The sequence below is a fragment of the Pipistrellus kuhlii genome, unplaced genomic scaffold (genome assembly GCF_014108245.1).
Source record: "Pipistrellus kuhlii isolate mPipKuh1 unplaced genomic scaffold, mPipKuh1.p scaffold_m20_p_24, whole genome shotgun sequence".
NCBI classification, from domain to species: domain Eukaryota; kingdom Metazoa; phylum Chordata; class Mammalia; order Chiroptera; family Vespertilionidae; genus Pipistrellus; species Pipistrellus kuhlii.
In genome coordinates this window covers 7,506,338-7,743,062 of record NW_023425523.1, presented here as the reverse complement: position 1 = coordinate 7,743,062, position 236,725 = coordinate 7,506,338, and the positions used below count along the sequence as shown (strand labels likewise).

The 236,725-nt window shown below is 48.4% G+C and overlaps 12 protein-coding genes, 1 long non-coding RNA gene and 6 other non-coding genes across 57 annotated transcripts; 10 read left to right on the top strand and 9 right to left on the bottom strand.

Moving 5' to 3' along the window:
* The first annotated feature begins 26,667 nt into the window (after positions 1-26,667).
* On the top strand, positions 26,668-66,835 carry POGZ (pogo transposable element derived with ZNF domain). 7 transcript variants are annotated; one of them, XM_036452895.2, is made up of 19 exons: positions 26,668-27,055; positions 35,856-35,980; positions 37,202-37,360; positions 46,876-47,051; positions 48,003-48,111; positions 49,247-49,537; positions 49,646-49,837; positions 53,904-54,010; positions 55,038-55,375; positions 55,754-55,908; positions 58,469-58,569; positions 59,043-59,189; positions 60,827-60,961; positions 61,054-61,223; positions 61,371-61,511; positions 62,441-62,497; positions 62,690-62,802; positions 63,039-63,063; positions 63,193-66,835. In XM_036452895.2, exons 2-19 carry the CDS (start codon positions 35,857-35,859, stop codon positions 64,862-64,864), a joined length of 4,212 nt encoding a protein of 1,403 aa, XP_036308788.1. In that variant the 5' UTR covers positions 26,668-27,055; position 35,856; the 3' UTR covers positions 64,865-66,835. The 7 variants fall into 7 exon arrangements, with proteins under 7 accessions (XP_036308788.1, XP_036308785.1, XP_036308790.1 ...); XM_036452892.2 differs by having other exon boundaries at positions 49,619-49,837; XM_036452897.2 differs by lacking the exon at positions 37,202-37,360.
* Positions 66,836-68,379: 1,544 nt separating this feature from the next.
* PSMB4 (proteasome 20S subunit beta 4) lies at positions 68,380-71,028 on the bottom strand. The gene is made up of 7 exons (XM_036453043.2): positions 70,853-71,028; positions 70,405-70,611; positions 70,061-70,207; positions 69,803-69,884; positions 69,273-69,389; positions 68,953-69,041; positions 68,380-68,496 (listed from the first exon to the last, which is right to left on the bottom strand). The coding sequence occupies exons 1-7, from the start codon at positions 70,990-70,992 to the stop codon at positions 68,484-68,486; spliced, it is 795 nt and encodes a 264-aa protein (XP_036308936.1). The 5' UTR covers positions 70,993-71,028; the 3' UTR covers positions 68,380-68,483.
* A 6,791-nt stretch (positions 71,029-77,819) lies between these two features.
* On the top strand, positions 77,820-77,957 carry LOC118727523. The gene has a single exon (XR_004990602.1). It is a non-coding gene; the product is annotated as a small nucleolar RNA SNORA32 (small nucleolar RNA).
* Positions 77,958-80,744: 2,787 nt separating this feature from the next.
* SELENBP1 (selenium binding protein 1) lies at positions 80,745-91,434 on the top strand. 3 transcript variants are annotated; one of them, XM_045586734.1, is made up of 13 exons: positions 80,745-80,755; positions 82,725-82,736; positions 85,562-85,618; positions 85,787-85,899; positions 86,138-86,323; positions 86,822-86,942; positions 88,226-88,408; positions 88,692-88,870; positions 89,597-89,675; positions 89,783-89,904; positions 90,412-90,504; positions 90,668-90,786; positions 91,026-91,434. In XM_045586734.1, the coding sequence occupies exons 2-13, from the start codon at positions 82,733-82,735 to the stop codon at positions 91,186-91,188; spliced, it is 1,419 nt and encodes a 472-aa protein (XP_045442690.1). In that variant the 5' UTR covers positions 80,745-80,755; positions 82,725-82,732; the 3' UTR covers positions 91,189-91,434. The 3 variants fall into 3 exon arrangements, with proteins under 3 accessions (XP_045442690.1, XP_036308905.1, XP_036308904.1); XM_036453012.2 differs by lacking the exon at positions 80,745-80,755 and having other exon boundaries at positions 82,581-82,736; XM_036453011.2 differs by lacking the exons at positions 80,745-80,755; positions 82,725-82,736 and having other exon boundaries at positions 85,543-85,618.
* Positions 82,137-101,373, bottom strand: LOC118727302 (protein S100-A7-like). Of its 2 annotated transcripts, XM_036453073.2 has the most exons (6): positions 101,213-101,373; positions 100,111-100,271; positions 99,066-99,226; positions 98,651-98,658; positions 98,361-98,373; positions 82,137-82,209 (listed from the first exon to the last, which is right to left on the bottom strand). In XM_036453073.2, the coding sequence occupies exons 2-6, from the start codon at positions 100,252-100,254 to the stop codon at positions 82,152-82,154; spliced, it is 384 nt and encodes a 127-aa protein (XP_036308966.2). In that variant the 5' UTR covers positions 100,255-100,271; positions 101,213-101,373; the 3' UTR covers positions 82,137-82,151. The 2 variants fall into 2 exon arrangements, with proteins under 2 accessions (XP_036308966.2, XP_036308968.1); XM_036453075.2 differs by lacking the exons at positions 82,137-82,209; positions 98,361-98,373; positions 98,651-98,658 and having other exon boundaries at positions 98,997-99,226.
* TRNAN-GUU lies at positions 92,389-92,462 on the bottom strand. Its single transcript has one exon. It is a non-coding gene; the product is annotated as a tRNA-Asn (tRNA).
* On the top strand, positions 95,463-95,533 carry TRNAG-CCC. The gene has a single exon. It is a non-coding gene; the product is annotated as a tRNA-Gly (tRNA).
* A 669-nt stretch (positions 101,374-102,042) lies between the features above and the next one.
* On the top strand, positions 102,043-111,689 carry LOC118727300 (protein S100-A7-like). 2 transcript variants are annotated; one of them, XM_036453066.2, is made up of 3 exons: positions 102,043-102,063; positions 110,422-110,582; positions 111,464-111,689. In XM_036453066.2, exons 2-3 carry the CDS (start codon positions 110,439-110,441, stop codon positions 111,626-111,628), a joined length of 309 nt encoding a protein of 102 aa, XP_036308959.1. In that variant the 5' UTR covers positions 102,043-102,063; positions 110,422-110,438; the 3' UTR covers positions 111,629-111,689. The 2 variants fall into 2 exon arrangements, with proteins under 2 accessions (XP_036308959.1, XP_036308958.1); XM_036453065.2 differs by lacking the exon at positions 102,043-102,063 and adding an exon at positions 109,247-109,382.
* Positions 111,690-114,174: 2,485 nt separating this feature from the next.
* TRNAE-UUC lies at positions 114,175-114,246 on the bottom strand. The gene has a single exon. It is a non-coding gene; the product is annotated as a tRNA-Glu (tRNA).
* Positions 114,247-115,515: 1,269 nt separating this feature from the next.
* On the top strand, positions 115,516-115,587 carry TRNAH-GUG. The gene has a single exon. It is a non-coding gene; the product is annotated as a tRNA-His (tRNA).
* A 211-nt stretch (positions 115,588-115,798) lies between these two features.
* On the bottom strand, positions 115,799-120,101 carry LOC118727456 (ral guanine nucleotide dissociation stimulator-like). Its single transcript, XM_045587034.1, has 4 exons — positions 119,751-120,101; positions 119,068-119,127; positions 118,748-118,941; positions 115,799-115,869 (listed from the first exon to the last, which is right to left on the bottom strand). The coding sequence occupies exons 1-4, from the start codon at positions 119,903-119,905 to the stop codon at positions 115,799-115,801; spliced, it is 480 nt and encodes a 159-aa protein (XP_045442990.1). The 5' UTR covers positions 119,906-120,101.
* On the top strand, positions 116,100-116,173 carry TRNAN-GUU. Its single transcript has one exon. It is a non-coding gene; the product is annotated as a tRNA-Asn (tRNA).
* Positions 120,102-124,949: 4,848 nt separating the features above from the next.
* Positions 124,950-131,589, top strand: RFX5 (regulatory factor X5). Of its 2 annotated transcripts, XM_036452986.2 has the most exons (10): positions 124,950-125,108; positions 126,020-126,154; positions 126,396-126,429; positions 126,843-126,925; positions 127,288-127,407; positions 127,580-127,699; positions 127,843-127,924; positions 128,232-128,433; positions 128,661-128,761; positions 128,909-131,589. In XM_036452986.2, the coding sequence occupies exons 1-10, from the start codon at positions 124,969-124,971 to the stop codon at positions 129,932-129,934; spliced, it is 2,043 nt and encodes a 680-aa protein (XP_036308879.1). In that variant the 5' UTR covers positions 124,950-124,968; the 3' UTR covers positions 129,935-131,589. The 2 variants fall into 2 exon arrangements, with proteins under 2 accessions (XP_036308879.1, XP_045442675.1); XM_045586719.1 differs by lacking the exon at positions 124,950-125,108 and having other exon boundaries at positions 125,508-126,154.
* Positions 131,590-135,774: 4,185 nt separating this feature from the next.
* PI4KB (phosphatidylinositol 4-kinase beta) lies at positions 135,775-162,479 on the top strand. 23 transcript variants are annotated; one of them, XM_036452964.2, is made up of 15 exons: positions 136,007-136,143; positions 138,420-138,665; positions 142,269-142,366; positions 143,421-144,357; positions 148,815-148,859; positions 151,239-151,466; positions 152,472-152,699; positions 154,911-155,020; positions 155,798-155,902; positions 156,120-156,243; positions 157,301-157,566; positions 160,187-160,319; positions 160,571-160,691; positions 161,234-161,296; positions 161,649-162,479. In XM_036452964.2, the coding sequence occupies exons 4-15, from the start codon at positions 143,449-143,451 to the stop codon at positions 161,828-161,830; spliced, it is 2,514 nt and encodes an 837-aa protein (XP_036308857.1). In that variant the 5' UTR covers positions 136,007-136,143; positions 138,420-138,665; positions 142,269-142,366; positions 143,421-143,448; the 3' UTR covers positions 161,831-162,479. The 23 variants fall into 23 exon arrangements, 19 of the variants coding, with proteins under 19 accessions (XP_036308873.1, XP_036308852.1, XP_036308850.1 ...); XM_036452963.2 differs by having other exon boundaries at positions 160,187-160,337; XM_036452961.2 differs by having other exon boundaries at positions 152,472-152,717.
* Positions 142,473-143,506, bottom strand: LOC118727327. The gene is made up of 2 exons (XR_004990565.1): positions 143,368-143,506; positions 142,473-142,882 (listed from the first exon to the last, which is right to left on the bottom strand). It is a non-coding gene; the product is annotated as an uncharacterized LOC118727327 (long non-coding RNA).
* Positions 162,480-162,680: 201 nt separating the features above from the next.
* Positions 162,681-168,174, bottom strand: ZNF687 (zinc finger protein 687). Its single transcript, XM_036452901.2, has 8 exons — positions 166,010-168,174; positions 165,691-165,869; positions 165,177-165,353; positions 164,926-165,088; positions 164,443-164,772; positions 164,227-164,339; positions 163,898-164,039; positions 162,681-163,777 (listed from the first exon to the last, which is right to left on the bottom strand). The coding sequence occupies exons 1-8, from the start codon at positions 168,155-168,157 to the stop codon at positions 163,283-163,285; spliced, it is 3,747 nt and encodes a 1,248-aa protein (XP_036308794.1). The 5' UTR covers positions 168,158-168,174; the 3' UTR covers positions 162,681-163,282.
* Positions 168,175-177,506: 9,332 nt separating this feature from the next.
* Positions 177,507-187,289, bottom strand: PSMD4 (proteasome 26S subunit ubiquitin receptor, non-ATPase 4). Of its 4 annotated transcripts, none has more exons than XM_036453036.2 (10): positions 187,153-187,289; positions 182,256-182,396; positions 180,708-180,822; positions 180,331-180,417; positions 180,049-180,117; positions 179,674-179,889; positions 179,204-179,319; positions 178,922-179,055; positions 178,772-178,839; positions 177,507-177,802 (listed from the first exon to the last, which is right to left on the bottom strand). In XM_036453036.2, the coding sequence occupies exons 1-10, from the start codon at positions 187,176-187,178 to the stop codon at positions 177,632-177,634; spliced, it is 1,143 nt and encodes a 380-aa protein (XP_036308929.1). In that variant the 5' UTR covers positions 187,179-187,289; the 3' UTR covers positions 177,507-177,631. The 4 variants fall into 4 exon arrangements, with proteins under 4 accessions (XP_036308929.1, XP_036308930.1, XP_036308931.1 ...); XM_036453037.2 differs by having other exon boundaries at positions 178,922-179,053; positions 179,211-179,319; XM_036453038.2 differs by lacking the exon at positions 187,153-187,289 and adding an exon at positions 186,574-186,623.
* A 3,919-nt stretch (positions 187,290-191,208) lies between these two features.
* Positions 191,209-201,292, bottom strand: EXTL2 (exostosin like glycosyltransferase 2). Of its 2 annotated transcripts, none has more exons than XM_036453041.2 (5): positions 201,117-201,292; positions 198,782-198,849; positions 195,607-196,034; positions 194,960-195,030; positions 191,209-192,586 (listed from the first exon to the last, which is right to left on the bottom strand). In XM_036453041.2, exons 2-5 carry the CDS (start codon positions 198,787-198,789, stop codon positions 192,098-192,100), a joined length of 996 nt encoding a protein of 331 aa, XP_036308934.1. In that variant the 5' UTR covers positions 198,790-198,849; positions 201,117-201,292; the 3' UTR covers positions 191,209-192,097. The 2 variants fall into 2 exon arrangements, with proteins under 2 accessions (XP_036308934.1, XP_045442919.1); XM_045586963.1 differs by lacking the exon at positions 201,117-201,292 and adding an exon at positions 200,766-200,784.
* Positions 201,293-201,970: 678 nt separating this feature from the next.
* On the top strand, positions 201,971-232,392 carry SLC30A7 (solute carrier family 30 member 7). Of its 2 annotated transcripts, XM_036452547.2 has the most exons (11): positions 201,971-202,228; positions 202,414-202,515; positions 205,496-205,609; positions 208,273-208,360; positions 209,167-209,293; positions 210,975-211,142; positions 213,409-213,459; positions 216,991-217,126; positions 225,348-225,438; positions 226,516-226,665; positions 231,639-232,392. In XM_036452547.2, exons 1-11 carry the CDS (start codon positions 202,149-202,151, stop codon positions 231,684-231,686), a joined length of 1,155 nt encoding a protein of 384 aa, XP_036308440.1. In that variant the 5' UTR covers positions 201,971-202,148; the 3' UTR covers positions 231,687-232,392. The 2 variants fall into 2 exon arrangements, with proteins under 2 accessions (XP_036308440.1, XP_036308439.1); XM_036452546.2 differs by lacking the exon at positions 205,496-205,609.
* The last annotated feature ends 4,333 nt before the right edge of the window (positions 232,393-236,725 follow it).

The window sequence follows — 236,725 nt, the reverse complement described above, 5'->3', positions numbered from 1 at the left end:
TAAAAAATTTATTTCAGAGAGGAAGGGAGAGAGAGAGAGAGAAACATCAATGATGAGAGAGAATCACTGCATGCCTCCTACTGGGGATGGAGTCAGCAACCCAGGCATATGCCCTGACCTGGAATCAAACCGGTGACCTCTTGGTTCCTGGGTCAAAACTCAACCATTGAGCTACATCAGCCGGGCTGTGGTCCCTCTTTTAATAAATGTTACAATTTGCCCAAACTAGCCAGTTTATAAATATGGCAAAGGTAGAAAATTAGAACAATATTCAGAAAGAAGAAAAATATAACCTTGACATTCAAGAGGCTAATTTTACTTTTGTGAAATAGTATAAGAAAACACATTCTAAATAAATTGGAGGTTTCATCAAAGGAGTGAATTTGGAGCCAAATTCCTGTTTTACAATTCTTGCCTAGGTTCTCCAAGACTATCACCAGGGCCACGAACAACTCGACTGAAATTATCTCAGAGGTCGCCTGTCAATCTGTGGCCAGTTCCTAAATGGAGCAGCAGGGAAGATTACACAGGAAACTTAATTAAAGATAAACAACCAAAAAAAAGGTGATGCCATGCTGGCCAGGTGGCTGGGTTGGTTGGAGCATTGTCCCGTACACCAAAAAGGTTCAGGTTTGATTCCCTGGCAGGGCACATACCTGAGTTTCAAGTTCCATTCCAGGTCGGTTGAGGCACATTCCCCTCTCTCTCAGATTAATTTTTAAAACAAACAACAACAAAAACCCACATGTTCTTGGGTAAAGATAAAAAAAAAAAAAAAAAAAAGTGTTGCCAAAACTGGTTTGGCTCAGTGGATAGAACATCGGCCTAAGGACTGGAAGGTCCCAGGTTTGATTCCAGTCAAGGGCATGTACATTGGTTGCGAGCACATCCCCAGTGGGCAGTGTGCAGGAGGCAGCTGATCGATGTTTCTAGCTCTCTATTCCTCTCCCTTCCCCTCTGTAAAAAATCAATAAAAAATATATATATTTTTTAAAAAGTAGAGATGACATTGGCTGAGATTGAAAGTGTCACCCAGTGGGACGAGTTTTACCTTGGTTCTTGTCTTCTTGAAGGAAAGATTTCAGTGGAGAGCAATGTAAGAATTTATTGGCTGCAGCAAAAACACGTTGAGGACAGTAAAATAAGAAAGGTCATCGAAGAAGCAACCGAAGGGTGTGGGCTGGGCTGCTTTGGCTCACTGAGGAGTTAGAGAAAAGGGGGCCTTGGAGACAGGCTCAGGGGGTTTGCCTGGGATGAGTGTCTGCTGCCCATTGCCACCCTGGTCGCATGTCTCATGGGGACCCTGAGAGAAGAGAAGTGGGGAAGGGGAAAGGAAATGGCACAGGAGTGCTCTCCTGGGGGAGAATGCACATCGGTTTCTTTGCGTTGAAGTATTTCTCTCTCTCTTGCAGGTAGGAATCTCAGGGGAGGGTTTGAATGGAGCCAGGCGTGGGGGGCCATTCGTCAATACAGCTGGTCCTGAGACAGCCACAGCATCACCTGTGGGTTTCCTGCTTTTCTGGGCGTGGAGCTGAAACACAGCTGGGATGGACCTAGATGTTATCTTTAGGGAGGAAAAGTCAGGGGGTCCAAACCACATGACCTGAGATAGCTAGGGGAGGAAAGTTTACCCTGGAGGCAAGGTTTTTGTTTTCCCAGTTTTGACCGTTAGCATCCAGGGCTTTCTGCCCCGGTGAGTGTCTGTACCTGGCCCATCTTCCGTGCTCATCTCATGTCTGTCCAACTGCCAACAACAAAAGGACTGGAGATAGAAGGGTTTGGGGAGGGTCCAGAAAATGAAGAAGAATATAATAAATTAACTTTGGGACTTGCCATTTTGGATAAAGAGGTGGGACACACACACACACACACACACACAGAGTCTAGCAAACAACTAGAAATGAAGCTTAAAAGAGAATTTAGGGATGGAGACATATCTAAAAATTATCCTCATAACTGTGAACATTTGCAAAGATGACCAAAGAATAAACCTTGAGAAACCTTGAGACAGATGGAGGGGGGGGAAAAAAGTGACGAAGCATTCAGAGAGGTAAATGAAAAAGTCCATGAAAGGTAAGTGTTCCAGTAGAAGATACTGGAATTTGTCATTTGGAAGTTATGCTTGATCTTCCAGATGCCAGTTTCAGATCCTCCGATCGCCTGCATTACCAGAAGTATATCTATCAAGAAAAGAGGCCCTGCTGAAACCGGTTTGGCTCAGTGGATAGAACGTCGGCCTGCGGACTGAAAGGTCCCGGATTCGATTCCAGTCAAGGGCATGTTACCCTGGTTGTGGGCACATCTCCGGAAGGGGGTGTGCAAGAGGCAGCTGATCGATGATTCTCTCTTATCGATGTTTCTCTCTATCCCTCTCTCTTCCTCTCTGTAAAAAATCAATAAAAATATATTTTGAAAGAAAGAAAGAAAGAAAGAAAGAAAGAAAGAAAGAAAGAAAGAAAAAGATAAAAGAAAAGAAAAGAGGCTCTAACCAGTTTGGTTCAGTGGATAGAGCATCAGCTTTCAGACTGAAAGGTCCCAGGTTTGATTCCGGTCAAGGACATGTACCTTGGTTGCAGGCACATCCCCAGTAGGAGGTGTGCAGGAGGCAGCTGATTGATGTTTCTCTCTCATCGATGTTTCTAACTCTCTATCCCTCTCCCTTATTCTCTGCAAAAACGAATAAAAAATATATTAAAAAAAAAAAAGAGGAGAAAGGGTACCTTCACTTAAAGAAGAACAGGTTGAAAGAAAGAAGAAGTTGTTGGTGTGATATATATATATATATATATATATATATATATATATAGAGAGAGAGAGAGAGAGAGAGATTTCAGAGAGGAAGAGAGAGATAGAAATATCAATAATGAGAATCATGGATTGGATGCCTCCTGCACACCCCCCCTACTGGGGATCAAACCTGGACCCTTCAATCTGCAGGCCAACACTCTATCCACTGAGCCAAAACAGCCAGGGCAAAAGGGGAAGTTTTATATATTTATTTTATTTTTAGGAAGGAGAGCCTTGGCTATATTTTGAGAATACTCCAGAAGAATGAGCATGAGTCAAGAAATAGGAGGGAGGGAGGGAAAGAGTGAGAGAGAGACAGAGAGAGAGAAGTCAAACCCTGGACCTACAGGAAAAGGTAAAGTCTGCGTTCTAGATCTTAAATTGGAAGACCAGGCATGAAGGAGTGGTGAGTTGGAGATGAGTCAGATAAACTTTAGTTCACTGGATTGCAGGACCTGCCAAGGACAAGTGATTCTGAGGGCTGGAGACTGTAAACAAGTTTGGAACTGGTGGAATTGCCTTCAAGAAGGATATGATAAATGCTTCACGAAGGATAAAAATGAACCGCTACAAGAAAATCTCCCTTTGGGTAGAATAGGGTGGTATCTAATCTGGACCTTAAAAAACACACACAAACAAACAGGTAATTGAATGCAAAGGAGGAATGAAGTCAAGGAAGATTGTAAAGGTCCTTGGGACGGGAGAGTATAATGTCTGCTGTGGGAAAGGGAGGGAGCACCTACAGGCTGAGCAGAGGCACAGGGGAGGAGTGGAAACTAAGACTGGGAAGGCAGGATCTGGGATAGATGATGCAAGGCCTTGACTATCAGGATGAGGAATGTGGACTTTTTGGGTAGGTAATGGAGAGCCATTGAAGGTTATAGAGCCTGAAGATGGCAATACTTCAGGAAGCTGATCTAGGTCAATATGACAATATAATGGCCAGGTGAGGTGGTGGCAAAGGGAAGGAAAAGAAAGGGACCATTCACCCTGATGTCCTCTTAGCACATTACTCATCATTTCTTTCTCAATACTTTGCTCTTCAACAGCAGTAATAATATGTAATTATACTATTGCCTGGGGCTTTTCCTGGTCAACTAAAATGGCCATTATAGGTATTGTTAGGGGAGATAATAAGAAATGGCCATTTTATATACTCATTTGATATACTTTATATACTCACCGGATCCTTGGTTCAGGATCTTCAAGATATTTTATTCTTTGTGACCCATGTCCTCCACCTTTCCTGTCTGCCTAGGAAGGCAGAGCCACAGAGATTCTGTGAGTGGACACCACTGATTCAGAACAGAGTCAGGAGTCAAGAGACCTATATTCCGATTTTATTTTGAGGAAAACTATCGCGCTGAACAAGTGTCTGGAAATCCTTGGAATTCAGTTTCCTGTGAGAAATCAAGAAGATGACCCCGGGATTTCACAATTATATGGTTTCCTTTGGGCTTCTTGGTGGGGGAAAGGTCAGGCTCTGTCTTCCGGCTCCTCCTTGTATCTTCAGCTAGGAACACGAGTACGTGAAACCATCTCTGGTACACACTGGGTGACTGTTTAGGACAAAGAATTCCAAGCAAACTTTTTGACCTAGTCAGTCACTCTCTGTCAAGGAAAAGACTCTTCCCCAAGCTCCTCAAGTCTCCCCACAGCCTCTAACTCCTTTATCATCCCAGCTGACCCACCTCTAATACTCAGAGCAACTAAATACCAGTATTTTCAAGATCTCCAGCATTCAAAATAAGAGTATCATTAAAAAAAAAAAATAGTACCCGGCCAGCATGGCTCTGTGGTTGAGAGCTGACCTAGGAACCAGGGGGTCCCAGGTTCGATTCCCGGTTGCGGGCTCGATCCCCAGTGTGGGGTGTGCAGGAGGCAGCCGATCCATGATTGTCTCTCATCATGGATGTTTCTATCTCCTCCCCCCTCTTCTCTGAAATCAATAAAAGTATTTTAAAGGAAAAAAACGTCCAAATGGTGGGCTCAGTGATTGAGCATTGATTGACCCATGAACCAAGAGGTCACTGGTTCAATTTCCTTGATCCCAGGAGGCAGCCTATCAATGATGTTCCTCTCCCTTAGGTGTTTCTATCTCTCTATGCCTTTCACTTCCTCTTTTTCTAAAGATCAATAAAAACATATTTTTAAAAGGGGGGCAGAGGCGGTAGGAAGGCCACATATTCCAATTCCAAGGGGTATTACAAGGAACCGATTCCTTCATACTTTTCCCTCCCTGAGTTGTTAAAGCACCATTCTGAGGAGAGAGCCAGCTTTCCTCCACACACCCAAACAACAGCTGGCTCCACCTCCCACCTCCCACCTCCCACCCCCCACCTCCCACCTTCCTCTCCTTTCCTCAGCGGTGGAGGAGGAGAAGCTTGGCAGCGTAAACACATACACACGTTTCCAGAGCCCCACGTTCTCGTTCTCTCGCAGGCCACTGTGGCAAAGAGTTTCCGCGGTCCCACTGTTTGGTTTTCTTAGCTTCTTTATCTGAATTTTATTTCTCTTTTATATATTTTATTGATTTTTTACAGAGAGGAAGGGAGAGAGATAGAGAGTTAGAAATGTCGATGAGAGAGAAACATTGACCAGCTGCCTCTTGCACACCCCCTACTGGGGATGTGCCCACAACCAACGTACATACCCTTGACCAGAATCGAACCTGGGACCTTTCAGTCCGCAGACCGACGCTCTACTGCTGAGCCTAACCGGCTTCGGCCTGAATTTTATTTCTCAAAGCAATGTCTCCAATACAGGAGGAGGAAGGTGATATATGGACTTAGCACTGGGCTCAAAGACAAAATACCTGATACAGCAGCCGAGGAGATGCGCAGCTCAGATCTCCTTTAAGAAAGAATCTGCCATTCAACTGCCAATGTGCACTTAGCTTTCCGCCTCCAGCTCCATCACCTCTGAGATCCATTACAGTGTCAGGGCTGAGGCGTCGCTCTCCCCGTGTGGCCCTATAGCCTGGGACAGGCACAGGGTGGTATGAGGGCCCTGTCGCACCGCCCCCCCTCCCCTCCCCCATTGGATTCCTCCACAGGACACTCTGTGCTAGTCTGGAGCTTTCCATTGGGTTGCTTGCAACTTGAAAAGGATCTGCATCACAGCGTGAGGCTATCCTTGTCCGGTTTGGCTTCTTATTCTTTCTTTTCACAGGGATCAAATCTGCATCGCTGCCAAAACCGGTTTGGCTCAGTGGATAGAGCGTAGGCCTGCAAACTCAAGGGTCCCAGGTTCAATTCTGGTCAAGGGCATGTACCTTGGTTACGGGCACATCTCCTGTGGGTGGTGTGCAGGAGGTAGCTGATCAATGTTTCTAGCTCTCTATCCCTCTCCCTACCTCTATGTAAAAAAAATCAATAAAAAATATATATTTTAAAAATCTGCATTGCTGCCGAAGCTGGTTTGGCTCAGTGGATAGAGCGTAGGTCTACGGACTGAAAGGTCCCAGGTTCAATTCCGGTCAAGGGCATGTACATTGGTTGCGGGCACATCCCCAGCAAGGGGTGTGCAGGAGGCAGCTGGTCAATGTTTCTCTCTCCTCATCGACATTTCTAGCTCTCTATCCCTCTTCCTTCCTCTCTGTTAAAATATATATATATATATATATATTTTTAAATATATATATATTTTTTTTTTAATTAAAAAAAAAATATGCATCGCTATCTGAAGGCTTTCCCTGCCCACTCCTGCGTCCTTCCCCCTTGACCCTTCACAGGCATTACCAACCCGAGGAACCTCTTGCACTCCTCATTTCATCTCAGCATCTGCTTCCCAAATTGCCCGAATGGACCCAGTTATTTCCAGGAGTGGTCAGCAAGAGCAGGCAGTCAGACAGGGTTTGAGGTCTGCGTTACTCACCACCTGGCTTGTACTAAGAACCACTCCTGGGTAGTGTGTGGGGTACAGACAGTCTCTGGGACAAGACACGGACCCAGCTGCTAAAACTTTCACTGATAGGGAAGTGGGACAATGTTCCTATGGTGCAACCTTTCAGGCATATTGAGTAGGCCCTTGGGAGGGGGAGCAGTGAATACAGGGACAATGGAATTGATTGGCTGTTCCGTGGCACTGAGCCCTGCCAAGAGATAATGAAAAGCTGAGAGCAGTTACCAAACATTGAGAATTAACTGTGAAGGCCAGAGAGCCTCTTTGATGGGTTACAAAGAGGCTCTTATCTACAGCAGTGGGAGAGCAAAAATAGCTGAAGACCAAACTCAGGACTTAGCGTTCCAGAAGGCAGATATGCAATCAAGGCCAAGGCCTCAGTTTGGGGGAACTCAGAAATCTGACATATGGAATGGAAATCTGGGTGGTGCCCCCAAGATTTTGGCTCTCTATACTCTTCTGTACCCTCAGAACTTAAAAGGGGGCCCACCCCTCCCTATTGAGAGCTAGCATTCCCTACCTGTGGGAAGACACTCTAGGGCAGTGGTCAGCAAACTCATTAGTCCACAGAGCCAAATATCAACAGGACAACTATTGAAATCTCTTTTGAGAGCCAAATTTTTTAAACTTAAACTTCTTCTAATGCCAATTCTTCAAAACAGACTCGCCCAGGCTGTGGTATTTTGTGGAAGAGCCACTCTCAAGAGGCCAAAGAGCCGCATGTGGCTCGCAAGCCATAGTTTGCCAACCACTGCTCTAGGGGCCTCTCCCCCTCAGAATCTGCCTTCACCTCCTCTCCTGATTGCCAGGATCTTTTTTTTTTTTTTTAGAGGGAGGGAGAGGGAGAGGGAGAGAGAGAGAGAGAAAGAGAAAAACATCAACAATGAGAGAGAATCCCAATCACCTGCCTTCCACATGCCCCACATGCCCTACCTTACAGTGGGGATCAAGCCCACCACCCAGGTATTTACCCCAGCCAGGAATCGAACCATGGTCTCCTGGTTTATATGTCAACACTCAGTCTCTGAACCATGCCGGCCGGGCCTGCTAGGATCTTAATCAGGGTTAAGTTGCAGCAGAGTCCAGAGAAAATGTGTTGGTCCTGACGAGGGACCCAAAGTAGCTACAAGAACTAACCAACATGTACTGGTAAGAGGTGGGGAGTAACTGTGGGATTGGATTATGATGGTGCTTCATCAAGGGGCAGAAATACAGGACTGGGTAAGGGAGAGTTTATTGACTGGGGCTCCCTGTCTAGGAATAGAATTTATCTCCAGGTAAGGACCTGCCGCAGTGGCTCCTAAAACATGGAGGAAATGATAACCTTTGCTGAGTGAAGTTCAACTACCTGAATTGCCCAGGCAACTGGGGGAAGAAAGGATTGAATGGCTCAGTGACATAGGCAAGCTAACGTCAGTTATAAGGGGCCAGAAGCCCTATCAAAGGATGCTCCACAAAAGGTCTTAGAGCACTAGTTAAGTATACAATTTTACCTGTATGTTCCCAAAAATTCTAGTTTAGCACTTCTTAGTTGGGATTCAGGAATCTATATTTTAACAACACCAGGAGATTCTCATCATGAGAGAAGTTTGGGAAACATTGATCTAGAGGAACCCCATTTACCAAGGCCATCAGGAATGTGCTGCTGAGAAAGTTTCTTCTGTAAGCCAGAGCTAACCATGAGAGGAGATGCTGTCACAGCTTGGCGCTATTATAGCAATGGGGATAAGTGGCAATAGAGGCCAGGTGGCAGCACTTCGCTGCCAGGAGCCTGTGGGTTACAATGATCATAATAACTGGCAAGGTCAGAGGGACAGCCCAGGGAGCTTGACACAAAGAGCTGTGTAGATGGTTAGTAGAACATGGAATGCCTCAGGGCAAAATGGATGCCCAGTCAAAACAAGAATTTTGCTAAAACAAAACAAATGAAGAAGCAAACCAACAACAAAAAACAGAGTGTTGCTGAATATATGTGACCAACAGAAAGCAAAGATAGATAGTGGAGCAGGAACCCAAGGATGGATTCCTCGTAAAAAATCATGATCCTTTATCCTGAGGCAGTCCCCCAGCCTGAGTCAGTTTTTAGACCCAAACTTTATTGATTAAAGACGAGGCCAGGCCCTAGCTGGTTTGGCTCAGTGGACAGAGTGTCGTGTTGGCCTGTGGACCGAAAGGTCCCAGGATCGATTCAGGTCAAGGGCACATGCCTGGATTTCGAGCTCGGTCCAATGTGCAAGAGGCAGGCAGTCAATGATTCCCTCTCATCATTGATGTTTCTATCTCCCTCTTCCTCTCCCTTTCTCTATGAAATCAATACAAATATATATATATTTGTATTGAGCCAAACCGGGCCTCTAATATATATATTAGAGGCCTGATGCATGAATATATATATAAATATATACAATATATTTGTATATGTATACAAATATATATATATATGTATATATTTTAAACAATATATATTTTATTGATTTTTACAGAGAGGAAGGGAGAGTGAGAGCCAGAAATGTCGATGAGAGAGAAACATCGACCAGCCACCTCCTGCACATCCCCGATGTGCCTGCAGCCAACGTACATGCCCTTGACCGAAATCGAACCCGGGACCTTTCAGTCTGCAGACGGACGCTCTACCACTGAGCCAAACTGGTTTCGGCATATATGTATATTTTTATATGGATGTGCTCTCCCTAGGTTTTAACTTCTTGTTACCAGCTCACAAATTTGTATTCTGAGTAATGAGACCAGATGAATCATTCATAAAAAATTTTTGTACAAACGTGGGAAGAATGAAACACAACTTCCCACACACTTGGCAGGTGATCAGTAGTTCATTAACCTAAATCATGTCACTGCACCCTTCCATTCCCTTTCTTCATTGTGCACAAGGCTCAGCTGGAATGCAAAGTGCTGGGAACATGCCCCAGTGGTGTCTTCGCCAGCTCTTGGCTGCCCTGTATGGGGGCAGGAGGGGATTGGGGCCCTCAGTTCCCTCGCAGGCCTGTCTTCCTGCCGTTCATTCTCCCTGGCTACTCGTTCATTCTCCCTGGCTACTCGTTCAGCCTCGGGCTTCAGGCCTGAGTTCCTTCCCCACCTCAAGCTCCTGACTCTTCCTTGTGGTCTCAAAGAGATGATCATCTGCCCTTTATTCTAAAGCCAGCCTCTCCTCCCAGACTTAATCATGCCCTATCTAAATGTTCCCACCCATAGCTCATTGCTTCTCCCATCTACAGGGGGGTGTAAAAGATGTGGTTTTCAGCTCGGCACATCACTACTATAAAAAATATAAGGGTTTGCCTAGCCGGTTTGGCTCAGTGGATAGAGCATTGGCCTGTGGACTGAAGGGTCTCGGGTTTGATTCCGGTCAAGGGCACATGCCTGGATTGCAGGCTTGATCCCCAGTAGGGGCCGTGCAGGAGGCAATCAATGATTCTTTCTCATTGATGTTTCCTCTCTCTCTCTCTCTCTCTCTCTCTCTCTCTCTCTCTCTCTCTCTCTCTCCCTTCTTCCCTCCCTCTCTCTCCCTCTTCCTTCCTCTCTGAAATCAATACACATATATAAGAAAAATATATATATAAGGACTCTGTGTGTAAAGAAACACGAACATTTAGACAGCAAATAGACATAGTTCACATTCCGCTCAGTCAAACGCTCTGGAGACTGAGTGGCACAGATACGGCTCCGTCATTGAGGACCATCTTAAGGTGTGAGTTCTTAGCAACAACTAACACATGAACCATAATGCCCACACCTCAGCCTCTGAGGAGCTCTTCTGAAGTTCTGGCTTCACTTTCGCACCCGGCCAAAGTCTGCACTCCCACTGAGCGCAGGCACTTGAGGAAAAGGAAGTCTTGCTGGTCACAGCCCGAGGCAGCCGAACGCTGGCAGGTCTTGAAACACATCAGCACAGCTCTTGCGGCCTTGCCTGCACGGTGCTCCGCCGTCCCATCACATCGGTCAGGAAGAACAATTGTATGAGCCCTTTTAATCAATTCACTGAGGTCTTTAAGGAAACAGCTCAGCAAATTTCTCCAAAAAGTTGCCAAAACCGGTTTGGCTCAGTGGATAGAGCCCCAGGTTTGATTCTGGTCAAGGGCATGTACCTTGGTTGCAGGCACATCCCCAGTAGAGGTTGTGCAGGAGGCAGCTGATGGGTGATTCTCTCTCATTGATGTTTCTAACTCTCTATCCCTCTCTCTTCCTCTCTGTAAAAAAAATCAATGAAATATATATTTTTTTAAAAATTCTCCAAAAAGTTTCCACCGTTTAGCAGTCTGGCAGCATTAACATAAACTAGATCTTCATGTTCTGCGTTAGCTTTTCCCCCAAACATAAGAAAAACCAAACATGGCTACGGGCAGAAACACAAAGGAAATTCAATCTTAATTCCTCCACAAATTATATGGCTTGGAGCTCCCCCACCCCACTCCGCCCCCCACGGAATGATGTAATGGAAGCTGGGCCCGCTAATCGCGTTAAACACGAGTAACTTGAATAATGTGTAGAAACCTTTTTTCCCCTGATCGGTGTCAAGTGAGCTGAGCTTTCTATATTTAAACCAACGTCTCAAGTTCCATATTGACAAGAGGTGAGGCCCTACCAGTTAAATTAAGCGCTCTTCTCTCCCCCTCCCCCCCACAGCCCCTGCACCCCTTAAATTGTAACTATCCACATTCCAAGGTCGAGAGAGCCAGCCTACATCTGGTAAAAGGGCCCTAGGACAGAGAACTCCACACGGAGTTTTATTTATGGATGAAAGGAAGTCATTTTGCCACAGGGTCCCCATCCTGGTATTTTCCCTGTGTATAGTATGGGATGTGGCATGTGCATTCATTTAACTAATATTTATTGAGTGTTTGCCATGTGGAAAGCACTTTGGAAGATAACAAGATAAATAATATTTTTAAAATATATTTTATTGATTTATTTTTATTTTTTTTACAGAGAGGAAGGGAGAGTAAGAGATATAGAGAGTTAGAAACACTGGTTCAGCTGCCTCCTACACACCCCCTCCTGGGGATGTGCCTGCAACCAAGGTACATGCCCTTGACCGGAATCGAACCTGGGACCCTTCAGTCCGCAGGCCGAGGCTCTATTGCCACTGAGCCAAACTGGTTAGGGCAAGATAAATAATATTAATAATTATGATTTGATGTGATTAGTTTCTATCCTAGAGCATTTAAAATGCACAATACGGCAAGGAAATTACTGTTTCACTGAAGAATACAATAGATCCTCACAATTTACATTTCACGAAGACTTCTGGGATATAGCAGGGTATATAGACTGTATGTCTATGGCATCCAAAATGCTGTTTCTGATTACATTAACAGGTATGACTGATGGTTTCATCTGCAGTGCCCAACAGCATCCTACACTAAGTCCTCCCCAGATATTTTGTCGACGGTGCCAATCAGGAGAGAGGAAGAGATAGATGGGCTGCTTTCTCTCTACCCTAAGATCAGCGTGGCAGAAGATAACTTCCCATACATGTAGAAAGAAAGTAAATATCCCTGCATCTGAATAGGCAGGAACTAGGTAAGTTACCCACCACTAAGATCTTTAAAAAATAATAATCTGAATGAAACCTGGACTGAGCCAGGTATCACCTTACCCACTTGAAGCAGAAACATGTATGAGAATGAACATCACCTTGGAAATGTTCACCACTCACCAGGGTGATGTTTTGGGGGGGAATCGACCTCCCCTTGGCAAAAACCATCATCCCACCAAACCCTGATTCTAAGAGCTTGGCAGAAGACAAGAAAGAGCGTTGGAGCCTGATCTTTGGGCCTTTTACATCTCAGATTCATTTCAGAGCGGAAAAAAAAAAAGTCAGCAAAAATTGTCTTTCTTTAGATCGCATTTCATATTTTTCTCCAGGTCCACCTCAAAATTCCTGCGCTCCTAATATGGCTCCCTGAACGCAGCCGGAGCCCAATAATAGGCCATGATGACAAAAGAAGTCATCAATGCAGGAGGGAAAGGAAGCTCTACAGTCCACCCAAGCCCGTTCCTGGGTGCGGGAGCCCTCAGCCCCATGCGCAACTCCCCGGCCGCCAGCGCCCCCTCCCGGGCGGCGGGCGCACAACATGGGATCGCGGACCCACAGGCTCTTCCCAAGACTCCGGGGCTCTCTCCTCCTCCTCCTCCTCCTCCCCGCCTCCTTCCCGCCTCGTCCCGCCCCCGCCCCCGCCCACCCCCCACCCCCCAGCCCCCGCACCCACGCGCCGCTGCCCCGGGCACCGGCGGCCACCGCAGCCCCGGCCGGGACTGCCCACCCACCCAGACGTCAAACGCCCTCTTCCCCGCTCCCCCCGCCCCCCCAAAAAGTTTCCAGACTGTAGGGACTATTTTCTGCTAACGTAACCTTCCACCAAACTGGAGGGAAAAGTTACCCGGGGCCGGAGGGGGGCCGGGCGCGGGGGGCCGCGGGGGAGCCCGCTTTTCGGGGAGGTCTCTCCCCTGCAGAGGAGCCATCGGGCTCCCCCAGTTAGAGTGTTTGGTTTTTAAAAAATATATATTTTATTGATTTTTTTACAGGGTAAAAGGTGCATGGTGATGCTAAGTATTTAAGATGGAGATTTTTTATTTTTATTTTTTTAAATTGCAATAGAAACGATTGCCCTAAGAAAATGGTTCTTGTCTTCCGAAATGAATGGTTCGTCCTGCAGGCTCTCGCGTTATCTGTCCCTCCCTCCCTCCCTCCCTCCTCCTCCTCCTCCTCCTCCTCCTGCAGCTCCCCGGCCCTGCGCTCAGCGGTGGGAGCACAGGGCCCCCTGGAAATGACTTATTCAATCCTGCAGACAAAGTCACACGCAGGGAATAGCTTTTTTGGGGGTGGTTTGCTGAATTCTGTCCGTTTTCAGAATGGGTAAACTGGCCTGCAGAAATATTTAATAATTAGGAAAAAACCCTCTGGACCTGCACTTTTCAAATTGCGAATGGCAAAAATCAGCTTGGCAAGGAGCTGGAGGGAGAGAGAGGGAGGGAGGGAGGGAAGGAGGAAAAATGGAAGGAAGGAAGGAAGGAAGGAAGGAAGGAAGGAAGGAAGGAAGGAAGGAAGGAAGGAAGGAAGGAAGGAAGGGGAGAATAAAAGGATAGAAAAATATTTCATAGTAAAGAATGTTCTTTCATGAATATCCTCTCGGTGTCAGGAGGGATATGACTGCTTGCATGAACCGAGTTGAGATGTAGAATGTATTTCTTACTGTGGGTTGCTGTTAAAAAAAAAAAAATGTTTGAAAACCACTACACTAAACCGTGGAATTATTTTAGGTTTGGGAAGGTTTGAAAAGTCATCTAATGTATCCCTCACTTCGTACATGTCATTTTAAACACAGGGCAGGCTTTTAATTATCTTTTTTGCTTATCGTCTTCCCGTCTCAACATCTGCTAGTAATGATTAGTGAATAATTTATCTCATTAAAGCTATGAATTTAATAAAGCTGTAGCGTAAAGTATGAAGGCAAATCTTTCAAACTCCCCCACCCCTCTTTTCCCCTCCAATGGCTCCCGTTCTACCCCGGGTCCCTGGGGCCACGAGCACATCTCAAATGTGTCCAGAAGAGCTGTCTCCTGTGTGGACCAGGAAGCCTGGGTTGCTGCAGTATCATGTGACCTAGCATCCCCGTGGATCTACTGGGTTTTTATTTCGTTGGCCCTTGAACAATGGAGAGGTGAGGAGCACCGACCCTGTTCAGTGGGAAACGCATGCCTCCTACCTTTTGACTCCCCAGGTGTCCTTCGTATCCTGGGGAAGTGGTTCCAGGACCTCTGTGGATACCAAAATCTGTATACGCTCAAGTCCCTTTTCTAAAGTGGCATAGAGCAACACACACAGTCCGATTCTCAACCGAGAAAATACCGTTTTGGATCCGTAGTTGGTTGAAGCCACAGATGAGAAACCCTCAACTACCAAGGGCCAACTGAGGAAAAACAAAACAAAAATCTGCTTCTAAGTGGAGCCGTGTAGTTCTGACCTGTGTTTTCAAGGGTCAATTGTAAAATTTATATTTCTCTTTTCCCTTCTTATTTTAAATGTTTTATCCTCCTGTATAGATACCATGAAGGCCTGAAATGCTTGGGTTTTACTTTGTCCCTTCTCCTCCGGGAAAGCTCTCTTTGGTTCTAACCAGAGCTGCCGCCTTTGACTGGATTTTCTGTCTGTATGCCCCCTGTGCTCCAACTGCCCGCATTAACTTCATTCTTGTGTGTCCTTAGCTCAACACCCCGATCAGAAGGCCCAAGTGTATGTGCGGGTGAGGTCGCTGCTAATAGCAGGGGAACTAGTCCTTATTGTCAATAGTGGGCCACAGGCCCCACAAAAAACAACAGTATAGCTATTATTCACAGTATTATTAATCAACTGTGAATATTTGCTCAACCTTTTCCTGTGCTAGACATCCTACATGCATTAATTAGGTCAGTGAAGTCTCCTCATAACGCTGTCTCATAACGGAAGAAACTGATTTAGATGAGATTCAATAATGTGCTAGTGGCCCTGACCGGTTTGGCTCAGTGGATAGAGTGTCGGCCTGCGGACTGAAAGGTCCCGGGTTCGATTCTGATCAAGGGCATGTACCTTGGTTGCGGTCACGTCCCTAGTAGGGGGTGTGCAGGAGGCAGCTGATGGATGTTTCTCTTTCATGGATGTTTCCCCCTTCCTCTCTGTAAAAAATCAATAACACATAATAATAATAATAATAATAATAATAATGTGCTAGTGAATGCGTGGTGGGACTCTTCATGGGCTACCATGCTCTCCCTCAGGTTGTTCACTCGCTCCCTGAGTATTAGGCCTGAGCATTTCCCCCCAAAGACCTCCTGCCTACAAGGCAGTTGTGATATCAATGAGAAGGTTTCTGTTCATGAAGTCATGCCTTGCTGGCTGGCGGTGCAGGTGCACCGGGCACACTGCACAGGTCGCCCTAGCAGGCGGGAGGGGTCATGGCCAAGATGGACTGAGGAGGTAAAATGCTCACAAGGCTGTATACACATGTGCCCTGGGAGAGAGCAAAGGCAAACACCGAGAACTGACTGAACTGGTTTGATCTCCTCGGTGTGTTCGCCGTGGGTCAGAGCTGCGATGCAGCTAGGCTGTTCTGCATGTTGAGTGTCAACCTGGCAATAAGTCTTGGAGTTTGACCCATGGGGCGTTAGGGGCCGATGTCGCAGCTCTATGGAAGGGGGAATAGAGGAGGGGGTGCATTTTAATGCAGCGAGAAAGGTACTATTTTGTAAAATGGAATGCTTTCGTGTTTACCTTCTCTAAATAGGACTTTATCCTTAGCTGGCCCTTGGCTTCCACCTGCCTGAGAGGAAGATAAGGATTTGTTACCGAAGGAATGGGGCGGGGGCGGGGGAGGAGGGGGAGGGAGGAAGATACTGAGATATTTAGCTTCTGGCATTCAAAATAGGATTTTTACCGCAAGACAAGCATTTCCTAAGCCAGGTTAAGTGGCTTGAAAGATTTCCTAAATTCCTTTTCAGATGTAAAAGCATTTCTGTAACTCCCTCAAGCGTCCAGCGTGGAGGACTTAACGCAGAAAGTTCTTATTTGATGGGCCTGCCAGGCCTCAGAGCCTGCGGCTGCCAGGGAGAGGGACGTGGAGTGGAGGAAGAGGGGGAAGCCTGTGTTTCCTGGTCCTGGAGGTAACGGGAAGGGGGGGGGGGGGGGAGGAGGAAAGGGAGGACTGTTAGATGTGGGTCCTGATTTCTCTTCTCGGGCTTTGGTCTGGAGATGATGAGAGGTATCCGATGAAGAGCAGTGGGAACCTACTCCCATTTGGGCTCCGGGGAGGAGGCACCGGATGCTCTGTATCCACCTCTGGTGTGAAAGCACAAGCACCCTGTAGTCAGGCAGAGGGCCTGAGGTGTGGCTTTCCCGGGCGCTGTCAGGGAGGCCACAACCATGAATGACTGGCCGAGGAGCTGGCTGGAGGAGTCACCCTAGAGGGGCAAGGTGACACAGTGGTGAGGACCGCAGAGTGGACCACCCATACCACCTTCCCAGGTCACATAGGCCTTTTAGACACCCTCATGGGATCTGCAGGGCCAGAAAGCTAACAGGAGTCTGAGGAAGAGCCAGGAGGCCTGGACAACCTAAGGGAGGCCAACTCACAAGTTACATCCGCACGGTCTGGAACCACAAACTTCAGCTGCAAATACCGGCAGGGCCAGGGGGGTGGAGCAGCCATTGCCGGGAAGGCCAGAGGAGCCCAAGAATCCTGCACTAGGGGCTCTGGCTCTCTCTTGTCACATGGCTGCTGGGGAAAAGGGTGAACGTCTGAGAATGCTGAGAAAAACAAGCATTACTTTCCTACAGAGAACGAGTGTTACTTGAATGGGTTGTTTACATTATTTGATGAAACTTTACTCTTTTTTTTTTTTGCTTTTTAAAAAATGATTTCTTAGCCCTAGCTGGTTTGGCTCAGTGGATAGAGTGTCGGCCTGGGGCCTGAAGGGTCCTGGGTTCGATTCCAGTCAAGGGCACGTGCCCCATTTTCGGGCTCAATTCCCAGTGTGGGGAGTGCAGGAGGCTGCTGGTCAATGATTCTCTCTCATCATTGATGTTTCTATCTCTCCTTCCCTCTTCCTTCCTCTCAGAAATCAATAAAAAAATATTTTAAAAAACATTATTTCTTAGAGATGATTATGAAATATGTAAGAACTACAGAAATAAGGAGTAATATAAGGAACCTATGTACCTCCCACTCAGTATAAAAAAAAAAATAAAACCTCATCAATACAGTTGAAACTACCAGGCTATCAATCCATAAATACCACTCTTATTAGGCTGAACACAAAATTGCCAATATTAGATTTTTTGACCTACCACCTGCCCCCAACAATTTTGTATGATCGAACTTAATATTTTCTTTTTTAGAAAGTACAATTTCCATTTATTTCCCCCCCCCCCCAGAGAACTTTTCTTCACTCTTTATTTATTTTTAAATATTTTATTGATTTTTTACGGCAAGGAAGGGAGAAGAATAGAGAGTTAGAAACATTGATGAGAAAGAAACATCAATCAGCTGCCTCTTGCACACCCTCTACTGGGGATGTGCCCGCAACCAACGTGCATGCCCTTGACCGGAATCAAAGCTGGGACCTTTCAGTCCGCAGGCCGATGCTCTATCCACTGAGCCACACTGGTTAGAGCTTTTCACCCTTTAAAAACTTAGCTCCTTCCGTGGGCTTGGGTGGAGGTCCTGGGGCAGCACCCGCAGGTCTACATCGGGGTGGGGGTGTTGGGTCCTTCTAGGCTTCGTGAGAACGGTTGCTGACCACCTTTCTATGAGTGGCACAGCTCACACGGTAACACAGCTTTACATACGGCTTGGGAAGCACATAGGCCTCGAAGACACTCGCTTCGGAGATGTCCCTAAGGGCTGCGGCCTCTGCTATGTTCCGAAGACAAACTTATTTTTTTTAATTTATATTTATTTTTTAAAATTTCTTTATTGATTAAGGTATCACATATTTGTCCTTATCCCCCCATTCCCATCCTAAACCCCTCCCCATGCATGCCCTCACCCCCCTGTTGTTTGTGTCAACAGGTGAGGCTTATATGAATGCATACAAGTCCTTTGGTTGATCTCTCCCTCTTACCCCCACCCTCTCCTTCCTTCCCTCTGAGGTTTGACAGTCTGATCGATGCTTCCGTCTCCAGGTCTGTTTTTGTTCATCAGTTTATGTTGTTCATTATTTCCTCTAGATGAGTGAGATCATGTGATACTAGAAATACACTTATAAGAACCGAAAACGAGACAAGCCATAATGGTTATGCTGAGAGGCAAATGAATCCGTCTGTAGTGAGTTTCTTTCTGGGCCAACAGTTCTTTTGAGTCCCAATTTCAATGTCAAACAGTTCCTTATGTGTACATGTCAGCCATGATATTTCAGTTCTGGATGGTGGACAAATGGTGGTGATGCAGGTCCGATCATCTCTGACAAACTTCTTAATGGCCTTGTCCTCGGGAATGCACTGGGTGGGTGCAGTTGGTGCAACAAATAGGCTGCACATGGCCTTAGCTTTTTTTTGGCACGACCATTATGCCTTCTTTTCTTGGTCATCTTGGAAACGAGGACCTGAGAGAACCTAATATTTTCTTTTGATCAGTCCCTTGATCATTCTGTCTTCCACCTGGAGTGCCTTCCTTTCTCTCCCTCCTTTTCCCACATCCTACCCAAGCTTCAAGACAAGACCCGAACTCCACTCCCCACTAGAAGTTCTTACTGAAGACTTGAGCCTGCATAGAGCTTTCCTTTCTCTTTCCAGAACGTGCTATCTGTCTCACACAGCATCATTTTGTATGTCATATCCTTTAATTGTCTGGATCAGTTAAATTACCACTTAGCAATGTTATGTTACCTATTATTTTGTTAATTACCATGTAGAAGAAATAATGGGCTTTTATTAAGTGTTTGTCTGATTAAATACAATAAACTACTTACTTATTGGAAGTTATTACTCCTAGAAATTTCATAAAAGATGTTTGACTCCAAGACTCAAATTATTTAGAAGAGATATGCTCCAGTGAGAAATCTGGGAAAGAATGAGAATAGGAAGCTTGTCATTCATGAGTATAGTCAAATTTTTATCATGACCCATAAAATACTTACATTATAGTTTAGGATAGCTTAAGAGCTAATAATAAAAGCCACCATTTAAGGAGTAACTACTATAAGTCAGGTTCTGTCCTATGCATTTTATGTATTATATTTGTAATACAATGTAGGCAATATCAAGCTCTACCCAGTTAGCCATACCAACTCCCACTCTTTACCATGAAAGGGTTGTGCAGTAATTTTTTTTCTTTTTTTTAAAAAACAAACAAACATTTTATTGAATTTTTACAGAGAGGAAGGGAAAGGGACAGAGAGCCAGAAACATCAGTGAGAGAGAAACACCGATCAGCTGCCTCCTGCACACCTCCTACCAGGGATGTGCCCGCAACCAATGTACATGCCCCTGACCAGAATTGAACCTGGGACCTTTCAGTCCACTGAGCCAAACCGGTTTCGGCGTGCAGTAATTTTTTTTAATCCAATCTTTATAACAATGTATTGGCATAGTGAATCTATGTTGAATTAACAACTTAAGCAGTTTCAGTGGCTTCGCATAATAAAGGTTTGTTGTTGTTGTTGTTCTGGTAAAGTCCATTGGATAGTGGGCAACTCACTACTTCAGTTCTTCTCCCTGGTGTGACTCAGGGACCTAGGTTGCTTCCATCTTGTGATTCTAACATCTCCCTAAACAGGAAGGGAGGGCGGAAGTAACGCTCACTGACACTTTGTGTTTTCCCATTTTCCAGGATTCCATCTTGAGGCCCTACCTAACAAAAATAGCTGCAGAGGAGGCTGGGAAATGTAGAGAGCCATGAATATTCAATGAGCCACAACTAATGAATCAGGTGAAGTAGGGCCAGGAGGGTCTCTCTTTTTCAGGATTTGAGAATCAGAGATAAACTCAATTCCAGTGGTATCAATTCAACTAGGCAAGGTAGCTGTCTGTCTTCCTGGTTTTAGAGGTTCCTGAACTATCCCAGATATTGAAGAACATCTTGGGCAAAGATAAAGGAAGACATAAAATAATAATAGCAATAACAATTAGTACCTTAATAGTAAGAATAAGAATACATAATAGTAATAATAACATCAATCAGTACTTTAATGATCCTATATACAATAATACAAGGCTAAAATGCAAAACGACTGAATGGCAGAAATGTGAATTATTACCTGGATAAGTGAAGGTTAAATCATTTTCCTCCTATAAAATGACTTTAAATTGTTGAATCTTGGCACTTGCACATTTTCAGATTTTATTACCTTTATGTTTCAGGCAATAGTAAAGGTACTAAACATGAATCCTGACTATCATAGGAGATAACCTCCTTGCTACTTCTCACTCTTACCGTACAGGCCCCACAATAAGAAGAGACCCAGTCCTGACCCAGTGCCTCAGTTGTTTGGAGTGTCATCCGTGCACCCAATAGGTTGTGAGTTCAATTCCTGGTCAAGGCACATAACTAGGTTCCTAGGTTGTGGGTTTCATGCCCATTTGGGGCGTGTATGGGAGGCAACAGATAGCTATTTCTCTGTTACAACGACGTTTCTCTCTCTCTCTCTCTCTTCATCTCTCTCTCTCTCTCTCTCTCTCTCAAAATCAATCTAAAAAATATATCCTCAGATGAGGATTAAAAAATAAAAATAAAAGACCCAAAAGGACCTTACCACTTATCTCCACCAGAAATCTTTAAAACGTAGTTCCGGAGAATACCCCAGTCTCCTCATCTGTAAAATAATGATATTAATTCTCATGTCCTCAAAAAGAATGGATCAGTAAGTTAATGTCCACAGTTTTGTTCTGGAGATTATCCATGACTATAATGAAATACAAACACTGCTAAATTAGAAAAGAATGAATCCTAGAGGGAAAAAAAAGGAAGTTTTAATTACATTTTATTTTGCAATTCATTATAATGAACAAGCCATATAACAAGTGTGTCTGTAAAGTAATCCAACTCATTTTTCCATGAAGCTTTATAGAATCAATTCACTTACTTTGTAATTATACCTGCTCAACCCTGTAGCAACAACCTAGATAAAACAAGTACAGCTTTGCTAATGAGTGTCTCTTAAATAATATTAATTTAATTCAAAGTTTAACTAAATTATTATCTTCTGTGAAATAACATAGCAGCTCACAGAGAAGTCTTGATGACTGATGAAATTGTTGCTCTGCATTTCTTACAAAATAAATTTTGAAGACAGAAACCTTTAATTGCCTCTTCCTGAAAACAAATGAGGAACTCTTCTTTTATAATAGATACCCAGTTTGGAACTTTCTTTGGCTCCTGAAAATTTTCTGAGCCCCCCAGCAAAGTCCTTAGCTCTTCTAAACATTAGGAGGTAGCAAATAATATTCTTTAAAAAATATATTTTATTGATTTTTTTTTTTACAGAGAGGAAGGCAGAGGCATAAAGAGCTAGAAACATTGATGAGAGAGAAACATCAATCAGCTGCCTCTTGCACATCCCCTACTGGAGATGTGCCTGAAACCAAGCTATGTGCCCTTGACCGTAATCAAACACGGGACCCTTCAGTCTGCAGGTCAACACTCTATCCACTGAGCCAAACCGCTTAGGGCCACAAATAATATTCCTTTTTTCAAAAGTATTTTTATTGATTTCAAAGAGAGAGAGAAACATCAATCATGAGAGAGAATCATGGATCAGCTGCCTCCTGCATGCCCCCTTACTGGGGATCGAACTCACAACCTGGCATGTGCCCTGACCGGCACCTCCTGGTTTCTAGGTTGATGCTCAACCGCTGAGCCACGCCAGCCAGGCCACAAGTAATATTCTTTTTAAAATATATATATATTTTATTGATTTTTTCACAGAGAGCAAGAGAGAGGGATAGAGAGTTAGAAACATCAATGAGAGAGAATCATCCATCAGCTGTCTCCTGCACAACCTCCACTGGGGACGTGGCCGCAACCAAGGTACATGCCTTTGACCGGAATTGAACCCGGGACCCCACAAAATTCCCATTTTAACATTCAGCCTGATATGCTTCCTTTATTTCTTTGAGGGCAGGCACGGCACTATCACTCATACACATTTTGCTGTCAAGCATGAGCCAAATCTCCCAAAACACAAACTAAATTACCAAAAAATAGGTCAAAGAGAAGTAAACAACACACTGAAGAACTCAGGTAGCTGAAGTGGCAGCTCTCCAGCTCTCACCCTGGTCCAGGCCCCCATCACCTCTCACCTGGATTATTGCAACTTGGCTTCCCTGTCTTCAGGTCTGTGCTCAAATGTCACCTTAAGGATGAAGCCTCCTCCAACCACCCCCACCTCTGCACCACACCCCCAATTCCCCCATCCTGCTCTTTTCCCCATCCATAGCACCACACACCATATCACATCCTATATAAGAAAAGCCTAATATGCAAATTGACTGAAAGGCAGAACAACCAGTTGCATGACATGCACTGACCACCAGGGGACAGACACTCAATGCAGGAGCTGCCCCCAGCTTGCAGGCCCCAGGTCAGCCAAGGCAGGTGCCAGCAGGGGCCCTGACTTCCCCTCCCACCCCCAGCAGAGGGAGGTGACTGGCCAGCAGGGGTGGGAGGGCCGGTGAGTGAATGGCACCAGGCTGGCCAAAGTGGGGACTCACTGGTCACCCTGCTGGTCACCCCCACAGATCGGCCCTGATTGCCAGCCAGGCTTAGGGACCCTACCCATGCACTAATTTCATGCAGTGGGCTTATAGTATTATATATCTCTTTCTGTAAGGTGTGGCAGGTCTTATTTCCAAGATGGCCACAACAAGATTTTCCATTGTATTTTTCTTACAGTGGGGTGTTCCTCCTACTCCCTTTGAGAGATGTTCCCCATCCCACCCACCCTGAATTGAGGTGCGCCTGTAATTGTGGTGGATGGATGCTATGGGACCTCTGAGTTAGGTCACAAAGAGCCCTACAACCTCTGCCTGGTCTTCTTGGAGCAGGCAATCTTGGGACTAAGCTATTATGACAGGAGGCAGCCCAGGCCACACTGAGAGGTCGGTCCACAGCCAGCAGTTCTGGCCAACAGTCCCAGCTGCTGTGCAAGCCAACATTCATCCACTTTCAGCCTTGATGTCAGCCTCAGCCACCACATGAGACTCTAGGTGAGAACTGTTTACTTTAGCCTCATGCGTGGTCGGCAAACTGCGGCTCGTGAGCCACATGCAGTTCTTTGGCCCCTTGAGTGTGGCTCTTCCACAAAACACCACGGCCTGGGCGAGTCTATTTTGAAGTGGCGTTAGAAGAAGTTTAAGTTTAAAAAATGTGGCTCTCAAAAGAAATTTCAATCGTTGTACTGTTGCTATAATATTTGGCTCTGTTGACTGAGTTTGCCGACCACTGGTTTAGCCTAATCACCTCCTAGAACCTTGAGAGATAATAAAATGGTTATTGTTCTAAGCCACTAAGTTTTGGAGCCACTTGTTACTTAACAATAGATGTTGGGACAATTTGTGTATGTGTATACTGTAGGCATCTCTTCCCTCCAGCGAATGCTTCACAAGTTTAGGGATTTTGTGTTCTTTGTTGCTGTATTCCCAGCATCGAAAGCAGTGCTTGGCCTATAGCAAGCACTCAATAAATATATTTTGAATGAATGGATGCAAGATGCATGTTCAATATGGAATGGCAATGATTATTGGTCAACAGTATGTGGTCTAGACCTCATTGGCAGAGAGCACAGTTGGCACTTGCAGCATGGCAAAATATATGATTCAACAAGAACACTTTGGAGGCAAATAACATTAAATAAATTACAATAATTATTGCAGGAAAGCATAAAATAAGATTAGAACTTCATGTGGAATTTGTTTTCTGCTGATTGATTCCATAAACTCACCATGGGCTTTTCCCGATCTGGTCTGGAAAGACTTCAGAAGGGTTTTAAAAAGGATTAGTGATTCTCCCAATTCAAATAATGAAATTCTTCTAAGAATGACTACTTGAAATCACATTTTTGCTATGAAATGGGATGAAGTGGGATGAAAATGGGTGGTGGTATAGGAGTACACAATTTGGAATGCATACTTCCACTGCCTATTTTCATAGTCTGGCCGTTTGAATGGAGTGTGTATATAAAGAGGAAGAATAAATATGATTCTGGATCTCCCCAATCTTGCACCAAATTCTTGATTTAGCATTTGGGATGAAGAAGAAAAAAAAAGGAACTTTATTGTTTTGTGTAAAACTTAAAGTATTTATTTTTAAAAAATATATTTTTATTGACTTTTTTGGAGAGGAAGACAGAGGAAGAGGGATAGAAAATTAGAAACATCAATAAGAGAGAAACATTGATTCAGCTGCCTTCTGCACACTCCCTACTGGGGATGTGCCCACAACCAAGGTACATGCCCTTGACTGGAATCAAACCTGGGACCCTCCAGTCCCTAGGCTGACACTCTATCCACTGAGCCAAACCAGTCAGGGCCTTAAAGTGTTTTTAAAAAATACATATTTTTATTGATTTCAGAGAGGAAGAGAGAGGGAGATAAAAACATAAATGATGAGAGGGAATCATTGATTGGACCGTGACCTTCTAGTTCATAGGTCCATGCTCAACCACTGAGCCATGCCAGCTGGGAGGATGTGTGTGGGTTTTTTTTTTTTTTTTTTTTTTTTTTAAAGAAACACTACCAAAAGTCCATCCTTTCCTTAGTCATCTGCTTCCCATCATCCTCCACACACCACCCCCAAACATTCTGGAGTCAGGGATGGGGAGGCAGCTAATCAGGGTCTAGAGATACAATATATCCATTGAGTGGCCACACTCATCTTCTAAGTACCCCTTTCGGAGGGTTGTAACTGGGGGGTTAGGGACCACTGTACTGGAGATGGGCTACTGAGGGGAGCTGGTCATCAGGCCATGGCTGGGAGAGTCCAACCTTGTTGAGGAAGCAGCAACGGGGGCCACGGAAGCCAAGGGAGAAGGTGGTTGGGTGGGGGGGTACCTATTTTCTCCCCAGTCTCCTCACCTACCCTGTTTCCCCGAAAAAAAAAAACCAGTGTCTTATATTAATTTTTGCTCCCAAAGATGTGCTAGATCTCTTTTTCAGGAGATGTCTTATTTTTCTATGAAGAATAATACAGTACACATTTATTGTTAAATGAAAATAAAGGAAATTTATTACCTGTATACGGTACGGTAGTACGGTAGTTGTCAACACAAACCAGACAAACTGTGAATCCTACAGTATCAAGAATTTACTAATTTATTCAATGACAATCATGTCATAATCTTCTGAAACATCATCATAACAATCCAATTCCTGAATTTCCTGGTGAATTTCTTGTGACTCCATTTTTTTCAGAATCAGTGGACCAAATCTCTCAATAAGGGGAGGCCTTATTTTCGAGGGGGATGCCTTATATTTCACTCAGAAGGAAACCTGTAAGTAGGTCTTATTTTTCGGAGGATGTTTTATTTTCGGGTTAACACGGTACCGCCTGTGGACTTTCCAAATATTTCAGTAATGGCCTCTGGAGGTGACCCAGGCTGTGGATCTATCAGAAGCTCCCACAGTTCTAGAGCTAAATGGCAACAAATATCCTCAAATATCTCAAGAAAATATTAACATTTCATCCTTCTGGGAGATGATAAAGGATACAATTTCTTAGCGTCCTGGAAAAGAGATTTGTTTTTATTTGGGGGGGAAATAACAAGTGGATGCTCTTCAATGGACTAACCAAACTTTTGAGCCAAAACCATTTCAGCCATGATTGCAGCAAAAAGCAGAGTTATGGAGTCTATGGCTTCTTAGAATTGAGTGTCTTGACTGAGTGTCTTCACGGTGATTTCAAAGCCATTTTCATAGGTGAAGCACCCTGATAAGCAATCATGGGCGATTCTCAGAATCCACAAGAATTCAGAGTAAAATGGCTTTTAAAAGTTCTCCACTTAAGACTGTGCCATGAGGTTATTTGGCTGACTGTCTCTTGAGGAAAGAGTGTCATTTTGCTGCCTTTGTTCCCATGACAGTGGTTGGAGTCCCTGGGCCTCACCATCTGGCCTGTGACAGGAGCTTCCCCTCCTCCTGATGAGGTTTGGAAGCCTTGAGTGCAAAGTGGGGACATTTCCCCCAAAAATTGTCCTCCAAAGTCCAGGCAAGTGAATTGGGGGATCATTTCCTTTGGCAATTCCATTTCCCTCACCCACCAGAACTTATATTCTTTAGAAGCCTGCTTCTGGAGCTCATTATTCTTTATTTCACATTTTTTTAAAAAAAAAAATAACTGTTTTATTTATTTATTTATTTATTTGCAGGCCCAGACGAACTTGATTAGGAAAAAAAAAAAAAAAGAAGCCCAGGCGGGGGGTTAGGCTGAGCCCATGACGCGCCCCACGCCCAGCCAATGGCGAGGCGGCGAGAGGGGGAGGGCGGAAGTGACGAGCCGTATCCCTCCGCGCGGGGCGAGAGGGCCGGAGGGGGGAGTCGGCGCCTCTCTCCCCCGCGCCAGCTCCTGTACACGGAGCCGCATTCCTCGGCCCTCCCACCCCCCTCCCTCGGGGCGCCCCCCCGCCCCCCTCGGGGAGAAAAAAAAAAAAAATCCATCCCCAATCACTCGAACACGAGGGAGGTTTCCTCGCACCCTCAGGGAGACGAGCTTTCCACGGCTCCCCCTTCTCCTCCGTCTCCCCCCACCCCCCACCCCCGCCAAAGCCCCCGTCCCCTCCCCTCTGCACCCACCCCCTTCTCCCCGGCGCCGCCGAGTGCAGGTCCCTTTAAGGCGACGGCGCCTTCTCCGGGTCAGACTACCGGCGGCGGCGACGACCACGGGAGGTGAGTGAGCGGCGAGCCTCCCTCTCCCCACCCCCTTCCCCCGGGGGTTCCGTTATCTTTCCGTTCGGCGGGGCGTTCGGCGGCGAGACAATGAGAGGAGGGGGGGATGGGCGGGTACGCAGGCTGGAGGCGGGGGGGGGGGGGCCGGGGCGGTGGCGCGCGCCCCCCGCGGGTGGCGAGTCGGGGCACTGCCCGCGGCGGCAGCGGGCGTGGGGCGCGGCGCGCGGGCGCGAACAGGAGGGCGTGCGCCCCGCCGGAGCCGCGCGGCGGCGGCCGGGCCGGGGGAGGCCCCTGCCTGCTGGCGCCGGCGCCCCCGCCCCCCGGCGGCCGCCGCCGTGGCGCGCGCGCGCGCACTCGGGCCCCACGGCCCCGCGCACCCGACGTCCCCACGCACGGCGCGGCGCGCGGCGTCTCGGAGGAGTGGGCGGGCGGGCGGCGCGGGTGCGGGCAGCGGCCCGCGGGGGAGGGGGCGGGGGTGCGGGCGGCGGCGGGAGGGGCAGGAGGGGCGGGCGCGGGGCAGGGGGCGAGGCTGCCCTGGGGGAGGCGGGCGGCGGGCGGGGTGACGTCCCCGGGATGCGGGTTGGAGGTGCTGGGCCTGTCCCGCTCCCCGCGCTCCCGGGAAAGAGCGGAGAGCGGGGCGCCCCTTTTGAGTGCGGGGAGGCGAAGGGGGGGGGATGGCCCGGCCTCCCCCCGGGTTATGTAATCCCCTCTTGGTCCAGGAGCGCATCCCGAGCCTCTGCGCTCTTCTGCAGGGAGTTGGTCAAGTCCCCTCCCGCGGCCCCACATCTTTGGGGGGACGGCGCCGCCGTGACTTAGAATAAAATGGGATGGGGCGGAGAAATATTTTCTGGCGATTACAGATTACGCCGCGGTGGGCGCCATGTTTATCCCAGGGACTATTTTCTCTGGGTCCTCAGCGCCCACTCTGAAAAAGAGTGGGTTTTCGTTAGATGCACCTGCTTTCTTCCCTCTCCTTTTTTCTGGGAGTTTTCCTGGTGGCTGCTCCCGTTAGACGCGGGGTTCCCTCCCCCTCCCTAGACGTTCCTCTGCTCACTGAGTCCTGAACCGTCTTAGCTCAAAAAGGGAGAGCTGCAAAGGGCCCAGTCTGGCTTTTGGAGATGGAGATGGAGATGGAGGGACAGTAGTCCTGTCCCAGCCCTCCTGCTGCAGACTGGAGGGCCCAGCTCTCTACAGTCCTTGTGTTGACACCTTCCACTGCAGCTCAAAACCCACATGCCTGCTCTGATGGGGTTGTAGCTCAAACCAAACTGGAGAAATGAACCGGATGACAAAGGAGCAGGGAAGGTAAATGACATTGAGTTTTGGGACACCCCTCTCCCCCTTGCTCTTGGGGCTGGGCATTGGATTCTACATTTGACCCACTTAGTACAGTTCTTGGAGTTTCATGAAATGTGACTTGGAAATTGCTGGAAGTGCCATTTGGTAGGGTGTCATCCCCAAGTCTGATGGCGAGGCAGGTGTCATCTGTACATGTTTCACTGCTGTCCTCAGTTGAGACTGATTAAGGTAACTTCCACCTTGAGAATGGTTGGTCCAGAATGAAGGTGCTCAAAATAAAACCTTAAAACAAAATTGCAATCTGTGTCCTTGGTTTCCTGCTCCTTACCTGTGTTGGTGTGTATCTCAGACTAAATGAACCAACAGAAGGAAGACTCGGGGGATGAACAGGGTTTTGTTGGTGTTTTCTCCCCACCTTGAACCAGTGGTATAATCTAGGAAAGCGGTTCAGAAAGTATGATCCACTGATAAATGGGGATCTCCTCAGACCCTTAAGGAGGTTATAACTATTTCCAAAATAACACTAAAATGTTGTTTATCTTCTTCACTGACATTTGCATTCCTGCTCCAAAAGCAAGGGTGAGTAAAACTGCTGTTGGTGTTTTAGCACAAAGCAAAGAAGTTGAGTGAAACGCTACAATCCTTACTTGAGAATGTCTTTGATGAAGCAATAAAAATGGTTAAATCTCAGACGTTGAGACCGAGGGAGTATCATGCTAAGTGAAATAAGTCAGAGAAAGACAAGGCAATCTGAAGCCTGGGGTTGATTCACTCGTGTGGAATCTAATTAACAGAATAAACTGATGAAGGGAATTGATCCAGAGACATGGAAGCATGAAACAGAGTGAAGAATCTGAGGGAAGGAGGGGATGGGTGGGTGGGAAGTAATCAACCAAAGAAGTTGTATGCATCCTAATATATAAAGAGCCAGGACCCGTGACATCCAAAACGACAGAATGGACAACCGAACGCCAGGTTGCCGCAGCCAAGGTGTGTGCGATGCGATTGGTTGAGAGGACCCCCGCCATTGCCCCACAATCGCCCCACAGAGGGAGGCCCAGGCCACTGGCTGGTGGTGGTGGGCAGAACCTCCTTCTGTGGGGCGATCAATCACTGGGCTCCGGGACTGGACTGCGAGAGGGTGCAGGTAGGGCTGGTGCACCAGGCCTCTAGTCTATGTATAACCTGTGGACACAGTGGGGTGGTGAAGGCCTGGGACAAGGGGCAGGGGCAGGCTGGAGGGGGTCAATGGGAGAAAAAGGGGGACTTATGTAATACTCTCAACAATAAAGATTAAAAAATTTATATCAGCCATTGAGTTCAAGTCTTTTTAATTTTCCAGTGTCTGTGACCAAATGGGAAGTATGCTTAAAGTACTTATTGCCTAACAAGGTCTGATCTGTGTCGTAAGGAAAAGTACTTGTGAGATTGAGTTGTAGAGCAGCATTGTTTGTTTCATGGAACAGCATTTTTACTTGAAAGAATGACTGACAGATTCGTGTTTTACACTTGAGTGTTTGGTGGATGTTTTCTTTCTTTTCTTTTTAAAAAATATATTTTATTGATTTTTTTACAGAAAGGAAGGGAGAGGGATAAAAAGCTAGAAACATCGATGAGAAACATCGACCAGCTGCCTCCTGCACACCCCCCACCAGGGATGTGCCCACAACCAATGTACATGCCCTTGACCAGAATTGAACCTGGGACCCTTCAGCCTGCAGACTGACGCTCTGTCCACTGAGCCAAACCGGTTTTGGCGGTGGATGTTTCCTTGAAGTGAGCTTGTCACTTAGAGGGAAACAGTTGACATCATTTGTTAACAGTGATAAAAATTTGAGAGTGAAATTAGAATTCTCAAATGTCGACATCTTGCCCAGCTGGTGTGGCTCAGTGGTTGAGTGTTGACCTATGAACGGAAGTCATGGTTCAATTTCCCATCAGGACATATATCCGAGTTTTGTGCTTGCACCCAGTTAGGGGGCATGGAAGAGGGATATTTACTAATTGGAACCATGTGTGAGTTACTTAATCTCACTAAACTTCCGTTTTGACCTCATCTGTAAAATGTAGTTACTTAGGACAAAAAAATTGGGAGAATCACAGAGATAATGAATGTAAAGTGCATAATAACACCTGGCTATGTCACAGCAAAATAAAACACATTTCCAGACAATGCCTCTTTATTCTCCATATATGTTTTTGTTGAAGGTGGAGACCTCTGATTTAAATTACAAACCCTAGGGCGGGTTGGTGCTTTGTCACATTAAAATGGTACGACTTTGATAGTTGTACCTTTGGCATTCAGTTTGTGATATTAAGGCATAGCCACAAAGACATTTTTTTTAAATATATTTTATTCATTTTTTACAGAGAGGAAGAGAGAGGGACAGAGAGTTACAAACATCGATGAGAGAGAGTCATCGAACAGCTGCCTCCTGCACACCCCTCACGGGGGATGTGCCCGCAACCAAGGTACACGCCCTTGACTGGAATCGAACCCGGGACCCTTCAGTCCGCAAGCCGAGGCTCTATCCACTGAGCCAAACCGGTCTCGGCCTATATTACATTATTGATTTCACAAAAACATTTTTACATGGAACTCTGGGGAGGAGACGGGGAGGGAAATAGACTGTTTTGCTAATATTTAACAGAGTTAAATGCAGTTGAGGGGCCAAAAATGAAATTTAGACCACATACAACTTTTATTGCTAGAGGGACTCCTGAACATTAAACCCTTTGATAATAGGGAACTTATATGCTTACATATAACTTAATATTTGGGTGCTTATTGATAGGAGATTTGTTGTCACAAAAGTGGAAAGCATTTTGTGTTTGGGAACAGTAGACAGATTATTAAAACTATTTAAGAATCTATTGTGAAGACTGCATGTAACAGGTCCTTTGAGGGATAAAATGGGCCATGCAAAGGATTGAACAAATAAAAGCTTATTACAGATTTAACAATAATTAATTTTATAGCCATCTTAAGGAGTCAGCGCTGTAGGTTTTCGGTAGTGAGTCCTTTTTAAAGCTCCAAATTGAGGTAACTTGTTTATTTCTCGCCCTACAGGAAGAGAGTAGTGATGGTCTTAAATTATTTTGTTAATTAAGACATTTTTCCTGTTCCAAATGTTCTTTGTATATTGATTTATGAGCTAGTGTGTACTAGCAGTGAGTTGAAAATTTAGATTCTGTATTCTTTGTTCCTGGAATTGACTTTACAGCTATGAGGGGGGGAAAAACCAGACAAATTAAAGGAATTTGAAGTTTCAGAACCAATTCTGTCTGGGGAGCTTTGGTAGAAAACAGGTGTTTTTCTAATCTTATTTGAGATGAAGATAGGTAAACATCTGCCGTCCGTTAAATACCTCAGAGGTAGACCAACAGGTATATCTGCAGGATTCGTTTTGCTGCTTTAAATAACTTCATTTATAAATAGGACCTTTGTACCTTGCCTTTTCAATTATGTAAGCTTTTACTGATGAGTTGATTATATAGGACCTGAATATAACATAGAATACCATATATGCCTTACTCCTCCCTCAAAAGGTCTGTACCTGGTAAACCCACATTATGGATGGGAGGAAGAATGCCAAATATTTAACACGTTAAGCACCAAGCCTGTTTTGTCCTCTTTCTGGTTAGCCCATGATATCCATTTTCACCCAAATGCTGGCGGCTGGAGACTGCCGTGGTCCAGACGGAAAGTATGGTGTCAATCACCGGTGACTGGCATGGCGCTTAACGTGTTGAAAGGCTGCAGGAATTGCTAACAGTCCTATGTGAGTTGCAGTGCTGAGTAAAGCTTACCTAGTGCACAAAAATCACGTTTGCTAGTACAATCTCTATGTATAAGCCTAGGTGACCATTACAACGGAAAGACGGGTCGCTATGACTCGCTCTGACCACCAGAGGGCAAGACGCTCAGCACAGGAGCTGCACACAGGCCCTGATTGCCAATCAGCGCCAGGTCCCTGGGCTGGGACGGGGAACTGGAGTTGAGTGGTGGCAGACGCAGGCAGCTAGAGAAGGAGGAGGTGGGGAACCTGATTGGCCCTGATCGCCAGCCAGGCCTAGGGACTCCACCTATGTACGAGTTTTGTGCACCTGACCTTTTGTCTATAAATATATAAAAGCCTAATATGCTAATTGTCCAACTGTTCAACTGGTTGCTATGATGCACAATGACCCCTAGGGAGTAGACGCTCCAATCGGTAGGTTAGGTTGCTGCTGGTGTCCGGCCGATTGGGACTGGGCAAGACAGGACAGGCATGCCCGGGAGCCAACCTTCCGCAGTCCCTCCCTGGCCTCTAAAATTTCTTCTAATTAATTTCCTTTCAATGTGCATGAATCTGTGCACCGGGCCTCTATAAAACACAGAAACCATATATGTTACCAAGATGTCGAATAATGAATGGCCCTAGCCAGTGTGGCTCAGCGGATAGAGTGTTGAGCTAAAGGGTTGCGGGTATGATTCCAGTCAAGGGCATGTACCTCGGTTGCAGACTCAATCCCCATCCCTGGTCGGGGCACGTGCTGGAGGCAGCCAATCAATGTGTCTTTCTCACATTGATGTTTCTCTCCCTCTGTCTCTCCTCTCCTTTCTACTCTAAGAATCAATGGATAAATTTCGTTGGGTGATTATTAACAACAACAAAAAAGATGGGGAATAATGAATTGGGTTAATGGGACATGGCAATGTTCATCTCATTTTACACTACCTCTGCCAAACTTAGATTAATTTCATTTTTTAAAATATATTTTATTGACTTTTTTACAGAGAGGGATAGAGAGTTAGAAACATTGATGAGAGAGAAACATCGATCAGCTGCCTCTCGCACACTTCCTACTAGGGATGTGCCTGCAATCAAAGTACATGCCCTTGACCGGAATCGAACCTGGGACCTTTCAGTCTGTAGGCTGATGCTCTATCAACTGAGCCAAACTGGTTTTGGCTAGATTAATTTCTTTTTTCTAATGTTAATTATTGTGCTATATCTTAACAAATGTGCATATAATCTGTATGAAAATTGCTTCTACAAATAAGAACAGGTTAACAGAAAATCCAACCAAAAAAGCTACCAGTTAGACTTAGTAAATGGCAAAAAGATGACAGACTGTCCTATCTAATAAAGAGGGAATATGCTAATTGACCCTTACACTGTCCCAAAGATGGTGGTGCCCACAGCTGATAAGGTGGTCCCACAGCCGAATATGCTAGTTGTCTGTCCCACCCTCAAAGATGGTAGCACCCACAGACAACAAGTAGGGAATATGCTAATTGACCCTTACACTGTCCCAAAGATGGTGGTGCCCACAGCTGATAAGGTGGTCCCACAGCCGAATATGCTAGTTGTCTGTCCCACCCTCAAAGATGGTAGCACCCACAGACAACAAGTAGGGAATATGCTAATTGACTGCCCTTAGGTTCTAGCCACTGAGCCAAACGGGTTAGGGCATGAAAGAAGATTCTTTAAAACCATCTATAGCCGAAGCCAGTTTGGCTCAGTGGTAGAGCGTCGGTCTGCGGACTGAAAGGTTCCGGGTTCGATTCTGGTCAAGGGCATGTACCTGGGTTGCGGGCACGTCCCCGGTGGGGGGTGTGCAAGAGGCAACTGGTCAATGTTTCTCTCTCGACGCTTCTGGCTCCCTGTCTCTCTCCCTTCCTCTCTGTAAAATATCAATAAAATATATATTTTTTAAAAAACCATCTATAGAGGTTATCCACATATATATTATTCTTCTGGTTAATTATCTGTTGCCTGTGGCTCCCAGAAAGTTATACAGTAAGGAACGATGTATAAAATTAAGTACTGTAGTTAGGGCCATAGCTAGTGTGCCCTGTGCACTGAAGGGGGCCAGGTTTAATTCCTGGTCAAAGGCACAAACCTGGGTTGCAGGGGAAGCATTCCCAAGGCAACCAATCAGTGTGTCTCTGTTATGTTCTCTCTCTCTCCCCCCCTTTCTCTCCCCCCACCCCCACCTCCCTACAGTCTCTAAAAATCAATAGAAAAAAATACCCTGAGGTGAGGATTAACAAAACAAATAAAAGTAGTTGGGGGGGGGGGGTGCCAAAGCCTGTTTGGTTCAGTGGTGGAGCGGCGGTCTGCGGACTGAGGGGTCCCGGGTTCGATTCCGGTCAAGGGCATGTACATTGGTTGCAGGCACATCCCCGGTGCGGAGTGTGCAGGAGGCAGCTGGTCGATGTTTCTCTCTCATTGACCTTTCTAGCTCTCTGTCTCTCTCCCTTCCTCTCTGTAAAAAATCAATAGGATGTGTTAAAAAAAAAAAAAAATCGTTGGGGGGGGGGCAAGTTTAGAGTGTTACCTTTTTCAGTGGAATTACTAGACTGGAAAATACAGCTGTGTATAGTCTTGGCTCAAAGAATGACTGATATGGCCTTGGTTTCTTTTTAATTCAATTTATGGCTAGCATTGTCTTTAATATATGTAAATTAAATATGAAACTAATAAAATTTAAATTGGTATGTTAGATCTTTCTTTTCTTGCTCATTCCTTCTCCCCTTTGTGGTTTTGGGGAAACATAATTTAAAAGAATATTAGACTACTTAGAAGCAAATTAGTAAGCACTTTACCCATTAAACCTGGGCACTTGGCGGTAGCTAGATAACTCCCTAAGGCATTGCCTAGATTTTTTAAAATTTCAAGAGAACAATGCCATCTATCGTCATACTGTATGGACCTCACTACTTAACTCAGGCTGGTGGTTTTGCTTTGTTTCGTTTTTGGCTTGGGGATGTGGTGAAATTTCTATTGAGATACCAAGGGCTTTGAGAACCTTTGTATTGAAGGCTTAGTTTGAACATTGAGCAGTAATGCTACTCCCATTCCCAGTCAGAGAAATTGACCTTTAGTCAACTAATATCGGAGGGCAGAAAAATAGCAATCGCTCTTTGTTTGCATTGCAGAGATGTACCAGTAGACTTTGTTTTTAAAAGAAGCTCATAGCTGATGCCTGGTCCGCGTGGCTCAGTGGTTGAGTGTCGACCTATGAACCAGGAGGTCACAGTTCAAATCCTAGTCAGGGCACCTGCCCGGATCGTGGGCTCGATCCCCAATAGGGCATGTGTAGGAGGCAGCGGACCAATGATTCTCTCTCATTGATGTTTCTCTCTCTCCCTGGAATCTATAAAAATATATTTACAAAAAAAGAAAATTAAAATGAAGCATGTAGCTGACTGTGGGGGAGTACTAAACAGTAGTAGGGCTGGGACTAGTGTGAGACAAATGAGGTTCTCATCTTGGGTGCAAAATTTAAGAGGTTGCAAAAAGGCCCAGTAATAAAGAAAGTAGTATTTAATGTATAATAATTTGGACCCTTGGAAATAGGGGAGGTTAGAGGACATGGTAGAGAGTAGTACAAGGGGATATGTTACCAATGGATTCAACAGTCAGATTCAGTGTTCTGTATAAAACATCCTTTTTCCTTTCTGGGGTCAATATCTTACTCGACTTTTTTTGTTTGTTTTGTTTTTTTGTAGCATGGCGGACACCGACCTGTTTATGGAATGTGAGGAGGAGGAGCTGGAGCCGTGGCAGAAAATCAGCGATGTCATTGAGGATTCTGTAGTTGAAGATTATAATTCAGTGGATAAAACGACTACAGGTAACAGAAATGCTTTGATCTCCCATTAAGTTGTCTTAATTGAAGGACATTTTTGTTAAGCAAGTGTGAGGTAGGGAAGGATTTAATAATCCAGGAACGCGTCCTTGTGGCACAGATGCTTCCTTTATTTCCCAGTGTCTAATTTGAATGTGCTGCCATTTCCTCGTACTTAAAGTTAGACACACTGTATGTAATTCATTAAAAACATTGAGAGTTGTGTTAACCAATATTTACCAAACATCTAGCAGTCCTCTCACCAAATGGTGTATAAACAAGAATGCAAAGTTAATGATGTATGTCAGTGCCCATTTATGCATGCAGCCCAAAAACAGGTTCACACGGAATTGGTTTTTTTTTCTTTTACTTGAATTTAGTTTCACTTGTGAGCTGAGTAGAATTCGCTTTGTATCTGCCTTCAAGGACAGTTTACAAACTTAGGCTTCTTAGCTTCTCTTTCAAAAAAACGATGTTGCAGGGTCAAGTTTTAGCCTTGAATTCAGAAAGTGGGTGGTAGTCCTCCCCACACCTCCTCTGCCAAATTGTGCCTGTTGCTCTCTTTATTTTTATCTTCCTTGCCTTGGGAGCTGAAGATAGCATTGATTTGGGCTGAAACAGGACACAGTTTAGCATCTTGTGGATGACTTTCTATGCATGGTTATGAATACTGGTTGTGGTGCTAGTAAAGCTTTGTGTCCTAGAGATTTGCTTGACCTGTATAAGCAGCACATTAAAATCCCAGTTCAGCCAAAACCGGTTTGGCTCAGTGGATAGAGCTTCGGCTTTCAGACTGAAAGGTCCCGGGTTCGATTCCGGTCAAGGGCATGTACCTTGGTTGTGGGCACATCCTCATTGCGGGCTGTGCAGGAGGCAGCTAATTGACGTTTCTCTCTCATCAATGTTTCTAACTCTCTATCCCTCTCCCTTCTCTGTAAAAAAAATAAAAATAAAATATATATATATATATTTTTAAATCCCGGTTCAGTGAGCTTGTGATTTAACTTTATCAATTAGGAAATGAGATACAGAAAAGGTGGCATTGTGTCTAATTTATAGAGTGAGGGACAGATAGGAGGAGAAATAGATCAACAGTTGGATTTACAAATAAAGCAGCAAAGCTTTTGGGCATAGCCACCTGCAGTAAGATGAAAGGGGAAGATTAGAACAGTATCCTTTTGTGTCAACTGCCCTGCCTTCGAGTGACTGTGCCTGCCTTCCCCACAGTTTCTGCGAGCCAGCAGCCAGTCTCAGCTCCAGTGCCCATCGCTGCCCATGCTTCTGTCGCTGGGCACCTCTCCACACCCACCACCGTCAGCAGCAGCGGGGCACAGAACAGCGACAGCACCAAGAAGACTCTTGTCACGCTAATTGCCAACAACAATGGTAAGTGGGATTATTGGGGAGTTCTTCCTGGGTTAGAGGGAAGAGAGAATGTAAAGAGTCTTAGGAACAGCCAGCTCTACCTGTGTAGCTTGAGGTACTGATGTGGCCTTAGTAGTTGGAGGGTGAATTTAGTCACGATTTTCTGTTGGGTAAGTGACTCAGTAGGTGGTGCTGTTCCCTCTGAGTTAGTGCTGAACTGACGATGGCGTTTCCAGTCCGAGTGCAGCGGATTCTTGCTGCTAAACATTTCTAGGAGAGAAGATGTAAAAGAAACTCAAAATGTGTAACTGTTGAAAAGATGTGGGTGGAGTTTTTGTTGTTGTGGTTTGATTGTTTGTTGTTGTTTTTTTAACGAGAAGAGTCCCACTAATTGGTTAAGAATCCTCCCAGAGCAGATTGGTTTTGTCTTTTTCTCTGGTAGATTTATTTTGTTTTTGGGTCCTGAGTATGGAAAATAGGATAGGGCTGTTGTCTACCAGAAGGAAATGGTGAAAGAGTAGTATTTTCAGTATATTTATTAACTAGAGAGACTATATAGTGTTGGTTTTTATTTTATTTTTGGTAACTGTTTCTACATCCTGAAGATGAGTTATTGGCAAGTTACAGCTCAAGATTAAAAGCTAGAATAAGCAACTTCATAGGATCATTGCATTGCTGCAAAGGACTTTATTCTTTGTATTTTTTATTGTTTAAAGTATTACGTATGTCTCCTTTTCCCCCCCATAAACCCCCTTCCCTGGCCACTCCCACTCCCCTGACAAGCCTCCACCACCCTAGAGTCTGTATCCATTTGGTTATGCTAATATGCAAGGATTTTGTTCTTAATTATTTTATTTTATTTTAAAATAAAATAGCTTTATATAAAAATAGTATGTGAATTATAGAAAAAGTAGGCTGAAAAAAAATAAAGAAACATTTTAAAACTATAATCCCACTTTCTGGATATAACAATTTGTAACTCTTTTTCTGTATGTGTGTGTGTGTGTGTGTGTGTGTGTGTGTGTGTGTGTATGTATTTTTTTGTATACTTCCATATGCTATATGTAGTGACTTACTTTTTTTCAAAAATGGAACATACAGACTCTATATTACTCTTTATCTGCTTTTTTTCCCTTCAGTATGTAATAAATGTCTTCTCATTTTACTAAATATTTATCTGACATATTTTTGATGACTATTTTCTTTTGCTCGGTTAACTTTTATTAACTTTTATTAACAATAGGTTAGAAGAGGATTTATTGTTCTTTTAAAGAGCTATTGTGAACATCTCTGTCTTTCTATTCTCACATCGTTAGTTCTGAGAATACAGAACTAAATGTCAAAGATTGTCACAATTTTAAGGATTTTGGTCAATTCTTTTTCCTGGGTTGGAAATGTTGTGTCAGTTAATATTTCCATTAGAAGTGCATATAGCATCCTTACTTTTGGATATAATCATTTATTTCCCTAATGTTTATTACAGTTCTAACTTTTTTGTGATTACAATGACTGTGGTGAACATTCTCAGGCATTATATCACTCACTATATAAACATATCTGCAGTATAAAGTGAGATTGCTAGATCAGGCATTTCAAATTTGGTGGACAGTGTCAAGTTGCCCTAATTTGTGGCTTTAAAAAAGTGCCCACTAGCCGATACCGGTTTGGCTCAATGGATAGAGCGTTGGCCTGCGGACTGAGGAGTCCCAGGTTCAATTCTGATCACAGGCATGTACCTTGGCTGTGGGCACGTCCCTGGTGGGGGGTGTGCAGGAGGCAGCTGATCGATGATTCTCTCTCATTGATGTTTCTAGCTCTCTGTCCCTCTCCCTTCCTCTCTGTAAAAAATCAATAAAAAAAAAAGTGCCCATCAGTAGCTCTTTCCCATGTGATTGCCACCTTTAAATGTTATTCAACTGGAATCTTTATAATTTCCATAGGTATTTTTTCAATCTTTGGGTACTGAAAATTTATTTCTATCACGTGGAAAATCCATTGCCCCCCCCCCCCCAACTTATATATAGGGATTCTCAAATAAAGATGAGGAACCATTACCTAGAAAATAGTCTAAATCAGCGGTCGCCAACCTTTTGGACCTCACAGACCACTGGTTGGCAACTGCTGGTCTAAATAATTTGCTTAAGGTCAAATAGTTGGTAAGTGACTAAATTAGATTTGACTTATCTAGCTTTCAAAGCCGGTGGCCTTTCCACTGTATTTTACTGCTTTTCTAGTTTTCTCTCATCATAATTGTCCAAGTTCTGTTAGCAATCAGTTTAGCTAAATTTTACTTTTATCCGAGCGTTCCAAGGCCCCTGATAAGCATCTCATAACCTAGTCTCCTTGACTCCTTGGATGGGCTCCATTCTGAGCCCACCTAGGGCCTGTGTACAAAATTATAAATATACAACATATATAAATTGATTTTATTTATTTCAGAAGCCTCTAGTATTATAAATAAAATAATCCAAGTTCACGGTTTTAAAAAAATGGTTATAGACTGGAAACCATAGTTACATATCTGTGTATTCTTCCAAAAACTGTTCATGCATGGATAAGTGCACATTAATGGGTCCAATTTGTCTTTCCTTTTTTCTGTACCCTTTCTGTCAGATACTCAGTAGGATGGTAGCATGAGGGTAGGGATTAGTCATCACAGTAGAGTGGATAAAAAATGTTCCCTCCTAACAACCCAGTTCCCATTAGCCTTCAGTTTAATTATATTGGTATATTGTCTACTTATTACATTGTTAACATAGCAAAGAATAACTTTTAAGCAATTTAATTTTGTTTCACATAGTGTACCAGGTTCTTTAGAAAGCTAAAAAAAATGTTTGTTTTCCTACTCTGCACCCTCCTTTTAGACCAGTTTTAAAACCATTCTGGCTCCTACTTATCAACATCCACCTTCTCCAGTAATTATATTTTAAAAGACTGTCCCTTGAGGGGGCATTGATTGACCTTTATAATTTACTGTTTTGCTTATTTTCCTTGCTCTCTCTCCATAAAGAAGCATTTACTTGACTCTTGACTTTAAGAAATGTTTATATACGTGTGGGAGGGAAGCCAGGGTTTGGAAGAGTAGGAGAACATTGATAGTATTTATAATGCTCTAGTCCTAAACTGGGTTGTGTTTGTTTTAACATTATACTTTATAACTTAAATATATGTAGTACTAGAGGCCCGGGGCACCAAATTCATACAAGGGGCTCGGCCCTCCAGCCCCGGCTTCGTCAAGAAGGTCTTCCGGAAGGTCATCTGGCTCTCTGGTCTAATTAGCATATTGTGCTTTCATTACAGTAGATTTTATGTGGATCAAATACTAAATTATAATTAAAATAAAGAGTTTTTTGTTAGTCTTCACTCTAGATCTTTTTTATTTTTTTTTTATTTTTTAAAAAATATTTTTTGATTTTTTTACAGAGAGGAAGAGAGGGATAGTTAGAAACATCGATGACAGAGAATCATCGATCAGCTGCCTCCTGCACACCCCTCCACTGGGGATGTGCCCGCAACCAAGGTACATGCCTTTAACTGGAATCGAACCTGGGACCTTTCAGTCCGCAGGCTGACGCTCTATCCACTGAGCCAAACCGGTTTTGGCTCTTTTTATTTATTTATTTATTTATTGAAATTTTTTTTTAATTGATTTTCCACAGAGAGGAAGAGGAAGAGAGAGGGATAGAGAGTTAGAAACATCGCTGAGAGAGAATCATCGATCAGCTGCCTCTTGCACACCCCATACCGGGGATGTGCCCGCAACCAAGGTACATGCCCTTGACCGGAATCGAACCCTGGACCTTTCAGTCCGCAGGCCGATGCTCTATCCACTGAGCCAAACCGGTTTCGGCTCTTTTTTATTTTTTAAAATATGTTTTTATTGATTTCTGAGAGAGGAAGGAAGAGGCAGAGAGAGACAGAAACATCAATGATGAGAGGGAATCATTGACCTTCTATTTCATAGGTCGATGCATAACACTGAGCCATGCTGGCCCGGCTCACCGGTTGCTTCTTGTATGTGCCCTGACCAGGAATCACACTGGCAACCTTGTTGTATCAAGAGGACACTCTAATCAACTGAGCTGTTCAGCCAGGACAGCACTCTATATAGCAGCAGAGTTTGTGCAGATTTTATGAGACTTGCAAATACCGGTTGATTTCACATAAATGCAAAACATTTCCATCATTTCCTTCCTGTATTTAGTTGGAATGTAGAGTTCAGTCATTATCTTAAGAACTTTTGGGCTTAAATAAATAACACTTTATTTTCTTTAACCCTAGTAGTGAAAATAATAAATAGAAAATACATGGTTTTGTTTAGCCAATATTCTTCAACTATAAATTGGAAAGGCATAAAAGAGATAGATGGGGAATGTATGGATTAAAAGAGACTGAGGCTTATGTCCATCAGTTAGACTTTATGTGAACCCTTTTGTAACCTGATTTAAACAAACTCTTTAAAAAAAAGTTACAATCATCAGTTTGTATTCTGACTTGGTATTTGATACTTAAGTATTACATATTTAACTTTAGTATAACTGACAAATATAATTGCAACATATTTAAATGTACATCCTGGTGATTAGACATACATTTGTGAAAGGATTTCCACTATCTAGTTAATTAACACATCCATCACTTTATATATTTATCTCTTGGAGGGGAATGAGTGAGAACATTTAAGTTCTTCTCTAAGCAAACTTCAATTATATTTATCCACTATAGTCAGAGACTTATATTTTTTGGAGTGATAATGGTGTGGATATTCACTCTTTTTTAAAGTTACATATATATATACATAAAAGGCTAAGTGTCAGTCCTTCCCTCTGACTGGTCGCTGTAATGCACACTGACCACCAGGGGGAGATGTTCAACGCAGCTAGCTGCAGTGACTTGGCAGCTGTGGTTCAGTGACTTGGCAGCTGTGGTTCAGTGACTTGGCAGCTGTGGTTCTCCGGTGACACACCCGGAACCAGAGATGAGGGAGCCCAGGTCTGCCGTGCCTCACCCGAGAATCACCCTCTCACATTTCGGTGTCCACTCGGGGGATGTCAGAGAGCTGGTTTTAGCCCGATCCCTGCAGGCCCGGCCAAGGCATCCCACCAGTGCACCCATCTGTGCGCGGGGCCCCAGTATAGATGTAAACGGCTAAGTTGACTCGCACATGTGTGATACATATAAAGCTGAAGCGGGATTTTCGGACTGAAACACATGGTTCCCGGGTTCTCTGTCCGTCGGAGTCGAAGAATGAATCCACGGGCGGAAGATGGTAGAGCAAAGCTGGAAACTGATTGAAGAACAAGTACAGATTCCCACATGGGGAGAGGGAAGGGGCCCCACTGAGCATCCCTGTTTCTGTGCCTGATATCCCTTCCGATTGTCACTGTTTCCTTAGACCGCTTACTACAGAAACTTTTGAGTTTCAGTGTCAAACCTCACGTGGGGCCTGTGAGGTTTTCCTCCCCTTCTCCCTTAGTGTTTTCCTCTCCCCTTTAAGGCCTCCTCCTCCTTCCTCTGAATGAGAGGCTCCTTCCCTTTATTTAGTAAATACAGACCTTCTGCTGTTCCCAGCTCCCTCATGCTATGGAAATGTGCCTGTCACAGCTTTTCAGCTCCCTGTTGTGTGGAAACATACCTCTGCCGCCCTGCAGCCCCGTGCTTCCTCCACGGCCCCCTCAATTTCTAAGGTTTTTTAAACCTGTCTCTTTCACAATCCTCGCCGGCGCCAACCGCACGCGTGCGTTTCCATCTGTCACTGCCGATCGTAAATGTGGTTGTTTCTGTTGACATTCTGAAGCTGGAAGAAAGCCGCGTCCCCCTCGACAGAACAAGTCTGAAGACCGGCCGCCGCCGCCGCCGCCGCCGCCGCGCATCTCCGAGGCCGAGAGGAGCCGGCGCCGCCGCCAGAACATGTCCGAGGAGCAGCGGCTGGCGCAGCGCATCCTCGACGCCGAGAGGATGCGGCGGCGCCGGCAGAACATGTCCGAGGAGGAGCGAGTGGCGTACCGGGTCACTGCGAACGAAAGGAAGCGGATCCGCCGGCAGAACATGTCCGAAGAGGAGCGGCTGGCGCAGCGGGTCTGCGAAGCCGAGCGGAGCCGGCGGCGGCGGCAGAGCATGTCGGAGGCGCAGCTGCTGGCCCAGCGCACCTACGAGGCCGAGAGGAAGCGGCGCCGGCGGCAGAGAATGTACGAACAGGCGTGCGCCAGCGCTGCCAGGCCTGGTAGGAACCGCCTTCCTAGCGAAACGAAGTGAATGAGGACGCCATTACCCAACCCGGTGGTGGTGGTGGTGGTGGTGGTGGAATGTAACACGTGTGGCGTCACATGTCAGTTCTACCCGGCCCTACATGTGTCCGATGGAATGGGAGTTCCATGTTGCTCTCTCTCCACTTCAAAGAGCGTGCGATGTTCAAGTTCTAAACACTTCATCACAAGGACTCTGAAAGCGATTTTACGCCTCCTGTGGTCTATGGGGAGATGTTAGAATAAGTTCAATCAGCTTATCAGTCTTTGTTTTTATCCGTGTTGTTTTTATATCATGTTTTTGTTGGGTTTAGATCATCTTTTGGTTGTTTTCATATGTCTCTGTTGTTATTGTTTATTTATTCAGTTTATAATTTTCATGTACATTTTATTAATTTTCTTTTTTTCTATATAATTTCATTGATCACTGTTAAATAAAATATTACTTTTCATTTGCTTCAATTCATGTCTTCTTGATCAGTTCTTTGTTTTTCCTCCCAAAAATGTCATATGCCACACCGGAGGCAATGAAGAATTTTTAAACAACACAGCTAAGAACTTGAACATTCATTCACTTGCAGTTACCTATATGCTTATTACAAGCATTAGGGCTCCTGGGGGTTTGGTCATCCTGTTACCAGTTTTTGGAAAACATTCATCATCACCTTTATTCATCTTCAACTCATAGGCTCTGTCGCGTCTGGGAAAACCTGGGGACACGCCCGTGGGCGCAGCACCCTGGCCACCAAGAGTAACCGCGTGGCTCATGGTAGCTCGCGCCGACTCCTCCGTCTGTGACCGACGGAAAAGCACTAATTTTCTTTCGATTCTGACACTTCTATTATAGAGAAAGGGTGAATAGCAATATTAAAATATTTATTCTAATAATTTCCTTCCTATGTGCACGGATCCGTGCACCTGGCCACTAGTATTGAATATTTATAAGTGAAAAGATATGATCCAGAACTTGTTTCAGAATGATATGGGCGCCGGTAAGTGGGTGAAAGGTATAGGTGAAACATGATTGGCTAATCATTGAAACTCAGTGATGGTACATGGTATTCATTATAGTGCTCCATTTTTATATATGTTTTAACTTTCCCATAATCAAACATTTAAATTTAAAATATGTACAGTCAGTAAGTTGCCAGTATAGTTATCCTAGATATAACTTGTTGGAATTTTTTACCTGTCAACTTCTATAATCACTACTCTGCTGGCCTGGTAACTGTCAGGGTCTAGTCAACCGCTGGGCTCTCAGTTTCTCGGAGACTGGCACAAACCACTGCTGGCCGATGAATAGCCCCCTGTCTACCCACTCTGATGGTTTCGCTTTGTAGCTAACTGCAGTGAATATTCAGTTCAGAGGAGTCCATCTTATTCTGGTGATTTGAGGTAAAAAGGTTGAGGCAATATTTTGATTTTATCTTTGACTTAGGTATATTGGCTTTTCCAAATTTTCTGTGTGGTATTAGAATATTTATGAATTAGAAAATATAGTAATGAGAATTATTTTGGCCAAGTGTATCTAGAGGACTTAAAAACATTTAAAAATTGCTTTTCTCACAAATAAAAGGAATATAAAATAATTCAATAACAGTTAGCCCAGTTTATTAGTATGTGCTTATTAATATTGATTCATGAATGAATCATTGCCTTATTAAGCTAACATTTTTACTTAATATTGTTTAGTTTTTTACCAGGCCTTTTGTGTATCCGCCTTCTTGACATAAAGCGAAAGAAGGCAGCCTGTCAGTCTCTATGTTTCCATACTGAATACCATGGTTGTTCAAAAAGCCTTTTGCATTTCTTTTTTTTCTTTTTTCTTTTTTTTTCTTTTTAAAAAAATATATATACATTTTTTTATTGATTTTACACAGAGGAATTGAGAGGGACAGAGAGTTAAAAACGTCGATAAGAGAGAAACATCGACCAGCTGCCTCTTGCACACCCCCCACTGGGGATGTGCCCGCAACCAAGGTACATACCCTTGACTGGAATCGAACCCGGGACCCTTCAGTCCGCAGGCGATGCTCTATCCATTGAGCCAAACCGGTCCCAGCATTCTTTTGCATTTCTGATATTTGACTCCCTAGGAAGAGATGCCATTTAAAAAAAAAAATACTTTTTTATTGATTTCAGAGAAGAAGGGAGGGAGGAAGAGAGAGAGAGAGAGCACATGCACAATCAATGATGAGACAGAATCATTGTTTGGCTGCCTCCTGCGTGCCCCACATAAGGATTAAGTCCGCAACCCAGGCATGTGTCCTTACCGGGGAATTGAACCAGGCGTGACTCTTGGTTCATAAGTCGATGCTTAACCCCTGAGCCATCCAGCCGGGTGAGATGCCATCCTTGAAAGTCTCTGTACTTGCTGAGTTAATGCTTATTGATGAATATTCATCTTATTTAGTAGGCTCTGGCTGCAAGGGACTAATGGGGGAAAGGAGGAATATATGTAATACTTTAAACAATAAAGATTTATTTTTTTTTAAGTAAGGTGGGTTAGCAGCAAATTACATTCTGACAAAATAGGTGTTGCCTAGTTAAAATATGGTGTTCTTGATTTTTGTTTTAAGGAAAACATGTTATTTTATTTGTAAGAAAAAGAAAGATGTTACTTTGTTTTGCTGATTTGGTAGGGGGAGATTGTGTTGTCACTTAATGAGTCGAAGTATAGACATATAGAAGTCCTAATGTGTTGAGACATCCCTAGTTAAGATGTCTAAGGTAGATGTTAGTGAACTTCCCTATCTATCTCCTTGTTTTTTCTGTTACCGTATTTTTCGGACCATAAGACGCACCAGTTTTTAGAGAAGGGAAATGAAGAAAAAAAGATTCTGAAATAAATAGTGTTCTAAAATATTTTATCTGCATTAAAACCCAACATCACAGTCATAAACACATGTAATCAACCCTGTAAAGTAAACAGCAGCATTTAGAACCATTTTAGAGCCGGGCAAGCACACAGAGACCACACAGAGCCGGGCAAGTAAAAAAACTTTTTTTTTAAAGTATATGTGTAGGCTATATTTGGACCATAAGACGCAGGGACTTTTCCCCCCCACTTCTGGGGGGGGAAAAGTGCGTCTTATGGTCCGAAAAATACGGTAGTTGTAGATTGGGGTGAAGCTTAAATTTTTGGTGAGTTTGGTGACATTAAACCTGAACAGTGTGACAATCTTGGATATTTTGATACCTAGGATACCATTTCTGATTTAAATCACAATATATAAGATGTGGGTTTGTTTTCTATTACATTCATATTTCTCCCTCCCTTTTACACTTTAGCTGGCAATTCTTTGGTCCAACAAGGTGGACAGCCGCTCATCCTAACCCAGAATCCAGCCCCAGGTCTGGGCACAATGGTCAGTCAACCAGTACTGAGGCCTGTCCAGGTCATGCAGAATGCCAATCATGTGACTAGTTCTCCTGTGGCCTCACAACCAATTTTCATCACTACTCAGGTGAGTAGGGACTCTGAATTCTGGGACTGGTAGAGAGGAGGGAAAGACCATGTGAACTTTTGGAGGCTCCACCTTAGGCCCTTAGCATCATTAGAAATGGCCCGAAGTCCTATTTTTTAACCGGGTTTTCTCATTTGCTGTTTTGTAATATAATGCTGACTTTTGTAAAAAGCCTAACAAGCTTACAGCTGGTTAATTTCACTTCATACTCCTTAGAGGGCTATTAAGTGATTTGAGGTCTGGGCAGAAATTAGTGGGAAATATTGGATTCAGAAACCTTAACACATGGCCCTCAAGGCTTCTTGGCCTTTTTTGCTTGGGCTGCTCTTAAAATGGGATAAGTTGATTTTTGGAAATCTTATATGTGCAGTTGGTGAAGTGCGGGCACATCTTTGGAAGAGAAGAAGACGACTTATTTGTTATGTAATGTGGTCAAAGTTGAAAGCCTAATGCTGAATATGGGATGTAAAGACAAATTCTCCTCTTTGACTTTGACTTCCTGAGTTACAAACTCTTTTCTTAGAAATTTGCTAGGGATTAATGGCCTTTGAAATGGACTTTGGGAACAATTTCGTACAATTGTTTGTTGAATCACTTTAGTGAATACTCTTAGTATCTCTCCCCCACCCACCCACCCCCCTCTATGCCTTTAGCAGTTTAGGAGCCAATCTTTGGTTGAATTTTTTTAAGCTGAGATTTTCTTAAGGCAGGAAGTAGGTTTTCATTTTGCTCATGTGTACCAAAGCTTATTCTTCAGTTTTGATATTTTGTCACTCAAAAGTTTGCCAATATTCCTAAGTTTCTCCATCGTAGTCATTTAAAAACTTGAACTCTAGAGAGAGAGAACTGTTAGGTAGGAGTGTGGGAATTTTTTTGGATGTAGGCCTTACTGCAATCTCTGCCAGTGTTAGCTGGTCTCCGTGTTAAAGATCATTTTGCTTTTTAATACAGGGATTTCCTGTAAGAAATGTTCGGCCTGTACAAAATGCAATGAATCAGGTTGGGATTGTGCTGAACGTACAGCAAGGCCAAACGGTTAGACCAATTACACTAGTCCCAGGTAAGGAAACATGTTTGTCCATGTGGAATAAGCTTGCATCCTCAAGATTTGTTTTTATTGTCTCAAAACACTGTAAGTCATTTAAAAGTGTATTTAAGGAAAATGTAAAAATAAAACCATTTTGATTTAAGACCATTTTTTAAAAACTATTTCTAACCTTTGGCCAGGGTGGTGATTTTATATATTTTTCTTATTAACTTTTTACCACCCATTATGAAGTAGTGAAAGAGGGTTTATACAGTCATTTTTATGTTTCTTATGTTTTAGTCAGCTATGAAATTTGTTCTGGAAGATTATTACTAACGCAAACTCCCAATTCCATATTTTTTATAATTCTGTTCACACACATGGTGGGATTATAAACTATTTTGCTTTAATTTTATAGTATAGATTTTTTTTGGATATAAATTAAACAAATTACATAACCTTTGAGGATGAATATTGCCAATGATTAGTTCTTTACTCAGTATCTAACTTTGCTGTAATAAAGGCCAAAAAAGAATATCTTATTTGAGTTGTTTTAAGGGTATCTCTGTAGCCTAACTTTTTGTTGTTGTTCTCGGAGCCCACAGAGTGTTTTTGGCCTTCAGTCTGTTGAGTTTATCAACTCTCTGATATTTCTTAAACATATGTCAGTAATTGTCTGTGGCGGAGCCAGGAGACTCTCATCTTTGGGACATCCTGGTAGATTGGCATAGTTGGTCCTCTATTTGAGTTTTATATAAGAGAAAGGAAGGCTCCTTTAGTATTCTGAGAATGAAAGGTTTTTATTTTCAGGTCCAAGTCTGCCCCTGGGGCCTATAATACCCATTCTGCCTCTCACTCTATTCCCATTCTCTCTCTTCCAACACCAAGGCCAGTGGTAAAGTGGGGAGGAGTTGATAGGAATCCTTTTTCTTCAGATTAATCTTTTTAGGGCTGATTTCCTAGACCAATTTCTGTTTATCAGTTTGCATGCATATTGCCTTCTTAGATATTAGAATCTATACTATTCTTGGTAACCGTTGATGGTCACCAGTCAGTTTGGAGAAATGATCGTTTTCTATTTCAGTATTTCCAGTAAAGATAGGGGCAGTGTATTATAAGTGAGCTGATTGACCAAGATTCAGTACTTTTCTTTGTCTCTCTTTTGAAGCCCCAGGTACCCAGTTTGTTAAGCCGACAGTTGGAGTCCCACAAGTGTTCTCCCAGATGACCCCAGTGAGGCCCGGCTCCACAATGCCTGTGCGGCCCACCACCAACACCTTCACCACCGTCATCCCAGCCACGCTCACCATTCGCAGCACTGTCCCCCAGTCCCAGGCCCAGCAGACCAAGTCCACTCCCAGCACTTCCACCACTCCCACAACCACACAGCCAACCTCACTGGGGCAACTCGCTGTTCAGCCGCCAGGCCAAGCCAACCAGACCTCGAATCCCAAGCTAGGTGAGGTTTGGGAAGAGGAAATGGCAGAGCTGGGACGGGGAGGTGGGTGGAGAACAGATGATTATCACATGGCCAACATAGCTCCCTCCTTCCCCTCTCCACCTGCAGTGAGCATTACCAGCTTTGTCACTGTGAAGCGACCTGGGGTTACAGGTGAAAATAGCAATGAAGTGGCCAAACTGGTGAATACCCTTAACACCATCCCTTCCCTGGGCCAGAGTCCCGGGCCAGTGGTGGTATCCAACAACAACTCTTCCCAGGGCTCTCAGAGAACCAGCGGACCTGAGTCTTCAATGAAAGGTACAATAACCTGAAAGACTCTGAGCAGCCAATTATTCAAAACATTGATGTTGTATCAGAACTCTATACTATGAAATAGAGAAGTAAAATAGGATAAAGTTACTACAATCCCTTCTCACAGAAGCTTTAGCGTGGTAAATGGGATAACCACTTGTGAGAAGTGTAACTAAATCAGCTTCAAGCAATTCTATAATTGTGCTTTGTGGGTTAGTGAAATGGATTGATTGATCAGATCTGGGTGGGACAATCAAAAGATGGCTTCCTAGATGAGATGGATTTGTGAACAAGGTTTTAAAGTCAGGATTTGGTAGAGAGGTTTGCAAGTGTAGAAGGGTATGAATATGAGAGTTTTTAATAGTCTAAATTAACTTTTTCTGTAAATGACATTGAGCATTAAACCTACGTCACAACTACTCAACTCTACCACTGTGGTGCAAAAGCAGCCACAGACAGACATGACTCTGCTCCATCAGAATTATCCATGGACACTGAATTTTTAAATTTAATGTGTCCAAAGATCTTATTCTTTCTTTTTGCCTTTATTTCAACCATTTAAAAATGTAAAAAGCTGTAACAAATAGTGTTGGAAAGAAACAAATATCCACATGCAAAAAAATGAAGTTGGACCCTTATATATAAAAATTAACTCAGTGATTCAAAGACCTAAACATAGAGCTAAAAGAATAAAACTCTAAGAAGAAAACATAGAGGAAAGCTTCATGACATTTAATTTAGCATTGATTTCGTGTATATGATACCAAAAATATAGGCAACAAAAGAAAAAATAAGTAAAACAACATCAAAATCAAAATATTCAGGGCAACAAAGGACTCTTCCAAGCCACTGAATAGGAGAAAATATTTACAAATATCCAATAAGGGATTAATATTCAGAATATATAAAGAACTTCAACAACACCACAACAAAAGAAACAGTCTAATTAAAAAATGGGCAAAGGTGTTGGATAGACCTTTCTCCAAAGAAGATATACTATACAAATGGCCACTAAGCCCATGAAGCAATAGTAAACATCATTAATAATTAGGGAAATATAAATCAAAACCACAGTAAAATACTACTGTACAGCCATTAGGATGGCTGTTATCCAAAAATCAAAATAAGTACTTGTGAAGATGTGGAAAAATTAGAACCATTGTGCAGTGCTGGTGGGAATGTAAAATAGCATGATTTTTACTATTGATATTGATATTTACAAAAACGGAAGAAACATAAAATTACCATATGAGCCCTGGCCAGGTAGCTAAGTCGGTTAGAGCGTCTTCCTGATATGCCAGGATTTCAGGTTCCATCCCTGGCCAGGGCACATACAAGAATCAGCCAATGAGTGCGTAAGTAAGTAGAATAATAAACCAATGTTTCTCTCTCTTCCTGCCTCTTTCCCGCTAAAATCAGTAAAAAACTAAAAAATTACCTTATGGGGAAATATATCTAAAGAATTGAAAGCATGGATCCAGACTAACATTTCTACATCTTTATAGCAGCACTAGTGGCCCAGGGCAGATCTGCGCATATTGAAAGGAAATTAATTAGAAGAAAGATTCATGCAGTAACAATATTACTGCAAAAAATTACATGTCAAAATAGTATCTATCCTGTATATTATAATAAAAGCCTAATATGCTAAGTGTCTGGCCGTCCATTCTACCAATCAAAGTGTAATATGCTAATGATACACTAGGGCCACTAAACTGCTTGCTATGACTTGTACTGGCCACCCCTTGGGGCAGACAGTCTACCAGTTGCTATGACACTCTGACTGGTAGGTTAGCTTGCTGCTGGAGTTCAGCCAATCAGGACTGACCAAGAAGAGGCAGACATGCCCTGGAGCCAACCTCCCATGTCCCTCCCGGCCCCCGTGGAGCAGTGGTGGGGTACCTTGGCCTAGCCTGCACCTTCTTGCAATCCAGGACCCCTCAGAGGATGTCCAGGAGCCAGTTTGGGCCCAATCCCACAGGCCAGGCCAAGGGACCCCGCTGGTGCACAAAGTAGGCCTCTAGTTTAAAAAAAATAATTAAAAAAAATTATAGATATAGATATAGATATATATAGTATGCTAAGTGTCCCTCTGCCCGTCCAACCAGTTGCCATGACATGCACTGGCTATTTACACAGAAACAGCAGTGCGGACTTGGTGCCGACACAGCAGCACTCAGCTACCCCCATGTGGGACACAGTCCCCACCACCACCCTGGAGTGACAGCCCACCAAGTTGCAGCCAACACTGCCATGGTGCAAAATGCGGCCCACAGCCCAGCTCAGCCCGAAACAGTGGCTGTGGGCACCGGGTAATGACCAACACTTGGCTTCTCTCCCTAGCGACTAGCCTCCTTGCAGTTTCGTCAGCCCAGGAACACCAAGGTGGAAACGTTTCACACTTTAACCAAATATCTGTGAAGCGTTTTCCCATGCCTCATCTCATTTGATTCTCATGGAAGTCCTGGAGTAGGTAGATAGGCGACTCAGTGGAATCCTATTTTCTTTTCATTAGCCAGAAAACAGAGATTTAGAAAGTTTAGAAACCTGACCCGATTGAAAAGGAGTAAGAAATGGTTGGCTTTGAAAATAACTTCAGGTTTTCTCACTGCACAGAATATAGTCAAAACACTGTAGCTAAATATTTTACCCTTTGTTCTCCCTGCATGACCTATAATCTGCTTCATGTTGATATTTACTGCTGTGTTGCTGACAATTACCTGAAAGAGAAGTTGGGGTGCTTCACTGGGCTGGAAAAAGTTATTTATTCTAATTAGTTTTCTTTCAGTGTGCACGAATTCATGCACTGGGCCACTAGTATATAATAAAAGCCTAATATGCTAACTGTTCAGTAGTCTAGTTGCCTGTTCAACCAATCAAAGCATAATATGCTAATAATATGCTAAGGCTGCTCAACCACTTGTTGTGATGTGCCCTTACCACCAGGGGGCATACACTCCGACAGCTAAGTTAGCTTGCTGCTGGGGTCTGGCTGATCAGGACTGAGTGAGACGGGCTAGACACACCCTGGAGTCCTCTGTGGTCTCTCTTGGCTGGCCAACATCCTGTGTCCCTCCCCAGACCCGATTATGCACCAGTGGGGTCCCTCGGCCTGGCCTGTAGCCTCTTGCAATCTTGGACCCCCCTGGGGATGTCAGAGAGCCAGTTTCGGCCTGATCCCGTAAAATTACCAGTGTGTGTCGTATGTACCAGCCAGTCAGTGTGACGGTTGATGACTAAATCACGATGTGGTTTATGTTGAAAGTCAATAAAAACAACCAAGTTCGCGATCAACAATGACATTGAAATGTGCATGCGATTGGCACTAGCAAGAGGTTTATATGTATCACACATGCGCCAGTGCACATCAGGTGTACCAGTAGGACAGACATTAACCTTTTATATAGATATATTATTTATAATAGCCAAGAGGTGGGAGCAACTCAGATGTCTTTCAACCTATGAATAAACAAACAAAATATGGTATATATGTAAAATGGTATGTTGGTCAGCCTTAAAAAGGAAGAAATTCTGACAAATGCTACAACATTCATGAACCTTGAGGCCATGATGTTAAATGAGCCAGTCACAAAAGGACAAGTACTGCATGTTTCCACTTACGTGGCTTACTTAGAATAGTCAGGTTCATGGTGGTTGCCAGGGACTAGACAGAGTGGGAAATGGGGAGTTGGTGGGTATACAGATTTATTTTTGCAAGATGAAAAGACTTCTGGAGATTGCTTGCACAACATTGGGAATGTACTTAACACAACTGTACACTTACGATTGCTTAAGAAATAAATTGTATGTTATGTGTCTTTTACCATAATCAAGAAAAAAAACAAATCATCCTTAGCTCATGGACCAAATAGAAACTTAAAGCTGGCTGGATTTGATCTATGAGCCCAGGCATAGAGTTAGAAGAATGGTACAAGAAATGACCCTCATGGTGATCTTTCATGCTTGCCTACCAACCTTACTATACATCTCAGGGGATGTAACCTTTTCCCAAAAGGCCAGTAATATTCAGTATCATCTTATTAAGCTTTTCAATGCTTCTCTCTTCTTCCAGTGACCTCTTCCATCTCTGCGTTTGATCTCCAAGATGGTGGCCGCAAAATGTGTCCACGGTGTAATGCTCAATTCCGTGTAACTGAAGCTTTGAGAGGTCACATGTGTGTAAGTGATATCATCACTATACGCCTCCTGTCACAATGGGAGCTTGGGAAGTAGGGATTTTAAAATGACTTGGAAGCTTTTTAAAGTGCTGCTTTGTCTTTTGGACTGTTCTAGAAGAGTTATATGCTATGGGATGTCATAGGATACATTTATTGTCCCTCAAATAAATCCGAACATATGCAACCTTAATTCCTTAGTTGTGTTAGATTTTGAAATTGCACAGGTCAGGTTTGTTAGATAACCAGACCTCAAACCATCTTGGCCTCGGTTCATTTTCTGCTTATGTGTCATTGATGAAGCAGGAGATGTTAAATCAGTTCCCATTTCTAACCTTTCCGGGGTTTTTGTATTAGTCCTGATGGAAAGGTCGGCACATCTTCCTGCCAGAGAGCTTAGGACCAAGTTATGTTAGTGAGTGCTTAAAGAAATGAAAGCAAGAAGAGTACAAGATAAGGTGTTTGGAGCGGGATGTGGCTGTAAATATTGATACATATCTGTCTGTAAAAGTCTTAAGCGACCGGACAACCGGTTGACTGGTCACTGTGACATGCACTGACCATCAGGGGCGGACTCTCAACAAAGGAGCTGCCTCCTGGTAGTCAGTGTGCTCCCACAGGGGGGGGGGGGGGGGGCACCGCTCAGCTGACTGACGGGTGCCAGAGGCAGGGCTCATCGCTGGCAAGCGCCGCTGTGGGAACTGACTGGGTGCGAGCCCCTGGCAGGCACAGCAGGGCTGAGATGAGCGGGAGCAGCAGGCAGGAGCTGCAGGCACTGTTGGACTGTCGGTTTTGGCCCGACCCCCGCACAGGCCACACCAAGGTACCCCACCGGTGCACAAATCCGTGCACTGGGCCTCCAGTACAATAGAAAAAGAGTGACACTGGGAAATGCTATAGAAATCTTGAGGGTGAAAGCTGGATGAGACCACCTAGAACCCAGCTTACCAATGACTGCTAGTGAAGTTGGGGAGTTAGCACACCCTGTTCCCTGGATAACCAGAATGATCAGATGTCTTCTTTCTTTATAGTACTGCTGCCCAGAAATGGTTGAATTCCACAAGAAAGGGAAGTCTCTGGATTCAGAACCCAGTGCCCCGTCCGCAGCAAAGCCCTCATCCCCTGAGAAAACAGTTCCCGTTGCTTCCACACCCTCTTCAACACCAATTCCTGCTCTGTCACCACCTACCAAAGGACCGGAGCCAAATGAGAGCGTGGGTGATGCTGTCCAGACCAAGCTCATTATGCTCGTAGATGACTTCTACTACGGACGGGACGGTGGCAAAGTAGCCCAACTCACAAATTTCCCTAAAGTCGCTACATCTTTCCGATGCCCACATTGTACCAAAAGGCTAAAAAACAACATTCGGTAGGTGTTAAAGAGCCTTGGATGTTACCTTGGACAAGACAAGACTGAAATTTTCTTACACGTTTAAGTCTTTCTCTTTTGGAGAATTGTCCTATTATCCGGTCTTGGCTAAGGATTAGCATTAAATCAAGAGCTAATACTATAGAAGGGCATATTGTGGTAATAAATAAAGATAACTGGGAGGCCAATTAAAAGATAAGGGAGACCAGTGTGTCTCCTTCAACAGAAGTCTTAATTTCAAGAACCCTTTTCTGGGTTAACAGAGGAAGTGGAGGGAGGAGGAGCAGGTAATATCTGTGCTGTGATTCTGCTGTTACATGTCTCCAAGGCTACTGGTTTCAAATGTTTTCTGTACTTTCCCTTTGCGCTGTGCTGCAGATTCATGAATCATATGAAACACCATGTAGAACTTGATCAGCAGAATGGTGAAGTGGATGGTCATACTATCTGCCAACACTGTTACCGCCAGTTTTCCACTCCCTTCCAGCTTCAGTGCCACTTGGAAAATGTTCATAGTCCTTATGAATCAACTAGTAAGTTTGGAAACACTTAAATCCTAAGGATATACTTAGCTCTTTATCATTGTACTAGAGGCTCGATGCACGAAATTCATGCAAGGGGCTCGGCCCTCACAGCCCCGGTTTCATCTGAAGGTTGTGCGGATTGTCGTTCTGTTCAGCCGTCTGGTCTAATTAGCATATTATGCTTTTAGTATTATAGATGGCACTAGGGGGAGCTGGTTATATTTATTTATGTGTGGGTGACAGCATATTTGTAGTCATTTCATTTCTTCATTTGCCCTGTTTTCTTTCAAGCCTGAGTTATATTCTGTTGAGCATGAATTGAGTTCAATGCTAGATCCTCAATTAGGGACTTTGGCTTAGGACCACTGGAGAGAGATACATGGAGTGGGTTTATTTTATAGAAGGAGCATCCCTTCATTTTAGTTTGTCCCCTAATAGATTTTATGGAAGATAAAAGATAATGTTTATTATAAAGCACTTTACAATTGAGACAGTGCTTTCAAAAAATGTAGATATTTACTGAAGACCATACACCTCAGTAAGGTGACATTGTGAGAATTTGATCCCAGTCTTCTAGAACATTTCCTGTATCCTTAAGGGATTTCTAGATGTGTTGAAGATATAAAAATCATGTAAATATAGGGAAATGTGGGCACAACATAGTATATTTATTATAAATATGTATTATATGTTTCATCAAGAGTAAGTTAAATAGATCAGAAAAGGGAACAGATAGATCCTTATGGCCAGATCACAGAAAGTCATCTTAAGATTTTGGGATCTTTAAATACAAGGAGGATTTAAATTGATGATAATTAGTAAGGAAAACTTTTACATGATGGGAAAAGCAAGCAAAGGCATAAAGACCAGAAATACGCATGAATGGATGCTTTTGCCACAAATTAAAAACCTTGACTTAAATAATTGAACAATAAGGACATCCTTTCTGTCATTTTAACTGAAAGAACTGCAAGCCCAGAACTTGAGTGTTCTGCTTCTTAACATTTCTCTTATCTCTGGCTGTGTTAGTCTCAGGTGTTTCATTCAGACACAAAATTGTACAGATGAAGAAGAATCCATATCTTCCTGTGTCTTCCCTGAATCTGTGTCTTACAAGGCAGAATTGCTTTCCCTTATATCTCTTTGGCCTTGGTTATATTTGCAAGGACAATGGGATTGCCATGCGTGGCTTAGACTAGTACTGGTCAAAGAAATATAATGTGAACAACACATATAATTAAGTTTTTTAAATAGTCATTTTAAATAGTTTAAAAACCTAAAATTAATTTTAATAGTGTATTTTATTTAACTCATATCCAAAATAGTTAAGCATGTAATCACAATTTTAAAATTAATGAGATGTTTAGTAACTTTTTTCCTGTTAAAGAATAGATTTTTAATATTTTTATAAGTTTGCATGATGACAGATGATTGCTAGATCTAGTGTGATGATCACATTGTAAGGCATATAAATGTTGAATAACTATATGATACACCTGAAACTAATATTGTATACCTAGTATATTTAAGTTAAAAAAAACAACAAAAAAAAAACGAAAGAAAGAAGTAAAATAGCCCCAGCTGGTGTGGAATTGCAGCCTTATAAACCTGACAAAATGGGCAATTGCAAAGTTATCTTAAATTTGTTATTACTATAACATAGCAAGTTAAGAACTTCTGTTCATGAAAGACAAATTCTTATTTTTACTGATTTAAGATGTTCAACAAATGTTTGTTGAATTATTCATTGGAGATAATCATTGTCTAACCTTGTGCAAAATAATTAAGTAATGTATTTTGAAAGAATTGATTTGATAATGATATGCAAAAATAGATCTTGTATTTGTTGGTGAAATTGGAATTTAGCTGATAAGTATAGGAAATCATATGGGCTTCTACCAAGTTTTTGCCTATGAGATTGGAGAAGTGACAATTCCTAGATGCATTTTGAAATAATGGTGAAAACAGGAGTACAGAGTCAGATGGTGTCTAAATTTTTAAATCAATAAATACATTTTTATTGATTTCAGACAGGAAGTGACAGGGAGAGGGACAGAAACATCAATGATGAGAGAGAATCGTTGATTGGCTGCCTCCTGCACGCCCCCTACTGGGGATTGAGCCTGCAACCCAGGCATGTGCCCCTGACCGGAATCCAACCTGGGATCCTCAGTCCACAAGCCGATACTCTGTCCACTGAGCCAAACAGCCAGGGCGTGAATTTTGAGCTGAGGAAGAGGTGGGATAGTGAGAAGGGCAACAATGGGATGCTGCTGTAAGTTAGAGTTGATGTTAGAATATCCAATTAGAAAGGTCTTACAGATAATTCAAAATCTAGAATGGAGCTTTGGTAAGAAGTCTGAGCTAGAGATAGGGTTAGTTTTATCAGCCACACATATATTAAGGTAGAACCATTTTAAAGAAAGAGAAACTATTTTCTAACTATGGAAAAAGGAAGATACAGAACTCAGAAAATAGAATAAGTCATGATCTTATAATAAATCATGGTCTTATGAATAAGTCATGGTCTTATTTTCAGGTGAATTTATTGATTTTTTTCTTCTTACAGCCAAGTGCAAGATCTGTGAGTGGGCATTTGAGAGTGAGCCACTATTTCTGCAGCATATGAAGGATACTCATAAGCCTGGAGAGATGCCTTATGTTTGCCAGGTATTATCTTTGTCCCTAGAGAGTTCTAGCCATTTTGCTCTCAGGCTAAATACAAAGAACCCACTCATGACCAGTGCTGAACACCACACACACTCAGTTGTAGGAACACTACGAGATGCAGAAGAAATAGTAAACCCAGGTCCTGTTTTCGGGATTCTTCATGCGGGAGAAAAGCATAAAGGCACATACACATGTACTAAGCGAGTGTCTGGTACTGACCTTGCCCTTTGGAGACTGTCAGAGAAAGCCTTGCTCCTCTTAGTCAAAGAACACAGATAGTTCTCAGACTTTCCTGTCCATCCTCATTTTTATCTTAATTCACGGCTGAATTGATCACAAAGTCAGAAATACGATTTGACCAACACATTTAAGGAATTTTATTTTCGTATTTTAACGTCTTTGTTGCCACCTCTTTTTTGAGACCCCAGTCGTTTGCTTCATCCTCAGCTGACTTTCCCTCTTGTGTGACTCAGGTGTGTCAGTACCGCTCCTCACTCTACTCCGAGGTAGACGTCCATTTCCGGATGATCCACGAGGATACTCGGCATCTGCTGTGCCCGTACTGCCTGAAGGTCTTCAAAAATGGCAACGCATTCCAGCAGCACTACATGAGGCACCAGGTACCTGGCACCAAGCAGCTTCCATGTTCTTATTTTTTAAATGTATGGTTGCTAGGGCCCGAGCTGAGCTAGGCAAATTATTTTTATAGAAAAGAATGTATGTGTGTGTGTAAGTTTAGCGAATTTCATTTATTATATAAACATCGCACTGGGGTTGGCAGTTTACTGCCAAACAAGATAATTAAACAGTACAGTAAAGCATGAACAATGTCGTGTTAGAGGAGATACAGAACACAGAAAAGCATGTACCTATTCTGAAAGTCTGGTAAGCTTCCAGGAGAAGGGTGTGAATATTTTTGCATATCATTACCATGTTTGTAGACCTGCAGGTTGAGGAAGGATGAGCAGGTGAAGTGGAATTAAACAGAGTGTGTGTTCAGAGGCACAGAGCCAGAGGCTGGAGGGTCAGGGGATCGAAAGAAATTCAGTGTAAAGTGAAGGGACAGGAAGGTTGGCTGTAGGGAACAGATAGATTATGGAGAACCTGGTAAGCCATGAAAAGGAATTTCAGCATGAAAATAAGTCATTGGGAAGCTATCAGAGAGGTTTTTCAGTCTTGGACTGCTGTGCTGAATGTTGACACGTGTGTACAAACATGAGGGTGTGTACAAACACCCTCACTTGTAAATAACCTGTTAGACCCAGACATTCATTTGCACAGCAGTGACTGCTGAGAGTCCACCACAAATGTGTTTTCAAACAGCAGCGTGGAGATTGCCACTGGTAACTCAGCTGACGTTACCCAGCCTCCTGTCCTCGGGGAGAAAATCATAGGCTTGGGTCCTGTCGTCAGAGGATGTCAGTACATAGCACTCTGAACCCTCACCCTGGTCTGACTTACCGGGAGGCATATGTGTACAGAGTGATGTGTTAAGAGGAAAAAGAGCAAGGTCTAGGACAGTACTATTGTTTTTGTTACCAAAGAAAGGAAAAACAGGGAGGTGGTGGTTGAAGAGGTATGTGTTTGTAGCATGGGTGTCCGTGAAAGAAACCCAAGAAGCTGGTAAGTTGTTTTTGTGGACAGGGACTAAGGATCAGAGTTGAAAACAATCTTACAGAGTAAAAAAAAGTTTTTTGTGTTTTTTTTTTTACCATGTACATTTTCTTTTTTCTTTTTTGAAGAGCTCAGCCAATGTTGCTCAGTGGTTGAGCATTTACCCATGAACCCCAATCTGTCCCCGGTTGGATTCCCGGCCAGGGCACATGCCTGGGTTGCGGGCTCAAGCCCAGGGGTTGAGCAGGAGGCAGCTGATCAATGATTCTCTCTCTTCGTTGATGTTTCTCTCTCCATCTTCCTTCCTCTCTGAAATAAATAAAAATAAAGAAATAACAATGCCCAGAAGTAGGTAGCACTGTCCACATTGTAAATATATATAAAGTGTGGACAAGTAGAGCTGAGCCACTCATCCAGGTTATTAAAGCGAGTTGGGAAGAGATGTTTGAGCACTCAGGCGCCCTGGTTTGGAGTCCACCCTTCTTTGGAACAACGGGAGGCGATGATGCTCAGTGGTAGGCTGTGCCTGTTGTGCATCAGCAGAAAGATGAGCAGAGTAGTCTGGTTGGCATTGATCTACCCTCTCCTCAGGGAAGGAAATTCGCTGGGAGGTGGTAAAAGAGTTTCTTTTTTCCCCCCTCAGAAGAGGAACGTGTATCACTGCAACAAATGCCGGCTGCAGTTCCTCTTCGCCAAGGACAAGATTGAACACAAGCTTCAGCACCATAAGACCTTCCGGAAACCCAAGCAGCTGGAAGGCTTGAAACCAGGCACCAAGGTAACGGGGTTGTCAGCATTTCCTTTGCAGACTCAGGAGAAGAACAGAGTTTCAGTGTCTGATGTCTGAGTGTTCCTCCCCTTGACCCCCAGGTGACAATCCGGGCTTCCCGAGGGCAGCCGCGAAGTCTCCCTGTCTCCGGTGAAGCTCCGCCCAGCACCTTGCAGGAGGCAGGACCCCTGACCTCGTCATCGGACCCTCTGCCAGTCTTCCTTTACCCCCCAGTCCAGCGCAACATCCAGAAGAGAGCCGTTAGGAAAATGTCAGTGCCCTTCTCCAGAGGCCCGGGCGGGGGGCACGGCTACCCTCACCCCGTGTGGCCGGCAGCCCTCAGTAGGGTCTGTCCTCTGAGTCTTTACAGTGTGGGTGCCCGAGGCAGTTTGTGATCATCTTCCTTGTGTCTCGACAGGAGTGTCATGGGCCGGCAGACGTGTCTGGAGTGCAGCTTCGAGATCCCAGATTTCCCGAACCATTTTCCTACGTATGTCCACTGCTCTCTGTGTCGCTACAGCACCTGCTGTTCTCGAGCTTATGCCAATCACATGATCAAGTAAGTCACAGTTAAACCGGGGTTCCTGTCTGGGAGTTGAGATTCGCAGAACTCTCTCTCCCCTCCCCTGTTCATAGTTTGTTTATTCCTTCAGTTCTTAGAGCTGTTGGTCCGTCTCTCGGAGCAGAGTGAGAGGCCAGCCCGTGTTCTTTTAACTTCAGTGGGCTGTGCTCTGACTTTGTGGAACCTTCCACTCAAATTGTGGTTCAAGGACCAACAGCACCATGTGGAAGCTGGTTAGAATTGCAGCTCTGGGTCCAGCCCCAGGCCCTCGCAATCTCTATGTGCATTTTCTTTTTCTTTTTCTTTTTCTTTTTTTAAATATATATTTTATTGATTTTTTTACAGAGAGGAAGAAAGAGAGGAATACAGAGTTAGAAACATCCATGAGAGAGAATCATCGATTAGCTGCCTCTTGCACACCCCCTGCTGGGGATGTACCCGTAACCAAGGTACATGCTCTTGACCAGAATTGAACCTGGGACCTTTCAGTCTGCAGGCTGAAGCTCTATCCACTGAGCCAAACCGGTTTCGGCACTATGTGCATTTTCGTAGACCCTAATCCTAACCTCCTACCCTCCCTCCCTTCCTCCCCTTCGCCCCCCAATAGGAAAACTGGCACTATTTGAGTTTAGGATGGATTGAAGGTGTGTGTGTGTGTGTGTGTGTGTGTGTGTGTGTGTGTGTTTTGTGTGTGTTGTTTTTTTTTGTTTTTTTTGGTGGTGGTGGTTTTTTGGGGTTTTTTTTGAGAAAGGGAGAAACATTGATGTGAGAGAAATATCAGTTGCACCCCAACCGGGATGATGCTCCAATTGACTAATTTACTGGCCAGGGCAAGAGGCATCTTCTTTGTTGGGTCCTTGTCAGCGGCTGGTGATCTGTTTCACCAACAGAACCCTGTAACTCATACCACTTTCTGTCTTTCTCAGCAATCATGTTCCACGGAAGAGCTCCAAGTACTTGGCTTTATTTAAAAACTCTGTGAGGTAAGGAAAAACTTGCTGATGATCTCTGAATTTAGACGTTACATTAGATCCTTCAAACTGTTTTGGGATGGGTGGGTATGTGAATTAATTTGAGAGAGAGAAGAAAGGACACTCCTTTATTAAGCCTCAAGGCTTAACTCTCTTGTTCACTGCTGAACTTGACTTCTGTGCTCCTGGCTCTCTCTTTCTCAGCGGAATCAAGCTGTACTGCACTTCCTGTACCTTCGTTACCTTCGTGGGAGATGCCATGGCCAAGCATTTGGTATTCAATCCCTCTCACAGATCCAGCAGCATTCTGCCACGAGGTAAGTAGGAGACATGGGATTAGCAGGACAAGAAAGAAAAAAAAAGGGATACAAGTGATGTTACATGAATCGGGAGCATCCCTAACCCATCCACTGTTTTGGCCTACTCCACTAAGTTTCTATAAGACTTGAGTAGGCAGTAGATTTGCCTTTTTGATTGAAATCCCAAGACATTGTCTTTAGAAGGCTTTTTTCTTCACTGAGTTAACTTTTTTCCATTGTCTCCTTTTCCATAGCCCTGTCTTGGATGTCTCACTCAAGGTAAAAGAAACTCACTTTATGACTTAATTTCTGTTTTGCAGTGTGTTTGGTTTTTATTACGATTCCTGCCGTTACTTTGTATTCCTGGTTTTACTGAGGTTCTCCTTCCTCTCTCTGCGAACCCTGTAGGCATGGCCAGACTCGGGACCGGCTGAATGACCGGAACTTGAAGAATATGTACCCTCCTCCTTCCTTCCCGTCCAATAAAGCTTCCACTGTGAAACCTGCCGAGCCCGCCCCCGCCGAGCCTGAAGAGCTCCCGGCGCCCACGGCCCAGGCCCTCCCGTCACCAGCTTCCACCGCCACCCCGCCGCCCACCCCCACGCTGCCCCCGCCGCTGGCCCTCCCGCCCTTGGCCGCGGAGGAGGCCGAGTGTCTGGATGTGGATGACCAGGACGAAGGAAGCCCCGTCGCCCAGGAGCCTGAGCCCGCCTCCGGGGGCGGGAGCAGCGGTGGGGTCGGCAAGAAGGAGCAGCTGTCCGTGAAGAAGCTGCGCGTGGTGCTGTTCGCCCTGTGCTGTGACACGGAGCAGGCGGCGGAGCACTTCCGGAACCCGCAGCGCCGCATCCGCCGCTGGCTCCGGCGCTTCCAGGCCTCCCAGTGGGACACCCTGGAGGGCAAGTACCTGAGCTTCGAGGCGGAGGAGAAGCTGGCCGAGTGGGTGCTCACCCAGCGCGAGCAGCAGCTCCCGGTCAACGAGGAGACCTTGTTCCAGAAGGCCACGAAGATCGGGCGCTCGCTGGAGGGGGGGTTCAAGATCTCCTACGAGTGGGCCGTGCGCTTCATGCTGCGGCACCACTTGACTCCCCACGCCCGGCGCGCCGTGGCCCACACGCTGCCCAAGGACGTGGCCGAGAACGCGGGCCTCTTCATCGAATTCGTGCAGCGGCAGATCCACAACCAGGACCTGCCCCTGTCGATGATCGTGGCCGTCGACGAGATCTCCCTGTTCCTGGATACAGAGGTGCTGAGCAGCGACGACCGGAAGGAGAACGCCCTGCAGACGGTGGGCACCGGGGAACCTTGGTGCGACGTGGTGCTGGCCATCCTGGCGGACGGCACCGTCCTCCCCACCCTGGTTTTCTACCGCGGACACGTGGACCAGCCCGCTGACGTGCCGGACTCCATACTGCTGGAGGCCAAGGAGGGCGGCTACAGCGACGACGAGATCATGGAGCTGTGGTCCGCCCGGGTGTGGCAGAAGCACGCCGCCTGCCAGCGCGGCAAAGGCATGCTGGTGATGGACTGCCACCGCACCCACCTGTCCGAGGAGGTGCTGGCGCTGCTGAGCGCCTCCAGCACGCTGCCCGCCGTGGTCCCGGCAGGCTGCAGCTCCAAGATCCAGCCCTTAGACGTGTGCATCAAGCGGACAGTCAAGAACTTCCTGCACAAAAAGTGGAAGGAGCAGGCCCGGGAGATGGCAGACGCCGCGTGCGATTCCGACGTCCTGCTGCACCTGGTGGTGGTCTGGCTGGCCGAGGTGCTGGCCGTCATCGGGGACTGCCCGGAGCTGGTTCAGCGGTCCTTCCTCGTGGCCAGCGTCCTGCCGGGCCCCGACGGCAACATTAACTCGCCCACCAGAAACGCTGACATGCAGGAGGAGCTCATCGCCTCCCTGGAGGAGCAGCTGAAGCTGAGCGGGGAGCAGTCCGAGGAGCACCCGGCTTCCACCCCCCGGCCCAGGTCCTCCCCCGAAGAGACAGCCGACTCCGAGAGCCTCCACCAGCTCTTCGAGGGGGAGAGCGAGACCGAGTCCTTCTATGGCTTTGAAGAAGCTGACCTCGACCTGATGGAGATTTGAGTGTCGGGGTCTGGAGGGCGGATGAAGTGGGGGTGGGACAGCGTGAGGGAGGGCAGAGGGGTGTAGGGGAAAGGGGGTATACCAGGCGGGGTATTCGGTTTATATTTTTTAATTTGATGCCACCACTGCCCCTGATGTTGACTGATACTTCCCTGTGGATTTGTGGATTGTTAGGAAAACCAATAGTAATCACATCTGAGCCGAGGAGCTGGCCCCATTGGTCATTCATTTATGATAACAGGTTTTTGTGGATTTTTAAAAAAAAAAATTAAATCACTGTGTTTGGTATTTTTCTGACAAAACAAGAAAAGAAAAAAAATCCTTTGTGGACGAATGTTACCTTTTTTTGTTTCCCCTTTTACCTCAATTGTATTATAGTACATCTGGTTTGTTTTACTGTGTGGCCAGTGTCTGGGCATGATGCTATCCAACCATTGTCAATTTGAGAACATTTCTGAAGATGGGAAAGAAAAATTGTAGCTCACGAACTGGTTTATTATATATAATGGAGAAACTTTTTTCATTGTGGTCTTAACACTTTTATATAAAAATGAAAATGGAAAAAAAAATCCCACTGAACTCTCCTCCTTTCTTACCTTCCCTCTCCAGAGAAGTTGGTTTCTACAGCAACTCGATATAAAATTGTGGCTTTAAAAATGCATGAAACCACCTTTAATCAACCAGAATGATGAATAGATCTTTTTCCTCACCACCCTCCCAACAAAAAACACGACAAAACCAATATTCTTTGAAACACTTGGGATATCTGGCCCCCTTTTCCCATTCTCACACCATCACTTTGGACAAAGGATCATACATGTCATTAGCAAGCGAGAGGTACGGAGGCAATCAGAGTATTAGGGCGGAAGCCATTCCCGGTGTGGGGTCTTCGTCCTGCACACCCTCCGGGGGCAGTCCCTGCTTTGAACTTCATCTTAAGTGGACAGTGCCTGACCAAGTGACCACATTCCTACAGCCAGGAGCTAATGGTGCAAGAAATTAAGCGTTGAACTTTAAAAAGACAGACCACTTGCTGAAATCCTGCTTTCTCCTATTTCTCTTAATGCTTAGTGAAGAATCTGACCTGAAGAAGAAATACATGGGGGTGTGCACAGAGAAAAAGACACGAATCTTTATTTTTCACTGCCAGCATCAAGGAAAGAAAACATTTTTCTGCAGTTTGCATGAGGGATTTTTTTTAAAAAGTTGTATGTACTCATGGTTATAAACTGAAATGTACTGTAACAGAGAAAAGGAGCAAAAATCCAGGCCCACCTTTCTTTCCCACAGCTACACCCTTCTGTCCACCCCGAGTCTCAGCAACGCTTCCTTCCTGACCTGCACAGGCCTGTGACTGGTTCATCTTTAAAATGTACGTGAGACATTTAATGAAGGGAAATGAGTTTATAAACAATGCTTTTTTTCCTGGGTGCCCCTATTCTAATGGTTTTCACAGACTGGCATGTGGGCCTGATGGTACAGGTGTGACACTTGTTACCCCTGTTTGTCCTTTTTCGTTTTTTAACCCCAAACGGCTCTAAGATAGTGATCTGGAGGGATCCCTCCCGTAAACACCGTGGCCAGCTTTGTGAACCCATGGCATCTAGACACTGAACCGAAGATCCATCCGGGCTTCTCTTCCCCAGCTCTTTGCCTGGTACCATTTTGACAGAATTACGGAATTTTGAGTCAATCCTTTGCCTTTCAGAAAGATCAAGAACTATGGTCAGCTCCACCTACAACGACCTAATCCTTCTCTTTGGTAGTCTCCACAGCAGCCCAGACTTTGCACACGGAGTGACTTTCCTGAGGGGCAGTCTTTTTAAGACCGTTTTACCAACAGTGGGTCAGCTGAGTTTTGGCCAGAAAGTTATTGTGGATTCTGCCCACATGGCTTAGTACAAGGTTGGGGTTTTTTGTTTTTGTTTTTTTTATATATTTCAGTTTAATCAATAAAGTATTTATTGCCTACTTTCTGTGTTGAGACTATAGAATATTCAAATTGAAAGCTCCTGGTTTTCTTTTGCTTTAATATACTGGTTTGTTGTAATCATGGGTGACATGGACAGAGCGATGCTTTGATTTTTCCCTCCTTTCTCACCTCACTGAACTTCTATACGTTTTTGGGTTTGCTGTCTGTACTACTTTCTCAAAAAGAGGTTGAGAGAGGATATGCTTCAGAATTACCTAAGGTGTTCATTTTTATATTTTTGTTTTTTATTTGGGAGGTGTTCATTTTTAAATAAGAGTTTAACACCATTCCGGGGATGGAATTTGGCTGTTACCCTAATTGATTGGACTCACAGCCACACTTAGGACCTTTTAATAAACACACAAAAGTTGTAAGTTTTATGGCAGGGCTTGAAATTAGTAGTAGGTTTGAACAATAGGCATTTAAGTTCAATGTTGAAATTACTTAGTATTTCTTTTTAATATTATTTATTTTTTTTACAGAGAGGAAGGGAGAGGGATAGAGTTAGAAACATTGATGAGAGAGAAACATCGATCAGCTGTCTCCTGCACACCCCCTACTGGGGATGTGTCCACAACCAAGGTACATGCCCTTGACCGGAATCGAACCTGGGACCCTTGAGTCCCCAGGCCGATGCTCCATCCACTGAGTCAAACTGGACAGGGCTACTTAGATTTCTTAAATGGAATGGGAGGGTTGAGACCATCAGTTCCAGCTCGGGAGTAGCCTTATACAGAACAACTCCATTAGATGCTCCATTTTATCTTTAAAATAGGTGTTTTAACTAAAACTACATTTGCAGCCAACATTAACCAGAAACTATTTTAGAACCTGGTGCATGGGTGGAAATGTTGAAGAAAAAAATTAAACACAAAAGCCAATTAAGGCCGGGACCGGTTTGGCTCAGTGGATAGAGCGTCGTCCTGCGGACTGAAAGGTCCCAGGTTCAATTCCGGTCAAGGGCATGTACTGTGGTTGCGGGCACATCCCCAGTAGGGGGTGTGCAAGAGGCAGCTGATTGATGATTCTCTCTCAGCGATGTTTCTAACTCTCTATCCCTCTCTCATCCTCTCTGTGAAAAATCAATTAAAAAAAAAAAAGCCAATTAGGTTATCCCACAGGGATTAAATAAGCCTGGCTTCTACAATTGAAGACAGCAGGTGGGTCTTCTGTATTGTCATGCAGAGAACTCTATCTGCTATAAGAACTAAGAGCCGCCGAAACCGGTTTGGCTCCGTGGATAGAGCGTCAGCCTGCAGACTGAAGGGTCCCAGGTTTGATTCCGGTCAAGGGCATGTACCTTGGTTGTGGGCACATCCCCAATGGGGGATGTGTAAGAGGCAACTGATCGAGGATTCTCTCTCATCAATGTTTCTTTCTAACCCTGTCTCTTCCTCCCTGTAAAAAATAAATAAAATATATTAAAAAAAAACAAAAAAAAAACTAAGAGCCAAAGGTTCTCAGATCGAGGAAATGGCATATGGCAGTACTTAGTGGTTTTGTTCTTGGTGTGACCTAGTCAGACAAAATACAGCTACTCAGCAAGTGTTTCAAAAGATTTATTTTACAAAAGGGAAGTCTACCTCTGAACCAGCCAAGTTCAAATTCGGAAGAATACAACTCAGTTCTAGACAACACGTCTGTATTTCACTCAAAGCCACTGAAAAGGAAGAGAGCATTAATAAACTTGCGAAGTGATAGGGAAAGGAATCAATTACTAAAAGCAGTTCTGGCCGAAACCGGTTTGGCTCAATGGATAGAGCGTCGGCTTGGAGACTGAAAGGTCCCGGGTTCGATTCCGGTCAAGGGCATGTACCTTGGTTGCAGGCACATCCTCAGTAGGGGGTGTGCAAGAGGCAGCTGATCGATGACTCTCTCTCATCGATGTTTCTAAACTATCTCTCTCCCTTCCTCTCTGTACAAAATCAATAAAATATATTTTAAAAAAATAAATAAAAACAAAAAAATAAAAGCAGTTCTGTTGAACCAAAATGCATGCCACCCAGAGAATTTGGGGTTGAGACTTAAAACAACCCAGCTTAGTGCAAGCCTCGGGGCCTCCCAACTCTTCTACAATAGCACCCATTTTCCCCATTATACTTTCAATTCCAATCACCTGATCATGTGGGCAATCTCCCAGTTGGTTTCTGCTGAAAGTGGTCCTTCTATTTCAACACCTTTCTCGGTTACCGTGGCGATTTGAAACTGAAAGAAAGCAGGTCTCTTAGTGAAAATGCCTAACCCCACATGAAAGAAATCTCTGGGACCTGGTCAAAGGTCAAGAAGAGGGTCTTTCGGGTCTTTCCCAAATATGAAAACAGGAGACAGAAATGGGACAAACTGAGACTTCAAAGCGCGGAAACCCTTGACATTTGCAAGTACTGAGACCCTGCCAATAAGATCCCCTTCACCTTCATCATCCACGCCCCTCCTCACCCGGTTATAGGAGCGGGCATCCCGGTAGTACAGCACTCGCATGCAGCGTTCCACCAGCTCTCGGGCCTCGGCCTGGCTCAGCACTGGCTGCTTCTCCAGAACTTCTCGAAGCAGAGGCTGAGGAGATTAGGGAAAAAACATGGGAGATAATCAGGGGCTGACCACCTGGCTCTTTGTCTCAAATCCATGGGGTAATATGCACAAACGAGTGGAAAGGTAACATTCCGCCTACTGCCTCACCGGAATACTGTTTACTTGTGCTAAGACCCACCTGAAGGGGAGGTCCTAGAGTGTCCTCTCTCTGCACATGCCTACTGACCCCTGAACATGCCTTGTCATTGGAATGCAAATGCCACACTTACAGCCTCTGGACCACAAAGAGAACCATCCGCCCAGCAACGGGGATCCTAGCCTGTTCCTCATGTCAGAGTTATAAGGTAAAAAAAAAAAAAGCAAGCACACAACCACCAGCCCCCACTGCCTGCTCTCTTCCCCTCTGCACCCCCTTCCCCTCTCAACTCACTCCTTACCTGAGCCAAGTAGGAACCATAGCCCGTGGCCAGGGAAGGGGCTTCATAGGCTACGCCAAGCATGTCCACGTAACCGAGGAAGCTAAAGGGACACAACAGGTCAAAGAATTAACGTCATCTTACGCTTCTGCATCCTTGCTGAAATCCGGGGCCATGGGGCCCGGGAACTGGGATTACTCAGGGGGTAAAGATGTCAACACGTGACAAGGCAGGTCAGGTTGGGGGGGGGAGGGGTGTGCGATCTGTATTCAAACCAACCTCTCTCCGTCGGAATAGCCTCCGATGACCATGGTGTTCCACAGGGGGTTCATCTTGGAGCGGCGGCTGTACATGGCCCTGGTCAGCCACGAGTGGATAGCTTTTGGGCTATAGTTGTGCCCGTCTCCCAACAACTCCTCATCAATCCTTCGAAACAGAAACGGCGTGAGAGTATTAAAGGCGGGATCTCCATCCCCCCATCTTCCACCCCTACAATTCTCCCCGTCCCCTGCAGCGGCCTGGAGTGCGTCCATTCAGACCTTCTTAAGGAGAAAACACACACACACACACCAGCGATTCCCCTGCCCGCCTGGGAACCAAGTCTGGGAACGAAGAGGACTTACACCATCTGGCCCAGCACTTGCTTCACATACTGGAAGTCGGCATAGTCTCCGGAGGCACCCAGCATGGTGCAGTCATTGACTCGCATGATGCGAGAGATGTTGCGGAAACGGGCCAAGGAGCCGTAGGAACCCAGCATGTCCGCTGCGATCACCACTCCGCCGTCAAATTTCACGCCCAGGACGGAGGTCCCGGTCACCATGGGGTTCCTGGGGACAGAGGGGGTAGAGGGTCTACAGGGCGGGGCGGGGGCGGGGGGCGCCCGAGTCCTCTCCCTGCGCGGTGGACCGTTCACCTCCGTCTTCTCGGAGCCCCATTCATTGCCCAGGACTCCGTGCCCCTCGCCGCCCCTCTCCTCCCCCCCACCCCCCCGCTCCCTCCGAACCCTCGGCCCACGGGCGCAGCAGGCCCACCCCCACCGCGGCGGAAGCTGGGGCGCCCCGAGCTTACTGGGTGCGCGTGATCGGACCCCCGTGGAGCGCCGCCGCCGGGTCCTCCAAGGAGCCGGGAGTGGGCGGGATGCGATAAAACTGCCCGGGGGCCGGGCCCCCAGCCCACAGGCCGGCCCGCGACTCCCAAAGCGCTTCCATCTTAGTCACGGCAGCAGCAGAAATGAAAGCGCTTGCGCCAGCGGAAGCGGAAGCGGAACTGATCCTCCGGTGCCACACTTTTCCTCTTCCTGCCAGCTGCTCCCGGCGGCCATGAGGATGAGGTCACTCGGGGCTACCGCGCTTCCGGGGGCGGCGCCCACGCCCGCAGAGCCTGCGGGAAGAGTGTGGACCAAATCGGGGCTCCGGAAGCCCAGGTTTAGGGAAGGATGGGTTGGTGTGGGAGGCAGGTAAAGATATGTTAGGAGGCCTTCAAGACACTTCCCCTGAGCGCCGAGGCAGAATTTCTCCTGCCCATGTTGGATCCTCATCAAAAGCCCCACAGGAGACTAGTATCATCCCCATGTGGCAGGCATGATCGGCTTATGCTGTAGACCAGTGTTTCCCAACCTTCTCTCATGATGGGAATCACCTGGTGGAGTTGTTAAAACACAGATTCCTGAATCCCAAATAAGAAGTGCTAAACTAGAATTTTTGAGAACATATAGGTAAAATTGCATACCTAACTTAGTGCTCTGTATATAAAATCTGTCTTAGAGCACTAGTTAAGTATACAATTTTACCTATATGTTCCAAAAAATTCTAGTTTAGCACTTCTTAGTTGGGATCTGGGAATCTGTGTTTTAACAACTGCACCTGGTGATTCTCATCATGAGAGAAGGTTGGGAAACACTGCTGTAGATGAGAGACCGAGGCTTGGGTGATAGTGATTTACCCGGTCCCATAGCTAGGGATGGCAGCTCTGGGCCTTCAAACCCAGTAGGTAAAAAGGAACCGGACAGTTATGCATGTCTCTCGTGAATTACTCACTCCATAGGACCTTGGGCAAATCTGTGAGTTTTTTTATTTTTAAAAAATATATTTTATTTATTTTTTACAGAGAGGAAAAGAGAGTTAGAAACATCCATCAGCTGTCTCCTGCACCCCCCCTACCCCCCCAATTGGAGATGTGCCCGCAACCAAGATACATGCCCCTGACCAGAATCGAACCTGGGACCTTTCAGTCCACAGGCTAACGTTCTATCCACTGAACCAAACCGGTTTTGGCTCTGCAAGTTTTCTTATGAGAACATGCTTTGGCCCATCGCTTAAGCAGCAGAAAAATTCCACTGACTGTGGGAGTGAAACTAAATTCCAGGGCTTCGCTTGGGATTCTGTGGTCTAAGCTGGAAGCAGCATCTGGAATCAAACTGGAGAACCTATTATAAAACACTACTTGGACAGTCCTCCCTACACAGCTTGAATGTCAGGGTTTGGTGTTTTTTTTTTTTTAAACTCCGCAGGAAACCAAATCAAATTTTTTTTTTAATTCCCTGAGTTGATTTGAACCAAAGCCATCCATGACACTTTAACCTTATTGAAAAGCAAAATATTTTAGATCATGAAACCCTGGAAAGGGAAGGGTTAAGAATTTTGTATGGTCATAGCTGGTTTGGCTCAGTGGATTGAGTGCCAACCTGTGGACTAAAGGATCCCAAGTTCGATTCCGGTCAAGGACACATACCCAGGTTGCTGGCTTGATCCGAAGTGGGGAGCTTGCAGGAGGAAGCTGATCAATGATTCGCTCTCATCATTGATGTTTCTACCTCTCCCTTCCTTCCTCTCTGAAATTAATTTTTTAAAATATATTTTTAATCTCTTTAAAAAAATAATTTTATATGTTAGAGGCACCCAACTCTTTATATCAACTTTTGATTTTGAAAAATCAGGTTTTTTTTCTTTTGTTTGTTTTTGTTTTTGTTTTTGTTTTTGGCTTTAATTAATAGCCACTCACACCCCAAGCCCCAAATTCCAGGTGACTTTTGGGCCATCCATCGGCTTACTTGAACAAAAAACGTGCTCAGATATGATGACAATGGGCTTACTGGGATTCCTCAAAAACCCATAAATACCTCCCTCTTCCCCCACTACAGCCCTCATCATATGAACTTAAATCAATCAGCCAGCAATGTACTGGCGATATCCCTGCTTAGAAGTGGCCAGAGGTGGGTTGCTGGTTTCTGGTCTCACTCCTTTTTAAGTCTCTAGATTAAGGCTCTGATAGGGCCAGTTTTAGTTCCAGAGGTCTGGCAGGTAGCCACATTCCATAGGGTCTGAAAGCAGAAAAGTGAAAGGATTTGGAATCACCCAGCCGAAGAGGAGGGCACAGAAAGCAAACCACTCACATTTGAAGGCGGCCAGCCTCTGTTCTGTTCTGAGGTGAGCTCAAAAAGTCTTAAGTAAACTTGCAACAAGGGAAATTTTGGAATATTTCTTTTTCTTTTCTTTTTAAATCAAGTCTGATATTACCGGTATGAAGGAACACTTTTTCTTTTTAAATATATTTTATTGATTTTGTACAGAGAGGAAGGGAGATAGAGAGTTAGAAACATCGATGAGAGAGAGTCATCGATCAGTTGCCTCTTGCACACCCCCTACTGGGGATATGCCCGCAACCAAGGTACATGCCCTATACCGGAATCAAACCCGGGTCCGGTCAGTCCCCAAGCCGACGCTCTATCCATTGAGCTAAACCGGTCTCGGCTGAAGGAACACTTTTAAGTGTACTCAGTTTCCTGTGGTTGTCTATGACTTTGATTTTTATTAGCATTTAGCTCCCACCACAGTTTAAGCTTTTGTATCAGTAATGACTGGACTGGTTTTATAACATGCAGAATGTCCTTGGTTATAGGAGATGTCCTGAACTTCTCAGAAAAGAAAGAAAACTAAACCACTATCACCACCATCTCACAAACATTTCCACTACTCCGTTTTTTTGGTTTTTTTAGAAGTGAAAAATGAGTCTTTGCTACAAAAGAGTTACATAAGCATGTTTTCCCCGAACTGCTGAAGCCTGGCCCCAGGGACTCTAACAAAAAGATGAGAGAAAACATGTCCAGCTTGCCCAGGGCTGCACTGCTTTGCGGGTCTGCCCTGAGGACTGTGCAGTTTCACATCCTGTCATTCAGTTCTACCATATCCTCTCCGAGCATGCGTCACACCTGTCTGCAGACTGTCTGCCTGGCTAAACTAAAAGACCCACGAAGGCCGAAACCGGTGTGGCTCAGTGGATAGAGCATCGGCCTGCGGACTGAAAGGTCCCGGGTTCGAGTTCTGTCAAGGGCATGCACCTTGGTTGCAGGCACATCCCCAGTAGGGGGTGTGCAGGAGGCAGCTGATCAATGATTCTCTCTCATCGATGTTTCTCTCTATCCCTCTCTCTTCCTCTCTGTAAAAATTCAATAAAAAATATTTTTTTAAAAATAAAATAAATAAATAAAAGACCCACCAAGGCAAGAACTGCAGTTGTCTTTTGACCGTGTCCTTTGATACACAGAAGATTTGAATTTTGATATAGTCCTAGTTATCTATTTTTCTTTTGTTCCCATCATTTTGCTGATGGTTTGTTGTTGTTGTTGTTTATTGCGGGATAACCGCCATGGTGCGGATGTACCACAGTTTGTTTAATCATCCACGTGTTGAGAGACAGCACCCTTGTTTCTTTCTAGTTTCTGCCTGTCATGAATGAACGTGGTGTAAGCATTCCCATATGAGGTTTTGTGTGTACCGTTCTCATTCTGGCAACTGACCCTGATACTGCGGTTGGCTGGTATTTATGACTTTCCTCTTGTTCCCGTGTCTTAATAACAGCTAACATTTATAGAGTGTTTGCTACATGCCGGACCCTGTCCTAAGTGCTTTACAAGTATTACTAACATAATTCCCAAATGGCCACTCGAGGTCTGAGCTATTATTATCTGCATTTTACAGGGGTGGAAACTGAAGCAGGGAGAGGTGCCCGGCGTGCATATGTTGGTGCCCAGATTTGAGCTCAGGGAGTCTGGCGCCAGAACTCAGCTTCTCAGACACTCAGTTATACAGCCAGGGCTAAGATGGCTCTTTTTTCTTTTCTTTTTTTTATCTTTTTCTCTTTTTAAAAAAATATATTTTTATTGATTTCAGAGAGGAAGGGAGAGGGGGAGAGAAAGAGAAAGAGAAAAACATCAGTTCACTGTGCTGTCCCACACGGCCCTGAGAGGGGCAGCTGAAAAGCTTGGAAAGACAGACAAGAGAATGAAAACTGGGTCTCGATGGGATGCTGCTTCCTGAGAGTCAGCGCCCAAGCCCACAAGCCGAGGCTGTATTTGGTAGCAGATGCCACGAGGCAACGTAAGGACTTGGTCAAGATGTTTACAGCATTCTCAAAAGTTTCCATCCTACTCCATTACATGCACCTGATCAAACCTGGGTTACCTGCAGCCTATATCACTCAGGCAAGTGGGGCCACGTGTTTGGACCATAGGTTCAAGCTTACAGCTCTAGCTGTTGGCTATCATTTGCTGGGAGGCTCTGCCTTCCAAGCTGGGACACTCACATGGCCACGAGAGGACTGGGTCCTCTCATTAGTCCCAGTCTTGAACCTGTCCAAATGCTGTAGCCCCTCTCCACACAGCACCCTCCAAGCTCATCAAGGTCATTAAAAACAAGGACAACTGAGAGACTGCACAGACGGGGCTAAAAGCAGTGCGGGGTTCTATAATAGGTAGATCCTCCAACAGAAGAAGGCCATTAGTGAAAGACTAGGGAAGCTCAAGTCTATCGTCCAGTTCAAGCACGGCACCAGCACTCACTTGTTAGCTGTGTTGGCCCCGGGGTTATGGAAGCTGTGAACCACAGGAGAGACTAGCTATGCAGACCTGTGCGCAGGAACCCGGTACTCACTAGGCTAGGGGTGTCGAACTCAATCAGAGAAGGGGCCAAAATCTAAAATCCAGCCTAAATCGCGGGCCGAATGGTTTACTGAACAGTCATAAACTGTCATTGTGATGGAAACGCAGCGGAGTGCAGTGATGACAGCGCTGTGTGGGCCACATTGCAAGGCCTGGCGGGACGGATTTGGCCCGCGGGCCTTGTGTTTGACACATGTGCACTAGGCAATAGTGGGTGGAAATCGAGAATTATTCCAAAATAAAAAGTTTCATTTGAAAAGAAAAGAAAAGAAAAGAAAAGAAAAGAAAAGAAAAGAAAAGAAAAGGAAGTCAATGATAAGAGAGAATCATTGATCGGCTGCCTCCTGCACACCCCACACTAGGAATCGAGCCAACGCATGTGCCCTTGACCAGAAGTGAACCTGGGACCTTTCAGTCCGCAGGCTGACGCTCTAGCCACTGAGCCAAACCAGCCATGGCTGACCTTTTATTTTTATATTCTTGGAATATTTTCCAGTTTGCGTTGTCTGTCTTTTTCCAATTGATTGGTTGGAGAGCTTTGTGTATTAGGAGCAATCAACATTTTCCCATTGAAGCCTGTTTAAACTCGGTTTCTGAGCAGGCTTTTGGCGAGCTGAGAGAGGAAGTACACAATACTCCTTTCCCAGGGTGGCACTTTCCACATTTCTGCTCCTGGCTGTGGCCCTGGGCAGGTCCTGGGGGAAACGGCAGGAGGGAGATGGTGTATGGAAGCCGGAAGCCAGGAGAACTGAAGCCGGATCTGCCCAGCCTCGGGGATGCCGGTCTTTCTGGGACTCTGGGAGAAGTCCCCCTAATTCCTTCCCGGGCGGCATCTTTGTGCTGAGCTGACAAAACCAGGGTCCCGGGCTCCCCAGGAAGTTGGGGGGATATGTTCCTGCTTGTCTTGAGCTTCAGTAGAGAAGCTTGGCTCAGGGATCTGACTCCAGGAACCAAATAACATTCCAGCCTCACATAGGAATGGCTTTTAATTTCCTTTGGATATTTTCTTTACAGTCTCGTAACATGTCCAAAATGGAGGCTCCCCTAAGGGTTTTCGTGGCTTAATTGGGGCCATTAACCAAGACTGATGCAATTCTTTCTTTCTAGGGCTCTTAGCCGAGAATGCCCGAGCCAAGCAGACCCCTGTAAAGGTGGAGATGATTGCAGGAAAGCCGCTTTATGGCTCTGGCCTCAGCTCTTCTGGAGCCAGGCGTGGCCCCTGAGGAAGGCTGAGGGGTGTCGGGAGTGGCAGCAAGCTTTCGCCTGAGTCCCCGTAACCGAGGTTGCTGGTACCTCTTCTAGGCCACACGATTGGCTTGCAAACCCACATCACCGTTGTCCCTGTAGATTAGATGTGTAGCGAGACACAGGACCTAATTTCAGTTCTGGTCAGACCCTTCTTTACTCAAACAGGAGCTCAGTTTGTTAGAGTGTTGAACAGGATTTAAGAGATTTATCAGAAGAGATAATAGAAAGGTATGGACCCTCTTTAGATCTTGATTCACATAAGTAAACTGTCATACAAAGATGAATGTGACAGTAGGGGAAATTTGAACACTGAACGAATATTGACCTGGAATGGAACCTGCCACCTTTTGGTGTTTGGGCCAATGCTCCAACCAACTGAGCTACCCAGCCAGGGGCAACAGCCAGGGCAACAGAGGGACTATTTCCGAGTGGAATGGAGGTGGAGAGGAAGCCCTCCAGGTGCCTCTCACATCATGCCTGTCGCGGGAAGCCCTGGCAGAGGGCATTGGCCTTTATTCACCTTGTTGCATTGAGCTGGAACTCAGGGACGTGCTGTGAGATGAGTGTGAACAGCTGGATGGATGAGTAAAACTCTGCTTCCTGTCCTGGCTGGTTTGGCTCAGAGCATAGAGCGTTGGCCTACGGACTGGAGGGTCCCAGGTTCAATTCCAGTCAAGGGCACATGCTTGGGTTGCGGGCTCGATCCCCAGTGGAGGGGAAGGAAGGAGGCAGTCGATCAATGATTCTCTCTCGTCATTGATGTTTCTGTCTCTATCTCCCTCTCTTTTCCTCTCTGAAATCAATTTTTTTTTAATGTAATGATGTTATTTAAAAAAAAAAAAAAATCTCTGATAGTCATTTCCAAGGCTTTTAGAATGCAGTTTGTCATTTGCCATGGACATGACCACAAAACATTTCCCCAGTAGGGTTTTTTTTTTTTTTTTTTCTCTGCTATGTTGACAACATAGCATTCAGCCTACTGGAACATTTCACTAACCTTAATCTGCATTGCCAGATCGCTGTCCACTCTAAATCTAAGACAAGCTCTAGGAGGTGTTTGGGACAGCCGTTGGTAATCAGTGGGATTTGATGATGGCCATCTTCGATGTCTGGGCCCTGATGGCCTTTGTCTAGCTGATCCTTCTCAGTTCCCAGACAGCTTGGGATCCCGATAGTCTCTGTTCCTGCTATATAGGACTCTCTGAGATGACTTCCGGATTGAGAAAAAAAAAAAGGGAGTAAAATGGTTAAGACTCAAGCTCAGGAGGAACTAAGGCAGTGGAAGAACTCAGAACATGTGAAATCCCTTAAGTAAATAAAAGTTTATTAACTTAGTCAAAACCGGTTTGACTCAGTGGATAGAGCGTCTGCCTGCGGGCTGAAGGGTCCCAGGTTTGATTCCCGTCAAGGGCATGTACCTTGGTTAAGGGCACATCCCCAGTAGAAGCAACTGGTCGATGTTTCTCTCTCATTGATGTTTCTAGTTCTCTATCCCTCTCCCTTCCTCCTCTCTGTAAAAAAATCAATAAAATATATATTTTTTAAAAAGTTTATTAACTTAAAAAATAAAATTAAAAAAAATAATAATAAATAATAATAATAAAAAAACACCTCTGCTTCCTTGATGTGAGATGAAAAGGCTGTTTAAATGCCTCTCCGGGTTGGCTGGGGGCAGGGCCTGCACTAACAGCTGGGGAGCAGAGCTCAGGCCCACCCAGCCACACCCCAGAACAGGTTAGTAAACGCCGCTCCCTTCCTCCGAGGTCGTGTGTGAAATGTTAGATGACAGTTGTTAAAAGGAGCAGGATCAGGCTCAGAAACTCTGCTTAGCTACCCAAAACCTCAACCTGTCCGGCCAGTCCCGCCTTGGCCTCACGGACTGCCAACTGGTCCGCTACAGACGTGCTGTACGCCTTCGTGTCCTAGGGTTTTCAGTTCCTACACGCGGCTCCCTCCACACAGTTCTGTGCCTGTGTCCCAGGGAACCCCGTCTAATGTCACACTCTCCATCACCCTGCATCTTCCTACTTCCTTCATAGCACTCACCTGAGAGGATGCTACTCGTTTATGTGTACTTGGTCATTGGCCGTCTCCCTTAGAGTGCTAACTCTCTGACCACAGAAACTTTGTATTGTTCACCACTTTTCTTTTAAATATATTTTTTATTGATTTTTTACAGAGAGGAAGGAAGAGAGACAGAGAGCTAGAAACATCGATGAGAGAGAAACATCGACCAGCTGCCTCCTGCACACCCCCTACCGGGGATGTGCCTGCAACCAATGTATATGCCCCTGACCGGAATTGAACCTGGGACCTTTCAGTCCACAAACCGACGCTCTATCCAGTGAGCCAAACCGGTTTCGGCACTGTTCACCACTTTCTTTGACAAAACAGAAATGTTTGCGAAGTGCAAGAGTGAAGGAATAATGGGGCATGTGCATGTGTGTCTTCCAAAGGACTTGACAGGCCGGTTGGTGGGACAGCTTCAGGGAGGAAGGGACCAGGGTCCGTCCTCCCTATGGGCTCTTCCTGTGGCTGTCACCTGTAACACATATGATCTTCCATCCTTTATTTCTCTCTCTCTCTCTCTCTCTCACTCCATATATATATATATATATATATATATATATATACACACACATTTATGCGTGCACACTTGCGAATGCACACACACACACACACACACACACACACCGAGTGGCCAGATTATTATGATCTCTGAACGCATAATAATCTGGCCACCAGAGTATATCCTATATAATAAAAGGCTAATATGCAAATTGTCCCCTCCTCCTGGCCAGGCCAGACCCTACCCATGCACAAATTCATGCACTGGACCTAATATATATATACTGAGTAGCCAGATTATTATGTGTTCAGAGATCATAAAAATCTGGCCACTCAGTGAGTGTGTGTGTGTGTGTGTGTGTGTGTGTCTCCCTATCTCTCTCTTTTTTTTTTTAATATATTTTTTACAGAGAGGAACAGAGAACTAGAAACATTGATGAGAGAGAAACACCAACCAGCTGCCCCCTGCACATCCCAGACCGGGGATGTGTCCACAACCAAGGTACATGCCCTTGACTGGAATTGAACCTGGGACCTTTCCGTCCACAGGCCGACCCTCTCTAGGGGTGTCGAACTCAATCAGAGAAGGGGCCAAAATCTAAAATCCAGCCTAAATCCCGGGCCGAATGGTTTACTGAACAGTCATAAACTGTCATTGTGATGGAAACGCAGCGGAGTGCAGTGATGACAGCGCGGTGCGGGCCACATTGCAAGGCCTGGCAGGACGGATTTGGCCCGCGGGCCTTGTGTTTTACACATGTGCTCTATCCACTGAGCCAAACCGGTTTCGGCTCTATCTCTTTAATTGGGGTTTTGGTTACTAAGGTAACATATGCTCATTAGTTTTAAAAACACAGAAGTAAATCAAGTAAACGTGGACTTTCGATCCCTTCCTCCAGCGCCTCTCAGACAAAATGGGGAGCACCTGGATGCATGCCCTTTGTCCTCCCTCCCTCCCAGGCGCCTCTGCCTCCTCATGAAGACCAGCTGCCCCGTCAGGAACATCTCTTCTTCTCTCCCCGTTTCTCTCTCTTTCCCGAGCCTTCCAGAAACAAACGCTGAACCCTGACCATCCCTTGTGCTTTGCCCCCCCCCCCTCCTCTCCACAGACACAAAGCACAGCATACACTGCGGGCTTGGGGAGCCTTTGTTTCTGGGGCCGTGCATCCGGGCAGAAACCGAGGTGAGGGCTCCTTGGAGGAGCCACAGGGACCAGCCAGGTCAGAGCAGAGCATGAAAGAGCTTGCAATCAACCACAGGCTCTGGAACAGGCAAAAGAACTGCTTTGGGGGAGTTACACGTTCCAGAGCTTTTGATAAGAGGCTGGCCATGAGGTGTCTTGGGTGTTGGGCTACTTCAAGCCAAGAAGCAGGAAAGTAGCGAGGAGGTGGGAGAAGGGGCCCTCCAGAGAAGGAGAACCGGGGACAGAATGGAGGCAGGTGAGTGGAGGCAGCCCGGGGACTGGCAAAGGGGAAGGGGCAGCCTCAGGGGCCACCCTCTGCAGGGCAGCTGCGTCCGGGCTGACCGAAGGTGCAGTGGTGAGGATGCAGACACAGGCCATGGGTTGCGAGTGAAGTTGGGGATGGGAGGGCACCCCTGCACCACCACCTGCACCACCTGTAGGAAGTAGCAGGCCAGAGAGCATCTCCCTCTGTGGACTCGTGACCCTTCCTCACCCATGGGAGCGAGGGGGACAGGCCCCTTCACATGGGGACCAGTGTGGCCTTCCTTCCCTCCACCCTGGTGTGGAAGCCCTGTGGCTCTTTCCTCTGGAGACTTCACGCCTAAGTGTGTCCCTTCCACCACCCAGTAGATACGGCACCCAGGGCTTCACCAGGGAGAGGAGAATGACTGTGGACACGGCTCCTCGGAGAGTGGGGCAGGGGTCACCCTGTCGGGCAGCCAGCTGGGAGGAAAGAGGGAGCTTGGCTTCAGGACGGAGACCAGTTTGGGGCAGTTCCCTTGTCCAGACATTCAAACCCCGGCGGCTCCGGAGGAGGCAGCCCAGAGCGAGTTAACAGAGCAGGCCTCCCTCTGGCCTCTGTTCCTCAGCGGCAGCTGGCGGCCTGGGACCGTGGCCCCATTCCATCCCTGGGACTGTCATCGCAGGCTCAGCGCCCTGGCCCTCACTGAGTCCTCAGCTGGGGGGCTCCCTCCAGGATCAATGAAGACCCTGAGTCTTGTGACTGGTCCTAGGTGAGCTAGGGTCACTGGTGGCATGGGGCTGCCCCTGGGCCTTGGTCCCGCCCCTGGGAAACACCTGTGAGGACATGAGGGGGAGGCACTCCACTTCCGCCTCCTGAGGGTTAGGGAGGTAATAATGAGCATCGAGGCGTTTCCCTCATTTCAAAGGAAGTGAATGGGCAGGAGAGAATGGGACCTGGACACACTACCCATCCTGGTTCCCGGCAGGCAACTGGGGGATTGCAGGCCGTGGGAGGACAGGGCTGGGCCTGGTGGAGCACAGATGTCTGGAATAAGAGGACCATCTCAGGGGAGCGCTGACTTGGCTGTGCAAGGAGAAGCAAGCGGCCCACAGCTCCGGGGCCCCTGAACCCAGCAGACAAGTCCAAGGACAGGTCCAGGAGGCCCAGGACACATGCAGGACATGCACGCTCATGCTCTCACACCACCCACAGGGCACATATGCACATGCTTACACAGGCTGAGTCTCCTGGCAGGCACATGTTCCATAAGCACACAGAACACGCTCAAGTCCAGAAACACACACATAGAGAAGCACAGATGTGTGCCTCACACATAGACACAGGAACACACTCGTTCAGCCACACACACAGTAGCACCCACATGGGCACCACGGAGGTGACAGGAGCACGCACAAGCTCAGACACACACTCACACATGCCCAGGCACCAATGAAGGAGATACACACGCAGGCACAACTCGGACTACATGTCACACACACACACACACACACACACACACTCCCTGCAACTCAAACTCCAGCTGCCCAGGCTGTGTTCCTGGCCGACCGCCCTTAGTCATTCCCTCTGGCTGCAGCCCAGCCCTCCCGCTGCTCCGCCCAGACCCAGTGGTCAGATAAATTCCTCCCCTTTGCCCCCGGCCCCGCACAGCCTCCCAGGAACTTCCTGCCTTTCACTCTCACTACCGCTCAGCTCCCCTCCTCTGCCCTCTCCCGGCAGACCCAGCAGGACCCACACGTACCAGCCAGCAGCATGGGTAAGGAGGGGCCTCTGCACCAGCCCCCGGACCACCTGTAGGAAGTGGCAGAAACCTGGTGGGGGGAGAAGGGGTGGCCGGCGCACAGCTGGTTACAGAACAGAGGGCTGGATCCGGATCCTCTGTCCCCTCCTCCTCCCCACACCTGGAGGCACTGGGAAGGAGGGCAGAGGGAATGCCGCCTGGGGACAGGGCGCCTTTCTGCAGCAGAGAAGATCAGGTCTGGGCGCTTGGGAGTCGACCCTCTGTGCCCCCGACAGTCCCCGTAAGAGGCACGATCCGATTCCAGCCCCGGGCCAGCTTCTGTCTTCGGGGAGCAGGGAACCCGGGCCTTCAATGCACTCCAGCTGCCCCCAAATGGCCAGTCCCTCTTAGGGGAGCAGGAAGCCCACGGCCCCTCCCAGGGGCCTGCTGCCGCCTCCCCACCACCCTCTCAGGCTCTAAGTCCTCCCCTTCCCCACTCCGTGGGAATGGGTGTCGGGCTGAGGAGGAGTTTGGGTCTGGCTGCAAGTGTCCACGTCCTTGTCCTGGGCTGTTTCCCGGGCTGGCGGGATGCCCAGCAGGCAGCCTGGCCCTGGGAAAACTTAATGAACGTCCCTGGCTTCATCTCAAGCCCAGAGATGTTGGGAGGTCTGGCCTGAGATGCTTAGAGAGGGGTGGGCTGCGGGGAGGCCATGCAGGTGGGACCACCTGACCCGTACCTTCGCTCTCAGCCTCTGCCTGGCTTGGCGGGGCGCGCCTCACTGTCTTCACATCTGGAGGATGGAACCTCCTTCCCTCTCCGCGTCCAGACCCTCCTCCCCCTCCCCCTCGTCTTCCCGGCCACGTTCTGACCGCCTGGTTGTGTAACAGAACCACTCCCCTTAATTCTTTAGGGGGGACCTCTCTCACCCTGCCCCTGCCTCCCACTTCCCCCCACCCACCCCACTCAGGGCACTGCCTGGGATTCTTCCCCCCCTCCCTTCCTGGGACTTCCTCATATTAAATCAGGAGTGTCTCTCCTTAACAAAAGTCCTTCTGCACACAGTTTTATTTGACTTTGTTGCCACCTAGAGAAGGAGGTTGGAGATTTGATCACCCACTTTTATTTTTTAAAATATATTTTATTGTCTTTTTTTTTTTTTTTTTACAGAGAGGAAGGGAGAGGGATAGAGAGCTAGAAACATCGATGAGAGAGAGAAACACCGATCAGCCGCCTCCTGCACACCTCCTACTGGGGATGTGCCCGCAACCAAGGTACATGCCCTTGACCGGAATCGAACCCGGGACCCTTCAGCCCGCAGGCTGATGCTCTGTCCACTGAGCCAAACCGGCCAGAGCTATCACCCACTTTTAGCAAGGGAAAGGGAGGAGGCGGAGAGAGTAGACATCACACCTGGATTCTCAAACGCTGCAGCTGCCTCTCGGCCGGCCGCCTAAGCCCTTGGCAGCTGCGAGGAGTGGGACCTGCTCCCTGGCTGAAGGCCTGGGCCTGGCACCATGCAGGCTCCGCCCTGGCTACTCTGGCTCCCAGCTGTCAGGACACCCGGCAGACTGGCCCAGGGACAGGCAGAGTGCCCGGGCCTGAGAGCTCCGCGCAGGGATTTCCTTCAGCCTGCAGCTGCCCTGTGTGATCCCTCAGCCCTTCCTCCTGGCCAGGCCCGAACCCTGATGCCTCCTTCCCATAGATCAGACTTTCTTCCCATAGATCCACGTGGCTCCTCTTGCCAGACTTCGGGGGCCAGGAGAGCCCCTCCCTACAGCCCCTGGGGGTGGGCCGAACCCTCTCTTGTGCGTCTGAAGAACCCTCTCTTGGGCCGCCCCGGGGTTAAGCCGGTCTAAGGACATCCAGGATCCCGGAAACCTTCCACGCCAGCCTCCTAAGCCCCACCAGACCCTGATGGACCCGTTACATAACCCAGGCTCTGGCCAAGCCTAGGTCGGGACCTCGAGGGGAGTGTCCCAGAGCCTTGGAACAGACCTTTTGGGGAAGGAAGTGAACAGCACCACCCTGAGCCTTGGACTTGAGGGCCGCTCCTGGGGAACATCCAGTTTTCCCCGGCTCAGCCCTCTCGGTTACTTCCTGCAGAAGCAGATGTGGGGAGGCTAAGTCATGTGCCTCCGCTCCCGTGTTTACTGCATGGCCCACGGAAAAGGGGACCCAAGCCAAGAGCATAACCACTGCACCCTCCAGCCTCCCCTGCCCTGGTCCTTCCCCTGCCCTCCCCTGGGTCGTGTTGAGTGTCTGTCCACCTTCGGGTCACATGTCTACAGCCCTTCTGGTCACACCCAGCCCCATCAGGGCTCTGAGGTGCGGAGAGGATGATTGGAGGGGCTGGAGCAGGTCAGGACCTGGGACAGCAATGTGTGCCAGCACAGCCAAGGGTTGGGCAGAGCCTGAGGGAGGATGTTGAAGGATGTAGAAAAGACAGACAAAAAGAATAAGCTGGGGTGGATCTCCTGGGCCTGGCTAAGGCCACAGAGAACAGATCCAGAGGGCAAGCTGAGCCTTTATTTTGCAGTCAGCGATAGACAAGGGAGTGGTCACCGGAGTTACGGTGTTCTTGTGCGGTTCTCTTGTTTTGGCTGCACCTCCCACAGCCCATTAGCTCATTAGCTACCCAGATAAGATCTAGGGAGCATAAGGACAAGCTTAGTTGTGCTAAGTGGGCTGTGCCCTCTACGCTGGGACTTGGTGGTGGCTTTGCAAACCGATCAGTCCGTTGGTCCGAGGCTTAACCCTAGAGCCGTCTGCCTTGGCCACGGTAGGGCGTGGGTGGCAGCTGGTCAGGAGGAACCTTCGCCCTCCGGAGTGTGGCTCACCCCCATGCCCATTGTTTCCGCAGCCACCAAGTGCGGGAGCTGCGGACCCGGCTACCCCTCTCCCCTAGAGGCCATGAAAGGTAAGGGGGCCATGTTGGAGACTCCGCACCTTGGGAAGGAACTCTGACAGCCAGCGCCCTCTACTGACGATGCTATAGCTGCTGGGGTTGGGGGGTACAGCTAGCACTGTCCCTGCCTATTCCTCTCCACCCCGCCCCCCTCCCCCATGGCCCGCTTTCTCCCCGCAGGGCCCCGGGAAGAGATAGTCTACCTGCCCTGCATTTACCGAAACACCGGCATTGAGGCCCCGGATTACCTGGCCACGGTGGACGTTGACCCCAAGTCTCCCCAGTATTGCCAGGTAGGGGGGGCTTGGGCAGTCAAGTACCCCACGGTGCTTGCTGCAAGTCCTGGCCCCGGGATGCCCTGCCCCAGCTCCACGCTCCCTCGTCCTCCTGTCCATTGCACAAGGCACCCAGAGGTGCGAGGGGAGTGTGAGGGCCCAGCCTGCACGGCACTGCCAGCCAAAGCGGGCACCTAGTCCCTCGGGAGCGGAGGCGTGGCCTGGCTGAGCACCGCCCCTTTCCCCCCTCCCCCAGGTCATCCACCGGCTGCCCGTGCCCCACCTGAAGGACGAGCTGCACCACTCGGGCTGGAACACGTGCAGCAGCTGCTTCGGGGACCGCAGCAAGGCCCGCAGCAAGCTGGTGCTGCCCAGCCTCATCTCCTCCCGCGTCTACGTGGTGGATGTGGGCACCGAGCCCCGCGCCCCGAAGCTGCACAAGGCATGTCCTAATGTACCCCCCACCCTGGGCAGCCTCGATCGGCACCACGGGGCAGGGCCTGGAGGGCAGTGGGAGAGCATTTGCCCAGTAGGAGCCCGTGGCTTCCCTTAGGCAAGAGCCTCCCACCTCCCCTCAGCACTTGGCTGCGTTTCCTCCTCAGCGGGCGCCGGCTGCCGGCTGCTGGTGTACCGTGGACCCGGCATTGATCTGTCCCACAAGCAGCTTAAGGCCCCATGGGGCTGTGAGCGCCTCAGGGCAGAGAGAGGGGGCAGAGCCAGTGCCTTCTGCCCCGGGAGCTGGCATTCTTTCTCTCTGACGCTCTCTGGCTGCTAAGTGACCAGACTGGACCCCTGCCACATTCCCACAGGGAAACGGCGTCGTTTTGAAGGAAAAGAGTCTGCTCAGCAGGAAGACATGGGTGGGGAGGGCAGTGAAGGAGTGGGGAGTGGGGCCTCCCGGGCCGGTAAGATTCTGCTGGCATGCCTTCCCCCTCTCCAGGTCATTGAGCCCGAGGACATCCACGCCAAGTGTGGCCTGGGCTACCTTCACACCAGCCACTGCCTGGCCAGCGGGGAGGTGATGATCAGCTCCCTGGGGGACCCCAAGGGCAATGGCAAAGGTACCCGCTGGCCCTGCAGCATATCTGGGGGGGGGGAGTGAGGGGGTCAGGCCCCACGCTGGGGAAGGATGGGACAACCTTCCAGGGAGAACCAGGGGGCACCCGACATTTAAACCACAGTCAAGTAACTTCAGCTCTTTCCATTGTTTCTGTGACAATGAGCCTTGACTAATGAATCCACTTCAAAGTCATGGTTAGAGCAGCCTGCCATGGGGCGTGTGTGCCCACAGCCAGGGCCCCAGAGAGCACATTCATTTCAATCAGCCTTCGTGAAGTATGAGCAAATCTCACAGTTCTTGGGACCCTTCATCTCTACCTTTGCCATGCCTGTTATGGTGATCGGAGTGGACACTTATAAAATGTCTCATGTGCAGACACAGCCCGGGAGAGGGGCTACTGTGAGCTTTAGGAAGCCAGCGGGGGCGAGGGGACAGCGGGGGGGGGGGGCAGATTGGAGTGAAATGTCCGTTAAGGTCATCGAGTTGATGTCCCTGCACTAGGTCTACTTAACTGCTTTTTCCGGGAGACGATAGGACCACGACATTCCTAGACTTTTTTTTTTTTTTTTAAGTATCGTTTATTGATTTTTAAGGAAGAGGGAGAGAGAGGAAAAAAGCATCAATGAACTGACTCTTGCATGCAAGCAACCCACGCATGTGCCCTGACCAGGAATCAAACCGGCTGCCTTTTTGTGCAAGCGATGACGCCCAGCACACTGAGCCACACTGGCCAGGGCCATATTCCTGCATTTAATGACATTAGGAGTAGACATCAAATTGTATTAAAAAAAAAAAAAAGTATCAACCTGTCGTACACAGCAAGGAAAAAACATTGGGTGTTCACGTTGACGTACACATAAATATAATCTGTCTGCTCTGTAAAAAAACAAAGTGAGCAGACTGGAACTGAGACCCGAGCAGGAATCGAACCCCGAGAGTGGGAGGCGAGACGAGATGAGAGAAGCACGAGAGAAGCACGGGGTGCAGAGTCCCAGGAGGCTTCCTGGCTCAGCGGGAGGGAAACACCCCCTGTGGTCTGGGAGAGGGATGAGGGATGAGGGGGGATGTGAGGTAGAGGCATCGAGTAAGTCCCCCCCCCTCCCACCTGACACTCCTGGTGAGGCCCCTTGGACACGTGACTTGAAGGAGCTGCCCACCCCAGTGGGAGGAGCGGGTGCCAGGTGCTGGGCTCGGTGCCTATCGGCCGTGCCTGGGGCGAGGCTGGGCAGGGGTCCTCTGTCTGGACTGCCCCTCCTGCCACCTCCTACTTGCTTTCCTGCTCAGGGGGGTTCGTGCTGCTGGATGGAGAGACCTTCGAGGTGAAGGGGACGTGGGAGAAGCCAGGGGGCGCTGCGCCTCTGGGGTATGACTTCTGGTACCAGCCTCGGCACAACGTCATGATCAGCTCCGAGTGGACAGCTCCCAACGTTCTAAGAGACGGCTTCAACCCCGCGGATGTGGAGGCTGGTGAGGATTCCCCTGGGGAGGGATGGGGTGGGGGGTGTCAGCAGGAGCGTGGGTGCAGGCCCTCTTTCTGCTCCCAAACCCCACTCCCCAACCCCTCCCTTCCCTCAAGTGGACCCCAGCCCCTTGGGTGAAGGGGTAGGAGGTGCTGAGTGCTCTGATCGCTCAGGGTGTCCCGATCCCACCGACCCCATATCCAGCTTCCTGCCCAGGGCCGGGCCCCAGCTGTTGTCCATGCCCTCCTGCCCCACCCCTGAGCCCGCCCTTCGGCCCCGTGCCCATGCAGGACTGTACGGGAGCCACCTGTACGTGTGGGACTGGCAGCGCCACGAGATCGTGCAGACCCTGACCCTGCAGGACGGGCTCATTCCCCTGGAGATCCGCTTCCTGCACAACCCCGCCGCCGCCCAGGGCTTCGTGGGCTGCGCCCTCAGCTCCAGCATCCAGCGCTTCTTCAAGAACGAGGTGCCCCGTGCCCCCGGGCCCCGTCCGGCCATCCTGTCGTCCCCTCTGGCCAGGCTTCGGTAGACATGATGCTCTCCTCTCCCTGGGAGTAACCAGGCCTCTCTGAGCCTGGCTCGCCCCCCCCCCCCCCCCCAGAATTCTCCAGGGCCCAAAACATGGCCACCTGCCTGCCTCTTTACTCTCAGTCCTTAACTATGTCCTCCTTAGCCCTACCTGGCCATCGTTATTCATTCATTTATTCAACAGAAGACGGTGGGTCTGCACCGGGCTAGATGCTGGGCAAACAGACTTTTTTTTATTTTTTATTTTTTAATAAGTCTTTTCTTTTTTAATATATTTAATTGACTTTTTTTACAGAGAGGAAGGGAAAGGGATAGAGAGCTATAGATAGAGAGCTATAATAGAAACATCGACCAGCTGCCTCCTGCACACGCCCCCTACTGGGGATGTGCCCACAACTAATGTACTTGCCCCTAACGGGAATCGAACCTGGGACCCTTCAGTCTGCAGACCAACGCTCTATCCACTGAGCCAAACCGGTTTCAGCATGGGCATACAGACTTGATTCCTGCCTTAAGGAGCCCACTCACCCCAGAACGAGACCCCAGTGGCACAGACGCCCTGTGCCCACCATCTCCCTGCAGACATAGGCCCCGGGGAGACCCCGATCTGCCCCCAACCCCAACTCTGACAGGCTCCCCTCTCCTCCCCCTAATCCCCGTGCAGGGAGGCACCTGGTCGGCAGAGAAGGTGATCCAGGTGCCGCCCAAGAAGGTGAAGGGCTGGATGCTGCCTGAGATGCCAGGTGGGTGCCAGGCGTGGGTGGGTGGGAACCGGGAGGTTGATATTGGCCCGGGGAGCGGGAGTCCTCAAAGCCTCTGGCCCGTCCCCCACCCCTGCCCCCTCCCCCAGGCCTGATCACTGACATCCTGCTGTCCCTGGACGACCGCTTCCTGTACTTCAGCAACTGGCTGCACGGGGACCTGCGTCAGTACGACGTCTCTGACCCCCAGCGGCCCCGGCTCACCGGGCAGGTGGGAGCCCTAGCAGCGGGAGGGGGAGGGGAGAAGGAGGGAGAAGAAGAGAAACTGCCCAAGGAAAAGGGTGTGAAGGGGCTGGGGGTGTGAAGGGAGGTACAGGAAAGGCAAGAATGGGGGCTGAGGCCAAAACCGGTTTGGCTCAGTGGATAGAGCGTCGGCCTGCGGACTGAAGGGTCCCGGGTTCAATTTTGGTCAAGGGCATGAACCTTAGTTTCGGGGGCACATCCCCAGTGGGGGGTGTGCAGGAGGCAGCTAATCCATGTTTCTAACTCTCTATCCCTCTCTCTTCCTCTCTGTGAAAAATCAATAAAATATATATATATTTTTTAAAATTATATATATATAGAAGAATGGGAGCTGAGGGGTGGTGCAGGACAGGACTGCAGGGAGCCCTCGCTTCCCTGGGAAAGGGAGGGAGGGAGGGAGAGACCCTGGCTGAGGCAGATGGCTCTTTCTGCGCTGCTGCCGTCCCACCTTCTCTGCCCCTCCCCGTCCACCCAGCTCTTCCTGGGGGGCAGCATCGTGAAGGGGGGCCCCGTGCAAGTGCTGGAGGACCAGGAGCTGAAAGGCCAGCCAGAGCCCCTGGTGGTCAAGGTGAGGCGCTCTCCCCGCCCGCCCGCGGGCACCCTCAGGTCCGCGCCGCAGGGGTATGGGGGAAGGGAGAGGGTGGGGGGAGCATCTCAGCAAGCTCTCGGGGTTTGGGGGGTGCCTGGGATCCCCTCCAGGGCCCCGGGGGCTGACCCCTGGTTTTCCCAAGGGGAAACGGGTGGCTGGAGGCCCTCAGATGATCCAGCTCAGCCTAGACGGGAAGCGCCTCTATGTCACCACGTCGCTGTACAGCGCCTGGGACAAGCAGTTTTACCCTGATCTCATCAGGTGAGACGCAGGCAGCCTGGGCTTGCCTCCCCAGCCTCCCCTCCCCCCGCCCCTCCCACCCCTCCCCTCCCCAGAAGTCTCGGGCTTTCTGAGGATTCCTCAGGCACCCACCTGCCCCGCCACACAGACCCTGCTCCCTCCCCGGGAACCTAGTTGTGCACCCACAATGCCTTGGGGGAAGGGGATGTCCCCCTCTGACCTCTCTCTTCTCCCCCCCACCCCCCTCCCATCGCCACCAGGGAAGGCTCCGTGATGCTGCAGGTTGATGTGGACACAGTAAAGGGAGGGCTGAAGTTGAACCCCAACTTCCTGGTGGACTTCGGGAAGGAGCCCCTCGGCCCAGCCCTGGCCCATGAGCTGCGCTACCCCGGGGGTGACTGCAGCTCTGACATCTGGCTCTGAAGCGCACCCCTCGGAGCCAGCCCCCGGCCACGTTCTGAGCCCTCTCTTCCCCGGGGACCTGGCTTCCCTCTGCTCCCTGGGCCACCGCCCGTGGCAGCTCGCCCTCCCAAAGCCAGACGGAGGCTGGCGAAAGGCATGGAGCCGAGTCTCCAGGCACCAACCACTGCTATGTGCTGCTCACCGTGCTGTCTCTGCGTGAGCTCTTGAGATTATTTCACACAAAAAATAAACCTATTCCTTAGGTCACCGTGTCTCAGAGGTCATGGGGCCTGTGGTTTCTCTCCTATCTTGCACAGGAACGTCCTGAAGAGGACTCAGGGGTCACATTCGCGGCGACAACGTGCTGCTTCTCTTGCTGACAGAACCACGGGCCCTACAACGCGTGTGTCACGCCTCACTCATCCACTAGGGGGCAGTGCCTCGCAGCACGCGGCAGTGACATTGACCCACTTCCAATTTTTACAAGCTCCCCTCCTTCAGAAGGTGCTTGATAAACGTCAGGGAACATGTATTTGATGTTCCTCCTCACCTTCATTTGGAAGCTCATGAAAATCCCCTCCAAGTAACAAAAATAAGATGATCCAGCCCCAGGCACACAGGAAGATAACCATGAACAGTGTGTGGTCTCAGAACTCCAAAGAAAATTCTAAGGCAAGGATGGTCAAGGGAATCGAGGCAAAAAAAAAGATAGGGTGTACACGAAGGATGAAGGTGACAGGAATGGAATCTGCATGGGATCACATGTAGATGTAAGACGTGTTTCTTATAATTTACATCTCTTTAAAAACGTGGGATTGACGCAACAACAGTAATAATGGCAGATTTTGGGGCTTAAAGCATATGTCAAGGGCAACCCATGGCGACCACAGCATAGGGGCAGGCTGTGGTAAGTTACAGATAATGTGCTCTAGAGCCTAAAGCAGCCGCTGAAATAACAAAGGAGTGATATGTAATAAGTCCACAAAAGGAGGGAAAATGGAGTCTTGCAGGACGCACGTCAACACCGCATTAGAGCGATTGCTCTTTCTACCCGGTGGAAATGCTTGTGTATAATAAGATGATGAGAACACCATTATCTGTAAGCCCATAATGACAGGAACCAACTTGGGAAGAAGTTAGTGGAGGAAGTTCTCTTTTCTGTGATTGTTGAAAGGGAGAGGTAACAAAGGTTTGGCTTTTGCTTTTAAAGGATAACAAAGGCGTCCCTGGGTGGACTCGAACCACCAACCTTTCGGTTAACAGCCGAACGCGCTAACCGATTGCGCCACAGAGACCCATAGAAACTAGCTTCTCCATGTCGGAGGGATCAGGTCCTCAGTCCCGGCTAGGTAGAGCCATAGCTTTGTGGGTGGACAGAGGGCCGGGCGGACTCCCAGACCTCGGAAAACCGAAGACGTGGAGTCCGCGCTGCGTGCTGGTTGCGTCTGAAACCCGTGCTTGGGTCGATCTGAAGGCAACGGAGCAGCCGAATAACCCGCCCGGCCCTGCTCCACCGGCGCCTCCCATCCTGAGCCCCAGGGCGGGCCAGGGGGGATGCGGGCAGGGGAAGCTGTGGGCCTCCTGACTGCGGGGGGCGGGGCGGGGCCCAAGAGGCAAACGCGAAAAGGCGGGAGCTCCTCCTAGGTTGGGCATTTTACATTTGCCGTATCACGCAATCATTTAAAAGTAATTTTGCAAATAATAATAATAATAATAATAATAATAATAATAATAATTTTGCACTGTTTCATTTTGGATATTCCCCATTGCTCATGGCTTTATGGTCTCTAATATTTTTCCTGCAATCTGTTCATTCCATCCAATGAATTTATTATCTCTAAAGATTGACTCTACACATTCGCACACGTTCCGCGTTTTTTTGTTGTTTTTTTTTAAAATATATTTTATTGATTTTCTTAGAGAGAGGGATAGAGAGTTACGTAGAAACATCAATCAGCTGCCTCCTGCATGCCCCCTACTGGAGATGTGCCCGCAAACCAAGGTACATGCCCTTGACCTGAATCGAACCTGGGACCTTTCAGTCCGCAGGCCAATGCTCTATCCACTGAGCCAAACCGGTTTCGGCTGTTCTGTGTTTCTAATGTACTCTTTGGACATGTGCAAGAGACATGGTACCAGCATGCATGTTCTCCCGGCTGCTGTTAGCATCGTGTCGGTTATGGCTGGGCCTCGTGCACTGATGACGCCCCCCTGGGCACGCCCGGCATTCTCTGACTGGACGGCGGGCGTTGCCATAGTGTACCTTCTTGCGGACTGGCTATGTTGGTGGTGCTATGGATCTTACGGGGCTTTCTTCTGGGGTCCAGTTGAGTGACTTGCCCGCAGTTTGGTCCGTTGGGGACTTGCTTGTTTGAGCTTTTAGGTAGGTCAGCCTCCCACAACTGAGGGGAGACCTCCCTGAGCGCTCTGCGCAGGGGCCCATGCATTGTGAGTAGTCCTGTCAGGCTGGTGTGAGCACCACCCACTGGAACTTAGGATCTCTGCAGAAGTTTCTTTTTTTTTAAATTTTAAATTTTTATTTTTTTATTTTCAGAGAGGAAAGGAGAGGGAGAGAAAGACAGAAACATCAATGATGAGAATCACCCATTGGCTGCCTTCTGCATGCCCCCTCCACCCACCCCCCCATCAAGCCCAAAACCTGGGCATGTGCCCTGATCAGAACTGAACCCAGGACCCTGCAGTCCGCAGGGCCAAGTGCTGTCCACTGAGCCACACCCGCTAGGGCTCTACAGAAGTTTCTTCCATTGGCCTCAGGCAGTTTCTTCACAAGCACGTCCTGGTCGGTGCTCTGTGTGTACCTGAAGGAGACTTCCCACAGGCCCGGATTCTCCTGTCCGTTGCTCTCCTCCCTGTGGGGCAGGAGAGTAAAACATGAGGAGAATGCTTTGGCAGACGGGGAAACTGAGACAGACAGCCATTCCAGCCGGCCTCACCCAGCAGCACCCAGACTCCCCTGCCCCTCCTCCCTTGCACGTGCACTGCATTAAGCATGAAGCCCTCAGGACAATGAGGATCTGATCAGCATCAAATAATCAACGCGTTCCATCTGCTGCCTGCAGAGACAGCGTTTTGTTCAAACTAGAGAGAACATCTAGGCTTCAGTCGTGTAGGCTTCCGGGCCAGAAAAGCACCCAAACCAGACCAAGTGACACCAGCACTGGGATCAGAACCAGGTGTAATGACTCCCAACACACACATACACACACACCCTACCACCAACCAATCAGTAGAGACCAGGACCCTGACCCTATCTGGGCTCATTTGGATGAATCAGCATGTTAAAGGGCACACCTGGAAAGCTGATGAATGTTCTATGTGTTTCCCAAACTTCTCTCATGATGAGAGTCACCTGGTGGAGTTGTTAAACTACAGATTTCTGAATCCCAACTAAGAAGTGCTAGAGCACTAAGTTAAGTATACAATTTTATCTATAAGTTCCCAAAAATTCTAGTTTAGCACTTCTTAGTTGGGATTCAGGAATCTGTAGTTTAACAATACCACCAGGTGATTCTCATCATGAGAGAAGTTTGGGAAACACTGACTCTAAGGTAAGTAGTTTGAGATTGACAATTGCAGTTTCTGGGTGAATTTTATCCCAGGATAAACAAGGGATCTTGGAAAGGGTCTTTATCAGAGTTGTGTGTGAGCTGACACAGCAGATATTTTTAAAAATATATATATTTTATTGGTTTTTCACAGAGAGGAAGAGAGAGGGTTAGAAACATCGATGAGAGAGAGTCATCCACCAGCTGCCTCTTGCACACCTCCTACTGGGGATGTGCCTGCAACCAAGGTACATGCCCTTGACCGGAACCGAACCCGGGACCTTTCAGTCCACAGGCCGACGCTCTATCCCACATGTGTCAAACACAAGGCCCGCGGGCCAAATCCGTCCCGCCAAGCCTTGCAATGTGGCCCGCACCGCGCTGTCATCACTGCACTCCGCTGCGTTTCCATCACAATGACAGTTTATGACTGTTCAGTAAACCATTCGGCCCACGATTTAGGCTGGATTTTAGATTTTGGCCCCTTCTCTGATTGAGTTCGACACCCCTATGAGTCTATCCAATGAGCCAAACCAGTTTCGGCCAAAGCAGATATTTTTATATTGGAATTTTAATGTCCCCACTTTGTGTTGCTTTCTGATGTCTTGAGCCTTTGACCAGAATGTCTGTTGGTTTGTGAGCTCCATCTTCCCAAGACAACTGAGCTGGTATGCAGTTTGATATCAAGAGACATTGGTACCTCAGTAGTAAGAACATTACCCTCAAAGGGTGTTGATGGTTCAGTGGTAGAATTCTTGCCTCCCATGCAGGAGACCCGGGTTCAATTCCTGGTCAATGCATCTTGTGTGACTTCCTTTTACTGCCTGACAACTGGGCCCGCCAAGGAGAGATCCTGAGAGGGAGCACTCAGGTCTGCATGGATCTGGTGAAAGGCTCCTAGAACCTACACCAGACACCCTGAGCCACACCCTGAGCCTAATGTTAACTTCCTTACCCCTAGGGGCCTCCGAGTGCCTCCCGGGGCCCTCCCTGTCTTAGGAAGGATCCTGTGTACCTGGCCATTTGTGTCCACAGTATTGAAATTTATATTTTTTAAAAGGGGAAAACAAACGACAGATTCTGGGAGCGTTTTTTCAGCTTTCTTTCATTCCTCTTGAATCCTCGGAACAGATTCATATTTGAGAATGCTAATGTGATTGATTTACAGACTACAGTGATTCATTTTCATCCAAAAGTCTTTGGAGAAGCCCCCTAACCCACAGTGGTTTTAAATACGAGATCAGTGACATGGAGTTTTTTTCCCCTCCTTTCTGTTTTAAAGATAAACTTGACTTATTTCATTTCAAGAGTTTCCAAGTCTGCCCTGGCCTGCGTGGCTTAAGGAGTCGGGGGTTTGATTCCTGGTCAAGGACACATAATTGGGTTGCAAGATCCCGGCACCCCCACCCCCCTCCTTGGGGCACATGCGGGAGGCAACGGTAATGTGTCTCCCTCACATCTGATTTCTCCCTCTCTCTCTCTCTCTCTCTCTCTCTCTCTCTCTCTCTCTCTCTCTCTCTCTCTCTCTCCCTTCCACTTGCTCCAAAAATCAATGGAGAATGGGGATTAACAAAACAAAACAAAAAACAGTTTCCTCAGTCTGAGATTGTCTCTCTACATTTTAAGTATAAAACAATGGTGATACTGTGTTGTTAGCATTGAAGTTATTTTATTCATATATTTGTGGGTTGGTTTTTTTGTTTGTTTGTTTTTAACTCTCTTGGAAGTCTGAAATTTAATTAATGAATTCTGAATTGTGGTATACTTTCTTGCTTTTGTCTCTGTCAACAGGAATCAGGATTTAGGTGGTAGGGGTTGGGGACAGCAGGAATTCTGATTTATTAAAGGAATAGGTTTAATTGCTTATAAGGTAAAGTTTTTAAAGATTGTATTATCTCCGGATTTTCCCTTTACTGTTTGCTGAAAAAAAATACTATCTTTGACCCCCTTCCTGAGGGAAAGTCATGCATGACCTGTGAGAAGCTCCCTCCATATTCCAATCTTTTCCTCCTCTTCCTCTTCCTTCTCTGCTTCCTCCTCTTTCTCCTTCTTTGCTCCCTTCTCCTTTTTTTTCTTCTTCAGTGAAGAAGCTGGAAGAACGTGGGGGGAGAGGGGTGAGGACCCACAAAGCAAGGGCTGCAGGAGAATTTTATTTGTGAGCTTGAAGGAGAGTGAGGAAAGAGAAATAAGCAACGGGAAAGCACAGCAAAGATGTGAATAGCGTTGTCTTGGCCTACAGCCTTTTCAGAATATTCAGGTGATACAAATAAAGGGATTTCGCTTTTATTTTCAACTACAGGTTGGTTCCTAGAGAGCATTCTTTAAGCTCACATCATGCTAACAGCTCAGCCTCATGGGCCATGTCTCCATAGGGCTGTCCTTGGTTGCAGTAAAGAGTCATGTCCAGCCCTAACTGGTTTGGCTCAGTGGATAGAGCATCAGCCTGTAGACTGAAAGGTCCCAGGTTCAATTCTGGTCAAGGGCATGTGCCTTGGTGGTGGGCACATCTGCAGTGGGAGGTGTGCAGGAGGCAGCTGGTCGATGTTTCTCTCTCATTGAGGCTCTGGAACTAGAGAGAGGTGGTGATGTGATGCGGTAGTGGTTGTGGAAAATTGTGAACGTCTGTAATGTCACTGGCATGCACATTCCGAAGGATCACAGACAAATTAACAGTTTATTTAAATTAGATTTTATTAACATTTTATTCTATTTCATTTAAAGTACATTTTATTTTAACTGCATGGTACAAAAACGTAAAATGTTAAGCAAATATAAGAAAAATGCAAATATTTAAGAACTCCATCTCAAGAGGAAGCCCTCTCTGCCATGGCAGCTGCCACGCTGCAGCCCCGGATCCGGGACCCCAGGCCTCCAGGAGCTGCAGGTGGTTCTGCCTCTTGGAGGTCAGGGAAGGCTGTGCCCGGAGCTGCTCTGGCTCTGGAGAGGCCCTGGAGCCGGCGTTGCCTCTTGAGGTCTGTTTGGCTCTTGCCCTGGAGCTGGTTCTGTAGATCCCAGAAGAGAACATGTGATCACCGTGACTGCCTCGGTGTGCCTTCTAGAGACAGAAACTCTCCCCTAGCCATCGATGGAGTCCCCAGCTCAAGAGCCACCCAGGAAGTCCTCCCGGACTGCAGGCCCTGGGCATGGGATCTAAGCAACTCTGCTCCTGCCTAACCCCAGCCTCTGGAAGCTCTTCTCTGTGTGGCTTAGCCCCCCACTCACCCACCCCATCCTCCTCCTTCTTCTCTGCCTCTGCGGGCTCACAGCGCTCCAGCTCTGAAAGGAGCAGCTGGGTGCAGGGTTCAGGTCTGAGCTGGTTCTATAGATCCAAGGACAGAGGCAGGTGGGAAGGGCCCTGTGGGGAAGGGCACGCCTCTTTGCACGGCTAGCGGAGTGCACTGTCACTAATGACTCAGCCTGAGCTTTCTGCTCATCACTCCCTGCCCTCTCCTCTCCGCTCCTCTTCAGTCCTGTCTTCTCTCTACCTGCCCACTTTCTGGACTCCAGCACTAGCTTTACTCCTCACGCCTGGAACACCCATCGCTCTGTGCTTTCCCCAGACACACAGCTCCCAGCATTTAGCAAACCATTGCGAGGGTCAGCTCAGCAGACAGGGTGGCTCTCAACCTCCACAGGGACACCCACATGGGCTAACACACACACACACACACACACACACACACACACACACACTCACACACACACACACACACACACACACACACACACACGGACACACAACATTGGGACAGGACACAGCCCAGAAGCCCAGGACACAGGAAAAGGGATCCAATCCTCTGGGCACTGCTGAGTGTCCCATGCACACTGACCAGAGCCATGTGCCCCCAAAGCCCTCCACCCAATGCTACTTCAGTGATGCCATCCCCCCTATGTCCCTGGGGTTGTGCTGGGCAGGAGGGCGGGGCTGGAGGCACCGTGTTCACACCTCCCTCGGCTCCTGCTCCCTGCAGTTCCTGGATCCCCAGATGCTGATCACCCCTTGAGAAGGAAAAGCATGGCTGGGCCAGCAGAATGCTCTGCACTGCTGACCCTGGGACCTGGCAGGCTGGCTGCACTAGGGAGCAGGGGCAGAGGTGGACAGAGGCCCTGCTGAGAGAGGTGGTCAGTTGTGCTGGAGGCCAAAGGGAGGGCACCCTCCTGGCACATCCCTGGGTAATCCCCCATGGAGAATCCACAATTACATTCACGAAGAAAACCCATTTCTGACAGCGTAAGTAGCCAAAGAAAAGCAGGAAACTGGGCTTTATCTGAGCAAGAGACACTTTATTGTTTCTTGGGGTTTCTGGAGGCCTCAGGCTGGGTGGGGCTCACTGATCATCCCCAGAACAAAGAGGGGCTCCGTGGCTATGATTGTGGTAGTCCGTGGCTATGACTCCCAACACTGTCAGGAACTCGGAAAAATCGATCTTCTTATCCTTGTTCTTGTCGTGGTCCTCAAAGATGTGGGCCAAGAAATCTTTGCCCCTTTTATCCTGTGGAAAAGACAAATTCAGTCCCAAAAGTGTTATGGGTGGAAGAGGAGGAGGAGGCAAACAGGAGGAGGGGGAGAGAGACACCTGGGGCCGCACAGGTGTAGCTGGTGTGGGCCAGTGGAGGGTGTCTGGGGATGACGGGGACATTAGCATTCCCCTGCAGGTCACTAAGGGAGATTCCTTGGATCTAATATCAGCATGAAAGAGAGAAGTAGTGCTGGTGGGCAGACTCTGCCCAGAGCCCCACTGATCAATGAGCTGGTGGGTGGGTGGTCTTTAGACCCAGACCTGCTCCCCCACCCACTTCCAGGACCCAATCTACCTAAGTTCTACTCAGAAAATAAAGGTAGGCCCTACCCCTTGTCTCTTCATTCCTAACCCTCCTCTCCTGTCTCCTATCTGCCTTCCCGAATCTTCCATGCTCCGTGCCCTCAGTAGCCTCTCTTTTTGTAACCAGTTCAGTGCATTCTGACTGTCAGACTAAATCTGGTCTACAAATGAGCTTTTCATTGTAATGAAAGGTGTTACATTTTATCAGCCATGGAATTTCCATCGCCTTCCCTTGAATCTCAGAGAACCTGATGGAAGCTTCTAGAGGCAGAGCCTGAGCCTATGGGCTTCAGTCTCCTGGATGGACAGTGACCAGTGGGAGGGGACCCATTCTTCACTCTCCTATTTGACCACCTAATAACCACCCTTCATCTCCAGATGCCTTTACTCTTGGCCACCTGTATCATCTCTTTCATCCTGATCATGACTCAGGAGAGCCCTCTTAGGCCTTTTTCGCAGATGAGAATATGGAGGATGAGAGAATGGGATTGATTTGTCCAAGATCCTCTGCCATGCCAGGCCCCAAGCAACCTTGAGAAGTCACCCAGACTCACACAGGCCTTGAGGAAGTTGGGGAAATTCTCCTTCAGCATCTTCAGCAGGCCCTGCTTGTCAATCTTGTCATCAGGTTTGGTGTATTTGTGGAACAGGTCGATCAAGTCCATCACGGACTTCTCAACTGGAGTGTTGCTGCTCATCTTGGTTTTCAAGGAAGCTGCCAGAGAGAAAGACGGGACCGTTGTTATCCCTCCCCCGAGGTCAGGGTCCCTAAGTCAGGACAATGGGTGGGAACTGGGCATCCAGTGAGGTGAGGCTCAGGTGGAGCAGAAGGAGCTGTTCACCTAGGAGGTGGGGTGAGAAGCTCACAAGGAGGAGAGTGTGACCAAGGCTGGGGCCCGGACCCGTGCAGGTCAGGGCCCAGAGGAGATGGAGGAGAACACAGAAGCCCACTGTGGACAGAGCCACAGGAGGCAGAAGCAGAGAGGGTAGGTACTTCCACCGACAGTCTGGACCCCAAGCAGAGAAATAGGACAGTGCAGCCCTCACACCCCAGACTTTCCAAAGCACCCAAGAAATGTGGGCATCTAACAAAAACTACCACTGTCTCCCTATCTGGGAGAAAGAACCCTGCTGTTATGTCCCTAAGGGAAACCACCCAAGGCCTTCTGTCAACTTGGCCAAGGCCTTAGCTGAGCCCTGTGCACAGAAGGTCACTGGTCATTCCCTCAGCTGGGGAGGAGGTCCAAACCTTAGCTGATGGGTCACCAGGGCAAGGTGAGTGGGCATTGCTAGCCTGGGTTTAGGAGAATCTTCAAGACTTTGGGAGAGACCCCCACTGTCCCCAGAGGTTGGGGTGCAAAGTCTGTGGCCTGAGAGTCAGATGACTCCAGAGAGAAAAGAAGGCAAGGAGGAAGAGAAAGGTTCCTACACTTAGCTCCCATCAGGGATGTTTCACAGAGTTGTCACAGAAGAGCCAAAAGAGCAGTGGGAGCATCAGTACAGACATCTTGTAGATAGGCCCTCGGGACCAAGTGGGATGAAGTTGGAAAGACCCATAACAGGCAGAGTTGAGTCTGGATCTAGGCTCCTGAATCCTCTCCCATCATACTCCTGCCCTGATGAACCCCCCTGGCACACAGTTAGGTGCAGACTTACCAGAGCTGACGAGGTGTCACTGAGGAGAAGGATGAGTGTGCTGTGCATCTGGGCAAAGACTGGTCCCTTTATAAGGCCCAGTCTGGCTCCTCCCAGGCAATGGGAGCCCTTGGGCCATGTTCTTTCTCTGCTTCCTGGACCATTGCCTCACTCAGGTGGGTGGCACACACCTACGGGTGTGTGTTCATCTTGTTCCTGTAAAATCCCAGGCAACTCCTAAGGGATTGCACTATTCTAGAGCATTCTTCTGTGGGTAAGGAAATCTAGGGCTGGGATGGGGAAGACAATGGGATGTGTCTTGAAAGCACAGGGATTGTGGTAGAGAAAACTGGGTTTCTGAACTTAAAGAGGATGGGACTCTGAAAGGCAGCATGGTCTGTGTTTGCTCATCACCCAGTCCTTCCACAAGTTTGTTCTGACATCTAACAAAAACTCTCCAGTGGTTTGTAAGTCCATAATGATACCATGCATCACCTTACCTGTCTTATTGACATTCCTCATAAACCTTCAAAACCTTATGAGATGGTGCTGTTGCCTTCATGTTGAGGATGGGGAATTGAGGGGTTAAAGTTCCTATGTGCACGAGTCTAATAGACAGCAAGCTCAAGGTATGATCCCAGAAAAGCCTGATTCCAAACCTCCCTCCTAACCCCACTACTAGACCTCTTGGTCACTGCAGGGCCTGAAAACTCAAAGTCCAGGGGAGGGAGGCAGAGTCACCTCACTCCCATCTTCATGTGGGGTCCCCACTGGAGTGCTGGGAGGGAAAGAGGTGGCATGACCCACAGTGACAGACCAGGTAGCACAGAGAGCATAGCAGGGAAGACTGGAGGTCAGAGCTGTGAGTTCTGGTGTTAGCCCCATACTATTTTTTTTTAATTTTATTGATTGATTAAGGTATCACATATTTGTCCTCATCCCCCCCAATTCCCATCCCAAATCCCTCCCCACGTATGCCCCAACCCCCCTGTTGTCTATGTCCATTGGTTAGGCTTATATGCATACATACAAGTCCTTTGGTTGATCTCTCCCCCTTTCTCTTACCCTCCCCTTCCTTCCCTCTGAGGTTTCTCAGTCTGATTGATGCTTCCCTATCTCCGAGTCTGTTTTTGTTCATCAGTTTAGTTGCTCATTATTTCCCTTAGATGTGTGAGATCATGTGATCCAAGAAATACCCTTATAAGAACCGAAAATGAGACAAGCAATAATGGTTATGCTGGAAGGCAAATGAATCAGTCTGTAGTGAGTTTCATTCTGTCTTGAACTTCACTTTGCAGCTCTGGGGGCTGTCTGAGCTCATCAAAGAAGCCTCTGTCTTGACTCAGGGATGGTGACCACCATGACATGAGCCAGCAGGAGATTGGGCAAAGTTGCCTCCCCTTCCATGATGATGCCTTCCTATAATTCTTCAGTGATGTTTCTCCTTCCCTTATGCAAAACAGTCTGCTTAGGAGTCAGTGGCCATGCCCTAGGGTCTGCTGTGTCCCAACCGGCTGTGGAAAATCCAGTTCAGGTGCAGGAGACAGGCGCTTGGAGATTAGGATGAGGCCTGTGGACCTCTGGGGAACGGCCCTGCTGACTCACTAAGGAATTCTTGTTCCTGCTCTCTGCTTCCCCATGAGTGAGGGGACTGCTCAGGCATTGGGCATCCTGGGACCAGGCCCACCGCTGAGCCTGGGTCAGGCTCCTTCCCCCTCCCCTGCCCCCACAATGCATTGGGCTTCCACACCGGGCCCTTCTGTCCTCAGTTATGTCCACATTTGCACCAGCACCAGCCTCTCTGGTTCCCTTATGTAATGTGTTCTCACCGCCACTGAACGCCTGCTGTGAAGGATACACAGGAGACCTGGAGCAGGGGGTGACTTGGAGCAGAGAAACTAAAATGTTGTTCCCACATTCGCCCCGGTGTAGCTTTTGAAATCGGAAAATGTCAAGATACTTAAAATTCATTTTTAAGTTTTATACTTAAGTTTTGCTTTGTTCAATCTTGGCCTTACTTTCAAAGTCTGAACCATGTATGGTCCTCAGCTTCCGGAATCTAAACATCATTGATCTGTTGCAAGGTATCTTATTTTACTTATAGACTTATTTTCCTTTAATCTCCATTACCATTCAATTTCCCCCAAAAAAGCCAAAAAAAAAAAAAAGAAAGAAAGAAATACATGTCTTCTGTTTATTTTTATGAGTGCTCACCAATGTAAATAGTTATTTTGGTCCTTGTTCAATCCATGTTTGTTTTTTTAATATAGATTAATTATGCAGAAAAGGACAACAAACTACAATACACAGTCTAATGAATCTCTTACACTCGTGACTGTCTCCCAGGTCAATGAATAAAACATTGCCACCTCCCGCACCAGCCTGCTTCCTCTCTTCTCCAAAACCATCATCTGAACTTTTATGATGAGACCCTCTCTCCGTTTCATCTTTATTTTACCACCTAAGCATACATTCCTGACCACTGCCATTTCCTCGCTTTCAAATTTTACTTGAAGGGAAACATTCTATGCATTCTTCTGTATCTGCTTTATTTTTCTCAGAATTACACATTTATAAGCTATATGTTGTACTCTGTTCTTCATTGTTCTCGTGAACTATATATATCTTTATATGAATGTGACATAATTTTTTTTTTTATAATTCTGCTTTAGATACCACATGCTCATCACTTTGTCTTCTTTTTGAATGGTTTCCAGCTCAGGTGACCAGGGGTTTTGACCTCTGACCTCCTGTTCCTAGGGGAATCAGCCACCCTGTCTGGTGAGGGTGTGGAAAGGGCCCAGGGCAGGCCCTGCTTGTGTAAGTCCTGGGTGTTTAAGGCAGAACAAGGGGATGAGCCCATGTTTCAGGGACCAACTTCAAAACAGCCCTGTTGATTGTCAGAGACATTAGTGATTTCAACTATTGTGACTGACAGCCAGGTCCCACCCCAGCATCTCCCTTGTCACTCCCACCACCGAAAGGCTGTAAAAATCTCCCAGTCCCTGAGCCAGTAGTCCTTTGGCAACATGGTCCACACAGCCAGGTCAGCACTTGGAACCATCTCGCAAGCATTTACTGTTTACCCTGAGCCTCTCTCTCATTCCTCCCAATGGACTCTGGACCTCAGCTGTCCTTGGCTGTTTGGAGCTGAGACCTGGACCATTTCAAGGTACAAAGTTTAAGGAGAACCCACTGAGCACCACTCACTGTGCTTTAGGATGAACATATGGCAAGAGAAAATTTTCAAGAATTTATCTCCCCTCAATGCTCACACTTCAGAAGTGAAGACAAAAAGAATAAAATAGAAACTATGGATGTTGGAGATGTACAGTGACACACTCTGTAACCCAAGAACAGAGGGGTAACTTTCTGGGGAGGAGAGATGGATAGGCCAAGGAATTAAAATAAATTTGGCCCAGTTAGCATGGCACAGTGGCTGAACATCAACCTATGAACCAGGAGGTCACGGTTTGATTCCTGGTCAGGGTATATACCCAGGTTGCGGGCTTAATCCCCAGTGTAGGGCATGCAGGAGGCAGCTGATGAATTATTCTCTCTCATCATTGATGTTTCTCTCTCTCACACTCTCCCTTCCTCTCTGAAATCAATAAAAATATATTTAAAAATAAATAAAATAAATTGGTTAAGTAATTTCCTGTTGGACAGAAAATCTAAAAAGCTAATAAGTTCACATTCAGAGACTTAGTTCTCAAACAATGGATTCAGTTTATTAGCTAGCTTTTAGATAAGATTGTAAGAGAGCTCCAGAAAAACATAGAAAAGAAGAAAATTGAATGCTTGCTCATAAATCCAGCATCATAGGTCAGGAGGGTACTCCTAGATAACTCTTGAGGGCTATTTGTTTCAGTCAAACTTGGCTTACAATAAAAAGAAACACGATCTTATTATTTTTATTATTAATGCCGGGACCGGTTTGGCTCAATGGATAGAGCGTCGGCTTGGGGACTGAAGGGTCCCGGGTTCGATTCCGGTCAAGGGCATGTGCCTTGGTTGCGGGCATATCCCCAGTGGGGGGTGTGCAAGAGGCAGCTGATCGATGACTCTCTCTCATCGATGTTTCTAACTCTCTATCTCTCTCCCTTCCTCTCTGTACAAAATCAATAAAAATATATTTAAAAAAAAAAAAAAAAAAAAAAAAAAAAAGAAACACGATCTTATTATTTTTATTATTAATGTACTCTAATTTTTAGAACCATTTTAGATTGGCAGGAAATTTTGGAACAGAGAGTTTATTTTTTATATATCCCTTCTCCCTACCATGTCCCCTGTTTATTAACATCTTAATTAGTGTAGAACATTAGTTATAATTAATTAACCAATATTGATACAATATTATGTACTAAAGTCCATGGTTTGACTAGGGTCCAGTTTGTATTGTGAAATCCTATGGTTTCTGACAAATGTGTAATGCCACATATTCATCCTTACAGTATCATGCAAAGTAGTTTCATTGCCTTAAAAATCACAGGTGCCTCACCTATCCAGTCATCCCCTCCTATCTTGATGATTACTGATATTTTCATTGTCAATATGGTTTTGCTTTTTCTATAACGTCATATATTTGAAATCATACAGTATGTGGCTGTTTCAGAATGGCTTCCTTCACTCAGCACTATCCTGGCAGTTTCCTCCATGTCTTCGTGTGGCTTGACAGCTCAATTCTTTTTCTTGCTGGATAACATTCCACTGTATGGCTGTTCCACAGTTTGTTTATTCATTCACCTTTTGAAAGACACCTTGGTTACTTCCAGTTTGGGGCAATTATGACTAAAGCTTCTAAAATCGTTCATTTGGAGGTTTTTATGAAGCTGTAACTCTTCGGCTCACTTGGGAAAGTATTTTTTGATGACTGCCTGTGTCCAGGACCAGCAACCCAGGCATGGGTTGAGGCAGGGCAGGGCCAGCTTTCCCTGTCTCCTTCTGCCAGAAAAGCAGAGCCCCTGAAGCCTGGCCCAGCATCACTCAGTTCCATCGGGCAGAACTGGTGGGCCACATGCTCACTCTTAGTTGCAAGGGGCACAGGGAAAGCAGGGAACAGACTCTCCGAATGGCTTCGATGAGACCAGACACACATGGAAGTACTGGGCACCTTAACCCCAAGCAAAACTGGGCTCGGTTCGCTCAGAAGAGGGGTTGGTACTGGGTTGGACATAGATGGTGCCTGTCCCAAACCTCTCACTTCCAACACCCTTGGCTCCACACTTGTTTCTGTCCTCCTGGTGTCATGTCTGTCCTGCACTGTAGTTTTGCTCACTTGTCATGGTCTGGAATCTCTTTCCCTGGTTTGCGTGCTTGAACACTAGGTGTTGACATTCATTCAAATACCACTTCTAAGGTATCTCGGTCCACTTCTCCTTCTCTCTTTTTCGGTTATACAGGGTGTCACTGTACATCTCCAGCATCCACAGTTTCTATTTTATTCTTTTTGTCTTCACTTCTGATGACCTGGCTGTGTGGACCATGTTGCCAAAGGACTACTGGCTCAGGGACTGGGAGATTTTTACAGCCTTTCAGTGGTGGGAGAGACAAGGGAGATGCTGGGGGGGGACGTGTCTGTCAGTCATAATAGTTGAAATCACTAATGTCTCTGACAATCAACAGGGCTGTTTTGAAGTTCGTCCCTGAAACATGGGCTCATCCCCTTGTTCTGCCTTAAACACCCAGGACTTACACAAGCAGGGCCTGCCCTGGGCCCTTTCCACACCCTCACCAGACAGGGTGACTGATTCCCCTAGGAACAGGAGGTCAGAGGTCAAAACCCCTGGTCACCTGAGCTGGAAACCATACAAAAGGAAAACAAGGAAATTAAGGCATGTGATATCTAAAGCAGAATTATAGAAAATGATGTGATATTCATACCAAGATATTTAGCATACAATGATGAACAAACAGTACTACATGGATATAGCTTATAAATGTAATACTGGGCAAACTAAGGCAGACATAGAGGAATGTACAGAATATGTTCCCCGTGGAGTAAATTTGCTTAAGTGGTAAAATACAAATGAAACAGAGAGAGCCTTGTCATAAAAGTCCAGATAATGGTTTGGGGGAAGAGAAAAAAGGGGCAGTGACTGGTAGGGGTAGTGGCAATATTTTATTCATTGCCCTAAGCAGTCACAGGTGTTAGAGATAATTCATTGGACGATACATTGTAGTTTTTTGTATTCTTTGTGTGATTAATCTATATCAAATAAAGGGCATAGATAGAACACAGGCCAAAACAATCATTGACATTGATGAGTATTCATAAAAATAAACAGAAAAACATATATTTCTTTTTTTTTTTTTTTTGGCTTTTTGGGGCAAATTGAATAGTATTGAAAATTAAGAGAAAATAAGTATATAAGTAAAATAAGAGAGAGACCTTGCAACAGATCAATGATGTTTAGATTTCGGAAGCCGAGCACTATACATGGTTCAGACTCTGAAAGCGAGGCCAGGGTTGAACAAAGCAAAACTTAAAACAATTAAAAACTAATTTAAAGTATCTTGACCTTGTGTTCATATTTCAAAAGCTACACCAGGGCCAAAGTGGGCATGCCATCTCAGTTCCCCTGCCCGAAGGCAGTTCGTGCTCCAGGTTTTCTGTGTATCCTTCCTGGGAGGCTGATTGGAGGTGAGAATAAATTAAATGAGTGATCCAGAGAGGTCTGGAGCTGGTACAGATATGGACATAACTGGGGACAGAAAGGCCAGGCTGAAGCATGGAGGCCCAGTGCATTGGGGGGCCTGACCTGGGAGCTCAGCGCTGGGCCTGGTCCCAGGGTGCCCAATGCCTGAGCAATCCCCTTACTCCATAGGCGGATGTTCTAAGGGGAACAGAGAGCAGGAACAAGGACTCTTCAGTGAATCAGCAATGGTATGTCCCCAGAGGTCCCCAGGTTTCAACCTGACCTCCACGCTCTTGTTCCTGCTCCCGAACTAGATCTTCCACAGCAGGTTAGGACATAACAGACCTCAGGGCATGAGCCACTGACTCCTAAGCAGACTGTTTTGCATAAGGGAAGGAGAAACATCATTGAAGAATTTATAAGAAGGCATCATTATGGGAGGGGAGGCAACTTTGCCCAATCTCCTGCTGGCTCATGTCATGGTGGTCACCATCCCTGAGTCAGACAGTGGCTTCCTTGGAGGGCCCGATGGGCCCTGGAGCTAGTAAGTGAATTTTTAGAGTGTGGGGCTAATGCCAGGATTCAGAACTCTGACTTCCTGTCTTCCCTCTCCAGCAGGTGACATGCTGAGCCACTGCTCTCTCTGTGTTTTCTGGTCTGTCACTGTGGGTCATGCCAACTGTTTGCCTTCTACCCCTCCAATGAGGACCCCACGTGAAGATGGGAGTGAGGTGACCCTGGACTTTGAGTTCACAGGCCCTGCAGTGACCCAGAGGTCCAGTAGGGGGGCTAGGATTTTTGGGGGTCACAGCTTGAGCATGCTGTTAGCCTTGTACACATGGGAACTTTGCTTATCTTTTAATCCCTCAATTCCCTGTTTTCAACATGAAGGCAACAGCACCATCTCATAAGGTTTTGAAGGTTTAGGAGGAATATCGATATGACAGGTAAGGTGATGCGTAGTATCGTTATAGCCTATACCACTGTCTGACTCAGGGATGGTGACCACAATGAAATGAGCCAGCAGGAGATTGGGCAAAGTTGCCTCCCCTCCCATGATGATGCCTTCCTATAAACTTAAATGATGTGTTCTCCTTCCCTTATGCAAAACCACTGGATGGAGAGTTTTTGTTAGATGTCAGAACAAACTTGTGGAAGGACTGGGTGATGAGCAAACACAGACCATGCTGCCTTTCAGAGTCCCCTCCTCTTTAAGTTCAGAAACCCAGTTTTCTCCACCACAATCCCTGTGCTTTCAAGACACATCCCACTGTCTTCTCCACCCCTGAACCCAGTGAAGTGAGGGACAGAAGAAAGCTCTAGGTGTTTTCCCTTGGGAGTTGCCTGGGATTTTACAGGAACATGATGAGCACACACTCCGAGGTGCGTGCCGCCCACCTGAGTGGGACAATGGTCCAGGAAGTACACAGATATGACCCAAGGGCTCCCAGGGCCTGGGAGGAGCCAGACTGGGCCTTATAAAAGGACCGGTCTTTGCCCAGATGCACAGCACACTTGCCTTCTCCTCAGTGACACCTCATCCATCAGCTCTGGTAAGTCTGCACCTGTCTCTTTGCCAAAGGGATTTGTCAGGGCCCAGTGTTGGGAGAGGACTCAGGAGCTTGTGTCCAGATATAATGGGTTCTGCCTGAAATGGGGCTCTTCCTCTCTTATGGGGTCCTGCCTCTTATGGGGCTCTGCCTGTAGTGGGGCTGTGTAACTTCATTTCACTGGGGTCCTGAGGATCTCATCTACAAGATGGCTGGACCAATGCTCCCATTGCTCTGTTGTCCTCTGTGTGGCCACTCTGTGGAAACATCGCTGGGGGGAGCTGAGGAAATGACCCTTCCTCTCTCCTTCTCTTCTCTTCTCTCTGGACTCACCTGACTCTCAGACCACAGGTTGGGGAAGATTCAATTTGTACCCCAACCTCTGGGGAGACTGGGTATCTCTATCAAAGTCTGGAAGATTCTTCTAAACCCAAGCCTAGGAGTCTCACTAACCTTGTCCTGGTGAGAAGACCTGCCACTACATGGATCAGGGACCCATAAGCTAAGATTTTGGACCTCCTCCCCAGCTGAGGGAATGGCCAGTGACCTTCTGTGCACAGGGCTCAGCTAAGGCCTTGGCCAAGTTGACAAAAGGCCTTGGGTGGTTTCCCTTAGGGACATAGCAGCAGGGTTCTTTCTCCCAGATAGGGAGACAGTGGTAGTTTTTGTTAGATGCCCACATTTCTTGAGTGCTTTGGAAAGTCTGGGGTGTGAGGGCTGCACTGTCCTATTTCTCTGCTTGGGGTCCAGACTGTCGGTGGAAGTACCTACCCTCTCTGCTTCTGCCTCCTGTGGCTCTGTCCACAGTGGGCTTCTGTGTTCTCCTCCATCTCCTCTGGGCCCTGCCCTGCACGGGCCCGGGCCCCAGCCTTGGTCACACTCTCCTCCTTGTGAGCTTCTCACCCCACCTCCTAGGTGAACAGCTCCTTCTGCTCCACCTGAGCCTCACTTCACTGGATGCCCAGTTCCCACCCATTGTCCTGACTTAGGGGCCCTGACCTGGGGGGAAGGATAACAACGGTCCTGTCTTTCTCTCTGGCAGCTTCCTTGAAAACCAAGATGAGCAGCAACACTCCAGTTGAGAAGTCTGTGATGGACTTGATCGACCTGTTCCACAAATACACCAAACCTGATGACAAGATTGACAAGCCGGGCGTGCTGAAGATGCTGAAGGAGAATTTCCCCAACTTCCTCACGGCCTGTGTGAGTCTGGGTGACTTCTCAAGGTTGCTTGGGGCCTGGCATGGCAGAGGATCTTGGACAAATCAATCCCATTCTCTCATCCTCCATATTCTCATCTGCAAAATGGCCTAAGAGGACTCTCCTGAGTCATGATCAGGATGAAAGAGATGATACAGGTGGCCAAGAGTAAAGGCATCTGGAGATCAAGGGTGGTTATTAGGTGGTCAAATAGGAGAGTGAAGAATGGGTCCCCTCCCACTGGTCACTGTCCATCCAGGAGACTGAAGCCCATAGGCTCAGGCTCTGCCTCTAGAAGCTTCCATTAGTACTCTGAGATCCAAGGGAAGGCGATGGAAATTCCATGGCTGATAAAATGTAACACCTTTCATTACAATGAAAAGCTCATTTGTAGACCTGATTTAGTCTGACAGTTAGAATATACTGAACTGGTTACAAAAAGAGAGGCTACTGAGGGCACTGAGCATGGAAGATTCGGGAAGGCAGATAGGAGACAGGAGAGGAGGGTTAGGAATGAAGACACAAGGGGTAGGGCCTACCTTTATTTTCTGGGTAGGATTTAGGTAGATGGGGTCCTGGAAGTGGATGGGGGAGCAGGTCTGGGTGTAAAGACCACCCACCCACCAGCTCATTGATCAGTGGGGCTCTGGGCAGAGTCTGCCCACCAGCACTGCTTCTCTCTTTCATGCTGATATTAGATCCAAGGAATCTCCCTCAGTGACCTGCAGGGGAATGCTAATGTCCCCGTTATCCCCAGACACCTCCACTGGCCCACACCAGCTACACCTGTGCGGCCCCAGGTGTCTCTCTCCCCCTCCTCCTTTCTGCCTCCTCCTCCTTTTCCACCCATAACACTTTTGGGACTGAATTTGTCTTTTCCACAGGATAAAAGGGGCAAAGATTTCTTGGCCCACATCTTTGAGGACCACGACAAGAACAAGGATAAGAAGATCGATTTTTCCGAGTTCCTGTCGGTGTTGGGAGTCATAGCCACGGACTACCACAATCATAGCCACGGAGCCCCTCTTTGTTCTGGGGATGATCAGTGAGCCCCACCCAGCCTGAGGCCTCCAGAAACCCCAAGAAACAATAAAGTGTCTCTTGCTCAGATAAAGCCCAGTTTCCTGCTTTTCTTTGGCTACTTACGCTGTCAGAAATGGGTTTTCTTGGTGAATGTAATTGTGGATTCTCCATGGGGGATTACCCAGGACTGTGCCAGGAGGGTGCCCTCCCTTTGGCCTCCAGCACAACTGACCACCTCTCTCAGCAGGGCCTCTGTCCACCTCTGCCCCTGCTCCCTAGTGCAGCCAGCCTGCCAGGTCCCAGGGTCAGCAGTGCAGAGCATTCTGCTGGCCCAGCCATGCTTTTCCTTCTCAAGGGGTGATCAGCATCTGGGGATCCAGGAACCGCAGGGAGCAGGAGCAGAGGGAGGTGTGAACACGGTGCCTCCAGCCCCGCCCTGCTGCCCAGCACAATCAGAGGGACATGGGGGGATGGCACCACTGAAGTAGCATTGGGTGGAGGGCTTTGGGGGCACATGGCTCTGGTCAATGTGCATGGGACACTCAGCAGTGCCCAGAGGATTGGATCCCTTTTCCTGTGTCCGTGTGTGTGTGTGTGTGTGTGTGTGTGTGTGTGTGTGTGTGTGTTAGCCTGTGGGTGTTCCTGTGGAGGTGCGGGAGGCAGCTAATTGATGTTACTCTCTCATTGATGTTTCTAATTCGCTATCCCTCTCCCTTCCTCCCTGTAAAAAATCAGTAAAATATATTTTTAAAAATTTTAAGGCAGCCAACACTGGTTTGGCTCAGTGGATAGAGCGTCTGCCTGCGGACTGGAAGGTCCCAGGTTCGATTCTGGTCAAGGTCATGTACCTTGGTTGCGGGCACATCCCCAGTGGGGGGTGTGCAAGAGGCAGCTGATCAATGATTGTCTCTCATTGATGTTTCTAACTCTCTATCCCTCTCCCTTCCTCTCTGTAAAGAATCAATAAAATATATTTTTTAAAAATTTTTTAACGCAAACGACCAAATGACCCAGTGCATGAGCTCAATCTCTCTCTCTCTCTCTCTCTCTCTCTCTCTCTCTCTCTCTCTCTCTCTCTCTCTCTCTCTCTCTCTCTCTCTCTCTCTCCCCCCTCCCCCAGCATGCACGTGACTTCCTCCTTCAGGCATGCATCTTCGCTTTCTTTCTCCTAAGCTCTAAGGGCCCTTCTTTTGTCTCTGAACTTTTCTGAGTCCACGCAGCCCAGCTAGCTCACTCACTTCTGCCTCCACGACTTTCCCTTAAAGGCTCTGAGCAGCCGCCCTTGAATCTTCTCTCCCAGTGTCCTTCCGTTTTGCAGCTAAATAAACGTTTGCAGCTGGCTCTCCTCGGCAGGCAAAGGGCGCGCTGGAAAGGGAGCCAGGAGCCTCCAGGCACAGGCAGGGCTCAGTCCTCATCTTGCCAAATACCTCGTGGACAAATACCTCGGGCCTGGCGGGAGAAGGACGGTGGAGTGGGGGGTCATGGGGACACGTCTGTCACGCTTTTCCAGAGCCACGCACCAGGGTGGGGGCATATGCGGTGGCTGTGGGTGTGCCCGTCTGGACAGGAGGGGGCGCGGCGCAGGAGGCACAGGGGTGCACTTACTTGGGGTCACAGGATGGGAGCCTGGGAGAGGGTGAGGCGCTGGGCAGGGCGAAGGGTATGGAGGGGTGCAGTGTGGTCCCGGGCACCGAGGAGGCCAGGGGAGAGCTCGTGGGGTCACCACCCCCGGGTGCATGGCCGAGCCTGGCCCGGGAGAACCGCCCTCGTGATAAAGTGTCTCCCTGTCAGGTGGGCCTGAGCGCCCTCAGCACCGAGCAGCCTCCGTCCCTCCTCCTGCACTCGGGGCCTTCACCCCGGCCTCGCAAACGCCCACGGGAGACCCCTCTCCCTCCGCCCGGCGGCAGCGGCACCAGACCTGACGCCCCGCTGCCACCTGCCGCTCCCCCTGCGGCTCTGCGGCGGGGTCCCGGGCTCCCCGTCTGCTCTCCCCCCACCCCCGGGCCCCAGAGGACCCCGCGTTCATCCCGCCGGGCTCCGGAGGGACAGGGGCCCCGGCCCCGCACCTGGGAGAGTCCACGGATTTAGAGATAACGGTCCTGGTGGGCCTGGACCCCGGGCGGGCGGTGTGAAGCGGGTGTGATTCCTCCTCCTCCCGCTGCTGCGGCGGCCGCCAGCCTTTCCCATCGGGGCCCACGCCACCTCCTGCCCGGCCAGAGAGACAGACGGACGGACGGTCACCCCTGGCGGCAGCGCCTCTTCCGAAGCCGAGCGAACATCTGTGCGCGCCCGCCGAGCTGGGGGGCCCGGCCGAGCCGGCGCGGCGGGTGCAGCCCCCGGGGATGCCACCTCCGCACCACCGGCCCTGTGAACCCGAGCGGGAGGCCCCGGGGCCCTCGGAAGCCCCGTGTGCGAGGTGGCGGCCGCCGGAGAGAAAAGCGAGGCCCGTGAGCCCCGAGCAGCACAGGGCGCGCCCCCGTGTCCCTCCTGCGGGAGTGGAAGGCTCCCTCGGTGCGCGGAGCACAGCAGATTCCTGTGGGAGGACAGATGTCAGACGGCGGCTAAAGGGATGTTCCCTGACCGGGAATCGAACCCGGGCCGCGGCGGTGAAAGCGCCGAATCCTAGCCACTAGACCACCAGGGACTCGATGGCAGCTCGCCTTGCCTCTGCCATTCGGAGGAGAGTGACAGTTCTCCCGCGCTCTGATGGCCTTTACCTGGAGCAGGAGGTGGGGAGGGGCGTGTCACCCGTCCTCCCCGGGATGCTTCCCTGCCCTCCCCCCCAGAGGAGCCCGCCGAGCGCCCCCAGGCCCGGGCGCGAGTGGTCCTGCCCCCGCCGCCCCTCCGAGCGGCCGGGAGGGAGCGCCCTTTGCCGCCCGGAGAGAAGGCCTCCTGGGCGGGTCAGAGGACCAAGTGGTCGGGGAGGAGGCGAGAGGAGAGGCGCCCAGGGTGAGACCCCGGGATCCCCAACCTCAGCAGGTACTCTGGGGGGTGCGGGACCCGAAGAGTGGGGTGGAACTACAATAGCTTTCCAGCGAGGCTCTGCGGCCCTGACCCCCCTCCGCGCCCCGCGCCCCGCATGTCCCCCGCGTGGCTGATGGAAAGCCCATCCTTTCGGGTGCTCTGGCCAGAAACCACGTGAAGTTGTCTCGGTCGCCGGCGCTTCCCCGCATCCAAGGAGGCAGGTGTCCTCCCGTCGGTCCGGTGTGCCGCCCTGGGTCTGCACGGGGGACCGGGATCCGATCGGTTCCGTGCGGAGGACTCCGCCGAGCTCTAGATTCCCAGCGAGGCCCGGGGGTGTGTGTATTGGGGATGGGTGACTAAGTCGCCCCCGATTGAGGACCAGCCGGGGTGCACCGTCCCCGCTGCTCCTGGTCTCGGGATTTTTCTGATCAGGGCGCAGACCTCCTCTTCTCCTCCCCCCCCCCCCCCCCCGGCCATTCGGCTTTCGGGGCCCGGGGCCCTTGGACGTGGGATTTGAGACTCGTCCTGCGATCGTGGGGTTTTCTACCGTGAGGCCTTCCCTTTGGTTTTGTTCCCAAAATCAGCATCTTCGGACGCTGTGCACGGGGGCCACCCGGGAGCTGGGGAGGGTGGGCAGGCCTGGGTCCCAGTGGCCAACGCGGGGAGGCGGGAAAGTGTTGGGGAGACGGGGACCGGGACTGGGACGGGGGGCCTTACCAGGAGCCCGGGGCAGAGGCCGGGGCCGGGTTTGGGGAGAGGAGAATTGCTCGGAGGAGGAGGGGGCGGGGGTCTGTTTTGTTTTATCATCAGAACTGACGGGAAGGAGGGGACACAGAAAGAGCAGGAAAGAGATCCCTGCAGTCGTTCAGGAACAAAGCGCAGCGAACGGAATGGTTTTACGCCAAAGCTCCCAGAGCGAGGCCGCGGGCAGGCGCTGCGGGCGTGGCGGGCCGTGATCGTATAGTGGTTAGTACTCTGCGTTGTGGCCGCAGCAACCTCGGTTCGAATCCGAGTCACGGCAGCGGCCTCCGTGGTGCCTGGAGCTTAATTTTTACACGTCCGCGCCGCCAGCCCCCTTTCTTATCTGGGCCACAGACCAGCTCTTCCCTCTGCCCGGCACCCCTTCAGGGGAAGGTGTCGCCCCGCCGGGTAAGGGCTGGCACCGTGCTGCCTCGGTGAGGTCGGTTTCAGCCGAAGCAAACGGGAAGTCATCACTGGAGCCCACGGGTCGGTCAGCTGCTTTTGGGCCCCACTCGACTCAGGCCCAGGGAGTCCCGCTTCGGGGTCTCTGGGGCGCTGGCATCTAAGGAGAGAGTAGAGCAAGGCCAGGGAGACCGTTCGGCCGCCCACTGCCTTTCAAACGCGATCAACGGGCAGCGGGAACTCACCTCTTCCCCCCCGCCGCCCCTCTACGGTTTTCCGAGGTTTTGGAGTCTACACGGTCCTCTGTCCAGGAACAGGGATGTGGCTCTACTAGCGGTGACTGAAGACTTGGTCTCCGCTACCTTGAGAGCACACTCTCACTCGCCACCCGTCTCTGTGGCGCAATCGGTTAGCGCGTTCGGCTGTTAACCGAAAGGTTGGTGGTTCGAGCCCACCCAGGGACGCCTTTGTTATTCTTTGAAAGCAAGAGCCAAACCTTTGTTATCTCTCCTCTGCACTCTCTTTCAGCCATTACTGGGAAAAGGTCACCTCCTTTGCTACCGTCGACTCTTCTAGCCTGCCGCACCACACCAGGACCTGGCCAAAATCAGGGGCAGAAAACAGGTCAAGAGAAACCCGGCAGTCATTGTTTGTATTAGTGTTTTCCGAACACTTTTCATATACTTTTTAAATTAATGTGGGGTTAAAAGTATGCTGTAGTCTTCGTTCTTGTACAAATATCTGGCCATTTGTTGAAGCATTTTATAGGGGAGAGTCCCAGGAGAGCAGTTGCTCTAACATAGTGTTTTCATGCTTTCTATAGAATTCCATTTTCTCTCCTTTTGTTGACTTAGGATATATCATTCCTTTGTTATTTCAGCGGCTGCTTTAGGCTCTAGAGCACACACCTGTCACTTACCACAGTCTGCCTTCAGGTGGTGGAGTACCTCTCCCACTTCCCTCCTGCCTGCCCCTATGCTGTGGTCGCCATGCATTGCCCTTGGCATGTGCTATTAGCCCCAGAATCCACCGTTAGTGCTGTTGTTGCATCTATCCCATGTTTTTTTTAAAGAGATGTAAGTGATATGACAGACATCTTACATCTTTTATATTTTCCCGTGCAGGAACCATTTCTCTCGTCCTTCACCCCTTCCTGTACACCCGGATTTCTACCTGGTATCAGTGTCTGACTTCCTGGAAGCACATTGGGTGTGCAGGAGGCAGCTGGTCGATGTTTTTGGTTCTCTATCCCTCTCCTTTCCTCTCTGTAAAAAATCACATAAATGTATTTTTTTAAAATAATAAAATAAGGGGGAGGGAATAAAATAAAATAACCCTGAGGGGAAAAGGCAGAGACTTAGTGTCATTCCAGTGAGATTCTCACAACACCAGCCTTCAAAAGTTTTACATATAATGTGTTTGATGCCAAGCGTGAAAACAAATTTTAAAAATGCAAAATTACATGAGACCCAACATGGAAATATAAATACAAAATGATAAAAATGAAAATTGTCCCCTTACTACCTTTGAAAAGCAAACAAAACACTTTGGGAGAGATTTCTGATCCATTATTTAACTTAATCAAAACCATTTTCAGGCTCTGGTGTCTGAGTTTCCCGTAAGAGGAAGGTCTGTGCTCTATCCTAGAATCATGGACAGCTGGTCCCTGGCTATTCTCAGATGCTGCCTAACTTTCTTCTGTCCTCTAATGGGCATCTCTAGGATTACCACAACTGTCCCAAATCCTGCATTTCAGGAATGAGAACATGAAAAACATTCTGCAGGCAAAAGAATCACAGCGAAAACAATTTCATGTTCTCTGAAAATATCATAAAATTGGCTTATAAATTTATCCTGGGTTCTATGTGGGTTTGACCAGCTAGTTGTCAAAAAGAACAAGCCGAAACCAGTTGCTAGTGGTTAGAGCATCAGCCTGTGAACTGGTCACAGGTTCGATTCCGGTCAAGAGCATGTGCCTTGGTTGCAGGCACATCCCCAGTGGGATACATGCAGGAGGCAGCTGGTCGATGTTTCTCTCTATCCCTCTCTCTTCCTCTCTGTAAAAAAATCAATTATATACACACACACACACACACACACACACACAAATATATATATATATATATATATATATATATATATATACATTTAAATATATTTTATTGATTTTTTACAGAGAGGAAGGAAGAGGGACAGAGAGCTAGAAACTAATATCAATGAGAGAGAAACATCAACCAGCCGCCCCCTGCACACCACCCACTGGGGATGTGCCAGCAACCAATGCATACGCCCTTGACCGAACCCGGGGTGCTCGCCTCCCCCCTCCCACCGCCGCCAGTCCGCAGACCAACGCTCTATCCACTGAGCCAAACCGGTTTTGGCTAAAATATATATTTTTAAAAAGAATTGTGAATGTACTTAATGCTGCTGAAATTACATTTTGAAGGATCATAGACTTGAATATTTTATTTAAATTAAATTTTATTTTTATTAATATATTATTAGATTTTATTTTAAAAATTATTTTAACTGAATATTATACAAAACTACATTACAACTTTAGGCATATGTAAGAGAAACACAAATATTTAAAAACTGCATGTCGAGGGGGAGCCCTCTCTGCCACGCTGTGGCCCGGGACCGGGGACCTCAGGCCTACAGGAGCTGCAGATGGTGCTGCCTCTTGGAGGTCAGGGAAGGCTGTGCCCGGAGCTGCTCTGGCTCTGGAGAGGCCCTGGAGCCGGCGTTGCCTCTTGAGGTCTGTTTTGCTCTTGCTCTAGAGCTGGTTCTGTAGATCCCAGAAGAGAACATGTGATCACCGTGACTGCCTCGGTGTGCCTTCTAGAGACAGAAACTCTCCCCTAGCCATCGATGGAGTCCCCAGCTCAAGAGCCACCCAGGAAGTCCTCCCGGACTGCAGGCCCTGGGCATGGCGATCTGAGCCAGCTCTGCCCCTGGCCTCTAACAGCTCTTCTCTGTGTGGCAGAGCCCCGTCTCCTCCCCATGCACCCACATCACCCACCCCGAGTCCTCCTTACCCTCTGCCTCTGCCTCTGTGGGCTCCCGGCTCTCCAGCTCCAAAAGGAGCAGCTGGGCCTGGCGCTCCAGGTCTGAGCCTGGAAAACTGAGGCGGAGGTAGGCCAGCAGCGTCCCCAGGCAGGGGAATTCTGGGGGCTGGGAGAAATCCTCAGGGCACTGGTCCAGCCACATGCCCAGGATGGCGAGGATGGCCCTGGGGAGAGACATGGCAGCAGAGTCTGAGGCCTGGCCTTTCCTTCTACACTAACCTCCAGGGTATCCCTGTGGGAGCCTGGGGTCCCTATCCTCCCCTCACGGTTCTGACCCAAAGCCCACTCACTTTTTCCGCTGGTCCACAGGCCCGCCATCCTCCTCAGCGTAGGGGAAGACGCAGCCATACCTAGAGGAGGCCAGGAGGACGTCACATCGACTGCCCTGTGGACGCTGCCTGCCTGTGGAGTCTAGGGTGACTGTCTCACTCCCGACTACAAGGAAGCTCTGGAAGGCGGGATTGGGGTCCGCTCTGTGCACTAGATTGTGGTCTGTGCCTAGAACATGCCTGCACCTGCCCATACATGTGCTGAGTGAAGGAGCCCCATCACAAGTATCTCATCACCGCTGCTCCCCCCTGGGGTTCCTGCTCCAGCTTCACCCGGGACAGAGAACCCTCATGAAACCTCCAATCTCCTTTCCAATGAGAAGACAGCTCAGCCCCAGGCCCTGAGGGAAGTGAGGAATGAGGCAGAGACTTTCTCATGAGGAAGAGAAAATGACCAATTAGCACAACCACTGCCACCATATCCCCCCCCCCCCCCCCCCCAGACCTCTCCAGTGGCCAGGCACCCAGAGAGCACGTGGCAGGGAGGACCTCACAGGTTTCTATAATTATCCTATGAGTTTGCTCCTGGGCTCCCCCCGCTGTTCAGAGGAGCACACAGACTCAAGGAGAAGCGTGACCTTCTGAAGACTCACAGCCAGCAAGTGCCCAAATGCCCGCTGTGCTGTGGAGGGGCGGGTGCTCACCTTGTCAGCAGTAGGTCCAACACCTGCTGGGTGGTGGCAAAAGCTCTGTAGTTCCAGAGGAAGGCGGGCACGAAGGTGGGGTCCCTACCCAGGACGGCAGGCACCAGGTACTCCACCAGCTGGCCCAGCCGGCGTGCCCGGGCCATCTGCACCATACAGACTTTATTTGTGTTCCCGGTGGATGCGTTTTGCCCCTGGGGTGGGACAGAGGAGGGACAGGCAGTCAAAACAGCATCCCGGGGACCACCTGGTGGGTTGGCAGCTGCAGCTCAGACCGAACCCACAAGCCCTCGGTGACAGGTGGCAAGAGGAGGGACCCCAATGCTCGCAGGAGAGAAGATGTTCTTGGCATGAAAAGCAGAACTGGAGGAGGGGAACAACGAAGCACCTTAGTGACTCAGGTCATATTTTGCTAGCTGTGGGTCGACGGCACGTCCCTGTATTAATGGTGTCACCCCTGGGATTTCTGACAAAGCAGCCCATGCTCAAGATGAGAACACAGAAGTTTATCATGGGGTGGGAGGGGTCAGGAGACTAGGACTTAGGGCAGCATCGTTGACATGGCAACAGAAGGGGGTCACTCCAGGTCCCACAGCAGGGAAGGACTGGATTGCCATGGTAACCAGTCCTCCTGGGAGTATGATATACAGCCCTGGGAGACTCCCAGCTCCTGACCTGGGGGAACCATGGGGAAGCATGCCTCCGGGGCCGAAAATTGCAAAGCAACAGATATGGTACCATGAGCCCCGTGTTTTTTTGGGAAAAGCATCCCTACTAATCAGATGATGGGTAAGACTGGGAGAAGGAATATAAGGATCGTCAGGCCAACAGGGACACCTGGGGATGGGTGTTCAAACAGGAAAATCTGTAGAAAAATGCAAAAATCCTCTTGCCTGAACATGAGGTGGACTGATACAAAAGCCTCCTCTCTGATAGTCCTACAAACATGCGCACAGTGACTTTGCTCCTGGCCAGGAGGGGCTGCACAGCGAGGGTGGGCTGGGGGAGAAGAGGGAAACCCAGACTCCTTTGGGAGCAGGACTCTAGGGAGGGGTTCCGGGGAGTAGCAGGGTGGCTTCTGGGACCCGGGCCCCTTTGACTGCTGGGGTCCTGGAGGTAGAGTCACCCGGGCCTCCTCACTCACCTTCAGACCGAGCTGCTCTCCTTTGGCAGCGTGGGGCCCCTGTGCCTCCTGTGGGGGAACCCCATCAGCCAGCTCCTGTCTGACCTCCGGTCTGGCCTCCTGTCTGACCACCTGTCTGGCCTCCTGTCTGGCCTCCTGTCTGGCCTCCCGTGGGGAGCTCTGTAAAGACAGCGCCCAGCCGCCGGGCAGAAAGTCTCAGAGCCCAGTCTGTGCTTCGCAGACCCTTTGTTCTTCCCACTCCAGATACATTTACCACATTCACTCACACCTCCACAGAGGACAGGAAAGATGTGACGGCTGAGGGCCTAGGGTCCTCACTGGCACAGAGGAAAGGCCCTCGGAAAGCCCCTCTCCACCCTGCCAGCCCCGCGCTGGCCGTGACCATGACAGCATCACTAGGAGGTGCCCCGCCCTGCAACCTGCTCCTGCCCAGGGGTCCTCCCTTCAGGCCCCTCTTCCCCCACATGGAGGGGAGGGGATGGGGCTGCCCAGGGACGGCTCCCAGAGGTGGCCCGGCCTCAGCCGGGCTGACAGGCTACCTGAGGGGACCGCCTGGAGAACGGCCAGAGACGCCAGGTAGGAGGAGGGTTAAACCAGCGTCTCCAGAGTTTGGGAAAACTCCCACTGCGGGGTCTATGCAAGCAGGAGCCCCAAGAACCGGGGATCCAGCAAGAGGACATCTTCAACTACCAAGTGTCTCTTGCCAAGTGGACTGGCAGTTGGGCTGTGGCTAGAATGTGGCTGCCTGGTAACAGGGGGTTCTAAGTTCTTTAGGGAAGCGACCTCACTTCCTGTGACCCCCTTCCCAGAGTCCCCTTCTTCTTGAACCTGGAGGAGCCATTGGGACTGCCAGGGCCTGTCTGTCTCCTGCCCGCACAATGATATTACACCGACATGGACTTCTTAGAAATAATATTGTTCAGGCACATGTGGGAAGATAGGTATAAAGTTGGAGGAGTGCTGTCATGTATAGGAAGTGCCTCCAGACTGTATTTTCTTTCTGCTGTCACCTCCTTTGTGTATGCTCCTCTTAGTATCCCTCCCATAGTTGATACATCGAGAGAGAGAGAGAGAGAGAGAGAGAGAGAGAGAGAGAGAGAGAGAGAGAGAGAGAGACAGAGAGAGAGAGGGAGTCTGTGTGTGTGTGTGTGCGTGTGTGTACACTCATTTACTGGATCCCAGAAAAATACAGTCCCCACATAGGCAGAAATAGGCAAGAGCTTCCCAATATGTTTGGATTTCTAATTTCCAAACCAACCTTATGGGAGAGGTTAGAACCCTTGCCTAAGAGGTCGGAGCACTGCTGACCTCTGGATGGTGCCTGTTACATACCCTGGATCTCTGTGGGCCTCAGTTTCCCAAGTGTCCAGTGAGGGTGAGATTTGGAATTGGGTAAGCATGGATTCAGCATAAAAGGGGCCGAGCCTCCTCCACCCTGGGTAGCTGTGGGGAGGAGTGCACTCCAGTGTTTCCTGACCAGGCCTCTCCTCAGACAAGGACTGTCCTAGAACCCAAGGCCAGATTCAGGAGCTCAATACACACTCTCTGAACTACAGAACTTGGGATGAGGCCAGTTTTTCTAGTGTGAAATGACAGGGAGTGACTTCTCCTAGAAGGCACCCCCAAAACACGGACTCTTACAGAATTTATTCTGGTCTAACAGCAAGCCTGGGAAGAGGTCTCAGTCTGGTGTGGGCTTTTAGTGTTGACAGATCCATGCACCTCATAGCTCATAGCTCATACGTCTTACCTGGCCAACAGAGGGCAGTACATGGCTGCTGTGCCTACACTATTGATCTTTTAAATTTAACAAGTTTGCCTTCTTCAAAAGAAAACCCGTATATATGCTGTCTACAAAAGACCCACTTCAGATCAAAAGGCACACACAGACTCAAGGTTAAGAGATGGGAAAAGAGCCCAGTCAGCATGGTTTAGTGCTGGAGCGTTGATCTGTGGATTGGGAGGTCACAGTTCAATTCCCAGTCAGGGCATATTTCTCTCTCTATTCCTCTCTGAAATCAATAAAAATATGTTTGTGTTTTGTTTTTTTTTAAAAAGGATATAATACCTGTAAACACTTATGCAACCACCACAGAAGCACCATGGCTAGACCATTTCATCCCAAAGCAGCACAATATATATGCTTTTCAAGTGCACATGAAACATTTTCCAGGATAGGGCACATGTTAGGCCACAAAACAAGTCTCAATAAATTCAAGAAGTTTGAAAGCATATCAAAAAATCTTTTCTGCCGAAACCGGTTTGGCTCAGTGGTAGAGTTTCGGCCTGCTGACTGAAAGGTCCCAGGTTCGATTCCGGTCAAGGGCATGTACCTTAGTTGTGGGCACATCCCCAGTAGGGGGTGTGCAAGAGGCAGCTGGTTGATGTTTCTCTCTCATCGATGTTTCTAGCTCTTTATCTCTCTCCCTTCCTCTCTGTAAAAAATCAATAAAATATATTTAAAAATAATCTTTTCTGACCACAATAGTATGAAAGTAGAAACCCATTACAAAAAAAAAAAAATTTGATGATGAACCAAAAGATAGATATAGAGACAGTAAAGTAACAAGCAGACTGTCAAATTACAGCGGGGAGGGGAGGGAGATCTGTGGGAGATAAGAGATCAACCAAAGGACTTGTATACATGCATATAAGTACAACCAATGGACACAAAACTTTGGGGAAGGTGGGTTTGTATGGGAGGGGGGCAATGGTAAAATATGTACACAGATAATAATTTAATTAAAAAATTTTTAAAAATGAAAAACACAAATACACAGAGGCTAAGTAACTGAAAAATATATATTTTTTAATGGAAGTCTTTTATAGGAAGGAGGTGAGTCAACGACATCATTAGAAAAGTGGAAGTTCACGGATCTGTCAACACTAAAAACCCACACCAGAAGTCACTCCCTGTCATTTCACAGGGTGCCAATGGTTGGCTGTTGGTTGGCTGCACAGCACTTTTCCCCTCGTTCCCCTTGTGCCTACCAGAAACACCTTTCTGGTAGAGATGCAAGGTCTTCTCTTCTTGCTCAGAGTATGAGAGCTCCCTCTAGAGATATTCCAGACTCTAATTGTAATTGAAATTCCCTTTTATTAGTTTTCACAGTTCACCGCTTCCATCGGAGTCACGACCTAAAAAGCCTAACTAGCGGGGAGGGTTAAGAACCCATGACCTATTCCGTAGGAAATTCTCTGAGAGTAAAAAGTTCAGATGGGCGTCTAGCATGCCCCTTGGGGAGTCAGCCACAATTCTAGTGTTCACCTGTGCAGACCTATGGGGCTGCAACGATGGCTCTCAAAAGAAAATCCAATCGTTGTGCTGTTGATATTTGTCCCTGTTGATGAATGAGTTTGCCGACCACTGGCCTACACCATTGACCTTTTAAATGTAACAAGTTTGCTTTCTTCAAAAGAAGACATATAAATAAATATGCTGTCTACAAAAGACTCACTTCAGATCAAAAGGCACACACACACACAGACTCAAGGTCTTTAAGATGTTAATAAAGGAGACACAGGAAACCAAGGAACCCTGGAGCATTTTAGCTGACAATTCAGCTCATTTAGTCCAGCTGCTGAGGTTTCCAGGCCTCCACCCAGGAAGACCGTGGGCCTGCTGTCTATGGGGGTCAGAGGACCTTCATTTATTTTTCATCAAAAGGAGGTTATGTGAGCTTACAGTGAATTTCCATCACTACTACCCATAGTTTTTCCAGTTATCTTTTTCTTCTTCTTCTTTTATCACCCATCGGTTCTTTTCTCCCAGTAGCTCTGACGAACGAAGGCAAAACCGAAACACGGAAGGAGAGAGCAAAAAGAAAATGGGGGGCTTAGCGCCCCGGACTTTGGTCCTGCGGTCCCTTTAAGAGAAGAACCTCTTGGGACCTGCAGTCCCAACCGACCCCAGTTTTAACCGAAACCTAACCCGGACTTCCCCCTCTGGACTCGAATAAGACCAATTTTGGATTTTCCCTCCCCTGTCGGCCAATCAGATTCTGTTGCCAGGCAGACCCGCGCTGCCGCCCGGGCGAGCCGGCGCCTTCTGTCTCCGGGTGGCAGCGGCGACCAATGAGAGAGCGGCCCCGCCGAGTATCCGGGCAGATCGGGGCGGCCCCAGCCACTCAGAAAAAAGAAAATAAAGCAACGCACGAGCCCGCCGCCGGGCCGGGACCGTGGGGCTGGGCTGGAGTGAAGGTGGTGGCTACGAGGTAGTTTCTCTTTCTCCCTTTTACCTTGGTGGTTGCTGGGGCGGGAAGGCGGCTGTTCCAGGATGGGGAGGGGGCCCGCTGGAGCTGGGAGGAGAAGGAGGAAAAAAAAAAAAAAAACCATCTTCGCTGTGTTTTCCAGCAGCGTCCTCACCCGCGTGCACGTGCCCCGAACCTGGGACCTCATCCCCCGCAGCCGGGCTTCCTGCGCCCGGCCCGGGAGTTCCGCTCCTCTGAACCCCCCGCTTTGCAGCAGCCCGGGATTAATGGAGGGGGAGGGCCGCCGGGGGAGGGGGCGTGGGGATCGGGTGCTGGGGGCGGGGGATGACGCAGGGGCTGGCGGCTTGGGGAGGGGGAAGCGGGCTGAGATGAAGCCAGGAGAACTTGGGCCCAGTCTCTCTCCCCCCAGCCGAAAGGACAGAAGATGTTCGTATCTTTCCCGACCTCCCAGGCAAAATGCAATGGTGAGGCGCCTGCTTAGAGAATGAGAATAACTTCGTTTGATGGTGGTTGTTTTTTTTGAGGGAGAAAAGGGCAGTATGAGGTCAGAGTCGGAAATGAACATTTCTCCCTCGCGTGGATTCCCTAGCCTCCCATCTCTCTCGTCCTTGACAGTTTTTCCACGTATAGGAGCCTGCAGGGAGGTGGGGCAGATAGAATGGAGATGGCAAAGGTCTTTTGGGGTATATATATATATATATATATATATATATATATATCTGGAGAAGTAATGGAATAATTGTTCATTTTTGGAGAAGGCAAGTGGTGAGATTTAAAAAAAAAATCCCTGGAGAAATTCGGAGGCTTGCTTTCTGCTTCTCTCTCTCTGGGTAGAGAGATGAGGATGGAGGGGTGGGCTGGGGGGGGGGGGGTGTCTCCAGGGAAGGGACGTTCCATCGCCTGCCTCCTGTCAGCTCCCGCCCTCATGCCAGGATGGCAGAAGATGAACCTGACACTAAGAGCCCGAAGCCGGCGGGCCGGGCCCCCTCTGGTGGGGCCGAGGCGGGGGAACCCACCACGCTTCTGCAGAGGCTCCGGGGTTCCATCTCGTAAGTACTGGTCACTGCCTCCAAATCCTGGATATAGACCCCCAGGAGAGATCCCTAGAGAGCACCCCACTTCCTCTGCAGGTGAACTGCCTCTCCCTGAACAAATGCATCCGACTAGGGGGAGCCTCTTTTTTCACATGAGCACCTGTCTTCTCCGCTCCCTAGCAGTCAGACGCAGGATTGGGGGGGAGTGGGGGGGCGGGGATTTTGTCTGATCTCCCGCTTTTTCTCTTCTCCACAGGAAGGCCGTGCAGAACAAAGTAGAGGGAATCTTGGTGAGTATTTTTGGGGAAAGGGCAATAGAGAGAGTGAATTGGTGGGGGATGAGGTTGGAGAAGACATGAGCAAATGAAAGTTTTTTTTGTGAGAGAGGCAGTTGATGTCTACCCTGTCCAGAAGATAACTGGCTTTGCAACTTACTCCCAATTTGACCTTGAGCATCTATCTCTCACTTCATCTCTCTCTGACCTGTTGTAAGATCATTCAGTCCCCTCGGCTCCCCCTGTCACCATAGCGGCCCATCGGGTTCCTCAGAGCACAGCGGGCACCAGCCTTAAGTCATTCTGAGGACTTTTTTCAGCCTGGCAGTCTCTAAGTCGGCTAGACCTTTTGGTACCGATCAGAGGGCACACCCTTGGGTCCTTCTTGGCCTTATTGTTTCTCTTGCCTCTGTTCTTCCTTACCTCAGCAAGATGTGCAGAAATTTTCAGACAATGACAAGCTGTATCTCTACCTTCAGCTCCCCTCAGGGCCCAGTACTGGAGACAAAAGGTATGTTGTCAGAGGTTCCGATTCTTAAAGGCTCCCTGGGAAGGGGTGGGGTGAATAGGAATACTCACACAATGGCTGTCCTTTTTAAAAAATATGTATTTTATTGATTTTTCACAGGAAGAGAGAGGGATAGAGAGTTAGAAACATCAATGAGAGAGAATTATCGATCAGCTGCCTCCTGCACACCTCCAAACCGGTTTCAGCATGATGGCTGTCCTTGATGAAGAAGAAATGTCCCTGTCCTACACTGATTCATCAAAAGTAGATTCTGAACGAAGTGGTAGTCCGGATAGAGAATAGGTAGTCCGGATAGGACAACGGCTGAGAATTTAGTAACGGTTTTCCTTTTAACTCTCCTGCAGCTCAGAGCCAAGCACACCTAACAATGAGGAGTACATGTATGCCTGCAAGTGGATCCGAAACCACCTGGAAGAGCATACGGACACCTGCCTACCAAAGCAAAGCGTTTACGATGCCTATCGGTGGGTAGGCGGGGGGCGTGGAGGGGTGTGTTGTCTCTGGAGAGCTCCCTGCCTTGGAAGAGCCTGGCTTCTTAAGAAAGCTTTCCCAAACTTCATCCCCAGGGACCCTCTGAACCCACCCATGACCTCCTTCTCTGAATATCTTCCCACTCTGCCCCCACCCCTCACTCAGGAAGTACTGTGAGAGCCTCGCTTGCTGCCGCCCGCTCAGCACGGCCAACTTTGGCAAAATCATCAGAGAGATCTTCCCGGACATCAAGGCCCGAAGGCTTGGCGGCCGGGGTCAGTCCAAGTATCCTTGACGGGAGAGCTTGGGGCCGGAGGGCCTGGGGAGGAACGCGCACAGATACGGAGAGCCAGGAGTAGACACCGCCCAGCCTCACTCAGGGGCTCGGCGATCCCCGGACGTTGGTTTTTCTCCTTAACTTCCATCAGATATTGCTACAGTGGCATACGGAGAAAGACTTTGGTTTCTATGCCACCCTTGCCTGGCCTTGACCTCAAGGGCTCTGAGAGTGTAAGTAACAACCCCGATGGCACTCTTCCTCTCCAGGGTAGAAGTCAGAGGTCTTGGGACATGTTTTGAAGCCTGACACAGCCTAGGTGACTCTGCACGTAGCTTCTGAGTCTACAGATGCGCCTTCTGCCCACTCTCTGGCTGAGCTGGGGCAGAGGAGGAAGAGTGTATGTGGGTTTCCGGGACGGGATGGGACAGGCTACCCCCATCCCTAGTTTGGTCTTTACTGTGGTCCGCGTGGATGTTCAAAAGGGACCCAGGGTGCGTTAGTTTGGAGTATTAGGAGGCATGTCCTTCCCCACTGCAGCCAGAAATGGGCCCAGAAGTAACCCCAGCGCCTCGAGATGAGCTGGTCGAGGCAGCCTGTGCCCTGACCTGCGACTGGGCGGAGCGGATCCTGAAACGGTCCTTCAGCTCCATCGTCGAGGTGGCCCGCTTCCTGCTGCAGCATCATCTCATCTCCGCCCGGTCTGCGCACGCCCACGTGCTCAAGGCCATGGGGCTTGCCGGTGGGTGGACCCTGTGTGTTCTGTCCCGAGAAACCCTCCCCGCCACTTCCGACTTCGAAAGCCCTCCCCTTGGACAGAGACACCCTGAGTTTGCCTTCGATTCCTCGAGGCCCTTCTAGGACACGCCTTAGGCCGCCTTCTTCCCACTGCCTCTGCCTGTCAGAATTGCCTTCCTCCTCCATTTCCGTCACCTCTTCCACTTACCACTTTTTCCGACGCTTCCGCAGAAGAGGACGAGCATGCCCCCCGGGAACGGACGTCCAAGTCCAAGAATGGAGTGGAGAACCCAGAGGGCGGAGCCCAGAAGAAACCAGAGAGGCCGGCCCAGGTAGGGAGTTGGAGCCCCTGACCTTGCTGCCCTGTCCTTCAGGCTTCATGGACCCTTCCTCCGGGGGTCCCCTCCTTTCACCTCCCATGCCTGCTCCTTCCAGGGCCCAGTCTTCCCGCTGACTGTGTTCCTCTCTTTCCTCCTCAGCCTCCTCCGGAGCCGGAGCCCCGACCTGGGGCTGGTCCCTCGGCGCAAGGAGAGCGGAAGAAGACTGTAGTAGAGAGTCCGGCCCCACCAGCCAATAACCCTCAGGTTAATGCCCTGGTGGCCCGGCTGCCTCTGCTCCTCCCCCGGGCCCCTCGCCCACTGATTCAGCATGTCGCCGTCTCTCCATCCATGGTGGCGCCCAGGCTTCCTTCGGGCACTCTGAAGTTGACTGCACTGCCCGTGCCCAGTAGAGTGAGGGGGACCCAGGCAGCCATGCCCATCATCAATATGATCTTACCGACGGTTCCTGCTTTGCCTGGACCTGGACCTGGACCTGGGCCTGGGCCTGGACCTGGGCCAGCTCCACCTGGGGGGCTCACCCCGCCCCTGGGCACGGAGAACAGGGAGGTGGGCGTAGGCGGTGACCCGGGACCTCCTGACAAGGGGGTCAAGAGGACAGCCGAAGCTAATACGAGTGAGACCAACGGGCAGGACCCACCAGCAAAAGCCGCCAAGCAGGATGTGGAGGATCCAGGGAGCGATGCCAAAAGGAAACGGGGGCGCCCTCGGAAGAAATCGGGGGGAAGTAGGGAAAGGAACGCTGCCCCTGAGAAGTCGGCGGCTGCCACGGACCCTCCCCAGCCCTCCAGGTTACCGCGGGAGACGTGGGTCCCCAGAGAGGAGAGCCACTCCGCCGGAGGGCCAGAGAGGCCGGGGCCAGGGGGGAAGGCCGAGAAGGGGCCGGTGCTCGTCCAAGGTCAGGGAGACGGTGCTGCTTCGAAAGGAGGGAGGCCCCCCAGTTCCAGCTCTTGCAGCTCCCGCCATGCCAAAGGAGGGGAAGAGAAGGTTCCTCTCACTCACCAGAGAGTGAGCGTCATCAGGGGCAGCAGGAGCCAGAAGGAGGCTCTCCACGCGGGGAAGGGAGAGGCAGATACCGGAGCACAGGGTAATAAAGACTTCAGGGGGCACAAGCTTCCGAGTTCCTCCTCCCATGAGCAGAGAGACCCCAAAGCGACACCCCCGTGATGACTCCGTAGCCGGGTGTGACCGCTGCCTGTCTGCCTTGTAAAGCCCTTCTGCTTGCTTCTCCTCCGGCTCTTCTTTTCCAAAGGGAGTCCGTCCTCTTCTGACAGCCGAGGCGCCCCGTCTTAACGCAGTGCCTGCTTCCTGCCTCTGGCCTTTCAGCTCCATACCCTTGGCTGTAGAGTCGCTAGTCCGTGTGTGATCCTGTGGGGAAGATAGGGATGGAGTGATACGATGAATGTATGAGCTAGGAATCCTTTTGGTTTTAAGGAACAGATAACCTGACTCAAACTGGCTTCAAAAGTAAAGACTGACTGGCTCATGTAACTGTCAAGCCCACAGGTAGCGCTGGCTCCAAGTAAAGCCGATCCAGGGGCTCGACACATCTCTAAATCCCCGATTGCCTCGCCACCCCCGCTGTTCTGCCTTCTGGAGGATCCCAGGAACCCTGGGCTGCCTTCTGGCTGCTAGCACTCCGAGAATTAAAATGTTTCCTCATTTACGTCCAATCGGAAACAGGGCATCTTTCTGCCAAGAATCTTAGCAAAAACCCTCCGATTCGCTGATGAGGCGAACGGTCCCATGCCCACCCCTATCCAATCCCTGTGGCCAGGGGCCTGTATGTGCTGATTTGTGTGGCCTCCATCTGGGCTGCACCTGTGGAGTAAGGGTGGGTTTGCCTCCTTAGAGACTGGGAGGGGAAGTTCCTGGGGAGGCGGCTGCCACCTGCCACTGCTATGAAGCACAAGTGATTTTAGCTTGCCGGGTTAAGATGAGCTATACCTGCTTTTCCCCTCAGAGTCTTGCACTTTTCTGACTGCAGCTGCAACCTCTTCTTATTCTGGTCTCGGAAGAAATGAGAGGAAAGTCTCTCTCCTTTACAAACGATCTCTTTAGTCTCCTTTAGATGACAACCCTTTTTTTTTTTTAACACCCCCCCCCCCCCCCCCATCACCTATAGCTCAGAGATGGAGCTCCTTCCTTTTCTTGTTTCTGAACTTCCGTTTCTCCTCCTTTCTGCCTCCCTGTCTCCCACCCTTCTGCCACTATCACTAGATAGAGTGAGATTCGCTTCTAATCATTTGATTAAATTCGTGCTGTATCCACCAGGTGTCAGGACTAGCCAGGTGTAGGCCAGCTGTGTGGAGGAGGTGGCTCTGCGTATCAGGATCACCAATAGGAAGGGGATCCAGACCCTCTGGTTGGGTCGGTAGGAAAAGCAGGAATCCACCCAATGTTTATCAAGGACCTACTACTTTGTCTTCTGCATAGGGTAGCTCCTGTCAGGGAATCTTGGTTCTTTCCAAGAAATGTAGATTTTCTTTCAGGGAGACTTCATTGTTCATTTATTTCCACCACAGCAGATTTTTAAAAATTATAATATGTAATGTTTGTTATCTATAAAATATATTTAACATGAATAAATTATGAAGTATAATAATTAAATGACTACCTATGACCCATCACCCAACCTATACATTAAAACATTAGAAATATCATTGACTTTCTTGTGTTCCTAGTCGCTGCCTCACTCTAGAGGTAACTACTGACTTTAATTTTGTGTTTATTAATTACCTAATATATATATATATGTATATATCTTTTTAAAATGTTCAGTTTTGCTTTTAGCTTTATGAAAAATTTATTCTCTAATAATATCCTGTAGTTGGCTTTTTTTTCACTTAACATTTATTTCTAAGGTTCATCTATATTGTAGGTAGCTATGATTCATTCATTTTCATCTCTATACTATGCCATCAGTACATAAAGCACAAGTTATTTTTCCATTCACCTATCAATGGGCTTTGGGATATTTCCAGGTTTTGCTATTATAAAACAATACTGCTATGAGCATTCTTGTGGATGTTAGTGATTTTGTTTTTAGCAAGATTTCTAAAATGGTCTTTTTGGTCTGTATATCCTGAATTGGGCACTGTTTCCTCCTGGGAGAGTTTATATCAGATTGAAATGAACCATCCCTTGAAAGTGGTAAGACTCTCCTGTTAAACCATTTGAGCCTGGCATTTCTTTGTGGGGAAAATATTAACTATTATTAATCCAATCTCTTAAATAATTATAGGCTATTTGGGTTTTCATTTCTTTTTTAGTATAATTAGGTAAAGTATTTAAGAAAGAGTGGGAGGGGGAGAGACAGGGAGAGAAACATCGACGTGAGAGACACATCAATTGGATGCTTCCTGTATGTACCCTGACCAGACCAGTAATCCAGCCTGCAACCTAGGTATGTGCCCTTGACTGAAATCGAACCCAGAACCCTTCAGTTTGCAGGCCGATACTCTACCCACTAAGTAACGCGTCAAGGGCAATTTTATGTCTTTTATAAAATGAAAAAAAAATTTTTGCCTTTGCTCTGTGTAGTCATGTCCTCTTTTTCATTTCTACTACTTGTGCTTTCTTTAATCAACTCCATCAGAAATTTGAAATTTGTTGTTTTCTCTATCTTCTTTAAGTAAATAATTTGATTTTTAGCGAGAGAGGAAGAAACATCAATGTGAGTGCAACATCAATCTGCCGCCTCCATACGCCCCCCACTGGGAATTGAGCCCACAACCCCTTGCAACCTTTTGGTGCCTTGGAGGATGCTCAGCCCCATGCACCATGCCAGCCAGGGCTACTTCTCTCCAGTTATTACTTAGAGCTTCGTTGGCCCTCTCCCTTGTGTATTCGTTTTCCATTTACATTAATTACGGATCTTATCTATAGTATTTCCTTCCTTTTGGTTTCTTTAGATTTAATTTTATGTTCTTTTATAATTTCTTAATTTTGATACTTATCTAATTACCGTAATTTTCAAACTGTCTTTTTTTCCCTAGTGTAAGTTTTTTAAGGACTTGCTTCTCTACATTCTCCCAAGTTTCCTGTTGTAAAGTATTTTGTTATTTAGTTCTAAGAATATTTAAATTACCCTTAATGACTTTTTTTGATTCATGAGTTATTTCAAAGAGTTTTATAATTTCCAAGTGCCTGAATATTTTAAAATATATATATTTTAAAATATATTTTCAGCTTAATCTTTTGTGCCCAGAGAATGTGGTCTCTGTGATACCAGTTCTTGGAAATTTGGGATTGTTATTTTATATTCTGTAACTTATCTTGAATGTCTAAATCTGTTTTGTTGTTTTGCCTGTGGTAGCTTGTTTCCTTAAATAGTTTCCATGTTGAAGTTTCGAGCTCACATTTTGTTAAACTTAATCTACAGGAATCCAGAGGGTCTCAGCTGTGGATAGCTTTCTCCAGAGAGGATTTGTATTTACTTTCAGAAACTAGGAGCCAAAAGTTGCTTTTGACCTGGGACTGTGCTGGCCCCTTCAAGAGTCCCAGTTTAATTCAGGAGTACCAGTTTTGCTCTCCTTCCTTGGTTAGGCCTAAGGTTTAGCTTCTGCTCACAATACTGGTTTTGGCATTTGTCCTAACACCTAGGGCAGACCTGCTTTTCCTACTGCATGTTGATCATCCTTCATAGGTTTCAGCTTGATCTTATTTTTTTCTTCTTTTTGTGATTTCCCTTTCTAGCAAGCTCAGCAATGTGCTAAATATCATGCTTGCTATGATTTGTCCAGGATCTAGTTGTATTTTAATGGGAAAGCCCTTTATCCATGCTGTCAGAAGTAGGAGTCAGTTACTGTGTTTTAATATTTTCCTTCTTGTTTTTTAAGTGCTAGATATTTGCATTTTAGAAGCTAGTAGACTTGGGCCCTGTTTCAACTCAGTAATCACAGCACAGTGTGGATGAGTTATGTTAAGAGTAAGCACAGAGCCAAAACTGGTTTGGCTCAGTGGTAGAGCGTCGGTCTGTGGACTGAAAGGTCCAGGGTTCGATTCTGGTCAAGGGCATGTACCTTGATTGCGGGCACATCCCCGGTAGGGGGTGTGCAAGAGGCAGCTGGTCAATGTTTCTCTCTCATCGACGTCTCTAGCTCTTTATCTCTCTCCCTTCCTCTCTGTAAAAAATCAATTTATATATATATATATATATATATATATATATATATATATATATATATATATATATATATAAAAAGTAAGCACAGAGAGCTGTGGTAACCCAGAAGAATAGTACATAATTCAGACATGGATCAGGAATGACTTCCCAGTAGAGGTGAGTAGGGATTTAGCTGGACAAGTTAAATAAGAACAGAACAACATAAGACATGGGGGGGGGGGGGGGAAAAGCTAAATCATGATACCCACTCTACCGCATAAGAGCAAGAGCTGAATGTAAATTCAGAGGGGTCACTTTGAGTAATTTGGGAAGGCTTCATGGAGAAGTTAGGCTTGAGTTAATCCTTTAAGTAGACAGATTGGTGGGAAAGAAGAAGGCATTCCAGAAAAAGCAGGTTCTGGGGGTGCAGGCATGGCAGAATAACCCAATAAAGAGACCTGTTGGCAAAATGGATGTGTATGAACAACAGTGGGAAATAAACTAAAAGAATACACAACCAGTGTCGATTGAATGAATGTATAAAAGGTATAAAGTCTGCGTTCTAGGATGTGGGAATGGAGTCAAAAGAAACCAGCCAGGCCTTTATCCATGTGGGAGGGGATGAGGGACCGGACGAGGCTTCTGACACAGTAGAGGTGATAGACACACGGAAAAATAAATCACTGGTGATAGGATAGTTTTTAAGCAGTCCAATTTTAAAACACGATTTTTAAAATATGAAACAAGTTATTCTGTAGTCCAAGCAATCTTCAGTTCATTAGATGAAGGGCTAAACTAAGATTTGGGGGACTGTATTGCTTCCTCTCTATCTACCATTTCTTACTCTCACCCCACTACCCTGTTCCCCATTACCTTATCTTCTACCCCGTGTCATCTTTCATTTTAGCTCTATTATAAATGAAGTTAAAGATAATTTATAATCTACTAAAATTTTTATTGATTGATTGATTATGGTATCACACAGTTGTCCTCATCCCCCCATTCCCATCCCAAACCCCTCCCCACATATGCCCCCACCCCCCTGTTGTCCATGGCCACTGGTTAGGCTTATATGCCTGCACATAAGTCCTTTGGTTGACCATCCAGGGCTGCAGGGTTGGCTTTGTTTATTCGTTTAGTTTTACATGATTTCGTTCTGTTTTGAAGAAAGGGTTGTGCCCTCGAAGCCTCGGTCATCTCGCTCACCTCTCCCAAACTGGCCCTGTCCAGCCGCTCCCTAGAGGGATCGAGGTCCAGAGGCCAGAGGTCAAAGGCTACCCAGGCGAGTGGTGCCTTCCCAGGCAGAACCGCGGCCTCACGTCGCACCACTGAAGGTAGGCAAGATTCCCGACGCGATAAGGGGCGTCATCTGGGCACCGACTTTTAACATGAACAGGAAAAGGGCATCCGAGGGTGACTATCTCCTCCGCCCACCCTCTCTCCTTCTCCCACGGGGCCCCGGCGTCCATTCCACGCCTGATTCACTAAGAAGAGGAGCGGGGAGGGGGTACAGGCGCTGATTGCAATTACTCGCTAACTCAAACGGACTTGTTTACATGCATGTACCTGTGGGGAGTACACAGTGTGTCTGGGTTCCTCCTCCAAATGGGTACCCAAGCCCGCCCGCCACTCCACACCGCCGGGAGCCCCAGCCCCTTTTATTCAGGAAAATGTACTTCCCTGTCGGCTTCCCTAGCCTCGCAAACGTCACCTTTCAGGCCCGCCTCCCGAAGACTGGCCGCTCCCCCCCCCCGTAGGCTCCTCCCCTTTAAGCTCCTCCCCTTTAGGCCCCGCCCCTTGACCTCTTCCCCCGCCCCCTCCCGCTTCCAAACATCTGTCCCCGCCCCCTTCCCTATTTCTGAGCAGGCGTGTTTCAGGCAGCTCCCTGGACTCCGTAGATTACTATGGGATGGTCCAGGGGCCTGAGCGTCGGGGAAGCAGGAAAGCCTATCCCAAGGAAAAGGGCTTGGGTTTAGAAGCATCAAGCCCTACCGGGGATTTTTTTTTTTTTTTTGCGGGGGGGGGATCTTGGTTGTGCGAAGGGAGGAAGAAGAGCTTGGGTAGCCCGGCCGAACTTGAGGCCGCTCGAAGGCCCCCTCAGGCGGCGCCGAGGGCAGCCCCGCCGCCGGGGCCTGGTGCAGCCGCCGCGGCCGCTGTCAGGGAAGCGCAGGCGGCCAATGGAGCCCCGGAGCGGCCGCTGCTGCTGAGGCGGCGGCGTCGGCAGCCCGACCCCGACCGCCCGCACCCCCTCCGCGGGGGCCCCCCGGAGGTAAGCGACTCCTACTCCGCGGGCCCCCCTTTTGCCCTGTGTGGTGGGGGGTTCCCCCCTTCCTCCCCCCCTGTCCCACACAGCCCTCCCCCGCCCCCACACGGAGGTTCGACTCCAAAACTGCCCTCCTCCGGGGGCAGCTGCACCCCGGGCTCCTTCTCCCCCTTTTCCAACCAAGTCGGGGGGCACTTCTCTGCTTTTTGGCTTCCTCTTCTGTGTGGCTCCTCCTCCCTCTGTCCCGGGGATTCCCCCTCCCTCTCTCCCTCCCTCTGTCCCTCGTATCCCGGCCGCCTTTCCCGAATTGTGTCGTCTCTCAAGCCGCGAACTCCTTTCGCCTCGGACGCCTCGCATCGTGTCCCCCCTTGTCTGTCTTTCCTGCCAGCCTGCGCTCCTGCCCCTCCGCCTTCACCCCTTTTCGTCTTCTGAGCCCCTTCCCACACCTGCCCCTGTGCAGCCCCCGCCCGGGCCCCCTCTGCCTGAGCTGAAGGCTGCGGCCCCTTCCCCGCCGCTTCAGGCTCCAGCGCCGCCCGCGTCCCTGTCCGCCAGGGGCCTCCTCCTCGTTCCCAAACGCCCCTTTGAGGCTTTCACCGTAACCCTTACCCTCTCAGGTGTGTTACCTAGCATCCCGGTGACCCTCTCCAGCCCCCCTCGCCCCCTCCCTCCCCGGGACTCCAGCCTGTTTGGAGGTTTCCCCCTGTCCTGTCCCTCTCCCCACCCCGGATTCCCAGCGCGGACACCTGCTCCCTGGAGTGGCGGGGGTTTTGCTGACCCTCGTTGATACCTGGCTCTGTTTTTCCCGTGGTCTTTCTGGCTTCTCTTGTAATCTTTTAACCTCCACATGCCACTTGTTTCAGGGTCAGCTAAACCTTGGACTGAGAGGAGGATGTGTTGGGAGGAGCGGGGAGTGGGGCCTCGGCTTTCTCACGGGCTTCTCTGGACCTGAGAGTGTTTCTGGAGGATGGAGCGCGGTGTGAGGAAGTCCCCATCAGGTGCACTGTGTTGACTGCTCAGAATCAGCCTTTGGGAGGGAGGAACGGTCCTGCAGGACACTGAATGAAATTGTGAGAAAGAAAAAAAAACAACAAACACCCATTTTCCCCCCCCCCCCCAATTATATAATTTTAGGCTTGTCTTAAAGGGACCAAAGTGTAGAATGTCCTCCCACACCTGCCTGGATCCCAAAGGAATCCGTTTGCTGCCTGGCTCACTGGAGTCGTTTTGGTTTATTCCATAGGAGCTGGAGGCTGGGGTGGGGCTGGGGGGAGACTGGGGAAAGGAGCCCAGGAACAATGGAAAGAACGTGGACATTCAAAACCAGGACTTCGGGGTTCGTGTGACTTCCTGCTGGACCTCTAGGGTGACATTTTTGGGAAAGTGGCCCACTCTACAGGCATCACGGCAGCGATAGGCTAATAGCAGGATATGGGTTGGGGGGCGGGGAGTAGACTCAATTAATTTTTTTTACAAAGTATTCTGGGTTTCTCAGACAAGAGTTATTAGTAGTGATTTAGTTGCCTGGAGAATTTTCCTTGGTCTAGTCTACAAGCATGGGAATAAATCTGTTTGAAAGATAAGCTCCAGGCCTGCTTCTAAACCCTGCTCCCCCCAACCGTCCCACCTCCCTCCCCACTGCAATAGTTGCTGAGCTCATCCACTTGTACTAGATCCATAACTCCTGATTCCATAGGTGGAAAGGATGTTTGTGGCCAAGACCTTTCTATTTATTTATTTATTTATTTATTTATTTATTTTTATATGTTTTATTGATTTTCTACAGAGAGGAAGGGAGAGGCGGAAAGAGTTAGAAACATTGATGAGAGAGAAACATCATTCACCTGCCTCCTGCACACCCCCTACCGGGGATGTGCTCGCAACCAAGGTACATGCCCTTGACCGGAATTGAACCCGGGACCCTTGAGTCCACAGGCCGACACTCTATTCACCGAGCCGAACCGGTCAGGGCGCGGCCAAGATCCTTGAGGAAGCTAGCTGGAGAAGAGAACGGGAGTGAGTTGGGACATAGGGAACTAGTTGCCGTGTGTGTGTGTGTGTGTGTGTGTGTGTGTGTGTGTCTGTCTCTCTCTCTCTCTCTCTCTCTCTCTCTCTCTCTCTCTCTCTCTCTCTCTCTCGGCCTGCGATGGCAAAGAGGACGCATGAAGTTCCGTTCCTCTTCCGACTCTAGGCCTGTTTGAAAGTAATCATACAACCTCATCCCATTCTCCCTTGTCTTTCCTCATTAGCCAGAGAGCAGTCTGCTCATCACCTCCCTTTTTTAGGAGCAGCTTTACTCCTTGGAGGCCCTTCCGAAGAGAAACCGTATTCCTTGGTTTTCCTGCTTCTCAGAGCTGGGTTCACACTGCATGAGAACATACTTGCTGAACACCATCCAAAGCAGCAAATTGAGATTCTGTGATTTGGGGAAGAACTTTGGGAGGAACCTTTCAGTCATTGGCATGAGATAAGAGAGAACCTAGTCCAGGCCCATCTGGGGCTTGCAGCAGGGAGGATCAATTCAGAGAGAGGTGAGTGTACAGGTTGCTTTCGTTGTCGTCTGTCTGTTTCAGCAGAGGCTCCCCGAGCTGGCTTGGGCTGTCTGGCTGGAATCTGCTTAGACTAGCTCCATGGCACTGCGGAGAGAGTTCTCAGCCTGATTCAATATTGACTCAGCCATCCTGAGACCACTGCCCTCCCTGCCCTCCCGCTGGTAGCTTGAGAATGCCCTCTCTCCGGATGCCAACCTCCCTTGGTGCTTTGGGTAACCATTTACCTGGTTCCTATTAGGGCTTGAGCCTGCTTGACTGCTTGGCCCTTTGTTTCTACAAGGAAAAAGTAGGACTCAGTCTCCATCTCTATCATTGGGGTTAAGGGGGAAAGATGAGCTGAGACCTCCTCAAAGCAAGGTGTGAATTAGACCTTAAAGCAAGAGAAGGAGCTTCTCAACAGGAGAACAGGTAGCCTTGAGTTATGTGAAGTCTCTCTTGAAGAGCGATTTTAAAAAAAAATCATCAAAGGTGTATGTGTACTTGGTATACCCAAATCCAATGATACGTAAGACTTTATGATGAAAAGCAGCAGGACTTGCCATTCATCTCTTCTCCTACTCCTTTAGAATTAGCCTCTTCGTTAGCTCAGTGTTGACTTCTGAAGGTTATTGCCAGAACTTTAGGCAAAATGCTTGTGTCTCTATTTCTTGATTTATTAGTTGTTACAAGGAGGATTAAGCTCTAGGATTTATATCTCTTGTCTACATGATTATATCATTTTCATTCAAGGAAGTGATTATGTTACTTTATTTAATTATTAAGGAAACCTTAAATAACATATTTGAACCTCCTTTTCTTTTCCATTAACAATGTTTAAAGAATTTTTTATGAGTTTGAGCCAAACTGATGACATACACTGGGGAGCAAGATATCAGATGCTCTCTCTTTTCCATTAACTTTAAAAAAAAAATGTTTTTAGAGAGAGATGAAGGGAGAGAGGGGGGTGGGGGAGGAGAGAGAGAGAGAGAGAGAGACAGAGAGAGAGACAGAGAGAGAGACAGAGAGAGAGAGTTGTTCAACCACTAAGCCACGCCGGCTGGGCTCCATTAACTTTAACAGTCTCTCTTAACTACCCATCTTGTGGGATGAAGATACTGGCTCCACTTTCCCTTTTTCCAATTCATATGATCCATCTCAAAGGAGAAGGAAAGTTGATCTCACCTTCTGTTTGGAGACAGAGCACGAAATCAGATGATCTTTTAAAGGCCATTCTGTGAAAATACAGGAACATATAAAAGCATGGGGATGGTTCTGAACCAATTCATATATATTTAGCCCATGGAAAAATATTTGATTTTGGATGTTTTCGGCCAAAACGACCCTTTGAATGTGATGAGCAGGGTGAGGGGATGGATTCAGGGCTCTTGACCGTCCTGTCCTAGCAGGGGCCAGTTCAGTAAATCCTTTAAGGGAGGCCAGTGGAGGGTTGTTTGCATAGAATCTTTTGAGGTGAAGAGCAGTGGAAAGCCAAGTTAAGTGATAACATGCCCTCACTCCATAGTCCTCTGGAGACATTTACTTAAACGCGCAGTCACACAGAACACATGCCTGTAACCCCTCTGCCCTCTGCAGCTGCTCTGCTCTGCAAACCCCCCTGACGCTCAGATGAGGATTCCCGACATTGCCCAGACACAGCTGTGGAGCCCAGGCCGTTCACTCCCCTTTCCCAGAAGCCAGCTGCTGGGCCGGGGTGAGGGAGGCCTCTTGAATTCCCTTCCAGTCTTTGGGGGGCCAGATTGGGCACCTAGTGCAGCATATGCAGCCTCATTCGTCTGAATGTCGTTGAGAGCCATGGGAGTCATTTGATTGTCTTCTCTCCGTTTTTACTTACTCTCTGACTTGTAAAAAGGGTGCTGATTGCAGAACTTGTTTCTTCCTTTTTCCTTTCACTTTCTAGTCCTTTCACTTTCTAGTCCTTTCTAGTTCCTTATCAATACTATTTTTTCTTTGTATTTGAAAGTGAATGAATTGATATTGAGGACCATATCTGGATTTAGATTTTAGAGAAGACCTTTCCTGTTTTTTTTTTATTGTCTAAATTTAACAAAAACAACCTACATTCCCTTTGGTACTTCTTTCCCCCCTGTTTGCTTCAGATGCAGCGGGCTCAGAGAGGCCAGGAGGGAGGCCCAGCTGGGCCGTTTCCAGGGCAGAGCTGCTTCTCTAGGAGAGAAGTCTGATTTCCCTGCACCTCTTGACATCGTCTGGTTCCCTAGGGAGTAACGGCTGCCAAGTGGGGTTTCTATTCAGTGGGAAAGTCCCCTGCATACTGTCAGAGGGGATTCCTAGCTGAGTCCCAGGGTAAAAGAAATGCTATCCTTACCTCTTTCACTGGTGCCAGTAATAATCCCCACTGTGATCAATCGGAGCAGACAGCTACTGCATTTCCTGGTGAGATCTGAGACACTGTATGTGGGAGAAGGTCTTAACTTCCTTTTCCTTGGAAGTTTTGAAAAGTGGACCTTAGGAGCTGTTGGTGACTTGAAAGACTCTGGAGTAGAGAAAAAGGGAAAGATGTGCCAAGCATAGAGAGATTGAGAAGAAAAAGGGTTGTTTGCATAACACGATTGAAGCTGCCATGTGGGTTTCTCAGTAGACTTAAAAGGTAGTGGTCCCAGTTGAATTAGAGTGACCTTCTGGTGCAGAGTGCCCCAGAGAGGTGTGGCAGGGGGTGATTAAAGCTTTCTCATTATTCCTGTGCAACCCGTAGTTGCGAGTAGAGACAGATCCAGCAGGCAGCCATGCTGGTTCTACTGCTAGAAGACACTGCATAATTTGGGGAGAGAGTATAGTGAGAGAGCTGCCACCTTTTTACCAATGACACACTCAAACTGCATCGGATATTAAACTCGGGGGTGAACGTCTTACTTGACAGAGTTGGGGGAGGGATAAACTGCAGTAGCCTTTTTTGGTGATCTCTGAGAACAGAGGAGTTCCCTTTGCCTTCCTACAAGATTTTAATGCTGACTGCTGGGAGACAGGGAGCTAGACTACAGAATATTGGGCAGGTGAAAGTAACCAGGACTCTTAACATGTTAGAGGAGTAAGAAGGGGCAGTGGAAAATGGGGTTTTCCAGAGTGACATCTGTATCCGGAGCCTCCTTCCACCTCCACAAAGTATACGCACCCAGGTTCACTAGGGTCAAAGGTGATGCCATCAGGGAACTATCAGTGGTTGACCCTGCACTCCAGCTCTCCAGCAGCCTGTGCCTTTCTGTTGCCCACATCCTTGAGCATGTTTTAGATTCACTGTATCTGCGTTTGTGTGAGGAGCCTCTGAGCTGACTGCAATCATCCTCTGGAGCTGGGTTGATCTGACATTGTGTGCCTCTCCCAGTCCTTACTTTGAAATTTCTTTCTGTTCTGCACTGATTCTCCTGATCTGGATTTGGTGAGGCCCTGGGGAATCATTTTAGGAAGGCAGTGGCTTTTGTCAGCAGTGTTCTCACTGAAATTCCTCCCGAGACTCCCTCCAGAGAGAGGGATTCCTGGTTGTGTAATTCCTGTTCCCTCTGTTCTTTAGATGTTCTAGACCCATGAGTTCCAGCCTAATTTCTTTTCCCTTTTTTTTTTTCCCCACAGCCCCTCCAGTTCTTGGAGTGTTGTATGATAATGGGGAAAGTAGTATTGGGATAGCAGAGGGCTGTCATAAATGTTTTGGAAGATTTTCAAACAACAAGGTAACTGAAATTCACTTCCCTTATAATAAACAGTATATGTGTGTGCACGCACACAGGTACACACACACACACACACACACACACACACACACAGAGTTTACTAAGCTTTTCAGTAATGAGGATTCAACTAGCATTTATCGAGTGCTGCTTTGTGCCAGGGGCTATGCTCGATCTTTTTACGTGCATGAAGTTATTTATTCTTTGTGGCAATAGTGAGGTATAAATATGTTTTTCTCATTTTTACAGTCGAGGAAATTGAAACTCAGAAGCCACATAACTTGCATAAGTTTATACATTTCATAATGGCAGGATTTTGAACTCCAGCCTATTTGACCCCAAGTTCAGAACTCCACTATACTTTAGCTGCCACAGCACTGAAGAAAGAGGAAATGATATCATGAAGTCAGACAAATGGCAGGACTTAAGCAGAGCGGTTGATAGTTGTTTTAGAGGTATTTATTTCGAAGTGAAGCTAGGCTTGATATTGCTGGCCCTTATTCCGTGGGAACTTTGATTCTAAAAGGGAAGGTAAAAATGTATCACTAACTAGAAAAATAAATCAATACTTTAATAGTAAATAAAGGTGAGATACTTAGGACCTGTGTATGGAATGTTAATGAGTAAGGAAATACAGTTTAAAGAGTAAAAGGCAAAGGTTATGGGCGGGCATTTTAAAGGAGACATGGGAAGAGCACAAAGATAGAATAGGGACAAGGGAATAAGACCAGAAATGCTTTTCAATCTAGCTGAAGAATTTGTAGCCCTATATAAACATAACACATATAAAGCAACATTTTGCAAGTTAGGAACAGAGTCCAAGCTGAATAAATTCAGAAGGAAGGAAGGGGAAAGCGGTGATTAGAGGGGAGGTGGTCAAGGAAAGCTTCTTGGCGGGAGATGACGCTTCATCTGTTTTTGAAGGAGCCCAGAAAGACAAAAAGAGAGGAGGTACCTGGGAAGGTTTCAGGGCAAAGGGAAGACCTGAGGATGGCACCACTAACCTATATGTATATGTGTCTTCCTTTCTGTTCTTCCTCCCTCCTCCCTCCTGTAGCTCGGAAGCTCGAAGTCTGGCTGTGGCCATGGGAGACACGGTAGTGGAACCTGCGCCCCTGAAGCCAACTTCTGAGCCCACTCCTGGTCCATCGGGGAATAACGGGGGCTCCTTGCTAAGCGTCATCACGGAGGGGGTCGGGGAACTATCAGTGATTGACCCCGAAGTGGCCCAAAAGGCCTGCCAGGAGGTGCTGGAGAAGGTCAAGCTTTTGCACGGAGGCGTGGCCGTCTCTAGCAGAGGCTCTCCGCTGGAGGTGGTCAATGGGGACGGTGTGGACAGTGAGATCCGCTGCCTGGACGATCCTCCTGCCCAGGTACGAGAGGAGGAAGATGAGATGGGGGTCACCGTGGCCTCGGGCACAGCCAAGGGAGCAAGAAGGCGGCGGCAGAACAACTCAGCCAAGCAGTCTTGGCTGCTGAGGCTGTTTGAGTCCAAACTATTTGACATCTCCATGGCCATCTCATACCTGTATAACTCCAAGGAGCCTGGAGTGCAGGCCTACATCGGCAATCGGCTCTTCTGCTTTCGCAACGAGGACGTGGGCTTCTATCTGCCCCAGCTGCTTAACATGTACATCCACATGGATGAGGACGTGGGTGACGCCATCAAGCCCTACATAGTGCACCGGTGCCGCCAGAGCATTAACTTTTCCCTCCAGTGTGCCCTGCTGCTCGGGGCCTACTCTTCAGACATGCACATTTCCACTCAACGACACTCCCGCGGGACCAAGCTCCGGAAGCTGATCCTCTCGGATGAGCTGAAGCCAGCTCACCGAAAGAGGGAGCTGCCCTCCTTGAGCCCGGCCCCCGACACAGGGCTGTCTCCCTCCAAAAGGACTCACCAGCGCTCTAAGTCAGACGCCACCGCCAGTATAAGTCTCAGCAGCAACCTGAAACGAACAGCCAGCAACCCCAAAGTGGAGAATGAGGATGAGGTAAAACCCCCGGGAGGGACAGAGGGCCAAGGTGGCATGGAGACAGGATGTCTGACATAGGGTCACTCTGTCCTTCTCTTTCCTTCCATCTGTTTCATTTCACTGATAAAAGCATGGAATGTCAGAATGGAAACAAACCTTAGAATCCATGTGCTCCAGCTGCCTCATTTTACAAAGGAAGGACTCCGAGACCCAGAGAGATAAAGTGACTTGTCTCAGGTCCTAGAGTTAAAGGCGAGGCGGTACACCTGACTGTGTCCAGTGTTGTTTCTACTGAACTGCGCTGCCATCCCATTAACTCCTTACTTACTGGGAACCGTGGCAGAGACCCTCCCCACCCTGACTTGAGACCTGGGATATCTACCAGGACCTCTCAGAGCAGCCACCATGGGGAGGAGAAGGGACTGTGTGTGTGGATTTTGTGTGTACTGGGGACGGGGAGATGTTAAATAGAACCTCAGCCTCATTCTCCTGACCACTCCTCTTCATAATCCCTCCCTCCCACTCCCTGAAGATCCTGCTTTTTGTTTTCTTAAGGGTAAGGTTCATTCTTTATCACCGAGGCATCTGCAGCATTCCTGCTACCTGCCTTTTCTCAGGGGAAGGGATGTCGGTTGAGCTTTCCCAAATCATTTAGGGGAAGCACAAGGAAAGAAGGAAGCAATCTTGGTATAGAGTAAATCACGGTCCTACCCAGGGTCTAGAAAGAAGACTGAGCTACAGCAGTAGTAGTACAGTAGTTATCCGTTTAGGATGCAGAGCAGGGAAGAGGTGAGCGCACCAGTAGGCTATACTCACCTTCCGTTCCACATTGCCAGCAGGCGAAGTTGCCCAGTGGACAGCCAAGGGTCAGTGACCTGGTATCCCAGCCGGACAATGGTGCCCCAGTTCCCCCCTCTGACTCACCACCAGCCTAGCTCCCATCCTGGCGACCAGCCCAGCACAGAAAAGAAGGGAGAAAGGAATGAGGAATTTGCAGTTGTTAGAAAATGCATATAGCCTTGGTGTTGGCATCTGCCTTTGTGGGGCACATAACCCACCCACAGTTTTTGATACAGTGGGACCTCTTTCAGCAAGAAGGAGGTCATAGTGACTAGGGAAGGGAAAGCGCAGGAGGGAAGGAGACTATAGAGCTTGCTTTCTCTGGAAATTCAGTCTTTTATTGTGATCATTTAATAACAGGGAGGCTAAAAGAGCTAACATTTATTGAGCGTTTATTATGTGCATCATGTGAAGTATTTTACTGATACATTTAATCCTCACAACCACCCTAGCAGACAGATATTTTTTTTTACCATTGAGTCAACAGGCTTAGAGAGGCTAGACGATTTGCCCAAGGTCTCTCAGCTAGTGCCTGTCAGGCCAGACCTCACGTCACAGCTGGTACGCCTAATCAGTCAGCTGAGCTGCCTTAGTTATGTCTCAGCATCTGCTCTCCTTGGTTTTCAGCTGTCAGAGTCCATTTGGGGAGGAACAGCCGAGGCCTTAGCCATCTAGGTTTCCACATCCGTGCATGGGCAGAGCCCACCTGTTTGCTCAGAACTAAAAAGGACCATTTTAATTTCTAGTTGTACTTGGCAGGGAAGCCCAGAGCCATAAAGGGGGCTGTTGCAAAGCAAGAAGAACCATCCAGATCTGGAGAGACTAGGGTCATAAAAGGTTTGGGAGTTCTTCCTCTTGGGGTCAAGACTGTAACAGTGTGAGTGTGAGCACTTGGAAGTGATTGTCAGGCTTGCCTTTTCTCTGTGTGTATTTTGTGTACTCATCTTAGCATCAGAAAGGGTGAACCTCAGGGCTTTTCTTACTCTGTGCTAATCCTTAGTCCCTCTTCCTTGCATCTGACCCCTGCTCAGGTGAGGTGATAGGCAACTCGCGGAGGTCAGGTCTTTTGTGAGTGCCTGAATCCTCGGGTGTGGCCTCTCCAGCTGCCATTCTTCCCAACCTGGCTTCTTTATGGTGGGACACCAGACCTAGGAGAGGAAGGAGATACTACATCCCAGCCTTCTAGGTTATCTGATGCTGGCAGAACGAGACACCTGAGTCCACTGCAGCTCCTCAGGAAATGTGAGAGTGAGAGAGTAAACAGGGATATCACTAGGAGTCTAAGCACTGGAACCTTCAGCACAGAGGTCTCTCCACGTGCCTCTGGCATTCTAAGGATACATCTGGAAAGACCTTTGTCCCCCAAATACCAATACTTCTCCCTCTTCCCTGTCATGCAGCATTCATTCACTCAGCAAATAGTTGTTGAGCTTGTACCGTGTGTAAAGCCCCATGCTGGAGGCAGTGGAGGGTGGGAGATAAAATGCTGTCCTTCTCTCCGGGAACTTATACATGGCGACCCCATTATCTAGGGCACTGTTTAGTTTGTGGCTCTTGATTTTGTATCCTGAAATTTGACTGAATTTATTTGAAGTTTTTTGGTGAAGTTTCTGACTCTGAAAAAGTTGTTTCGTACATATGAGGAAGATGTACACAGCTTACCAACACCAGGCGTTAATTGTCTAAGTTCTGAGCAGAGACTCTAGAAGGAGAGGCTAGAAGGAGACCTGACTGCTCCCATCCCTTGCTTTCCCCACAGGTTCTGAGTTTGACCCTATGCTCCTGCCACCAGGAGAGGTGCTCTCGAGGGTGAGGCCAGAGAAGGCTGCCTCTTCCTGCAGAGCCCTTCTCTGCCCCATCTCACAGGGACTCCTGTTTTAACAAGGGATCCTTGACACTCTCACAACAATCAGCACTCGAGTGCTGCTTTCTCCCCTCTGCCATCCCCAAAGCCCACCTCTTCAAAACAGTTTTTATCAGCCTACCCAGGGCACTGTGCTTCGGCAGTTTCCCTTCCCATTTATAACCAAATGGTAACTCATTTGGCCTAGGGAGGGGCCGAGTTACGTCCTACCCCACACACCCTGCCCCACATAATGACACGCTAGTGGATCAGCTCTGTCTTTCCAGAACTGCAACCTTTGTACAGAGAAATCTGCTGCATGTCACACTGAAAGCCCCATGGGCCTTCCAGCCGATAAGGTGCGGCATCTATCAGCTTCTTGGACGCAGCTTTTCTCCTTGGAGCTGACTCAGTATGAGTGACTCAAGTGTACAGAGTAGGAGAGAGGAGTCGATCATGATATACCTCCCCTCCCCCAGGGCTGTTAATGAGTCAGACAGGACCTGTCTGTGGGAAGCTCATTGTTCATGGAGCCAGCATCCTCCTGCCTGCTTTTACTCCCCCCTCCAGCGCATGGGTAGAAGTTGAACCACTAAGTCATAATAGACTGGTGTCCTCACTCCCTCAGGTCTCCCTGCCTTGGGAGTGTTTGGCTTGGCTTCTCCCTCAAAGTGCCTCTCTCCCCAGATTCTTCCAGGAACGGCCTGACTACAGGAACTCCAGCCAGCATAGAACTTACACCACGGAATTGACTTTAGTAGATGCTTGAAATGCTAATTGCAGAGTAAAAGCTCAGTGACCACTGCCCTCTGCCCTGAGAGGTCCCAGGACTTTGTCTCTTAAGTCCAGGGCCCCCTCCTCGCTGCAGGTTTGTGCACAAATATCGCCCCTTCTCCCTGCTTTGGGAATGCTTGTCGCCCAGAACCCAGGATGGGCCTGTGCATGTGCTGCAGCAGAGCCTCTGAGTGAGAGCCTGGCCCTTTCCCCTGTTTTTGCTCACGGATCCCAGTAAGACACAGGCAAGGTTTAGATAAACGCCCGAGGCTGGGACCAGGACAGCTGCTGCTCAGCTGCTCAGCTTTCTCAGAGGGAGTAAGCCAGAACCTAGCTCCCAACTTCCGACGGCAAATTGTAATTGGTTGTCACGTGAAATAGCCTGGTAGGAAGCCTGTGGAGGTATGGTAGATAGGAAAGGTATTCATCCTTTATTCCAATGCTCATGGGTCTGTGATACCCCTTGTCACATGACTTAAGGTTGGGATGAGGCTTCCTAGGGTGATAATGAGGCTGGTTTAAGAGGACAAACACCCGGCACTGAAAGTTTAGCTTTTCTGCTTCCTCCTCGACATGCTCAAGAAGCTAGAGGAACACGGGGTTTCCATTGTGGGTAGGAAGGGGCCATGCATTGTGAAATTCAAGCCTTCTGTGGCGGCCTCCACTGAGAAGGGTTTGGTTGAGAGCAGGGTTACCTCACTAAGGGTTCCAGCTTTAGGGTTTTGTCCTAGGAGGAAAGTTCCTGCAGGCAAGAATAGAGAGGAAGAAAGTGAAAATCAGAGGCTGTTGTCTCTTCAACCCGCTGACCTCAGGTCTGAGCTGGCCTTGCTGCATCTCCCACAGAGTCATGGCTCTGGGCATGCGGCGTTTCTGGGCTGACTTTCTTTCATTAAAGCAGAAAGGTAGAGCTACACAGGAGGAGCAGGTATGATCCAAGTTGGACCTAAATTCTTTGCCTTTGTCTCTCTCCCCTCCCTCCCTACCCTTTCTTCTCCCCTTGCCCTCGGCCCTTTCCCAGGAGCTCTCCTCCAGCACCGAGAGTATTGATAACTCATTCAGTTCCGTAAGTGGGGCCAGGCTGGGACTGGGTGGCAGGCTCCCCCCACGGCCGCATTTCCTCTCCGTCCCCAGGTTTTCTAAGTCTCCAGGCCAAGGCTGGAGTTAAAAGGTGCCTTTTCTTCCTGGGAGATCAGCCCCTCCTTCCCAGGCCTCCCAGGCCTGGAGGAGTAGTTAGTCCCCTGCCTGTCGCCAGTGCCTTGAGCCCAGGCTCAGTGGAACTCAGTCCATCTTTTTCCCGGGGACAGCTGGGATGCAGTGTGATTTAGCCCCCAGCTCCTGGATCTCCAGATCAAACAGCTGGGAGAGAGGTACAATTTACCCCTGGGTTGATGCCAACACCTGCTTGGCAGAATCCCCCAGGATCCTGTTTCTCCCACCCAGGACCCTTTCCCCATGGCTTCTGCCCTCAGACCATCGAATATTTATTCAGTCTTTTCCAAATGCTAGGTCCTGTGCTGGGTGAGCTGATTCCAAAAGCAAACAGGATTTGGTCTGAAGGAAAGTTTTATCTCCCCATAGTCTTTTTTCTTTTTAGCTTCAACCACGTTTCTTCCAGGTCTGAGTTCTTCCCTTTCTCAGCTCCCTGCCCAGGATGTTCCTTAATCATTATTCTCCTTTCTTTTTGCCTCTGGAATAACTCCTGACCTGGTCCTACAGGGTCTTGAACCTTGTTGCTGGGCAGAGACGTGAGAGGAAATGCTGGACCCTCTGGGAGTTTGGATGATTTTTTTTTTTTTTTTTACACTTTATTTTTGATTTGTCTACCCAATCCGTTTTCTCTGTTCTGTGCTGATCCCCTTTCAATCATGATTCCTATCTCCTCCCACGTGGCAGAGCCTGTATTTGGAGGCCTGGGGTCACGTTTCAAACATGCTCATGTGACGTAGGGCCCCCCAACCCAAATGCTGATTTGAAGATGGGAAGGAATTCTGCCTTTTTTAATCTGAAATGACTCTGAATTGGTTGGGGTGGAGGATCATTGGAACAGTGACCATTTGCCACCTGAGTGGATGGGTTAGGGGATCAGAGTGAATGAAGAATTGAGCTCTCTTCCTTTCTTTCTCTTTCTGTTAGGTCCCTGGGATATTTCCAGGGACCACAGAAGCCTCGTTCTATTGTCTTCCTGAATCTCTCTTCAACTCTGCCTCACAAGACATTCGTGACTGATGCAGACACCCTGTTTCAGTATTGTGGGGCCCCAGAGCCAGCCCCTTGCGGGGTAGAGGCTGAGAGATGAGCTGTTCTTTGAACCTGGCTCTGCACACATGCACAGGTGGACCTGGTACTGCCCAGCTTTCAAAAGAAGCTCTTTTATGCAGTTTGAGGGAGGGTAGAAATTTTCAGTCAGGAAACTAAGCAAGACACAGAAAGGGAGAGAAAAGTCTGGTGAGTGAAATGCTGTTTCAATGAGCAGATCAGATACTGTTCTTATCTAGCTGAGGGGGAGATGGGGTGGCTGCCTTGATAAAATGCCCTATGGTAGGAGGACTTGGCCAAAAGACCCCCTCTTTATGTCTAGCTTAGCCCATCCCACCTGACCCCCCAGACTGACTGCCCTTTCTGGAAACGACTGAAGTGCCCGCATGAGGAGCCAAGCTCACAACAGGGAGCAAATCTGGGGACCCTCGTCTTGAGAAGTAGGGCAAGAGGACCCAAGGAGGAATCACAGAAAAGGGACAGGCCTTCAGGGCCATTGTTGAGGAGTGAAAGGAGCTATTGCTTTCCCCACCTACCTGCCCACACCAGTCTCCCTCCATCTACTTTCCGCATTGATCATCCCCTAATCCCAAATCTGCTCATCCTCTTCTCATCCCCTGCATGCGCATTGACCTCTTGTAAGAAATCATGGGGTGGGCGGGGATGCATGTAAATCAACAAAAGTCATTTGAATGGAGTGAGTCCTCCTTTGAAGGGGGAGCTGTTGACTTGGGGCTCCCTCCCCAGCCTTGTGGGCTGGGGCTCGGCCAGGGATCCAGGTGGGGAGAGGGACACCCTCATTCTCAAGATGGGTGAAGCACTTTAGGTGTAAGCAGCCCTTCCCTCTGGAGTCCTATAACCCCCACCCATCTGGAAGCCTTGGGACAGTTCCTGAGGAACTCGGTTCAGAAGAGGAGTGCATCCAGAGACCTGATTCCACACTCCTTTACCCTCAGTGAACAGCTTGCGGAAAGGAATGTGCTGGCGTTCACCTGATCCCAGCTCAGTTTGCGGGGGTGGCGGGGGGGGGGGAGCATCTACTAGGCTGAGAGGTAGTTCCTTCCCTGGGGTTCTCCAGACACAGATCCCTGGCCTGCACGGTGGGCCAGTGGGAGTGACTGAGTGGGAGGGCCACCTTTTGCTATGATTTCTTTACCGTCTTTTACTTCACCCCAACCTTCTATAGCCTGTCAGACTAGCTCCTGAGAGAGAATTCATCAAGTCCTTGATGGCGATCGGCAAGCGGTTGGCCACGCTCCCCACTAAGGAGCAGAAAACACAGCGGCTGATCTCAGAGCTCTCCCTGCTTAACCACAAGCTCCCTGCCCGAATCTGGCTGCCCACTGCTGGCTTTGACCACCACGTGGTCCGCGTGCCCCACACCCAGGCTGTTGTCCTCAACTCCAAGGACAAGGTAGGTGGGCTCTCCTCCATGGTTGTCCAGGGTTGTGTCTGTGCCTAGAGATGCCCGACCAGCATCCGAGACCCATCCTGGTTTATGTGCACGTGTCCCCGTAACTTGACCTCATGGTGATTCTGAGGGCCCTCTTGTTCCCTTCTTGGGCTTTGTTTCTCGGGATCACAGAGGCCTGATCTTTCCAGCTCACCTCTTGCCATGTCTCAGGAGAGAGTCACTCTCTACCTCTCTGTAGCCCTCTACAACTTGTTGGCTTTCCAGATATGGCAACATGGGAATAGAGAAATAGTTTGTTTCTAAGACTTTCTGAATAGAGTGGGCAAGAGAGAGAGAGATCATGCCTTATTCACATTGAGAGAATTAGCTAAATGTATCTGCTGGTTGGGCTAGTATTAGGTTCCGGTTTTTCTTTTAGAAGTAGTGAAGATTAGAGCCCTGCTTGAAACAGTGCCCCGCTCCTTCCCAGTCTTTTTGTCTTTAGGACAAGCCCTGCGAGGCTTCCACGCCTCTCCGATGGGTTGTAATTGATAGTTTGGCATGGTTTAGCCCAACTGTATCATCTACACCACATGTGTCAAACACAAGGCCCGCGGGCCAAATCCATCCCGCCAGGCCTTGCAATGTGGCCCGCACCGCGCTGTCATCACTGCACTCCGCTGCGTTTCCATCACAATGACAGTTTATGACTGTTTCAGTAAACCATTCGGCCCGCGATTTAGGCTGGATTTTAGATTTTGGCCCCTTCTCTGATTGAGTTCGACACCCCTAATCTACACATTTTGAAACTCAGCTGAACCATTTTGAAGAGTTGGGAGCACTCTCTCACCCAAATTCTTTACATAGGACAAGTTCCTACCCTAAATATGGCATTCATAGTGTCAGGGGACTGATGGTTGTGGGGTGAAGCTAGGAGCAGGCAGCAGGAAGAACTATTAATAGAGTTGCGATCGGGGGGGACAGTGGCACAGGTGAATTGCAAATTCTGTTCTCACTTTCCCCCAGGCTCCCTACCTGATCTATGTGGAAGTCCTCGAATGTGAAAACTTTGACACCACCAGTGTCCCCGCCCGGATCCCAGAGAACCGAATCCGGAGCACACGGTCCGTCGAGAACCTGCCCGAATGCGGCATCACCCATGAGCAGCGGGCAGGCAGCTTCAGTACCGTGCCCAACTATGACAACGATGACGAGGCCTGGTCCGTGGACGACATAGGCGAGCTGCAGGTGGAGGTGAGGGAACTCACAGAGGTCACACAGGGCACAGCGCCTGTCTCCACGAGCTTCTGGTGTATTTGAGACAAGACAACACCCTGAGGCGGGCTGAGGCAAGCGCGCACGTGAGAGGGGCAGGTAGTGTTGGGTGTGAAAGGGGGAAGCTCTGAGCAGCTCTAGTCGAATAGATTCAGGTAGAGCTCATTTTCCAGCAGGGAATTTAGGTTAAATGGAAGGAGGAACTTCTAAGCTGAGGAAAGAGAGAGAAATTTAATCAAAATATTGATTGATGCCAAAACCGGTTTGGCTCAGTGAATAGAGCGTCGGCCTGCAGACTGAAAGGTCCCAGGTTCGATTCCGGTCAAGGGCATGTACTTTGGTTGCGGGCACATTTCTAGTAGGGGGTGTGCAGGAGGCAGCTGGTCGTTGTTCCTCTCTCATCGATGTTTCTAACTATCCCTCAACCTTCCTCTCTGTAAAAAAAATCAATAAAAAATATATATTAAAAAATATATTTATTGAACACCTGCTATATAAACTTGTTTTAAAAAAGCAGAGAATGGTAAAGTGACGTTCGTTCATTCACTGAAGAACTATTTACGGAGGGCCTTCTTTGTGCCTGAATGCTTTGTGCTAGGGAACAAGGCCTGGCCCCTGCCTGCAAGGAGCTTCTGACCTAACGGGAGAGAGTAGACTAGCCAGCAGGTAGTTGTAGTGTGGTGTGACCCAGGTTATGCTGGAGAGGATGGGGGATTATGAGAGCACTTGATGGTGGGGGCAGCACTTACTCCAGATTTGGGGTTGGACATACCCCAAAAGGTTTTCTCAAGGAAGTAATATCTCAGCCGAGCCCTAAAGATGGGTTTGAATTACCTATTCAGGCAGAGGGGATGGAGCGTGCAATGACTGGAAGACAAGAGAGCTTGGCTCGCCTTAGGACCTGGAAGACATTTTGTGTGATGTGTGAAGTGGTGACAAATGAGGCTGGAGAGGCCCACGTGGGCCAGATTGTGACAGGATCCTGTAAGCTGTGGGAAGAAACTTAAACTTTATTCTGTGGTTGTACGGAGCCAGGGAGGGATTTTATGTAGGGCTGTGACACAACTTTGGGGAAAGACGGACTGTCCTTGAGCTTACAGTCCGGTTGGGGAGATTGGACTCAGACATTTAAGATATATTATACAATGAGGCATTGGACAATAATGTGATGAATGGAGTTGAGGAGAAATGCTCTGGTACAAAGGAGAAAGAAGAGAAGGGACTTGATAGTTAGAGGGGAAGGGGAGAGTAGATTGAAGAAATGGTCATGGACCCTAGTCTGGAAAGTCTGTTCTGGACCTTAAGGGAAGATAGTAAATGCATCCCTAGCCTTGGGAGCTCTCGGTAGAAGACTGAAAGTTCTACCTGGCCGGTGTGGCTCAGTGGTTGAGCATCGACCCATATACTAGGAGGTCACAATTCAGTTCCTAGTAGGACTAGGGTTATGGGCTTGATCCCCAAGAGGGGCAATTCTCTCTCATCACTGATGTTTTTATCCCTCTCTCTCCCCCTTCTTCTCTGTGAAATCAATTTTAAAAAATGACTGAAAGTTCTGCTTTCTGTGACGGTCATGGCAGTGGTTTGCAAACTTGAGTATGCAGGGAGTCTTCTAGAAAAATAGTTAAATTTTCAGCTTCCCGCCTGGCTGGAGTGGCTCAGTTGGTTGGAGCATCTTCCTGTTTACAAAAAAGGTTGCGGGTTCAGTTTCCAGTCAGGGCACATACCTGGGTTGTGGGTTCAATCCCTAACTGGAACACATATGGAATCGATGTTTCTCTCTCACATAGATGCTCTCCCTGTCCCTCTCTCTCTCCCTTCCTCTTTCTAAGCAGGTCCTTGAGTAAGGGTTAAAAAAACAAACAAACACACAAACAAACAAAAATTCAGACTTCCAGATCCATTCCCAATAATTCTAATCCAGATTGATTGTTCCATACGGGAATATGGTTTTAGAAGCATTCCACGTGTTTCTGATAGAGAAACAGCACTGTAGGGCCTATGTGCCTGCCGCGGCAGTTTGGGGTCCAAGTGATCAGGATGGCATGTAATCGGGAAGGTGTGTGGAGCAGACTTAGGAAGAGCGGGATCATTATCTGCAGATAGAAAATACTCCAGGTGATCTGTTGAGGAGGTGGAAGAAGCGAGACCTGTGCCTAGCGCTTCTGACCTACCACCCCCTGCTCTCCCCAGCTCCCTGAAGTGCACACCAACAGCTGTGACAACATCTCCCAGTTCTCTGTGGACAGCATCACCAGCCAGGAGAGCAAGGAGCCTGTGTTCATTGCAGCAGGGGACATCCGGTAAGGCCAGACCACACTGCCTCTCACTTTTCATCCCTCTTTAAGGCTCTGCCTGTCTCTCTCTCCTCTTCTGTCAGCCTGTGTCTTTCCCTTTCCTCTCTCTTTACTCTGTCCTTGTCCTGAGGCCACCAAACTTGAGGCAGTGAAAGGGCAGGTAGAGAAATTACTAGGCTACTACAGAAAGAAATGTTGCCCTAATGGGTTTGGCTCAGAGGATCAAATGTTGGCCTGCAGACTTTAGGGTCCCAGGTTCAATTCTGGTCAAGGGCATGTACCCAGTGGGGAGTGTGTAGGAGGCAGCTGATCGATGTTTCTCATCAATGTTTCTAACTATCCCTCTCCCTTCCTCTCTGTAAAAAAATTAATAAAATGAATATTAAAAAAAAAAAGGAAATTAAATGTTAAAAGAACTCCAAAGGGTTGAAAGCAGCAGAGGGAGGAATTAGAGCAGTGTTCTCAGAGTAGGTGCAAGGATTCACATGTCAGAATTGGGAGAGAGAGATCTTTTTGAAAATGCAGATGCTGGAGCCACAACTGTTCTGAACCAGAATCTTGGTAGAGGAATGGGGAGGGCCTGGTGATCATCATTTTATCATGATTCCAAACCATCAGGTTAGCAAAAAGGTATCAGTGGCGTGTTTCCTTCCATGAGTCTCTCAGCCTAGGTTTCTCTCTGTGCCTAGAGTCAAGGAAACAGTGCAGGCAGTGCTGCCACAGACAGGGCAGGAGGCTCTGGGGTAACTCCTCCAAGCAAATGATACCATTTCTTCCTGCTAGACGGCGCCTTTCGGAGCAGCTGGCCCACACCCCCACAGCCTTCAAACGAGATCCAGAAGACCCTTCTGCAGTTGCTCTCAAAGAGCCCTGGCAGGAGAAAGTGCGGTGAGTTGAGGAGAAGGCGGGTGTCTCTAGACCTCTCGAAGCTTGGAGACAACTGCAGGAACTCGCTGCACCATCCCAGTGTGCACTGGGCTCCCCCAAATCCACCATGCTCCCACTCAGTCCCAGTCCTTGCCTTGTGGGGAGTTGAATTTGCATTTTTGGTAGAAGCTGTGTCTCTGTCATCACCTTTTGACACCTTTTGCTTCTCTCTGTGCAGGCGGATCAGAGAGGGCTCCCCCTATGGCCATCTCCCCAACTGGCGGCTCTTGTCGGTCATTGTCAAGTGCGGGGATGATCTTCGGCAGGAGCTGCTGGCCTTCCAGGTGTTGAAACAGCTGCAGGTAAGACAGGGAGGGAGAAGGAAGGGACTCAGTTCTCTGCAGCCCACCTGAGAGGACCACACAGATTGTTCAAAGGGAACTCTGCTGAGGACAGCTTCCTGCCCAGGTCTAAACTGGATGTACATTAAACTAAAGCTGGTGCTTCTTCACTATTGTACTTGCCCTGCCATAGTACAGCCACAAAACAGCTCCACAGCAACCTCTTGTGGCCCTTTTGTGATTTGCACCCATTCTGATTCCTGGACTTTGTCCTTCAGTCAAAAACTCCCATGTGAAAAGCTCATAGACACAGGCAACAGTATGGTGATTACCAGAGAGAAAGAGGGATGGGCAGGGATAGAAGAGATTAAAGCGGGGATAAGTTATGATGGAAGGAGACTTGTCTTTGGGTGGTGAACACACAGTACAGTATACAATACAGGTATATTGTGGAATTATACACCTGAAACCTATGTAATTTCATAAACCAATGTCCAGCTTTGTGGCCTTCGGTTCCAGTCCATCAAGTGAATAAAACCCACTGAAGACAGGTTTTTAAAGAAAACCTATATAATTTTATTAACCAATAAATTCAATAAAATAAATGAATAAAAACTCCCCATCTGGTCTTCGTAAGCGTGTTGCAGTGTGCTGAGATGTCAGTCCCCTGAGCCTTTGGGTTGGTCGCCTGCCAGCGGCTCCACCTGTTTAGTCCAGTTCTTTGATAGATATTTTCACTTTTTAGAGTTGTCGTCTGTGGACCTGAGTCCTTTTCCCTGTTCCTTGAATTTGAATCAATAGCTCCCACTCTTGCTGCTTGTGTGGTGCCCTGTTCTCTCTGCCTTCTGGGGACTATCTACCCATAAGATGCCTTTTCCCATACACTTCCCTGTGTCTTGTCAGAACCTGGGTTTTCTTTAAAAACTCCTTGGTCCTCATGGGTTTTACTCACTTGGTGGACTAGACTCCAAGGCCACCAGGGCTGGGAACTGTCCACGGTTGGGGATAGAGGGCTTTTCGGCCCCCCCCCCCCCCCCCCAATTTGAATGAAGGATGATGGTCCTGTGTCTCCTCGCAGTCCATTTGGGAACAGGAGCGAGTGCCGCTGTGGATCAAGCCCTACAAGATCCTTGTGATTTCGGCCGACAGTGGCATGATTGAGCCAGTGGTCAACGCTGTGTCCATCCACCAGGTGAAGAAGCAGTCACAGCTCTCCTTGCTCGATTACTTCCTTCAGGAGCATGGCAGTTACACCACTGAGGCATTCCTCAGTGCCCAGCGCAATTTCGTGCAAAGTTGCGCTGGCTACTGCTTGGTCTGCTACCTGCTGCAAGTCAAGGACAGGTAGGTCAATTCCTGATCTTATCCTAACCTTTTTCTAGGGCTATTTCTGTCCCCTCATGTGTAGTTCTGGTATACTCGCCGCCACCTTCCGCTGCCGAGACGTAAAAGAAGAGACAAACAACACATTTTAAGCAGAGACAGACCTGTTCTCATGCCATTAAGCCAGGGAGACAGACTGACAAGTCTAGGGTAAAGGAGCGAGAGCTGAAGGATTTACGGGGAGAGGCAAGGGTTTGAACAAGCAGGCTCTGAAAGGACGAAGGAGAAGGAGGGCAGAGGAAGCTGTGGGGAAGGACACAGAGTTCCAGAGGAACAAGTCAGTGTGAGCAATGCTTGGGCTCCTGGCTCTGACTGGGTAGCTCAGTTGGTTAGAGTCTTGTCCTAATACTCCAAGGTTGTTGGATCGATTCCCAGTCAAAGAACACACAAGAATAAACCAATGAATGGGTAGGCAAGTGGAACAACAAATGGATGTCTGTCTCTCTCCCCCCATCCTCTTTCTCTCCCTCGAATCAATAAATAACAAAAAATGAACACTTTAAGAGAAGTTTGGGCTCTGCTGCCAGGCAGGAGAATAGTAGGCAGTGATGTCAGACAGGTGAGCAGAGACCAGACTGGAAGCACCTGCACAGTGAGGTGAGGAATGACATGACCAGTCCTGGTTTAGGGAGTGCACCCCGGGGCACTGAGTGAGGTTGGTTATAGTTAGGCCTTTAAGCAACAAAGCAGGAGGTAATGAGTCCTGACCTGAGGGAGGTGGTAGTGACTGAGAGCAGAAAGGAGATGATAGGTATGAGAGGCATGGTGGAGACAAGAGTTCAAACTCCCAACCCTGAAATCTCCTTTTATTCCAGCATACCATTTTCAAAACGTTTTAAGTATTTACTACTTTCCCCAGAGCTGTCTTTTCCAGTATCACATGACCATTATGAGGCCCAGCTTTGCATATAGGTGGACAACATGGTGTACAAAAATAATTCCAGGGGTGAGGGCATTTATGGGAGTGGGGTGGGGTGGGGCAATGGTAAGATATGTAAATATACAATATCTAAATTTAAAAAAATGGGGAAAATTTCCACTCAGACGTGACTCAGGGTCAGTATCCTAAATGCTCCCGTGAGTTGCACCTCTCACTGGCACAGGGCAGCTGCCGTGGGAAGGCAGAAATACAATGGCTTGAGCTTCCAGAGCTCCCAGGACATGGTGACACTGTAGGATCTAGCCAACAGAGAAGCTTGTCAGAAATGTAGCGTCTGTTACTACTGAGTGCCTGCTTTTGTGGAAACCAGCTGGAAACACTCAGACAGGTGTTTCCTCTGAGGGGCCTGGCCGTCAGAGAGCTTTCAGAACCCGCGCTCATTCCATCCGGTCAGCCCTACAGTGAGCCCAGCGGAGGCTTTGCACTTGAGGGCTGAAGGAACATGTAACTGTTTATAAGGAATTTGTTTACAAGCTTTAGACTGTCCCTGAAGAGTCGGAGTTTTGAATCGAGGGCACAGCCTAGAACTGAGCTGCAAGTTTGAGTAAATGGCAGGGAAGCAGGTGCTGGTCAGGCCTCATCCTTTAAAAGAGGAGAGGAGAAGGAAACAGGCAGCTGAGAAACCTTTAATAACTCAAAAAAAGAACAGATATAGTCAAGCCCTGAAGAAGCCCGTGGAAAGGACTGGCAGCACTGCCTGGGCTCCGAGGAAGATGCAGGTTAGGATCTTGAGCTGCTTCAGAATGAGCCCAGCTACCTCCACCCGTTAGAAGAGAGGGGGCCCCTCCCTCACTGTTCGAGACCTCTGTTTCCCTCCCTGTAAAATGGAAGGTGGAACTGAGACAGCGAGGATCTTTCTGGCTCTTAAGATTGTGCCTTTGTGGTTACATTTGTAGTGCTTCCCAGAGTAGAAAGGACTCAGGTGGGACTGGCTCTCCTACTGTCCCTCCTTTTTTGGCCACTCACACCAACCCCGGAGAAGGTGGCCTCAGTCCTGGAGCGCTCAGCCTAACAAAGCCTCTGTTGACGCTGACACTGGTTATCCTGAATGGGCCAGGCCTCACATGCTTTGCATGTTCATTGTTCCTGCTCCTGGTTATTCATGTGTGGGGTCACAGACCTGGGCTCCTCTGTAACTGTCCTCTTCCTGCAGCTGGCCTTGGCCATTGCAGCCTGGCATTTCTTCCTGGGTGACTCACCAGGTAGGTCGAGCTCACCCTTGAAGCCCCCACATTATTTTCACTTACACTCCTCCCAGCCTGCCACTCCCTTGTGGGGGTGCTCACAGAAAATGCAAGCAAATAGGTTCTGACTGACGCCTGAGCCAATGGTTGGCCTGTGACAGCTGGTGGGGGCCTCGGAGGCTTTCTTCCCTGGCGGCTGGGTTTTCTACTAGGTTGGGATCAATTTGGGTGATAGAATCACAATCTTAAGCTATTAAGTTGTCAATAAACGCTACTTCAGACCCCACAGCCTGTTAGCAGTTTATGTTCCTGATTTCCAGTTAGTGCTGCTAGCTTTAGGTCGTAGGAGGTTGGACTGAGTTACAGGAAGCCCGGAGTCATGTGGCCAGGGTTCCAGCTGGAGGCTGCCACCTCACACTGCCTCACCCTGCCTCTTCCTCTCCTTTGCCCTCCTCAGACACAATGGGAACATCCTTTTGGACGCCGAGGGCCACATCATCCACATTGACTTCGGTTTCATCCTGTCCAGCTCTCCCCGAAACCTGGGCTTTGAGACGTCAGCCTTTAAGCTGACCACAGAGTTTGTGGACGTGAGTCAGGAAGGAGAGGTGCCTCACTGTGTTCTTTCTCTGTCATGGGAGGGGGAGCTAGTGGGCTCCCCCCAGATTACGGACAAACAGAACAGAAATGGCAGTAAGTCAGGGTGAGGCTGGGTGTCCGAGGCTTCCTGCCTGCTGAGAGTTGGGAATTAGTGGGCTTTGGCATGTTTGTCCTAACGGTGGGAGTTCCGGCTGGGGGTACGCTGAGCCCTTATCCCCACAACCTCCTCCTCCCCTCACAGGTCATGGGCGGCCTGGATGGTGACATGTTCAACTACTACAAGATGTTGATGCTGCAGGGGCTGATTGCTGCTCGGAAACACATGGACAAGGTGGTGCAGATCGTGGAGATCATGCAGCAAGGTGGGGCTGGGGAGAGGCAGGTGGGACAGGGCTGTGCCCAGCATGGGATTTCTAGGAAGTGCCTTCTACCTGACACCAGGCGGGCAGGGGTTCCCAGCCCCGACCCAGTGCCATTTCTCCTTTGGGACGTGCCTCCTGACAGAGCTAGGTCCTGGGGATAGATGGGCGGAGGCCCCAGAAACTACCTCCTCTCGGCGAGAACAGTCTCATCTCCAGCCTTTCGGTCCCCTTCCCATCACTCAGCTCTTCACCAGCTCAGATGTTTCCAGTCACCACTTTCCTTCCCACCAGGCTTTGACCTCCAAGTGCCCTGTCCTCGGGCCCTTCCCCTGTCCTGATAGTCATCCCTCCTGCTCTGAGCTTAGTTCCTCACCTGTCACCTATCCATTCACTGTCCTGTCTTCACTGCCATCATCTAGTCTTGTCCCTCCTCTCCCAGCCCTCTGAGCCCTTGTCCTAACCCCACTCCTTCTGGGTGCAGAATACACCCATTCTGAGCTGCCAGTCTCCTCCTCCTCCCCACCCCCAACCCCGCCCCACAGGTTGCCGCCGTTGCTCAGGAGCACCCCTGTCTGGCCCCATGACGACAGTGGCCCAGGTCATCTGTGAGTGTCAGACGTAGCGTAGGCAGAGCCCTGCAAACCAGATAAGTGCCCAGCTCAGGGCCCATTCCCAGGACCTTTTCCCAGCCTTCCCTCTGGGTCCTAAGTCTCTGCTCCCTCAGCTATCACTGGGGGAGATGTGTTGGCCGCCTGCCCTCCTCTACCCTCATGCCCTCGCCTCTAGAGGGGTTTGGAGCATGGCATGAGGATGGGTGCAAGACAGGGCCTCCACCATTCTGTTCTCCGCAGAACTGCACCCACGTGCTCAGGGGTCTTTCTAAGGTCTTGCTGGGCTGTTAACCTCTGGCCCTCCCTCCTTTTGGTCCATGAGCCTCTGTCCTTCCTGCCTTCCCAGGTTCTCAGCTCCCTTGCTTCCACGGCTCCAGCACCATCCGCAACCTCAAGGAGAGGTTCCACATGAGCATGACCGAGGAGCAACTGCAGCTGCTGGTGGAGCAGATGGTGGACGGCAGCATGCGGTCCATCACCACCAAGCTCTACGATGGCTTCCAGTACCTCACCAACGGCATCATGTGACACCCTCTCTCAGGCCCCAGCGTGGTGGGGCGTTCCAGGGACCCTCCCTGGGAGAAACCCCACCCGCCCACTCATCCACGGGAAACGGAAGGCAAGAAACACAAAGGATCATGTGGTGACTGGAGAGCTTGCCAGGGGAGAGCCAGCTGTGGGGCCCAGGCTTGCTGGGGCTTCCCTGCCCCCAGCGGTGTCAGTATTACCACCCGAGGGACTCCGGGACTCACTGCCCCCCAGAGAGAGGTGACAGATGGGAGGGCACTGGGCCTTTCTGCTCCTCACCAGGGTCCAAGAGGTTCTTTCCACAGGCCATCTTCTTACTCTGTCCTAGGTCCCAGGAAGGGGAAGAGTGGGCTCTTGGTACTTACACTTTGATCCTGTGGTTCGCCTCTGGCCATGCTGCTGCCCGACTTCCCCCAGGGACTGACTCCCAGCCCAGTTCCCCTGGCAGGTGGGCTCTGGCACAGGGTCCGGCCCTTGCCGAGGTCCACATCATATCACAGAGGCCAGGAAGGGTTATCACAACCCCGCCCCTGCCTGAGGGTATTGGCCTGGCCACAGGGAATGCCTTGCCCTGATCCCTTCCCACACCCAGGGAAATAGCTCTCAATTTTTTAATTTTTGTTTGAAATAAAGTCCTTAGTTAGCCATGTGTCATTTCTGAGTTGTATTTTTTGGGGGGTGGGGTGAGCGATAAGCGAATAACGTACCACACGAGCAAGGTGGAGGAAGACTGCTTTCCCTACCTGTCTCCGTCAGTACCACTTCTTCCCAGAGAAAGGCCTCCCTAGATTTGATCCTCACCCCCTCCTTCAAGTCTACATTGTCCAAGTCACACCAAAAAGAGCCTGAATGGGGATTAAACCACAAGCAGTTTTAATGGTCTGGTTTTCTCCTTCCCATCTCCCCCACTGTTAGTATTATTACTACAAGAATAAAGGATTCCTGAGAGCCTGTCCCCCTCCTCTCCCTGGGCCCCCATGACAGGACTCATCCCTAGCAGCCCCCCTGCATTTCTGGGAGTGGGGGAAAACAAGTGAAAGGCACTGTGGGGGTGGGGGCTTGAGTGCCAGGGAATCTAAGGGGTAGTGCTAGGGCAGGGCAGGGCCGGGCCGGGCCGGAAGCCCGCCTGAGGGGCTGTGGAGTGTGACTGCCGGCTGGTCCCTTGGACCTGTCTAGCAGGCCTGGAAGTCCGTCCTCCCATCCGCGGGCTGCAGCAGGCGCACAATTAGTGTTGGGCTAAGAGAGGAGGAATGGAGAGCCCGCTCTACTAGGACCCAAGGGCCAAACCCACAGTGGGGACTGCAAACAACTATAATGCTCAAGTCTGTTGTCTCTGGGGACTAGGGGGCGAGGAGTGGAACGAAATGTGAATGTAAGGAACCCCCAGCCTGTGGAGCAGCAGTGACCCGGGCTCCTGGGGAAGAGGAGGGGCCAGTCAGTCCAGGTCTGGGGCTAGTTGTCCCCACTGACTCCTTGCCGAGCCCTGATGAACGCCATGCCGTGTGTGCGGAAATGGGTCTTGAGGTTGAGAGGGCTGTCACAATTCTTGCCACAGACTTTACAGGTCAGTGGACCTGCAGCAGCAGGCAAGGGTGAATCTGCACCGTCCGGGTCAGACCTCAGTAGAGCGGGCGCCTCTTCCTCCCCATCCCCCACACCCAGGGCACTGGCGCTACCCACAGCCCGTTTCTTCTTGTGGCTGATGAAGCGGTGCCGGCTCAGGGAGCCAGGGGAGGCAAAGCATAAGCCACAGTCGAGGCACTGCTGGGTCCCACCATCAACCCTCAGCCCCACCACGAGGCTCTGCTCCACGGGGCCCCCGCTCCGGAAGCGCAGGGGGCCTCCCGACCCGGGCCCACCCAGCCCGGGGGACTTGGCCGGAGGTGTTGTGCTGTCAGGCTCCTCACTGCAAGAGTCAGAGGACTGCCGACGTTTCCGTCCCGGCCCCTGGAGAAGATAGTGAAGAGCTGGGCCTCCCCGTCACCCCGTGACCCTGGCTCCCCCACCTCGCTTGCGAGGCCAGTCTGTAACCGCAGTTCCCACCACTCCACCCCGCAGGGGGCTTACCTGGGCTCTGGCCCCGGGGCCCCGGACCACCACGCTCCCCCGGCCAGGAGACTGGTCCCCGAGCGGCAGGCCGTGCCGGACCTGGACGTGCTTCTCCAGGATGAGGCGGCTGCTGAAGGTGCGTTTTCCTTCTGTGCAATACCTGGAGGGGGAGGCGCGGTGGGTGCCGAGGCCCGAAGACCGAGGCCAGTGGCTCCAGAGGACGACGACTACTAGCGCGTCAACCCTTCGTCCACTCGCACAAGAGGCAGGAGGGACGGGGAAGGGGTGGGGAGTGGGAGGGGTCACCGCGGGCAGAAACAGGAAGGGGGCAAGAAGAAAAGGGTTACCTGCATGGGTAAACTCGCTTGATACCCTCATGATTGACCCTGACGTGGCGCCTCAGGCTGGGCGCGGAACAGAAGGATCGCTCACACAGGCGACAGGGAAACTTTTTCACTGACTAGGAGAGCAGGGAGGGGACCCTCAGAGCCAGGCTTGCAGGACCGAGCCCCACTGCCGGATAGGACAACCCCGAGGCTGCCCCTCCAGCCCACCTTGCTCACCTTGCCATGCTCCTTCTTCATGTGGGCCACATACTCATCCCGCTCCGGGAACCAGGAGTGACAAAGGCCACAGCTCCAGCCTGCAGAGCCCACACCGCCCCCCTTGGTGCCTGTGCTCTCCACATCGCGCCGGGGCTGTTTGGGTGGGCCAGCAGCCTCTGGGGAGCTGGGGAGGTCCTCTTCCGAAGAGGAAGACAGCTCCTCTACAGGGGGAGCTGCTCCTCCCGGAGACACAGCCAGCTCCTCAGACTCGGCTTTAGGGGACAGAGGAGTATCCCCGGCCCCTTTCCCAGCAGTCTCCTCTCCCGAGCGACCAGTCTGATGGGTGTTCTGTGAGGGAGACAAGGGGGACGGCAGCTGTGGGGGGGGGGGCATGGCTTTGCCACAATCCTCGTTTCCCCTCCCCGTCTTCCGGAAGGTTGTGTGGCCCTGGCACCAGGTCAACACAGCCGAGCACCCCACTCCAGCCCTCGACTCCGATACCTTGAGATGATCCAGCATGGTCCTTTTTTGGGCAAAAAGCAGAGGACAAGACGGGCACTTGAAGACACTGACGCGCTGCGGCAGCAAGTGCTGGTCGAAGTGTGAGGAGAGGAGGGGCTTGTGAGTGAAGACCGTGTCACACATGGCGCACTTGTAGATCATCCTGTGCAGGCGGAGAGGACAGTGCAGACACCTGCCCCTCAGGCCCAAACCCTCTGGCCCGCCCCTCGTCGCCCCATCCCAGGTCTCACTTGGCCTGCTGCGTGGGGAAGCTGGGGTGCTGGGTGTAGAGGTGGGCGTGGGCGCTGGGTCCAGACTTGAAGGCCATGGGGCAGATGGGGCACTTGTGGAAAACCTCGCAGTGCGACGTCTGGATGTGCGACTTGATGGAGTTCGCGCCCCCGAACACCACCGCACAGCTGGGGCACCTTCAGGGAGGAATGGGAGGCACGGTGGTGAGGGCTGTCTCCATCCCCTGCCCCCCCCCACACACACACTCATCCTCAAGGACTGGGTGGACTCAGCTCATCGGAGGTGAAGCCTGAGCAAGGTGAGGGCAGGAGGGGGCTGCAGAGACAACGCCCAGGGGAGCCCACTGAGCAGAGCTGGAGCTGCAGAGGTGCCCTGCTGTCTGCCAGGACACCAGGCTGCGGGACTAAGCAGGAAAGATGGGGCTCTCAGGAGGCATCTGAAAGGCTGGTGCGGGGAACCATGAGGCCAGCAAGGGCACGTGGGAGTGTGGAGACATCGGGGAAGGAGAGGCACCTGTATCCCACACGGCGAGAGAAGTGCAGGCAGGCCTCCCGGAGGTGCGTCTGGAAATTCGCCTGCAGGAAGTTGCCCCCGCACTCGGGGCAGACGTGGGGGGGTCGGTTCTTGTGCATGCGCTGGTGGGCGCTGAAGCTGCAGCGATTGGGGAGCATCATGGGGCAGGTTGGGCACACCTGTCAAAAGGGGGAAACAAGGTGAGTCCGGGAGGAGCGGCTTGTCCCCCATTACCTTCTCCTGACCAAGCCCCTCGCACCTCCCCAGGCGCCAGCCCCCGGCCTCCCCTTCCCCAGGAAGGGCAGGGAAAGGCACTCACATTGCTGGCGGCCCCAGGGGCGGGGGGCCCAAGCTGCTGGAAGTGGGCAGCCATGCCCGCCTTGTCCCGGCACAGCTCCTTGCACTCCAGGCAGCGAAAGCACGTGTAAGTAGAGGTGGCAGGGGCGGCGGCAGGCGGCTCGGCGGAGAGGGGCAGCACAGGAGCCTCAGCAGCAACCGTAGAAATGGCAAAGGTGGCGATGGCCCCGTCGCCCTTGCCCAAGGCAGACAGGACGGAAGGTCCGAGGCCCGGGGGGACGGCCAGCAGGGGCGTGATGTCCGGCTGCCCCACCATCTGGTCCAGGGCCACGGGCCTCATGACCAGGTGCGAGCACTGCATGACCAGCCCCTTGTCCTTGTGCTCGCGGGCGTGCAGCAGCAGGCTGCACTTGTTGAAGAAGACCAGGCGGCGCGCGCAGTGGTTGCAGGTGACCTCGATGCGCATGCTCCGGCGGTCGTAGTGCCGGGCCAGGCTCTTCTCCAGCGAGAAGGCGTCCCCGCACTCCAGGCAGCGGTAGCCGGAGGGCGGCAGGGCCAGCCCGGCCTCCGCGGGCGGGCTCAGGTTCGGCCGGTAGGCGGGCAGCAGGTTCTTGGCGTTGAGGATCTTGTTGAAGGCCTCCACCAGGCTGGACTGCGTCCGTGAGATCACCGTGCCGCCCCCCGCGCCCGGCACAGGGGCTGGCTTGGAAGGCTGCACTATCACCACGGAGGCCCCGTTCACCTTCTGTCCCGCTATGCCCAGCCCGATGCGCCCCTCGACCTTGGGCAGGGCTTGGGGCACCAGCCCCAGCACATTCTTAGCAATTGTCTTCGGGCTGGCGGTGCCCCCGGGCAGGACCACCGCTTTGCGGGCCACGCTGGCCGCCATCAGCATGGCGGTACTGGCGTTCTGGAAGGTGGCCACAGGCAGCACAGTGCCCTTTAGCCTTGTGCCGTCGCCCAACTGGACGTTCACCACTTTGGGACTCTCAGGAGTCAGGACTGCAGAGGTCAGCTTCAGGAGGTTAGCCTCAGCCAGAAAGGTGCCCTCGGGCAAGGGCGCAGGGGGCCCAGGGTCCGAGGGGACCCGGGTCACAGTCCTCGTGACATTCCCACAGGACGTCTTCACGGTCTTGATCCGCACCTTGAGGGGCCGGGAAGAGCCGGAGGAGGCAGGGGAGTCATTGCTGTCCTCGTCAGCAGCCTCCGCTCCGCTGGAAGGGCTCTGGGGACTTTCTGGGGGAGACTTGACCACTGGCCCCGGGTCCTCCTCTTCTTCCTTCAGGGGCTGGCAGCTGGGCACTTTGGGGGAGGCAGGAGGGCTCTGATGGCCTGGAGACTGCTTGAAGAAGGGCACCCCAGCAAGCTGGGGAGGGGAGGGGCTGGCAGGGATGCCCACGGCCTCGGAGCCCGAGCTGAGCCGGGCTATGGCCTGGGGGTGAAGGGGACTGCCGCTGTCCTGCTTGAGGGCGCCCAGCTCCTGCTTGAGGGCGCCCAGCTCCTGCTTGAGGGTGCCCAGCTCCTGCTTGAGGGTGCCCAGCAGTGGGGGAGAACTGGGGGGCAGGAGGGCGGGGCCGTTCTCCGCGGCCAGCTCAAAGGGAGAGGGGAAAGGAGGCGGGGTCATGGTCCCTTCTCTCAGGGGGGAGGGCACCGAGGAAGGCAGGGGATCAGGGTGCTCTCCTGGCTCAGGCTCAAAATGAGCAAAGAAGTCCAAAGGTGCTTTGCCTTCTATGGCTCTTGCTTTCCAGGAGCCGTCCCTGGGAGGAGTTGGAGAGTGGGGGTTTCCCCCAAAACCATTCTGCAGCAGATGAGGCCCCACAGGTTCCTCCTTAATCGTGACCCCAAGCCGGGCCCCTTCCCCTCCTGAGCTTCCAGCCAGGGGCTCGGGCTGCTCAGGGCACACGGTGTTCTTGACAATGACGCTGACTACCGAGGTGTCCCCCGACGACAGAGCATGCTCAGAGTCCTGGGTGGAAACCCCAGAGCCATCCCGAGTAGCTGCTGCTGTCCCTTCTCCAGATTCACCCTCGACACCGGGTTCTAGCTTCACTGAGATTCCCGGCCCCTCGTTTTCCTCTGGCCCAGAGTGGATGGCTTCATTTGCATCAATGTCGGGGATGTCGAAGGCAGCAAGGAGGTCGTCAAAATCAGGGGTTTTCATGTCTCCCATGGCGGCCAGTCCCGGACCTGCTGAGAACAGGAAGAGGGAGAAACTGCAATCTCTGGAAGCACAAACCCTGGGCCTCCTTCCTCAGGGTCTCCGCAGTTCTCTCCTCTCGGAAAGCCCCACACTGACCTAGGCCCACCTCCATCACAGTGCAAACCCCAGAGAGATGGTAGAGGCGCTTGGTTTGCCAAACCCTAAAACAGGAAGGAAGGCGGCGTGCAGATCCCTTAGAAGACACCAAGATCCAGAGGAAGCGGAGGAAAAGACTTCTCAGAAACACGTATACAAGGTGAGAGGGACAGAGGCGGAGGGATTCAGTGTGTATCTTGGGTGAAACCACTTAAGCCCCTCCTGTGTCCAGCCCAGAGTCAACCACTCAGAACTACTATGAAGGAGGAGGACAGACACAATGCTCTAGGTTCAAGAGCTCATTCGTGGCAGCATGGTATCCATTCATATTCTTATTTCTTTTTCTTTTTTTAAGTACAGTTTTATTTTTAGAGAGGGAGGGAGAGAGAGAACCATTAATTGGCTGCTTCCTGCAGGCCCCCCAATGGGGACTGAGCCTGCAATCCAGGCCTGTGCCCAGACTGGGAATCAAACCATATGACCTCCTGGTTCATAGGTTGATGCTCAACCACTGAGCCATGCCAGCCGGGCTCCATTCACATTCTTCACGGATCTTCTGAGGGTTTACAGAGATCCGGAAAACCACGTCACGAGACACAAGACATGATTCTCACTCCAGCTTTATCAACAGCCTGCTGGAGATGAGCAAGTTACTCCACTGCCTTACTTTTGTCATTTGAATGAAGGAGGAGGCAAGTAACCCACATATCATAGGATTATCCTGAGCATGACATGAAATTGTAAACATGACCGAATCCAGAATACAATTTATTATGACAGGGCAAACAAGGCCACATCAGGTGGTGGCAGGGCTGGGCTGGGGTCAGAGACGAGAGGCAGGGATGATTACAAGATCGAGTCTGAGGCACCTGGGGTCATCACTGGCACCTGGAGACCCAGCTCGGTTAACAGAGAAGCGGACTCAGTGTAATCACCCAAGAAACCAAGAGAGAACGAGCCACAGGAAGAGAAAGACAAAGAGAAAAGACAGGGGAAAACCGAGAGGAGCCTGGTCACAAGGGCCTCCTCCGTCACAAACACCTGGTGCTCCCTCACCTACCCCGCCCCTCCCACCTCCCCATCTTGCTCTCTCAGGGCTAAAACTCTAGGGTACGAGCTTATTCAGCACAGCTGCCGCCTGGGGAAAAGCCAGCCCCCCTCAGCCCTACCCTGGCTGCTCCGAGTTCCTCCCCCATTTAATTTTCCTTTGGCAACGGTAGCCCAGGAAGTCTCACCCAACCCCAACCTTGCCCAGGACAAAAAATCAAAACAAAATCAAATCCCATAAGACGCGTGTCCCTGAAACAACCAGAAGGCCAGCCTGGAGCCTGAGGGGGCCCCCAGGCCTACTCCCCTACCAGCCTCTCCCACAAGTGCACCTCCATCTCCGAAGCAGCAACGGAAGCACATCCCCTCCCTGCCCAATTCTCTCACCTCTTTCTAGCCTTAGACTGTAACTGGAGATAGTCCCAGCAGGTGGCAGGTGGCATTGCTGGGACCAAGGTGGGGGTAGGGGGTGAGGGTACCAATTAGAGGGAGGAAGAAAGGGGGTCCTCCCCTCACCCCCACCCCCACGCCCAATTCTGCAGGCTCTGGGTTTGAACAAAGCCCTCCACCTCCTGCCTCGGGCCCCGATGCTAGGCCCTCCTCTGCCCGGCTCTCCCTCTCCTGACCTGGGGAGGCCCGAGCTGCATCTCGCGCGGCTGGCGGAGCCCAGATCAATGGGGAGGGGCTGGGAGAAAACATCTGCAAACTCGCCTCCTCCAAGCAACCACCCCTTTGGCGTGGCGTCCAAGGGCCTTGGAGGCCGACCGAGAGCCAGGAGCAGACACAGACCACGCAGAGGAGCTCAAGGCCAAAGAGGCTCCCCCCACCTCCCTGCCCAGGCCTTTCTGCGGCGGCTGCGCCCAGTCTCTTGGGCTCCGCCCCCGCCTCCCGCCCCCCCCCCCCCCCCTTCCCTCGGTTCTTCCCCAAAAGCCAAAGGAAAGGGCTTAGCAGGAAGAGGGGGAACTGGTCCCGGGTGGGTGGGGGCCCGCAGCGCAGAGGGCGAGGGGCTGGCGGCCGGGGGCGATTAGGCTGCGGCCGCGCTGGGCAGCGGGCGGAATTAAGTCCCTGCCATCTGCCGGGGGCCGGCGCCCGGGGCGCGTCCGTCGCTGCGAGGGAAGGGGCGGGGTGTGCACTGGAGGAGCCAGAGGGGAAACTGAGGCTCGCGCCGGCCCTCCGGTAGCCGCCGCCGCACAGCACCCCGGGGCCCGGGGCTCCCGAGGGGCTTAAGGCGCGGAAACCGAGCGGTGGGCACGGCACAGTGGGTCCCAGCTCCTACCGGCGCCCCTCGCTGCCCGGCGCCCCGCAGCCTCCCCCCCAGGCTCCCCGAGACCCGAGGGCGCGGGAGGCGCGCGGCAGCGGCCGGGGCGCGAGCCCGAGTCCCGCCCGCCCGGGCCCGGACGCTGCCCCGCGCCCAGCGGGGTGCAGGCTCGGCTCCGGCCTGCGGGTCCCCCGCCCCCACCCTCGGACGCGGACACCATTTTAGGTCGCGACACCCCGCAGCCTCCAGCCCCCGGGCCTTGCGCGCTCCGGACGCGGCTCGGGCTGGGAGCCCCGGGTCCGGGAGACCCCGGCCCGCCCTCCGCGTTTACCCTGCGAGGGGCTGTGCCCATCCGCCCCGGGGAGGGGAGCGGGGTCCCGGCCTTCCCAGGAGCAGCCCCGGGGGGGACGCGCGGAGAGGGGGGTGGTTGACCAGGTGGGGGAGGGGCGGGGGCATTTACCCGCCCCCCGGGGGCGGAGCCAGGGGCGGATATTCACCCCCGGCGCGCTTACTTCGTTTGGCTCCCAGTGCGGGCCGAGCGCCGGCGGGCCCTCCCCTGCTCCGGCCGCCGCCGCCGCCACCGCCGCCGCAGCCCTCCCCGCCGCCGCCGCCGCTACTTCCTGCTTCTCTCCCGTTCGGCCTCCCCCTTCCTCAGCTCCCCCGGCGTTCCCGGTCCGGGCGGCCGGCTTTCGTACTCGCCATTGGCCAATCCCCTCGTCGTTCAGCGCCGCGCCCCGCCCAGCCCCGCACGGGGTTGGCCTTGGGTCCTGCCGCTCCGGACAAGCCCCGCACGGGCTTCCCAGCTTCATTGGGCAAGGCGCCTAGTCCTCCTGAAGCGCCTCTGGCCATTGGCTGGGCCGCCACCTGCCCCATCTGTGCATCTCAAAAGCGATTGGCCGCGCCGCCTGTCGTTTAGGAAGAAGCCGAGCCGATTCCCTGCTTTCCCTACCGGAGGCGGTGACTCTCCAGGTGCGTCCCCGCCCCCTCGCCTCCCCATTGGCCGCGATCCCGAAAGCCTGCAGTTCCCTGATACAATTTTCAGGAACTCTCAGCTGCGATGTGGGGAACACTTTGAGGGGAATCTCTTCGGCTCTGAAAGGACCCGGATGTGTAGGTCCGTTTGCGCTTTCTCAGGCTAAACTCCAACGTCAGTCATGCCATGCAGGAGAGAGAGAATGGGACGTCACCCAAAACATTACGTCATCTGGCTATGTTCCTGCGGTCTTCCTGTCTGAATCGCCATATGGACGGGTCCTCGCGCGGGCCAGTAGCTGGCTGCGTCACCCATCGCTCCCCGCAGTGCGGAGGGCTCTGGGCAGAGCAGGTGCTGGGGGCTGGAAGGAGCCCGCACCTGAAGCCTGGGACCGGGGTGCAGACCGGAAGTGGGGGAGCGGTGACGTGAGAGTGCTGGCGTGGCCTGGGCCCTTTCCAAAGGGATCTTAAAGCGGCGCACTGGTAGGCTTCCGAAACACGTGAAGGGGAGCAGGGAGAGAGTACACACACACACACACACACACACACACACACACAGTGTCCCCAACGTATACACGATGATTATAAAGGTAGTGTTTATTAAAATACATTTCATTTCCAAAATTGAGCTAACAGCTGTTACAGTGCATCATTTTTGGGGGACTCCCTGAATTACGTATTTGTGTGTGTGTGTGTAAATACATACAAATATACCCATTTCCCATTTAAGATCTCTTTTCCCTCCCCCCCCCCCCCCCCCCCCCGCAAGGATGAAGGTGGAGTCCAGGCCGATTTTCCCGCGCTTTGCTGCCCCGCCCCCTAGAGGCGGGAGAAGGAAGAGATGCTTGGAACAAGAGTTGCCTGATGCTGTAATCACTCACCAGCAGAATTCATCTGCTAGCCCAGGTGCCACCTCGCGCACACCGCAGCTGGCCGGTGAGCCTGGGTAGACGGTGTGCACACAGCCGCCGGCAACCTGGGCGTGGCTATTCCTATGGTTCTGTGCTGGCCGCCGTTGCCCAGTGGATTGAGGGTCCTCCCATGCACCTTCGTTTCCGGTGAGGGTGCATGCCCAGGTTGTGGGCTCTGTCCCCAGTGAATTTACCAACTTATATGGGTTGACAACGATGATAGGGACCTTCATTACTGGATATTTATGCCCTTTTCTGTCTCGTAAAGTCTTTCTTTACGATGAGGGGTACTACATGTTCTTTTCTCCTTGAGGACTCAGCTCAGACTCCAAAACAACAGAAAAATTCTATTTCAACATCCTGTTACACCTTATGAAGTAGAGGTAACTGAGACTTCAGGAAGTAAGGAGCTTCTAGTTAAATATGGACATCAACATGACAGTTAAGAAATAAAAAAAAGCATTTTACTGTACAAAACAAATACAAAATTAAATTATGCACGAGAAAATGATGCAGTCAAGAGACATGGTAACCATGAGATGTATGAGGCTGCTGCTGGTGTAATATGTCAGTTTTACAGCAATTTTTTTAACATTAAAAGTTTTTTTTTAAATATTTTTTTAATTGATTTCAGAGAGGGAGAGGGAGATAGAAAAATCAATGATGAGAATCATTGATCAGCTGCTCAACCCCACTGGGGATCAAGTCCACAACCTGAGCATGTGCCCCTGATCAGAATCAAACCCGGGAGCCTTCAGTCTGCAGGCCAATGCTCTATCCACTAAGCCAAACCAGCTAGGGCGCAAGCATTTTTTTGTAAATAGAAATAATACATTCTAAAATAACAAAAGTACAGTGTAATGTACTTATTAAATTTATTTTGGAAGAACATTTAAATACCTAAACCAGTAATAGTTGTTTATTACTAAGTATTATGTATTTAATTATGTGATATACTCTTATATGACTGGCAGTGCAGTAAGCTTGTTTACACCAGCATCACCACAAACACGTAAGTCACTGCACTGCATGACAATGACTGCAACATCAGAGGCCTTTGGAGCTTTCCAGCTCCTTTACCATCTTAAGGGACTGCTACGGCATAGGTGGTGTGTCATGGACAGAAATGAAACGTCATTATATGGTCCGTGACTATACACAGGCTTCTTCGCAGTACTGCTGCAAAGTACAGGGAGAGTAAGGCCAGGGGTCTATGGACCAGTGGTTATTTGACTTCAGCAGGGAGCATTTCTTAAGATGGACAGGATCCAGGGTGTAGTTGCACATATAAGAGAATGAGCTGTGACGATGATCTGTACACTGGAAGAGGCCGAGGCAGTGGCTGAGTCACCCTCAAGAACGCTGAAGTCACCCAGCTGGCATGCAGAGGACCAGAAGACTGGGACACAGGTCCTGTCGTTACTTGATGGGCAGGATCTGCTAGAACATGATTTTGCTCGGGGAACCACACCCAGGCCTAGGAAAGCTGGTGACCGTTCCCTTCATAACCAACAGCTAAGAAAGATTCCCAAGCCCTAGAAGGGCTGCTTCTTTCAAGAAATATTTGATTAGTCTCCCCCTAAACTTAGACACAAGTATAGTGTCCAAATGGGATCATCCACACAATGTAAGCACAAAGTAATTTCTCTAGCTTCATTTTGTGGAACCTTGTTTATGTTCAGGCTTTAAGGCTGACTGTGGGATACTGGAAAAGAAATTCATGGAACCTTGGCCCAGGCAGAATAGCTCAGATCACTGGGGGAAGAGATTTCACAATAAACGGTGATATAACATGATTTTCCATATTTAAAAATTGAAATTAGATCTGTATCTCAATGTACACAAAAATCGAATTTAGATGGAATAAATTTTATGTGAAAGTGAGAGATACTAGAAACAATATACACTGAGCTGCCAGATTATGATGATTTCTGAGCACATAATAATTTGGCCTCTCAGGATATATCCTATATAATAAAAGGCTAACATGTAAATTGTCCCCTCGACCAGGAGTTTGACCAACAGGCAGGCCGGCTAATCACCCATATCCCCTCCCCTCGGATGCACGAATTCATGCTCCGGGCCTCTAAAATACATACACATGCGTTCAGAGATCATAATAATCTGGCCACTCGGTGTATATTGGTCTCTGCCCCTGGTTCCTGGCACAGAACTCCTAAAACCTTTTTCCTAAGTGATAAGAATGCTAGGATGTCCTGGTTGGGTATCTCAGTTGGCTAGAGTGTCACCCTGACACACCAAGGTTGTGGGTTTGTTCCCTGGTCAGGGCACATTTAAGCAGCAGCCAATGAATGCATACATAAATGGGACAGCCCTGGCCAGTGTGTTCAGTAGTCAGAGCACCAGCCCACATACCAAAGGATCTCGGGTTTGATTCCCAATCAAGGACACATACCTAGGTTGCAGGTTTGATCCCTGACCCTCATGGGGGCGTGTGCAGGCGGCAATCAATCAAGCTCTCTCTCTCTCCCTCTCCCTCCATCCCTCCCACTCTTTCTGAAAAGCAATGAAAAAAATAATCCTCTGGTGAGTATTAACTAAATAAATTAAATAAATAAAGGACAACTTTTAAAAGTGGAAAGATGCCCTGGCCGATGTGGATCAGTTGGTTGGTATATTACACCATTCACCAAAAGGTGGCGGGTTTGATTCCTGCTCAGTGCACACACCCAGGTTTCAGGTTTGACCCCTAGTTGGGGTGCATGCAGGAGGCAGCCAATGGATGTTTCTCTTTCACATCCATGTTTCTTTCTCTCTCTCTCTTTCCCTCTTCCTATCTCTCTCTCTAAAAACAAAACAAAACAACAAAAAAACAATTAAATGTATTTTGAAGAGTGAAAGGAGATGTCATAGACAGGGAGAACATACATATTTGCAACATAAATAACCAATAATGACTTAGTATCAAGAATGAAGCACTCCTTCAGAATATCAATATAAAAACAACCCAAAAGGAAAATGGACAAAAAAATATGGAGAGACATTTCACAAAAAATGGAAATACAAAAACTTATTCAGAAATATATGAAAAGATGATCAAGCTCAATCTCATTAGTCATCAGGGAAATCAGGGTAAGACCACAATGAGTTTTTTTATCCTCACTAGACGGGCAGAAAGGCAGACCTAACATCAGGTCTGGGAACACTGTGAACAGGAGTACTGTTCACCCAACCGCTCTGAAAAACAGCCGGCATTCCCTGGGAAGTGCCCTGAAGAAACTCTTGCACAGGTGCATCAGGACAGATGTAAAAACACCCCACTATAACCCCGCTGATAACAGAAAAATCACTGGCTGCAATGCAAATGTCCATCAGCAGGAAAATAAAGACTCCAGTCTATTAACAGAATGTAACACTCTACCACCATGAAAAATGAAGCAACAACTTTAATGAAACTCCAAACAAAACAGTTGTTAAAAGAGCAAGTCCCGCCGAAACCGGTTTGGCTCAGTGGATAGAGCGTCAGCCTGCGGACTGAAAGGTCTCGGGTTTGATTCCGGTCAAGGGCATGGACCTGAGTTGTGGGCACATCCCTAGTAGGGGGTGTACAAGAGGCAGCTGATCAATGATTCTCTCTCATCGATGTTTCTAAATCACTATCCCTCTCCTTTCCTCTCTGTAAAAAATAAAATATATTAAAAAAAAAAAAAAAAGAGCAAGTCCCAAAAGTCTTGCAGTATAAAAGTATTTTTTTATAAAGCTCAAAAGCAAGCAAAGCTGAACATATTCTGATCAGGAAGCTAGGTATATATGAGAAAACTGAAAGGAAAAAATAAAAATTCATGCTAATAGTTATCTTTGAGGAGGATGTGAAGAAGTGGGTTCAAGAAGGCATAGGGGCCCAGCTGGCATGGCTCAGTGGTTGAGTGTTGACAAATGAACCAGGAGCTCACAGTTCGATTTCCAGTCAAGGCACATGCCCGGGTTGCGGGCTCAATCCTGTATGGGGCATGCAGGAGGCAGCCCATCAATGATTCTCTCTCACATTGATGCTTCTATCTCTCGCTCCCTCTTCCTCTCTAAAATCAATAAAAAGTACAGTATATTTAAAAAAATAAAAGGCAGAGGGCCCTGGCCAGAGTGGCTCAGTTGGTTGTAGCGTCAGCCTGTGTATCTAAAAGTTGTGGGTTTAATTCCCCATCAGAGCATGTATGGAAGGCAACCAATCAATGTTCTCTCTCAAATCTGTTTCTCTTCCTTCCCTCTACGATCAAAAAGCATATCCTTGGGTCAGGACTTAAAAAAAGAAAAAAAGGCATAGGCACGTGGCAAGGAAATATTCTAGCTCTTAAATTTGAGTGGCTTCAGGGATGTTCAGTTTGTTCTTATGTCTCACAATTTATACCTTAGTATTTCATGTGTCAGATATTATTTATCTTTAATACAATAAAGTAGGGTGGGGGTAATTTGAATTCTGCATTCTATCTCATACCCTACAAAAACTTTCCTCTACATGTGATCCGAGGCTTCACAGACCCCTTTGTGAGTCCGGCCTGAAGGAGCCTGATCTTTGGTGCTGCCTGCTGCCTGCTTCTCCATCTCTGTCCGCCGCCTCTCACCCAACCAGTCCTGAGCTCCTCAGTGCGTCCAAAGTGCCTCTGCATCATCGGCACAAACTGCAAACATCCCCATGTTCCCCGAGGGCTCAAATGATACCTCCGGGACCTTTCCAGAGGCTGCAGGATTTTGGCCCTTCTTGCTGACTCCAGATGCCTTGCTTGCGCCACTGTGGGTACATAGCGGGCACGTCTAACGGCTCGTTTAGGCGCCAGCCCTGCCCTGGACTCAGAGTCCCCAAAGGCAGCACTGCTTTATGTTCACCTCTGTGGCCCTAGGGCCTCACACAGCGACTCTCAGCAAAGCTTCTCCTAATGCGAATCAAACAGTCCCAAGGCAGGAGAAGTGTGAGGATGGAGATGGGAATGGGAGACCTCATATTGAAGACACAGAGAACCCAACAGGGAAGGCGCTCCCTCATGCCGTATAGTCCTCTCTCACACTCAGAGAACCACTATTTGAAGCAAAAAAAAAAAAAAAAGTTGCCAAGCTTTATTTAGGTTGTAGTGATTAACATACCTAGTCCTATATCCCACCCCCCTGTGCAGCCCCGAGGAAACTCAGCTACCCTCCCCTCCAGTCTCATTTCTTGTCCTCCTCCTTCTTTTCCTTCTTGCCATCCTTGGTGGCCTGGGAGGCCAGCGAGCCCATGGCATTGCGAATGGCCTCATTGTTGGGGTCCACACCTGGAAGGTTCTCTAGGACACTCTGCAGGAATTCAGGGTCCTGCATCACGTCGTAATCATCCTCCTCCTGAAAAAGGGCAGTGTCAGCTTGGGGCGGGTGGTGGGGAGCACACTGCTGCCCGCGCCCCTCTCTCCACAGCCTGGGGGTGGCGGCCACCTTGGCCGCAGGCAGGAGGGAAGATTCAGGAAAGCACCCAGGATCTACATTAGGGGTGTCGAACTCAATCAGAGAAAGGGCCAAAATCTAAAATCCAGCCTAAATCGCGGGCTGAATGGTTTACTGAACAGTCATAAACTGTCATTGTGATGGAAACGCAGCGGAGTGCAGTGATGACAGCGCGGTGCGGGCCACATTGCAAGGCCTGGTGGGACGGATTTGGCCCGCGGGCCTTGTGTTTGACACATGTGATCTACATATAGTATGAACGCAGACACCTGCCACCGGCCAGACAGAGGAGAAACCTGAGAGAGCAATCACTTTTAGGTTTTTTTCCTGCGACCACACACCCATTCCTCCTTTTTCTCTTTCCTAGACCTTCGTTTCCTCTCCTGGGAAGGTAACATCCTAGAGAACGGTCCAGCCTGCTCCCACCAGCAGGGGAGGAAATTACAGAGAACTAGGACCCTTCTCCAACCCCGACCACTAGCATGCCTTAGCAAGGTTACCCACAAGAAATGTTTATCCGCCCTGACCGGTGTGGCTCAGTGGACAGAGCATTGGCCTGTGGACTGAGGTCCCAGGTTCAATTCCAGTCAAGGGCATGTGCCTTGGTTGCGGGCACATCCCCAGTAGGAGGTGGACAGGAGGCAGCTGATTGACGTTTCTCATCAATGTTTCTAGCTCTCTATCCCTCTCTCTTCCTCTTCTGTAAAAAATCAATAAAATATATTGGCGGGAGGTGGGGGGGTGATGTTGATCCATGTATTTGTTTCTGTGTGCTCCTCACAGAGCTCACCCTAAGCCCAGAAAGAGGAACTGTCCCAGGCCCAGAGACTGATGATCTGAGCGCGGGGGTGTTAAGCTGGATGAGCTCACCTTGGCGGGCTCAGATGTGTCCATGGCTGAACTGGCATCAAGTTCAGATGACTCTGCCTGGCCAAACTCTGAGGAAAAGAGGTCAGTCTGTTCAGTTCCATTTCCCACCCCAACCCCTCCGTCAGAAAACCGCCGCCGGGCCTGGCTCACCTGCGCCCTGCAGGGACATCTGCATGGCGTAGGCGATCTGCTCCTCCTCCGTCATGCTGCTGAGGTCAGGGAGCCCGGTGCGGCTGAACTCCTGCTGGCCGATGGTCATTTTCAGCAGGGCGTCGTCCGAGTCTGGGGGAGGAAGACAGAGCCGGATGGAACTGGTGCCATAGACCACACAGACCCACCCCAAAGCACTCCCTCAGCCCACATGTTCCCGTACTGCCCGGCCCCTCACTCCCATGGGGCACCCCGCAGTCCGAGACTTCACAGGCTCCACAGCTTTCACCTTCAGTCCCGGTCGGAGTGATCCCAGCCTCAGCAGCAGAAGCTGCGGCTGCCCGACGGGCCTCCTCCTCCTGCCGCTGCCGCTGCTCTTCCATAGAAACGCGAAGGGCCTGGCGAGGACAGGGCGATGTCAGATGTCCTCCCCTCCTCCCTCACTCATGGGGAAGTCAGCGGAGGGGCGGCAAAGGAGCACGAGGGACACCTTCTGGTTTATGCGTATGGAGAAGCCGGAGAGTGATACAGGAACAAGGGCTTGGGAGAGGCCTGGGGTGTGATCAGGAAAGGCGAACCAGAGTCTGACACTGTTGCCCTTAGAGATCAGACAGAATTAGGCAGCAGGGGGACAAAAGGGGGTCTGGGGAAATGAGCAGGAGTGTAGGACGGCCATCCCTACAGAATCTATGTGGTGTGCGGGTGTTAGTAGGAGGACCCCTGGGTTCTACCTGAGGTCAACGTTTGCTCACCAGGGCCAGCTCAGGATCGGCACTGGGATCCACTCCAAACTCAAAGTCACTGGCTCCAAGACCCAGCATGGCACCGCCTTCGCCAGCCAGAATCGGAGAGCTGATGAGGGCATCAGCAAGGCTGGGCCCAGGGGGCACTGTCACCAGATGAGAACCAGTTCCATCTTTGCCATTCAACGTGTTCACAAAGGCTGTCAGCTTTTCCGTGTTCACTTCCTGGGGAGGAAAGAACACGGAGACTCTCCTTGCTGTCCATCCCCTGCCTTCTCAGTCCTCCTCTGCAGCGGCTCTCCCACAGCACAGGCACCCTCTGGCCAAGACTCTTCTCAGGCTACAACCAAACCCAGTCAGTGCCCCCAGCTAGTCCTTACTCACCTCTTCCCCAAAATTGATAATGTCAACATTTACTTTCTCCTTCTTGAGGCGTTTTGCCAGTTTCACCAGCTGGGAAGAAGGGGAGACACATGAGGGGAGGTGACACACCTCACAAAGGCACACAGACCTCTGCTGACCTCCCCGCGGACCCGGTAGACACACTGAATCCTGCATTTCCGCCTTTCCCCTGGGGACGAGCCCACTGCCTCCGCCAGGCTCCGAAGGCTGAGAGGCCCGTTCCAAACACTGTCCACCCAATCCCCAGCGGCCACTCGGACTCACATCCTTCTCGTTGTCCTCCACGGGGCTCCCCACAAAGGCGATGATGCGCATCTTGTGATTCTTGCCCTGTCGGTGCTTCAAAGCCAACTTGTAAAGGAAGAGAAGTTCTCAGTCAGCCAGAGCAATCACCGAGCTGTCCTCTGTCACTCGGTCGTTGTTTTTCTTATGGTTCCTACGTCCTGCTCACACAGGTCTATACCCTTCCCTTCACTGTCCCATTCTTGTGACTCATCCCACCATATCCTTCCTCCTCCTTTCTCTAGACAAGCTCTCTTCCCCCGCTCTGGTTCTGGCTCATGCTCCCAGGGGAGAAATGAACAGCATTCGAGGCAGAACCTCAGAGCAAGGAGGAACCATCAGAGGGATCCAGGACTCACATGGGCCACTCGGATGCCAGTGCAGAAGGTGATCTTGCCCTTGGGTTGGACAGTATGAAGCTTGGATAGGATGCGGCCGGTGTCAGGGGTGAGTGTGGTCAGTACTTCACAGTCACTGGGATATGGGGAAAGCATTTCCATGATTTCAGGTCAAAACAAGTATCTCTAAACTATATTCGACCCATCTTTTCTTTAGAGAACTTGAAAATAACTGTAATCTCTATTTTTCAACATCTAAAAGTTGTCAATGCAAGGATACCAAGTTATAATTATATGAGATGTGGATGTTATCTTATTGTAGTACTCATTCACAGTACAGCTAACCCTTCAACAAGGAGCACAGTGAAAAAATCCATGTATAACTTCTGACTCCCTCAAAATGTAACTAATCCCTGAGTATCCATAGTGGGTTAGTTCCAGGACACTTCACAGATACCAATATCTGCAGATGCTCAAGTCCCTTATAAAAAATAGCGTAGAAATTTAATAAAGAAAAAAATAAGGGGGAAAAAATAGCATATAAGTCCTAGCTTGTTTGGCTCAGTGGGTAGAGCGTCAGCCTGCGGACTGAAGGGTCCCAGGTTCAATTCTGGTTAAGGGCACATGCCCAGGATGCAGGCTCGATCCCCAGTAGGGGGTGGGGGGGCGTGCAGGAGGCAGCCGATCAATGATTCTCTCTCATCACTGATATTTCTCTCTCTCTCTCACTCTCCCTTCCTCTCTAAAATCAATAAAATACATATATATATTTAAAAATAGCATAGAACAATGCATACAGTTGGCCCTCCTACCAAGATAAAAAAATACTGGTTTTAATCCACAACTGGCTGAGTCAGTGGATAAAAATCCTGGGGATACAAAGAGTATTTATTTTTTAAAAATCTGTATCTAAGTGGACCCAGGTAATGCAAATCCATATTGTTCAAGGGTCAACTATATATACACTTATCAAGTCATTATGTGGTATACTTTAACCGTATACAATGTTACACATCAATTATATCTCAATCAAACTGGGGGGAAAGCCAGTGCTTAGATGTGAAAATAAGTGGTTGATTTTGTAAAAACCTGTTCTCTCCCTTCCAGTGCCCCTCCTTCCTTCTCTCATGCTATCTTTCTGGCAGGGCTGAGACCCTCCCCAACTGCTGGATGCTACTATGATTCTCTCCCACCGTCTCCATTTCCCGACTCGTCTCCCAGCGAATAATATGCACCCTGGGGTAAGTGGTTACTCACTTGCAGATGATCAATTCCTAAAGCAAATCACTTGGGAGGTAACAGGGCTCTGACCCCAAATCGCTTTTCACGAACTTTAAAAGCACTGTGAAATTTTACCCCAGGAGACTGAGCTCCATAACTGTATTAAATCCAGGTTAATATTAAAACCCAGTTACTATTTATATTTATAAACTGTGAAGAAGGTAATCTAGGAAGATGATGAGCAAAAAAAGCCTCATGAAATCTACAAAAGGGCAGCAACCTGGATACCACAGCGGGTGACCTGTGGGAAACCCCCACCACCTGCCACCCCCTCCTCCGTCCACGCACTTGGCCAGGGTGATGAGGCCCACGTTGTTCTCGGGGTTGCTGCGCGTCTTGGAGTGGCAGACTATGTTGACAGCGTCCTGTTGGGCCTGCAGCCGCGTGGGTAAGAAGTCCCCATTCCGCATGTACTCGCTGTTGTCCACGCTATCGATTGGGCGTGAAGGAGAGAAAAGACATTGTACAGTGTCCCGGGCATCCTCTCCAGTTTCTGGGACCTCCACCTCCTGCCTCCTTCCTACCTCTCCTGTAAGAGGGACTGTGGGTGTAAGAGTAGCTCTCAGTCTCTGTGGAATTCAACGTACATGCCCCTGACCGGACTCGAACCTGGGACCCTTCAGTCCGCAGACCGACGCTCTACCACTGAGCCAAACCAGTTTCAGCCTCTGTGGAACTCAAAATCACCTCCAGCCTTTTCTTTTAATATATAGATGACCCGCTCGAACTCAAACTTACCGAGTCAACATGACCAAAGGAAGAAAAAAAATACTTAAATCTGTACTCCACAAGTGATTCTGATAAGCACCAAAGGTTGCAATCTACTGATAGATCACAACTGCCTTTTTATAAGGTGCGCCTAAGTGTTACTGAATATTGTCAAGGATGAATGTTCTAAGTCCGCCATTAAAATGGGAGTATTCCAAAGGTAAGAAATGAAGAAGGCAACTTAAAAATACTTATAAAATAACACACTTGGCAGCCCTGAGTGCAGGAAAATACAATGCAGTCCTCTGATTTGATGAGTAACACCTGGACTGAACTGCAAAAATGACATTTCATTAATTTGGAATGTCACCTCTTCTACCCCCACAACTTTTCATAATCTACCAGAACCCAGATCATATTAACTACAGCTCCAGCTTCCTAGAAACCAAAAGAAGGCAGATAAGGGAAGCAGTTATACAAGCCCCAGAACAGCATCAATTCTTCGAACGCTAACATAATCACCTGGCTGGAGTGGCTCAATGGTTGAGCATCAACCTATGAACCAGCAGATCACAGTTCGATTCCCAGTAGGGGCATATGCCTGGATTATGGGCTCCATCCCCAGTGTGGAGTGTGCAGGAGGCAGCTGATCAATGATTCTCATCATTGATGTTTCTCCCTCTCCCTCTCCCTTCCTCTCTGAAATCAATAAAATTAAAAATAAAAGAACTTTAACAATCAATGATCCCATCTGTGTTAATGAAGGAAGCCTTGTCCTAAATAAGACACCTCATTTCTATTGCTGAGCAAAATATGGACTAGTCAATTTTCTTTAGTATCCTTTGCCTAGTAATATATACAAACCAAAAATGATGAAGAGAGGTAATTAAGTAGCTACTAGAAGGTTAAGAGGAACAGAAATAAAGGGCAGTGTTCTTCAGACACAGGTTCAAGTCCCCATTCTGCTACTTGCTAATTCTGTGATCTTGAAGAAGTTACTTGATTTCACTAAGATCCACTTATTTCACGTGTAAAAAGGGTTTTATTGGCCCAGCATGGTGTAGCTCAGAGGTTGAGCATTGACCCAGGAACCAAGAGGTCACCAGTTCAATTCCTGGTCAGGACTACAGGCTTGATCCCCAGTGGGGGCTGTGCAGGAGGCAGCTAATTAGTGATTCTCTCTCATCATTGATGTTTCTATCTCTCTCCCTCTCAATTCCTCTCTAAAATCAATTTAAAAAATATATATATGTATATATTAAAATGGGTTTTATTGTACCAGCCCTATAGGACAATACCTAACAGTAAACATGAAACACAGACTCAATCTTATACTGGAAATTCAATCTATATAAAGGAAGTCAAGGGCTGACTCTACTGATCATGCATTGTTATTCCTTTTCCCCCAATGCACTGTTTCTGGTTATCCCCCAACAGGGAAGAAACTGCCTCTCTAGCTTAAAGTACAGTGATGAGTCCAAATATATATTTTTAAAAAACCCACAAAAAACAATGAAGGCTTTGAAGATCCTCCAGATGGAATAGTTACTAAATATAAGGATTGTGGGCAAGACCAACAAATGGATGAAACTGGAAGAAAGATGTCAGAATAAGAAAAGGGCGCTTGAGGGACAGAGAAGAACATGGCAGTAATTCTCACACCTGGCTCTGTATCAGAACCACTGGGAGGGTGATGGCCGTTGGGTGGTGTTAAAAACACAGATGCCTTAACATCTATCTAGCTATGTGTGCATTCCAAAAAATCACATGCTTAGTTTCTCCAATTTTGAACTTTATATGAATGGGATAATATATGTGCTTCTTGTGACTCCTTATGCCCAAGAGTATTTTTCCTCATCAAAAATCCATATCAAAATAGTATTATCCAGCTATTCCAAAAAGTCTTCATTAAAAAAAAAAAGAAAGAATACACATGCCTGGACTTCCCTGGCTGGGAGTCTGACTCAGCAGGTTGAGAGTAGAATCAAACAGTAGCAATTTTTAATAAACTGCTCCTGAGAATTCTGAGAAAGCAAAGCATGAGGCCCCCCCCCCCCCCCCACACACACACACAAAAGGAACAGGGGTGGCTCTCCTTATTCTGTGCCTGAGCTACTTCAATAGGCCACCAATAACCCAAATCTTTTCTCCGGTACCAAAGCGGGTCACCATTAAGTGCCACTGTGTGTACTTCCCTGCCTCCTCCATCCTCAGAACTTTCCCAACAGTCCCCTCTCAAAGGGTATAGGACAGAGTTCAATCACCCTCAGTTGGACATTTGCGGTCTCCTACCTGGGCCTGGCTACCTTTCACGCCTGGAGTATTTATATCTCAGCAGCTTTAGGCCCTGCCCCCTCTTCTTCCCAGCATTTATCTAAATTTCTTCAGGGTCCCTCTTTCTTAAGGACTCAAGTACCAGATAGAAACATCTTTACTTTTTTTTAAAAAAAATATATATTTTATTGATTTTTGTACAGAGAGGAAGGGAGAGAGATAGAGAGTTAGAAACATCAATGAGAGAGAGTCATCGGATCAGCTGCCTCTTGCACACCCCCTACTGGTACATGCCCTTGACCGGAATCGAACCCGGGGCCCTTCAGTCCCCAAGCCGACGCTCTATCCACTGAGCCAAACCGGTCCCGGCCATCTTTACTTTTTACATAGTGCTTTACCTTTTACAGAAAACCAGCGCCTACATTTTACCTAACTGTGCTCTATTATCTCCATTTTATAGATAGATTTACTACATTCTTAAGAACATGCAGCTTGTAAATAACAAAAAACAAAAAAAAAAACAGGCACAGGTTTTTGGATTCCACATGCTCCCGCCCAGAGCCTGCCAGATTTAGCAGACAAAAACACACAACTCCCAGCTAACTCTGAATTTCAGATAAACAGCCGATAACTTTTTGTTATAAGTATGTTCCGTGCAATATTTGGGACATACTTACATCCACTTTTTTTTTTTTTTTTTTTAAACACTGATTGTAGAGGGCCAAATGGGAAGATACCTGGATATTCTTTAGAATCTAAAGAATAGTATTAAAGTTTAGATTGTTGCTGAGTAGGCCGGATATTAGTGGAGTCATGTCAGCTGTACTCCCGCCCTGGGAGTGAGGAGATGTTCTTAGTTCCTGGCTTGTGTTTGTCCAGGAAGGAGTGGGTGGAACCTGGGCCCTCCTTGGCTTTTTGTTTTCCTGTGAAATCCCCTTGTTGGACTGGAGTATAAATAGATATGCTGCCTGGCTTAGGAGGTCCTCAGTCTGTCTCTCCAGCAGAGGAGGTCGGCGGCCCTCCCAGCTCCCAGCTTAAAATCTATCTCTGTGTCTTCTCTCTTTATTTCTAATATTCCTCAATCCCTGGCCACCTCCACTTAGAACCGGTTCATTCATCTCTCTTTCCGTGCGGGACACGGAAAAGGGAGATCCCCGCAATTGATAAGTATTATCGATCTGAAATTCTAATTTCATTGGGCATCCTATATTTTATCTGGCAATGCTAGCCTCTCCCCCCAAAGAAAACCCTGTCTCACCCAACTGACGATTTGTGCATGTTTATGTACTATTCTGCATTACATTCTATGCTCACACTTAGAAGAAACTCTTGAAACCTTGCAAAAAAGTGTGCCCTCGGCTTCTTACTTTTTTATTTTATTGATTTTTTACAGAGGAAGAGCGAGGGATTGAGGGTTAGAAACATCGATGAGAGAGAATCATCGATCAGGTGCCTCTTGCACCACCCCTACTGGGGATGTGCCCGCAACCAAGGTACATGCCCTTGACCGGAATGGAACCCGGGACCCTTCAGTCCGCAGGGCCGACGCTCTAGCCAGAGCCAAGCCGGTGTCGGCGTGCCCTCGGCTTCTAATCCAACTCAATCCATACTGGGACTGGCTCACCTTTACATGTTGGCTGCAGCACTAAGTGAGCTGCGTGACTGAGGGTAAATCACTCAAAATTGCTGAGACTGAGTATCCTCACCTGTAACTCAACGTGTTTGAGGTTTAAGTGAGATCAAGTCTGTTAAATCCTGGCACACAAAAAAAGAATCACTCTACAAACAGCATCCCTGAAGACGGCACGGGGGAAGGTCGCAGAGTTGGAGACGCGTGAACGGGCCGGGGAAGGGACCCAGAGCCTCTGCCAGGAGAAGGGGAGAGGGCAGAAGGCGATCGCGGCGAGTCTGAGCAGCAGGACTCTGACCAGACACAGACCGGGGGCTGGTCCAGAGACGACGACGCTGGGACAGAAAAAGGCGGCCAATGGCTCTCCGCGGGGTGAGGGTTTAGCTTGGGGTACCCAGGCCCGTGCTCCTTTCCGGGGCCCGGGGATGACTCAGGGAGTCGGTGAGTTCCTCCCCTCCCGGCCCGCGGTCGCGTCTCGCCCACCAGCCCCGCGCCCCTGCCCCCGGCCCCCCCAAGCCTGCACGCGCCCCGACCCCGCCCCGCCCCTCGCGAAGCCCCTCGGTTGTTACTCACCAAACCATAGTGCTTTCCAACACCATCTTGCCACCTTCCTCCCTCCCAGACCCGGTCTCCTGGACCTCCTAACACCGCCTCCTCCCATTGGCCCGGCACTCACAACCAATCCCAGGCCGCTGCTGGCCCGGCTGGTTCCGCCCCCACCCCGCGCTGCGTTCTGGGAGTTGTAGGCGCAGCCAAAATACAAGCGATCCGAGGGAGGCGGGGTGGCTGAAGTGACACAAAAAATGTTACCACCCCACCGTTCGAGTTCTCTGGTGGAGTTCCCTGCTGGAGGAGGGGATCTAAGAGAAGCTGTGGAGGAACCTTTTGAAAGTGCTCCAGCACCCATCATTTTCAAAAAGTGGTGGGGTCAGTTTTTTTTTTTTTTTTTTTTTTTTTTTTTTTTTTTTTGTTTTTAAGCATCCACTGTTTCCCATAGCACTTTGTTCATCTAACTATTAAATCCTTATCCCTATGAATTGCATTTATTTGTGATCTCTATCTCTCCCATTTTAAGGTAACTTTATTGCCCTAACTGGTTTGGCTCAAAAGATAGAGCATCAACCTGTGGACTGAAGGGTCCCAGGTTTGAATCTGGCCAAGGGCACATGCCTGGGTTGCAGGCTTGATCCCCCAGTGGGGTGAGTGCAGGAGGCAGCCAATCAATGATTCTCTGTCATCATTGATGTTTCTCTCTCACACTCCCTCTTCCTTCCTCTCTAAAGTCAATAAAATATATTTAAAGATATATACTCTACTGATTTTTTACAGAGAGGAATAGAGAATTAGAAACATCAATCAGTTGCCTCCTGCACACCCCCTACTGGGGCTGTGCCCACAACCAAGGTATATGCCCTTGACTGGAATTGAACCTGGCACTCCTCAGTCCCCAGACTGACACTCTATCCACTGAGCCAACCAGGTCAGGACTCTATCTCTCCCATTTTATTAGGTCATGAAACATGTCAATCATTGCAATCTCTGAGCCCAGTACAGTGCCTGACACATAGTAGGAGCCCAGAAAAAATCTGACAAATCAGTAATTTTAACAAGTCTCCCAAAGAATAGGAGACAAAACCAGTAAACCATTTTGATTTGTTAATCAAGAATAACATTTTTAAATGCTTTGGATTACTTTCCACTACTCACACACGTCTGGAAATCCCAGGTGTCTTTCTTGGAGGGAAGAGGGAAAGAAGGAAGGGACCAATCATGGCAACAGGACACCAAACTTGGAAGCAGGGGAGAGGAGTGTTGTAGATATTGCTTATATATTGGTAAAGTTTCAATGGATATGTTCAAAAGTTACTGGTTACCATCACAGATTGTTTAAGAGTAAAATCTCCATATCATTAGGGGAGGGGAAAGACAGACAGTAAATGAGTAAGTAAATATAGTCAAATAATGATAAGCATTGCAGAGAAAAATAAACTGGGGTGGTTCTAAGGAATAAATAAGACATTAGAGAGCCTTACATTTGAACAGACACCTGAAGGGTACCTGGGGGAAAGCACAAGGGCAAATGACCTCCGTCCGGGGCTCAAACCTACCTCCTGGTCACAGACCATTATGGCGAGGAGCCAGAAGGCCATTCTGGGGAACCGTACTGGAAGCCAGTGCCTATTCCTTAATTGCATTCCAAATATCCAGGCTAGTCCTGACCACCATTTCATCATCCCGAGATCCTACCCTTGCCCCAAAACTCCCATCTGGGCCCACAGCGCCCCCTAGTGACCACACCTTGATACAGCACCCATACCTAAATCCCCGTACCAGACCTTCATAGGGGGGCCGAGAAGGGCAACCCTGGGCCCAGGTCACAAACTTGGAACACAGAGTTGTAATAAGGGACTAGATCTCTAAGCATAACCCCAACAACTATTCCATAACCCAGATGTTCCAGTGAGGTACCAGACTGCCCCCGGGGCTCAGACTTCTCTCTGGGCCCAAAGGCCCTCACAGGATCCAGACCTCCACCTGGGGCTCATACCTACATCTGGGACCCAGACTATCATGGCGGGGCCGAGAAGATTATCCCGGGGCCCAGGCCTCAAACACAGAATCCAGACTTGTATCCTGGGTGTACTTCTCAATTTGTAACCCAGACCACCATTTCCATAACCCAGACCTCCCCCTGGGGCATAGACATACCTCCTTGGCCCAAACGACCCTCCCCGAACCCAGACCTCTATCCGGAGCTGAGACCTACATCCGGGTCCCAGGCTACAAACATGGAATGTAGTTTTGTGAACCAAATGTTCTTTGCTCACACTGAGGGCATTTTGACAAAATTTTGGGTTATTATTAAATCCCCATGAACGGGGAAAAAGAAGGAAGAAAGGAGAGGAGAGAAAATGAGAGGAGAGGAGAGGACAGGAAAGGAGGGAGAGAGTGCGAGAGAAAGAGAGATCGAGAGAGATTGAGATTTTTGTCCCACTAACCTTTGCATTCATTGGTTGACTCTTGTATATACCAACAAAGGATTGTATCCACAATCTTGGCGTATTGGAATGATGCTGTAACCAACTGAAGTGCCCAGCAGAGCTTTTATTTTTTAATAAGAGAAAGGGCATTTGACATAAAGAAAATGAAATGAAAATGGCGGTGGTTCTCTGCCCATTATATAGAAACGCCTTCTAGAATATGTGTCACCTGGTGGGCCAGAGGCTTTTCTAATATCTTCGTTTTAGGTTGTACAATTAATGGCACTTATTATCAACTAGAGGCTGGGGGCAGAAAATTCATGCACGGGAGTGGATGGGGGGTGTCCCTCAGACCAGCCTGCACCCTCTCCAATCTGGGACCCCTTGAGGGATGTCCGACTGTCCACTGGAATCGGGCCTAAACGGGCAGTCTGACATCCCTCTCACAATTCAGGACTGCTGGCTCCCAACTGCTTGCCTCCCTGCCTTCCTGATTGCCCCCAACCGCTTCTGCCTGCCAGCCTGATCACCCCTAACCACTCCCAGGCCAGCCCAATTGATGCCTAACTGCTCCCCTTCCAGCCCTCTCCTTCCGGGTTGATTGCTTCCAACTGCTCTCCCTTGCAGGCCTGGTCCCTCCCAACTGCCCTCCCCTGTTGGCCATCTTGTATCCACATGGGGGCAGCCATATTGTGTGTTGGAGTGAATGGTCAATCTGCATATTACTTTTTTTTTAAAAATATATTTTATTGATTTTGTACAGAGAGGAAGGGAGAGAGATACAGAGTTAGAAACATCGATGAGAGAAAGTCATCGATCAGCTGCCTCTTGCACACCCCCTACTGGGGATATGCCCGCAACCAAGGTACATGCCCTTGACCGGAATCGAACCCGGGATCTTTCAGTCCCCAAGCCGACGCTCTATCCATTGAGCCAAACCGGATTCGGCTGCATGTTACTCTTTTATTAGATATGATAGAGGCCTGGTGATATAATTAACTTAGTGATGCTTAAGTTTAAGAACACAAACGGAAAAAAAAAAATCTGGGAATATTAATCCAGAGGGGAATGTAGAGAATGCCCCTGTCTTCCCCTGAGCTATGTATTAGAACACTTGAGAGGTTTGTAAAAAACACAAATCTGCTTAATTAACACAGAACACCTGAATGGTAAAAGCTCATTTTTTATTTATATGACAGTGCAATCCCAAGAGGACAGAGCAGATAACTACATTACATTCTTAGAGAGTTTCTGCTTTCTACTAGCTTTATCTGACTGTATTAGCTCACACACACATGCCAATGCAAAAGAAATAACACATACTGGACTAACTACACAAAGACCTCATTGTTGGAACATAAACCAGGATTATGATAATGTTTTCACAGCTTTGCAATTGTGGGGATAGAATGGCATTATGGGAGGAGGCGGAGGGCCTTCGGAAGTGCTCCTTACTGCCAGTGGTGAGCAAGGACCAAACACACACCATGGAACACACACTAGCTCTTACAGCAGCATGGGCAATGTACTGTAACCTGTGCAGACTCCCTATAGAATTCCTCTACCATGAGAAAAATCCTTTATTTTTTCCTGTATCTATGTGTAATCAAAATTTCATGATAAATAGTGCCTTACATCTTTTTTTGGGGGGAGGAAAAAAAAAAGTTCTGAATGCAAGACTGTGTATAACACACAGGACTCTAGCTTCCATGTGATAACCTATACCCCAACAGTAAAGATCTTTTGATACTAGAGTTTCGACTTCCGCCTGTGCCTACTCAACATTCTTTCAGAAGGGATATTTTATAAAATATAAAAACCAATGTACCATCTCGAGGTCAGGCTCAGTGACAAAAATGCACCACCTGAACCTGGTAAAACATCGACTCTTCGCCGCATGTTAGCTGCTTATAAAAACAGTAGCTGCACTTTCCCGTGATCCATGCAGGAAACGTTCATGGAGATCAAGCAGAACAGAGACGTCCTTCAGCTATTACAGGAAGCCCAGAGTCCAGAAGTCTTATGGACAGAAAGAAAAGCACGATGGTTGCCCCAAAGCCGAGCCAGGTTGAGTCAGCCCTGGGAAGGCTGGCTGAGGCACCACAGGGACGCTGAACCCCGAGTCAGGAAAGTTCCAGTGTGTGATACGGGTGAGACCCACCATTCCTTGTGCCTTTAGTGACTGTCCTTTAATGAAAAGCTGAAACGCTTCTAATCCTGGAACAGCTCACGATGGGTCCTTAAGGCAAATGCCAGGCATTAGAGAAACCATAGGGCCATTTCAGAATGCATGATCAAGTCACTGACCCAGGAGTTATGTCCAGGAACACTACTCACAAGAAGACCTCCCTGACTCTTGGGTTTTGAAGTTCATGTGGCTTTTACATCCAAGGAGTGCTGCAATTTTTTCCTTTGTGGATAAAGGTTCCAGAGTGGATAAAGGTTCATGATGTTGCTTTAAAAACAAACAAACAAGCAACCAGTGTGAAGAAGCTACTCAACTGCTAAGCTGTGTGAGGTTTGTTTCTGCTTGGCATTCACAGCTTACTTTTGTGGTTGGCATAGGGAAAGCCGAACTGAGCGATCATGAGGTTGGAGTACTTGAGGGGCATGCCTCCGTAGACGCTGACGAGCTTATTGACGCAGTAAGACCTCTGCAGGAAGTGCTCTGCTCGATGCCACATTCCCGAATGGCCCCCACTGGTTTCTTTCTCCAAGTTGCCCATGTTCACAGGCTTTACAAACACCCCCGAAGTCTTCCCCGTGTGCTTGGCAATGAGGAAGTTCATGGCAATGTCATCACAGTTTTGTGTGTCATCGATCAGGGCGTGGACGGCTGCGGGCTGCCTCTGGAAGAGCTCGAGGTACTTGCTGCTGAAGAACGAGGCCCCAATCAGCACCATGGAGTACTGGTCACCGTCCCCCACGCCCGGTGTCTGCAGCTCAAAGCCTCCGTAGCTGTAGACGCCTGACGCAGTGGAAACATGCTTCCTGGGGACAAATCCTACAATTTGGTCAGGAAATTGCTGAACAGATGGAAAAAGAACAAGTGAGTGGACATTTCTTTGGAGCAGACATAGTGGAAAGGCAATGACTTATTACAGAGAGAAGGAAATAAATCTGCTAGCTTCATTTGGTTCCTGTTTCACTGAACTCCAAGGCAACTTCGTATGTCCAGATCCTGCCACGTTCACAGCCAAATTGCTTCACAGCCCAAATCCCTAGCCTCGCAGACGTTCTGATTCAAACACAATCTGTATCAATCACTCTGGTCACCAGAGGCTGGATCTTGCCAGCTCACCTCGGGGAAGCAGGCTGTATGAATGCTGCATATTCCAGGAAACATGACATAGTGCGATTCTTTCGAAAACTGTTCTAATCTCTTAGGATTATGAGTCTACATGTACGAGTTTACTGTATTTCCACGTTGATACCAAATTTCCTGAAAGTCACTGTTGATTTTTTAGACAAAGTAATATCTTTATCCCTTTTCAGCCTGGTGTTTCCTTTTAAAAAATATGAATATATATATATATATATATATATATCTCCTACATAATAATAGAGTAATATGCAAATTAACCATCACTCCGCTACACCCACCAGCCATGCTCACCAACCAGAGAATGCAAATTAACCCAACAAAGGTGGTGGTTAATCTGTATACGTGAAGGGAGGGAGGAGTGAAACTGAAGATAGCATAGAAGGAAAAGGGAGGGAAAGTGGAAAGCAAGGCGACTGCAGCTACTGGAGAAAAAGCACTGGCAGTGCGTGCGGGGGAGGGGGGGGGAGGGACGGGGGGGGGGGCAGGCGAGGTGCGCAGCGGTGGTGGCAGTGCGTGCAGCCTCGGAGATGGTGGCTGTGGAGGAGGGCGCATTGGGGCGGGCGGGACAGGTGGGCAAGCAGGAGAGGTGCGGTAGTGGGAGTCTTGCATGTATATTCCTGCCAACAGGTCATTAGAGTGTGTGTGTGTGTGTGTGTGTGTATAAAATGAGATGTGTCAGGATGACTGAAGAAAGGAGAGCAGTAACACAATATTATTAAGGGTAGAGTGACTAAAACAAATCAACAAGTAAAAGAAAACCAGTAAAGCATGTGAAAGAGGTAAGAACAGACTCTCCAGAATCTCTCTCTCTCTCTCTCTCTCTCTCTCACACACACACACACACACACACACACATATACACACATACACATCCTCTTTCTCTCTCTCTCTCTCTCTCTCTCTCTCTCTCTCTCTCTCTCTCTCTCTCTCTCTGGCAGGGTTTAAATCCCATTTCAAAGTGCGCATGGAAAAGGGGTTCTATGGAAAATAACCTCATGGTGATCTGATCATAAATTCCTAATTGGGCAAGTTATGGTGGGTAGTCATTTCCCAGGCCTATGACTTCTTTAGTAAAAGGTTTCTCTTTGCCTTACGCAAGCCCTGTCCCTTAGCACACCTTTGAAATGAGCAAAACCACCCTTAGGAGAGCACATAATCTTAACTATACTATAATCCAACTATTTTCAACAGGTTGCTATAAGAATGTTTAAAACATGTAATATCTGACTAAGTCAGGAGCACTGATCTTTTTCCCCTTAGATTGCCATATTAAAAAAAAAAAAATGACAACGGCCAATACAACAATAGCTGTCTTGTGTGAGTAAATAAAAATTATACCTATTTTTTGTCAGATCAGCAAAAAATACATTTTAGGGGATGCAACAGAATTCTAACTAAGGAGGTTACTACCGTGCAAATCAGACCATTTACTGGGGAGCACCTTGTTTAAATGTTGGACAGGGTTTCAGTATTTGTCTGCAGTGTGGTTTCAGGTAACTAGTGCAACTGCTAAAAGTCAGCCACAGCTAACACACGGTCAGCAGGAAGTGCTGTATTTTTAGAATGGCGGGCCGCTGAGCAATCTGTGCCTGGTCATCCAGCAGGATTTAGGAAAAAAACCACACATACCTGTCACAGCAATGGTACATGCAGAATTGTCATTACTGACTTCTAAACAATGACCACAGAATCAGGAGTAAATTTGCTGGCTATAAGGGTTGTTTTCTTTTAACAAAGGTTAATACAAAAATACACTTCTCATCTGAGACATGCCTGTGTCCCTGCGAAAACATCTCTGGATGCCAGTCTTTGCTGGACTACACACCAGGTCATTTCCGCACTGCTCCCCCCCCAGAACCTCACAGATAAGTCAAATATGGATAAAGGACGCATAACCTGCAGGCTGGCTTAAAGGAGCACAGGAAGGCTCGATGACCACATCACAAATGACGCTCTCTTTTGGACAAAATTGCCCAAGCTGTGTTGGATGACACCACATTAAACCCACACTGCTCTAGCTAACACCAGACAGGACTCCATGCTAAAGAGTTCACAAAAGACTGGGCAACCTTACCTGCCAAACGGAGAAAGCAAACACAAGGTCTTGGGCGCTAATTAGCATGTCGTCATCGACCATTAACACGGCTGAAACGAAAGGGAAAAATTGAAAACCGAATCATTTGGAAATGAAAACACAATGAGTAAGATGCACCAGTGTCTATATAGATTGTTCACATGAGGTACTAACAAAATTAGTAAGTAACTGTATTCTTGGAGAGAATTGTCTAGCAGAAATTTTGATTTGAACGGTAATTGATTTTTATGATTGTCTGAGGGGGAAATTATCACCTATTATTGTAGAAACTATATATTGATATAAATAACACCGAGGTTCTTTAAAGCAAATGATAACCTGTGTGACTGCTATGTAGAAGGCGGTGGCAAGAAATACATTAAGCATACGTGGCCTCCGCTACCTCTGTGACGCAGCATGTGCAAGCACAGCATATCTGCCTTTGCAATCGCAACCTCTTGTCCCTGCTATCACATGTATGTGCTTTCCTCCCCACGAAGCTGCTTCTTGACATCCTGGGAACTGTCCCTGAAGTTCTCAAAGTGCTTTCTAATGACTAAACTTCCCCCATCTTCTCTAGGCCATTAAAGACAGGAGGAGTCCAGCCATCCGCCTACAATCCAGCTCCCTGTGTTGCTATGACTCACCCTGGGTCTCCAGTTCTGGGAAGGCCTGGAGCCGATTTCTCATCCTGTTGGTGGTCTGGGGTTTGAAGATCACGGGCACGGGGTGCGGCCCCAGAGAGTTCCACAAGTCCTCCGGTGGCTTCTCCCCAACATTGTTCCACACCACGATGGCTTTGTGCAGCTGCGGCACCGCCTGGTAGTGATTGAGCAGCCGCAGCAGCAGATCAGACCTGTTGTACGTCTGCATGATGAGAGTGAAGGAAGCCAGGGCGGACTGGCCCTGGGCCTTCACCTCCCTCCGCCACGACAGCATCTTGTCGTCTTTGTTGTTGGGAAGGAGAGTGGTCAGCGCCCCAGCCACCAGGAGCAGCACGAGGATGGCCACCAGAGAGAGGCGGAGCACGCGGGCGCCCAGCACTCGGCCGGGAAGTTTGCAGATGTGGTAACACCTGGAGGAGAAACAAAACATCAGCCTTCTCATGCGTCTCCGTGCTTGTTAATGAGAAAATCGGTTCATTTTATCTTACGTGGTTCAAGTTCACTTTCCCCGCCTCCCTGATAAGGTGATTTGGGCTAAGGCAAAAATAAAAAGGCCCCAAAATAAAAAATAAAAAGGAATGACCCTCCCTCCTGGATCTTCCTGCTTGGTAGCTGCCGACAAAAGACCTATACGCCAAACAGGAAGAGTCCACATTTTGCTATTATGGATAATGCTGCTATGAACATTCATATACAAGTTTTTATGTGAATGTGTTTTCATCTCTCTCGGGTATATACTTGTCTTTTAAGAAAGACCTTATGGCATTTTCCACAGTGAAAACTGCCCAGCAATCTGGCATTCTCCCTTCTCCCCACCCCCCACCCCCTGCCCGCCCAGCTCCAAGAGCTTATACAAAGCATCACATTCCTCAATACTTCTTTAAGCAGCCATTATCTATGAGCTAGGTTGCTTTATCATCACTGCTTTAGAAGGAAGTAATATATACTGTATGTATAAAGTTTTTTCAAAGCCCTGCCTCCTGGAACCAGCTGTCTGTTACTAGGCAGACAGTGAGGTCCTCTTTCCCCTCGGAGTGCACAGGTCTGAATTGTGCTAGATAAAACCTCCTGCTAGCCTGACATCTTTCTCCTGGAATTGCCTCCTGATTGCAGCTCCTGTGTGATGATGATGATGATGGGGTTTGGAAGTGACATAGATTGGGGCAGAGGAAGGAGTGGCCTTATTCCTAAGAGAACATTATGACTGTAAGGATGCGAGGCATCAATGCATCCTATGAAGAAAGCCTAGAAATAGAACGGCATTTTTAGCTCAACACAGTGCTATTCGAAATTAGTTCCAGAAATGAGTTGGAAAGAAGCACAGTACCGCTGTAAACACATCACTCTCACCAGGCCGGGCCGGGTACTGGAGCTTTGCATGTGAACCTCTCTCTGCTTTAGGCACACGGAAAAAGAGGGGAGGCAAGACTGGAATATTCTATGGGCCCCTCTCCCAGTATTTACTAGTACATACACAATACTGGCTTTCAGCAACTGGCTCTCATCTGTAATCATCTCTCTGAGAGAAACAGATTTTCATACACATAATGTATAAACAGTTTTAGATATCAGAGCTAACATGGAAGCAATCTCAATTCATATGGGCTTTCTAACTTTATTAAAGGAAGGTTATATAAAATATATCCGTGGTAGACACCTGTCAGTCAACAAACATTTATTGGGGCTTACTGCGCGCCCAGCACTGTCAGGCTCTAGGGCTTGTAAGGAACTGGCCCACTCAATTTCTGCCTTCACAGAGCTTACTGATAGTAATGCAAATGGTCAGGCCCTTTCCCCCTTTATGTTACATAGTCTCTCAAAGCATAAAGAAGGGAAGTAAAATGTATCCATCCCATTTCTCAGATGGAATCGCTGACATAGAGAATATTAAGTTGTTTTTTTTTGCTGAGCCACTGGAAGAGTGGTAGGTCAGAACAAGCTCCCGACTCTCACACTTGAGTCTCTTTATATTTTTAGCGTCTTCCTGTAATTTCAGCTTTGATCTAGTCTACAAGACTATTTCAATTTTATAGGTATTGATTTTCCTCTATAATCGGAATTACTATTTCAATAGATAGGATAAAAAAAGATACATAACAGTATTTTCTAATAGACCATGGCTCAAGCAAAAACTTATTTCCAGCCCTAGCTGGTTTGGCTCAGTGGATAGAGCATCGGCCTGTGAACTAAAGGGTCCTGGGTTCGATCTCAGCTAAGGGCACATGCCCAGGTTTCGCGCTTGGTCCCCAGTGGGGGGTGTGCAGGAGGCAGCTGGTCAATGATTCTCATCATTGATGATTCTATCTCTCTCTCCGTCTCCCTTCCTCTCTGAAATCAATAAAATTCTATTAAAAGAAACCCCACACAAACAAAAACCCCCTTATTGCTGAAACTGATTTGACTCAGTGGATAGAGTGTCGGTCTGTAGACTGGAAGGTCCCAGGTTCGTTTCTGGTCAAGGGCATGTACATTGGTTGTGGGCACATCCCCAATAGTGGTGTGCAGGAGGCAGCTGGTCAATGTTTCTCTCTCATCGATGTTTCTATCGATAGCTCTCTATCCCTCTCTGTAAAAAAATCAATAAAATATATTAAAAAAAACAAAACCAAACCACCTTATTTCCAAGGAATCAAAGTTACCTCTATAGGGAATATTTTTTCTCTAATAAGAATACACGTACCTCACCCCTATTCATAGCAGCATTATTCACAATAGCCAAAGGGTAGAAGAAATCCAAATGTCCATCAAGAGATAAACAAGATGTGGTATACCCATACAATGGAATATTATTCAGCCATAAAAAAGGAAGGAAATTCTGATACATGCTACAAAATGGATGAACCTTGAGGACATTGTGCTATATGAAATAAGCCAGTCACAAAAAGACAGATACTCTATGATTCCACTCATATGAGGAACCTTGAGTAGTCAATTTCATAGAAACAGAAAGTACAATGGTAGATGCAGGGGCCTGGGAAAGTGGGGAGTTCATGGGTGCAGAATTTCTGTTTTATAAGATGAAAACGTTCCAGAGATGGATTGTTCGATAATGTAAACATACTTAACCCTACTGAACTGTACACTAAAAATGGTTAAGATGTCAAATATGTGTATTATATCACAACTTAAACAGAGCCAAAAAAATACTGATACTTACCTCATCATGATAGCTCAATTTTTTTTCCTTATGGCTTCAGTAATTGATAGGAACAGACTCTCTTGACACTATTAAGGGAAATAAAAGAACTGTCTGTGATGTTTTTGTCAATCAGCAGAAACATTTAAACAAATTCTTTCAATGTCATTGTCCACAGGCTTTGAATTATTTCTGGAAATTAAAATTTGCTATTCTGTGCTCTAAAAATCACATTTAGGTAACGAGGTAGATAATGCCATCCTATAGGCTGGTGATAACACTTCCACATTTTTGTTTGCCTCTTTCCAGAAGCAGAATAAGCACAGATCATCCCCACTATCTTGTGTGTTTATACATTTGAAACCAGAATATATATGCCATAGAGCAAACTCTCTAAACACATTAGCAATTACTTGTATTCAATTTCTAGATTCTTAAGTATCCTAGTTTTATCCACCACCACAGCTCCTTTTTTCACTAAAGGATCACAAGGCATTCAATGTGAAACATCTAAAAACCATGGCACCTCAAATATGGGTGCAGATAGATGCCGGGGCTGGTGACTGAGGAATGGCAGGTGGCACCCTTTCGATTCCTCCATGACTATTGCTGGAAAGGAGCTAGAACCCTGGCTGCGGATGAGGTTCTGCCCTTTAATTCTCTGTTCTCATTTCTTACAGCCCTCCATCACATGTCTGAAAAGCTGGTTTTATTCCCCCAGAGAGTCTGCATAGTTAACCTAATGCAGTTAGTTAGTAGGATAGGATATAAGCAGTTATTAAAATGTTCAAAGTAGATATCCATTTATTAGTTTTAAAATGTTCATTACCATGCCATCTATTTTATAATCTTATACACCATGTCATCTTGTAACACGAAGGCATCAAGAACCTGGAGACTTCTAATCTGTAATGCCCACCAGAAAAGTTCTGAAGAATCATTTTTTATTTTCCAAAATCATGTCCTTTCATGATACAAGTTATGGAAAGGGCAAAAGGAGGACTTAGTACTCACCAAAGACTCACTGAGTGATAGCTGTCCCTCCCCGAGGTACCAAGGGCAGCTCTGTGCACTTACCCATCACAGTTCAAAAACCCTGAGCAGATCTGCCTGTCACTAACCCCCTCTCCTCAGCTTCTTCCATGCCATTACTTGGAAAGAACCTGGCTCCGTAACCCATTTCCTTCCCCTAACCCGTCTCAGAGCCTCGCATACAACAGACACTAAGTGATTATTGAAGGAATGAAAGAAACTAGCTTTAGCTCTGACAACATATGTTGGTTAATGTACATAGACAAGTATTTCTTCACGATGACTAAAGAAGTGAGACACGGTCAAACATTTTCCATTCATACAACTTTTCCTGATTTAAATGGTCCAATTTACAAATCCCCAAGGCCTGAGTGTTGAAGCCAATAGTTATGCCACCCAAGACTGCATGCTTTGACCCTTTTGAAAGAAGGCCCTTCCAGTCCCAGGAAAACCTACGTTATGTCTTTGGGGTGGAGACTGGTGGAATTTGGGAGTCCCGATATAACCGAAATTAAACTTTGATTTCCCCAATGCATTTTAAAACTCTGTGAAAATATTTCTGCATAAACCAGTGGGGCAATGGATAGCAATGCTAAAATGCACAAATTCTTTTCCTTTTCGTTGATGAGTTTACTGGGGTGACATTGGTTAATTAAGTTCTGTAGGTCTCAGAGGTACAGTTCTATAATGCATCATCTGTACATTGTACAGGGCATTCACCACCCCAAGTCAAGTCTTGCTCCATCACCATTTAGTCTCCCCTGCCCCTGGGAATCCCCCCACTGCACAATTATTTCAAAGGCAGATGACAAAAACACGGGCTTCGGCTGCAGCTGACCTTGAGTTACGGGGAATCGATGGCTGAGATCTGGTTATTCCCAGTCCCCCTCTCCCCCTTGAAGTCACAGCACGTTGAAATAAAGCAGGTTTGTAGGAAAACCCAGTTGCCACGGAAATATTTATCTATCTTCACCTGGTGTGCACCCACTTCGAGCTCGAGTGAAGTTCAAAGTCTATGGCTAACAGAAGTGCATGTGACTAAAGGGAAACATCCCTACACTGAAGGGAAAGGACTTGTGACATAGACGCAGAGTCCAAACACCCTCTCCAGAACTTAAATTCCCGGGATCTCTTTGCACCGCAGTTGGAACGAACAGGAACACTCCCCTCCCCCACCACCTTGAATTAGAGAGTAAGTAAATGATATTTTCAAAATAAAACCGGCCACTCTCTACCCCGCCACCCCTTCCAACAAAGGCCCAGGACCCGAAGAAAAAACCACGCACCGCCCCCCCCCCCCCAAACCTTGCTGCGGCTCGCTCACCTGGGAGGGCAGCGGCAGCCGGAGCCCGAGTTTCGGGGTCACACGCGGAGGGGGCGCCTCGCCGGCCCACGGGTGCCTTTTCCCGAGGCCAGCGGCGCCGTGCTGCGGGGTGAACCGGAGTAGGGGACGCCCCACTTCCTGTCCCACCGCACCACGAGCCGGTCCCCGCAGGTGACAGTGGGGGTCACTCACGTGATGCACCTGACCTTCCCCTACAAAGTCCGGGAGAGGCGCCTGGGGGAGTGTCCCCGGGACGAGGCGGCCCCGCGCCCGCCGAGACCCCCTGAGGCGCGGGCTGGCGGCCGCTCCCCGCACTCGCGCCCTCGTCCCTCAGGACCACAGCCGCCCACGGTCGCGCGTGGCCGCACGGAGGGGTCCGGCGCCGTGCTCGGGCTGGCTGGCCGGGCCACCGGCACGGGGCGGCCCGCGGAGGGCACCCTGCGACACCGTCACGGGCGCTGCCTGCGGAATGGCGGCGACAGGATGCGTCGCCCCCCGCATCCCCGGGCTCTTGCTGCCGCCCGCGCCGGGGTTGAACTCGATCGGAGTGGGGGGGGAAGGGGGGAACGTGGCGACGAGGCGGGCCCAGGCCGCCGCGCCTCCGGGGACGTCGAGGCGAGGCGGTCGCGTGGGAGCCGGGAGCGACCGCCTCAGCTCAGGAGTTGCTTCCAGGGGGCGGATCGCGGCGCCTCAGACCCCTCGGCGCTGCCTGCCATCCCCTCCGAACCCCACGGCGGCTGCGCGGCAGCAACGTGGTGCCAGCCCTAAGCCCCGCCCACCACACACGACACGCCCACCGCTCAAGCCCCGCCCCCTGCCCCGTCCCAGGACGCGTTGCGCGGCCCGGGCCGGAAGTCGGCGTGTTCCCGGGCGTGTGTCCGTGTCTGTGTCTGTGTCTGTGTCTGTAATCGGCGCGCGGCCCGGGACGATCGCGGGGGGATTCCCGTCCGCAGGCATCACCGCTGTCGCCACCATCACCCACGGAGCCACTTCCAGAGCGCGGGAGACCCGGCCCTTCGCCGGGCATTGAAGATGCTGCCCCTGTCCATCAAGGACGATGAATACAAACCACCCAAGTTCAATCTGTTGGGCAAGATCTCGGGCTGGTTTAGGTGCGGGGTGCCCTGTGTGCGGGGAGTGGGGACAAGGTCCAGGTTGAAGCGTGGCCCGAGGTGCAGGGAAGGGGGCGCTAGGGCCACCCTCACTTGGGGACTGGGAGCGTCTGGAGAGGGGGGGCCCGCGTCCGGGTCCCGGCCCCGCTTGGACTCGCGGGCTTTCCCCACTTTGTCGTGCCCAGGTCGATCCTGTCGGACAAGACGTCTCGGAACCTGTTTTTCTTCCTGTGCCTCAACCTCTCTTTCGCTTTTGTGGAACTCCTCTACGGCATCTGGAGCAACTGGTAACCGAAGGGGGAAGGGCTGGGGCGGAAGCCCGGGTGGCGGAGACCGGGCTCTGTTTGCTGAATGCCACGTAGCTAGTCGCCGGGAGGGTCAGGTCCCGCCGGTGCCGCCGCCTCTGCTGCCCAGTTGCTTCCTCTTGTCCACACCTGTCTGGCGTGGCTACTGTTTCTTAAATCGGGGCCCACCGCGTGCAGCAGTCCTTACGATATGGGCCCCCTCCCCCTTAGTGTCCCCCCCCCCCGCCCCCACTCTGTCCAACAAGAGTGACAAGTCCCCCCCTCATTTGGGCAGGGGGAGAGAGTCTTTCCACATCCCTTAGCTTCTTTGTCCACTTTCTTGGGATTGCGAGAAACGCATTTCCTGCCTCCCGGGGGAGTGTCCTTGCCCGTCTGTGGGGGAGTGGCATTTGGATTTCATCCTTAGGATTCCTAGAGGGAATACCGGAGATGTTCTACTTACTTTGTTGTGAGATCTTGGAACCCGGAGGAGGTTTATACAGGGGACATCCAGGTAGACAAGTGTCATCTCTTCCATTCACTTCTCTGTTTTAATTTTATGCTGAAACTGTCTCAGGAGTTCCCTCTGGTCTTGCCTGCAGTAGGGAATCCCATAGAGTTTCCTAAAAAGCGTACCTCTCATGGTGTTTGGTGTTACTTTTGTTTTTGTTGTTGTTGGTTTTTTTTAACTGCTTTGGGAAGAGGTATAACCAGTTTAACCATGGAAGTGAAATACTACACTCTAGTTGTTTGCCGTTGGATAACTTAAGGGCCTTATAAAATTGTTCAACCAACAATAGAATCATCACACTTCCGGGTGTAGTGATTGTCTTTAAGTCTCATATCCATTTGAGAATCTGATGATAGCCAGCACTCAGTCTTTTATATGAGACTTCAGGGGGTCTTGGGTTCCCCGTCGTGTGTTCTGTTCACTAAGTAGACGTCGTCTCTGTTCATGAAGGGCCATTTTCACAGACAGTTGCTGTCCTTGAGCTTTATTACTGTTGAAATTGAGCAATGACATTAGATAGTATCACCAGTTTTGGTGACCTGTATATACTTTTATATGAAAAGTGCGACTACTTTTCAGTGCAAACGTGAATGCAGTTTTGTCAGTAATACTCAGCAACTTACGAAGGTTATCATGGAGTGACCACTTGGATCTTAACTGCATAATCGAAACATGTGTCATAACCATCATCATATGTTGAGTCCTCTGGGAATCAGATATACATGTCCTGTAATATTAATCCCCTTCAATGAATTGTACATGTTAAAAGCACTGTATAGTTAACCCTTGAACAACACGGGTTTGAACTATGCAGATCCACTTACATACAGATGGTTTTCAACAAATATGAGCAGTATTCCAAGTGTGTTTTCTCTTATGATTTCCTTAATAATATTGTCTCTTTGCTCCAGCTTACTTTATGGAAATAATCGAGTATAAAATACACATAACATATGTGTTAATTGACTGTGTTATTGGTAAGGCTTCCGGTGAATAGTAGGCTATTAGTAGTTAAGCTTTTGGGAGTCAAAAGTTATATGCATTTTTTACTGCACAGGAGGTGGGTGTTCCTAACCTCCCTGTTATTCAAGGGTCAACTGTATTGTCTTGTATTGGAATAATCATAATTTATTATAAATATACAATATTTATATCCTTTACTCTTCCTAAATTATACCATACTGTGACCTATGTGCTGACTGTATCAAGACTAGCTTTGTTTATAGGTTTATATATGTAGAGTTTTGCCATAGTTACTTTATATTACAACACATATTTTACTGTGGGCTACCATTGCATAAGTTGGTATGTGAAATGCCTTGTTCAGTGGATTCATATTTGACTACCTAGATTACTGCTTTTATGGAAAGTTATTTTAGGCAGTATTTCTTTTGGTTTGTAGAGATCTATTGAGGAAATTATTAAAACCTTTGATTTCCAAGCTATTGTGGAAAGTCACCAGTTCATAAGGAAAACATGAGTGTTATGTGACTTGTTCTCCTGTGGCTTGCTCTCCTAACCTAAGGCTCTCTTGTCCAGATATATTCTAGATTGGGAATCTAGCACTGACCCAGTACCTGTAATACCTAGCTCAGTTAGCTAGTATTCATCTTCCTGTTCACCATCACATCCACAACTATTAATTTTTATTGGTGGACTGGGAGTACAAATGGGTTCCCATTGAAGTGTTGGCAGATTTAGAAAATGTGGCCTTTTTGTAGTCTGGCTTTCTATGTCTTCTTTAGATACCACAATTTTTAGTTCACTTTGTTGATGTATCAACAGTTTCTTTATGTGACTGGGTTATCTCTTTTTCTGAAAGTTCCACTAGAATTTTAAGTTCCTAGAGTAAATTTCTCACCGGAACTTGGTCACTCTAATGTCTGTGTTCACTTTTATTCTGTAATAAGTCAGGCTCAAGATGTTGTAAACATGAAATGTCAAATTTTTTCTCTTATGGAAGAAAGATGAATAAAATGTACTCTTCACAAATAAAAGTTCTTAGAAGCAGTTGGTCTTATTGCAACATTCTGGTTCAGAGCCTTCATTGTAAAGTAAAAACTTATAATTGGTTTATATTTTTGAGGATGATGGTCTTTCAGTGGAGGAACAGATAACCTCTTTAATGTGTGTTCCCCCATTAAGTGTCCATTGCCTTTCAACTTGCCACTAGAATGTAAGCGGTATCAAAAGAGGGGTCTTTTATCTAATTTGGGCACCTTATCACATGGTACATCGGACGCCTGATATATATTTGCTGAGTGAAAGAATGAAGGAATAATGAATGTATGGAATTGATCTACCTGTACTGTTCTTCCCCCCCACCACTCCCTTTTCTTCTTTATCATAGTTCATTGCTGTCTTTCTGGAAGATTCCTTCCTGATGAGCAGAGCCGACTCTTAGATTTGTAGAGAAGGATGCCTTCTATTTGGTTACCATTCTAATACGCCACCATGTTTGTTCTCTTCCAGCTTAGGGCTGATTTCCGACTCTTTTCACATGTTTTTCGATAGCACTGCCATTTTGGCTGGGTTGGCAGCGTCTGTTATTTCGAAATGGAGAGATAATGATGCTTTCTCTTATGGGTAAGACTTTTTTAAAAATCCTTTTTGTTGACGTGTAAGAAACACAGAAAAATACACAAATCTCAAGCTCAAAGAATTTGCACTAATCGAACATACTTATGGAACTTGAACCCTTGAATCTCTTTTGTCTCCTCCTGGTTCCTTCTTCCTACAGGCAACCACCGTCCTGACTGCATGGGGTAGTGGTGCCTGGTTCTGAACACTATGTCCCTGTCATCTGCAAAATGTACATCTTGTGGGGTTTTTTGGCATCTAAGTTTTTTTGCTTAGGGTTAGGGCATCTTGATTTTACCCAAAATTTGTAGGTGAAATTGTTACTAGGTATTTTGAATTTCTCAACACTTACCCTAGTTTTTTGAAGCAGATGAAAAAAAGTTTCAGTCTATGCAAATGATCATGTGTCCTTGTTTTTAGGACGCTATTTTGCTGTTGATTTATTTAAAATCATTCTTTCCCAGTATGGTTTTATATTGCATACCCTCTTCAGCTCCGCTTTTACGTAAAACCCTTTACCTCTTGCTGAGTTTGGAGAGTGACTCAAATATTTGGAGGGTGTTTTCACACTGGAGGGTCAGGCCCCCAAGCCCGGGGCCCTGAGGGGCAGAGCTGGCATTTCTCATGGAAGCAGTGGTGTTCCCATTATCAGATGGCCTCTGCCTGCATGTTTTCTTTTTTTTTTTTTTTTAGCTTATAGGACTTTCTGCAGTGTAATTACATCCATGTATAAAGTGGTGAGAACCAGTAGCCTCTTCCTCTCTTCTGCCCGCTTTCTCTCTGCCCCCTCCGCCTGCTTCCTCCCTCACTCCTTCCTTGTCCTTCCCACCCCCACCCTCCACAGTCTCTCCTCTCTTCATTGTCCTTCCTATTTTCTCTGGCCTCTCACTCTGGTGCATCCTCAGACTCATTCTCTCCCCCATCTTCTGCTCTCTGTTTCTACTTTCTTTCTGGTTACTGGGCCTGTGTCCGCTCATTCCTTCTCTCCCGCACATCCTTTTCTTACTCTTCTCTACCGCTCTCTCCTCCCCTTTGCTGTATCTCTCAGCTCTTTTCGTTGCTCCCTCTTCTCCCTCAGTCTCCTCTTCAGTCCCTTTTGCTCTGGCTTTTGCAGTCTGTCCTTCTTTCACTGATTCCCTTCCCTTGCCGGTGCAGGACCTCCATAATCTCCCTTCCGTTCTCCATCCACCCTCCTCTCTCCTCTTCCTTTCCTCCTCCCTCCTCCAGCATGCTCTGACTCCTGCTCCCTCACCACTTCCTCCATCCCCCCTCCTCCAGCATGCTCTGACTCCTGCTCCCTCATCACCTCCTCCATCCACCCTCCTCCAGCATGCTCTGACTCCTGCTCCCTCATCACCTCCTCCATCCACCCTCCTCCAGCATGCTCTGACTCCTGCTCCCTCACCTCCTCCTTCTGCCCAGCTTTGCCTTTGCTCTGGAGCAAGCATGCTCTGCTTCTTGCCCATCCTCTATTCTCTTCAGATGTTTGAGGGCCACTGCTTTGCTCCTCCAGAGATAGAAAGATAAGTAAGATGTAGCACCTGCCTTGAGGAACCTGGGCTCTGATGGGGGAGCGACTGTGTAAAAATAGTAACTGCCCATTTGACAAGTGCTGAAGGATGAAGTCTACGACAGCACTTGCTGATTCGGGGTATAACCAAAGGATTAGGGTTTCTCGTAAAATGATAAAAAGCGAGACAAGAACACCCATCAGACTATTGTTACAGTACGGAGAAGGGGATCACTATGTCTAGAGCTCCAAAGAGGCTGAATGCTCAGAGAGAACATCTTCCCTGGCGCCATGAAACCTTAAGTCCATTCTGGGTCATTAAAGAAAGCTACAGAAAGCGGTTTAAGAGTGAGTGGCTGCTGTGAGTGCCCTTTGAAAAATGTTTGAACAAGTAAAGCTGCCAAGTTCAAGTTGTTCTTAGTGACTTTAAGCCCGAGCTGCCTCTTGGAGAAAGAAACCCTTTCCCCGCCGCCTCCCACGGGCAGGAGGCAGGAAGCCTTGAAGGCCGCGGGGAGCGGGGCAGAATTTCAAAAACTAGTTCAGCTAGAATGACGCGAAGCTGGAATTGATTCTAAAAACAGGTCAGCGTTCGTGCTGCGTTTCTTAATCTTAGAAAAAGAGCGAGAGGAAAGAAATCTCAAGTGGTTTCAGGGATACTTGAGAAATAATTTTATTTTCCTTCAGATCAAATCCGCTTCCCAGAGATTTGAAAGCTGAATAACACAAAGCAGAGGGCCTAAGGCGACCTTAGGAGAGAATGGATTAATAAGTTACAAACCCCCCTTTCTCAAGCTCTCTTCTCCCCCTTTTTCTCTTTGGATTCTTCTTTGACTATTTAGTCCTGCTCTTCCTGCTCCAGCGACAAGCTGAGCTTCACATTTCTAGGGACGGTCTTTCTACACCTCCTCACTCCAAGGTCTTCTGATTGCTGTGAGGAAATCTGTATTTTCTGCTATTCAGCATAATTCATAATATTGAAATTCATGTTCTTGTTTTTGTAATATATGTACAATAAAACACACTGCACTATGCACACTGGGTCTTTGCTGGCCACTTATAACGTATAAAGTGGGTTAGGGTCATCGAACATGCGTTTGATGTTGACTGTTTGATCTGTAAGAAATAACTTAATAATTCGGTTGTTTACTTTGCTCTGCAGGTATGTCAGAGCGGAAGTGCTGGCTGGCTTTGTCAACGGGCTGTTTTTGATCTTCACTGCCTTTTTTATTTTCTCAGAAGGAGTTGAGGTACAGTAGATAATGATTAGATTTGGTAAATTATATATGCAAGGAAGATGTTTAATTCGCTAAGCGTATATGTAATAGAGCTGTTTTGCACACGATTATGAAGTGTTGAGGACAGCCTTGGGTTATAGGAGGAGCTTACGAAATAGTTGAGAAAAATGAACTAGATGTGCACCTACTTAAAATGGAAAGCAAATAATGGTGCTTTGCAGGTGCAAATGGAGTGTTGACACTGGAAAGTAAAGGCATGCTGGGAGAGTTCTTAAGAGAATCTGAGTTCTGGGGTGGGACGGGGGTTGGGGGACTTCTTATTTGGTACCTGGAAACAAGAAGATTTCAAGGGGAGTGACCTTGAAATGAAAGGCAAAGCTCTAAAATGCCACGGAAGGATGGGCTTCAGACCAAATGAACATTGTTGCCTTTCTTACAGTGTGGTGCAGTGGTCGGCAAACTCATTAGTCAACAGAGCCAAATACCAACAGTACAATGATTGAAATTTCTTTGGAGAGCCACAGTTTTTAAACTTAAACTTCTTCTAATGCCACTTCTTCAAAATAGACTCGCCCAGGCCATGGTACTTTGTGGAAGAGCCACACTCCAGGGGCCAAAGGGCCACATGTGGCTCTTGAGCCTCTGTTTGCCGACCACGGGTGTGGTGAATACTGGTTTTCTTCCGAGAGACGGTGGGCAGATATTTCTGGAGTGACTTTTCGTTCTGAAAAGACCTGAACGATTTTTACAGCGGCTCTTTGTTCCCACCAGCGGACCCCGGGGAAGTCACCCGATGAACCTTGCCTTGTGTTTTGCAGAGAGCGCTGGCGCCCCCCGACGTGCACCACGAGCGCCTGCTGCTGGTCTCCGTCCTGGGCTTCGTGGTGAACCTGGTGGGGATATTCGTGTTCCAGCACGGAGGCCATGGCCATTCGCACGGCTCTGGTACGACGGTCCGAGCCCTCTGTCTCTTCACGTCCTGGTGTCCGTCTCAGTCACTCACCTCTGAAAACTGACCATTCTCGAAGTTAAACTTGGACTTGTAATAACACAAGTAATGTTAATAGGCTTTACTCTTATTAATGTCTTCCTGAACCATCCCTCCAACTTCTCCCCGCCCCTCATTGGACAGTCGCATCTTCTCCGTTTCACGTGCTCCGATTTTGGTGTGGACCCTTCCAGACCTGTGTTGCTCATCTGTTGATGATGACACCATTTATATAACACAGACAAACAAACATCAAAGTCACAAAACAAACCTAGTTATTAAAAAATTATAGTGCATGTGGGTGAGAAACTTGCCATCATCTGTTCTTCAGATCCTTCCATTCGCATGTCCCAGCCCGCCTTCTCCACGAACAGCCCACAGAGCTCCCAAGTGTGGGCTCCCTGGTTTCCTGTCTCGTAGGGGAAGTCCTGTCTCTGGTTTTCCAGGCTTTTTGGGTCTGTCTTGCTTATTTATTTATTTATTTTAATCAGCTTGTCAAGTTTTATGAAAAATCTTATTGGAATTTTGACCAAAAATTCACTGTCTGCGTTTAATTGTGAAAAATTGACACAACTCAGATTAAATTTCACGTTCATATGAGATTCCACGTCCTTTATGACGTTGTCCTAGGCATTTTAACATAAATATTTACCATTTGGGCCATTGTTGGGGAGCTGAGAGTTTTTCACTCTGTGAAGAAGATAACTCGCACCCCTGCTTGTCTCATGGCATAGCCAGGCCCTTGAGCGCAGTGTTGATGAGAAACACTTCTCGCTCGTATCCTTGCGTCCACCAGCACAGTCACCTGGGTAGCTTTTTAAAAAGTGCTGATGCCAGGTTTTATCCCAGAACCTCGGGAGGAATGCTTGACCCCGCGCCCTCAGCGGGGCTGAGCAGCAGGCAGGGCGAGGAGCATTGCTGAGTGAAGGGCATTAGCAGAGCTGCTCTCCAGTTCTGATAGCTGGGCCTCATTTCTGATCAAACTGCTTTACCAGCCGAGGATCATTCCTGCATCTATTGTATGATGTTTTCCCCTCCTTCGGTTAATTTAAAATTAGTAACTGCATGCGTAGATTTTCTTATGAGGACCCATCCTTAAATTTTGGAGTTAAATGTATCCATTTAAGACTACATTTAAGTCTTACCCATTTTGAGTCAATTTTTGTGTGTGGTGTGAGATATGGGTCCAATATTTTCTTATATCTAGATAACAAATTGTCTCAGCGCCATCTGCTAAAAAGATGACTTTTCTTTCCTCACTGAATTGTCATTCTTGCCAACAATCAGTTGACCATAAATGTGAGAGTTTTTTCTGGATTTCCTGAAGTAGGGTTAAAATCGCAATATGTGATTTTTTTCTGCCTGATTCTTTTTTATTAAAAGGGTTGTTTTGGCTTTTCTGGATCCCTTGTTGAATTTCCATATAAATTTTAGGGTCTGTGTGTCAATCTCTGCTTTTATTTCCTTCCTGTACTGTGAGGTCGGAACTCAGTATTATTGTAATGAATCAGTAACACTTTACAAGTACATGTTTATAAACTTGAGTCTGGTTTTAGAGCTTTCTTTGCTGACATCATTGTTATTGTAGCCGCTAGCTAATGTATTTTCACATGCCTTTTGTTCTAACACTGTTTGCAGGCCATGGACACAGCCATTCCCTCTTTAACGGTGCCTTGGACCAGGCCCTCGGCCACGGAGACCATTGCCACAGTCCGGAACTGAAACACGGCACCGCACAGAGCCACGACCACGCGCACAGCCACGACCATGGACACGGACACGACCACGGACACTTCCACTCCCACGGTGAGTGCAGCCTGTGGCCTCCCTCACACAGACCTGCACAGAGAACTGGAGAAAGGGTCTGTTAAAGCATCGCAGCCAGCTTCCTGTCCAGCGAACCAGCCTGGTTCCCACGCTGGTTCTTTTTTAGCCTGTGGTGAGACTGGCGTGGTATCAGGCAGTGGATATGGCTTTTTTTCAGGGAGTATGTTATGATAAAAAGTCACTATTTTACATGAGTGTCCGTGAATGAGGAACAATTGCATTTCAGCAAACGAAAAGCGTGATTTTTAAAAAATAACTTCTTATTGATTTTAGAGAGAGGAGAAGGGAGAGGGATAGAGAGAGAGAAAAACTGATGAGAGAGTCACATCGATAGACTGCCTCCTGCATGCCCCCTATGGGGATTAAACCCATAACTCAGACGTGTGCCCTGACTGGGAATCTAACTGTGACCTCCTGGTTTATATGTTGATGCTTTACCACTGAGCAACCCCAGCCAGACAAAAGTGTGATATTTTTAAAGTATGATGAGGCCTTTTGTACTATATATAGGGTTATAAAAATACAATTGGAGTTTTCAATTCTTCACATTTTCATGTAATTTTGATAGATATTTACCTCAATGTACCCTTAGGAATCTTTGTATGCTGACTTACATTGCATTGGATACTAAGTTATAAGGTATTTAGCCATTTAATGTTTTATTTAAAAATTCTATTTGGAATTATTCATGAAAATTTTGAGTATAGACTAATAGCTGCTTAATTGGCACAATTTGATTAATCTTTAAATAAACCATATGCTTAAATACTTTGTGTACTTGCCCTATTGGCAGAATTCTGAACTTTAGATTTGAAAATATGAAAGGGGCCTTAGAGACTGAGTTTGTAACTGTTACACTGATATACTCTAAAACCTTGCTTTTCTAAGTTTGGTGCTCACATGCATCCCAAAATAATCTTGAAAAACTGTGTATCCTTCATTGTTGGGATGATTTCTTTAAAAACTCCTCCTGACATCAGGCCATGAGGAAATCATAGCAGCTGGTGACTAGGAATGCCAGGCTTTTGAGACAAGGAGTCTGACTCCAGAATCTGCTCTTGACTCTTATCGTGCCTTCCGCCTTGAGGAGCCCATCTGGGCGCGGTAGCAATACCGCCTGCGTTCCGTTTCCCCTGAAGAGACAGCACAGTCCCACTGGGAAGTGCTGGGAGCTTCCTATGACTGGGATCCTGCACGTGAGTCGAGCCAGTGGCTTATTGTTTTAACTGCTCGCATCTCAGGGATATAAACAGTCAAGTTCAGATCTTGTGTTGGGTGGACAGGGTAGATGCTCTGTCCCCCATGGCAATTCCAGGATCCGGGTTCTTTCCTCTGTGGGATTTAAAAAAAAAAAAAAAAAAAAAAAAAAAAAAAATATATATATATATATATATATATATAAAAATATATTTTTTTTTTTTTATTGATTTTTTTTACAGAGAGGAAGGGAGAGGGATAGAGAGTTAGAAACATCAATGAGAGAGAAACATTGATCAGCTGCCTCTTGCACGCGCTCCCCCCCGGGATGTGCCCGCAACCAGGGTACATGCCCTTGACCAGAATCGAACCCGGGACCTTTCAGTCCGCAGGCTGACGCTCTATCCGCTGAGCCAAACCAGTTTTGGCATTCTGTGGGATTCTTAACCCTGAGAATTAGGTAGTAGGTCAGATGGGACATGCATATGAGCCAGACCTGCCTTCCATGTAGTTCTTTGTTCACTACCGAGTGACACACACCTCCTAACTAAAGGTCGCCGGAAGTGTGGTTTAGTTGTTGGCCAGCGCGGAAGGAGAAAGGGGTTTGGTAAGCAGCCAGCCATGCTCTGTACCAGAGGACTCTGAGAGTGTGAACAGGAGGGGGTTACAGTGTCTCCTGTAGCTCTGACGTCGGAGCAGCAGAGACACTTCTCTGAACAGCTGTCAGAAATGACTGTCTATCTGGGCCCACAGCCTGTAGACACGGCAGGGGCCTGGATGAGGTGCTGGGCCTGGATGAGCAGGCACGCTGTGGGCTGTCCCCAGGATTGGCAGGCGGCTACCTGTTTTGCCTCCACACAGCAAAATGACAGTGTTACTATCATTCTCTGTTACTGTATTAAGTGTCAAACGTAATTTTGTAGGTCTGACGTGGCTGTGTAGTCATGCAGCCTTCGCGATGCCTTTGAGTGAAAGGTGCTCTGAATTGCAAACATTGCGCCGGGAACTGAAGACATGTTCTGAAATAATCTCACTTGCCTCTCTGCAGATGGCCCCTCCTTCAAGCAGACAGCAGGCCCCAGCAGACAGATTTTACAAGGTACGGCAAGGCGCTGGCCCCTTCCTGTCCTATGAAGCTGGCTTCGGAGTTTTCTTTTAAGAAAAATACGTAACATAGTATTTGTGTTTAAAATGTTAGCCCCTTCCTAATGAATTTTCTGATACACCCATTTATGGATAAATAACATTTATTAGCCTATGACAGATTTTAGCATCAATTTTGTTCCTGTTTTTCAATTTTATAATCTAAGCGCTAAAAGACATTCTTTTCATTTAATTGTAGTTGGCTTTTTTCTCAGATGTAATAAGAAGAATAAAATGTTCAGAAACGATACTGCATAAGTAAAATGCTGCCCATCCCAATGACTATAGTAACATCATAGTAGTATATTTACCTATGCAGGGTTATTAAATAATTTTCCCAAGAATAATATTCCATATGTATTTATGTTGTGGAAAATTTAGTGCTACAAATGCAATGCATCCAAAACCAAAGATGTTCACTTGCCATGGTGAACCCCAATGTAAACTGTGGCCTTTGGGTGACATTGGTGTGTGGACACTGTTTCATCAGTGGTAACACATGTTACCTGGTGGGGAATGCTGATAATGAGGAGGCTGTGCATGTGTGGGGGCAGAGGGTGTAAAAATCTACCCTTAATTTTGCTGTGAGCCTAAAACTGCTCTCAAAGAATGAGTCTGTTATATTTTTAAAAAATGTAATGCAAAGTGAGACCTCAGTTACATCCACAGGCATAAAAAAATGATACCTAAACAGGAGCTTACCTATCATGTCAAACGGTGTATTCTCAAATTTTACATGCTAGAGAAAATCAGTCTTATCTGTGAACTGTGATAGTTCCCGTTTTGGGATGGGAACCAATCTTTGGTCGCAATTTCCGTTTAGACTTCATTGTTCCAGTTTTCTAAGTCCCAGCAGCCCATCTTTCTGCCTTTATGAACTTGACTTCAGCCTGACCTTTTCAGTAGCTTGTGATCCAGTCCCCGCTACACCTACTTATCTCCACGGCTTCCGAGGCAGCTCTCGCTTTTGACATTTCCCTGTAAATTTGCTCCTCTGCACCAAAGAGGTTATTTCAGGCCCTTAAACATGTCTTCCAGCCCCTCGCAAAATATACAGAATTGTCTATCTGCTGAAATAGCTTGTAATGATGCATAAGGAGTGTCTGTATCCAGTGCTATCAGTGAGCCTTGATAATGAGAGCTCATTTTTAGTTGAGAAATCATCACGATGTGAGGGGCGGTTGGGTTTGCCTTCCTAATTGCCTTTTATACAGCTGCTGTGAACATTGGTGCGTATTTCCTAAGTGCCCACCAGCTTATGGGGCTGCGGCAGCCCAGCAGATGGCTGAAGGGCAGGGATGACTGCCGCTACCAACCCTTTTCTGCACAGACGTTCACAGGGGGAGAACTGAGGAGTGAACCCCTCAGCTTCTTGCCCCATTTCCAAAGGAAAATAAAAAACAAGCGATTCTTTTCTTTTTCCTTCTGATGTTGAGAGCTGTGTTCAATTCTGATCCCAAAACACCGATTACAAAATATAAAGACAAAAATCACACATATCACTTAAGAATTTTGAAGCTTAGGGCCCCTCAATCCACTTTGCTGTATATCTTTCTCCATTTAATTTTAAAGCTTAAGGTGATCCCAACACTTACTATTCTTTGCTACTGAAATACCTAGGGAAATGAAATATATTTTCCCATAACATATTTTTGTGATGGAAAAAAGCCATTTCCCCACCTAAAGAATTATTACAAAGGTTAAAAAAAAAGAAAGAAAAAAGAAAAAAAAAAAAGAGCCATTTAAAAACAAAAAAAGAATTATTATCGATATAAAGCTCAATACCCTATACCAGCGATTTTCAAGCAGTATTCTGCAAGGATTTTTAAAACATGCAATTCCTCACTATTTCTTTAAGTGGTTGAATAAAACAAGGACAATAGCCCGAATAGCCCTGTTTTGAACCATAAATATACAGGTCATATACTAGAGTTGCATCTGAATAGTTATATTGCATAATTGCACATTAAGGTTGTATCTGATGGGTTAATTCTTGGTACCAGAAATCCAAATATACAAGTATAGCTGCCTAATTTTTTAAAAAAGTCACTTTGGAGCAAAAAGGGGTTTGTAGTTACTATCATTTTTGTGTGTGAATCATTCAAAATTATATCTATTTTATGTCAGATGGGCATTCAAAATTATATCTATTTTATGTCAGATGGGCAAAAACATATGTATTTTGGTGTGCCACAGAATTTTAGTAATTGGTTTATGTGTGCCATGAGATGAAAAAGGTTGAAAACACTGTTACTCAGAATGAAAAAGTAATAGGTACTGAGGAATTAATTACATTTGCTATAATACTTGATATAAAATTCCATGGTGGCAGATGAAATGAAATGTATTTTCCCAGAATGCATTAGGATGTGATTGGACTGGTTAATAGTCAATTTTTAAGTTATTAGGAAGTGTTTTCAAGTTCAAGCAAATGTATATTTCACACCTAAAATAATGTCAGTGAATTAAAAACTAGAAAAAAAAAGTATTTCTAAAGTAGACCATGCTTTTTACACATTGGATATTTCTTTTCAGCTAAAGTAGTTGATGATGTTGAAGAATGTTCTATTTTTAGCAACACTGGTTGAAGTTGTATAGGGCAGTGATTTTCAACCTTTTTCATCTCATGGCACACATAAACCACTTACTAAAATTCTGTAGCACACCAAAAAATGTATTTTAAGAGACATTTTAAGAAACGGTGTTTTGCCATAGTGTACATTTTATTCACTAGAGATCTAAATGTTGAATAATCTCTCTAATTAAATATTTTTGAAAAACAACATATATTAAACTTGCTTGTTGACATTTTAAAATGTCTTTTCCATCAAGAGTCAATTCTTAAATGTTAATATTATATCTATGTTCTTAGACAGTGAGAACCATACCAATTTAATATTTAATTATTAAAAGTTCAAATATATTTACATCCAGTGTAAAATATTTAAATTTCTACTTTTATATCAAGTTCGAGCTTAGTATGTAACTTGAGGTAACAAAGTCTTCAGGATAATTAATAAGTTTGTCAGGTTTAATAGTTATGGTCCATAGGTAATTCGCCTGAAATGTGTAATTTTAGTGACCAGCAGGGGGCTCTCTGTGTCCATGATCCATACATTTAGCGATGTTTTCTTGACACATTAGTTAGATTCTTTCTGTCAATGACATTTTCTTCTAACAAGTTGTTAACTTCTGGGCTCTTTTAACCAGAGACAAATGTGCACAAACGATTTTTAGAATCCATGCATTGCTCTACTTCCTCACTTATGCTATTCTGCATCAGGGATATTGGGCCTTGCTGATTTGAAACAGGAGGGAGTGTTTCAATCCCCAAGGTACTATTGCTTCATTACTAACCAGTTAATCTACATCCTGGCCATTTCTCAAATTAGTATGTAGCACTTCATATGGTAAATAAGATGATTTCAAGAAATGTTTGCACTTGCAGTTGCTCAGCTGTGTTTTGATCCTGCTGGTCTGTTTGTAGGTGTGTTTCTGCACATCCTCGCAGACACGCTGGGGAGCATCGGGGTGATCGCGTCCGCCATCCTGATGCAGAACTTCGGGCTGATGATAGCAGACCCGATCTGCTCCATCCTCATAGCCATGCTCATTGTCGTGAGGTAGGTGTCGCTGTGTCGCTTCGGAAGGATTACGTTGACAAAGAAACTGGGCCGAGTGGAGGAAAGGATAAGGAGAAAAGCACCTCTCCTCCCACCAGCCAGGAGAACTGTGTGGATAACTTGGCTATTCTTTCGGCTTTTTCCTTTTCTTCCAGGCCTCTGCTTTGTGGGTTTTTGTTTGTATTACGTGTAAAATTATATTCTGAGTAAGAAAACCTTTTTTAGCTTTTTTGGATTATAAGCTTATAGTCAATATAGGAAACTTGGAAAAGGATGAGAAGTATAAAGAAAAATCCATCAGGAGGACAGCACCTGGAGGTGACATTTCCTCTGTTAGCAGTATTTCTTTAGTCATTTTTAGGCTTTTTTTTTTTTTTTTTTTTTTTTTACATTATTGAATCTCTGGTCTCTGTGCTGATTGTTGAGCTTGGCCGGCGTTAGCGTATCCCCAGCTTCTGGGTGAGAGGTAGTGCAGCTGTTATTTTAAGTCTATAAAGTTTCAGGATGATTAGTTAGCTAGCAAGGTCTTAATTCAATGACAATAAATAATAACAATGTACAGAGCAACATATAAGGACGATTCATCATTATTATATTTATTTATTTTTAGGGAGGGAAGAAGGGAGAGGATAGATAGAAATATCAGTGATGAGAGAGAATCATTGGTTGGCTGCCTCCTGCACGCCCCCTACTGGGGATCAAGCCCACAACCTGTGCATGTGCCCTGACTGGGAATTGAACCAGCAACCTTTTGGTGCATGTCATGACGCTCAACCAACTGAGCCACTCCAGCCAGGCAAGAATGATTTATTATTGTAAAGCACATATTTCTCTTTCCCTAGATGAGGGGGAAATATATATATAGCATGTGTATAGTATTGTAGTATGTGTGTGTGTGTATATACATATATATATATGTGTTTGTGTGTGTGTGTATATTGTATGTATATATATATATTCAGCCCTGAATGCTTGCTATGTGAGTCTTTCCAGGTGTAAGTATAAAATTACGCTCTTCCCTAATGTCTTCATGGCAAACCAACATTTCTGACTTGATCTTAAAAAACATCATTTTTTAAAATGGAGGGCAATAAAAAAACCTTCAGCTTCAAAGTACAAAATAAAGACATTCCAATTATCTACTTTTCTGTTAAGAAAGCAAACTTAATTTACATAAATGTTCACATGATAATGAAATATGTGCAAGATCACTCTGAGATGTTTTTCAAATTGGTCTAAAGACTTTGCCTGATTAGCCAAAGAAGATTTTAGGAAATAAATGAAAACTCTTATAGACACAACAAAATAGACGATAAAGGAGTCATTTTCCCTCACCCTTAATTTTTATATATATTTGCAATTCATCAAGAGCAAAAGAAGTAATGGGACTTTATACATTCTCTGCATTTTAATGTTCCTCAGTGGAGAGCCTGCCATGGAAATGGATGTCTCCCTTCCAGGCTGCCTGCCCAATGTTCCATTTTCACTTGCGCAGTGAAAGTGATTGCTTAGAAAAAGAGTTTTTCTCTTACCATTTCCTAGCGCAGGCAAATGGTGATAGATATTTCTGGGTAAAACTGGTGGTGCTGTGATGAGTTTTGTTTCCCAGGAAAAGCAGCAGATTGAGGGTGACAATGAGAGCGCAGCTTTTATTTTCTGAAAATGTACGCTTCTCGCAAGAGGCTTCAGAATGGCTTGCTCCTTTTCCCATTAGCCGCTGAATTGGAATGGAGAGTAGGTTCGTGACTGAGATGCAGACCTTTGAACAGTCTGTAGTAACTGAATTTCTCTTGAAAGCGATGCCCTTTGCCCAGATCTGTGGCTTGATTTCTGAGTTACTTAAATAAAAGAGGTACCTATGCATGATGGGAAAGAAACACATAAACAGGATGCAGAAATGAGCAGGGACTGGGTGGTATTTCCAAAGCCTTGCTGAAATGTTTTAAATTCGTTTTCTGCAGGTACCATCTCACGGTGCTTTGTGCATCTTAACCATAATCATTAGTTAGTACAAAGAAAAGGTTGCAAAACTTTCTTTTCTTTTACTTCTGGTCATATTGAAGACACAAACAGCTCAATTTCTAGAGGCAATCTAGGGCAATAGGCTTTAGAAATGACAGATAATGGTTGTAAGAGAGATACGGAATGGAAACAATGTGTACTAGTGAAACCAAATTATGAATTTGAAATTCTAAATCATAAGCAATCATCCATGTTCAGGAAGATAGGACTTGGACTAGATACTAATATTGATAAACCTTGTTGATTCTGTGGTCAAATAGGTAATTATTCGTAGTCAATATTAAGTAATTGTAAGTCAAGTAGGTAATTATTCATAGCTGATAGTAAGTAAATGTAAGAATTAAAAAAAATGTAAAAAGCTACCATGTCATTTATGAGAAATTATGGAGATACACTTTTTAAAAAAGTGGTTTTGGGTGGTGTCTTAAAAGCTTCCTTTGTGGGTGCCTTTCAAGTGGTTATCATTTGAGAACTGTACTTTTTGGAACTAAGATAAAGAAAGAGGTTCTCAGGATTTTAACTTGGTGCTTGTATTTATATATGTATCCACAATGGGAACATTTTTGCCTAGTAATTGTATATAAAACCATGAGAGAACATTTGTAAATACTGATTAGTCTAATACCCTTTCTCAAACATCATTCCTAATTTAGCGGTCGCCAGCCTTTCGGACCTCGTGGACCACCTGTGGTTCACAGACCACAGGTTGGTGACCGCTGCCCTAATGCGTTACAGCATGCATGTGCATGTGCATGTAATTGTTAGCTTCTCACCTACACATCTAGAAAGTTCTGATCATGCACTATCCTTGGGGGAATTGAGAAATGTCACTCGTGTCATTCCTTGTGTTCAAAGATTGAGATGAAGCGCCCAATGGGGTATTCTTCCTGATAGACTACATGTCAGCTCACAAAGGAAGACCTAACAGTGACTCCAGCATCTTCTTAAGGTCACTTAAGGTTCCTGGCAAGCAGAGCCAATGCAATAGTGTTAGTGATCATTAGCCAATAACACTAGAGATGCCCAACTGGCAGGTGCAAAGACACCAACTTTACATTAGACTTTGCAGTACCTCAGACAGACACCAGGTGGAACCCTAGGACTGATTTCCTGCAGCTGCAGGAAGCCTGGTATTGCAGACAAGAATTCCTGAGTAGAAGCCAGCAACCTTTCCAACAGGAGACACCATGCACCTGCCAGACAGGACACGTGTGCAGACAAGACTCTTCAGGATTTCCCGCCTGGCTACGTAGAGAAAGACCTCCCTTAGGAAGCCAGACCACAAAGTCTAGAGTCGTGGCTGATTCTTCAGATACTGAAACCCAAACAAAAAAATAAGAGATACAAAGAAACGACAACTATGACACATTTAAAGGAAACATTCAGTCTCCAGAAACCAAGCCTACAAAAGGGAGACAAGTCTACAAAACGGAGACAGAATTCAAAATTACCGTCATAAGGGTGCCCAGTTGATTGAAAGAAAGCAGACATAAAACAAAAGCAGAAAAACGGTACATGAACAAAATGAGAATATCAGCCAAGGGAGAGAATCTATTGCGGAGAGAGAGCCCTGCAGACATTCTGGAACTGAAGGATAATAAATAATAACTGGATGAAGATTTCCCCGGAGGGACGCAACAGCAGATTTCACCAGGCAGAGGAAGTGTCCGTGAACTCAGATATAGAACTTAAAAAATGACTGAGGCGGGGGAGGAAACCAGTCTGTCAATCATGTAGAGGGTCAGCAAGGAAGAAGACTTGAACAGCACTGAGGCCCATTGGCTAACAGCCAGATAGAGACCACTCCACCCAACAGCAGCAGGACACACATTCTTCTCACACCCATGCGGGTGTCCTCCCCAATAGACTACATATCAGGTCGCAAAAGAAGCCCTAACAGTGATTCCAACATTTCCTTACGGTCACTTAAGGCCGTCGTGAGGATCAAATTAGAAAAAAAAAAATGTATGAAAGCACTTTAGACATTATTAAGTGTTGTCTAAACAAAGACGCTGCTAGTTGTTTATAAGTTGGCATTATTTACGGATGCTTTCGGTTCAAAGATCAGATGCATGACATGTTACAACTGAGTTCCAGAAGTTTAAGGAAAAGGCGGCCTCTGCGTGGCTCTGGCCCCAAGTTCAGGGGTATTTTAGGGCATCTCCTTCCCATTACTGAGCACTGTAGATGCTCTCAAGACGCACTGGTAAGCCAGTGGTTTGGAAACGTCGTATAATTGTAAGGGAAGCCACTGGCCTTGTGGTTTGGGGTTATCTGTTCTAAGTTAGGCTTAGGAAATTCTGGGTTAATAGTAATTGTCTTTCACCACGGAGTAGTTGTGTTTATGTAAAAGTGACAGCATACTCTGCCCACCACAGGACCGCATGTCTAAGCGAAGAGTACATTACAGTTTGGGGTCAGGGTTTTTTTTTTTACTTTTTTGTCCACTAAACATTCTGGAGTATGTGACATACACCAGGCCTTCACATGTATGCATTCTTCTAATGCATCTTTCTTTCTCTGTGTGTGTCTAGTAGAAGCACCACTGATCAAGTGCAGGAGGGCGTGGCTCAGGAGCCAAATAAAAGAGCTGAAGTAGTAATTACGTTTCGGTCGTTACTATTGGGTATTTACCCCAGGTCTAAGCAGTTTCAGTTCTTACCGTTACACACGATCATCACTAGGCCCGTGCCCTTCAGAGGGTTCCTGCCCGAGACCCTCCTGCTGGGAGGGGGAGGCCCTCCCACAAAAGCCGCTTTTGAAGTAAGATCTGAGTGTATTTTCATTCACAAAATTACTAGCCATAGAGAATAATGACTAAGGCGCGTATTTAGTCTGCGAGGGTTTCCGCTTTCGCATTTCAATGCACATGCAAGATCGTATGATTATAAATTTGATTTTCCTTCAGCTTTTGAAGAATCAAGTCATTGCCCTGTTTTACTGGTAAACGCAGAGCACATGACTCCCGCCTTTCTGTGCAGGCTGGGAAGGCGGCGTTGCATTGTTCAAGCTGGAATCGAGCTGGTGGACCAGAAGCCGACCTCTAATTGTTTCCAAATGCTTGCTTTTGGGGTTTGGAGGCAGTTCTGAGTCTGAGCTCAGGCAGGAATTTGCTACGCTTGTCTTTTTCCCCATATCTATCCTTTCATTATGGCTAGATACACTCATGCTCAAGTCTGCTTCGCCAGTCCCCTTTACAATAGTTAATCGGAAAAATATGGACCCAAACTTCTGAGCTAAACACAATTTTAAAAAACAAAGCTAGAGTTTCTACAGGTTTCTTTGACATACTCATGGCCTTTGAAATTATTACGGAAATTGACCTTGGTTCCGAATGGCATTTCACCACATGATTCAGCAAGCACCCTTTTCTCCTCACCGCGGCTTCGAGACCCCGTTACAGCTCCTGCAGCTGCGATTCTTATGTGACCTTAACCTTCTCGTTGGAGTGGTGCATCCATGCGCTCTGGCGACCTGCTCGCTGCTGTTGAATGTAAGCATTTCATTAAAACTCTGTCCAAACAGGCCACCTTCCCAGATGTCCTAGGGTCATGGCCGGCAAACTGTGGCTCGAGAGCCACATGCAGCTCTTTGGCCTCTTGAATGTGGCTCTTCCACAAAATACCACGGCCTGGGTGAGTCTATTTTGAAGAAGTGGCGTTAGAAGAAGTTTAAGTTTAATAAATTTTAATTGTACTGTTGATATTTGGCTCTGTTGACTAATGAGTTTGCCGACCACAGTCCTAGGGCAGTAAAATCACAGCACCTCGAGGGACCCTTACTGACAGGACACGCTCCGTGTTATCCTTCCATCGTGACAGTCGTGGTCTCCACTGGAGTGTACTGCCCACCGACCTCTCAGGCACCAGCAGATCCTGGGGTTACAGATGGGAGAACCACTTACCACAGTAGCTGGATTTAAGCTGGATGGGGAACCGCCCGCTCATTTCTCCTCACGGTGATTGTCTAGGATAGGGGTGTCGAACTCAATCAGAGAAGGGGCCAAAATCTAAAATCCAGCCTAAATCGTGGGCCGAATGGTTTACTGAACAGTCATAAACTGTCATTGTGATGGAAACGCAGCGGAGTGCAGTGATGACAGCGCGGTGCGGGCCACATTGCAAGGCATGGTGGGACGGATTTGGCCTGCGGGCCTTGTGTTTGACACATGTGGTCTAGGAGGACAGTGCGGGGCGGAGGAAGACATGGATTGCTTTCAGGGTATGAGAGCAGCCCTCGGGAGCCTTTTCCTGGGAATGAGGATGGGGAGGGAGACAGACGTGTCACATGGTTGACTAGTCACCGCATGCTTTTCTTTGCCTTTTTCTGAACCCGGGGTCCTCGCCTGTGCAGTGACAGCACAGCGGACGGAGCAGGCACCTCGCTCCGGTTAGAGGACGGAGCGGCTGCCAGATCCTTATCCCTGTTTCCAGCTGCCCATTTCCTCCAGCCTGTCGGTAGGAGCAGAGAGGACATTCCCTACAGTTTGGAGGACAGCTTGGATCAGGAAAGATGCCCTAAAAGGGGTGACACTGGAGGTTTTAAGGAAGGAACAGAAATCAGGTTAGAGGGCTGTTCAGGGACACTCTAGGCGGAGGTTACGCCTGAGCCAGAGCACGGAAGGAAGAAACAGCGGAGGGAGGAGTACAAGCTGTTTACGGTCAGAGCTTACAGTGAAGCGGGGTGACGGGAGGTGAAGCCAGAGGGCCAGAGCCAGAAACATGCCACGCTGAGGAGCTGGCACTTCCGCCGGCAGCCGGCAGCTTGAACAGGTTTCTAATGGGAGGGAGGGGCTCAGACTGGCTTTGGAGAGAGCGGTCTGGCAGCTTTCTAGAGCGTGGATCGGTCACCCAGGGGAGCATAGCAGGCCACACAAAAGCCCAGGCGTCGAAGTAACATATGCTCTCCCTGGTTGACCTTGGTTCAGGAGCCCAGGCTGGCACAGGGTGTCTCCCAAAGCCGTGACCAACGAGTCAGCCAGGGCCACCTGGGGAGACCCACTCCAGGTCACTCCGTGGTGGGTGGGGTACTGAGTGGGGCTGGGCCTCTGGACTGAGGGTCTTGATCCTCTCCAGGGGCACCCTCCGCCCCTTGGCCAGGGCCGCCCCGAGACAGCTCACAGCGTGGCAGCTGGGAGCCGGCACCTGCACGCGGGCGGGGAGGGCGACCAAGTGGGAAGCCAGAGCCTTTTGACCTTAGAAGTGACATCTCGTCACGTTGCCATGCTCTTCGTGAGCGGCAAGTCCCCAGCTGGTCCAGGGAAGGCGCACCTGAGGGTACATTGGGAGGCAGGGTCATGGGGTCCGTCACTGTGGACCCCAGAGCGGACTGGGGGCAGGGGACCACTTAGGAGGCGGTGGGAGTAATCCGGTGAAGTGATCACTGTAGACACGTGACCGCAGGAAGGGGAGGGGAGGAGCCAGGAACTGTTTGGACGCCTTGACCTTCCCTCGGAGGTTCCGATTCACTGTCAGGTGAAAACAGGCAGGACTCCAGGTGGATCTGGCTCAGAATCCCCGGCCTCAGAGCCGCCCTCCCACACACCGTTCATCGCGTTTAACCGTCAGCATGGAGAGCAGCACTTCCCCACCCCGGGAGGACCGGCCTGTCAGGGGGGCAGCAGAGCTGTGCGTGGGCTCAGGCCTCTTGTGTAAGCCCGCGGTGGGGCAGGTGCGGCTCCCGCAAAATCGTTGGGTCTGTCCCTGCCTAGGCATGAGGGGCGAGTTAATTAAATGTTGGACCAACAGCAGCCTAAGTTTTAAGATGATAATGTGTGTAGCCCTCGAATATTGTTATAAAGACCCAAATGGCCCTCGGCAGAGAAAAGGTTCCCCACCCCAGGTTTAAATAATGAAAGAAGACACATATACTCGGTTGGAAAAATATTAGCAACTGGACTAACATTTTTGTGTTTTTCCTAACATTCTATTGAGCGCGTGTGGACCGGGCGGCCTGGGAAGACTGGAGTCTGTTTCAGGAACATTCCGCTGACCGCCGGTCCAGATCTCAGGCGCACTAGTTCGGTAGTGCACGTTTCCTGGTTTAGACACAGACATGTTAATCTAGCGCTTCACTTTTCCTTTAGATGATAGCTTGTTGATCACATGAACATCTCACGTTCCACTCCAGAGAGGGGCGCTCTGCGCTCTTCCAGACAGGCTGTCAGACTGGCTCTAACCACCTGCGTCCTTCTCCCCAGTGTCATCCCTCTCCTGCGGGAGTCGGTGGGCGTGCTGATGCAGCGGACGCCGCCGCAGCTGGAGGGCGCCCTGCCGCAGTGCTACCAGCGGGTGAGTCTCGGCCACCGGCCTGGCCGTGCTGCTGCCACACGGTAGGCCGTTAAGGGCTGGGAAAATGGTGATGCAGAGTTGTGTGGGGGGAACGAGTGTGTTTGAGGAAGAGAAGGGCCAGTGGCTGAGGTGTGAGGAAGAGCAGAGGGGCCGGGAAGTTTGGAGAGAGGGGCAGGGGACAGGTCATGCCCAGGTTTGGGGCTTGCTAAGAGGTTTAGCTCTGATGAAATGGGAGCATCAGAAAGCTTTAGGCTAGAAGAGGGTCGTCCCACGCACCAAGGTTGTGGGTTGGATCCCTGGTCAGGGCACACACAGGAAGCAACCAAGAAGCACATCAATAAGTGGGACAACACATCGGTGTTTCTCTCACTCTTTCTCTCGCTCGCTCTAAAGCCAACCAATTAAAGAGGAAAAAAGAAACACTGGCTCCAGCTCACTGACCTTTTCAAAGGACTGGTTTTTCCATCTTGTGAGTTTTCTCTTTTCAACTCCCTGGACCATTGATTTTGGCCTTTTTATGTCCTTCTTATTTCTTTGAGTTTATCTTGTTTCCCTCGTTTCTTAGCTCACTTGTTCCCATTTGAACGTGTACATTTCTTTTAAAAAAATATATATTTTATTGATTTTTTTTTTTTTTTTACAGAGAGGAAGGGAGAAGGATAGAGAGCTAGAAACATCGATGAGAGAGAAACATCAATCAGCTGCCTCCTGCACACACCCTACTGGGAATGTGCCCGCAACCAAGGTACATGCCCTTGACTGGAATCGAACCTGGGACCTTTCAGTCCGCAGGCCGACGCTCTATCCACTGAGCCAAACGGGTTTCAGCTGAATGTGTACATTTCTTCCAGGCACTCTCAGCGGTGCCCGACAGCTTTCGGCATATGCTCATTCCTGTTTCCCAAACGCCTGCCTGTCAGGGCGCCCCGGGCACACAGTGAGCCCCAGGGTTTCGTGGATTCACACCCCCCCTTGTTTGCTGGCGGGGAAGCTCCGTGCGGACTGACATGCTGCCTGGGAGTCAGAGCGGGAGGGGCCCCTGCGCTCGAGGGTGTTAATCCCCGCCTTTCTCTGCAGGTGCAGCACTTACAGGGCGTCTACAGTTTACAGGAACAGCACTTCTGGACCTTGTGTTCTGACGTGTACGTCGGGACCCTGAAGTTAGTGGTGGCGCCTGACTCTGACACCAGATGGATTTTAAGCCAAACACACAATATTTTTACTCAGGTATGACTTTTTTTTACTAACTCCTTTATATCTTAGAATTTATTGTATCTACCATTTTAAAAATATTTACTACTTAACATAGCCAAAATATGTATATTTATATGCTGCACCGTGAAGTAAGCACAGATGTGTTTTTCTTTTTCAATCCCAGAGTCAGATTTGGGAGATCCTTATTTTAGTTAATCCTCACCATTATACTGATTTGTGTTCCTTTAAGGAAAAGTGATTCCCCTTTGCTATATGATCCTTTAAGACGTGCGAGATACCGTGTGAAGCCAGGCATTCTAAGCGTTTGGGACAAGAATAACGCCTTGTCCGCGGTTTTAGCTAAAGGCAGCCTCTGCCAGCATTTCAATGTGACGGCAGATCTGCCGTTCAATGGCTTACTGTGCCGTGGAGTTCTCTTCTCTCTGTCTGGGAGCAGGAAGCAGCCCGGGCAGTGGGCAACATTGTTATATATCAGCGAATGCTGATGCGCCGTGAGCCACAGTGACTGGTAATCGGCGTGAGCGACCACTGTGATTCTGGATGTCCCGAGAGCAAGACTTTATGTCAGGAACATTCACGGGGAAGAGCGAGAACACACGCATTCTTTTCTTGGTCTGGTTCGCTGGAAATACTTAGCGAGAAACTAGATGCCAACACAGTTGCCAGAGCCGTCTTAGCACATGGAGCTCGTGAGGAGACGCATCACGTGCCCTAGAGGTCTGTGCTGGAGACCTGGGAGCGCCGCCTGCCAGCCCAGCCCATCACAGCAGCCAGACCTGCTGTGGACCTTCTGCTGGGGGTCAGCCTGGCTTCTTACTGGCTGTCAATGTCATGAAAGGAAAAACAACGGCGGGGATTATTCTAGATGAGAGAGGGAGAGAGATGTGGAATCTGTAGGCACGGACAGCAAAGAGAACCGCAGCTGAGTTAGATTCAGGCCCTGCTCGGAGACAAGCGCTCGCTCTTCTCCAGAAGAGGAAAGTGGGCCTGCACCTTTGGGGCTAAATGACATCATCGCCCGCAGGGACAGGGACTCCCTGCGGTGCTGCGGGGTCGCAGAACCAGCCTCTTGGTGCACAGACACTAACAAGTCTCATGTGACTCCCATTTGGTCTGGGCGATGTCAAGCGGCTACCGTATGACACAGGCTACGTCATGTGACTTCCACGTGAAGCGGGCTAGGCCTGCAGGGTGTCTGAGCTCGCTGCTGTTTCCAGATCACTGATCTCTCCTGTAGCCTCAGTTTCCCCTGGGAGCGCCCTTCCACCCTGTCCACCTCGGACCCGGCCTCTACGGGCCTCAGCCCCTCCGGGACCCGGCTGATCGAGCTTGCCCTCCGAGAAGGCCCGCTGCCCGGCAGAACCGAGTCGACAGAGGCGGGCTGTAACCGGAGGACAGGCTCTGCCGGGAACCCTTTAGACAGCCCGGGCGGGAGGTTTACTCAGCTGCTGCTTTGGTTTTGGGAAACCGTATTTGGGTTTTGAAAATGTTAAGCCCTGGAAAATACTCAAAGCCTTTTTGTCAGCTAAGGGCAGGCCACTTCATTCCGTTCCTCGGAGAGGCCGAGGCCCGTGGTGCAGACGATCGACACGTTTTCCCAGAGGGGAGAGGGGTCGCCCCGATAATGCCTCTCAGCCGTAGATTTGCGAGTGCCTTTGTGACCGCTCTTCAGTCCGCCACGTGCAGGACTGAAGCGCTTTGTTCATTTGTGTGTCCTTTCTGCTCGTGCCCTCGATGCATGTCCATGTGCTTCGTTCATCCAGGGTTTGCAGTCAATTTCCTTTCATGAATAAAATGTCAACATTTTTACGTTTACATTTTTAATTACACCTTGTTCATAGGGCTTTCTCAATAGGGCTTTCTCAACGATATGCTTACTCTTTGGTTTTGTGACATGTTTTGGTGTCTTCTTGTAGCTGATTTTCACATCAGAATTTAAGTAATTGTTTTGGTTAAAAAGCTATTAAAATTTCTCAGGAGAACTTGAAACCGGGAAGACTGATAACTTCAGAAGCATCAGAAATGTGACCTTCCATTTTGCCTGTGAAGCGATGTTTTCTGACAGTTTTAGGACTGCCTATTAGGCCTGGCCTTTTCACTCCCATTTCAGTCTGTTAGTCTCCCATGGCTAGAGCCGCTGCTCAGCACGGATCTACAACTGGCAGCCTCTTCAGTACCCAGATTCCTCTGGGAGTATTAATTAATTAAGTGATAATCCAGTTTTTAAACTACAAGGTTTCCTATCGGCATAGAAAAAGTCTTTTCTTTCTTTCTTCCTCCCGTTGTATGAACTCTTTAAAAAAAAAAAAAGAGTTATCATTTGAGAATTGGTGAGATAGAAAACTTATTTATTTATTTAAAAAATATATTTTATTGATTTTTTACAGAGAGGAAGGGAGAGGAATAGAGAGCTAGAAACATCGATGGGAGAGAAACATTGATCAGCTGCCTCCTGCACACCCCCTACTGGGAATGTGCCCGCAGCCAAGGTACATGCCCTTGACCGGAATCAAACCTGGGACCTTTCAGTCCGCAGGCCAACGCTCTATCCACTGAGCCAAACCGGTTTCGGTGAAAACTTATTTTTTATTTTAGTATTTGAACAGGAGAAAGTGGGACGCTGGGTTAGGAGGGCCATTTAACATTTTGTTTCTTGTATTAAATTGGCCGGATGAAAATCATGTCAATTTTTTAATACACTTCTGTTTTGTGGGAAATAACGTTTGAAGAAAAATCTAGGATGTACCCTCTCAGTTGCCCAAGCACGCCATCTGCTCCCTCGGAACCTCTCCTCATTTCTCCCTTCCTCTCTCCTCGGCCTGCTTCTGGGTGCCATTCAGCCCTGAGCCCCAGCTTCCTGCTTCAGCTCTTGGGGCCCCACTCTTAGTCCCAAAATAGAAGTCACAGCTGATCCCCAGGAAGGAACCCGGAGCCTCCTCACAGGCAGCTGGGCTTCAAGCACTCCCGGCGCCACCCCTGCGCCCCCTCCCTTCCTGCCTCACCGGGCTGCCCCCCCGCCTGGCTGCGGGGAGGCAGGGCAGGTGGCGGGGGAGCTGCCTCCCCCTTCCCAGGCGGCCGGCTGTTCCGCACCCGCTGGTGGGGGCCGACTCGGTTATAAATTGACTTTGCTGGCAGGTCTGCCTCTTTCCTTACCTGCCCTTCCGTTTTCTTTCTTCATCACACGTGCTTGCGGCCCACAGCCGAGGAGGGGAGAACCCAGCCTCCGAGGAGGGGAGACCACAGCCGAGGAGGGGAGACCACAGCCACGGGGGTGAGGCCTCGGATCCCTGGGCTGGTGCTTTGTGGGGCCACAGGTTCAGGCGTTTGTTCGTGGAATGGAATAGCTCCTGCGGCCTTGACCGACAGCCCCCGTCTGTCCTTCCAAGACTGTTGTCCCCAGTTTATAGGGAAAGGAGCCCAGACACCAGCCACTGCTCGTGACCTGTGACCTCCTCAGATTCCCCGTTTACTCATTCTGAGCTGATTTAGTGGAGCGTTTTGGTAGTTTTGGAGAATAGATAGAGAATACAAACCAACCAGTCATTCTCAGTAGCCACATTCCTGTTGATGTTTCTACATTTACTTCCGGTTCATTGAGTGAGGATGTTGTAAGTCTGTGGCACCGGGTTACAACATTTATTTTCTTGGGCGCATCGGTGTTACAAAGCACGGGCTGTCTTTCCAGTTTGAACAAGGGTTCTGTGAGCTGCACTGTTCTCAGGATATAAGACAGGAGTGTCCTGTGGGGGAGGACAGTGCCCAGGCAGCCCTGGGACAGCTGATGGGACCCGAAGGGCTTGGATCTGCTGGGTGTTGGTCAGGAGTCTAGAGTGAGTCAACTGGACAGGGACCCTGGTTTGCATTCTTTGGAAATTCTCCTTTTCTCTCTGCCTTAAAGGAAATCAGGAGAGGAAAGTGGGAAGCTGGCCAAGTGGAGGCTGTCCCCATGGGGACAGGTGGGGGGCAGGTGGAGGAAGCAGAGTGGCTTCTGTGAGACTGAGCTTCTGTGGGAGCTGAGCCCCTCAGGGGACAGCGAGTAATTAACTCACGATTATGCAAAGATCATTTAGCAGCCCTTTGATTTTCTCTCTGCATTGCTTTCTCTCTCATAGCCTTGGGCTACCTCATTGCTTATCACCATAGCTCTGGGTGTGCACACACACACAGCTCTGTTTCCCCCATTTTGCTTTCATTAACAGTTCTGTTAAAAGGGAAGAGAAATGAAGCCGTTTATTTGGGCTCCAGTTTTGTCTTCAGGGTAAGACAAACTAGAATTTTATAGGAGAGTTCCTTAGTATAGTTACTTTGGGGGCCACATGGGTTGACTAAATCAAATATAATGAATCAATCATAATAATTTGCTTTAATAGCCTATTAGAGCATAATAAATCCTTTCTCCTATCACACATGATCCTTATAATAGCACCTGGCATGTAGCAGGATTTATTACGTATTTGTTACACGGGATGACTGTGTAACAGTTTTGTGAGATAAGTAGGGTTGGTATTTTATCAACACTTTCAAAATAGAAAAAGCGAGTTGGTTTTAACTTGAGCTCAAAATCATACGGATGTGAAGTTCTGTCCTTTTTTTCTTTTCTTTTCTGCCACCCTCTTAAGGAGAGGGTGCTACTGAGTGTGTTTTAAAGACTTCACCTTGATCCCAGCGAGGGTTTCTCTTCTAAATGAGGAAAAAGCGAAGATGCCTTCTGTGCTGGGCGCTCCTGGGCCGCCCAGCTCTTCATTCCGTTAGAGAGACGGTGACCTCATTTCCCCCACACTCAGGGGTACGCCTGTCATTGGTTGCGTGGCTTTCTCTCGTAGAGGTAATTGGGGACTTCTTTTGTGATTTATGAATATACTTGTTACTCTCTATGATGTAAAATAGAGGCAGAAAGGAAAAATCATTCATTTAAATGACTTTCCCGAACTGTATAGTTTGTTACTGGCTCGTCTGATTTTCTGATTTTCTTTTGAACTTTTCAGGCCGGAGTGAGACAGCTTTATGTACAGATCGACTTCGCAGCCATGTGAGGAGCGAGAAACTGCTGCTTTGGGGACCTCATCTCTGGTACTGTACAACCCTGAACATGTGCCCGGCAATCTGAGACAGGGCAACACTACAGCGCCAGCCCAGGTAGACCAGAAGACCCGGTCAGCGCTATGCGGGCGGTCACCACTGGGGGGCCAGGGTACAGACCCTCCCCCGGACTTGGGTCTGGCCCCTGTGCTGTCCCCGCCGCACCGTTGTGATCTCTGAGATGCTTTTTGTTTGTTTCTCCCTTTTCTTTTTTCGTTTCCAATGTCCTCACGCCACCCCTCCTCCTGGCCAGTAAGAAATTCAGATCGTGGCCTCCAGTTGTCTGGACCGGCTCCACTGAGGCCGCTGGAAACTGCTGCTCTCATTCCCACAAAACCAGTGTTCTTACAGAAAGAGCGAGAGCCGGGAATCCGTTTTATATGTAATGTCACACTCGCTGACGTTCTTCGGTGTAATCACATGTCTGTAAAATTGTTTGTACCTTGCAAACTTATGAAGCAAACCATATTGGGTTTTCCAAGTGCCTTCGCCTCAGAAAAATGTATTTGCCAGCATCCGAGGTCATGTCTGTTTCTCTAAGTGGGTATTCTGTCATCTGCACAAAATGAGACTCTAGTTAGCGGTGTGCACCGTGTGTCTTTCTATGGACTTCCAGCAGAGGTTTAGATCTATGGAAAGTTTCCGTCATTGCTTTATCTCCACACACACACACACACAAAAAATAAATAAAAGGTGATTTTTTTTTTTTTAAATCAGATTCAATAATTACATTAAATTACTTTGTGAAATGTGTTTTCCAAACTTGGCAAATGCATCTGTTTTAGAGAGTTGCTCTGAGTTTCTCCACGATGTGCTAGATTCCAGATTTCTACAACAGCTCCCGTGTCTGTGACCGACTTTCCCGTGTCTGTCCTTGCTGTTTTCCGTGGGCTTTGTTAACGAAGGAAGGATTTTATGAATGCAGTGGAGATGGCAGTGATGGGGCTGTGTCACTTTGCTTCTCCATCCTCCCAATGACGTCACACGGACGCACGGAGCTGCCTGCTGCTGTGCTGGGACTGTGGACGCTCAGGCCGGTGCGGGAACAGGGCGCCTCCTGGCACAGTGCCTCAGGGCTCACAAATAAGTCCACGTCTAGGCTCCTGTGTGAGAAAAGCAACATCGCACTTGGAGGTGACGGGTGCTGGACCAGTCCGCCGAAACATTCCGTTGGAGGAGATGCTGAGCCGGGTAGGCGTTTCCTACTGTACTTCCTTCTGCCGCGGGGCTTCTCCCCTGGTGACTTAGACCACAGCCTGCAGGACGGAGATGGCTGTGGGGACTGCAGCTGAGAAGCAGCACTTTTCCACGGAGGCGGCAGAAACTGCTGTCGGTTTGTCTAAGTGCTGGCGCATCCTCTTCCTGCCTCTGACCCATGATCTGTGAATGACGCTGGTAGGAGAACCAGCCTGTCTGTGCTCTTCTTGCCTTTCCGAGCTGCCCGCGGCCACGGGCTGGCGACTGTCCCCTTTCTGCAGACCAAGCAGTATTTCCCAAAGTCTCCTGACTGCCAGGTGGTGCCAGCGCCGATAACCCCTGCAGTCGACTGTGCCAAGCCATTGTTGCGCCGTTAGGAGGGAGGTATTCAAGGGCACGTCCTGCAAATGGCACTGCTGCTCCCGTAAGCGTGAGGAGGTCACGGAGAAGCCTGGCTGGCCTCGGGGTGGGCGATGCCGGGAATGACAGGCAGGGGAAGGCGGGGACTTGGGATGTGCGCCTCTCGACACGAATTGTGTGCGATGGCGCTGCTCTCTTCCCACCTGGGAGAACGCCCACAGTGGCCTGTAGAAGGTACGAGTGCGTTCCGAGGGTCCAGTTCTGCCTCCCGCTGAGCGCTCTGCTCCCAATGAGCTTTGGTGCAAGCAGCACCTACACCACCCTCGCCATCAGGCCCGAGTGTGGGTTTCCCTTGGATGAGGTATTGACTCTACATGTGTTCGTGCAGCCGTGAAAAATCAGCGAGAAAAAGCAACCTTTCCCTCCCTCCTCGGAACTGCTCTGTCTTATCAATGTTGTTGGCCCGGATGGATCGCTCAAGTAGACCATTTCACGGAGGAAGACTACTTGATAATTGTTATAAAATACACTCAGAATATCCCTCTGGTTGGGCTGACCTTGGGTGGGGGGGGATCTCTGAGTATCTAGTACAACTTTGCCAATATTTTCAAAACCAAAATATTCTCGGAGAACAGATTTTCCCAGCTCAGGGAAAGCTTACCTTGCCAAGTAAGCTTTCCCGAGTGGAAATGTCCACCCGAGTTTTGTGAGAAGTGGAGATGGCACTGATCAAGAGGAAGGGCTTGCCCAACTCTGCAGCTCCCTTACCTGGCCGGGTCCCTGCAGAGGAGGGGCCGTGTGTACATGTAGCCGCGTGTTCCCCACGGGCATCCTCATGGTCCCCCCCACACCGACTGTCAGTGGGGGCCCGAGGCACTGGGATTCCCTCGCTTCTAGGCCTCGGCATTGATGCCAGTAACCAAAATACTGTGACTTCTGTGCACTTTGTAAAGCAGCCAATCATTGGCCTTAGATGCATTGGCTGGAGTCTGCTGATGCCTTTTCTACTATCACCCATTTTATAGGTTATTAACATGAGCAAAAATCTTGCATTTGCTTAAAACACAGAATCTGACATCTGAGGCACCTGTCTGTTCTACCTCTCATTTTCCAGATGAGAATGTCAAGCCCCAAAAGGTCCTTCCCGCCAGGGCACAGAGATGAGTAGCGGCAGAGCCAACAGGACCCGGGCCTTCGGACTCCAGGTCTAGAGCTTTCTACTCCCCTGTGCCGCCTCCTTGCGGAGTAGCTGCCTTTCTGTCCACCGGACAGACCGCCTTGTACATAAAGGCCCTTGACCTCCATTTTTGGTAATGAACGCACTTTATAAATGGAGTTTTAGTGTCTTACTTTTCATACCTAGTTATGAGGTTTAGAATAGTATTTCTATAGTATTCTTTATGGAAGATAACATTATAATTTTTTTTAAACTTTTTTTTTACTCTTTGTGAAGCCAGTTCCTGATTTTAAAAAATAATTTTTTTTTTATGACATCTGTGCATTGGATGCTTCTAACGTGAGTGGGTTCTCCGTTAACTTGCCAGGGCTGACCCCAGGGGAAGGATTGCTTCTTTTCTGCTCGCTGTGTGTTCTGGGAACTCATCCTCTCAGCCTCAGATCCTGCCATTTCCGCTTGCTCCTCTAGCATGTGGTCGCTGCAGAGCCTGGGATTGCTGCACGCTGCTCCCAGAGCCACAAAGCACTGGGCCTGACCTGCTGACTGGAACAAAATTGATTTAATTCAGGAGGGTAAAATCCTGAACTCTTACCTGAATCCCAGATGCTAAACTGCTCCTTTCAGTTCTTCATAAAAGCATTTCCTTGAGAAAGAGGTGCTCGCTTTCTGTTGCCATCTTCAAAACAAATTCCTTATTCACCCTGGCGCGATCGCTCAGTTGGTGAGAGCGTTTCCCTGACACGCCAAGGTTGCAGGTTCCATCCCCAGATACAGGAGTCAACCAATGAGTGCAAAAATAAGTGAACAACAAGAATCGATGTCTGTCTGTCTGCCTCTCTCCTCCCCCTTCCTCTCTAAAATCAGTAACTTTCCAAGTCACAAGACTTTTGGCAAAAAAGGAAACCAGCCTCTCCAGAACATTGACTGAAAGTTTTGTTAATGGGAGACTGTTAACAAAGCCCCAGAAGCCTCAGGGAGGCAGCCTCAGCCAGAGTCGGGACAGACGGGCCCGTGTTGAACCGCTTTCCAACTGTAATGACCGCTGCGAAGTGTTCTCACGCCAGGCTCTGCCTGTGGCCTTGTCATGGGACACATCCTCCCCATCATCTCTTGTGCCTAATTCCTCCCTCTGCCCCTGAACTCCACCTGCAGGCTAAAAAGAACCGCCAGGACTCTTTTAGGCACTTTGAAGCACTTAAAAAAAAAAAAAAAAAAAGTAGTGTTGACACTGATCTAGCTGATAGAGGGACTGGTCTGAAGACAGTCAGTGCCCGTGGGTGTCGAGACACGAACTCATGGCCAACAGACATGAACTTACTCGGAAGTTGCTTTTTGAGAAGTAGCAATGTGTCCCAAGTAAGCTTTTCAAAGGAATAAAACCCTTTGATGATCAGTAGTATCTATGCTTAACCCGATCCTGTGACCCTGAACTGGGCATGCATTGACCCTCGCATGCGCAGTGGCCGTGCGGTTAGCTGGTAGTTACTGTAGATACAGTGGATGCCACGGGCAGGGTTGGGCCAGGCAGAAGCAGCCCTGTGCTGCTTACTGCACAGCCCAGCTCGGCTTCTCTCGGGCATTTTTGCACAAATAAGTGACTTTACATCCCTTGGGCCCTTTCCTTTTCGAGTAGCTTGGCGAGCTGGTCCTTCCTCATTAACAGAGAAACCACGGACACGTTGAGATGTGGGCCATTCTGCATGTTGTTGGGCAGGAACTGGGCAGAGCTGGGGCCACCCGGGTTTTGTATCCTAGTGAGAAAGCTCATCGTCTCCCTTGTGATATGGACGGTTGCCACCTGTCGCTTTAAGGACACGTAGAACAAACACATCATCTGTTCCATTCACCCCATATTCCCCAAGATTTCCCAGGAGAGGTCTTGGAGGGGCCTCCATAAACACTATGTGCAGTGATTTAATATTCCTGGAGTTCCCCCTTTTCCTCTCTGGGTTATAAACTTTAGGAGAGCTTCCTGTATGTCCTCACTTTTCCTCCCTCCCCGTTGCCGCTGCCCCGGTGACTTCCCCTCCTGCTGGTGGGAACAAAGCTTTATTTTGAGCGTTTGGGTTTGGTTTATCCATCACACATCCTGCATTGATGATGCTCAGTGAACATTCCTGTTAGAACTAGATGTATCCCTGCCGAGAGTTTGCCACCTTAGCCCACTGCTTCCTTTCTAAGAGCATCAAACCCAATAGTATTTCTGCCCAACGTGTTTGAGGTTGATCAGTGAACAGAATGGGCCTTTCATGGCAGAAA

What these genes read in the sequence shown, in the direction of transcription:
- POGZ (XM_036452892.2), top strand. Translation starts at nt 35,857, where the DNA reads ATGGCGGACACCGACCTGTTTATGGAATGTGAGGAGGAGGAGCTGGAG. An exon ending in GACCTCGAATCCCAAGCTAG is followed by an intron (nt 49,538 to 49,618) that starts GTGAGGTTTGGG and finishes TGGCCAACATAG; the next exon opens with CTCCCTCCTTCCCCTCTCCA. An exon ending in TTATTTAAAAACTCTGTGAG is followed by an intron (nt 62,498 to 62,689) that starts GTAAGGAAAAAC and finishes TCTCTTTCTCAG; the next exon opens with CGGAATCAAGCTGTACTGCA.
- SELENBP1 (XM_036453011.2), top strand. Translation starts at nt 85,543, where the DNA reads ATGCCCATTGTTTCCGCAGCCACCAAGTGCGGGAGCTGCGGACCCGGC. An exon ending in CCCCAAGGGCAATGGCAAAG is followed by an intron (nt 86,943 to 88,225) that starts GTACCCGCTGGC and finishes TTTCCTGCTCAG; the next exon opens with GGGGGTTCGTGCTGCTGGAT. An exon ending in CAGAGCCCCTGGTGGTCAAG is followed by an intron (nt 90,505 to 90,667) that starts GTGAGGCGCTCT and finishes GGTTTTCCCAAG; the next exon opens with GGGAAACGGGTGGCTGGAGG.
- PSMB4 (XM_036453043.2), bottom strand. Translation starts at nt 70,992, where the DNA reads ATGGAAGCGCTTTGGGAGTCGCGGGCCGGCCTGTGGGCTGGGGGCCCG. An exon ending in GGCTATTCCGACGGAGAGAG is followed by an intron (nt 69,885 to 70,060) that starts GTTGGTTTGAAT and finishes GTGTCCCTTTAG; the next exon opens with CTTCCTCGGTTACGTGGACA. An exon ending in ATGCCCGCTCCTATAACCGG is followed by an intron (nt 69,042 to 69,272) that starts GTGAGGAGGGGC and finishes GCTTTCTTTCAG; the next exon opens with TTTCAAATCGCCACGGTAAC.
- RFX5 (XM_036452986.2), top strand. Translation starts at nt 124,969, where the DNA reads ATGAGAGAGCGGCCCCGCCGAGTATCCGGGCAGATCGGGGCGGCCCCA. An exon ending in ACCTCAAGGGCTCTGAGAGT is followed by an intron (nt 127,925 to 128,231) that starts GTAAGTAACAAC and finishes TCCCCACTGCAG; the next exon opens with CCAGAAATGGGCCCAGAAGT. An exon ending in AACCAGAGAGGCCGGCCCAG is followed by an intron (nt 128,762 to 128,908) that starts GTAGGGAGTTGG and finishes TTTCCTCCTCAG; the next exon opens with CCTCCTCCGGAGCCGGAGCC.
- ZNF687 (XM_036452901.2), bottom strand. Translation starts at nt 168,157, where the DNA reads ATGGGAGACATGAAAACCCCTGATTTTGACGACCTCCTTGCTGCCTTC. An exon ending in CCCCTGGGGCCGCCAGCAAT is followed by an intron (nt 165,870 to 166,009) that starts GTGAGTGCCTTT and finishes CCCTTTTGACAG; the next exon opens with GTGTGCCCAACCTGCCCCAT. An exon ending in TCTCGCCGTGTGGGATACAG is followed by an intron (nt 165,354 to 165,690) that starts GTGCCTCTCCTT and finishes TCCTCCCTGAAG; the next exon opens with GTGCCCCAGCTGTGCGGTGG.
- LOC118727456 (XM_045587034.1), bottom strand. Translation starts at nt 119,905, where the DNA reads ATGGTGCAGATGGCCCGGGCACGCCGGCTGGGCCAGCTGGTGGAGTAC. An exon ending in TTGGACCTACTGCTGACAAG is followed by an intron (nt 119,128 to 119,750) that starts GTGAGCACCCGC and finishes GGCCTCCTCTAG; the next exon opens with GTATGGCTGCGTCTTCCCCT. An exon ending in CCTGTGGACCAGCGGAAAAA is followed by an intron (nt 118,942 to 119,067) that starts GTGAGTGGGCTT and finishes GTCTCTCCCCAG; the next exon opens with GGCCATCCTCGCCATCCTGG.
- SLC30A7 (XM_036452547.2), top strand. Translation starts at nt 202,149, where the DNA reads ATGCTGCCCCTGTCCATCAAGGACGATGAATACAAACCACCCAAGTTC. An exon ending in AATGATGCTTTCTCTTATGG is followed by an intron (nt 205,610 to 208,272) that starts GTAAGACTTTTT and finishes TTTGCTCTGCAG; the next exon opens with GTATGTCAGAGCGGAAGTGC. An exon ending in CAGCAGACAGATTTTACAAG is followed by an intron (nt 213,460 to 216,990) that starts GTACGGCAAGGC and finishes GTCTGTTTGTAG; the next exon opens with GTGTGTTTCTGCACATCCTC.
- LOC118727300 (XM_036453065.2), top strand. Translation starts at nt 109,262, where the DNA reads ATGACCCAAGGGCTCCCAGGGCCTGGGAGGAGCCAGACTGGGCCTTAT. An exon ending in CACCTCATCCATCAGCTCTG is followed by an intron (nt 109,383 to 110,421) that starts GTAAGTCTGCAC and finishes TCTCTCTGGCAG; the next exon opens with CTTCCTTGAAAACCAAGATG. An exon ending in CCAACTTCCTCACGGCCTGT is followed by an intron (nt 110,583 to 111,463) that starts GTGAGTCTGGGT and finishes TCTTTTCCACAG; the next exon opens with GATAAAAGGGGCAAAGATTT.
- PSMD4 (XM_036453036.2), bottom strand. Translation starts at nt 187,178, where the DNA reads ATGGTGTTGGAAAGCACTATGGTTTG. An exon ending in CTGGCATCCGAGTGGCCCAT is followed by an intron (nt 180,418 to 180,707) that starts GTGAGTCCTGGA and finishes TTCCTTTACAAG; the next exon opens with TTGGCTTTGAAGCACCGACA. An exon ending in ACCGGGACTGAAGGTGAAAG is followed by an intron (nt 179,056 to 179,203) that starts CTGTGGAGCCTG and finishes TCTTCCTCCCCC; the next exon opens with AGACTCGGACGACGCCCTGC.
- PI4KB (XM_036452959.2), top strand. Translation starts at nt 143,449, where the DNA reads ATGGGAGACACGGTAGTGGAACCTGCGCCCCTGAAGCCAACTTCTGAG. An exon ending in TCCTCAACTCCAAGGACAAG is followed by an intron (nt 151,467 to 152,471) that starts GTAGGTGGGCTC and finishes ACTTTCCCCCAG; the next exon opens with GCTCCCTACCTGATCTATGT. An exon ending in ACGTGAGTCAGGAAGGAGAG is followed by an intron (nt 160,338 to 160,570) that starts GTGCCTCACTGT and finishes CTCCCCTCACAG; the next exon opens with GTCATGGGCGGCCTGGATGG.
- EXTL2 (XM_036453041.2), bottom strand. An exon ending in CCCAGAACTGGAGACCCAGG is followed by an intron (nt 195,031 to 195,606) that starts GTGAGTCATAGC and finishes CTTTCGTTTCAG; the next exon opens with CCGTGTTAATGGTCGATGAC. An exon ending in TTGCTTTCTCCGTTTGGCAG is followed by an intron (nt 192,587 to 194,959) that starts GTAAGGTTGCCC and finishes CCATCTGTTCAG; the next exon opens with CAATTTCCTGACCAAATTGT.
- LOC118727302 (XM_036453073.2), bottom strand. Translation starts at nt 100,254, where the DNA reads ATGAGCAGCAACACTCCAGTTGAGAAGTCCGTGATGGACTTGATCGAC. An exon ending in CCAACTTCCTCAAGGCCTGT is followed by an intron (nt 99,227 to 100,110) that starts GTGAGTCTGGGT and finishes TCTTTTCCACAG; the next exon opens with GATAAAAGGGGCAAAGATTT.